Source organism: Schistocerca americana, chromosome 2 (genome assembly GCF_021461395.2).
Source record: "Schistocerca americana isolate TAMUIC-IGC-003095 chromosome 2, iqSchAmer2.1, whole genome shotgun sequence".
Lineage (NCBI taxonomy): Eukaryota > Metazoa > Arthropoda > Insecta > Orthoptera > Acrididae > Schistocerca > Schistocerca americana.
In genome coordinates, this window is record NC_060120.1 from 255,810,118 (window position 1) to 256,095,671 (window position 285,554).

The 285,554-nt window shown below is 39.6% G+C and overlaps 3 protein-coding genes across 3 annotated transcripts; 1 reads left to right on the forward strand and 2 right to left on the reverse strand.

Moving 5' to 3' along the window:
- The first annotated feature begins 29,411 nt into the window (after window positions 1-29,411).
- On the forward strand, window positions 29,412-30,948 carry LOC124593937 (protein ZBED8-like). Its single transcript, XM_047132287.1, has 2 exons — window positions 29,412-30,061; window positions 30,111-30,948. The coding sequence occupies exons 1-2, from the start codon at window positions 29,412-29,414 to the stop codon at window positions 30,946-30,948; spliced, it is 1,488 nt and encodes a 495-aa protein (XP_046988243.1).
- A 59,602-nt stretch (window positions 30,949-90,550) lies between these two features.
- LOC124595174 (recQ-mediated genome instability protein 1-like) lies at window positions 90,551-206,017 on the reverse strand. The gene is made up of 9 exons (XM_047133786.1): window positions 205,791-206,017; window positions 192,454-192,591; window positions 167,611-167,835; window positions 167,392-167,525; window positions 162,244-162,319; window positions 135,749-136,888; window positions 123,023-123,118; window positions 122,690-122,920; window positions 90,551-92,794 (listed from the first exon to the last, which is right to left on the reverse strand). Exons 1-8 carry the CDS (start codon window positions 205,905-205,907, stop codon window positions 122,750-122,752), a joined length of 2,097 nt encoding a protein of 698 aa, XP_046989742.1. The 5' UTR covers window positions 205,908-206,017; the 3' UTR covers window positions 90,551-92,794; window positions 122,690-122,749.
- A 9,641-nt stretch (window positions 206,018-215,658) lies between these two features.
- Window positions 215,659-217,582, reverse strand: LOC124593938 (piggyBac transposable element-derived protein 3-like). The gene is made up of 4 exons (XM_047132288.1): window positions 217,258-217,582; window positions 216,484-217,116; window positions 216,086-216,386; window positions 215,659-216,007 (listed from the first exon to the last, which is right to left on the reverse strand). The coding sequence occupies exons 1-4, from the start codon at window positions 217,580-217,582 to the stop codon at window positions 215,659-215,661; spliced, it is 1,608 nt and encodes a 535-aa protein (XP_046988244.1).
- Window positions 217,583-285,554: the final 67,972 nt, after the last annotated feature.

The window sequence follows — 285,554 nt, forward strand, 5'->3', positions numbered from 1 at the left end:
ATACCTATAGCTACAGTACAATTTTTTGGCCTTAATACAACAAATTTTGAGAAACCAATTTGATCTGAAAAGTTTGTTCATTTCTTTTACATTTCCCAAAATTAATCTGTTTTGAACATACATAGGTTTGCCATCACCATCTTTTCCCATAGAAATATTAAGTTAATTAGGCATTTATCTGCTACAATCATCATTACAATAAAACTCTTTCACTAACAGAACAGTTTTAGCAGACAAGGACAGTCCAGGTATAGGGTCAGAAGTAAAGAGTAGGCCCTTTTCTTCCACTACTTTTTTTTATACCTTGCAGTTGCTTACTCCAAACTCTTACTATATGAGTTGGGTAGGAAAGTCAACACTGAAAATGTTTCACTTTTACTAGTTGTCTTTAAACATGTCAATCATTTCTGCTTGTGTATCATCACAGCCAAATATTACATTTTCACTGGTATCTTCCTGAAAAACGGTTTCACTTAATTTCAATGTCATTTTGTCAGCTTTATCTTTACAATATTTTTTTCAGCTGATACATTTCGTTATTACTGAGGATTTCTGTAATGAAGGCAGAGGCTTTCAACAAATACAAGTCGTCTTCACCATCCACAAATCAGGGCCATGACAAGTGCTTCAACTCAGTTGTACCTTTCCATAAGATTTTTTGCTTTCAATTATCAGTAGTTCAAGTTTTCTTTCATTAGATAATTTCCCTCTACATGAAGTGCAGATTTTCAATCTTTCTTAAATACCCAAGTTCAGATCAATCATCCATAAGTTACATTTCTAAGAAATTTACTCATGCAATGTGAGTTTCTTCTTAAGGGATTACAGCAAAATTTTAACCACTTTTTATCCATAGTTTGATTTCTTAAGAAATCAAAGAAGGAGAAATCAGAATTATCAAAAAGACGAAACTGGTAAGAGATGCAAAAATTTAAAATTCATCAGAATGTACTGAATCTTATTGCATTCTGTGTAAAATGCCACTACTACTATTTTAAAAGGCTGCTGTATGTATGCTTGACTTGTGCATTACATGTCTTGCATTGCTGCAACCTGCTCCCCTTTCTTCCTACAGCGCTTTGTTAAATTTCTTTCAAGAATTGATTTCTTGTGAAGCTCATTATTGTGTCAATAAAATTGAATGGTTTTATTATTATTTATTCATAGTATGGCTGAAATGGCAGATATGATACTGCGTGAAGAGTTCGACAAGCACTGAAAGACCTAAGCCGAAAGAAGGCCCCGGGAGTAGACAACATTCCATTAGAGCTACTGATCGCTTTGGGAGAGCCAGTCCTGACAGAACTCTACCATCTGGTGAGCAAGATGTATGAGACAGGCGAAGTAGCCTCAAACTTCAAGAAGAATACAACAATTCCAATCCCAAAGAAAGCCGGTGTTGATAGATGTGAAAATTACCGAAGTATCGGTTTAATAAGTCATGGCTGGAAAATACTGACATGAATTCTTTACAGACGACTGGAAAAACTGGTAGAAGCCAACCTCGGGGAAGATCAGTTTGGATTCCATAGAAATATTGGAACACGTGAGGCAATACTGACTCTATGACTTATCTTAGAAGATGGATTAATGGAAGGAAAACATACATTTCTAGCATCTGTAGAATTAGAGAAAGCTTTTGACAATGTTGACTGGAATACTCTTTCAAATTCTGAAGGTGTTAGGGGTCAAATACAGGGAGCGAAAGACTATTTACAATTTGTACAGAAACCAGATGGCAGTTATAAGAGTCGAGTGACATGAAAGGGAAGCAGTGGTTGGGAAGGGAGTGAGACACGGTTGTAGCCTCTCCCCGATGTTATTCAATCTGTATATTGAGCATGCAGTGAAGGAAACAAAAGAAAAGTTCGGACTAGGTATTAAAATCCATGGAGAAGAAACGAAAACTTTGAGGTTCGCCGATGACATTGTAATTTTGTCAGAGACAGCAAAGGACTTGGAAGAGCATTTGAATGGAATGGACAGTGTCTTGAAAGGAGGATATAAGATGAACATCAACAAAAGCAAAACGAGGATAATGGAATGTAGTCGAATTAAGTCAGTAGATGCTGAGGGAATTAGGTTAGGAAATGAGACACTTAAAGTAGTAAGGGAGTTCTGCTATTTGGGGAGCAAAATAACTGATGATGGTCGAAGTAGAGAGGATATAAAATGTAGACTGGCAATAGCAAGGAAAGCGTTTCTGAAGAAGAGAAATTTGTTAACATCGAGAATAGATTTAAATGTCAGGAAGTCGTTTCTGAAAGTATTTGTGTGGAGTGTAGCCACGAATGGAAGTGAAACATGGACGATAAATAGTTCAGTCAAGAAGAGAATAGAAGCTTTCGAAATGTGGTGCTACAGAAGAATGCTGAATATTAGATGGGAGATATTGAATAGAATTGGGGGAAGAGAAATTTGTTGCACAATTTGTCTAGCAGAAGGGATCAGTTGGTAGGATATGTTCTGAGGCATCAAGGGATTACCAATTTAGTATTGGAGGGCAGCACGGAGGGTAAAAATCATAGGGGAGACAAAGAGATGAATACACTAAGCAGATTCGGAAGGATGTAGGTTGCAGTAGGTACTGGGAGATGCAGCTTGTACAGGATAGAGTAGCATGGAGAGCTGCATCAAACTAGAGATGAGTAGTTCGCGAACGAATGGGTTCAGGGGAATGGTTCACCAAGATGAACGAAAGGACTGAGGAACGAATTCCAAGGAACTGTGTTTCATAGTTCACTTCGGTCGCGGAGGCCTACTTATAGTTCCTGGGGACGACGAACGATCGGTTCATAGTTCACTTCGGTCGCGACGGTCACTTCGGCAGTTCTCGTTCCAGCGTCAGGCCCAGCGCACACTGCACGCAGCCGAGGCAGAGCCAGCCTCTTTTGTAGAGCATGCTTTCCAATTGGGCACCGCATACTGCACGCAGCCGTGGTGCAGTGGAGGATTATCTGGGTCAGCCCTCTGTCCCAGCCGCACAGTTTTGCTCTGCCTGCAGCCTGAGGGGCCCGTTATCTCAGATCCCACCTCTGTCAACAGTTCGCACCAGCACAAAGGTATGTTTGTCAGTTGCACCGCGCTGCGCTCGGCCAGTAGTGACTTTCCAGCAGCAGTGTGTGCGTCTGCGACAGTACCTCACTTTCGTTCGTGTACAAAGTCCTTTTAGTTATGGAACACCTCATTCAGTTAGTTCAGGACAACCCAGTGCTGTACAACACCAGTCATCCAGACTACATGTGGAATAAATTGAAGGACGAAATATGGAAGAAGGTCGCGGAGGAATTACATTACAGCAATTGTAAGTATTAGTTATTAATTGATTTGTTTATTTTATACACATTTTCACAATATACATGTAATATTAATGACATAAGTTTTTCTCTTTAGTACTGGCCTCTTTTTATAGCTGCATACTGCCGTTGAACAGAACCTTCTGGTGAATTAAAACACTCATTAAATTTTTCTCTCGTAAGAAAAGCTTCATTCATGTTTCTGCTAGAGATGGGGGATCCGCTCCTGAACTGATTCATAGAGTTGAATCTTTCAAAGGAGTGAACAACAATCAGTGACTCAGAAAAAAAGAACGGTAGCTCCAAATGTTTCCCACAGCAGAGAGAGAGAGAGAGAGAGAGAGAGAGAGAGTCGGAGCAGATCAGTGGGGCCTCTGCTGGTCAGAGCACACTGCACACCACACAACACAGCCAGCGCTGGCCTCTGCCCTGCTTCTGCCTTGGCTGCCTGCATTGTGCAGTGCCCCATTGGATTTTGTGTTACACATATGCCGTGCCGTCTCTGTGCTTCCTCTGCAGCGTGTAGTGTCCGGCGCACCTTTAACCCTAGGACTCACTGTGGGGTCATAGGTGACCCCAATCATCTTTACTAATGATAAAATATTTCTATTTCTTGTAAAAATCCAGAATTTTATGACTTTTACCACACAGTATTGTAGTTCTCTCACAAAAATTTTTAGAGTGCTTGACGCAACATTTAAATCAATAATTAACAAAAACTACTGTTGGGGTCAATTATGACCCCAGATAGATTATATGTAACATTCACAGAATGTATAGATTATCAACTATCAATCTCTTTCTTAGGTATTTTCAGTTGGTAACACTGAATTCAGGTATTATTCAGGTGTTACTCAGAACTAACCTCAAACTGGAAGTTCGTTTGTACGTTTGTTGTTGCTGTGTAATTTCAGCATGGATGGAATACGTTTTGCTCCTGGCTATAGTGTAGAACAAGCTATGGAAGACTTATTTCGTAGCAGTAGTGATTCAGAAGGTAGTGACGCCGAAGATGATGGAACAGAGACCAAAGTGATGAAATTTGTTTACATGAATTAGAAGAAAATGATATTCTTGCTGAAAATGATGACAGTGGACAAGATGCAAGTGCAGTACTGGTAAGCAGGAGTCGGGATATTGCATGGAGTACAAAAGAACCATCAATTCGTAGATTTCTAATCCGCAACATACAACGATTTTCAGCAGGTATTCCTAGTACAGTTAGTGTTAGCTCAGCTGTTGACTGTTTCAGACAGTTTACTACTAATGAATTGCTGGATATAATAGTTCAGTTCACAAATCAACGAGGAAATGAATTGAAAGTGTCTGGAAAATTAGTTGACTGGCGTGATACAGACAGATGCGAGCTTCTTTCGTTTTTAGGCCTGCTGATTCTGTACGGCGTACAGAAGAGCTGGGGGAAACCTATTGACGAATTTTGGGACTATGAATATGGCACTCCTCTATTCCGTGCTACTATGTCGAGGAGGCGATATCAGGACATTCTGCGTTCACTTTGTTTTGACGACCGCATCACAAGACTTGAAAGGAAAGAGAGGACTGGAAATAAGGCTGAAGCTGTACAGGAAATATTTGATTTGTTTGATGTGCAATGTCAAACATCATTTATACCTTCCAGCAACATTACTGTTGATGAACATCTTTGCATATACAGAGGTCGGTGCAGTTTCAAGGTCTACATTCCTTCAAAGCCAGGAAAGTATGGGATCAAGATATGGTGCACAGTAGACTGTGAACATGGTTATCTGACAAATCTTCAAATGTACACTGGAAGGAGTGGTGATGTGAGAGAAGTGAATCAAGGCAAGGTCTTAGATTTAGTGCGTCATCTGGCTGGCAGTGGTAGGAATATTACCACTGACAATTTTTTCACGAGCTATGACCTTGGCCAAGAATTGTTGAAAATGAAGTTGACGCTTGTAGGTACTCTACGTTCTACAAGAAAAGAAGTCCCAAAAGAGTTTTTGCCTTCGAAAACTAGGGAAGAATGCACTACCAGATTTGCATACAGTGGTAAAACCCTATTAGTTTCGTATGTTCCAAAAAGAAATAAGGCTGTGCTACTCCTGTCAACACAACATCAATCAATTGAAGTGCCCAAAGAAAACAACTTGAAATGAAAACCAGAAGTAGTGTTGTATTACAACTCAACAAAATCAGGTGTTGATACGCTAGATCAACTGAGCTCTTACTATTCTGTGAAAAAGGATACAAAACGGTGGCCATTAGCAGTATTTTATGATCTTGTCGATCTAGCTGCACTCAATGCCTACGGACTCTTCTGTGTTGCTGTTCAAAAAACAGAGAGACGTCTTTTTCTAATGAAGTTGGCCAAAGAAATGGCAAAGCCGCAAGTGGAACGTCGTTTGAGTTTACCGCAAGCAAGGAACAAGGATATTATTAGCAGTATCAATCGGTGTGGATTTGATGATCTGTTAGACAATGGACATCTAGACGTAATACCCAACAATCAGAAGAGAAAGCGAGACAGATGCTCCATTTGCCCCCAATCAAAGGACACAAAATACAGTTCAACATGCAAAAAGTGTAACAAATTTGTTTGCAAGGAACATTCTGAAATAGTTACTACTTGCAAAATATGTGCAGATGACTATGGTACGGATTCCGGTTAGAATTATGTTTCCTGTTGAGTTGTTCATCACATTTCTGTAAATTTGAAGCCATTGTGAACCATTTATGAGTGAAACAAATTATGACTTAGAGTAATATTGTAACTTCTGATATGTAATTACTCTGCCATATGTAATTTAACTATACTATGTACATACCTGTTAAAAAAGCTGTGAAATGTGTCTAAATAATAAATAAAATGTAAACAAACAGTATTAAACGACAGTACGTTGTTCTCTGAATGATTAGTACACACAGTCAATTATATATTGATTGGGGTCATGTATGACCCCAGATGGATTACTAGGGAAATTTTAGCAGAGTGAGTCCTAGGGTTAACTTAGCATCGCACAGCGTCGGCGATCGTTTCACTCGCACGTCCTGCCCTCTGGGCAGTTGATGCGAGCAACAGGACAGAGAGCCTCCTAGCGGAGAACATAAGAATTACTCGCAACAACCTGCTCGCAAGAGAACGGACGACTTGTCTCGGAGCGGGTGACTGGTGGCCGTTCGCTGCTCCCCCCACCCTCAGCACTCGCCCTCTCAACGCTCACCCCACCGTTCTCGACTCTAGCCAGAGTGTTGAGCAAAGCAACTCAGGTGTCACTCTGGTCTCTGCGGTCTTAGCTCACGCAGTAGTACAGCTCGCGGCTCGACCTGCTTGACTCAGCGCCTCTGCATCGGAGTTCGTCTCTACTGGATATTGTTCTTCGTAGTAATACCGGTATGTATATTACATAATTATGTTATGTATACATCATTTGTTTTTATTTTATTTTTATCTGTTTAAACTGGTCAGATTAGGTTCATGACGACTCCTCTTACTATAGGATTTTTATTATAGGCACTCGAATTTACGCTTTAACTACGAGCGAACCGATAAACGTGTCGCAAAATGTGATACACCAATATTTTCCTTGTTTTATTCTGCGTAAGGCTATATGCAGCACTTTGATCTTAGAGTCAGATTTATATATTTTTTCTTATTGTAGTACGGATTTTGCGATTTTAGGCGTCTTCGGAAGGAAACGTTAACTTTAAAAATATATGGCTTGCGATGTATTTGTACGAGGTTAATGAAATTTTAATACATTATAGCCAAATATATTGTTAATGTAAATCCCAAGTTACAACATTTTCCGATCACCCAAATAAAGTTCTTATTATTTTCGTAAACTAACTTTTTCTTATCACAGGATAAATATATAACAGAAATCGTGGGTTCGTTCTGAAGGTCTCTTTCGTGGTTGTAAGAAGCTGTAACCATTGCGACCATACAGAGTGATATTTGATAGTGGTTGTGTGCGTGTTTGGCCGTGCAGTTGGCAGTGTCCAGCGGAGCGCAGCGTTGTCACGTACCGTTTCCTACCCCCGCCGGCTGTGAAAAACAGCCACAGACAAAGCAAGCTCACAGGCGTTAATTCCTTCCGTGCTGCCACTGTTACGCCTGAACGCGGCAACGTAGCAACTGATTTCCCTACCGCACGCACTATTAAACTCACGGTCAAACACGCTCACAATCGTTATTCAATATCACTCTGTATAAAATCCGTATCCCACTGTATGGTCACAGTGGTTGCAGCTTCTTACAACCATGAAAGAGACCTTCAAAACATACCCACGCTTGCAGTTATATATTTATCCTGCGATGAGAAAAATTTAGTTTACGAAAATCAAGAACTTTTTCTGGGTGATCGGAAAATGTTGAAACTTGAGATTTCCATTAACAATATATTTGGCTACAACACATTAAAATGTCATTAACCTGGAACAAATACATCGCAAACTGTATATTTTTAAAGTGACCGTTTCCATCGGAAGACGCCTAAAATCGCAAAATCCGTATTACAATATGAAAAAAGTATATAAATTTGACTTTAAGACCAAATTGCTGCATATAGCCTTACGCAGTATAAAACAAGGAAAATATTGGTGTACACATTTTGCAATACATTTATTGTTAGTAATTAAAGTGTAAACTCAAGTGTCCATAATAAAAAATCGCATAGTAGCTTGGCCAGGTCAGGGAACTATAAAACTTAGTACATCACAGCTACTTAACAAATATATTATAACATATGTCTTCTTTATGCATGTACTAGGCATTATTATCTTATGCCACTTATAGTAGAAAGGATCATACTCTAATGGAAACGAGTATTTCTGCTGCGTTGTCCAGGCAAGAGCCTTTAGGTCTAAGGAAGTAACGAGCAGTAGTTATAGCGTAGTATTGTGTCAATGATAAACTTGATCATTTGGACTGTGATGCCATCCTGTACAAATGATGGATTTATCGACAATGTTTCCAGCTTAAGAAAGAATTTTTCACAACTAACGTTATTTACCTCTGTGAAATATTCGTTTAGGACAGTGGGATCAGCTGCAGCTTTTACTTTGCCTTCACTTAGTCAACGGTTGTCTTGTAGATTCATGTATCAGCTTGCCTGGGTTGTCTTTTCTCTCAGATTGATTGACTCTTCCCTTTTTGCTTGTAATCTATTTGTAGGTTCGATTTGTAGCGTGAGATTCATCTGCTGTTATAATTCATCGGTTAGCCCAGGCATAGGTTTCCCCTTAAGGTCTCCATCTCCAGTGGGCCATATATATCTTGTAGTCGAGTTACTTTCTTAGTAAATCCAAGTTTGTATTTTATGTCCGGTAACAGAATGGAAGTAGTCTCCTAAACTCTCTCTTGTGACCCTGCAGCAAGACCAGATACAATGATGCACTTAAAGTCTCTGCAGTGAATTGCGGTTTCTTCCTTGGATATTTTAGCGAGTAGGGCCGACATCTCCAAAATTGTCATGAGCAGAATTCCAAATTTTAATGTTTGAGAGGTATAAATTACGCTGTTTGGAGATTTCGTTTCAAATATATGTATGAAACTGTAACTGTTTGCTGCATTATGGATAGGTCCAAGTGGAAGTAGGCAAGTAGCGTCATATTTGAAGATAGAGCTTATGCTTGAATTTCACAGTGGAGATACTGAAAAATTATGTTAGTGTTACCAGCATTAATTGTGTGCTCTGACGCCAATTCTAATCTTGAAAGGACAGTTTCGAAACACTCTGCATTCATAGGTTTGTAGAGGATACAGTTTGAGGGGCCCAACCATGATCCCTGTGAAAATTTGGCCTTACGCAATGTAGTCATGTTTCCTGCTAAATGAAAAAAAGTCCCGTATCATCTCCGTTACGTAACCAAGGTCGTTCGCTCCCTATGTAAGCGCACGCCAGCGGAATCATTCCGCTGAGCTCTATCTGCAAGAACATTGAAGCACTATGCCTCGACGACGTGTGTATCGTCAACGCCGCCACCGCATGCCTGTCTACAAACACATAATCAGCCTCGAAAATAAACTTGGCACAAATGGAACCGCACAAAGTGTTATATTGAATGGACCCATATTTTTCCGAATGACTGCATTCACACTAGCGCTGTCGAGAGCACCTTCACCGATAGCTCTACTTTCCCTTTAACTACACAGCTTTAATGAATACCACTGCAGTCCTTCTCTACGTCAACCAACAACAATGCAGTTTTCCATTTCTCTCGCAGGCGGCCGCTGCTTGTGCCGAAATACTGGCACCGGAAACGTTAGATGTCGCCCACCAGAGGGGTATGCCTTTTACCTATAATAATCTACGAAGTGCCCTGCGTAGGCGGAGATAGTCCGTGGTGACAGCCCTCAACCCTTCACATTAACGTGCAGTTGGGAATTTACACTGTTCATCTTGGGCAGGTTTGCATAAAGGGCCCTAATGTTTTCAGTATCAGTAATATGACGCAGAGGGCACTTTCCCAACTGTAAAATCTGCCATGGCATACGTAAGAAAGGCCTTTCTGAAAGATGTGGAAAAATAGATGGTAATTTTTTATAATGGCGCCAACTAAATCCAAATCAGATTTGGTTTAATATTACTGTAAGGTTAAGTCGCACCTAATACATTGTTAGATTCCTGTTTTCAGCTCTATTTTGTACTGGTTTTAGATACAGGTTCATCCATTTTGAATCCATATTTACCTTGTTCAAGTGTATATTTCAGGTATTTTTGTGAATATTTTAACTATAAATGCGTACATTTAACTTGTGATCTAGCTGGGGCAAAAGCACCGTCGTGTTGACATAAAAAAAGATTTATTGAGATTTTAATGAAATCTACTCCATGTTGTATTCTTACAACTGGGTCTTCACACTTTACACTCCATACAAAGAAATCATTGAATTAAAATGTGTTTTTTTACCAATTCCTAAGCCCATGCAAAGTCGCAGGTATGCCACTACTTAATATACTGTTGGCCTGTCTGTAAATAGATTCAATAAACCTCATGCCTTCGTTTTGATCAAAACAGTATAATCACTAAAGTCATAGAAAGTGTAGTCGAAATTACATTATACAAAAAAATAGGGGTGGGCCCAAAATCGCAGAGAGCCCTGAAATTCCTTAAAACTTCCCAGCTGCACCATAATTTTCGTTTACAAATATTAATGCATGAGCATTTGTTGTCATTTTACGTTTTTACTATTTAAGAGGCCTATCTGAAGAGTAAATACTTTAATTTCCAGTGTACTTTTCAGTACTGGAGGACAGTATGTCAGCTACATCGCCTTCGCCTAGAAGAATTTGGAGCGACATATGGTACCATTTTACCAAAATGGGAAAAAAGGAAAATGCCATTACTGCCAGCAGATAATTTCCATTTCCTCTGGCTCCAATTCAAACCTGAAGAGACATCTAAAATCGAAGCATCCAACAATACCTGCGGGACGCTGTGGGTCAAGAAGCCGATCAAGATCGCCATCAATGGATGCAGAAATTCAAGAAATCATTTCTTCCGAATCTACTTCCACCTCAAATGAAGGTATTCTCCCAGAAAGCCAAACTGAGTCTCAAGCTGTATCCAGCCCATCACTGTCATCTGGTTCTGGACCAAGTCCTGATTTATCTTCTTTTGTGACCCCTCAACTCCAACTGTTTATCATTTGCAACAACCCATAAGTAGATTTGTTAATATTATGAAGCCAATCACATTAAACAAAAGTATGGCATTAGATACGCAACTTTTGAAAATGATTTGCAAAGAGTACCATCCTTTCCCTATAGTTGAAGACGCAGAGTTTAATAAAATTATATCTATGCTTTGCCCAAATTATAATTTACCGAATCGAAAAACATTATCAAACTTTTTAATGCCCAGATTGTATCATGAGTTATTTGAAAAAATTAAAAATGATTTGGCCGCTGCAAAGGCAGTTTGCCTTACAACTGACGGATGGACAAGTATAAATAACATAAGTTTCTATGCAGTCATGGCACATTTCATAGATGTGAAGAGTCAGCTGAAGTCATACCTTCTACAGTGCTCACAGTTCGAAGAAAGACACACCACAGAAAATATTTCGAATTGGGTAAAGGCTTTTATTGCAAAACATAATATCAATTTTAAAGTCACTGCAATGATCACAGACAAAGCATCAAACATGAAAGCAGTTGTTGTGCTTCTGAAACTTCCGCATATCCCATGTTTTGCACATACATTAAATCTCATTGTGCAACACGCGATACACGAGTCAATTCAGAAAATTGTTGATGAGGTGAAAAAGACAGTAATGTACTTCAAGAAGAGTTCTTTTGCATGAAACAAATTTGCTGAAACGCAAAAAAATTTGAAAAAAGATAAATTGAAACTGAAAAAAGACGTGCCAACGAGATGGAATTCTACTTACGACATGTTAGAAAGATTTCTATTGAATAAAGATCCCATCATTTCTTGCCTAGCTATTTTGGGTGGAAAGTAGATTACTTTAAACTTGAAAGACACTGACTGGGATATAATTCGACAATGTATAAGCATTTTGAAAGTTTTTGATGAGGTAACCAAAGAGATGTCCTCAGAGAAAACAGTCTCCCTGTCAAAAATGAAGATCTTGCCAAGATTAATGGCACGGCAACTACAGTCTTTTAAAGACAAAAATGAAAAATATCCTGAAGAAACACATGCATTAATAAATAATTTGCTGAAAGGCTTGTCAGAGCGATTTGGGGTCATCTCCAGCAACGAAGTGGTTGCACAAGCAACTTTATTGGACCCCCGGTTCAAAGAAAAAGGATTTGCTGAGTCGACATTCCATGACTGCTACACGAGTGTCATAACAAAAATGAAATCACTGCTAGCTCAACAAGAAGAAACACATCAACGATCTGAACCAGTTACCACCGTAACAGGCGAGAGCTCTTCGGTTTGGGAGGACTTCGATGAAACAATAAATCAGCTCCAAGGAAGTCATGACCCGGGATGTGCACCAATTGTCGAACTAGACAAATATTTGTCTGAGGCATATTTGTGCAGAAACAGCGATCCATTAAACTGGTGGGGCACTAGAAGGTTGCTGTACCCAACACTGTATTAACTAGTCCTGCAAATGTTATGCATCCCGGCTACATCAGTTCCCTGTGAGCGTATCTTCTCAAAAGCAGGACAAATATGCAACGACAGAAGGAAAAGACTCACTTTGAGTAAAATTGAACAAATTTTATTTATAAACCAGAACATTGATTAGTTTTTCCTATAACATATACTCATTGTGTGTGCCGACAGTGCATACTAAAATATATTACTGTTTCTGTATGTTACTTTTTATGCAATTAAAGTTTGTTTACATAATATGAATCAGTATTACTTTCAAAATTTCCCTACCTGATAAAAATACTCACAATTTTATTGTAATATTTTTATTTTTTCTACCAGATGAAATGTATAACTTTTCTATCTCAAAGTGACTCAGGATGTAATATAAACCTATCAGTGATTTTTCCTTCATTGTGGACTTTAGTCATACTGTACTTTATGAATGAAAATGCAACCATTTGATTAAGTTTCATTATTACTTCATTTCACACTATTACTATTTAGATGTGGAGGTTTGTTTTGCGGGGCACTCAAAAGTGTCGCTATCAGCATGCTATTTTAGCTTTGTACCCATTATTACATGCAAAGGTGAAATATTTATTACATATCTGACATGTCTGAATGATTGTTGTCACAATATTACAATCATTCAGACATGTCAGATATTTTATGACTATTTCATCTTTGACCATGACAGTGGCTCCAAAGCCAAAACCACGATAGTGCAAAATAAATCAATAATCAAAAACTTTGTCATATTGTGGAAATTTCAATAAACAATACAACATTCTTACTCATTATCTGTGTTACTTCAAAACAGGATCAAATAAGATCAAAATACAGGTATAGTATTGGAATAAACCAAGTTTAAAGGGCTATGTGCCTTCCATTTATTTTCTATTGTGAATGAGTGGTGAGTCATGAAAAAGAGCTAGTTCATTTCAGGGAGTGAACAGTTCTCATCCGATCTCTGAAGAGAACAGTTATGCCCATCTCTAGTTTCTGCGCCTACTTGGAGCAGGCGACAGAAGCTGGTTGGTACTCAGTGGTCCCATGTCGTCGTCCTCGGCGAGATCATCTGACGTAATGTTATTAGTCCTCAAATAATTATGAAGTACACATGTAGCTGTCACAATTCTATCTACAATCTCTAGTTTACACTCACAAGGCCGTTTAAGCACAAGAAATCGGGAACTCAAGATACCAAATGCACACTCTACAGTTTGACGAGCACGAGCCGGTCTGTAATTATAAACTTTATTTTTGTCATTACCAGTAACTCTGCACGTAGGGTACGGTCACATTAAGTTTTTTAATAATGGAAATGCCTCATCATCTACGAAAACGTAAGGGGCTCTATTTTGTTGTCCATAAAGCGATTTATCTCCTGGGATATTTAAAGTTCCGTCAGTCCATTTTCTTCCTAATATTGATTTAGAAACAATATTTCATCACTAAATCTGCCCATTGAACCGACGTCTATAGAGGTAAATCTATAATGAGCATCGACGGTAGCCAATAATACTACAGAACAATGCTGTTTATAACTAAAAATGGGGATCCAGATAATTGAGGTTTTCGCAAAGTGATATGTTTCCCATCAACAGCTCCAAGACAATTGTAAAACTGCCATTTCCTCTCAACGTCAGAAGCAATATTTTCTCACATAACTGTTGTTGGCTGAGGTAGATAAATGGGTTGTAGATGCTTCCATATCACTCCACACACATCATGAACTATTTTCGACACTGTCCTTTGACCCATGTGGTAGCATAGAGTGATTGTTTTAAATATGTCCCCCATCGTTAAATACCTACAATGAAAAGGTCAACAATCCGCTTATATCGCATAAGCAGAGTGGACAGAAAGTTACTAAGTGTTTTGACATTTACGGTACGTGTACACGAAATCACAGATTATTTCTGACACTGCTAGGGGAATGGGGCAAAACATTTCTTATGTCACTTTGTAACACCAGAGCTCTTAAGCTGTACGGGTTTATTTTGCTTTTGTTTCATTTAATGTTCCATCATTGAGCTTATGTTAATGTGTTTGACTTAATAGACAACACAAAATTGTATACTCTCTTCTTTGTTAAAACTTTGATGTCGTGGTTTGTTTCAATGCAAAGTATTGTATCTTTCATTTAAACTCTTTGTCCCATTTGGAGGGAACAAAACTTACTGTATATAATCGTAATTTTGTGTGAATAATTTTTTTGTAGAGATGTCAATATGTGTAAATGTTTTGTTTTATTTAATGCATTTGGTTGCTGTTAAGTAAACTGCTGATCCTCACTTAGGATTCTTAGTTAATTTGTATGTAAAAGGTGTAGTAGTCCACCTCGGGAACGGAACTGTGTAGCGCGCGCAAATTGTGGTTGGCCTATGTAGAGAAGGTGGAACTGATAGTCAGTCGGGGACGAGCTACGAGTCGGGGACGAGCTACGAGTCAGGGACGAGCCATCAAACTGTGCACTGCCATGTAAAAAAATGTATATTGTGCTGGTTCCGAGAGAGGTTTTTTCTGCTACTTTATAATGCCTCGGATGGATGGATAAATAGCTGGAACTATTCTGGGATTTGTATCTGTCGTCGCCACCAAGAACTGACAGAGTCCAGCAATTCTACCTGCAATTCCACCTACCAACATGCAGTTGCTACCACGTTGCGTAATCACTGTACCGTAATACTATAATGATGTACAGTGAAGGATCAGCTTAATGGATGTGCTAATGTGCTCAAATATAAGGTAATTTATATCTGAATTTATGTACCTACCTTGATTTTTCTCCTAATCATAACACCTCTCAGGTTCCTCTCCGTTTGAACTAAAGTGATTACCGAGTGTCCTTACTGAAAGTACATTAAAACCCAGTTTTCTAATCAATGCCTATTGAACATAGTAAAGAGAAAGTTAAAGTTAATGTGGCAAGAGAGTGAGTTAATGATGCTTGCTGAAAATAATTTTCCTAGTAAAACTGCTATTAATGTGTTGTTGCCTACTTCAAAATTAAAAGTTCTTTAGATTGAGACTTATAAAGTTTTGCTTAGTAAATGATCACATTGCTGTCTGTAGTAAATTCTAAAAGGTGAGTTAGCTTCTTGCAATTTTGCCAACATTGTGTTTCATTGTAGTAAAAGTGGAAAACTGCAGTTGTGAAACTTTATATACTCATGTTCGTTAAGTGTATGTCTCTCTTGTGTATGGGAAGTGCATATTAATAATATAACAGGATCCACAGTTTGTCTATTGTATTAATGCTGGGTAACAAGTAATGGGAAGACCACTGATTATAAAAAAACCATAATTTCTTTATTCAAATGATAATGAGAAGCAACCTGTGAGTGGATTCTAATTAACTTTCATTTTAAATAGTAAAGTATTTAACTGAGAGAGACTTCACATATGTACAATTTATGATCCTGCAGTGAATGTTAATAGTAATGACATAAATACCATTCAGTTTGAACAAGGCCTGAAAGTAATAGTGTGTTTTGGTATCTGTTATAATTCTGCAAATAGTTTGTGCTGCTCCAGTTGTTAGCTTCAATCTTAACGTAAACATATGTATATGTCAGAGTTTATTGCACTCGCGTGTGGCCAAGTATAGGTTGTGTTTATCCATTAGAGTTACTAATAACTATTTTCTTGAACGAGAATGTTAATCATTCTCTTGCCTAGTTAGGCTGGCGACCGTTTTCTTTATCAGTTGAACAGTACAGATAGGCAAAATTTTGTTCGTACTGTTCAAATATTTACGTAATTCTGACTTTCATTTTCGATAAGCCAAGTCGAGAGCAGTTCAGGCAGCACACCAACAGACGGCATTACGCGCGAGTTAAACTACGTACGTTATAACGCAAACGTCAATAAACAGATCGAAGCTACGTATGTCGCGCGTACTAAACAAGACAATATGGGTGATGTTGCCGAAGACAGTGGCTATGTCAATGAATCGCGGGATATGTTTGAATCACCAAAAACTGAAAGTGAAGTAGGACTCGAACACAAAAATGTAGCAGAACCTAAAAGTGAAAAGAATCCAGATATGATTGAATTGTTAAAAATGTTGTCTGCACAAATTGCAGCACAGTGACAATATTAATGCACAAATCGTAGTACTGGGGCAACAAAATGCAGCACAAAGTAAACAAATCGAAATGCAGGGTACCAGACTTAGCAAACAAATTGAAGAAGTCAACTCAAGGGTAGGTACAGTGAGTAATGAAATCAAAAGTATTAAAAGCGAAATTACTGTCATTAATGGCAATATTGCCAACATACGAGGAAATATTGATGACATTAATGAAAGATTTGACATTGAAATAATTAAAATTCAAGATCAAATGGAACCTCTAGTCAGTACCAAAGTGGACGAAAAGGTATTCGGTATTAAATCCGAAATACAAACAAAGTGTAACGCGGAATTTGCACAGATTAAACAATCTGTAACAGAAAAAAGTAGGGAACTAACCAAACAGATTGTTGATTGCGAAAAGAAGTGTGACCATAACACTTCACAAATCCAAGGCAAAATGTATGACTTGGAAAGAAAAATACAAACAGGACCTGCACAATTTACAGAAAGGATCCCTTTCAGTAAAATATTAGAGGACGAGGAAAAATTCGACCCTGCAAAGAGGCATAACGGATGGCACCCCCTAGACTTTGTAAGGAATTGCGAAAGAAATTTTCCTGAATATTTGTCTGACCAGGAAAAAATTAATGTTGTGATCAGTGCATTAACAGGAGAAGCAAAAAGATGGGGGTTGAATCTAGATACAAACCATATCTCTTTTGAAAGCTTTAAACAAAAATTTATTGACGAATACTGGTCAGAACAAAAACAAGACCAGTTGTGGAGTGAATTTCTAATGTCCAGGTTGTATGACATCAGAGGCAGGCAAACCATGAAAGAGTTTTGCGAATCATGGTACAGAAAGCTGATACATCTGAAGGCTAGGAGAACTGAAGCCGAGATTGTTTGGGTTCTTTCGCAGAAACTGCCTGAGGATTCTAAACGATATGTTGGGAGTACACACAGAAGTTTTTCTGCGTTTCTGGAAAGGGTAGAGGATGAAGATCACTGGCGAAGGAACCGCGAAACTCGTCCCCATAACAACAACAATTATTCGCGAGAAAGCAATGACCAAAACGAACGACCTGAAAACGATAGGTTTCCTGTAAACACGATTCAAAGAGGTCACGCGAGAGGTAGAGGAAATTATACGACGCGCGGTAGAGGATACATGGCGCGGAATTTCCAAACTGGAGACGAAATGGAAATCTGAAAACCGCGTGTGTTACGTGCCGGATTCACGCGGAGACCGGTTTTGGGCCCAAAGAAAAGGTGTCAAATCATAAATTCAAGAAGGAAAGATGTAAAATACGGGGCAGGGAGGTTAAGGACGCGCCTATGGAAGACGGGCGCGGAGTGATACATAGTGGCGTTCCCAGTGCGAAGTCACGTGACCGTTCGTGCTCGAGCCAGCGCTTGCTGGAACACCGTACATTGCACTTGCCAGCGCACACAAATGGCAGACGTCAGAACAAGATGGCTGCCCTATGCCGTAGAGAGAAACAGAAGAGGCGGGATCGGACACTTCCGTTGGCCGGTTTCAGTAATAGATGAATGTAAAAATGAAAATAAAGTTAGTATGTCATATGATAAAGTTAACTCAATATCGGAATCGTGCAAAAAGGCAGCATTAAAGAATGAAAGTGAGCCAGAAAAGGCGAGTGAAAAGGGGAATATTTGTACTGTCAATGATGTGTATGAGGTAAAAGACGTAGATGTGGGGGAGGTTATGATGAATAAAGAGGAAAGGAAGGTAGAATATGCCACGTAAAAGACGTGTGCACAATTAATAATAGGTGAAAATGATGTAGATGAGGACGTTAGTAAACATGACATTATAAGCAGTGCAGGTGAAGTTATTGTTGATGGAAAGGTGTTTAATGATTTTAATGCAGAAGGACCTAGTAGGAATTTCGCACGATTGCCTGAAACTGATAGTAAGGAAGAAAATGAAATGAAGGTTATCGAAATATATGACGATTATAATAAGTATGAAGTTAAGGCTGAAATCGTTCAAAATGATACAGCTGAAGTGCCCGAGTGTCCAAACGATATGTATTGTGTAGAAAATGAGTCGAAAAACGAACTGGCTGAAACATCTAGTGATAATCTGCCTCACTGTTTAAAAGTTGCCTTCCTGCTCGAATCTGATAACGAAATAGAACCTAGTGATAGCTCAGACGAAGGAGAGACGTCAGATACAGATGAGTTTTCGGAGGTAGACAAACATACTTATACCTTTACTGAAAGAGGTTGCGAAAAAGTTAATGGCACCTTTTCGAAACAAAATCCGGAATGCGTAACCGAAACAAAACCGAAAGAGCCGCCAGATGACACTATATTGGGGCAAGCTTTGCTTAATGTAATGAAAGAAATAGATTTACAGAAACCTAAAGAACGTCCAGATATAAAAATAGTAGAACGTGAACTGTTGAAGATCTGTAAAGATGTAGAGGTCAACAAACCCAAAAAACCACCTGATATACAACAGAAATCTGTAGGTAATATTTCCTGGAAAGACATTATGGCTGAGCAGGATCTGTTATGGGAAGAACAGGAGAAAAAGGAGCATAGAATTATTAAACAAACTGTAATACCTGTAAATGTTTATAACACTGAGCTGCAAGTACTTTTAGACACAGGATCCCAAATCAGTGCCATATCAGAATCTTTCTTTTGATCATATCTCATGTAAACCAGGGTTAGTAATAATGTCTGTGAGTGGAGTGAAAATTATAGGAGCTACTGGTAGGACCAGCAAGCCCATTCAAAAACAAGTATTGATGGACTTTGAAATAGGAAGCCAAAAATTTGAACATGATTTTTAGTGGTCCCTGAACTAAGTGCTGAAATGATTCTAGGTATTGATTGGCTAGACAAGGAAAAAGTAATTTTAGATTGTGGTAGTGGAACTGTTAAGATTAATAGGGAAACCAAAACAATAGAAATTAAATTTGAAGGTGACAACCAGGTCCAAGCTGTGAATGTAGAACCCATTTTGTTAAAAATAGAATCTGAAAATGATGGTTTATCCCAACTATATGAAATATATCATGTGAGAGGTTTATTGCAGAATGATCAAAAAACTGACAGTTTTAGGGAAATTGTTGATGTTATCCAAGAAATATCATGTGAACAGAAAGATGATTTATTTAATATCTTGAATAATAATAAGAAAGTGTTCTCTGATAAACCAGGTGTCGTAAATAACTTTGAATACCGTATGGATATCCTGGAACATGAACCATTCTTTGTCAGACTATATCCAATACCTATAGCTACGAAAGAAGCAGTACAAGCTGAAATTGATAAAATGTTGGGATGGGGGGGGGTAATAGAAAGAAGCAATAGTGAATACAATAGTCCACTTATTATAGTCAATAAAAAGGATGGAGGTGTAAGAGTAGTCATTGATGCACGGACATTGAATAAAATTGTCAGCAGAGAAGTAGACAGGCCTGAAAATTTAGATGATTTATTACAAAACTTCCATAATGTAAAGTATCTAACTAGTTTAGACCTCACTGCTGGATATTGGCAAATCCCATTACACAAAGATTCTAGGAAATATACAGCTTTTTTGTTTGCAGGAAAGTGTTACCAATACAAAGTTGTACCATTTGGTTTAAATACCTCTGTTTCTGTTTTCATTAGGGCTTTGGATTCTGTGTTAGAAAAAGAACTTTGTGCCAGATTGACTGTATATGTGGATGACCTATTGATTGCTACTGATAATTGGGAAGAACATTGTGACCTGTTAAACAAAACCCTTATTGCTCTTCAAGCAGGGGGCATGACTTTAAAGTTAAAAAAGTGTGAATTTGTCAGACAAGAAATTAAATTTTTAGGACACATAATAACCACATCTGGGATTGGCAAAGACCCAAAAAAGCTTAATGCTATTGAAAAGTGCCCTCCTCCAAAGAACAGGAAACAGTTGAAAGCGTTTTTAGGTCTTTGTGGGTATTACCACAAATTTGCAAAGGGGCAAGCTTTCAACAGCCCACATTTGAATAGCTTGTTGAAGAAAAATAGTGTATATGTTTGGACATTTGAATGTCAGAAAGATTTTGAAAATTTAAAAACTGAATTAGTAAGGGAAAACATTTTACATCATCCACTTTCAAGTGAGCCATTCCACATGATTACAGATAGTAGTGCTTATGGTATTGGTGTTGAAATATTTCAGGAAAACACAGAATCTGGGGAAACAGCACATAAGACCATTGCTTTTGCTAGTAGAACTTTAACTAAATATGAGAAAAACTATACTATTTCAGAGAAAGAGGCCTTAGCAATCATTTGGGGATTAAAGAAATTTAGGAATCATTTATGGGGACATAAAACTATAATTCATACAGACCACAAGGCATTAACCTTTTTGAAAAACTGTTGACTGTTTACCGGCAGGTTGAGTCGATGGGCCCTGTACTTACAACAGTTTGATTATGAGATATTATACATTAAAGGTAGTGACAATTATGTAGCTGATGCTTTATCACGGTTGCCTGAGGGTATGAACAACTTACCAAGGGAATGTAATGAAGATGGCAAATTTCATATAAGATATATTAAGGAGGTTCCAGGTAGGAAAAGAATTGAGCAAATTTGTAAAAGTATGAGGTTCCACCAGAATGAGGATGAAATTTGGTTGGAAGTCAGTGAAAGTTAATTTTAGTAACCCTAATTTCCCACAAATCAGTAGATTTTACAAGATATTTAATGGAGTTTTGTACAGGAGAAAGAATACCAGCACTGAAGAATGGAAGGTGTGTTGGCCTAGGCAATTTGAGACTGAAGTGGTTGATTATTTTCATCTTGCCTTAGGGCATTGTGGTCCTAAGAAGTGTATTGAAAAGTTAACTGATGTGGTTGCGATTAATGTAGGTGCTATTAAGAAAATTACTGAGAGAATAAGATCTTGTGATGTATGTCAGAGGGCAAAAGTAACAAATAGAGTAAATCAAGGCTTCATGCAGAATACAGTACTGTACCAGAGGACACATTAGAATTACTGTCAGTGGATTTGTATGGTCCTTTACCTAAAGCCTCAGGTAATTGGTCTTACATTGTTGTAGTGTTGGAAGTGTTCTCTAAATTTATAAAATTATATCCAATCAGGAAAGCTACTGCTAAAACAGTCTCTAGCAAGATGACTGAGTATTTTTACACCATCGGTAAACCTAAGGCAGTTTTGTCTGACAATGGACCACAGTTTATCTCAAAAATCTGGAAGGAAGGCATGAAGCAACATGATGTTCAAGTCAAATGTATTTCAGCTTACCACTGGCTAGTAACCCTGTCGAAAGATATATGCATGAATTAGGAAGGTTAGGCAGAACCTACTGTCACCATAACCATAAGGCTTGGGGCAGATTTGTAAGTGACTTTGAAAAGACCATGAACACCTTATACCATGAAACCACCGGTTTTACCCCTGAAGAAATTCTGTTGGACCATAAAAGTAAAAGTATTATTTAAGAGATCTTGTAATTCCCACCTATTGTAGGAATTAACCTGCATGAGAAAAAAGAATTCGTTAAGAAAGGAATGAAAGAGAAAGCGGCTGCTAGATCCAAAAGGCATGATAATAACCTCAAAACAACAAAATTTAAGCTTGGAGATTATGTCTTAGTGAAGACCCATGAAAAATCTAGTGAAATTAATAATGAAATTTCTAAATTCAAATACATTTACAATGGGGCTTTTGAAGTGCAAGGAACTCCACACGCAAATGCTTATTTTCTTGTGTACCCTAAGTCAATGAAGCCTTGAGGGGTTAGAAATATAGTTGACCTGAAGTTGTATGTCCACAGAAACCAATGCTGAATAAAATGTGGTACCCTCAGGGGACATGCACTCTTTGCATTGTCAGGTGCCTGACGAGCACCAGGGACCCGAGTCGTTGCCAGCACTACTTCCGTTTCTTTTCATGTTGGCAACCTTCCCCTTCTTCATTCGGAACTTTCACTATCTTCTTTCTTTCTTCCCTTTTTATATTGAATCATGTATTATAGGATGTAAATTTTGCTTTAAAATAACTTTCAATTAGTGTGAATTCCAAGCTTGAAGCAATTTGTTAGGATTGTGGCGCAAACTCCAGAACTAAGTTATTTATTTGATTTTTTTTAGTGAATTTGAATGATGATAAAAATATTAATAATGCTAAATTTTCCTTTATAATATGACTAAAGGTGAATGTTTCTGTAAATAGAAATGAATGATTACATTGGGTACACTAGAAAATGACCAAGAATAATGAAAGTGTAGTGAGTATTGTAAAGGAAAAATGTATTGGAAAAGTAATTGGAAAGAGAAATATGGTTGAGAAAAGGTAAGGATGCTGAAAACAAGGTAAATGAATACTGTAATATGACTGAATGTAAATATTTTTAAAAATAAAAGGGGCAAATATGGTGTTGAAAAACTGTATGTGTGTTTAAAACTGAGGAGAGAAACCTGATTAATATGTGTAAACTAGATGTGAGATATATGTGTCTAGTGCCACAAAGAGTAGACAGAAATTACTTACAGTAGGATTTAAAATTATTGTTCTGATCTTGATATATTTGATAACCTAAATGGGTAGTTAAACTTGATATTGACTATAAAAGAAATATTGATGAGTAAGAATGTGGGGAAAAAAACCACAAATCTGGGATTCTCAAGTAACTCCTGAACATTGTCATTATACCAAAAATGTCATTTAAATTTTACTTGATTAATGTATATGTTACCTGATGATGTCATTTGAAAAGAAATGGTTTTGTTGCCAGTGTCTAATTACTGTTTTGAAGTTACAGGTTTCATGTTTTATACCATTAATGCAATTTGTACCAAAAGTGTGACATAAAGATGAAAAAACCTGGAGATGATGACAATAAACTGCTCAAAAAATATGTTGTTGGGCAGCAAAACGAGACAAAAGAATAAAAATGCTGTGGTCCTGAGGTTGGGAGCTACCAAATATGCTATGTGAGCAGTAGCCAAAGGACTTGCCATTGTGGGGCAAGGAGCTGATAAGTGGTCATGAACTGCCAAACCTAGAGGATGGGGCAGCGTGTCAATTTAAAAATGTGTTTTCTTTAGGGTTTTTAATCTAAATTGTGCTTTTGTGCCTAAATGTTTATAGATAAAGAATTCCAAACCAATAATGGGCAGAATGTGTAACATGGACTGCTAGTGCTGAGGCAAGCAGTGAAGTAAGTTAGGTTTTTGATCAGTGTGTTATGAACTGATTATTCTTAATGGAATCAGTGAAAAGTTATTATAAAATACATATGGATTCTTATTCAAATGAATGTAGATGTTTTTGATACTAGGTTTTTTGGAATAACTTAAAGTTTTTGACTGCCTTGTTTTAAAACACAGCAGTGATGATTAAAGATAGGGTCTGAATAGATTAATGTGTTTATGTGCAACAAACATTTTGGACTGCTATTAATGAAGAGCAGCTTCAAAGTTAATTGTTTTGAGAAAACCTTGAAAAGCTACATTGGTATTTAAAGAATCTGTTGGAAAAGGTTCTCATAGCTGTTTGTGTAAATATTTCTGCACATGTGGATGCAAACTGAAATTTTCAACATTCCATTAATTGCTGAACCCTGTAAGATGTACTGTGATCATGAGTATACTTGTGTGTCTCTGAAAGTTACATTCTTTAAAAAACATTGAAACGCAAATTTCTGTTTTGTTCAGTTAGAATGTTCTGTGCTATTGTATATGTATATAAATTTTTTTTTGTTTGAAGGCCATACCTATTCTACTAATATGTAGATTAGTTTGTGTACTGTTTGTTATTTGAAGTGTTTGTGTATGAAATGAACATGCTTAAAGATAACTTGTGTAATGATGCAAAATTGGTTTCCTTCAACCATTGTGAAAATGAAAATTACTGTAAATGGCTTATTTTGAAAATGTTTTGGGAGACATGTATGAAATTCCTTAGTGTATATACTGTATGTATGTATGTGTTATGTGTATTTTTTTTGGTCCCAACTTAAGTTGGATGGAATATTTTTTTTTTTTTTTTTTTAATTTTAGCAAACACCACTTAGGAGTTATGGATGTTTCCTTGAAGTATCCCTGACGGGAAACTTCAACAAAACATGGGGCATGTGTAACACCATAGCTCTTAAGCTGTACGGATTTATTTTGCTTTTGTTTCATTTAATGTTCCATCATTGAGCTTCTGTAAATGTGTTTGACTTAATAGACAATGCAAAATTGTATACTCTTTTCTTTGTTAAAACTTTGATGTCGTGGTTTGTTTCAATGCAAAGTAGTGTATCTTTCATTTAAACTCTTTGTACCATTTGGAGGGAACAAAACTTACTGTGTATTGTTTTATTTAATGCATTTGGTTGCTGTTATGTAAACTGCTGATCCTCACTTAGGATTCTTAGTTAATTTGTATGTAAAAGGCGTAGTGGTTCCCCTCGGGAACGGAACTGTGTAGCGCGCGCAAATTGTGGTTGGCCTATGTAGAGAAGGTGGAACTGATAGTCAGTCGGGGACGAGCTACGAGTCGGGGACGAGCTACGAGTCAGGGACGAGCCATCAAACTGTGCACTGCCATGTAAAAAAATGTATATTGTGCTGGTTCTGAGAGAGGTTTTTTCTGCTACTTTATAATGCCTCGGATGGATGGATAAATAGCTGGAACTATTCTGGGATTTGTATCTGTCGTCGCCACCAAGAACTGACAGAGTCCAGCAATTCTACCTGCAATTCCACCTACCAACATGCAGTTGCTACCACGTTGCGTAATCACTGTACCGTAATACTATAATGATGTACAGTGAAGGATCAGCTTAATGGATGTGCTAATGTGCTCAAATATAAGGTAATTTATATCTGAATTTATGTACCTACCTTGATTTTTCTCCTAATCATAACACCTCTCAGGTTCCTCTCCGTTTGAACTAAAGTGATTACCGAGTGTCCTTACTGAAAGTACATTAAAACCCAGTTTTCTAATTAATGCCTATTGAACATAGTAAAGAGAAAGTTAAAGTTAATGTGGCAAGAGAGTGAGTTAATGATGCTTGCTGAAAATAATTTTCCTAGTAAAACTGCTATTAATGTGTTGTTGCCTACTTCAAAATTAAAAGTTCTTTAGATTGAGACTTATAAAGTTTTGCTTAGTAAATGATCACATTGCTGTCTGTAGTAAATTCTAAAAGGTGAGTTAGCTTCTTGCAATTTTGCCAACATTGTGTTTCATTGTAGTAAAAGTGGAAAACTGCAGTTGTGAAACTTTATATACTCATGTTCGTTAAGTGTATGTCTCTCTTGTGTATGGGAAGTGCATATTAATAATATAACAGGATCCACAGTTTGTCTATTGTATTAATGCTGGGTAACAAGTAATGGGAAGACCACTGATTATAAAAAAACCATAATTTCTTTATTCAAATGATAATGAGAAGCAACCTGTGAGTGGATTCCAATTAACTTTCATTGTAAATAGTAAAGTATTTAACTGAGAGAGACTTCACATATGTACAATTTATGATCCTGCAGTGAATGTTAATAGTAATGATATAAATACCATTCAGTTTGAACAAGGCCTGAAAGTAATAGTGTGTTTTGGTATCTGTTATAGTTCTGCAAATAGTTTGTGCTGCTCCAGTTGTTAGCTTCAATCTTAACGTAAACATATGTATATGTCAGAGTTTATTGCACTCGCGTGTGGCCAAGTATAGGTTGTGTTTATCCATTAGAGTTACTAATAACTATTTTCTTGAACGAGAATGTTAATCATTCTCTTGCCTAGTTAGGCTGGCGACCGTTTTCTTTATCAGTTGAACAGTACAGATAGGCAAAATTTTGTTCGTACTGTTCAAATATTTACGTAATTCTGACTTTCATTTTCGATAAGCGATTCCCGTTAGGTACAGCACGGTCAACCTAGCAAAATTCCTCTCAGAGGGTAACACTGCTCTGTTGCTTTATACCATAATTGTTTTTACTAGATAATTATATTTCACGACCTGCCTCCTACTTTAAGGTTATGGTATAACAGTAGCAGACAGGAGTGTTATACGTGGCTTTTCTGTGACAGGACTAATTGTTCTGTTGGGACATCGTATGTACTAAATCAAACTTTGTATTTGATCGAACAAGCTACGTAAATGCTGCTGTAGTGTTATAACTTTGCACGGAAATATATGAAAAACTAAATTCAGGAATTCCTTGTTGCAGGGGAAACAGCGAAAGAAAATTGGAGAAAACTTAGGGATTGTCATGGAGATGTCCTCCGTAGACAGAAAAAAAGAGTGGGCAAGCAGCAACCTCAATCCGCCCATGGCTGTACCAAAATCAGATGGAATTTTTAGTTCCATATATGGCTAACAGAGGTACAGAAACAAATATGATGGAAGAGGAAAATGCTACAACGAGCGTTGCAAATGAAGGTGGAGGAGATGACATAACAGACACAGAGAAGAACGAAACACAAGACGACTTGGGGACGCCGTTGTCAAAGAAGAAGAAAGCAAATGTCAGTAAAATCATTCTTGAAAGTATTAACTGCTACGAAGAGAGCGCTAAGAAAAGAGACATTTTACGCGAAAGATCAGTTCATAAAGAAAATAACGCCTTACACCAATTTTTCATGTCTAAATACGTATCGACAAAAGAGATGCCAAAGGCCTACCAAGTGTTGGTAAAGAAAGAAGTGATTCAGATAGTATCTGAAATGGAGGAAATTTTAACTAAAACCGTGGCTCAACATCATTCATCAATATCATCATGCAGCACAGAAAATAGTTCGTCTACCACGTCAATATCTGACTCTCCTGGTACGGAGTTTGAACCTTCAGCATCACATTCAGTATAAAGTGTTATGTTCATTATTCTAACAAATTTTCAGATAGAAATTGTTTCTCTGAACTTTAATGAATAGAGAAAAAATACTTTATTTTAATTGCATACTTTAAACATACAGCTAATTTTTCTTCTGTAGATATGGGCTTCCGCATGTGACTTGGTTTTCCTCTTGTCTTGCTCTATCAATGTCTGAACCTCTTCAAACTGCCGTCTGTTCAGTCGGAAGCTTTTCCTGAATACATGATCAGGAACTTTCGTAGACAACACGTATTCGCCATGTGTTCTTCGCTTTTGCATGTATTTGATGGACTCGCGGCGGACATTGCTGGGCGTTCTGTGTTTCGCGAGCACTGGGCCACCACTGAGCTCTGCCGTGCCTCTGCTGCGTGCAGTGCGCTCTGACCGGCAGAACCCCTGCTGCTCTGCTACGCCTCTGCTGCGTGCAGTGTGCGGCGGGCCTCAGCTCGTGCTCGTCTCAGTCTCGCTCGGTCTCTGTCTTCCTCGGCCGCATTCGTCGATCATTTCATGAACACCTGTCGCAGTTCCACTACCGACTGCGCCTAGTTAGTTCAGTGTCCAGCTGTTCGTTTCGTTCACTGCGCTAGTCCATTTTACATTTGTTTCAAACTGTTCTTGCACTTGGTTCTGGCTATTCAGCGTCCACGACCGATAATTAAAAAGTATTTCATAGCTGCGTAAATTACATAAAAATTACGTTCTATGTAACAGGTACGTCTTTTCAGGCAACAAAAGGACATATAAGACCACTTCATTATATCGATTAACAGCGGAAGACATACTTATAACAAGGCAAGTTTTTGTTATTCATATATTTTTTTGTTTCATCGACTTGATTTAGCAACTAAATTTCAATAATTCGCTTAATTTGTAGTGTAAGAAAATTAATATAAAACGTTTTCGTGTATCTTTCATATACAAAACATTACATTTAGGAAGGCTCTAATTATTTTTAAATTTCGTTGTTTCCAATTTGCATTACCTGCTAGTTTGGATAACGCATGTTAAGTTGAAACTTTAAAGTTTTAAACCATACCTGTAGTTTTTATGTACCTCTAACTAAACGTCCTTTACAGCTATTTAAAGTCTGTTGAAAATAGAAAAAATCAGCCAGCACACAGGGAGTGGCATGCAGTTAAGGACTTAGCATGGTGTTAGTGAGGCTTTTTTTTTTTTTTTTCTCGAACGGTCAGTACTACAGCTCTTTCATTCGGATTACTTATCTGACAAAAGTTATTTTTCTTCTGCCTTTTTGAAATAGGGCATAATTTCGTTTGAAATTTGTGTACGTTCTTTGCTGCGACAATGGTTTCTTTTGGTACGAGTACAGAGAGAACTGCTTGGCACTGTGCACAGATTCCAGCGATGTGTGAGGTGTATCCATGACCTTACTTAATTACTCTGAAATTTGACAACCAATTCATTGGTGTTATCTCAAAACTTACAACGTTCGTTTATAAGTAACGAAAGATAGGGGCACGAAAACGATTTTCGCATAAAACCCCAGGCTGCACTGCTCAGAACTGCACCGCAGAACACGTAGCAAATTCTTAGGGTGCCTGTGGGCTGTTTCCGCCCTAATCCGGAAAAGGCCGTTTCTCCCAGCAAGAGCCCTGCTGGGCCACCAGGTCGCAGGCAGAAAGTGCACTGACTACCTGAGCTGCGGCTGGGCTTCCCCGTTCTTCGCCCCACTCCTCACAGGCAGTCATCTGAGGTGCCGACGGATGACAGTAGCTTTCCTTTATTTCAGTTGGTTGCTTGCGGTTGTTGACACATCTGATGTATTGGATTTTGCTGAAATCGCGTTGAATCTTTCACAGTTGTGCCTCAGTAAAATCAGTGTTAGTGCAAAATTATACTGTTAACGTCTTGTTTTCTTTTTACCTCACCATGGGTTTCGTGAAATAACGTAAATATAATGATGATTATATCAAATATGGTTTTGCTTCTATACAAAAAAAATTGCGTACACCAGCCGCAATGTGTTATTTTCTATGAGGTATTGAGCAATGATTCCATGAAACCTTCTCGTCTTGAACGCCATTTGTGGGCAAAGCATGGTGCATTGAAAGAGAAGCCGAAGGAATTTTTTTGCTGCAAAATGTGATAATTTGAAACGGATGAAGTTGGACACTGCTGGATCCTTCGCTCAGACATCAGAAGAGGTACTGGAAGCCACGTATGAGTTATCGCTACTTATTTCAAGGACCAAGAAAAGTCATATTATCGCAGAGACACTAGTCAAACCCTGTTTGTCGAAAGCTGCTGATATTGTTCTTGGGTCAGAAAGTAAACAAAAACTTTCACAAATACCGCTTTCTGACAATACTATGAAACTTCGGATTGATGATATGGCCGAAGACATACAAAATCAATTAGTTACGGCCGTCAAACAATGGCAGTTTTTCGCAATACAGTTAGACGGGAGTACCGACGTTGCGAATTGTTGCCAACTGCTAGCTTTCGTTCGCTATATAGAAAATGAAGCAATTAAAGAAGAGTTGCTGTTTTCTACAGAGTTAAAGACAACTTCAAAAGCAATTCATATAATGGCAGCCGTCTCTGAATTCTTTTGTAAAAATGTGTTATCATGGCAGAAACTGATAGGCGTATGCACAAACGGCGCCCCAACAATGCTTGGATGTCGCTCAGGATTCGTGCAGATGGTCAGAGAAAAAAAACCTAGTGTTACTGCTATCCACTGTGTAATACACTGTCAAGCATTGTCAACTAAGACACTTCCAAAGGAACTCAATGATGTCTTGAAATTGTGCATCAAAATCGTGAATCATATTAAAAAAGAGTGCGTTAAATTCCAGGTTATTTACGGCTCTTTGTGAAGACTTGGGAGCAGAGTATAAAACACTTTTATTTCATACAGAAGTACGCTGTCTCTCAAAAGGGAATATGCTAGGAAGATTATTTGAACTTCGAGACGAAGTGATGCTGTTTTTGGAAAATAACAAACAAACTAAAAAGTATGTGGAATTTAGAAAACCCGTTGTTCATGCTGCATTGGCTTATCTGTCAGATATTTTCGAATCTTTAAACACACTGAATTTGCAACTATGGAAACGTAAAATTTTAGCCTGTAATTATTCCTGCTTTCCCAGATTGTTTGGAATCCTGGAAGAAGCCCGATTTCACAACGATTTTAAGGATACTGATACTAAGAGTAAAATATCGAACCATTTGCAGCACCTCATTGATGAATTCGAACGATACTTCCCTAACAGTTGTGATGATGAAATTTATTATTGGTTAGCGACGGATCCATTTCACGTTGACGTGGAAGTGTTTCCAGACAGACTACAAGAGAAAGTCTTAGAAATAAAAAGTGATTCTGCAGCGAAGTACGACTTTGAGAAGATGGATAAGCCTTTATTTTGGGTGAAATATTTCACGGTGTATCCCAACACAGCAGAACTGTATTTACCATTTTCAAGCACTTATTTGTGTGAAAGAGCATTTTCAGCGGTAGTGGTGATAAAAAATAAGCTTAGAAGCAAACTCAGCATTGCCAATGATTTACGTTGCGCAGTTTCTGCTATTCAGCCAAGAATTCAAAATCTTGTAAAAAAGTATGCAAGCTCATCCTTCACATTGATTTATTTGTTTGTTCCTTGCCATATGTGTGTGGAAATAATATTTTTATAATAAATACGTCACATTATAAGAGACCTTGTTATTTTTATCCTAACTATCCTTATATGTAGGTAATACCGTAAAATTATAAAAAAACTATTTCAAAGAAAAAATATAAAATAAACATAGTGAATCTGATTTAAATATAAATACTGCGTGTGATCGTTATGGATTCTGATGTTACGTGTGTTATGTTATTTCAACTAATAATAGTATTTCTTCTGGATGAAGACACAGCGAAAGTTTATCCTAGATATGGCAAGCGAAGAGCAGTCCTAAAATCGTATACTGGTGAAGAATTGTGTGCAGCAAGGGAATGTAATCAAGGTAAGGAAGTTGTTTTATTCATATTTTTTAAAGTTCTGTGTGTAGTCTGCAAAATTATTTCGTAAAACTTATTTTTTATTTTTTGTCTGGTTCTGAGAACTGGGCGTTTGTCGCCGTTCGGTAACTGTCGTCGTTCACATAAATGCCAATCTATGCGCAATGACAATGGGGAGCGCTATAGGCGTACAAATCAGTGATGTTCGTTAACACCGTGACTGAGTGACTATTTCTCATAATGAGTGAAAGTAATAAGCTACACTCAACTTAAAATAATGGCCCGCATCCACTAATCTGCAAAGGTCGCAAATATTTTTCCTTTTTACCAAGGACTTTCTTTACTTTAGGAGTGGCTTATAATCACTAGACTAGACTGATGACGCAATAACTGCGACTCGATACATTAACAGCTCACCATGTTACATGACGTCACCATCACAAATTTTTCAATAGTTTGTTGATAATTAATAAAAATCTAAAAGTGGGGAAAGATTATGTTCAAATGCCAGTTGTTGGGGTAAAGATAAAAGGTGCTACTGGGAAGAGCAGTAAATTGGTAAAAAGCCAGGCTTCAGTGACATTTTTAATTGAAAGCAAGTTGTTCACACAGGGATATTTTATAATTCAAGAATTTAATGAGGATTTTCTTTTGGGTATGAATTGGATAGTAAAAGTAAATACAGCATTTGATTGGGGTGGAAGAAAACTTTTGATAGAAACCAGTGCAAGGGAATACATTCAGACAAAATTTGTGAAGACACTTGGGGATCAGAGTAATGGAAATTTTGACAGTATCAATTTACTAAAAGAAAATAGATTGGAGAACATTGAAATTCATAGATTTTATACTGATGAAGTTGAATTTGGGAATTTAGTAAATTTGAAAATTTCAGAAACACAAAATTTACCTGGGGAGCAAAAACAAGAGTTAGAAAATCTGCTGTGGGAATACAGTGATGTTTTCAGTGACATACCAGGTAAGGTAAAGGGTTATCAGCGTGGGCTTCAGGTAAAACCTCATGAACCATTTTTCATCAAACCATACAGTATTGCAATATCAAAAGACCTGCTGTTGAGAAAGAGCTGAAAAAGATGGAAGGATGTAATATAATAGAAAGGAGTATCAGTGCATATAATAATCCTTTAGCAGTTGTTTAGAAAAATGATGGCGGAGTAAGATTGGTTTGGGACTACAGACACTTAAAATTTTGTTCAGACAGACAGGCCATCCCGAAAATATTGATGAGTTACTCTAAAAATTTAGATATAAAATATATGTCAAGTCTGGATCTAACGTCGGGTTTTCATCAGGTAACACTTTCGGTTAATTCTAGAAAGTATACCGCTTTCTTTCTACAATGGTAAGAGTTACCAATATTGTGTTGTGCCATTTGGGTTAAATTCTTCTCTTTCCGTATTTATAAGAGCTTTGGATCACGTACTGGGGCAAGAACTTCCATCCAATGTGATAATTTATGTAGATGACATTTTGGTTACAGGGCAAAATTGGGAGGGGCATTTTTCGATTTTGAAGTCAGTTTGTGAAAAACTTAGGAAAGGTGGGATGACATTGAAATTAGAGAAATGTAAATTTGCAGTTTCTGAATTAAAATTTTTGGGACACGTTGTCACAGAGAAGGAAATTTTGGCAGATCCAGAAAAAATTAAAGCAATTTCAGAAGTCCCTATTCCTAAGACTAAAAAACAACTAAAGTCGTTCTTTGGATTATGCGGCTATTACCGAAAACATATCAGTGATCAGAGTCTGAATGCACCATGTTTAAGTCAGTTACTCAAGAAAAACACTGTTTGGGTTTGGGATAAAAATTGTCAGGAAGAGTTTGATAAAATTAAGCAAGAGTTGAGGAAGCAACACTTATTACACAGACCTGATTTTAATTTACCATTTCGTTTGAACACTGATAGCAGTAATTATGGGCTTGGAGCACAGTTATTTCAAGAAAGAGTAGAGAATGGAGTTAAGATACATTGTACCATAGCATTTGCAAGCAGAATGTTGCACAAGCATGAGAAAAATTATACAGTCACAGAGAAGGAAGTTTTGGCAATTCATTTGGCTTTTACAAATTTAGAATTTACGTTATTGGACATAAAACCATAGTATTTTTGGATCACAAAGCTTTGAGTTACTTACAGGAGTGCGAATTATACCACAGTAGATGGCGTGCAAGATGGCGCCTACTGAAAAGTGCAGTGACACAACGCTCGTAAATAGGCAAAAGTTAAATGGTGCACCGTGTAAAAAGTGTTAGAAACGGGTTGTTAAAGGAATTCTGTGTGTGAAGTGCAACTTTTGGCAGCATGAAAGGTGTGCAAAAATGTGCATGAAATTTATTAGCGACGATATTCGCTGGTCATGCCTAGACTGTTTGCATGACGAAAAACACGAAACTAGCTTCCACAGTTAGCTCACAGGAAGAAATTATTAAAGTGATGCGTAGCGACATTGACACATTAAAAGCAGAATTATCAGTGCAGAAGCAAGAAAATGGTGATCTGAAGGGCGGGAAAAAATGTTTGTGCAAAACAGTTGAGGCGATAGACGAAAATATCAAAAACAAGCGGAATGATACATCTGTTCGCTTAAACGACGATTCTGCTGCACCTACGGAAGAAACCCACGCGAAAGTATCAAAAACCGAAAACAAATATAAGTGGACAAGTGTAACATACAATAAAATGAATTCGAAGCGCCTGAGTAACGTAAAACAAAACGAAACTAATGACTTCCTTGTTATTGGCGATTCTCTGCTCAAAAATGTGGTAGTGCCAAAATGCAAAGTAGACGTTCGCCCAGGAATCAAGACTCACCTGTTGAACAAACACTTCAGCTACATACATAGGTCGCAGAATTGTCAGCAGAGGCTTCTCGGAAGAATTTTAAAGGAGTCTTCATTCACGTAGGTACAAATTCTCGTAGAAGCAACACTGAAGAGGAAATTGTAAGTGAAACAGCCAGTAATCTCTACAAAACATCTAGAATTGTAGTGAGTGGTATTGTACACAGACCATCCGTCAGTGATCAATACATAGACTTCTTAAACAATAAATGTTTGGGTAAAGCCGGTCTTCATTTAAATAGGCTAGGATCCAGAATTCTCAGCAAAATGTTCGCTGATACATGAAAAATTCTGAATAATAAGGGAAACTTGTAAGTAATGATGGGGATGGGAAACAGTGTTTGCTAACAAAAATGGCGAGACCAAAACAGTACCCAAGAAAGATTAGGCCTATGACTGAACCCATAAATAAAAAAGTGTGTCCATGTATAATGCACTTGAATATATACGGTCTCAGTGCCGACTTTTCAAACAAAAATCATAAACCTGACGACTTACAAATTATTCTTTCAGAATTTAAAAATATTAAAGTTATCTGTCTCAATGAACATTGGCTTACATGTGGTAATATTAAAATTCTTAATAAAATCGAAAATTTCGAATTAGCTAACAGTTTTTGTAGACGAGAGAAATCACGCAGAGGTTCTAGAATACTTACTCATTCTGAGATGAAATATGAAATAAGGAACGACAAGTACACATATTGAGTTCCTATCAAACACACTAAGCAGCTTTGCATTTGCAATGCAAATACTAGCAAACTCTACTGACACGAGTACACGAAAAATAGCATATCATAGTTATTTTGAATCTGTCATTAGGTATGGTATCATTTTGTGGGGAAATTCAAGTACTGTATCTCGAATACTGAAACTGCAAAAGAAAATTATAAAATACATGTGTAGTGCAAAACAAACAGAATCTTGTCGCCCATTATTTCGGAACCTGCAAATCCTAACAGTTCCCTCCAATACATTTATGAAATTATAATCTTTGTACACAGCAGACAAAAATTATTCGAGGAAAATCACTTTAACCACACATACAACACAAGAAATAAAAATAATTTTATGTTACCCACACACCATGTGAAATTATATGCACGAACTCCACAGTATATGGGGATGACAATATATAACAAGCTAATGGGCAAAAATATATTTAATATGAAGCCAGAGAGTGTAAAAATAAGGCTACAGCAGATTCTGTGGGAGAAATGCTACTATTCAGTAGAAGAATTCATAGAGGATGACATGATAATTTGAGCAAGGGGTTAGTCTTTAATTGTATGTGTAACACAATTGTATTATTATTATGATACCATTTGTTAAAATCTGTTGTTGTAATTAATTGTTAGTGTTTTATCGTATGTGTATTTTTATATTGTATTATTGTTATGGCACCATTTGTTAAAATCAGGTGTTGTATGTATATGGTAAAACTTACCAAAACTTTGACGTGTCTCCTGTACCTGAATCATATTATTTAGATTATGTACGTTATGAGACTAATAAACCACAATTCACATTGAAATCAAGCACATTAAAGGTTCTGAGAATGTAGTAGCTGATTCACTTTCAAGGTTACCAACTGGGGGAGAAAAGGAGATTTTTGAACAACAGGAGGAAAAGCAGTTTAAAATTAGATACATGAGAGGGGTGGGAAATGAGAAAACAATTAGAGCTATGTGTAACAAAATTAGGGAAAATTAAAATTTAGATCAAAGTTGGAAATTAATCAAAGAATGATTAAGCAAGAAGGGGTATGAGAAACTTGATAAATTTTACAAATTACATAAGGGGATTTTATTTCGGGGAACAGATGTAGATTCTGATAATTGGAAACTGTGTTGGCAAGAGGCAGATGCTAAAAAGCTGATCATTCACATACATGAAAGTTTTGGTCATTGTGGGATATAGAAGTGCATTCAAAAGATACAAGAAAACGTTTATTTTTACAATATTGGAAAGAAGGTAAGAAAAGAATTGGCAACCTGAAACAAATGTCAGAGAGTTAAAGTGAGCAATCAAAGACGTGGTGGAGAGATGCAAAACATTATTCCGGAAAAACCTTTAGATCTTATCGCTGTGGACTTATGTGGAATGTTACCAAAGTGTAAAGGAGTTCACCGTTACATATTTGTTATGGAAGATGTATTTTCAAAATTAATTAAACTATATCCAGCGAAAACACCTACTACTAGCTATGAAATTATAATAAAAATTGAAAGAGATTATTTCGTCGCGATGGCGACGTTGACGATACACATGTCGACGAGGCATAGTGCTTCAATGCTGTTGCAGATATTGCTCACAGCGGAATGACTCCGCTGGTCTGCGTTGGCCGCTTTTATACTGAGCGCATCACCCTGATTATGTAAAAGCGCTGATAACGGACTTAGCCGCTGCGAGGGCCAGCGTGTGAGCGTTAAGGCCGGTTCCCACTAGAGCGCGGCGTGCGGCAACGGCAGCGGCAAGCATTTTCCGCGTTGACGCGGCGGCTCGCGGAATTGGCGTTCCCATCTGGAAGCGGCAGACGTTAGCGGTAGCCAATGACGGACAGCCACTGAGGTACGGGGCAGGACCCACTGAAACGCGCGGTGCGTTTGATTAACTATATCTTACACCTACATGAAGGAAAGACGAAGTTGGGTGAAGAGATACCAATTTTTCATTTTCTGTACAATGTGCTCTTTCACATACTTCATTATTCATGTTTTCTCATTTCACCATAAACAGATTTCATGACTACCGTTCACGATTGTTCACTATCTCCTAACACAGTGAAACAATGTACAACAAGAGAGATTATGCAGATAGTTAAGCGAGACAAAATTTTAAATGTGGTACGGTAGCAGGTACACGAAAACAGTAAGAACACAAAGGCTAGGTGGAGGGGATGAAAGTGGAAGCCACCTGATTGAATTTCCCACAGAGCATAATGCAATCATCGCCAGCACCTTGCTTAAGAATCACGAAAGAATAATATATATTTGGAACAGTTTTCGAAACCAGATTTTAAATTGTAAGGCATTTCCTGGTGCAGACGCAAACCTGACTGAAGACTGTCAATAGCAAGAAAAGCGTTCTGAAAAAGAAAATTTGTTCACACCGAATATAAATGCTAATGGTTGGATACTATTTTACAAAGGTATTTGTGTGGAGTGCAGCCTTGTATGTAAGTGAAACGTGGACGGTGAACACTTCTGTCAAGAAGACAATGGACGCTTTCAAAATGTGGTGATTCATAAGAATGCTGAACATTAGATACGAGGATCGTGTGACTAAAGAAGAGGTACGGAATTAAATAGAGGAGGAAGAGGAAATTACGGTACAACTTTGACGACAATAGGGGTTAGTTGACAGGGCGTATTGTGGGGCGTCAAAGAGTGAGGACAAAGGGGTTGGGTGATAGTATTCTGATAATAATCATCTGTTGAAATACTATTCTACTATTTTACCTATTAATGTAAGCAGTGAATTTACTCTTCCATGCACTCCTTAAAACATTTAAACCAAAACTGAAATCAGCTGAACACCAAATCTTTCAACCACTGTCTGACAACTACTGGATTCACTTTCAACTTTCTATAACTATCACTGGCTAGCCACACATACAGATATAAGGAGAACAAAAAAAAAAAAAAACATTAGTTTTCTGCATATAATTCTGCAGGTTGGCAACATGTACATAAACAAACCAGACAGGAAGGGACATGAGGTGAACACACTGTAGTTACGACTTTAAATCAGAGTTTTCGGTAAAACGTCTACTGCTAGTGACAGAAGAAAAAAGAGCGAACATGAAAATGTGCTTATGTTCCATAATCTAAGTTTTAGTTCAACCTCCAGCATGTGACCAGGTGAGGGGAAACGTATATGTCCGCCAAAAACTCAATTCACTGTAAGTAATCAGTCATTCACGTAAAAAAAGATGTGAACTGTTTTATAATCTCCAAGTATCACAGATCAAAACAAAACTGAGTCATTCTAGATTCCACCGAAGATGCCTTAAAGTAAAAGGCGAAACGCGTCTTGAATCAGTAAAGTACACTGGATAAAGAAAAAAGAAAGGAAATAATCAAGAGCTCTACATATTTAGTAAATTACATCTTATGACATACCAGCAAATTAGTTTCGGTTTAACTTCTCATTCGACATGCTATTAATGCCATTTAAAAAAATTCATCTATCCCTTCTGAAAAACTGTAGTTACTTTCATATCTTGGTAGATAAACAGATTTAGGATATTTATCATGCGACGAAATACATGACTTTTCACAAGTTATAGTTTGCAAAAAAAAAAAAAAAGAAAAAAAATTCGATTTCTTGAACCGTTTACGAAATTTGCGGTTGATACAACCACATGGTTTACGACGAGCAGGACGAAGTACCGGTCGCGTCGCCGAGCAACCCGTGCGCGGTCACGGCATAACCCGTCCGCCGACATATCAGTCAATATCTCGAGAACGGTGATAGCTATCGATCTGCTCTCAGCTTTAAAAACAATTTCGATATGTTGACTAAATTTCATACGCAATAATGTATTACCTAAAATGAACTGTACGCAAAGTCCACGCAATGCGTTTTTACCTCTGCACACTCATTAAAATTTCGTGTAAAGGTTTACGTAAATGCGATACAGCAAGTAACCACGACGAATAACGAAAAGAAATTCGGTCCTTTATCGAGAGAAGATATCAGGCTGTAACATGCCCAAGAATCAAATTTTTCTACCGAATAGTTTCCTTGGAATCGGATGATAAGTATTTCATAGCTGCCGCCGCGTCCGCGCCAGCGGTTCGGCGAAAGTTCGTGTGGCCCGGGAGTCCGTACCTGACGTCACGCTCAGCGCGTTCTGTGATTGGCGGCGCGCACCTGGAGCGCGGCACGCGGCAGCGGAAGCGGTTCGACATGGTCAAACCGCGACGCAGAGCCCGCCGCGCCTTGCCGCTGACGCCATTTCCATGGCAACCACGCCGCTGACGCGCCGTTTTGACGCGCGGCAGCCCTAGTGGGAACCGGCCTTTAAGGCCGGTTCCCACTAGAGCGCGGCAGCGCGGCGTGCGGCAACGGCAGCGGCAAGCGTTTTCCGCGTTGACGCGGCGGCTCGCGGAATTGGCGTTCCCATCTGGAAGCGGCAGACGTTAGCGGTAGCCAATGACGGACAGCCACTGAGGTACGGGGTGGGACCCACCGAAACGCGCGGTGCGTTTGATTAACTATATCTTACACCTACATGAAGGAAAGACGAAGTTGGGTGAAGACATACCAATTTTTCATTTTCTGTACAATGTACTCTTTCACATATTTCATTATTCATGTTTTCTCATTTCACCATGAACAGATTTCATGACTACCGTTCACGATTGTTCACTATCTCCTAACACATTGAAACAATGTACGACAAAAGAAATTATTCAGATAGTTAAGCGAGACAAAAATTTAAAATGTGATACAGTAGCAGGTACACGAAACAGTAAGAACACAAAGGCTAGGGGGAAGGGATGAAAGTGGAAGCCACCTGATAGAATTTCCCACAGAGCATAATGTAATCATCGCCAGCACCTTGCTTAAGAATCACGAAAGAATAATATATATTTCGAACAGTTTTCGAAACCAGATTTTAAATTGTAAGGCATTTCCTGATGCAGACGCAAACCTGACTGAAGACTGTCAATAGCAAGAAAAGCGTTCTGAAAAAGAAAATTTGTTCATGCCGAAAATAAATTCTAATGGTTGGATACTATTTTACAAAGGTATTTGTGTGGAGTGCAGCCTTGTACGTAAGTGAAACGTGGATGATGAACAGTTCTGTCAAAAAGACAATAGACGCTTTCAAAACGTGGTGATTCATAAGAATGCTGAACATTAGATACGAGGATCGTGTGACTAAAGAAGAGGTACGGAATTAAATAGAGGAGGAAGAGGAAATTATGGCACAACTTTGACAACAATAGGGGTTAGTTGACAGGACGTATTATGGGGCGTCAAAGAGTGAGGACAAAGGGGTTGGTTGATACTATTCTGATAATAATCATCTGTTGAAATACTATTCTACTATTTTATCTGTTAATGTAAGCAGTGAATTTACTCTTCCATGCACTCCTCCACAAAACATTTAAACCAAAACTGAAATCAGCTGAACACCAAATCTTTCAACCACTGTCTGACAACTACTGGATTCACTTTCAACTTTCTATAACTATCACCGGCTAGCCACACACACATACAGATATAAGGAGAACGAAAATAAACAAACATTAGTTTTCAGCATATAATTCTGCAGTTTGGCAACATGTACATAAACAAACCAGACAGGAAGGGACATGAGGTGAACACACTGTAGTTACGACGTCAAATCAGAGTTTTCAGTAAAACGTCTACTGCTAGTGACAGAAGAAAAAAGAGCGAACATGAAAATGTGCTTATGTTCCATAATCTAAGTTTTAGTTCAACCTCCAGCATGTGACCAGGTGGGGGCAAACGTATATGTCCGCCAAAAATTCGATTCACTGAAAGTAATCAGTCATTCACGTAAAAAAAGATGTGAACTGTTTTATAATCTCCAAGTATCACATATCAAAACAAAACTGAATCATTCTAGATTCCACCGAAGATGCCTTAAAGTAAAAGGCGAAACGCGTCTTGAATCAGTAAAGTACACTGGATAAAGAAAAAAGAAAGGAAATAATCAATAGCTCTACATATTTAGTAAATTACATCTTATGACATACTAGCAAATTAGTTTCGGTTTAACTTCTCATTCGACATGCTATTAATGCCGTTTAAAAAAATTCATCTATCCCTTCTGAAAAACTATAGTTACTTTCATATCTTGGTAGATAAACAGATTTAGGATATTTATCATGCGACGAATTACATGACTTTTCACAAGTTATCGTTTGCAAAAAAAAAAAAAAAAAAAAAAAAAAAAAAAAAAAAAAAAAAAAAAAAAAAAAAAATCGATTTCTTGAACCGTTTACGAAATTTGCGGTTGATACAACCACATGGTTTACGACGAGCAGGACGAAGTACCGGTCGCGTCGCCGAGCAACCCGCGCGCGGTCACGGCATAGCCCGTCCGCCGACATATCAGACAATATCTCGAGAACGGTGATAGCTATCGATCTGCTCTCAGCTTTAAAAACAATTTCGATATGTTGACTAAATTTCATACGCAATAATGTATTACCTAAAATGAACTGTACGCAAAGTCCACGCAATGCGTTTTTACCTCTGCACACTCATTAAAATTTCGTGTAAAGGTTTACGTAAATGCGATACAGCAAGTAACCACGACGAATAACAAAAAGAAATTCGGTCCTTTATCGAGAGAAGATATCAGGCTGTAACATGCCCAAGAATCAAATTTTTCTACCGAATAGTTTCCTTGGAATCGGATGATAAGTATTTCATAGCTGCCGCCGCGTCCGCGCCAGCGGTTCGGCGAAAGTTCGTGTGGCCCAGGAGTCCGTACCTGACGTCACGCTCAGCGCGTTCTGTGATTGGCGGCGCGCACCTGGAGCGCGGCACGCGGCAGCGGAAGCGGTTCGACATGGTCAAACCGCGACGCAGAGCCCGCCGCGCCTTGCCGCTGACGCCATTTCCATGGCAACCACGCCGCTGACGCGCCGTTTTGACGCGCGGCAGCCCTAGTGGGAACCGGCCTTTATCCCGTACGCGCGCTCTAGTCGTACCAGCAGTACGCGTACCCGCTGGAGAGACGGCCCATGCGGGTTGCATCATGCAGCCTCGCAGGCGCTCAGCGGACAACGCGGCACTATGTTTTAGATTATTTTCAAATTGTTGCATCCTTGAGCCCCCGTTCACCAGATGTACGTCTCGAGATTGGCGGCTGATGCTACAGATCAGACTTTATTAATAATTGTAGTACAGGGTTACATCACCAGTTACAGTAACATTCTCAGCAAGTACACCAAGTCCTTTCATCCATACATGCCATTTTTTCATCATTACAGGGAGTACTGGAAGTGGATGGTTTACTCTCGCTGTCGTCCGATGTGAGAATGCCTCTCTACCTGGATTGGAATCATTCGCCGACCGAGATGTCATCGCGTACAAGACCTGGCATTGTGGAAGAGATGCTAAGACCCTGGTTATGTATATAGTAATATGCTTTTTACATTGCATACCCGCTCCTGTCGTAAAGTTAGTAATGAAAAAATACATGTATGGATGAAAGGACTTGGTGTACTTGCTGAGAATGTTACTGAAACTCAGTATAAAAGCATTTGTCATGTTAAATAATTTCTTTACTTGAATTTTTCGTGTATGAGATTGATGGGGAAGGATCACTGCAACAACAGCCAGTAACAAGTTCACAGATTCAAAGGGTCTAAATTTGGAAGAGGTTATCGGACTTCATCATTTACGTACTAATTTTGTAATACAGATCCATTAATGACTGTGGTCGGGATTTTGTTGTATATGGTCATAACAACAAAAGCCCTGGGGAGCAGTTGTAATGGATCTGGGAGATGTATTATTTTCTACCGGATTTGTCGATACCAAATCTAATGAGGGAGGTTGTAAATGTTTTCTTATATTTTTGTCAGAATATTTCTTGTGAATTGTAATTTGCCTTATTTTATGCTAATTTGCTTAAATGTTCGAGAGTGACAGCATATTGATTAATATTAGTAGATGTGACGAAGAATATCAAAGAGACTGGTTACAAGTGGAAGCTTGTGTGTTGTGTGAAAGTTCTTTGACGCTGGAATCTTCTTTGACCGCAGTCAGTCGGCAGTGAACTCTCGGTGTGTGACGGTGGAACAATGTTCAGGTCCCCGTTATAATAATTTGCAAGTGACTAGCAAAAATGAGTTATTCTAATACTTTTTTATATAAACATCAAGAAGGAAGCACATTCCGAGAAATGGTATTTGAAGCACCAAAAATGAGGCAAACGCATTGAACCAGGACATTTCCGCAGCTGACGAAACAGCATTATGGAATCATACTTTCACTAGATGACTGAAGCCAACACAAAAAAGTCAAATATCATCTTATAAACATTTCACGGAAAAGTGAGTACTGTCATGAAATATGCTAAATTCAAGTACATAAAAATAGTGAGCATATTTCAGATGGAGCACTTCCTTTCACGTCGATCACCTGCTACCCTACCTAAAACCTCTTTCCTCATTACCTCAGCCAGCTTCGTCCTAACCCACAACTTCTTCACTTTTGAAGGCCAGACATACCAACAATTAAAGGGAACAGCCATGGGTACCAGGATGGCCCCCTCGAACGCCAACCCATTTATGGGTCACTTAGAGGAAGCCTTCTTGGTTACCCAAGCCTGCCAACCCAAAGTTTAGTACAGATTTATTGATGACATCTTCATGATCTGGACTCACAGTAAACAAGAACTCCAGAATTTCCTCTCCAACCTCAACTCCTTTGGTTCCATCAGATTCACCTGGTCCTACTCCAAATCCCATGCCCCTTTCCTCGACGTTGACCTCCATCTGTCCAATGGCCAGCTTCACACATCCGTCCACATCAAACCCACTAACAAGCAACAGTACCTCCATTATGACAGCTGCCACCCAATTCATATCAAATGGTCCCTTTCCTACAGCTTAGGCCTTCATGGCAAACGAATCCACTCCAGTCCTGAATCCCTGAACCATTACACCAATAACCTGAAAACAGTTTTCGCATCCCACAACTACCCTCCCAACCTGGTACAGAAGCAAATAGCTAGAGCCACTTCCTCATCCCCTCAAACCCAGAACCTCTCACAGAAGAGCCCCACAAGTGCCCCACTTGTGACAAGATACTTTCCGGGACTGGATGAGACTCTGAATGTGGCTCTCCAGCAGGGATACGACTTCCCCAAATCCTGCCCTGAAATGAGATCCATCCTTCATGAAATCCTCTCCACTCCACCAAGAGTGTCTTTCCGCCATCCACCTAACCTTCGTAACCTCTTCGTTCATCCCCACGAAATCCTCAAATCACCTTCCTTACCCTCTGGTTCCTACCCTTGTAACTGCTCCCGGTGTAAAACCTGTCCCATGCCTACGAAGGTGTACACGATCAAAGGCAGAGCCACGTGTGAATGCACCCACGTGATTTACCAACTGACATGCCTACACTGTGAAGCCTTCTATGTGGGAATGACCAGCAACAAACGCTCCATTCGCATGAACGGACACAGACAGACAGTGTTTGTGGGTAATGAGGATCACCCTGTGGCTGAACATGCCTTGGTGCACGGGCAGCACATCTTGACACAGTGTTACACCATCCGGGTTATCTGGATACTTCCGACTGACACCAACCTATCAGAACTCTGGAGATGGGAACTTGCCCTTCAATATATTCTCTCTTCCCGTTACCCACCATGCCTCAATCTCCGCTAATTTCAAGTTGCCGCCCCTCATACCCCACCTGTCATTCAACAAAATCTTTGCCTCTGTACTTCCACCTCGACTGACATCTCTGCCCCACTTCTTTGCATTTACATATGTCTACCTGTGTCTGTATGTGTGTGTGTGTGTGTGTGTGTGTGTGTGTGCGCGCGCGCGCGTGCGAGTGTATACCTGTCCTTTTTCCCCCCAAAGGTAAGTCTTTCCACTTCTGGGATTGGGGTGACTCCTTACCCTCTCCCTTAAAACCCATATCCTTTCGTCCATGGGTTGCGAAAGCTTGAATATTTCGTGTGTGTGTGTGTGTGTGTGTGTGTTTTATTTTACACACATGATTCGAAAAAGCACCATTGATATCGCATTAACAAGTGAAGAAATAAACAGAAGTATTCAACCAATACGGCATGACTCCATCACTCCTACATGAAAGTACATTCCAAAAATAAATAACGTCACCTCCCCACCAGTAAGAAAGATACACAAAAAAAGATAAAGAAAAAATAACAAAACAACAAGAACAGATAACGCAAATAGAAACTTTAATAGATGAAGGAGACCTTGAAAAAGCAACAGACAAAATAGAAGTCCTCTTAAAAAATTCATTGATATTTAAGAATGCTCCACAGATTAAGAATCCAGCACGCAGACGCAGTGGAAACATGCAAACTATACACAGAAGAGAGGACAATCTGCAAAAAACTAATAGAAGAAAAAAGAATACATAGAAAGCGTGGCAAAGAGAGAAGCGGATGAAGCAGTGAAAGACCCATACATAGCAGTAAGGCCAAGAAGACAGACTCATACACCAAATATATATATGAAGGAATGGGAAGACCACTTCAGTGGGATGCTGAACAAACGAGGAATCCGAACACCCCCAAAGAAAGAGAAACAACATCAAACAAAGGAAAAAGACAATGTATGGGAACCTCTAAATGAAGAAGATGTAAAAGAAGTAACAAAAACACTGAACAAGAAAGCAGCAGGACCCGATAATATATATATAATGAACATAAACAAGATGCGAAAGAGGCTCTCCCAACACATATGGATCAAACTATTCAACAAATGCCTGGAACCTAGAAGGATTCTGACCCAATGGAGACACTCGATAATAAAAGTTCTCTACAAAAATAGAGGATACCCAACAGACACAAACAAGTACGGAGGCATAGCCCTAGAAAATACTCAGCTCAAGATGTTCTCAAAGATAATGACACAAAAAATCAAAGCCTCCCAGAACCACAAATGAGATTCAGATCTGGAAGATCAACACTTACAGCAGTCAGTCTTCTTATAAACACCATAAACGAAGCACTACAAAAGAAAAAAAAAGTTCTACACAGTGTTCATAGACTTTAACAAAGCCTTTGACTTACTGGAAAGAGATCTCATAGTCCGAAAAGTGGAAAATACAATGGGAGAAGATTGCGTATGGGCAAGAATAATCAAGTTAGTCCTCGAATACAACTTAATCACAGTATCAGACGACCTCTCTTTGTCGAACCTCATTTTGCAATAGAATGGAGTCTTACAGGGTGACCCAATAAGCCCCCTGCTGTACATTCTTGCCAATGAAGAGGTACTGCGAATTGGAGAAAATGAAGATGATGTTTATGTATATGCATACACTGATGACATAGTCGTAGGATCAACAGATATGCAGAAGATTCAGAAAATCACTGAGAAAATAGATAAATGGTGCAGTGAACACAAACTACACATAAATATAACAAAGACCGAAATGGTGATTTTCAGAAAAGGAGGCAAAACACCCAAGAATGAGGAAATCAACATCAGAGGATAAAAAATAAATCTCTCAACAGACTTTAAATACCTAGGGGTGACATTGCAACCAACAGCCAAATGCTTCACAAAACATACAGTGAAGCACAAAAGTATTCCACCACCCTCATTGTTCGTGAATTGTGAAGTTCTCTTCAAACATTTGAGGCCGACGAGAAGCAACTGCCGGTAGTGTGAATATTGCCTGACAATGTACCACAAACACAATGTATATGTGCGTTATAAGACACCACAACATGCAGTCACTTTATTAATAGGGCACATGTATAGGCGGCGGTGGTGCTAGCTGTAGACCGAGTAGGCTTGTTCTGTGCTGTGTTTCCGTGTTGTTAACAAGCATGGTGCACAGTGCGATGGGGCGGCAAGGAAACAATACCATAAACTGAGGTTACTTGATCCCTGGGGTGTAACTTGGACCCAAAACAAAAAAATGTTTTAAATCAGTCCTGGGTGTGCTGTAATGCACGTACACAGCTGATTGCCCATTTCGTCGACATGTAGCAGCACTAGCTAGCGCCCAGTGCCCTCTGCATCGCCTCCGCTTTTCGCGCCTTCTCACAGCTAACGTTACATTGTTGTGTAGTGAAACCAAGGATTGTCGCTGCTGGAAAACTTCCACTTTCACCGCGCTTTCCACTGGAGTTGCTTGCAAGGTAAAGTAAAATTGACTTTTATACACATTCCTTAACAAAATAACTATTGTTCTAATTGTGCAGATAAAGATATATTTGTGGAACAGTGTGCTTATAACCCAATAATGAGGTTACTTGGACCCCAGCCTAGCAGTGGGTTCAAGTAGCCGCAAGCATTATATTTAATTTACACACTTCTAAATTTCACTGCAAAATAATGTATATATCATTAAGTTTTGTCAATTTATTTGATTAAATCATTTGTACACTGTTGATGTTTGTTGATTTGCAGATCTGGAGACAAAAAAAGGCTCGAAATTACAAAAGATCCCCTGGGAGCAGAACGTATGCGGATTTCACAACAGAAAAATTGCGGGAATGTTTAAATGCTATAAGGTCTGGGGAAATGACTCAACGAGTGGCTTCAGCACACTTCAAAATAAGTAGGTCTACGATAAAAAGGAGACTGAAGAATGACCGTATGAATAAACCAGGACATCCGACCATTTTTAATTATGAAGAAGAGGCTTTCGCAAGCCACGTGGATAAAATTTGTGATTTCGGATTTCCCGTGGAATAATGGACCTACGTTTAATTGTCAAGTCGTACCTCGCAATGCATGGAAGAACAGTACAATGTTTCCAAAACAACCTCCCTGGCACTGAGTACGTAAAATTATTTTTGAAGAGGTTTCCCCAGTTATCTGTCAGACTTGCAAACAACGTAAAAAGAGCTCGTGCTGCCATCGATGAATCAATAATTGCCGAGTATTTTGAAAACCTGAGTGCTTTGACTAAAGACGTTCCACCAGATAACATTTACAATTACGATGAAACCAGCATGTCTGATGATCATGGTAGGAAGAAGATAATATGTCGCCGAGGTAGCAAATATCCAGAGAGGATAATAAACTCCACAAAATCTAACATGACTGTCATGTTTTGTGGCAATGCTGCAGGATCCTCTCTCCCTCCATACGTAATATATAAAGCAGAACACCATTGGAGAACATGGACAGAAAATGAACAAGTGGGTGCTAGGTACAACCAAAGTAAGCATGGTTGGATTGACCATGCAATATTTGAAGATTGGTTTATCGTCCACCTCCTGCCTGTGCTGAAGAAACAAGAAGGCACTAAGACTGTAATTTGAGATAATTTGTCATCTCATATCAGCTTAAATGTTGTTAAGCTGTGTGAAGAGCACAATATAAAATTTGTGTGCCTGCCACCGAACTCCTCACATATGACACAGCCCCTCGATGTAGCCTTCTTTAAGCATTTAAAAGCTAAACGGAGAGAGATTTTAACCAAATGGAAACATACTGAAGCTGGAAAGAAATCAGCATCTTTGCCAAAAGATCAATTCCCCATGTTACTAAAAACTGTATTAAACGAGATGGAGCCTAAGTTGCCAAGCAATTTGAAAGCAGGTTTTAAGAAAACTGGCATTGTCCCCACAAATAAGGATGAGCTTTTATCTCATTTTCCGAAACAAGATAGATCGGTAAACTTAGACCTAGTTGGAGACGCGTTCTTAGCTCACCTTCAAGAAAAGAGATGTGAGTTTGTAAAGCCACAGGCTAGGAAAAGAAAAATCCAAGTTTCACCAGGGAAAAGCATTTGTGTCTCTGATATTCAGCCTGAAGAAGCAGAAACTTTATCTTCTAAAAGGCGAAGAGAAAATGAACATACAATAAAAACAGCTGCAGAGAAAAAAGTGTCTTCGAAGGAAAAATGAAACTCCACGAAAAAATCATGTGATGAGTCAACATCTGAGGATGAGGAAGCTTATAGTCTCAGGGACTCCGGACAAAACGACTTACTTTCTTCTGAAGATGAAATTTGTATGCCACACCTTCGCAGTAATCTTCCAGAGAACGAAAATAAAGAAGACGAAGAAATTCTAAAAGGTTCCTTACAAGAGCAGGATTTTGTTCTTGTGGCTTGGAATAATGTTTTAATTCCAAGTCAAGTAATGACCGCCTGCAACAACGGTGCCATTGTTGACTGCATGGCACCGACAAGGAAAGCCTGGGCATGGCCTTCAGAAAAGGACATTTTATTCTACAAGTGGTGTGACATTAAAAGAAAAATTAACCTACTCACTTTCATTAGAAGGGGCTTGTTTTCATTGACCATAAACTAACTTTATTGTGCACCATAATTTATTATTATGAATATTTACAACAGTGTAAACCAGTGAATACAGTTTATTATGTATTTTTTGGATATTTTGCAATTAAATGTCAAATTAAATGAACATTCTTCACACCAAAATATCTGCAAATGTCTTTATTTCCAGAGCCCCGGTCCTACTTGGACCGGATGCACCTTTAAACTGCTTTTTACAAAGAAAATAATGCATGGGTTCATGTTAGCCAAACCCTGGAGTTACTTGGACCCAAATTTCAATCATTTTTTATTCACATGCAAAAAACAAAATTTGGCCAGAAACAGATGTAAACTGCTAGAAAAATATCACAAAATGGATTTAGACTATCATGTGGTACTAAATATACAAAAATTTTCACTTCTTGGGTCCTAGTAACCTCAGTTTACGGTACGTCATTTGAAAAGAGACAGCTTGTTATTTTCCATCACGCTAAAGGACATTCCGAAAGACAGATTGCCGCATTGTTACAAATGAGCGAAAGTACTGTAGGTGACATTTCTGACGAAAGGGGTATAATGATCGAGTACGCAGGAAGACGCCTATGATAAATGACAGGAATAGAAAGAAACGACTGGACTTCATGAAGCAGCACGTAAATAAAAGTGTCAGTTGGTGGAACGAATTGATTTTTGTCGATGAATGTCAAGTGAAGATGTTCTCATCAAACAGAAGACCTATGACTTGGAGAAAACCACGTGAAGAATTTACATCGAAGCAGCTGCAACCCACAGTTAAAAACAGTGGTGAAGGTGTCATGATTTGGGGTTCCATGTCATCCTCTGCGGTAGGAGAATTAGCATTCATTGAAGGTACAATGGACAAGCACAAGTATCTGAACATCCTAAAAGAGAACTTACCGCCAAGTGCTACAAGTTTCGGGCTTTTGAGGACGTTCAAACTGTATCAAGACAATGATCTGAAGCATAAAAGCAGATATTGTGAGACTATGGACGCTGTATAATTGCCCTAAGGTTTTGGATACCCCTCCTCAGAGTCCAGACTTGAACTCAATAGAAAATCTGTGGAGTGAATTACAGCGAAAAGTACGTTAAACGCCAGTGACATCAAGACAAGCTTTAGAAGAATGAATACTGGAAGAATGGCGACAAATAAGTCCTGATTATATGCGAAAGCTCGTTCACAACCTGCCTAAACGCTTGGAACAAGTGATTAAGCAAAAAGAACTGCATACGAGGTATTAAAAAGTACAAGGTTGTGATTGTTATACTCGCCGCCCGAAAATTTTTGTGGCTGTGATAGTGAGCATGTTTCTTTATGTATTATTGTTCATGTTGTTTGAGTTAAGTTTGCAAATATGAAAATGCTTTCTGTTATTTATTACATAGTCCTATACCATTTTGTGCTGCGACTATTCCTGTAAAATGTGATGCCTGTATATAATGAAGCAAAAATAAAACATAACACTGGTGGCCGAATACTTTTGTGAGTCACTGAACAACAGAACGTGAAGCCTAAGCAATAATAGCAATGCAGAAGCTCAAAAACATCTGCCTACTCAGTCTAAAAACGTCAATGAAATTATTCAACGCAATAATTTTGCCAATCCTGGCCTACGGGATGGAGGTTATATAGGACCACCCGACAAAAAAATCTAGAACACTAGAAAAGGTAAAATCGACTTATCTAAAAAGAGCACTAGGTCTCTCAAAGACAATAAGATCTAGACTAGTGTACATGCTAGCGAGAGAGACATTCCTAATTGAAGATATCAAACTTCGATTTATGAAGCCACTCACCAAGGCTTCCAGAAATGAACTGAAGATCATGGAGGATAAATGAGAAAAAGTATGGCCGGAGTTCTATGGCAATGAAGCAACGACGAACCGCTCATGAACAGCACCAAACGTCGAACTGCGACATGTCGTAACTAGATTATCTATTCACGGCTTTCATCATCTAATTTGCAAAAACGAAAATTATCACGACCCAATCACATGTCTGTGGGAACTGTGTAACGAAGCCTGTGGACGATATGACATAGAACTGTGCAGTAGAAGAGTGAAATCTATAAATGAATATGCAAAAATGTTAACGTAAAATGTTAAGCAAAGTAGCTGTATGTGGCTATTTATCTGCAATTTTATTAAATGAAAATAAACCAAAGCACGTGTGCATCATCCTCAAAAACAAAAGAAATCAAGAATCCTGCAGATTATGGCAGCGATTATGATGAATATATACATTAAATTCATCGAAAAGTGCAGTGGGCAGTGACCATTAAGCCACAATTTTTGTGTTAAATTATAGTTATGTTGTAAATTATTCAAGTTACGTTCTTCTGTATCCCCACAATAGGTGAGTTGTATTAGGTTTCTGCCCACGGTAGCAGTTTCTAAATGGCCGCTTTCTCGGACACACAATAATTAATAACGTTGTTAAAACTACAGAAAAAGTTTTAGCTTGCCTACATTAAAACTTTGCCTTCTAGAATTTTTAGAACGGAACTGACAGCAGAACAGACAAGTTGTGTCCACACTACTCATGCTCGCCAGACTCGTGCTCGTTATACTCGTCTGTCAGGAGACTTGTCTGACTTGCGCTCGTGCTGCTTCTATCTTCGTCCACAATACTCCAGTTGCTTGCCAGGCTTTGGCTGGTCAGGATTAGCACCGTTCTCGCAGTCCTGGCCAGTGCCAGTTTCATAATTTAAAAAATGGACGAAATGGTTGTATTAAGTGCCAGCTTCCTTGTGATGTGCCTTTTTTCTGAAGATGCTACAAAGACCCAAGAAAACGCAGGTGGTGGATGATGAATGCTGGTTGGCTGCCAAGATCGAATTTCAGACAGTGGTGTTTCTCGAAACACATCTTTTTTTAAGAATATGAGTAATTATATCATCGTTTTTCTGGACGATCGTACCCTCCCAGGTACACAGAAAGAAGTACCCTACGTTATTGTCGCAGACGACGCGTTTGCCCTGAACAGTCATATCATGAGGCCATACATTGGGCAACAACCTCAGAGGGCAATGAAAAGAATTTTTAACTACAGACTTTCAAGAGCATGGTGGATTGTGGAAAATGCGTTCGGAATACTTTCTTCCGTATTCCAGATACTAAGAAAGCCTGTATTACTACAGCCTGAGAAAGTCCATTTGTTATTATGGAGGAGGAAATCAGTGTTTAACGTCCCGTCGACAACGAGGTCATTAGAGACGGAGCGCAAGCTCGGGTGAGGGAAGGATGGGGAAGGAAATCGGCCGTGCCCTTTCAAAGGAACCATCCCGGCATTTGCCTGAAGCGATTTAGGGAAATCACGGAAAACCTAAATCAGGATGGCCGGAGACGGGATTGAACCGTCGTCCTCCCGAATGCGAGTCCAGTGTGCTAACCACTGCGCCACCTCGCTCGGTTTTGTTATTATGACTTGTATATACCTTGTAATGTAACGGACTACTGAAACTACCGATACCACCGGCTGGCGAGGTGTGCGGTGCCGTCAATCAACTTGAAGGAGCAAGTGAACTTTAACTACGTGGACATAAACGGAAATATTATTATTTTGTTACAAAACGGTTAATATTAGTACAATCATGAGGTAGATTGCCACAGAACTATATTATAAACACTTTTCATTTTTCATACTATGTTTTTCACATATGTATACATGCGATGTGTAAAATATCGATATACAACCAGGGTTGGCAGTACTGCACAGTTTGTAAGCTCGGTGAACAGGAGTCGGTTGTTGGCGGATGTAGAGACAATGGGCAGTTGGTGTTGAGACGGCTTGTTATACGCTTGCTTTGAGAAGGTCGAGGATAGAGGGAATGCAATGATGTATTGGAAAAGCTGTTACATTGAAAATTATTGAATATTGTCACGATCAGAATTTATAAAATAAAAGTTGGAAGTTTAAAAATGTGTCAGTTCTTATGCAGCAGAATACACACCCTGGACCTTAAATTGATTTAAGAAACAGCGGATGGTGAGATTCATCACTGCACCATGAGCGTGCAACAACGACCAATAAAGGTAAGAAAGTTATATTACTCTAAATTCAAATCGTGATGATATCTTTCTTTCTCCATGTCTTCAACCCTGTATGTACTCTGTTGTTAGAGTGAACAGCGAGACGGGGACTTGTGGTCGACTAGGCACACCAGGAAGACCACACAGGTTTAAAATGATAATTTGTAGCTTAATATACTACTACTGATAATAATTAATATTTGTCGCCCGGAGAAAGAGGCGCATTACAACCTCCATAATTTCTTGCGAAAAAATTCTGCTTCCAGACAAATTTATACCCCTGTAGGAGCAGTGGATCATGAGGAGAACGGGCGTTTAAAGCCAGGAACTTGGAGAAGTGAGATCACTCCTGCTGCAACGTTTACACGATCAGCGATCATTCCACGACATTCAACGCAGACTGCCCAAGACATTGGAGATGAATTCGCTGCTTATTTCGTTTCCGAAGAGGGAAGATTGCCATGGCAAGATGATTACCAATAACATATTAAAGAATTTTTTTCTGCTACATAGAGGAAAGTGCCCGAAAGCGGACCCCTCTCCTAAAGTGGACCTCCTAGTCTCCTGGCTCAGCTGTCTCCTGAACTTTACCGGCACCAAGTGTAAACACTAGCTTATGCTTCTACCTGCCTGTAGTGGAGCGCACCAGTCGCCCATTTCATTCATTCTTCGTCTGCTTGCCATAACGTTTTCTGACAGTAGTTGAAGTTTTCGCATTGTGCTACATTTTTCATTATTTCTCCAAGATATAGGAAGGTAAGCGTTTCGACCTGTATTTATTCTTAAATGGTAAGGTTCAAGGTCTTTGTTTATCACTAAACCGGTTCATTTAGATGTTTGCTTAAAAATGAACGCCGTTAACAAAATGTAGGCTATAGTTGCCAAAACTGGATCCCACTTGGTTGCCTAAACTGGACCCCTTATACTTTCATGTTTGAAGTCTACCTGTATTTGTGCACACCCTTATTCTCTTGGAATTGTGTTTCAGATTCCAAGAGGATAATATGGATGGTTGACCAAAGAAAGTGGAGTCCCTCTAAAATGACTAAAGCTATTGACGCAGTTCGGAAAAGGAAGATGGGTTGGAAGAAGGCCAGTAAAGTGTTTAATGGTCCGAAAACAACACTCATCAGGTCCAACATAAAGCACGACACACCTGAGGAAGCGGCAAACGCCACAAAAGGTAGACCTACAGTTTTGGGTAAAAAACTTGAGGATAAACTTGTTCACTATTGTCTTGCTACGCAAGCATCTTTCTTTGGGCTTACTTGTAACGATTTACGAAGAATGGCCGTGCAATTGGCAGAGCGAAATAACATTGAACATCCTTTCAAAGATGAAATTGCTGGGAAAAAGTGGGTTAAGCTATTTCTTAAGTGCCACAAAGATAAACTGTCAGAGAGGAAGCCTACTGGAACAACCTATGCTAGGACTTGTGGATCTAGCAAGGAAAACACAGAGAAATTCCAAAACCTTATGGAAAATCTTTATGACAGATTTAAATTCACTCCTGACAGAATTTACAACGCTGATGAGTGCGGCATTACTGTGGTACAGTCAAAAGTAGCAAAAGTAATTGGCCTTAAAGGTAAAAAGCAGAGAGCCTCCTTAACATCTGGGGAACATGGAGCTCTTATAACAATCGTTGCTTCCATGAGTGCTAATAGAACATTCGTGCCTCCTTTAGTGATTTTTCCGAGGAAAATATGAGTGAATAGTCGAAAGAAGGTGTTCCAGCAGGAACAATCTTTGCAGCACACCCTTCAGGTTGGATTCAAATCAACTTTCTCTCAGTAGTTTCGACACTTTATTGAATTCGCAAACCTACAAAGGAAAAACCTGTGAGGTTGCTCTTGGATGGCCATTTTAGCCACATGCAGAATATTGATGTATCACATCACTTGGCAAAATCAAAGCATGTCACCAATGTCTCATTGCCACCTCAATGCTCACACACACTGCAACCTTTGGACAAAACTTTCATGGGTTGTCTCAAAGTTTACTACAGCGAGGAAATTAGGCAGTGGTTAAGGCACAATGAATGTGCTGTCAGTGCTTATGATGTAATGGAAATCTTTGGGAAAGCCTATATTAGATGCCAAACAGACCAAATAGCAATTAATGGATTTAAAGCAACAGGAATATACCCGTTGAACAAAAACCTGTTCTCAGATGCTGAATACATTGAAGAAGACAATAAAAAATAAGAATCATCTTTCTATGAAGCTGCGTCAAGCAAACAATTAGCAGGAAATCAGAGTTTTCAAAGGACAGAGAAGAATGTGATGACATAAATCAACCATCTACTTCAAAAAGTTCGGGTGTTCCTCTATAATCAGTTACACTTAAAGATCCTCAGGGCACCACATCTTTTGAGACAAGTCCATTCGACATCACTCCCATTCCAAAAATTAAAAAGAACACCTCAAATAGGGGACGAAAGTCCTGCAGTTCTACAGTCATCACATCCACACTTATAAAGCACAGTTGATGGAAAGCTCAAATATCTAAAGAGGCCAAGGAAGCTGAACAGCAAGCATGGAGTCATGCTCAAGGACTGAAAAGCAAATCCAGTTGGGGACGTGGTTCAGCAGGAGAGCCCTCGAGTAAAGGGAAGAAACTCGTGAAGAAACGTTTAAACTTCGAGAAAAATGACAATGATTCTAGCACTGAAGATGAAAACAGCGTGTCCCTTGGAACATCTGAATCAGAGTTTCTCCCAGGAGTTACCCCACAAAATTATGATGATACATGGTGTATGTTCTGTGACAGGAAATTTTCTTAAGACTCTAAAGGGGAACTTTGGATTATGTGCGTTATGTGCTCGTGTTGGGCCCATGTAGATTGTTCTGGGGCTGAAAAGGATGTGTACATTTGCGACTTTTGTTGCTGAACTATCTCATCTTGTCATCTACATTTTATGGTTTAACTGTTGAATATATTTTATAATTTTTAAAATTAAATCCTGAAATTGTTATGTAAAGCTTATACTTTGAATCTAGTTTATATTCTTATTGATATAATGCGCCTTTCTACAGGGTCTATACGCGGACAAGGAAAAAAAAATTCCCGGCTTTTTCCCGGTTAAAAATACACTTTCTCCCGGGTGAAAACACATTTTTTCCGTGTTAAGCGACAGTATATTTTCCCTGCAAAACTTATCAATCCTTTGAATGGTTATGGGTTTATACACAGGCGTTGAATTTCCCGGCACTTTAGAAAACGAAACTCAGGGAAAAAGACACATGTACGCTGCGTATTTTCTGATACATTAAACATGTGTTCGAGGAAATGTAAAGCATGTTGTTTAGTCTTGTGGAAATTAAAATGTCCTGTGGTGCCTCTCCCACTCCTATTCAGCCACTTTGACATCCATTCGGCGGGAGGGGAGTGGACCATCGCTATTGATACTGGACGGTATTATTTGTAACCGGGAGAACAAGAACTCTTCTGAAAATTTGCACTCTTTATTGCCTATTAGCTAATAACCTGCTTCTTTGTGTGACATAAAATTAAATATACGAAACATAAAACCAGTAAAGACAAAGAGACAAGCAAGACAGTACACATTTCTTCAATCCTTAAGTCCTACCATTTTTTTTCCCCCTCTCTCTCTAACCTAGCTACAGCTTTACATGGTGTGCTTCCCTTTCTCAGAAACAGAAAGAATCTATTACCCCATCAAAGTTCGTCAAACGTTTTGCTACAAGAAAAAACGAAATGCCATTGTCTAATACTGAAAAAACTGTTAACACAAATAGTACCCTAAGACTGGTGTGGTTTCTCGATTTGATTATGTGAATTTTGTCACTGCCTGCTAGATAAAAAGAAAGAGGCCTGTTTAATATTGCAGGAATTGTAAAACACATTTATTTATTAATTTTATTTATGTATTCGTGTTCCGTAGATACGGTATACAAAAGAATTGCATGCACACCAAATAAACGAGACTGTTTTGGCAAAAATGATCATTTTTATAATGTGACAGAATATAATTCATGAAGTACCAATATCAAATCCATATTAGGCCTACTACAGGCAAACAGCTTGTTCGGAAATAGTTTAACATTTCATTCGTACACTCCAGCTTCTCAAGCATGAGATCGAAAAGTAGTAGTTCGAAATCTTTATACAGTAAAACCCCGTTAGCGCAAACTCGCATAAGACAAACTTGTGGTTAACACGAAAAAATATTGGTCCCGTGAGGAATACATTAGTTCTTCTGGTATGTTTTATCGGTTAACCCTTAACTACTATAGACCGTCTTTCAGACTGTTACTAATTTTTGTGTCTAGATATTTCTCACACTCCTGAAAAGCCAAATGGACTCTTCTGTGTACCTTCCTATTGGCTGTCAAGCTACACATGCCAGCATTGTTGCTGCTATTAGTTTCGTAATTAGAAGCCTTCAGAGGTCTCACAGACGTACCATAGTGTTTGCGTGCCGCGTTTTTGTTGCATGCAACTGTTTCTCCATGGCGGGGAAAGCTGGGCCTTCTATGCAACGTGTGTTATGCGAGGCAGGTGTGGATGTTCAAGATCTCCCCGTTGAATCTTCGGATGAAGACTTTGATGACAGCGATAATGACCCTGATTTTGAGATATTTAGTGATCACGACACTAATTCAGAGCAGGAAACTGAAAATGATGAAGATGTGACAGCTGATGACGATGGAGCTTACTTCTTCGGTAAGAATAGATGTTTTCGATGGAGAAAAAAAAATCAGGCACCAGCTAACGTTAGAACAAGGCAACACAACATCGTCTTGCAGCTTCCTGGACTGCGACAGATGGCGAAAGTCTTGGAGAAAACCCTGCTGTTTTGGAGGTATGGAAACTGCTCTTTACACCAGACATTCTACATGAAATCATTCGATGGACAAATCTGAAAATATCTAAGCTTAGAGCACAATATGCCAACAATCACTTATCCTATCTACAAGATGTTGATGTCATTGAACTGAAGGCTCTGATTGGACTATTAGTGTATTCAGCCATTTTCAAGTCAGGGAATGAGTCTGTTTACAGCTTGTTTGCAACTGATGGAACACGCAGAGATGTTTTCACATGCACTGTTAGTGAAAAAAGATTTCTGTTTTTATTGTCTGCATTGCAATTTCACAATCCAGATCATCGGGTGGAAAGAAAAAAAATAGACAAATCAGCAGCAATTTCACAAATCTTTTTGCGTTTCATCGAAAACAGTCAACTTTGCCACTCTGTAGGTGCAACAGTCTGTGTCGACGAAATTCTTGTTCTTTTTCATGGAAGGTGTGGGTTTATAATGTACATGTCAAACAAACCGGCAAAGTATGGCCTGAAAGTTCAGTGTTTGACTGACACTCGTACAAATTACTTGTACAATGCATATATTTATTTTGAAAAAGGCAGTGATGGTCACACCCTTCCCAGCCATGAGAAAGGTCACAGTGTTTCCGCACAGGCTGTACGATTGGTGAAACCCATTGAAAACACAAGGAGAAGTGTTACAGGTGACAACTGGTACTCACCAGTAGAACTAGTCAATGAACTTTCAAAGAAAGGTCTCTGAAAAAGAACAAAAGGGAGATCCCACAGAACTTCTTACCTAATCAGAAACGTGGTGTGAAGACATCTGTTTACGGTTTTACAGAAGACATGACTCTGGGTTCCTTCGTGCCCAAGAAGTCCAAAGCTGCACCATTCAGTAAACAATGATCCTGAATCAGGAAAACCTGAAATCATCCTGTTTTATAACACAACAAAAGGCGGTGTGGACTGTCTCGGCCAAAGGTGTGCAGCTTATTCGTCAAGTCACCGGACAAGAAGATGGCCTTTGGCCATTTTCTTCACTTTAGTAGATGTTGCTTGCGGTGTAAATTATTATGTGGTACATCAAGCTTATCCAAAGGCCGAGGTTATGTCGAGATTCAGCTTCATGAAGACTCTAGCAAAAGACCTTGTTGAACCTCGAAGAAAGTGTAGAATTTCTATTGGAAGCTTGCCACAAGAGCTGAGTGACACCATCAGAAGAATACTTCACTTACAAGATGAGCCTCAGACACCGAAAGAAGAAATCGAAAAACGTGTGCCTTTTGCCCTCCTCGTCTGAAGAGGAAAACAAGATATCCATATCAACAGTGTGGTACTCCGATTTGTTTGTAGTGTTCCAGGAAGGTCTGCGTGAAGTGTTTGCAGGTGGAAATTGACTAAAGTACGATTCAGTGGCAAATGAGAACATGTATTTAGTTTTTACTAATAACTTTAGAAGTAAAATTTGGCAAAGTTTCTCCATTCATAGACTTATGGACTGAAATATTCGCTCTACATTGCAAAGACGAGTTGTAAACTGAAAGTTGATTTCGGACACAATTTATTGTAAGTCAACTTGGATTTTTCCACCTAGTTATATAATCCCTCTGATGAAAATCTGTGTGTGAGTAGAGAGCTAACTATTTGCTGTTATTTTCATAATATCATAAAATAAAAATATACTGCAAATTTCACTTTGTTTTGTCAAAATGTTTAAAATAATGCATTGTTTTTTAAAAAAAATCCAATTTCTACAAAGACCACCTATAAGAAGTGTAATGAGTGACAGGAAGTCAAGAAACTATATACAGGGTGATTCAAAAAGAATACCACAACTTTAGGAATTTAAAACTCTGCAACAACAAAAGGCAGAGCTAAGCACTATCTGTCGGCGAATGAAGGGAGCTATAAAGTTTCATTTAGTTGTACATTTGTTCGCTTGAGGCGCTGTTGACTAGGCGTCAGCATCAGTTGATGCTAAGATGGCGACCGCTCAACAGAAAGCTTTTTGTGTTATTGAGTACGGCAGAAGTGAATCGACGACAGTTGTTCAGCGTGCATTTCGAACGAAGTATGGTGTTAAACCTCCTGATAGGTGGTGTATTAAACGTTGGTATAAACAGTTTACAGAGAATGAGTGTTTGTGCAAAGGGAAAAGTTCTGGACGGCCAAGAACGAGTGATGAAAATGTAGCACGCATCCAGCAAGCATTTGTTCGCAGCCCAGGAAAATCGACTCGCAGAGCTAGCAGAGAGCTGCAAATTCCACAATCAACTGTATGGAGAGTCCACATTGGCACTTATCTGTCCGTAACTACCTGAACGTCAACTACCCGAGGCGATGGATCGGCCACCAGACAGCCCGTGACAGAGCACTTCATCACTGGCCTCCAAGAAGCCCTGATCTTACCCCCTGCGATTTTTTCTTATGGGGGTATGTTAAGGATATGGTGTTTCGGCCACCTCTCCCAGCCACCATTGATGATTTGAGACGAGAAATAACAGCAGCTATCCAAACTGTTACGCCTGATATGCTACAGAGAGTGTGGAACGAGTTGGAGTATCGGGTTGATATTGCTCGAGTGTCTGGAGGGGGCCATATTGAACATCTCTGACTTGTTTTGAGTGAAAAAAACCTTTTTAAATACTCTTTGTAATGATGTATAACAGAAGGTTATATTATGTTTCTTTCATTAAATACACATTTTTAAAGTTGTGGTATTCTTTTTGAATCACCCTGTATATTCAACAAAATTCTGGTTTGATATATAAAATATAAAAATGCAGTCTGGAGACCCCTCCTTAGTAATTGTGATCCTGTGAATTACCACAGTAGTTAAGGATTAACACGAATTTCGGTTAAGGCGAATTACGAACTCTGCTTCAGTTCCTAGTGTAATTAAATTTCACTGTAACACAAACTTCTGACCTTAGAGTACTCTAAAGCATAATTTTTTTTTCCTCCCCCGAAATGAATGTAGAAAATGAAGCTACAAAGCTAATTATACTTATTGTTGACTCGTTTTTAATGTATTGTAGGTCAGTAGCCGCAATTATCACCTCAACAATCAGCATATGCTGTACATTGTAAGACATTCAATAATGTGTGCAGCAGCATTTTGGAATGTACTCAGTGCCAGATTTGACAGGTGTTCTGTTAGTCATAGCCATATCGAGTTGGAATACTGAATACAGTTACAACCGGTACCATAGCACGCGAAAATGGCAAAGAGGAAACAGACAGCTCTAAATGTACAGTTAAAGCTTAAGATTCTAGATGAAGTGGACCGTGCTACCAAGAAGACAGCAATTGAAGAGCAGTTTGGCATACCTAAACCTACTTTATCTACGATTATTAAGAATTGAGAAAAAATTATTAATGCTGCGGCATCAGGTTCTGGAAACAATTCTAAACGACTTCGTAGCGCAAAGTGTGAAGACATCAAGACGTTACTGCTAGAATGGTTCAATCATATGCGTGCAACTACCCATACCTTTAACTGGCCCTGTGATTCAGTCAAAAGCAAATGATATTGCTAAAGATATGGGCATCGAAGACTTCCGTTGTTCTGCTGGTTGGTTGTATCAGTTCCAAAAGAGACATTCAATTTCATCTGTACAAATTTGTGGTGAAGCAAATAAAGTTGATGAAGAAAGTGCGAAAAGCTGGTTGCATGAAATCAACCGAGTGAGGGAAAAGTATGTCTCGTGTGATATGTTTAACATGGATGAAACTGAATTTTTCTACAATCTTTTTCCAAATCACACCCTGGGGATAAAAGGTGATAAGTGTCACAGTGGAGCACGAAGCAAGCAACATGTGACTGTTGTACTGTGCTGTAATGCTGACGGCAGTGCGAAGTTTCATCCCTGGGTTATCGGTAAATCCAAGAAACCACTTTGTTTTAAAAACATAAATATGAACACTTTACCTTGCATCTACTCTCATCACAAGAAAGCTTGGATCGATGGCACATCATTTGGAAAGTGGCTTCTTCGTTTCAACAGTCGAATGGTTGCTCAAAATAGACATGTTCTTCTTACATTGCACAGATGTATTGCCCATAACATTCATGATCTGAACCTATTCAACATAAAGGTTCATTTTTTTCCACCCAACGCCACAAGCCGCCTTCAGACTTTGGACAAGGCATAATCTCTCTCATAACGAGAGCTTATCGTAAGCGAGTTGTAAGAGCTGCAACTCGTGCTCCTGAAAACAATAGTGCAACCTCATATTGGAATCTGCTTGACACAATAAAACCCATCGCAGCAGCCTGGAACTCGCCACATCATATAGGGAAGTGCTTTAACAGAGCTTGGAGACATAGCAACACTGAAGATGCCCACGAGTTAGATAATGCCACTTCACCTGATGAATGTATAGTTCTGCAGGAAGTTGTGAACCCTGGGACTAGTTTCGAAGAATTCATTAGTGTAGACGACGATGTTGCCGTATGTGCTTCTGTGGAATCGAATTTGCCAAAAGCTGGGGTGCAAGGAGGGCCATCAGAAGAAAGTGAAGAGGAAGAGAATACAGATACCTTTCCACCTACTCATCAGGAGATGTTTACAGCTTTGGACTGTTTAGAATGGTTCGCTTCAACATCCGACGTCACTGCTGGGTTTACAGACGCTATCATTAAAATTGGTTGTGAAATTACCAAATATCGTTCCCATGAATGTCAGCGAACCATGACCAAATTTTTTCCAAGAAAGTAATGTACATAATTTGTGAGTACTTGGATTTTACAATTGTTTTATAGTGTTATAAAAAAAGCCTACAACAACGTGATTGATAGTGTAGTGTATTACACATTAGTGTTTTTCACTTAACACGAATTTTTTCAACACGAACTCCTGATTTTCTGGTCCCTTCGGATTCGTGTTAACGAAGTTTTACTGTATAAATTTGGAATCGTCACATTCTTCCTTAACTCGTGCGATGTCCCCATTTTTTCTCCTTCCCCGTCTTAACAAACAATCTTGTCATCATTAAGTCTGTAACTATTCCTGCCATGTCAAAACTTATTCTCCGGTTAACTTCACTAATCCTGCCACAATCAACAGTTATCTTGTGCTTATTCTCTGTTTAGGAGTTACTACTTGTTGGTACAATGCGTTTTCTGCACTACTCCCAGAATAGAACTTAGGCGGCTGTTACAGAGGTCCGTACAATTGGCCCTTACTAGTGTAGCGGTCTGGACAAAAATTTTCTATCAAAATTTTATTTTCTTGGGTACACCGAGAAGATAATACTTTATCTTTCTTACATGTTATTCCTGTTAGCCATCTGTTTCCACTCTGGTAGTCTGAATCTAAGGGTTTCACTAGTAATTATAACAATGCTGATCATTCGCAAAACCCAGTCAAGCACCAAAACAAACAGTGAGTTTGGCTTCATTCCACTGAGCTCATATAGCCCCGTCCCCTTTTGTCTGGGGGAAAGTCTTTTATTTGTATATGCAATGAGGATTCCCCTGGCACAGACATGACGTACACTATGCACGCATTCAAAAATCAATTTATGGTTCATTCAGAAATAAATTTAGAATACGTTCAAAAACCAACAGGGATGTGTTTCAAAATCATGTGAATAACTGATAGACCACCGTGCATAGGATATTTGGCACTCTGTACAACATGGTTTTTTTCCTCAAGAATATGAATTTGGCCCCCAGGGCAGATACCCCAGTTTGCCCCCAGTGAATCTGTCAGCTTGTGTGTGCCAGTAAAATTTTTCTGAGTAGCATCTGGCTGCTTGCTGCTACTGCTTATACAGCGAACAGCCACACTTTTCTAGCCTCAACTGCGCATACGCATGAGCCCACTCCCAACAGCTCAAACGAATCGAAACAGCTGTGATGTCATGCTCATAGGAGGCAATTTATTGTTATGAAGCATTGCATAGTCTTCCTAATCCTTTGACACATTTTGCTGTTGGCTGTTATTTAAATGTTATAAGAACTATGTATTTATTTATGAAGTAATGACTATCATTTTTAGAGTGGAACATTTCTTCTTAGACTTATGTTAGAAGTAAAAGTAAGTGTACAAAAGTAGGGTATTTTGTCTCATTTTTTCATGTACTGTGGCGGAGAAGAACCACCTCCAAGGGAACTGATAGCAGTACATTTCCTTACTAACTGCCAATTGGACCTGTTGAAAGTGTGGACAAATAGGTGTGAAAGTGTGAAAAAGCTCATTAAAAGTGTGCAAGTGCTTGTGAAAAATACTAAACATTGAGCAAGTGAAATTTTCTGTCTATTGCAACCCATGAGGATTTATTATTTGAGGCAAGACAGGACTTGAATCAAATGATATGTATCTTTAAATGTAATCTTCACTTACACAAAAAGGACATCACTTACGATGGAGATGCCTAATTTTTTGTTAAAAGTAGATTTTAAACACAATTTCTGGGGTCACTTGTGGTCACTGAATTGCCCAGTTAGCTATTTGCAATATCTACCTGGTCAATACAATGAGGGGGTGATGTGACGAAGCAAGCTGGGATATTTTTACTTCCCCTCTGCCTCCTTAGAATTCATTTTTTTACTTTTAACTAATTACCATTAACATATGTGAATATAATCTGCATTTTCATAAAAGAGAAAGGCTGGCCCTTAGTTTTAAAGAATATAACACCAGATCTAATTTGTTGATGTATAAACTAATATAAATTCTGTACTACGTGTGAACATTTAGAGGAACACCTAATAATATTCTTAACCTTATAAGTGGGCATGACGGATATATCCATCCAAGCTCTGGTAATTCACTGTGGGTTCGACGGATATATCATCCACTGCGTTCTGTGGCTAGTAGCTAGTGGGAATGTAGAGTTATCAGCATGCGGTTGACACTGTGATATTAGTTGAGCTTTGTCCACTAGATGGCAGCTCTTGTCAGGCTACACAGTGTGTTCTAGGCTAGTTATAACATCGTCCACTCGAATGTGCATTGACGGTGGGCTTCCAGTGAAGCAGCTGCAAAAGCACACCTTTTTCGCCTGCGTTTACCGCCATGTTAGTGAGTGATTTTTTGCAATGGCAAAAAGAAGTCATTTATCAGAATCGGAGATTGAGCAGCTGCTTTTAGAAAGTAAAGATAATTTCAGTGACAGTTCTGAAAGTTTTCAAGGTACTGATGTTGAGGCTAGTGAAAGTGACTTCGATTCAGGAACATCTGACAATGAGACACTACTGCAGCAGACGGTTCAAGGGGTTCACCACCCTGCTGGAGCAAATGTAATTTCGATGTATTGCTCACTTGCTAGAACGACAATTTACAGGCGCTGCCTGAGACATAAAATGTCTTCCCCCTAATAAAAGAGAGTTGCAATAGAGTCGCAGGTCAGAGTAGTCTCTGCCGCAGTTGCAGTCCTCTGCCGCAGTTGCAGTCGCTGTCTGTCGCAGGTACATCACAGTTTACAGTTAGTAGTTGTTAAAGTCGCAGTACAGAACAAATTGTAAAATTTTATTATATAGAACTGAATAATAATTGTGATCAGCCGCAGAGCTAAATGATAGCATGGAATGAGATGATGATGAACAAATGAATAATTGTTAATATAATGAAAAATCAACAGTGTAATTAAGCCAACCATCTATTGTAAGGTAAATTTCATTATCTTTATTGGCATGCACATAGTTAAGTCACTTGTCTGAGATGTAAATATGAATTTGTTTCAATCTTTTCTTTTGTGATTCGTCAGCACCAGTTGACCCAGATTTGTAATATATTCAATTTTCCCGTGTAATGGATTGTAGATCTTTATCAACAACGTAAAAAAGTTTCAGAATATAATTGTTTTTACCCGTCAACTATAGAAGTATAATTTCCCCTTAAGTCATTCCCAGCCCCGATTCAGTCATTTATCTAAATTAAAATATTCCACAATTTTTGTCAGATCATAGCCATGTGCTCTTTAGTAATCAGGCGATCAGCCGTGCCGCTGTGTCACTAAGTAAAGTCAGTTTTTCTAGTAATTCAGATCTCAGACAAATGTTATCTAGTATTAGTATATAGGGCAGCATTGCACTAAGCTGTGCCATTTACGAGCAGATAGGCAGACAGCATTATCCGGTGACACTATCACGAGGTAAGAATTTTCCTGTTCATTTCTCATGGACAGATTCAGATTGCTTTCGCAGGGCCACGGCGTAGCGCTGCTTATATCAAAATTGATCAGTTTTTCATGAGTTAAGATTTATCAGTTTGCATATGTCAGAATTTAATTATCCACATTTAATTATTTTTATTTTCTGTTTGGGAAGGTTACACATCATAATTTTTGAGAATTTTCTGAGAAGTAGTCAGCTATGGTATATATCTGCTCTTACTCATCTAGTGTTAAATGCAGTTTGAATTTGGCACAATGCATTTGCTAATTTGTCATATTTTTTCACATATCATCGGCAATTTGTTGTCATTGTACTTGCTCCACTTTGTGTCCGCTTTGTCTTTATTTTATTTTGTGTCCACCTTTGACTTATGAAAATGCCGCAAAAAACTGCAAACAGTATATAGCGAAATGCAATGATTGAAAACACTGATTTGAGTAGTTTAACTGCCAATACTAGAGACATTCCGACTCACAGTTCTAATCCTTCTACCTTAGACAATCAGTGTGTGTCAACCAAAAGTAACAATTCAAATTTAAACGATGAGCAAACAGATTTAGTTATGTCCACAGTAAATGTAACAACAATTGATGACACGGCGCTTTCCACTACAATGAACGCTGCTTAGTTTCACGCATCGAATGTGCAGAATTTACACAGTGAGCAATTAAATGTTACTAGTGAAAACGTGCAATTTACTCAAAATACGACAAGATTTATTTGGTTCCAATGTAGTGACCAACAGTACAAAACCAATCAGCAGACTGTTTCACGAATCAGACAATGACCAAATGTTTACAGAACACGTATAAAATGCAGATACACTATCACACAGCACAATTTTGATGTTAATCAAGTTATGGCAATATTGCTACAACTTAACGAATCAAAAACAACTTAACGAAAATTTCAAACAGATTAACGAAAAACTTGAAACCCCTATTGAACAGCATACTGAACAGATTACAGCCATTTCCGAGCAATGCAATGAAACTAAAAAAACAATTATGTGAGGAAATTAAGGTCTGTGCCAGGAATAGTAGTGAAGAGATCAGATCTGTTGCACAACAGATACGCAACACACACGAAGCTACAACAAAAATACTTAGTGATGAAATCAACGCAGTAGCCAAACAATGTTCAGAAAGCACAACACAAAATTTAAACAACAGAACACCCAAATTGACGAACGTTTTAATTATCACCTACAAAACAGCAAAACACGTTACTGCAAATTCATACAAGAACAGAACAAAATAAAGAAACAACTCATGCAAACAATTACTACAGAGAGACAGGAAGATAAGCATAAGTTGTTCGTGAAAACAAAAATATATGCTGATGCCAACATTGCTACAGTATCGGATGAAATTAACACGGTTAAACATCTACATCTACATCCATACTCCGCAAGCCACCTGACGGTGTGTGGCGGAGGTCCAAGATGTCAGCTGTAGTAGAAGAGGTGCCAATAATGCTAGTAAAGAAAACAGCTAATCAAATAGCAAAACCACTGGCGCACATAGCAAACTTGTCAATGGCTGAGGGCGTGTTACCACAGAAACTGAAAATTTCTAAAGTCGTTCCCCTGTTGAAAAACGGTGATAAGCTTAAAATAGAAAACTACAGACCTGTCTCACTTCTCCCAATTTTCTCTAAGGTTTTAGAGATACTAATGAAATGTAGAGTCACACATTATCTTAATATCCACAATCTGATAAACAGTAATCAGCATGGGTTTCAAGCTGGGAGAAGTACCAAAACAGCTGCACTGGAATACACAAAAGAAATAATAAATAAATTGGAAGAGGGAAAAAGTATAGTGGGGATAAATCTAGATCTGTCAAAATCCTTTGACACTGTTGAGCACAGCAAACTTTTGGAAAAGCTTGAAGAGGACTCGTAAAAAAGTGGATTGAGTCGTATCTGGAAAAGAGGATGCAGGTGGTTGAAATTACAGCACCAAATATTAACTAAAAAATTAAACTAAGATCAGATCCAAGGGAGGTCACAGTAGGAGTACCCCAAGGAAATGTATTAGGCCCCTTGCTGTTCCTGTTAATGATATTCAGGTGTCAGAGAGAAAAGCTAGAATCATATTTGCTGATGATACTAGTTTAAAAGTTGGTGATATGAAGCAGTCATTGCACAGTGCTGTGGACAATGTCCTACAAGATATACAAAAATGGTTTAGTGCAAACAAGCTAACACTGAATGAAAAAAAAAAAACTAATTATGTGCAATATGGAAAAATAAGTGGACATGAAGACCTAAATCCCACCATGGAGGGCAAATAACTTGAAGGAGTACAGTGTGCAAAATTCCTGGGTATGCACATTCTACGAGGGCAGTTCAATAAGTAATGCAACACATTTTTTTTCTCGGCCAATTTTGGTTAAAAAAAACGGAAATTTCTTGTGGAATATTTTCAAACATTCCCGCTTCGTCTCGTATAGTTTCATTGACTTCCGACAGGTGGCAGCGCTGTACGGAGCTGTTAAAATGGCGTCTGTAACGGATGTGCGTTGCAAACAACGGGCAGTGATCGAGTTTCTTTTGGCGGAAAACCAGGGCATCTCAGATACTCATAGGCGCTTGCAGAATGTCTACGGTGATCTGGCAGTGGACAAAAGCACGGTGAGTCGTTGGGCAAAGTGTGTGTCATCATCGCCGCAAGGTCAAGCAAGACTGTCTGATCTCCCGCATGCGGGCTGGCCGTGCACAGCTGTGACTCCTCCAATGGCGGAGCGTGCGAACACACTCGTTCGAGATGATTGACGGATCACCATCAAACAACTCAGTGCTCAACTTGACATCTCTGTTGGTAGTGCTGTCACAATTGTTCACCAGTTGGGATATTCAACCATAAAGGGCAAAGGAGAACCATCTGTGCGGAATTGCTTCCTTGTCATGTGGCTGCGGGTGACAATTTCTTGTCGGATTTCCATATGTTTGGCCCAATGAAGGATGCAATCCATGGGAGGCACTACGCGGATGATGAAGAAGTTATTGATGCAGTACGACATTGGCTCCGACATCGACCAGTGGAATGGTACCGTGCTGGCATACAGGCCCTCATTTCAAGGTGGCGTAAGGCCGTAGCATTGAATGGAGATTACGTTGAAAAATAGTGTTGTGTAGCTAAAAGATTGGGGAATAACCTGGTGTATTTCAATGCTGAATAAAACAACCCCTGTTTCAGAAAAAAAAAGTGTTGCATTACTTATTGAGCTGCCCTCGTACATCTACGTCTACATTTATACTCCGCAAGCCACCCAAAGGTGTGTGGCGGAGGGCACTTTACGTGCCTCTGTCATTACCTCCCTTTCCTGTTCCAATCGCGTATGGTTCGCGGGAAGAACGACTGTCTGAAAGCCTCCGTGCGCGCTCTAATCTCTCTAATTTTACATTCGTGATCTCCTCGGGAGGTATAAGTAGGGGGAAGCAATATATTCGATACCTCATCCAGAAACGCACCCTCTCGAAACCTGGCGAGCAAGCTACACTGCGACGCAGAGCGCCTCTCTTGCAGAGTCTGCCACTTGAGTTCATTAAACATCTCCGTAACGCTATCACGGTTACCAAATAACCCTGTGACGAAACGCGCCGCTCTTCTTTGGATCTTCTCTATCTCCTCCGTCAACCCGATCTGGTACGGATCCCACACTGACGAGCAATACTCAAGTATAGGTCGAACGAGTGTTTTGTAAGCCACTTCCTTTGTTGATGGACTACATTTTCTAAGGACTCTCCCAATGAATCTCAACCTGGTACCCGCCTTACCAACAATTAATTTTATATGATCATTCCACTTCAAATCGTTCCGCACACATACTCCCAGATATTTTACAGAAGTAACTGCTACCAATGTTTGTTCCGCTATCATATAATCATACAATAAAGGATCCTTCTTTCTATGTATTCGCAATACATTACATTTGTCTATGTTAAGGGTCTCATTGATGAGAAGATAAACTGGAAGGACCATGTGGTGAGCTTAGCACTAAAACTAAATTCAGCATGTTTCGTACTTAGAATAATTTCAAGAGTTTGTAGTAATGACTGTACCAGCTTAGTATATTTTGGCTATTTTCAGTCCATTGCATCCTATGGGAAAGTATTCTGGGGAGAAACAAATTGTCGCCTAAATGAGATTTTCAAATTACAAAAATGCGCTTTTCGGATAATGACCCAGAGCCCACCTCAAACACATTGTAGGCCCCTTTTTAAAGCATTGAAAATTTTAACAATTCCATCATTATACATTCTGAAATGTCTGTTGGTGATCAAAAGAAATCAGGACAAAATGAAAACCAATACAGACTACCATAATTACGATACACGGCAATGTAAAGATCTCCACTTACAAGCTGTAAGGACCTGAAGTCAGAAACACGTATGTAATCAAGGCATCAAACTTTTTAATGCACTACCAAAATATATCAAAGAGCTGGAAAATGAGGACAAATTAAAACTGTTATAAAGAACCACGTGCTTGACAAATGTTATTGCAGTGTACGTGAATTTCTATGCTCAACTGTGTTGGAATATAAAGAACCACATGCTTGACAAATGTTATTACAGCATGAGTGAATAGCTCTGCGCAACTGTATAAGAATGTATGATATCATAAATCTGACAAATGAAACCACAACATCAAGGAATAGGTCTGTCAAGTACATAGGAAATTATGTAACAAAAACACTTATTATTTGTATATTGTATTAAACGTAAGATAGATTCATATGAATTCACATAGAAATTTTTTTTGTAAAGATATTATATAGTTGTTGAAATGTATCCTGACAAATCCTATATCACAAATGGGAGATATGATGACCTTGCCGCTGACAAATTCTATATCACAAATGGGAGATATGATGACCTTGCCGATCTGAAAACAAAAACAGACGCTAGTATTCAGACCTTAGAAAACAAATACAAAGAGGAATTTCAGATAGTTACTAGCCGACTTGAACAACTGGAATTAGTAGACAATTCCAATGCCATTAAAGCAAAATTTAAGAAATTAAAAAAAAAAAAACCACACGTAAAATGCAAAAAATGACAATCAGGAAAAAGCACTAACTGAAAAATTGACACTATCGAGAACAATAACGACACTAAATCAGACAATACATCACCAGTTTCCGTCAATCAGACAACCGAATTTCAAAACATGCAGCAAACAATCAGTCAGTTAGATACATCCAACAATAAGTTACATCGCAAAATGTCACATTTATAGCATGAAGTCACAGAAACGAAAAACCTTTCAGCCTCTAACATCTCACAGCATATGCCACATTCTGAACATTTGTCACACTCCCACAGCCAACACAACTTGGGTAGATTACTAAAAGTACATGACTTAGATTCTGAACATACGCAGACAAACACATTCTTGTACAACCCTGATCTAAGCACTTTTATCCGTTAGGAAATTTAAGATATTTAAGAATGACAGAACACAAATTCTCCCCTTGGACTGGATACAATAATTTATTTTTGCGTTTCCACCAACCTGGCCTGTAACGCACAAGATATAATTTATTTGCAGCTTTTTAGAAGGCGAAGCGACACTCCAATGAGACCGATTGTAAGACAATGTTACTCAGTCGAGGAATTTCAAAATGTTTCTCTGTCAGCGTATTGGTTGAAAAAGACACAATGCGGTATCAACGATCAGTTGATCAGCCTACCAAATTTTGAAAACTCAAATTTCCCCACTATCACGCAATTCTTTGAACGTACGGTACAGAAAAACCAATATTTATGCGAACCGTACAGTGAGTCAGCACAAATCCAGCTACGTGTTCCAAAACTACCACGATCGTTAAAGAGTATTGCTCTTAACTGGACAACATAAAGAAAACATTTTGGCATTTAGAGATTTATTACAGCTTTTGGAAGTCCAGCAGTCAGATTATTAATTTTCCACAGCATAACGACGGCCAACAGGTATACGGCAACTACGACCAGCCATGCTATTTTAATAGCAAAGGAGATAGACATTCCCGAAATGACAAGAACTACCGGCATGACTTTAATAACGGACAGAATTTAATTATCAGTGCACATAAAATTATCAACAACCGCAGACATATTTTGGCAACAATCGAGGCTTTTCCCCACAACAGCAACAGAACCAGCCGGTTCGCATACCTAACTGACAATCTAGCATACCTAACCAACAATGTAATTTCCAAGGCCAGCCAAACTTTAATGTTATGCCACCTGCATGTATAGCATCGGCTCCGCCAAGCAGTAATGCTTAGAAACCAATGCGTACAGAAAAACCATTATTTCAACTCTCATCGCAACGTGCTGTATAACAGTAACTATCATGACAAACGCAAATGCAATGAGCACAGTTTTGAGCGCACATTTAATAACAGTAGCTTTTCTCAACAGCAGAATCATCCACAACCACAGATTATCATGAATGAACCAGACAGCAGATATCATCCTCAACCTAGTACGTCAGAACGAAGTAACAGTACAGTACAGATAGCTGAAATGCCACAGCATCCTCCCGCAAATAACAGCATGCCAGAAAGAATTTGACTAGATCCAGCACCAGTTGCATCTTGCAGCAACGTGAGCAACACTTTTGATACAGAAGATCTTGTTTACGAAAATGTCACTACTGTATTTACTCGAATCTAAGCCGCACTTTTTTTCCTGTTTTTGTAATCCAAAAAACCACCTGCGGCTTAGAATCGAGTGCAAAGTAAGCGTAAGTTCTGAAAAATGTTGGTAGGTGCCGCCACAACCAACTTCTGCCGTCGACTATATGTAGCGCTGCACAGGCATGCTTTGCAGGCACAAAGATAAATACTGGCGCCAAAACCTCTGCGTCAGTAAACAAAATTAAAACAAAAAGGTGGAAGACGAGCTTTTTTTTTCTTCACCTCGAGTTTCGACCACTGCATTTCCATACATTATCCAACGAAGTAAATACAAATACCGTATTGTTCATCTTCGAATGTAGCAGCAATTCAATGTACTACGAAAATCCGACTAGCAAGACTGTTAGGGATGTATATCAATATGGCTAACTCGATGTTCTGAATTTTTTCCTGCCTGTGAGAAGAGATGGTTGCTAATACGAACTCTTATGAATTGTGAATCACATGCAGTATTCTCTTCACCATAAGTATAATACGAATATAAACATTTTGCCATGTATTCTTTCGTGTTTGCTGCTATCTCATTTAAATCCTGTCTGCCTAATAAACTACGAAACTAGAGTGAGACAACAGCAAACGCGGAAGAATATACATATCACGTCACGTTTATATTCGTATTATTCTTATGCCTCATAGTGATACAGTCAGAAATGAAGCACGGCAATTGACTAGATTTTTAAATCTAAGATGACTCTAATTTCTGTGCAGAATGTAATGTACTAAAGAGGCATCGGCAAAGATTTTCAAACGGAGAAAAATTTTCGCTAAACTCTCGTTCAGAACATCTTCTAACATACACAATCTATTACTTGGTTCTTGTTGATCATTATCAAAGAAAGCAGCAGTGTAAGTAACAACAAATAGCAGTCTCTTGCAATTGTTTCGCTTATGAGACAATTCCATTCCTTTTTTTTTTTTTTTTTTTTTTAAAAAGCGGCGGTAGCGTGCACAAAAGCAAGCCATGCGGCGAGCGGCGACAGGCCGTAAACACTCATTATCATAATGCGACAAACAGTGCATGACACAGTACAGTAATGCATTTTCAGCACAGAGTGACGTAAACACCTATAACAAAGAGAACGGCACTTATCGGATCAAAGAAAAATAATCAATCCATTTAAACCAGACAAAGCACGTGAAAAAGGAAGGGTACCCGAATAAAGACGAACGGAGCGCTTGACGCATAGCAATGGCTACCTGGTAAAGCTTAACTGCTAAGCTTACGACTCGAACCAAACTACTGTAGCTGTATCGTCATTCATTCCCCCTAAATTGTGTCTCATATTACAATGGACCAACTTTGTTTCGATTTGGAGGTGCGGCCAAAAACTTTTCTCTCTCCTTGAATTTCGAGTCTCAAATTTCAGGTGCGGCTTAGATTAGGGAAATTTTCTTTTTCGAGTCTCATTTTTCAGGTGCGGCTTAGATTCGAGTAAATACGGTACTTTTGACGATATCCGCGATACGCTTTTACATGAAAAACCAGTTATACAAAAAACTATTTCCCACCTTGTTATTGAAGTAAAAATTGGATCATACACATTTTCAGCAGTAATCGATTCTGGATCACCTATTTTGGTAATAAATGAAGAGACTGTCAACAAATGTAACAACGAAAACAATTATACTAAGTTACCAGTAGGCAAAGCTAAAGTAAATGGTGCAGTATCCAGTAACGGAGCAGATGTAAAATTACAGACACACTTATTTTTTATTGCAGGTCATACGTTTCACACAAACTTTTGGATTGTTCCTTTATTGACCACAGGCATTATTTTAGGCACAAATTTTTTGGTACAACACGATGCAATCACTGATTTCAGAAAGTCTTATTTGATGTTAAAGAATGGAAAAGAATAGCTTGCATTGAAATTTCAGCACATATTACCAGCAGAAGAACAGGCAATTAATCGAATAGAAGTAATCTCTACATACCGTAACACAGACTGGCATTCCACCTTTTTCACAGAGACGTTTGTACACAACTACGATAAACCAGATGAATCTGATTACGATGCGATACAAATGATTTCTGAGAAAGTAAAACAGAGCAACGCAAATACAGATGACGAACATAGTCAACTGTGTAATATTCTTTTACAGCAAGCCCCAGTCTTCAACAACATCCCTGGTACTATGTCCGGTTTTATGGACGAATTTCAAGTTAAACAGCACAACACATTTAAAGCCAAACATTATCCTGTTCCTTATATCCATAGAGAACAAGTCAAGAAACAACTACAAGCTATGCTAGACCAAGGCATTATTGAACCGGCAGTTAATCTGTATATAAACTATCTTCACATTGTCAAGAAGAAAAATGGCTCACTTCGCCTTGTACTGGATTCTCATCACGTTAATGATACTATCATTACTGAAACCGATCGCCCACAGACACTAGAAGAACTTTTTCAGAAATTTCATGGTATTTCTATCTATTCAACCTTAGGCTTAAAATCCGGGTTTTGGCAGATTCAACTCCATCCAAACTGCAGAAAGTACACAGCTTTTCTCTGTTTTGGTGATTTTTATCAATTTTGCAAATTACCGTTTAGTTTAACAATTTCTTCAGCAGCATTTATTCATTGTATGAACACAATACTTCTGAAAGAACTTAAAGACAGAGATACAACGTATGTAAACGACATCCTTATAGCAGAAGCTAACTGGTCTCAACATAATTTCATTCTTGAACAACTGTTACAAACTTTCTGTGCACAAGGACTCACAGTTAACCTTAGCAAATCGCACTTTGGCAAAACCTCTAAAATTTCGTGGACACGTAATCTCAGCAGAGGCATTGCAACTGACCCTGAAAAACTTCAAGCTTTATGTGACATTACTGTTCCAACGACTAAGAGGCAACTCCATAGTTTTCTAGGATTAATTAATTTTTTTTCATAAATTTATTCATTACTCTGCTTTGGTCACCCCTAGATTATGCCAGTTGACAGGCAAAAACACTATTTGGACCTGGGATAATCAAGCACAATTTGAATTTATTAATCTGAAACATGCCTTGTTGAACGCACCACTTTTATCACACCCAGATCCCACCAAAAATTTTTCCATTGCTACAGACAGTTCTAACACCACTCTAGGCGTACACATCTTTCAGGAAATTGAAGAAGATGGTACTACAGTAACCAAAAACATCGCATTTCCAAGTCACATTTTATCACCTGCTGAATGGAATTATTCAGTTACAGAGCTTGAAACATTATGTGTTGTATGGGCATTTACCAGATTTAGGTGTTTTCTTTATGGAAGACATACTATCGTTTACACAGACCCTAGAGCTATACAGTTTTTACTTTCTGCCAAATTCACACATGACAGATTAAGTAGATGGAAACTTTATTTACAGGAATTTGATTTTACAATTGTTCACATTTCCAGTGTGAAAATATTGTAGCAGACACACTATCCTGTTCTCTCAGCCAACAATCAGCAAAATGCCACAGCCAACTTCTGCCAAACAAATTTCAGCCTCATGTATATTCAACAAGTTGCATTTGAAAATTTCATTTCGTCCTCATTACGAGACATTGCAAAGACAATGTATGGAAAGAAATTAAATACTATTGGCAAGACAGGAATAACGTTACCAATAGAAACAATTATACTGTACGCAACAACATTCTGTTTCGCCGTTCTCGCCCTGACAGCAACAATTGGTTACTCTGCATTCCTGAAGAGCTTGTTAACAAATTAATCTGGCATACTCATTTAAGCTACGCCCATTATGGAGCCAGAAAATGTTTTCTCATCCTAAGACAGAATTGTTATTTTGCCAACATGGAAAAACGTATTCGACGAGTTTTAGCGACACATAAAATCTGCCAGAAAGCTAAACCATCCACTACTTCACATATTCTACCATTATATCCTATTGTTCCCATTAAATTAAGGCATATGGCCACTGTAGACATCTTTGGAACGGTTCCTAGATCTAATAGAGGTTTTTGTTACATCTTTGCTGCTGTTGAACTCTCTTAGAAATTTGTTACCTTTACTCCGCTACGCAAAGCTACTGCTAAATCTGTTTCAAATGCATTCGTATAACATTTTCTACCTCTTGTAAGTCATGTACTGAAAGTAATTTCCGACAATGGACCACAATTTCAATCTGCAACATGGATATGTATGTTACAAGCTAGAAACATATATCCGATTTATATATCCAAATATCATGCTTCCTCCAATCCTTCTGAATGTTGGATGAAGGAAATTGGTAAATTATGTAGAGTATACTGCCATGAGAAACATATTGATTGGGACAAACACATTTTTTCATTCCAAGACGTAATTAATTCTATACCAAATGAATCCACTATGTCATCTCCTACTGTTATTTTGAAGAACGTTGAACCACCCAAATTAATGAACTGGTGTCTTTTCCTACATCACGTCGACTATGTCACGATGAAATAATCAACATTGCCCTCAACAATTTCAATCGTACTGCACAGCGCCGCAAAAGACAGCAAAAACAGGTTTGTAAACTCTTGTGAATTTCGCATAGGACAGAAGATATTGGTAAGCACACATTATTTATCCAACAGAGGAAAGAGCAGATGCAGTAAATTTGAACTTCTATATGCTGGTCCGTATAGAATCCACAGCATTCTCACCCCAATGTAGTACATAGCAAAACTTTACGTGGTACCACATTTCAAACACCAAACCCTTTATAGGATGATCTTGTTTTATGATTTATCACACTGTAATGCCATTTCCAGTTACATTTACATTTATGTCGCCACATACTGATTATGATTGTATTTTCCTAGGCAATTGCCCAACAAGATGAGCTTAGTAGGTCACTTTTCTTGTCGTAATGCCTGAGACAAAAAATATCTTTGCCCTTGTTAAAAGAGCTGCAATAGAGTCGCAGGTCAGAGTAGTCTCTGCCGCAGTTGCAGTCGCTTGCTGCTACAGTGTAGTTGTAGTCTGTTGCTGGTATAGCACAGATTACAGGTAGTAGTTGTTAAAGTCACAGTACAGAACAAATTGTAAAATTTTATTATATGGAACTGAATAATAATTGTGATCAGCCGCAGATCTAAATGACACCATGGAATGAGATGTTGATGAACAAATGAATAATTGTTATATAATGAAAAATCAACAGTGTAATTAAGTCAACCATCTATTGTAAGGTAAATTTTATTATCTTTATTGGCATGCACATAGTTAAGTCACTTGTGTGAGATGTTAATATGAATTTGTTTCAATCTTTTCTTTTGCGATTCGTCAGCACCAGTTGACCCAGATTTGTAATATATTCAATTTTCCCGTGTAATGGATTGTAGATCTTTATCAACAACATAAAAAATTTTCATAATATAATTGTTTTTACCAGACAACTACAGAAGTATAATTTTCCCTTAAGTCATTCCCAGCCCCGATCCAGTCATTTATCTAAATTAAAATATTCCACAATTTTTGTCAGATCATAGTCATGTGCTCTTTAGTAATCAGGCGGTCAGCCGTGCAGCTGGGTCACTAAGTAAAGTCAGTTTTTCTAGTAATTCAGAACTCAGACAAATGTTATCCAGTATTAGTGTATAGGCAAGCATTGCAATAAGCTGTGCCATTTACGAGCAGATATACAGACAGCATTATCCGGTGACAGCATCACGAGGTAAGAATTTTTCAGTTTATTTCTCACAGACAGATTCAGATTGATTTCACAGGGCCATGGTGTAGTGCTGCTTACATCAAAATTTATCAGTTTTTCATGAGTTAAGATTCATCAGTTTTCATACGTTAGAATTTAACTATCCAAATTTAATTATTTTTATTTACTGTTCGGGAAGGTTACACATCATTATTTTATATTTTTTTATTTATACAAGAAAGTTACAATGTTACCAAGTGCATTTGCGCATGCTAGTTCAGTTCGTAATCAATATTTGTTCAGTGGTAGTAGTGGTACAGTTGTGTCTCTAAAACAATATGATGTGGTTAGTTGTTTAATGTGTTTTGTGGGTGATGCTTTGCACACAACAATAGCTGAACAGAAGAACTTTTATGCAGAACAGTTCCTAGCTTCTCATCCCGATTCAGCAGCACGCTCCAGGGTTCGCAGTTGGCAGGATACTACATTTGACGAGGTAAAAACACTTACTGGAATGCTTATACTTCAAAGAATTCTTCACAGACCAGACAACAAGATGTACTTTTCAAAGCAAGAATAAGTTGACACACCTTTCTTCAGGAAACTGATGAGTGAAAAGCGGTTTCATCTTTTATTGAAATTACTCTAATTTGCTGACAACACCTCGTATAACCCACTAGGCACTAACAACAGTAAACTATTCAAAATTTGCCCCATTATGGAGCACCTGTGGCGTAAATTCATGTCAGTATATGTGCCAGAAAGGAACATCACCGTTGACAAATCACTGTTGCTCTAGAGTCAATATATTCCATCAAAGTGTAGCAGATTTGGCATTGAATTGTATGAACTCTGTGAAAGCAGCTCTGGATATGTATGGGACTTTATTGTTTACACCAGAAAGGACACTAATTACGGTAGCCACTATCCAGACAAAAAAAACAACCTTCTGAATTGTTTTGGAGCTTGCACATGACCAACTTGGAAAAGGCCACTGCATTTATCTTGACAACTGGTACACGAATCAAGATTTGGTGGACAAACTAACCAGCAATAACACTGATGTCGGCACAATACGGCAAGACAGGAAACAGTTCCCTGACTTCGTAAAAAAGGAAAAACTAAAGAAAGGGGAGTAAATAACACGGTACAGGGGCACACAGATGGTAATGAAATAAAAGGACAAAAGAGACATTGTTATGGTCAGCACCTTTCATGACGATACATTTTCAAACATAAACTCGAAGAAGGGAATCATTCAAAAGCCACATGTTGTCATTGACTACAGCAAGAATATGAGGGGCACAGATAGGTGTGATTTTCAGTTACAAAGCTACCAGATGCCAGGAGCAGGGTGAAAAAATATTATCAGAAGCTTTTCCGCCACTTGTTGGACAATGCATGCTTCAATGCATCGTTCTGTACAAGAAGTACAGTGACGAACAAAGTAGAATGAGCTTCATGATTAGTCTTGGTGAACAGTTGACCATACCTTCACCACAATAAGGGACATCAGTAGAACACCCACCTTGAACACCGAAAGCAACGTACCTTACAGCCAGGCATTTTCCAGACCTTCTGCTGCTCACAATGAAGAAAAGACCAACAAGGAGGTGTGTGATGTGCAAAGGCCTTCCCAACGAGATTTCGTACTAGAATGCAAAGTTTGCTTGCGTGCAGCACCTTGTTTCAAAATGTTTCAAACTGAAAACGACTTCTAATATCATGAAAATACAGTTTTGTTAACTTCTGCAATATATTTTACTCATTTCCACTCAACATTAATTTAAATTCAACAACGAAAACATGAAGGAAAACATTTAAGCTTGAGAACAGTATGCAGCATGTTACCCACTGCGGAAGAGGCACACGTGCGTGAACTACCCACTTAACGGGTTAAAGTATCTATATGGCTCTATTCAAAAATATGTTAGCAAATCCAGCCCTTAATTAATTCCAAAGTAATTAACAGTTTTGTCAAAAGTATTGTTTGCATAACCATATATGTTAATTTCATGATTTAAACAAATAATTTGGCCTAATTCTTGTAATACAAGAAACTGTTAAAAAGACGGAATTTTTCAATGTATTCAGTTACTTTAATGAGTTAAGTTTTAATTGTAATTTCTATAAATTAAACATCAAACACTGTGAAGTTTCAGTACCTATTATTGTGAGGATATATAAGGGCCCGATTTTTGGTCCCGCGACAGTCAGTCCACGGCCGAGTTTCAGATGAGAAACCTGTGTTGGTTAGAACAACAATAATGCATCAACTTAACTGCGGAGTAAGTGTTACACAATGACGTCGTGTGTAAAAACAATGACAGTGTCTGCTCTGTATGTACCTTTCTATTGTTCAAGAACTGGGAGCTTTGTGGTTAGGCTTTTACTGCTCGTAGATATTCAACAGTAAATTATTGTAGCAGTATGTGGATGTTTGCCTGAAACCTATTAATGAGGCTTATTGAAAGTTAAACAATAGCGCACTGGCCATATAATAACTGACTATTATTGAGGGGTCGTGAACAGTGAAATTAAAGTACTGTGAAACGCAACTGTGCAACTGTCAGCTACATTATTTACAGTAGTCAGTGTCAGAATTACAAACCCCCTTTTTCAACCTGTGTAGCAACGCAGTATGACGACACCAAGGACAATCAACAAAGAAATAAAGATGACGAAACCGTCACAATTGTTAAGATAAAATTTGTAAAGAAATTACTTGATGGTGAGGCACTTTCGTGGGCCAAGCAGAATTGTTCTGCAGAAATGTCTTTCGAAGATTTTGAAAAATGTTTTGTAACTAAATTTTGGTCTGAAACTGAGCAAGCACGAATTAAAAGTGAATTCTTGAATGGTCCTAGTTATAAAGAATCTGATGGGACAATGAAAGCTTATTGTGAGAAACTGTTACAGAAATTAATGCATCTAGATAGACCATTTGATGAGCTCATTCAAGTCAATGCATTAAAATGGAGGCTTCCAAAAGAGTACAGGGGAGTCTAGTCCATGGACCAGATGAGTCCATAGAACAATTCCTTAAATATGTAGACAAACTTGACAGAGCCTTTGAACAGAATAACAGATTTACTGTTAATCCCAATGACTTTGGAGGTTTGTAACAGAGAGGGTGGGGACTGAACTGGGGAATAATAATAATAATAATAATAATAATAATAACCCCGTGGAGGCCCAGGAAAAGAATAGGCCTGTGGTATGTTCTGCCAGTCGTAAAAGGCGACAAAAAGAACAAACCACTAATAGGGCTAACCCCCGTTTTAGTGTGATTAGTTGGTTCAGGACAGAACTAGTGAACCCTCGGACAAGCGCTGTCATGGTTGGGGACGACGCTTGAACCCTATGCTTGTCCACAATGGTAACGACACTGCTAGCCACATGGAAAATGATTTAAATCCAAATAGAGGCGTTTTGCAGGATATGCTTCCTGCAACCACTCTAGAAGGAAAACAAAGACAGAGGATGAGATGGTCAGATGAAGTTAACCGACACCTCATGTTCTGTTATTACCAAGCAACAAACTTAGGAACCAACACAAATGGATACAGATCACATGTATACACAACATTTATTAACAGATACCCAGAATTAAAATTTTTAACAGAACAACAATTAGCTGATCAGATCTGTGTAATAATCAAAAATAACAGGATACCCCAGTCAGAATTAGAAAACTTCAAGCAACAAGTACAACAAATACTGGAACAAAATAATGTGCAATCCGAAGAAGAAGAAAATACAGTAATGGACTCAAACATCCCAGAGCAAACAAACAAAGAAAAACACGCATCAATTAAACAATCAGAGGAAAACGAAATCTTAAGACAGCCATCAGAACAAGCACAAATAGAACACGAAGTGACACACATGTTGCATATAGAAGAAAAATTTCTGCTGACTTATATAGAACACTAAGACACAAATACAGACATTAGACCATTCTTGCATAGACCACCAAAACACCCACAAGTCGAAACAACACAACTATCAACACAATCATACACAACAAAATAAATGAACTTTAAATGCGAACATTTTAGGTTGGGCTTTACCGTGACTGTTACTGACATTAAATGAAACAATAAGTTCACTGTTACCAGTCACCATTTTATTTATTTCCACGACGCGTTTCGAAGGTTTAAACCTCCATCATCGGGTGGATTTACATTAGTAAGTATTACATTTGTGTGTGTGTTGTATTACGATTTTTGGAGGAACTTTCCGGATTGCTAGCAGAAATATTTATAAGTAACCTAGAAGACAAAATCCTGAATTCCAATCACCACTAAAGATGACATCAGTGAGTTGAATCAGTTTTTCAACAACTCCCATGAAAACATAAAATTCACAGTTGAACACCAAAAAGACGACAGTATAAATTTCCTAGACCTTACCATTAGAATAAAGAACAACAGACATCAATTTGAAATTTATCGGAAGCCTACCACAACACATACCACAATCCACAACTCCTCTTGCCACCCCGCAGCACACAAAATGACAGCATTCCGGTACATGATTAATAGAGCTATCCAACTACCACTCTCAGAAGATAAATGTGATAAAGAAATTGAAATAATAAAACAAACAGCTACTGAAAATGGTTATAGCAGCTCCATAGTAGACACCCTAAAACACTCAATAATGGCAAAGGAATCACAACACAATAAACATAAAGAAAATAACATCTTCCATACAATCCCCTTTCTGGGTAACATTTCATACCAGATTGCCAATGTCTTCAAACGGAAAGGCATAAGCATATCCTTTACAACGGACAACAAGATTGGACAGAAGTTACCCCACAACATCGGCACACGAAACCCACTTCATCACACAGGTGTGTACAAAATTGAATGTTTGGACTGTGACTGCTTCTACATAGGCCAGACAGGCAGATCATTTGAGATTAGGTTCAAGGAACACATGGCAGCACTAAAAAACAAAAAATATCACACATCAGCAATAGCTACACACTTGCATGAAACAAAACACCATGTTAACAACACAAGTATTAGCATCCTACACATCCAACCAAAAGGCAGAAAACTAGACATCCTTGAAACACTCCAAATATACAAACATCAAATGAAACAACCAGAATCTATCTTAAATGACAAAAATGACAATATTTACAATAGTATCATCTCCGCTTTCAGCAACTGCCTACACTCATAAAATGCACACACACACACACACACACACACACACACACTTACACACACACACACACCTAATATTCACCATAAATATTGACAGCTGCCAAGAGTACAAGAGATTGGCCTCATTCACAGATAATTCATCACACCAACAGCTTGTAACCCTTGTCAGCTTAAAACTGTATGTACATCAACTACTGGCACAAATGTATATCTATCTGCATATTTCATAGCATTAACCAATGTATTACTCCAACCTTTAGGCAGCTACTATATGCAACATGCAATCTTAAGACTCCTTGCCATGTAAATGTTTCCTCTCAATAATCACTCTTTCCTCTCCCCCCACCCCCCTCTCCCTCCCCCCCTCCCTCCCTCCCCCTTTCACTCACACACACACACTTTTTCTCTCTCTCTACCTCTCCTTCTGCCTCCAGCCCCTCACTTCACATCTGTTTATTAACCCCAATCAAAGAATGTAATGTATGTATGATTTTACTGTTGAAGCCAATATGATCATTGTAATTATAGTCTGTAACATTTCACCTAATTGTTATAAATAAGTATGAAGTTTAAGCCATTTTAACATTTCACCCGATTGTATAAACGAGTACGAATGTTTGCTGTTCTAACTTGTCAGAATTGGATTTATATACCACCTGAAGTACACACACATATATTTGACACGTCAAAACAAACACCGCCAAATGCTTAAAGCAATTATTCTGTAATAATATTGTTATGATGTATATTCTTTGCACTTTGCGATTATGTCTTCACTTCTGTTATACGAACTTTGCACCCAGCTGATTCCAGACGCCATATTTGTTTACAAATGTGGCAGTATACATGTGATGTGTTACGACAGCAAAAGGAACCTGTAATCACTGAAGGTACTGTAGTTTACTTATTTAATGTTTACCATTAGATATCAGTTTAATCTTTCGTCAAAAGTTATCCTAAACCACATTCTGAAAGAGTGTCTCGTTTCTCCACTAGGCAGTGCCACAAGTTCCTCCAAAAATCGTAACACAACACACACACAAATGTAATACTTACTAATGTAAATCCACCCGATGATGGAGGTTTAAACCTTTGAAACGTGTCGTGGAAATAAATAAAACGGTGACTGGTAACAGTGAACTTATTGTTTCATTTAATTAAAAATAAATGAAAATAAAACTATGGAAGAGTTACAACTACTGGTTTATATAGGAGCACTCGCTACACTAAGTATACACACTAGGCAGAGATCAGAACCAACCAACACACAGAAGAAACCCACAAAACCAGCATGGCAACACAGGCTACAGATCAGAGTAGAAAAACTGAGAAAAGGCATCAGACAGTTAACACAATTTATAAGAAATGAAATATCAGACAAAAAACGAAAAAGGTTAGGTAAAATCTCACAACAAGAAGCGATAGAGCAATTAGATGACAAGAAGCAGAAATTATAAGCATTGGCCAAACGACTTAGAAGATACAAAAAAAGTTAAAATACAAGGAAACAAAACCAAACATTCAACACAAACCAAAGGAAATTTTATCAGACAATAGATAACACACACATTAAAATAGACAATCCACCAAACATAATAGACATGGAACACTTCTGGAGCAACATATGGTCAAACCCGGTACAACATAACAGACATGCACGGTGGATACAAGCAGAAACAGACACATACAAGATGATACCACAAATGCCTGAAGTGAAAATTTTGCAACATGAAGTCACCCGAGAAATTAATTCTACTCACAATTCTGGCTAAAGAAGTTCACCTCAACACATCCACATCTAACAAAATTATTTAACAGTTACACTGCAGACCCATACACATTCCTTGATACACTTAAACAAGGAATAACTTATCTGAAACCAAAAGATCAAGCAGACACAGCAAACCCAGAAAAATATCATCACATAACATGCCTACCAACAATATATAAAATATTAACTTCAGTCATTACACAGAAATTAATGACACATACAACACAGAACAAAATTATAAATGAAGAACAAAAAGGCTGCTGCAAAGGAGCACGAGGATGTAAAGAGCAACTGATAATAGATGCACAAGTGACTTATCAAGCTAAAACTAAACAAAGGTTGCTACACTACGCATATATTGATTACCAAAAAGCTTTTGATAGTGTACCTCACTCGTGGTTACTACAAATATTGGAAATATACAAAGTAGATCCTAAATTGATACAGTTCCTAAACATAGTAATGAAAAATTGGAAAACCACACTTAATGTCCAAACAAATTCGAATAATATCACATCACAGCCAATACAGATTAAGCGTGGAATATACCAAGGAGACTCATTAAGACCTTTCCGGTTCTGCCTTGCTCTGAACCCACTATCCAACATGCTAAATAATACAAATTATGGCTATAATATTACTGGAACATACCAACACAAAATCACACATTCGCTATACATGGATGATCTAAAACTACCGGCAGCAACAAATCAACAACTCAACCAATTACTAAAGATAACAGAAGCACTCAGCAATGATATAAATATGGCTTTTGGAACAGACAAATGTAAGAAAAATAGCATAGTCAAGGGAAAACACACTAAACAAGAAGATAACATATTGGATAACCTCAGCGACTGCGTAGAAGCGATGGAAAAAACAGATGCCTATAAATATCTGGGATACAGACAAAAAATAGGAATAGATAATACAAATATTAAAGAAGAACTAAAAGGAAAATATAGACAAAGACTAACAAAAATACTGAAAACAGAATTGACAGCAAGAAACAAGACAAAAGCTATAAATACTTATGCTATACCAATATTGACCTACTCATTTGGAGTAGTGAAATGGAGTAACACAGACCACGATCACAATGCCACAAATATAGAATACATTACATACATTCAGCAACAGATAGATTCACATTAAGCAAAAAGGAAGGAGGAAGGGGATTTATCGGCATAAAAAGCCTACATTATGGACAGGTAGACAATTTAAGAAAATTCTTTATAGAACGAGCAGAAACTAGCAAAATACACAAAGCAATCACCATATAAATACATTGGCTACACCATTGCAATTTCATAACCACTTCTACAACCCTTTAGATCACATAACATCAACAGATCATCTAACACAGTCACACATCGATCAAGACGCATCCAACGCACAGCTAAGAAAAGGCAATATATACAGTGAGACGGAAGGATTCATGATTACAATACAGGATTAAACAACACTATCTTTTTGTATGGGGGAAGATGTTACCAATATTGTGTAGTACCATTTGGGCTTAACGTTTCGGTAGCAGAATTCATTAGAGCTTTTGACTTTGTTTTGGGAAAAGATCTTTTGTCAAAATTAACTGTTTATGTAGATGACATTTTGATTACTGGGGAAACTTGGGAGGAACATATTAATACTTTGAGGGAGGTTTGCAATAGATCAAGGACGGGAGGAATGTCACTTGTCACTTAAACTATCTAAATGTAAGTTTGCTGTGAAAAAATTGAAGTTTCTGGACCCCAGCATTTCTGAGGAGGGTATTTTGACAGATTCTGAAAAATGCGAGGCAAATGCAAAATTCCCAATTCCTAAAACCAAGAAACAATTGAAGTCATTTTTTGGGTTGTGCAGTTACTACCGAAAATTCATTAGTACCCAAGCTGAAGTCTCGACAGATTGCTGAAGAAAAATGCAATGTAGGTTTGGGATCAGGAATGTGAAGCTGCCTTTGAAGAAATAGAAACACAATTATGTAACAGTCATATTTTGTACCGTCCCGATTTGAGTTTACCATTTTGCATTATGACAGATAGTAGTTATTATGGTCTAGGGGTTCACCTTTTCCAAGTAGTAGATGGAAATGGGGAAAATAGAATGCAGGTCTATCGCTTCTGCTAGTCGAACTTTGAAAGAACATGAGAAACAATACACTGTTACAGAGAAGGAACTTTTGGCCAGTTACTGGGCGTTTTCTAAATTCAGAAATTATTTATTGGGACATCAGGTAGGTTACAACATGGAAGGATCACCAGGTGGGGGCACTCTTGATACAGCAATTTAATTGCTCAATAAAACGTCTTACAGGGTCCAATAATGTAGTTGCTGATGCTTTGTCTAGGCTACCTGTGGAGGTGACTTTGAAGATAACAGTGGGGAATGTGAAAAGGAATTCAAATTATGTATTTAAGAGGACAAGAGGTCAAAGACATTTGTAATGACATCCGCCGGAATCAGAACCACGACGAGAACTGTAAACTGATCAAAAGTTACCTAGGAAAAAAGGGACATGAGAAAGTGGGAGATTATTACAAAATTTAAAAGGGGATTCTATTCAAGAGAAACAGCATAGATAGTGATGTATGGAAATTATGTTGGCCTGATCATTACATTGATATACTCATAAAATACATTCATGAAGGTTTTGATCATCGTGGAATTCAGAAGTGTATCCAGAAAATCCACAAGAGAATGTATGTTTTAACAATATAGCCAGGAGAGTTAAAAAAATTTTGAGCGCTTGTGACAGGTGCCAAAGAGTAAAAGTATCTATCCTAACTTGTAGAGGATTGATGCAGAACATCTTGTCAAAAGAACAACACGAGTTAGTCGCTGTGGACTTATGTGGAGCATTACCCAAGACCAAAGGAGGCTATTGCTACATCTTTGTTATGGTTGAAGTTTTTTCGAAACTCATTAAGTTATACCCCCTTCACAAAGCAAACGTAAGAGCATTATTTCAAGAATCAGGAAATTATTATGGCAGGGCAGGAAAACCTCAGAAAAATTTATCAGATAATGGGACTCAATTTACTTCTGGACCATGGAAAGCCTTTACTGAAGATGAAAGGATAAACCACATTCTTATTTCATCCTATCATCTGCCGGGAAACCCTTCAGAGAGGTACATGAGAGAAATTGGGTGTTTCTTTAGAACATACTGTAATACTAATCATGTTAGTTGGATTGACTATGTTGAGAAATTCGACGATGTTATGAACAGCCTGCAGCATTGCCCAACAGGTTTCTTGCCTTATGAAATACAGTATATTAGCAAACCAACACATCCAATTAGTGATTTCATTGATTTCCCAGTCTGCAAACCATGAAGTACTCAAGAGAGAGAGGAAATTGTAAGAAAAAGCATGAAATCTCATGGTGACACAAGGAAATGTAGACATTACAAAAGATTGAACCCTACACAATTTAAAATTGATGACTCAGTCCTTGTTAAAACACAAGAGAAAACTACGGCCATCAGTGGTGAATTAAAAAAGTTTTTTGACATGTACATTGGACCTTTCAGAATTCAGCACAACCCACATCAGAATGCTTACCGTCTAGTCTATCCAAGTTCTGGCAGACTGTTTGGCCTATGAAATGTGACCGAACTGAAATTGTATAAAAATGTACAAAAATATTTTATACTAATGTTTATACAAATTTTAAATGCTTTCATGATGTATTTTTGCCAGGATATATTTATACTATGTTATGTTGTACATATTTGTTCCTCAGGGGAAGCATACATTCTTTGTATATTAAGTGTTTGGCGAACACTAGGTCCCCTAGCTGTGCAGTTGCAGTGGTTAATTTTTGTATTCTGGCATTGCATCATATACTTATTCTGTAACGCTGTATAATCAATTGTCTCCAACTGTCACTTTATCCTCTCTTAGCTTCGAGAATTTTTTTTAAATTAATCATACTTTATAACAATTTTTTTAGAATAATTAGAACCTTGTGCAATTACATGTAAAAATTTCTGTGGGCCCGTTTTGTCCTCGACAACCTGCCCACAAAAGTACTGAGCCCTCCTTCACTCCATTCCTAACTGGACTTGACCACTGTATTACTGTGCACTCATAGCGGACTGTGCTATTGCAGCCTATGGTAGCCAACAGTGTACAAGAAAGCCATGCCAAGTATCAGATAGGGACTGAAAATTAGTGTGTGCCACTAAGGTGTACCAATCTTCAAGAAAGAAGACACCAATCCTCAAGAAAAGAAGACACTGAAGATATTGTGTGGGTTTGTAAAGTAGGAGCATGATTCCTTCCGTGTTTCACACGGAAGTGATGACGGGAAAGGGGGGAGGGAGGGGGAGGGGGGGAGTTTGTGTAACAGGCTATATTGGGTCATGTGGAGTACCCAATACAGCAGGTTCTGTAGTATGTGATACATGCTAAAACAGATGGGGGTAGTGTGTAAGGACACTTAGTGAATAAGGTCACTCAGTGCAATAGTGTGAAATACTTATGCTGGAAATGTTAAACTGTGTCACAGACCAATTAATGTATGTTCTTAATCAGTTAAACTAATGTAGAGTCATTATCACTCTGATATGTATTTCGGGATGTTTCCAACAGAAAGAACAAGTTCTGGGATCAGTGTTAATTGTGTATAAATGTTAGTAACCTTTTTCATTCAGTTTCATAATTATAATTCAATTAGTAAAATCCATTGTTTACCATAATGCAAATTAACTGTGTAAACCATTAATTTTGGAAAAGTTTCATTTATGTGTCTTTGCAAATCAGAACAACATATTCTTACGGAAAACACCAACTAAAAATCTGTAATTGAACTTGTAATTAATGTTTCTAGATCATTCTATTGAGAAATTCAGTGCAATGTCCACATATTACAAAAACTAGAGAATATTCGTTTAAACAGGAGACATAAACTAATCCAGAAAGATAATTTATATCTTAAATAATGTTAGAAGAGTGATTCATTAATTTTTTGTAACACGATTTAAAGATTTTGTGACATACATAATTATTCCGCATTTTAGCCTTCAAATGTTGTAAAAAGTCATTTTGAACATTTGAATTGTAATTTTGATGTTGTAGAAATATTACCAGCTCAAAATTGTTTCATAAAATCGCAAAATTATTTAAATTATGTAAAGACATTCGAGAAACGTTTTGAATTTCAAAATTGCACTTGTAAAAGATTGTTAATTTCGGAAATATGCATTATCATTGTACTCATTTTAATTTCCAGTAAAACTCTGTAATGCCAGATTTTGCTGGATTAACTTATTGCAACTATAACATCAAACATGAAATAACATAATAATGTCAAAGAACGTAATTGTTAAAAGATGTATAAATAAACTTTGTCCAAAGCCTTGGAGGGAGTGCAGTTGGAGTACTATCTGGTGTATTCTGGTTCCTGGGAAGTCGTGACAGTCAGCTGTTGTATATATGTGTGTAATAAAGAGGTGTTGTCAATAGATTAATTGCTGTACATGTGGTAGTGACCGAAGACTTTCTGCAGCAAAGTTATCACCTCCAAAAATGTAAAACATGGTACGATCAGCTGTACTATGTTCAACCTGAATTGATGGGATTGCTACGTTAGATTTGATGAATGGAGCTGGTGTGAGAAGTTACTTTAGATTTGATGTTGGAGCTGGGCTTCTGGACCTGGTTACATTTTAAATGGTTTGATGAACTGAGATAGTTACATTTTAACAGGCACTTCACTGCACAAGCATAAACAGAAAATTGTTACATTACGATTTGTGTGTAATGTTAAATGTATTTGGACTGCCATTTGCTGCCTCATGAGGTAGTCATCTCTTGAAACAAGTTGCAATACTAAAATAACTGTGACTGGTAGCATTTGCTGAAAAACAGACATACCTGAGATACAGCCAATATGGCTTCAAACTGCTTACAATTCTTATGCACATAGGACAATAGAATGTAAATTCTACTGCCGATTGCAACTATATGGATAGTATATACAACTACATTATATCAGAACCCTAAAATGCAACTGATGTAACACACAGTAATATACTATACTATGCAACTCCAAGAGCTAGATCTGTGTGACAAATACTTCAAAGATAAACATCAACTATACAAACTGGCCATATTTTAATGTCAGCCAGTGATATAGGTCTAATTACTGACACCTCAGTTCGTGTGGCACACAATATAAAGAGAATGGAAGTATGACAAAATAACTGAAATTATTAGTTTGCTTGGGAATCTTGCACCCGAAGAGCACTGAACAAACACAGTGGAGAATTTTTTTCGTAAGTAGTGATAACAAGAAAATATTCTAGAAAGATACGGAGACTGCAGTTCTTAACAAATGACAGGTAGCTAAAGTATTACCAACATGCAACATTGAGAAATTTTGTGTAATGAGATTATATTCACTTCGATATAAAGTTATCAACATTTACCATAAAGAGGACCATATCAGTGAGCTAAAAATTTCAATTAATTTCATCCACTGTGTATTTATACTGTCTGTATCAACATGTGTTTCAGACTTTTGATGGTGACTGGTTACTCATGAAACTAGCCATGGCTTTTAAATAAAAAGATAAAAAAGAATAACAGTATGTTAACATACGTTTTTGTGCGCAGGTGTAATACCCGAATATGAGCACTCCATGCTTGAAACATACACAGAATAAACTAATATTATTTATAATGTAAATGCTTCACAGCAAGCAAGTAATATTTATTACGTAATGGTCCCGGTGACCGGAGTATACTATACTCAATGTTCACTGAGGAATACTCTGCTAAAGATTGACATCTGCACAGCTGGGGAAGCATTCTGAACATCAAAATTTCCGAATTAACAGGTTCTTCACAAAGCAAAATATGAAATGAAGTTTCCAAAATCTAGATCTTCAATACATTTTCAAATTTGTGTTTTTGTCAGCATTTTCCCATTTGCTTTTGTTACAGAAGTTGATATATATACATGCTCTTCTTCTGTCCCACATATAGGTAATCATCATTTCATTACATATGATCATATGGCACCATAAACACTATAAATGTTGACAGTAATTAACTGTTACTTTGAGGAGTTTCAATTTAAAATTGTGGCTGTTGGTATGATGATTCGTGATGCACTACACCACTTCTAGCACCTCTCAGGCCATGAGTCGTGCTCTTGATGCAGCCTATTCTTTCACTACACTCAAGAGTCAGTTCCAACTAACTCATTCCACACTTTTCTAACATAAAATCTATTTATGTCAAAAAAAACTCTTGAAAGTTAATACTCTTAATTATGTAGAATGCATATGACAGCTGAAAAATCCACAAATTCAGATGTAGCGTAACTACTTCCATCTCCAACATATGCTTGAATGGATTTATTCACTTACGTACTCTTGTTTAAAACTGAACCTCTTTGTGATTTCTGCTGCCCCCTCTTCTTTTTGGCGACACTACAGAACTTGTTTCACTGCTTTCTTCGAGAAGACGTATCTGGAACAGATATAACATAATTAGTCAACTTCCAGACTCTGGACAACATGTAAAAAATGAATACAAGCAATCAATCAACTTAGTAATGGGAACAACCAAATGAATACAATCAATTCAGTCGGTTTTAGTTTTGAGTATTGCTTGTATTATTATTTATTATTTCTTTTGAGTGAAACCAGTATATGGTAGCAACCAAATGAAACCATTCCACTGTTTTGGCATTGTTAAGTTGTTATTGCCTGTCATCACTGTTATTGTCAGTCTGATATTTGTTTTTGATTTAAATTTAGTGCCAAAAAGTTGCTTTCCGTCAAGTTTTTCATCCATGTTTATGAATTGGTATTTGACAGTGAACTTACATCTGGATCAAAATGCCAAAACATTTAATAGTGTAGGAATGGGAGAAATCATATGACTGGCTAAAAAGTTATCCTCAAGATAAATTCAATGCAATATATAGTACAGTATATTCCGAAACTCTATTAATTAGGAGCAATTCAAAGAAAATTAATGACTGCTGAGATATAATTCTCATGAAAAAAATGCTTCTGACAACTGACAGTATACGCTTAAAAAGTGAGTTATTTAATCACTATGAGGGTTTAAAACAAAATTATCTCATATGCTTCCTGTTCATGTCACTGCAGCATTTACTGAAAGACGATTACCAGTAAAGAGTGCAAACCATTGCAAAGAGACGCACAGAGCTTCAATAAATTCAAATAAAAAAGTAATCGTTCATTTACTTAAACATAAATGTATAATGTAGTACCAGCTAATGACTCTTTAAAATTAATCAAAAATCCATACGTAACACTAGAAGTGCATAAATTTGTATTTAAGTAAATAAATACGTAAGTTTTGAAAATATTTTATTTTTGGAAATATATTTTTTTATTCATCTCTCCCTGAAATAAGATACACTGTTTGCCTTTAAAAATTTAGCAACTGGTTCATCTATAACCAAAGTGTCTGAAAAAGTACACAAACCCAAAGGCAAAAGGGCTCTCTCCATGGTGATGGGAGTTTGCGTTTGGGTGTCTGTGTAGTTGCATGTGTGTGAAAGTATGTACTTTAGAGCATGAGCTCGGCAGACTGTGTGAATAACACTCTTCTGTTACACATTTCTATGTTCCACGTATCAGTCCGCTTTAGGTGAGCAGCTGCCTTTCTGTTTTTTGATGTACTCTCCACCCAGAATTTCAGATATTTACCATGAAATGTATAATTGCATACTGTCACCATGCTTTTCACTCAGACAATATCCTTGGGTGGGGAATGGTGCACCGGTACAAATGTATGACAACATTATAAATGCAAAAGCATTTACCTCCCATACATTTATGAAGGACCTGTAGTTAAGTAGAGATCAACATTGTAAAAGAGGCGAGGAGCAGTCTTTAAAGGCAGTGCTTTGTACAGGCATTCATGTTCATGCATGAGAATAAATAAATAAATAAATGAAAATAAAAAAATGAAAATTACACCAGCAAAAATAGTGTGTGCGCAAACTGTAGTGATGAAATCGCAAAGTTAAATGATCATATAAGTAGCCTTTGACTAACCATTAAGGTCGTATTGAGCCAAAAAAGGTGTATTTGAAAAGCGAACCATCATCATCATGAAAATCACACACACTGCCACACGATCGCCAAACTCTTCCAAATATGAATACTAAAAACACTAATGTCTGAAATTTATGAACCATTATCACCACAAAAATTGTGTACATTTCAGGGTGACTTCCAAATAAGTAGATTGCAATCACAAAAGATGGTTATAAACTTGAAAGTTCAAAGTGTGATGGCAGCAAACTTATAAACAATGCACTGGCAGAACAAATGAAGCAACAGTAGGAGATACTGACAACATAATCAAGAATAAGAATCCATCATGTAAAAGGTACAGTGTTCTTTTCTTAACAGACAGCCAAGGCACAAACTGAGCAGCTAATTTACAAGATTATAACAAAGACTTCCAAGCAATGGGAACAGTAAAGCTGGCTGCAACTACATAAAATGTTATCAATCTCGACCTGCAGGAAGAAATGTAAGATGAAAGTGAGTATGTCGTTTGCATAGCTGGTGCCAACCAGTGTTGCCAACAGTATATAACTTTTTCCAAGCAGATTGAGAGTAAAAAAGACTAAAAAATGCCTTAAAAGAACTAGATTCTAGATTTTTATTCAGAAGCATAGAAATGACAACGAAACGCCATTCACTCAAGATATAGACTGCATAAATAACATATTTTTTACTGAACTTACCTAAAACTGAATAAGAATGTCGTCTTTATCATTATTGTCATCATCCTCATGGAAAAGAGAAGCTGCAGTAGAAGTTGATGGTCTCGATTTATATGCTTCAGTTGTCCCAATTGTTCTGAGAACTGACACAGGAAACACGTACTTATGGCAGCACCGATTCTTTCTGCGAAGACCCGCACGAATCCCTAACATGGCATTTACTGTATCTGTACGCATTTGATTCCTTATCTTCGTTTTGATGAGATTCAACTGGCTGAATATTCTTTCTATCTCGCCGTTTGACCAAGGAAGCACAAGCCTAGATAATGCAAATTCTGCAAGTACTTTAAAAGGATTTTAACTGCTGGTGTCATGGTAACTGAAAACCTCACACCAGAAATCGATAGAATTGTTAATGTTATCCCATTGGACGACGGTCATTGTTTTCCACTGTAATTCAGTTATTGTAATTGTATCATTATCCAAGTGAGAGCTTTCTAACAGGGGTATTATGTGTTCTTTTACCACTACAAGCGACTTTGAAACTGCAAGAAGAGAGAATTTCCTCAATATTTCAATATTATCAGGCAATCTTTGCTGTAATTGTTTGACAAGTGAAGAAGCAAATTTTACAAATCTTTCTCTAACATGCTTTTCTTCACCTTCGGTTATTTTGTTTCTAATTTCTTAATTTTTTTTTCAAACAAGTATCCAAGATACGGCTTTGGATCTAGGTGATTTTCGAAATCATTGTCAAGATATTTTCTCTTAACTGGATAGACGGGAATGACAACTTGTTTAAGAAGAGAGTGAATAAGAATTACCAGGTCATCTAATAACTTGCATGGGTCCACACCATTTGACTCCGATTCCTTACTGACTCTCTGAAGACTTGAAAGGATATGTTTCAAAAATAGCAAATATACTAAATTAAGTTTGTGTCTGAACATCGAATAGAGCAGTCCAACTGTGTAGCATTTTTCACTTTGCCTAACAATTTCAAAATGAATTTTTAACTCAAGCCATTGATCAGTTATTCTACATACTGCAGGCTAAATAGATAACCATCTTGTGTCACACGCATGGGAGATCTTCAGTGGCTCCTCCCCATCATTTAGGACTGAGAAAATCTGGCAGTAAAAGAGCTGTTGTGAAGAAGATCGAGAAAACCAGTTACAAGTTTCCCTAATCAAAATGTCCAAATTTCTTAGAAGACATTCTGCAGTTGCTGCAAAGGTTGTCAACTGAATGGAATAACAGACACACCTTATAAGTACCAAAAGCGGAATCTCCCTTTTAAGTATTTCATACACGCCATTATTAATGCAAACCATCACACTAGCATTATCTGTTCTTATTCCCTGCAATTTCTTTAAGTCTAAATTAACTTCTTTCAACACCTCTTTAATAGCTGATACAATAGATTCAGCGTTGCGTTTTTCAAGTTCGACTAGTGTAATAAATGTCGAAACAATCTTGTGGGATGTTTTACTATGATAAATTATAGCAATTAATAGAAGTTTAGTGACACTAATACCAGTTGTTTCATCAATTAAAATACTGTACATAACATCATCAACATCACTCCTAGGATTGTTCGCAAAATAGGGCACAAGAACATTCTTGATAATACCACTACACTTTGTACAATGTAACTTAACCTGGCTTGCAATAAGATTGTCTTTGAACCTGTTTTACACATTTCTTCCAAGTGATCATACGACATTATTAGCACAATGTGCGGACACAAAGAGGGCGAGTGACCCTTCAGCTTCCTAACGTCCTACGGAATCCTGAACTGGTTTAAAATTAACATTTTCCTGTCTTTGGGAGGAAAAGGAAGATACAGCAGATTTATGTTTTTTGTTTCTGCTTGATTTTCCAATCCACTAACCGAGCTCTTACGGTACAGTGACACACTTTACAGAATGCCTTTGTGTCATCTCCTACAGCTTGTGATAACCATTGGACAAATTTTGGATTTTTTAACCATTCTTCCCTAAACTTTTGGGTGTATTGAGGTTTAACTTTACCCATATTAACAGAACTATAATCAGTCACTATGACGAGAAGAACAAGCACTAAGCACAGCCGCTTCTGACATGAATTCGACAATAACTGAATAATAACAAGCAGTTTGCAGTTCGTTCAGCTGCTCGGTCCTCGGCAATGGGAGTATATAATAGAAATATTATACCGTATCATGCATTATTGAAATTAGTTAAATTACAATTTCAATTTTTCATACATTTAAACTAATTTTACAAAATAAAGTACAAGAGTTCCTTACTTAAGTACTTCTTGAGCTCGTTATTTACAGTAGCAATACCAGTACCAGTAGTACCAGTAGCAATTAAGCTTAGATTCATTCGAAGAGCTGCCAGGAAGCTACTTAAAGAAACAGCAAACGGGCGCTACTGCACATGCACATCAACGCTGATGTCAAGAGCCCATGCTTGGTGTCTGGGCTCTTCAAACGCATTTTACTGATCGACTGTCACCGAGCGGCAAACAGCTGGACTTTTACAGGTGATTTTATAAGAATAAATAAACATAAAACATAAGAACACATAAAGTGCTTACCTTACAATTATCGAAGCTCCACAAACAGTGAACTAATGCGATCAGCTATTGAAAGACAATTTAAAAAATGTGGCCACGTACCCTCACTACAAGCCACTTAACTATGCGCATGCACGAAACTGGCAGCTTGACAGTGCCAGAAAATTTTCCTCAGGTAGCATCTGGCTACTTGATGCTACTAGTCGCTCCTCAAACAGCTGGTGCCCCACTTCAAGTAGCCAGATTCGGGACCAGACATGATTCGAATGCGACTTCCGCTCTGCACATGTGCAGTAGCCAGAAAGTAGCCTTTCAAACAAACGTTTTTTGTTTCTTAACAGAGTTGTTTTCCAACTAGATATGGTGTTTTTGAAAGGCCATCTGGTTGGAAAATTTAGGATTCAGTTGCTAGTGGGAAATTTAGTCTTTTTAAAATATTATCTGGTTGAATTCTAGTCTTTTTATTATTATAATCTTCGAAAAGTTTATTTTTTTCATTCTAGCCTCTTAGCAGAGGGCTTGTAGAAATCCTTGGGCAACAGAAGAGATATTGAAATTAATTGATGAAAGGAGAAGATATGAAACAGGCAAAACGGAGCACAAACATCTCAAAAATGGGATCGAGAGAAAAGTGCAAAGTGGCTAAGCAGGGAAGGCTAGAGGACAAATGTAGGGGTGTACAAGGATATTTCACTAGGGTTAAGATAGATACTGCCTACAGGAAAATTAAAGAGACCTATGGAGAGAAGAGAACCACCTGTATGGATATCAAGAGTTCAGATGGAAAACTAGTTCTAAGCAAAGATGGGAAAGCAGAACGGTGGAAGGAGTATACAGAGGGTTTATACAAGGGCGATGTACTTGAGGGCAGTGTGATGGCAACGGAAGAGGATGTAGATGAAGGTGAAATGGGAGATAAGATACTGCATGAAGAATTTGACAGAGCGCTGAAACACCTAAGTAGAAAGAAGGCCCCGAGAGTAGACAACATTCAGTTAGTGCTACTGACAGCAAGATCAATTCGGATTCCGTGGATATGTTGGAACTTGTGAGGCAATACTGACCCTACGACTTGTTGTTGTTGTTGTTGTGGTCTTCAGTCCTGAGACTGGTTTGATGCAGCTCTCCATGCTACTCTATCCTGTGCAAGCTTTTTCATCTCCCAGTACCTACTGCAACCTACATCCTTCTGAATCTGCTTAGTGTATTCATCTCTTGGCCTCCCTCTACGATTTTTACCCTCCACGCTGCCCTCCAATACTAAATTGGTGATCCCTTGATGCCTCAAAACATGTCCTACCAACCGATCCCTTCTTCTGGTCAAGTTGTGCCACAAACTTCTCTTCTCCCCAATCCTATTCAATACTTCCTCATTAGTTATGTGATCTACCCATCTAATCTTCAGCATTCTTCTGTAGCACCACATTTCGAAAGCTTCTATTCTCTTCTTGTCCAAACTATTTATCGTCCATGTTTCACTTCCATACATGGCTACACTCCATACGAATACTTTCAGAAATGACTTCCTGACACTTAAATCAATACTGGATGTTAACAAATTTCTCTTCTTCAGAAACGCTTTCCTTGCCATTGCCAGCCTACATTTTATACCCTACGACTTATCTTAGAAAATAGATTAAGGAAACGTAAACCTACGTTTCTAGCATTTGTAGACTTAGAAAAGGCTTTTGACAACGTTGACTGAAATACTCTCTTTCAAATTCTGAATGATTCAGGGGTTCAACATAGGGAGCGAAAGGCTATTTACAATTGGTACAGACCAGATGGCAGTTATAAGAGTCAAGGGGCATGAAAGGGAAGCAGTGGTTGGGAAGGGATTGAGACATGGTTGTAACCTATCCCAAATGTTATTCAATCTGTATAATAAGCAAGCAGTAAAGGAAACAAAAGAAAAATTTGAAGTAGGAATTAAAATCCATGGAGAAGAAATAAAAACTTTGAGGTTTGCCGATGACACTGTAATTCTGCCAGAAACAGCAAAGGATCTGGAAGAGCAGTTGAACAGAATGGACAGTGTCTTGAAAGGAGGATATAAGATAACTTCAACAGAAGCAAAATGAGGATATTGGAATGTAGTCGAATTACGTCGGGTGATGCTGAGGGAATTAGATTAGGAAATGAGACACTTAAAGTAGTAAAGGAGTTTTGCTATTTGGGGAGCAAAATAACTGATGATGGTCGAAGCAGAGAGGATATAAAATGTAGACTGGCAATGACAAGGAAAGCATTTCTGAAGAAGAGAAATTTGTTAACATCAAGTGTTGATTTAAGAGTCAGGAAGTCTTTTCTGAAAGTATTTCTACGGAGTGTGGAAGTGAAACATGGACGATAAATAGTTTAGACAAGAAGAGAATAGAACCTTTCGAAATGTGGTGCTACAGAAGAATGCTGAAGATTACATGGGTAGAATCACATACCTAATGAGGAGGCACTGAATAGAATTGGGGAGCATAGAAATTTGTGACACAACTTGACTAGAAGAAGGGATTGGTAAATAGGACATGATCTGAGGCATAAAGGGATCACCAGTGTAGTATTGGAGGAGAGTGTGGAGGGTAAAAATCTTAGAGGAAGACCAAGAGATGAATGCACTAAACAGATTCAGAAGGATGTAGGTTGCAGAAGGTACTTGGAGATGAAAAAGCTTGCACTGGATAGAGTAGCATGGAGAGCTGCATCAAACCAGTCTCTGGACTTAAGATGATGACGACGACAACAACAACAACAACAACAACAGATTTTATAGTATAAACAGTTGCAAGAAAGTAATTTCTTCTATAGCCTGTAGAGCATACTGAAATGAACTAGAATGAACAAAATAAACTTTTCGAAGAATAGAACATTAAAAGGACCAGAATTCAACCATATAATATTTTAAAAAGACTAAATTTCCCACTAACAACCAGAGCTTAAATTATCCAATCAGATGGCATTTCAAAAAAAACTAGATTTAGTTGGAAAACAACTAAATTGGCAACATTGATGCCAGCAATATCACAAAAAACAAGGCGTAAAGTTGCTTAGAAAGCCTGAAAATGTTCAGTATTTAACAAATAAAGCAGAGCATGAGGGTGTATACCTAAATGAAACTAAACCACATTTCTTCATAGTAAATGAACCGAACTGCAAGGAAGAGGAAGCACATGGGTGCAGACTAAACAATTACAAACTCATAAACTTGTTCTGTAGAAATACACAAAGGTGATGGGGTAGGAATTTACAGCAGAAATGATGCAGCATGTGAAAAAGTCAAATGGATAGGTGATCTGAGTACTGAAATGGTACTTGAGGTTGCAACGATATATTTCAAACTAGGAAATGAATAGGTTACTTGGGAGGTGCGTCGAAAATTTTTTAACTGTCTGGAGGACTTGGAGAAGAATAAAAAATTTGCTTTTTGTTGGGGACACCAACATAGGCTCATTAAATAAGAGCCTTAATTCTTTGCTTTATGTCGACTTACTAAAGTGTTATATCTATAACAAATTCACTCAGAACCTACAAGAATTACTACAGACACACATATATGCATTGACAACATTCTCACAAACATAACAAAGGAGATTGCAAACACAACCAAGTTAGAAAACCACATATCCAACCAAAGAGCCCTTTCTATGGAAATCGATACTCCTTATAGCATGAGGAGAGCCCTGGCAGTTGAAGTGACCTCGGCGTGTGTGCTTTGCGCATCCCTGATGGCCAATCAAATCATGATACTTTGTTTACATTACCGTGGCAACATCTCAGTTCTGACATAGTGAGGCAACTCTTGCTTTCAGACAACAGTGCAGCATGCTGTGTTCAGGTTTGAGTGTGTACATGTGCATTTCATTAATTCTGTGAGTCTCTTGCTCTTTGTGGAAAATGACTTCTTGTAGTGCAGAGAAGAGGAATTTTGGGAAAGGAGTTACGCTAAAATCTAAAGCATACGAATTTATTTACAGATTGTGTTTACTTTGAAATAGACAAAGACAATGCTGGGCCTTCGACACCAACGAGTGATGTGACTGACAGGGCGGCAGAGGTATTGAACATCTCTACTGTGGCAGTGACAAGAGTCACAAATGATAAAGAGGATGCCAATTCAGTTGGGAGCCCAGTTAGTGTAAAGTCTGGAAAAGCAGCCTGGAAAGTCAAGGAAGAGAGTGTGTGTCATGTGACTAAAATACCAACTCAATAAAAAAGCTATCGTGCACTATAGCAGAAAGGAGTACCCCACATTGAAAGAGTTGATGGGACACAGTGGTTTGTTCACAGGCAGAACGACAAATATTTCCACTGTTACAAAAAAAAGGGGGGGGGGGGGGCTTCCAATGGAAAAACTTCTCAGGAAGAAAGGTACTAATGGAACACACAGACATTGTGGCATGGAGGTGTCAATTCCTGCACGAGTTGCTAGCAGTGAAACCAGAGAACGTCATATGGATTGGCGAAACATGGGTCAATGTGCGTCTTCCACGATCCATAATGTGGACAGATGACACATGCCGACAAACTATGGGTGTGGCAACTGGTAAATGAGGGTGACTAATTATTGTTCATCCTCGCTCTATGAACTGTTTGGTGCCTTGTGCTATGATGATATTTCAGTCAAAAAAGCTGTTGATTACCACAAGGAAATGAATGCAGATACATTTAAAGACTGGTTCATTACTCTTTTGTTGCTAAATGTCAGTTCTGGTAGTGTTTTGTAATGGAAAATGCATTTCACCGTTCTGTACAATCAAATAAGGCACCAACAGCTGCTGCAAGGAGAGACGAAATAGTCAACTGGTTGAAAGATAATAAAATAGGCTCTGAACAGACTATGTGAAAATGGAACTTCTGGAATTAGTGAAACGATACAACCAACAGAGACACAGTAAGTAACTGATATGTTAGCAGAGAACCACGGCCACAATGTTATGCATCCTCCACTGTGCCACTACCATTACATTGCCATCAAACTTGTCTTAGCTCAAAGAAAAGCAGATGTTGCCAAGCGAAATAAAACCTTTACATTGTGAGACACAGAGAAGCTGGCACACGAATAACAGCAGAAAACTGGAAAACCATCATGAACCACATGGGGAAAGAGTTTACAAGGTCAAAATAAAAGAAGGCATACAAGAAGACTCCATACATATTTCATATTCTTTATCAGACGATGAGGACAGTAGCAGCAAATGTATCAAAGTCTGTGTGGGGTCATGACAAGAAATAATTAATCAGATGATGATGAGCTTGGGGTTTCCATTCTTCCACATGAAAAATAAAGATAACTTCTTCATTCGATATTTAGCATGTAATACTTGTGCAGTTTTCTGTAATTTGTTAATGTCACAACTCTATTCATGTAGGTTTGTGTAAGGAGGCAAACTCAGCTATCACATGAGAAAAAACACTTATTTAAGGAACACATCAATCAGTAGAACACTGCCAACAAAAATGCTGCAATGAAACATGCGGCACTGTATGACTCTGTAGCTCTGGCTGCCCCAGGGCCGAAGGGTAACTCTGTTACCCAGCTCATCAGCCCACCAGTCTCTGATGACCCATTGCACTTCTTTTTTATTTATTTTATTTACACATCAAGTTCCATAGGACCAAATAGAGGTACAAATCTCCAAGGTCATGGAATGTGTCAGTACATGAAATTACAACATAAAAGTTATAACAGATAAAAACAAAAGGTTTATGAACCTAAAAAAGTCAATCCATAAGTTTAAGTAAATGCAATCAACAATACACGAAGAATCAGCTTAATTTTTCAAGGAACTCCTCAACAGAATAGAAGGAGTGACCTATGAGGAAACACTTGAGTTTCAATTTGAAAGTGCATGGAATTCTTCTAAGATTTTTGAATTCGGTGGTAGCTTATTGAAAATGAGTGCAGCAATAAACTGCACACCTTTCTGCACAAGAGTTAAGGAAGTCCGATCCAAAAGCAGGTTTGGTTTCTGCCGAGTATTAACCGAGTGAAAGCTGGTTATCCTTGGGAATAAGCTAATATTGTTAACAAGAAATGACAGTAAGGAATATATAATTAAGACGTCAATGTCAAAATACCCAGACTCGTGAACAGGGGTCGACAAGAGGTTCATGAACTTAACACCTCTTATTGCCCGAATCGCCCGTTTCTGAGCCAAATATATCCTTTTAGAATGGGAAGAGTTACCCCAGAATATAATACCATATGACATAAGCCAATGAAAATAAGCAAAGTAGAGCAATTTTCATGTTGAATGAACACTCACTTCAGGTACCGTTCGGATAGTAAGAATTGCAGCATGAAGTCTTTGAACAAGATCCTGAATGTGGGCATTCCACAACAGTTTACTATCTATCTGAACACCTAGAAATTTGAACTGTTCAGTTTCAGTAATCATATGCCCATTCTGTGAAATTAAAATGTCAGGTTTTGTTGAATTGTGTGTCATAAACTGTAGAAACTGAGTCTTACTGTGATTTGGTGTTAGTTTATTTTCTACAATCCATTAAGACATGTCATGAACTGCATTATCTGAAGCCAAGCCAATGTTGCACACAACATCCTTTACTACCAAGCTAGTGCCATTAGCAAACAGAAATATAGAGTTACTCGTAATAAGAGAGGACATATCATTTATATAAATAAGGAACACGAGTGGCCCCAACACTGATCCCTGAGGCACTCCCCCCCCCACACACACACACACACACACACACACACACACACACACACACACACTTGACCGTACCCCACTCAGATCCCACATCATAACCATTCTCAACATCGTGAATAATGACCTCTTGCTGCCTGTTGCTAAAGCAAGGGGTGAACCAATTGTGAGCTAATCCCTGTATTCCGTAATGCTCCAGCTTTTGGAGCAATATTTTGTGATCAACACAATCAGACGCCTTAGTTAAATCAAAAAATATGCGTATTGTTTGAAACCCATCCAGTACAAATGGTTCAAATGGCTCTGAGCACTATGGGACTCAACTTCTAAGGTCATCAGTTCCCTACAACTTAGAACTACTTAAACCTAACTAACCTAAGGACATCACACACATCCATGCCCGAGGCAGGATTCGAACCTGTGACCGTAGCGGTCGTGCGGTTCCAGACTGTAGCGCCTAGAACTGCTCGACCACCCTGGGCGGCCCCATCCAGTACCTCACAGAGAGAAGAGAACATAGCATTTTCAGTTGTTAAACGACTTCTAAAGCCGAACTGTACATTTGATAGCAAATTGTGTTATATAAAATGATCAATTATCCTTACATACACAGCCTTTTCAGTAACTTTAGCAAACACTGATGGCATAAAAATAGGTCTAAAATTATCTACCTTATCCCTTTCTCCCTTTTTACAAAGCGGATTTACTACTGAGTACTTTAATCGTTCAGGAAACTGACCATTCATAAAGGAAGAATTACAAATATGGCTAAGTACAGGGCTAAAATGTGCAGCACAGTACTTTAATAATCTGCTAGGCACTCCATCATAATCATGAGAGTCCTCAGTCTTCAGTGATTTGATTATTGACTCAATCCCCCCCTTGTCTGTATCACAGACGAGTATTTCAGACATCAATCTCGGCAAGGTATTTGACAAGAAAGTTATATGATTCCTTGTAGAAACCAAATTTTTATTTAATTCACCAGCAATGCTCAGAAAATGATTGTCAAATACTGAACATAGGCTACATCTAATTTATCAGTAACAGAAATATTTTTACTACGAACTGACTTTATATCGCCAACCTTGTGCTGCTGACCAGACACCTCCTTCACAACTGATCATATGGTTTTAATTTTATCCTGTGAATTAGCTATTCTATTTGTATATCACATACTCTTTGCCTTCCTAATACCATTTTTAAGCACCTTACAGTAGTGTTTGTAATGGGCTACTGTAGCTTGATTGTGACTACTTCTAACATTTTGATATAATTCCCGCTGTGTTCTACATGGTACTCCTATCCCACTAGTCAGCCACCCGGGCTGCCTACTACTGCTAGTACCCCGTTTAGAACGCTCTAATGTAAAGCAACTCTCAAAGAGCATGAGAAATGTGTTAAGGAGAGCATTATATTTATCACCTATGTTATAAGCACTATAAACATCCTGCCACTCTTCTTCCTTGATGAGGTTTAAAAAACTCTCTATTGCTGTTGGATTAACTTTCCTACATAGTTTGTAATTATATGTGACATTTGTTTGACCACAAAAGCCTTTTAGTGTTAAAATTTGTGCATCATGGTCTGAAAGGCCATTCACACTTTTACTAACAGAATGCCCATCTAGTAATGAAGAATGAATAAAAATAATGTCTATGGCTGTGCTACTGTTCCCCTGCAGCCTAGTTGGAAAAAAACACACTCTGCATCAGATCATATGAATTCAGGAGATCTACCAATATCCTTTTTCTTGCACCATCACATAAAAAATTCATACTGAAGTCACTACATATAACTAATTTCTAGTACTTCCTACAAAGTGAATAAAGAACCCTCTCTAGTTTGAGCAGAAATGCTCTTGGGACCTATAAACAACAGCAATTAGAAGTTTAGTTTCACTAAATTCAACTGCCCCTGCACAACATTCATCAAATATCTGTTCAGTGCAGTGCCGTGATACATCTATGGACTCAGATGGAATACTGTTTTTTACGTACATGGCCACTACCCCACCCCGCAAGTAAGACCTTCAAAAACAGCCAGCTAATCTGTATCCTGGTAAAGGAAGCCTCTGAATTGTCAAATTATTTAAGTGGTGCTGAAACATACCACTAATTTCAGAGAGAACACCTTTAAGCAGTTCACTAACTTTATCTCTAATAACTCTTATATTTTGATGAAATATGCTAATTCCTTCTTGACTTGGAAACATGATATCCTCTGAAGGTGAGCCCTTAGCTAGAGGGACATCACTTAAGCAGGTATACCTACAAGCTGACTTCAATCTAAAAAAGGTGCAGCTCTAATACCAACTACTACATGAATTTTTCCATGGGTGATACCACCACAACCCACTACACTCGTCACCTACAAGTGTTGCCAGCCTCCCCTTCTCATACCTATTGAGATGCAGGCCATGCCTAGTGAAAACCGATCTACTGATAGACCCAAATGGCACCACTGAAATGTGACCCATACCGTCTGCCATCAGCGCCCTCCCCAGCCGCATGTTGACGCACCTAACAGCTGCATTAAGATGAGGCTGATCATGACACTGAAACAGTTGCACGAAATGCACATTAGTGCCACCAGTTTGAGTAGTTATCTTTACCAGGTCACCACCTACATCATATTCCCCATCCCTATCAAGACTGTTCCCAGCTCCACCCACTATCACTATCTGATTCTCCTCCGTAAAATTCCTACATAACTCCCCTATGCTGTCAGTCACCTGAGCCAACCCTGCACTAGGCTTCACAATGGTGGTGACCTGGTACTCACTCCCAACACTTCCTGCAACTGCTGGTCCACATCTCTACCATATGAACTACCTAGCAGCAGAACCTTCTTCTTTCTGTTCGACTTTGTAACTGACCTAGGCCTCCTATCTGCTGAGGACTGCTGCATGTTCCCTACATCTACAGCTACAACGGGCTCCTCTCCACTCAACTCTGACAGTTGGTCAAATCTATTGCATATACGCAAAGTATAACTGTCTGAATACCTCCTCCTCCTAGTTGCCTTCTTGCCAACTGCCAGTTCCCATTCCCCACCTCCATTCACCCTCCTCAACCTATCGAGCTCCTTTGCGTGTTGTAACTGCACCTGAAGGGCACAGATCTTATGCTCCTACTTCTCTATCAACTTATTTCTACTACAGATTCTGCATTCCAAGGAGAGGATCTCACTAGAATGCCCACTGGCTTCCCCACTGTATTCCCCCAATGAAAATACGTTGAACAAATCCCACACCATAACCTACAACTCACAAACCTATGACAGAGCCCACACTTCTCACTCATGGTAAAATTTTACAGTTACTGAAAAAAAAACTATACATCAACATTACCTAAGTTCAGTTACACCAATAGAACTACTTATAGAACTGACAATAGCGATCTCAAAATTCTCTGTCCACTAAGAAAGCAACTACTTGTATTAATACTACTACACCACAGCTAACACCAATACCAACAAAACTTCACAAAATGATTAGCTAAAACCAAAAATTCAAGTGGCAACTGTAACACTCAACAAAGTTAAAACACTGAATGAAAATTTTACTGAAATATTTCACTAGAAGTGTCAGCTGAAAACAAAGGCATGAAGTTTACTAAATGAGTTCAACGCACAGTAAACTAAGCAAGCGAACGTTTCCACAAGTTTATTACATCATTATTTCGCCACAAACATCATGAAACACCGGTGAAAATGATTAAATTTAATAACCGTATAACAGTGCACAAATAACTTTGTCAGTACTTAGCTTTATAACCACTACAGCTGCAACTGCACACCTCAGTAGTGTGTTTACACTACTGAGGCGCGAGGCTTGGACGAATGACGTAAGCACACTTACAAATAACAGACCACTCAAGTCAGTAACACAGGAAGAAAGACTGAGATTAATGAATGTTGAATACTGGCAACTGCACTCCCAACTGTCAGAGCTCCTCTCTCATCATACGGAGTATACACATAACTAAAAATGACCTGTTTATATACCGTACTCTAAGGACTACAAGACTCACTTTTTTCTTCGAAAAATTGCCTCCAAAATTCAGGTGTGTCTTATACCTGAACTTAATATAAAAATGTCCAGTATTTGATTTAAAATTCACACTAGTTTTAAAAAGGGCCATATATTTGTTGCCATCGGAAAAATATCTCCATCCGGCAAAACTAGGTTCAATAAGCAGCAGCAGTGCACTGATGTGACGAACATGAGATGCCGGGATTCACAAGCTTTCTAACACTGTCTTCCTCCTGTCGCACCATCATAAAGCCAGAACACTGTCTAGCCTATGATGCATCATTGCAGTCTATGGTGCCAGTGCACTTGAATTAAAAGTGATTTGTGTTATTGGTAACTGTAACATATTTTTGTTAGCAGCTAGTTTTGTAATGGAAAAAAATTAAAGGTATTCATATGATGCAGGCTGTAAATTGAAAATAACAGCATATGCAGAAGAAAATGAAACAGAGCAGCTGAGCGGCATTCCAGCCCCCCACCAACATAAAAAACATTCACAACTGGCAGGCTAGTAAAGAAGAACTGAAAAAAAAATGGGGAAGACTAAATGTGCAAATAGAGTACTGAATGCAAAACTAGAAGATAATGTATTGAAATGGACTGAACGACACCATCAAAATGACACTGGAATTAATACAAAAATTATTCAAAGCTAGAACTACAGTGGAACTTAACAGACTTTAAGGGTGGAGTTGGTTGGTGCTATAGGTTTATGAAGCATCATGGACTCAGCATGCGAACCACAACCAAAGTATATCAGAAAATGTGACAAGAGTGTGAGGAGAAAATATTATCTTTCCACTGCTTTATTACTCAACATCGAAAGAAAATCAGTGTGTAGTTAAACCAAATGATGAATATGGACGAAACTCCTCTGACATTTGACGTGCCAAGTAACGGGACTGTTGCCATGAAAGATGCTAAAACTGTACGTAACTATAAAAACAAGTGAACACGAAAAAATGCACTACAGTGTTGTCCTTTCATTTGTGCTGATGATACTAAACTTAACCCAACAAACATATTTAAGCACAAAACAACACCAAAACCTTCTGAAATACTTCCAGGTGTTGTTCATGTACATGACTAGAGTTGGATGGACAAGGCTGGCACAGGATTATGGATTAACAGAGTGTCAGAGAGAAGGGAAGGTGTTTTATTGAAGAAGAGTTCTCTTCTTGTGCTGGTCAGTTTAGTAGTCATTAGAAAAATTCTGTGAAAGAGAAATTGAGACAGGGGAATACAGAGCTTACTATTAGTCCGAGAGAACTTACTTTACAATTGCAACCTTTTGATGTCTCGATAGATAAACCATTTAAATTGTATATTAATGAGGAATGGAACAAATGGATGATGGATGAAACACAACTTGAATTCACACAGAAGGGAGCTATAAAATGACCTACAATCAAACTAGTGTGTGTGTGTGTGTGTGTGTGTGTGTGTGTGTGTGTGGATAAAACAGGGTGCTTTAAAATGTCCTACAATCAAACAAGTGAGTCGGTGGATAGATTAGAGATTAGATTAGATTCAGTTTTGTTACATAGACCCAAAAAATGAGATGACTCTCGTGGGTGTGGAACTAAAAACATAAAACATTTGAATATAAAATTTACTCCCCTGGTCATTTGTCAGGAGATTGTCAAAATAAGTGAATACATCACAATAAACTGGAACTGCCAATATTTACAGAATTAATCGCTGTCAGAATAAAACATTGTTAGACACTTTTAATAGCTTTATCAGGTACACAATACCTAATCTTAACTGTTGTGACCAAGTTCTGTCAAAACTGAAATTTAACAGACATTTTTACTTAAGCTGGTCTTACAGTCCCTGTTAAGAAATTCATCTATAGAGTAGAAGGAGTTGCCTACCAAAAAGTCTGTCAAACTCTGTTTAAACCATGCTTTATCTGAAACCAAGTTTTTAATGGTTGCTGGCAATTTATTGAAAATGTGTGTTCCTGAATATTGGACCCTTTTTTGGACCAAGGTAAGTGATTTTAGGTCTTTATGTAGATTGTTCTTATTCCTAGTACTGATACTATGTATTGGGTTATTGGTTGGAAATAGAGACAGATTACTTGCAACAAACTTCATTAAGGAATAAACAAATTGACAAGCAGTGGTTAGAATACAAAGTTCCTTGAACAGATTTCTACAGGATGTTCTTGACTTTACACCATAAATGATTCTTTTTATACGCTTTTGCACACTAAAAACCTTTGCTTGGTTTGATGAGTTACCCCAGAATACAATCTCATATGACTATAGAATGAAAGTAAAAGAAGTATGCAAGTTTTATATATATATATTAAAAACAATGATGATGTGACTTACCAAATGAAAGTGCTGGCAGGTCGACAGACACACAAACAAACACAAACATACACACAAAATTCAAGCTTTCGCAACAAACTGTTGCCTCATAAGGAAAGAGGGAAGGAGAGGGAAAGACGAAAGGATGTGAGTTTTAAGGGAGAGGGTAAGGAGTCATTCCAATCCCGGGAGCGGAAAGACTTCCCACACCCTTTCGTCTTTCCCTATCCTTCCCTCTTTCCTTATGAGGCAACAGTTTGTTGCAAAAGCTTGAATTTTGTGTGTATGTTTGTGTTTGTTTGTGTGTCTGTCGACCTGCCAGCACTTTCATTTGGTAAGTCACATCATCTTTGTTTTTAGATATATTTTTCCTCAGCTCTACAATAACTTTATTATTTGAGATATTTTCATTTTTTAGGCATTCACAAATGTTCGATATGTGCCCCTTTAGTGATTCGGCAGACATCAAGCCGATAATCAAGTTCCTCCCACACTCGGCGCAGCATGTCCCCATCAATGAGTTCGAAAGCATCATTGATGCGAGCTCGCAGTTCTGGCACGTTTCTTGGTAGAGGAGGTTTAAACACTGAATCTTTCACATAACCCCACAGAAAGAAATCGCATGGGGTTAAGCCGGGAGAGCGTGGAGGCCATGACATGAATTGCTGATCATGATCTCCACCACGACCGATTCATCGGTTTTCCAATCTCCTGTTTAAGAAATGCCGAACATCATGATGGAAGTGCGATGGAGCACCATCCTGTTGAAAGATGAAGTCGGCGCTGTCGGTCTCCAGTTGTGGCATGAGCCAATTTTCCAGCATGTCCAGATACACGTGTCCTGTAACTCTCTCTCTCTCTCTCTCTCTCTCTCTCTCTCTCTCTCTCTCTCTCTCTCTCTTTTTTTTTTTCCCCCGCAGAAGAAAAAGGTGCCGTAAACTTTAAACCGTGAGAATGCACAAAACACGTTAACTTTTGGTGAATTGCGAATTTGCTGCACGAATGCGTGAGGATTCTTTACTGCCCAGATTCGCATATTGTGTCCGTTCACTTCACCATTAAGAAAAAATGTTGCTTCATCACTGAAAACAAGTTTAGCACTGAACGCATCCTCTTCCATGAGCTGTTGCAACCGCGCCGAAAATTCAAAGCATTTGACTTTGTCATTGGGTGTCAGGGCTTGTAGCAATTGTAAACTGTAAGGCTTCTGCTTTAGCTTTTTCCGTAAGATTTTCCAAACTGTCGGCTGTGGTACGTTTAGCTCCCTGCTTGCTTTATTCGTCAACTTCCGCGGGCTACGCGTGAAACTTGCCCGCACGCGTTCAACCGTTTCTTCGCTCACTGCAGGCCGACCCGTTGATTTCCCCTTACAGAGGCATCCAGAAGCTTTAAACTGCGCATACCATCGCCGAATGGAGTTAGCAGTTGGTGGATCTTTGTTGAACTTCGTCCTGAAGTGTCATTGCACTGTTATGACTGACTGATGTGAGTGCATTTCAAGCACGACATACGCTTTCTCGGCTCCTGTCACCATTTTGTCTCACTGCGCTCTCGAGCACTCTGGCGGCAGAAACCTGAAGTGCAGCTTCAGCCGAACAAAACTTTATGAGTTTTTCTACATATCTGTAGTGTGTCGTGACCATATGTCAATGAATGGAGCTACAGTGAATTTATGAAATCGCTTCAATCATTTGTAATAGCCCTGTATAATCGAGGGAAACATTCCACGTGGGAAAAATATATCTAAAAACAAAGATGATGAGACTTACCAAACAAAAGTGCTGGCAGGTCGATAGACACACGAACAAACACAAACATACACACAAAATTCTAGCTTTCGCAACCAACGGTTGCTTCGTCAGGAAAGAGGGAAGGAGAGGGAAAGACGAAAGGATGTGGGTTTTAAGGGAGAGGGTAAGGAGTCATTCCAATCCTGGGAGCGGAAAGACTTACCTTAGGGGGAAAAAAGGACGGGTATACACTCGCACACACACACACACACACACACACACACACACACACACACACACATATATATCCATCTGCACATACACAGACACAAGCAGACATTTGTAAAGGCCTTTATAAGGTGAATATGAATTGGGGCTAAGAAATGAAAGAGGAACCCGCCTGAAAGAATTTTGCACGGAGCACAACTTAATCATAGCTAACACTTGGTTCAAGAATCATGAAAGAAGGTTGTATACATGGAAGAAGCCTGGAGATACTGACAGGTTTCAGATAGATTACATAATGGTAAGACAGAGATTTAGGAACCAGGTTTTAAATTGTAAGACATTTCCAGGGGCAGATGTGGACTCTGATCACAATCTATTGGTTAAGAACTGAGGATTACAACTGAAGAAACTGCAAAAAGGTGGGAATTTAAGGAGATGGGACCTGGATAAACTGAAAGTTTTGTTACGTCACAACAGATTGGCGACGAGACAACGGAAAGGGTCTTGTTCTTTCTAATTGCTTACATTTACTTGTGTCATGGCTTCGCCAGATGTACTGTCCGAATTTTATCGCTTGCAGAATCAGCAGACGCAGGCGTTATTGGATGCCCTTGGACAGCTCGTCCAGGGTCAACGTGCCATTCAAACCGATGCGGCAGCCGCCGCTTCATCGCTACCGCAGCCACAAATCGCAGTTGCACCGCCTTTTAGGCACTACGACCCGGCCCGTGAGACTTGGACGGAATGGTCCCGCCAGTTCGCCTTTCATCTAGCCGCCTACAGAATTCAAGGTAATGAGCGGCAGCCGTTTTTGCTTTCTTGTGTCGGTGTGTCCACCTACCGTGTGATAGTGAAATTGTTTCCCCGACGCGACGTAGCAACTCTGTCCTACGAAGAAATTTTGTCTGCTTTAGATGCCTATTTCAAAGAAACAGTTAATGTAGTTGCAAAACGGTATACTTTTTTTCGTACAAAACGTACGGCCGGTCAAACTAATAGGGAGTGGGTAGCAACATTGCAAGGACTTACTAGGGACTGTGCCTTTGACTGTGACTGTGGCCTTTCTTATTCAGATACAATGGTGCGTGATGCAATTGCACAGAACGTTTCTGATGTTCGTATACGGGAGCAAATTTTGAAACTAGTAAATACCTCCCTTCAACAAGTGATAGACATATTGGATAGACAAGACACACTTGACTGTGCTCAGGAATCTTTTGAAACTTCGCCAGCTGTGTGTAACATTAACCGGCCCGCCGGGCGCGCTCGCGCTACGCGGCCCGGTCAACTGCCCTCGCGCACACAAACGCGGCTGCCGCCGCGCTCTAAGCCAGGTGTGCCGCGCCAGCACACAAATGCAGTGAAATCATGCCCGCGGTGTGCTACTAGACATTCGCGTGAACATTGCCCCTCACGCCAAGCTATTTGCTTTTTCTGCAATAGGAAAGGACATGTTCAAAGTGTTTGCCAGAAAAAGCTCAGATCAGACAATCACAATCATTCCAGGCCCTTTGCTTCGCGCCGGAATCGAACCAAGGACACTCAGGCTCGTGGACCTTCGCCCATGGACATTCATGTCGTTACTTCCACCCCGTCCAGTGCTACTTTCTCTAACAGTGACTGTGTTCGTCCCACGAAAACTGTGCGTCGACGTCGCCGGAAATCACGTCAATTAGCAAGTGCTTCTGTACCAGTGTCTGTTCAAATTGCACGAGACAGTCGCTCTTGTCGTCAGCAGGACAATAAACTTTTTGCAGATTTGGACTTTAATGGCAAGGTCATACCATTCCAGCTCGATACCGGAGCTGCAGTTTCATTGCTCCATCACGACACGTACAAACAACTGGACGCACCTCCGTTGCGTGCCGCAAATGTTAAGTTACATAGTTATTCAGGACAGAATATACCTGTGTTAGGACAGTGCAGCCTTCTTGCCACATACAAGGGACAAACAAAACTTGTGTCGTTTTACGTTCTTCGTTCTTCTACTGCAGTGAACTTGTTTGGCTTAGATTTATTTCAATTGTTTAACATGTCTATTGTAAATCAGGTCCTATCAGTGAATCAGACTGTGCCTTCAGACAGTGTTTCTAGATTATGTGACGAATTTGCAGACATTTTTGCACCGGGCTTAGGTTGCGCTAAAAACTATGAAGCACATTTGGAACTGAAAGTAAACGCGCAACCGAAATTTTTCAGAGCGCGCAATGTTCCTCACGCATTGCGTGATGAGATCACAAGAACATTACACGATTTAGCATCACAAGGTGTGAGTGAATGTGCGCAATGCCTTTTCCATTTCAGCTCCGCTTCATCGCTTACGCCGTAAGGGTGTTCCGTTCGTCTGGACGACAGAATGCGAACGCGCCTTTCGCCTGTTGAAATCGGCGTTGCTTTCTAATACTTGCCTCACGCCTTTCGATCCCCGGAAACCCCTTTTGTTGATGGTAAATGCGTCGGATTTCGGGATCGGTGCTGTGCTTGCGCACAAAGTTGGCTCGCATGATCGCCCTATTGCCTTTGCGTCCAAATTGCTCTCGTCTGCGCAACGAAATTATTCCCAGATAGAGAAAGAAGCTTTGGCTCTTGTGTTTGGTGTTACTAAGTTCCATGATTTCTTGTATGGTCGTCACTTTACCATCATCACAGACCACAAACCTTTGACATCGCTTTTTCATCCGATCAAGCCTGTACCTCCGTGTACAGCGCAGAAATTCATTCGCTGGTCTATTTTCCTCTCGCAGTACCGCTACGATATCTTGTATCGGTCCACTGCTAAGCACGGAAACGCCAATCCGTTGTCCCGTTTGCCTGTTGCTGAGGACAAAGCATTCGATTCTTCCGAACTTGTTTGCATGTTCATTGATTCGGAAACCGATGAAGTGGTCGAATCGTTTCAGATTGATTTTCGTCGTGTAGCTACAGCCACAGCTGCTGACCCTGTCCTTGCTACCGTTTTGCGTTTTGTTGCTACGCAATGGCCTTTGTCAAAGTCTCGGATCGAGGATCCGTCGGTTCGCAGAATTTTTGCTCACAAGGAGAGACTTTTTGTTCGACGTGGTGTTTTGTTGTTGCGTTCTGATAATGATCAGTCCCGAGTCGTGGTCCCACGTTCATTACAGTCCTCTGTCTTACGGCTTCTTCACCAAGGACATTGGGGTATAGTGCGAACGAAACAACTTGCGCGTCAGCACTGTACTTGGTTCGGAATCGATGCTGCGATTACGAATATGTGCTCTTCTTGCATGGCATGTGCCGAACAACAATCCGCACCGCCGCGGAAAGTCTTTGCATGGCCAAAAGCCACTTCCCCTTGGCAACGCTGGCACATAGATTTTGCTGGTCCATTCTGGAATGCTCGATGGTTGGTTCTGGTCGATGCCTTCAGTAATTTTCCTTTTGTTGTCCGGATGTCTTCTACGACGACCTCCGCCACCATCCAAGCGTTGTCTGCTATCTTTTGCATTGAAGGTCTTCCGCAGACTATTGTTTCCGACAATGGCCCACAATTCATGTCCGCAGAATTTCAGTCATTCTGCCAGGCCAATGGTATTCAACATCTGACATCCGCGCCGTTTTCGCCTCAGTCAAACGGTGCCGCTGAACGATTGGTCCGGACTTTCAAGTCACAGATGTTGAAGTTGAAAGAGTCGCATTCTCGGGAGGACGCGTTGTTGCTCTTTTTGTCATCGTATCGCTCTCAGCCCCGAGATGGTCGCTCGCCGGCTGAGTTGCTCCACGGTCGTTCTCATCGAACCTTGATGTCATTGCTGCAACCGCCGCATCAGGTTCCCGTGCAGCGGCAGACTTCTGCTTTTGCTCCTGGCGACGTTGTATTCTATCGCAACTATTTAGGTTCACGGTGTTGTCTCGCAGGGCGCATTCTTCGCTGCCTCGGCCGCGCGATGTATTTGGTTTTGGGGGTCTCTGGCGAGGTGCGTCGGCATCTCAATCAGCTGCGCCTCTGTCGTCGCACGGGTTCTGCCGCTCCCCGTCTGCTTTCAGCGACGGTGCCGTCCGGTCAGCGCCCTGGGGACCCATCTACTGGCTCGCCTCATCCCCAGGTGTTACTGACGATGCCTTCCATTTTGCCCCATGGCGACGCGCCGCCGCAGCAGCCGCCGCCGCCACCGCCTGCTATCCCGCCGGCGCCGCCCGCATTCGAGGCTTCGCTGCAGCCACCAAGCGCCTCCCTGGGTCACGCGCCGCCGCTCGCTTCCCGTGACCCGCCGTCCTCCGCCATGGAACGCTTGCCCGCTCCGGACCACATGACGTCATCGCGCGTTGGATACCCCGACGCAATGGAGGTCGACACTTCAGCCCCTCCTGTTTCTTTACGGGCGCATACACCGCATGTTGACGTGCACCCTGGACTAGGTTTTCAGGCGTTTCCTAGCTCCCCTCGGACCGAATGGCCGGGTGCGGGTGGCACAGCCTCGCCGGTTGTTAGGCTCCCCACCTCATCGCATACGTCAACATGGGGTCCTTCCCACGGCGGGCGGAAGCCTTATCACACGACCGTTCGCCGATTTGCGGGGGAGGAATGTGGTGTCACCGCCAGACACCACACTTGCTAGGTGGTAGCTTAAATCGGCCGCGGTCCATTTAGTACATGTCGGCACCGCATGTTGACGTGCACCCTGGACTAGGTTTTCAGGCGTTTCCTAGCTCCCCTCGGACCGAATGGCCGGGTGCGGGTGGCACAGCCTCGCCGGTTGTTAGGCTCCCCACCTCATCGCATACGTCAACATGGGGTCCTTCCCACGGCGGGCGGAAGCCTTATCACACGACCGTTCGCCGATTTGCAGGGGAGGAATGTGGTGTCACCGCCAGACACCACACTTGCTAGGTGGTAGCTTAAATCGGCCGCGGTCCATTTAGTACATGTCGGACCCGCGTGTCGCCACTGTGTGATCGCAGACCTAGCGCCACCACAAGGCAGGTCTCGATATACGATAGAGCACTCGCCCCAGTTGTACGGACGACATTGCTAGCGACAATACGGACGAAGCCTTCCTCTCATTTGCCGAGAGACAGTTAGAATAGCCTTCTGCTAAGTCCATGGCTACGACCTAGCAAGGCGCCAATTGTAACAGTGCATGTATCTTACGAGTCTCATTTGTATAGTCCAGAGAGATGTATCACAAGGAGTAAATAAAGTTAAGTATATTCCAAAGCTACGTATTTTCTTGATAGCAGTCATAACATATCTTGTTCCAGACTTGACGCCAGTCGGCGTGTGTGTACGCGTGCCTTTCTTTCGGCTACTTCAGTGTGGCGTAACAGTCTTGTTACGTCACAACACCTCCCACACGTGAGAGTATTACAATCCTAATTGTAAACTGTCGAAGCACTTGCAACAAAGTGCTAGAGTTTGAAGTGCTCATGAGAAACAATGAAGCTCACATAATACTAGGTACAGAAAGCTGGTTGAAACCTGAAATTGATAGCAGTGAGATTTTTGTGCAAAATTTAAGTGTGTATCGAAAGGATAGGCAAATAGGAATTGGAGGTGGTGTATTTGTTGCAATGTACAAGAAACTCAAATCCACCAAGATAGGAATTGAAGCTGCATGTGAGATTTTTTTTGGGATAACTCATTATCTGGGGTGGGCATTAAATAAAAGCAAAATGAGGATAATGGAATGTACTCAAATTGAAACAGGTGAAGCTGATGGAATTAGATTAGGAAATAAGACACAGCTGAGTTCTGTTATTTAGGCAGCAAAATAGCTGATGATGGTCAAAGTGGAGAGGATATAAAATGTAGACTGGCGATGGCAAGGAAAGTGTTTCTGCAGAAGAGAAATTTGCTCACATCGAGTATAGATTTAAGAGCCAGGATGTCCTTTCCATGTATGGAAATGAAATATGGACAATAGATAGTTTGGGCTAGAAGAGAATAGAAGCTTTTGAAATGTGCTTGAACAGTAGAATACACAAGATTAGATGGGTAGATCACATAACTAATGAGGAGGTACTGAATAGAACCGGGGTAATAATAATGAGCGTATGGCATTGGCGGCCGGGAGACCCCTTGCGGGGCGGTTCGCCCGCGCTGCTCCACAAGTTCTTTAACGCCACTACGGCGATTTGCGAGTGAATGAGGATGAAATGATGATGAAAGACACACAACACCCAGTCATCTCGAGGCAGAGAAAATCCCTGACCCCGCTGGGAATCGAACCCGGGACCCCGTGCGCGAGAAGCGAGCACGCTACTGCAAGACCATGAGCCGCAGACAGATCTGGGGTGAAGAGGAATTTGTGGTACAACTTGACAAGAAAAGGGAGCAGTTGGTAGGACACATTCTGAGGCATCAAGAGATCGTCAATTTAGTACTGTTGGAGGGAAGTGTGGAGGGTAAAAAACACAGTGTGAGACCAAGAGATGAATACACTAAGCAGGTTCAGAAGGATGCATGTTGCAGTAGTTACTTGGAGTGAAGAGGCTTGCACAGGATAGAGAAGCATGGAGAGCTGCATCATACCAGACTTTGGACTGAAGACACCACCATGACCATCACCACCCACCACCACCACCAACAACAAGTGTAGAACATAGTGTAGGGCTATAGGTAGAGAGATGCTGAATGAAACACATTTGGCTGTAAAGAGATCAATGTTTGATGTCTTCAATGACTACCATATCAAAATATTGTCAAATATTTTGGTCGTACGTAAAGGCTGTTAATGGCACCAAAGTTTCTGTCCAGTCCCTTGCGAATGAGACAGTAACTGAAGCTGAGGGTAGCAAAGTAAATTCTGAAATGATTAACTCCATTATCAAATGTTCCTTTACAAAGGAAAACCCAGGAGAGTTGCCCCAATTTAATCCTTGTACCAGTGCAAAGATGAATGAAAAATCCTCGTACCAGTGCAAAGATGAATGAAATACATATTAATGTCACTGATGTTGAGAAAAAGCTGAAATCATTACAACAGAACACAGCTCCAGGCCCCAATGGAATCCCTGTCAGATTCTATACTGAATTTGTGGCTCAGTTAGCTCCTCTTTTTACTATAATCTATTGTAGATCCCTCGGGAAAAAAAGCCATCAGTTTTTGGAAAAAGGTTCAATTCACAGTCATCTATAAGAAGGGTAGTAAAGGTGATCCACAAAACTACCATCCAATATCCTTGATATAAATTTGTTGTTGAATTTTAGAACATATTCTGAGCCCTAACATAATGAGGTATCTTGAACAGAATGACCTCCTCAGTGCCAACCAGCATGGTTTTTGAAAATGTCGATCATGTGAAACCCAACTCGCTCTTATCTCACACGACATACCGAAAGCTTTGAATCAAGACAACCAGGTACAAGCAGCTTATCCTGATTTCTGAAAAGCATTTGACTCAGTACTGCACCTCCTACGCTTATTGTCAAAAGTACAATTGTATTAGTTATCAACTGAAATTTGTGACTTGCTTGATAATCTTTTGGTAGGGAGGAGAGTCATCGTCAGACGTAAAGTAACTTCGGGTACATCCCACGGATGTGTGTTGGGACCTTTGCTGTCCATGTTGTATATTAATGACCTTGCAGACAACATTAGTGGTAAAATCAGCCTTTTTGCAGATGATGCAGTTATCTATAATGGAGTACTATCTGAAAGAAGCTGCATAAATATTCTGTGAGCTCTTGATATGATTTCAACATGGTGCACAGACTGGCAACTTGCTCTGAATGTCCAGAATTGTAAAATTGTGCACTTCACAAAACGGAAAAACGTAATACCCTACAACTATAATATCAGTCACTGTTTGAATCAGCCAACTCATGCAAATATGTGGGTGTAACACTTTGTAGCGATATAAAATGGAGTGATCACATAGGTTCAGTCATGGGTAAAGCAGATGGCAGACTTCAGTTTATTGATAGAATACAGGGAAAGTGCGATCAGTCTACAAAACAGATTTCTTACAAATCACTTGTGGGACCCATCCTAGAATAGTGCTCAAGTGTGTGGAATCCCACCAGATATGATTAATGGGGGATATTTAACGCATATAGAGAAGGGCAGCACGAATAGTCACAGGTTTGTTTAATCCATGGGAAAGTGTCACAGAGACACGAGAGTGTCACAGAGATAATGAAGCAACTGGAATCGCTGACCCTTAAGACAGACATAAACCATCCCAAGAAAGTCTATTAACAAAGTTTCAAGAACAGGCTTTAAATGATTACTCTAGGATATACTACAACCTCCTATGTATCGTTCACAGAGGGATCATGAGGAGAAGATTAGAATAATTATAGCATGCACAGAGGCATTCAATCATTCTTCCTATGCTCCATATGTGAATGGAACAGGAAGAAACCCTAATACTGGTACAATGGGATGTACCCTCTGTCATGCACTGATGGTGATTTGCAGAGTACAGATATAGATGTAAATAATGTGAATCACACAATTCTATTGCATAAAAGAGAAGAATACTGGATTAGAAGAGTAGCCTTACAACTGCCTACCCCCTTTTTGAATACAGGGAACAGTGTGTCAAGCTAACTTATAAAAGGAATGAACTGTTTGTGACACTTATGTCAACCTACAGGATACTTCGATGTGGTGTGTCCCATGGAAGTGCATTAGGGCCTTTTCTGTTCCTGTTTAAGTTAAACGATTTAAATAAATGCCAAAATTGCTATGCTGATGACACATCTTTTGCCAGCTGGTGCTATGATACGCAAAATGCTGCCAACAGTAGTGAAATCATTACAATTTTCTGCCAGCCTACCCTTCGGCAAAAAAGCTACTTTTGAATAAAGAGAAGAAAGTGAGAGTGCAATTCATGCTTAGCTATAATCAGAAAATAAATGGTGCACAATTTCCACCTCCAGTGTGATTTAGCTACACAAATAGACACAAATTTTGGGCACTATTGTTGATGAACACCAGTGATGAAAAGAGCACATAGATCACATCTGCAAGAAAATCAGCACACATCCATATCTACTGAAACGGTCTTGGTCTTCCTGGGCTATGATAGCTTAAAGCAAATACATTTAGGATTCATACATCCTTGTCTTCAATATGGTGTTGAGGTATGGGGTGGGACACCAACAGTCTATACAGACGAGATTTTTAGGGGGAGGGGAAGGGGGAGAGCTTACAATATGAACAATTTTTTACAACAGATTACAGATTTCCATCTGAACTAAGACCACTAATTTAAACACCTTAAAGAATAATCTGAAGTATTTATTAACAGAGAAAAGCTGTTATTCCATAGAAAAGTTTTCAAGTTGTAATGTCTCTCTGGAAAACAGTGTTATGCATTTATATTTCAAGTTGTTGGTTGGTTGATTCGGGGGGAGGGAACCAAACAGAGAGGTCATCAGTCCCATCCGATTAGCGAAAGATGGGGAAGGAAATTGGCCGTGCCCTTTCAAAGGAACCATCCCAGCATTTGCCTGAAGCAATTTAAGGATGTCATGGAAAACCTAAATCAGGATGGCAGGATGTGTGTTTGAACAATTGTCCTCCCAGATGCAAGTCCAGTGTGCTAAACACTGTGCCACATTGCTCGGTTTTCAAGTTGTAATGTCTCTTTCTAAAATAGTATTTATAGCCACAAGTTTACTTCTGTAACAAAAAACTGGTAATTCCTAATCTTCACTAATAGTGAACTAAGGCTTTGTACGCATGAATTAAATCTACGACAGTGTCCCAATATTGATTGTTATAAGGACAGCAAATAAATAATATTTAATACAGGTACGGCACAGACACTGAACTTTTAGCTCTACTGTTTATGTTTCTGAAATGAATAAGCTCTACTGCAGAACTGAATCATTGCCCCTATTTCCTTTTATATGAAGCATCTTTTCACATCACATCATTTCTTTCATTGCAGCTGTCATAATATACTGAGCTGTACAGTGAGGAACACAGCGGATGATGATGAGCCTTGGTGAAGATATTCCCCGACTCTACCGACTTCATGGCAGGACAGAGGAGGGGACAGTGGAAACAGATAAGTCTATATTGCCCTATGGCTTCAGTCAAATGAGTTATCATCTTTGGTGGACTAAATGAGATTAATGTGGAAAAGGAAATAGGAGGAAAAGTAATTTTAATAATGTATATCCACATTCACATACCTTCCAAGACACACAGGCATAAAAATGCCCAGAGGATAAACATCTATGCTGTCAGCATCATCAACTGTGTTTTAGAGACTGCGCAATACGCACTCTTGCTTTCAGTGCTTTGAGATGCTCTTCTTTCAAATCTGTTACCATTGTTACACATGGTAAATCACTTTCCGGGTCAAATGAAAGAGTAAAAAGTGCATTTAATTCAATCAACTGCTGCTGTGCTTTCTGGAGAGCCTGTAAACAATGTAACACAAATTATCAGTGTATAAGCTTTATCTTGGCTTGGTATTACATTAGGTTCATTTCTAATTTCATTTACTGAAAGTACTACTGTACCTTGTTCAATCTCTCTTTAATAAGAGGATTTTTGTCTACATCCTTCTTCATTGCTTTAACTTCATTAAGACTGTATCCAATAAAATTATCCAGCACCTGAAAAAAAAAATTTTTTTTAATGGTAGAAGCTTCTAAGCAGATCACAAGAGCTTAATGTCATTTGCCATCCTAATGAAAGTATTCTTAAATGCAAAGGGAAAACAATTAGGTGCTGTGATGTATTTTATTTTATTTTATTGATGCCAAGAAGTTACTCAAATTACTGGTTCATATGGCGCATCTGTTTAAGATTATTTTACCAGTAAGGAAAAACACACGATAACATTGGGAGAAAGGGTTGACAAGTACTTAGAACAACTTTTTCTTTTCTCCCCATTATTAAACATTATCCACAAATGGAAAGACGTAATGCACAACCACCATGAAAGCTGACCAAAGGCATGCAAGGAATGTATCTTCACTACAATCTACACAAACTGCCCAATGTACTTGCCATCCCCATGTGCAAGTTTGCACATCAGTTTATGCTCTGTGTATTGTTCTGGAAAGGAGACACACGAATAAACAAATGAACATGATACATGACATGAGGAAAAACACTTGAGGCCGCAGTCTCTCTCAGCAAATTTCCCTAATTACATCTGGTTGTCAGGCAAGTGACAGCATCATCCTGAAGCAATGTTATGACACGTTTTCTACTCACCCTCTATAAGCGAAACTGACATGAAGGAAAATCGACTATATAATGTTCAAGGAACATTTTTAACACTCAGCTGAAAAACTATAAGATTTCATTAAGGTACTGTAGCACCTAAAAATCAAGAGAGATACAAGTCCTTGCTATAAAAAGTAATGGTGACATTTTATTTCAAATTTTCATATGTAACATATTATGATTTTGCTATTCTCTTTGGAAAACTAAGGAAGTTTCCTTTTAGGCACAATAAACTCATGGGTGACAATTTCTGCAGTGAAAAGTTTGATAATATTTCTTCATTATCTAGTAAACCAACTTTTGATAGAAATGTGATATGTAACATTTAATAATGTACGTGAAACAGGAAATATTCTGAAACCGTAAAAATTAGGATGTTTTGTGAATAACTGCCAAAACATTTCACTTCAATTGTGGTCTTCCATGTACTGGAGTGTGTCAAAAGACATCAGAGAAAGAACAATACAACAGAATATTCTATAAACCACACATTGACTCCAGAACACTTACAAAAGGAATATTTATTTAGGTAGCTAGACGTAAGGAACTTTACTCTTTCTGCACAGTTATGAATGTAGTTTTTTTAGTTATTTCCACGAGAGTTATGGCAACAAATCGAATTTTTACAATGAAACACTTTTTTCTATCATGTAGCCAATGTATTTACCCAACTCCACAAAAATTAATTTAAATCAATGCAAGATACTATAAGAAACCTACAGAAATTAAACTGGGCAAATTTGTGAGCAATTCCTGAAGGCTATAGTGTGTTAACCATATTTCAGGAAATCTGTTTTCAATTATTGCACAACACCGCAGCCAGAATGCGCTGGGTGACCTCATGTTGCATCCACATATGACCTCTAATGTCTATACTGAAACTTTCAAGAACAGCACCGAAACTGTCAACGACAAAACACATAATAAATCTCCCTGCAAAGTAGTGCCAACTGACGATTTCAGCATCAAGGATTCCACATCATCACGGACCACGTCCTTTCAATGTGATGTACCCACCAAGGATTTTTCTGTGGCCAACTAAAGCTTATTGTGACAGTTCACAAAATAGTAATTTGTGAACGTGGATATCATTTCCAAGGAACTCTGTGTCAGGGTCAGGTGATACGTGTAAAACTTATGACTGCATACTATTCATCACGTGGATATAAGAGTGCCACAAGTGCCTACAGCAACTACTCGTAAGCTGACATGCGAAGCACGGTGTACCACAGCTAAAACACACACTATCAAATCGTCACTTCTTGCTGGTATTCATCTACTGCTACCACTGTTTCTCAAACGACTTGTCATTCAGCACAAAAAAACGTATGGGTAGATGGAGCTCTTCGGCCAGGGTATCTCACGTCATAAGCTATGGCTGATTTACTGGTATCATGCTGGCATTTGCATAGCCTCAGCAACATGTCAATGCTCTTGATGGATGTGCACGCCATATTTATTCCACATTGTTCATTCGGATGTGCCTTGTGTACAGCAGTGGTAAGGATGACTTCATAGAGTACGGCAATGAAGCCCGTCGCTGACAAGGGGTAGCCTCAGACACACCAACTGATTTGGCTCATATTTGGCAAATCACTTGTGTAAAACATAAAATGAAAGTGCCTAAAGATATTTTGATTCAACAACCTCCATTTTTGAGAAAACTACCCTTAAAATCCATGACACTCAATTGACTCAGAATTGATGAGATCAATAAATAACAGAAAAATTAGCAGTTTTCATCAACATATATGGGGGCTCACAAATGCGTACGTTCCTATAAATCGAGGGATAAAATCTTTCTTGGCTGCTGTTTATGTACTCATAAGGTCTGCGCTGTTAAACAAAAGTACCGCTAGTGTTAGGACCAAGACATGTGGCTCTGAAGCAGACATCCTGTTGGTATTGTACATACAACAACACATTTGTTGATGGTGCAACACTGTATCACAGCATATAGAAAATTGTTGCCTAAAGTTTCCGTTGCTTACAAGAAACTAATGATCAAATTGGTCCCAGGGGGACAGAAGAGGTCAGTTGTTTTACTGACTCATTAAAGAATTTTTACTTCAGTTGCTACAAATTCGGGAAACAGAAGAATTCAGTTTGCAGAAGCTTTCTTGTGAACATTTTGTCTGATACTGGATTTCTGGAGAGGACAAAATCAATACCATCATACATGACAGCATGTTTATAAATGACAATGATCACCTCACACACACGGTATATGTAATACTGTCAATCTGTCATTTTTAGTTTGATTACCTAGTTCAAAACTTTATTTTGAAGGTTCAAAATTACAGTTGGCTTCTGGAAACCCAGAGAGAACTGCACAACTGAGAGGATGCAATAACAATTCATAGCATAATTCACCATTAACTTTCACCACTGATTTTTCGTACAATGTTATCCTATGCATGATATACATCAAAATTAATTCAAAGAGGATGACAAAAGAAAATAATAATAATAAATTAAATTAAACATAAACCAAGTTTCCAAGTTTGTTTTCCTCTCAATCTTCGGAAGGAATGATGTGGCTGTGTGAATGCCTTGAATATCTCTATGACAAGTACCATCCATCTAGTTCTACAAAGCATTAAATTTTTATTTATTTACTAAACCAAGTTGTTTGAGAAATTTATTTGCCTACTTTGTTGTTATTTCCTATTGCTTTACTTATCTTATTAACCCTCCTATGCCTACCAATTACAGGACTATAAATACAAAAACAAATAATAGGAGTAATGCAGGATTTGGTTTAATAATGAATAAGAAAATAGGAATGTGGGTAAGCTACTACAAACATAATAGTGAACACACTATCGTAGTCAAGACAGACATGAAGCCAACACCAACCACAGTAGCACAAGTTCATATGCCACTTGTTCCGGAGATGACTAAGAAATTGAAAGAAGAAATGATGAGATAAAAGAAATTATTCAGATAGTTGATTGAGAGGAAAATACAATGTGATTGGGCACTGGAATTCAGTAGTGAGTATGGGCTGAGGGTAAGGAATGATAAGAGGAACCTGCCTGGCAGAATCTTGCACAGACCATAACTTAATAGTTGCTAACACTTGGTTTAAGAATCATGAAAGAAGGCTGTGTGCATGGAAGAGACCTGGAGACACTGGAAGATTTCACACTGATTATATTATGGTAGAGGACAAACGGGTAGCTTTGAGACATGAAACAGTGAAGGCAGCAGAGCATCAAATAGGAAAAAAGACAAGGCCTAGTAGAAATCCTTGGATAACACAAGAGATACTGAATTTAATTGAAGAAAGGAGAAAACACAAAAATGAAGCAGGTGAAAGGGATACAAACTTCTGAAAAAAAGGGGGAGGGGGGGGGGGGGGGGAGACTGATAGGATGTGCAAAATGGCTAAGCAGGAATGACATGGCTAGAGGACAAATGTAACAATAAAGAACATACATAACTAGGAGCAAGTTAGAGACAGCCTACAGGAAAATTAAAGCAACACTAGGAGAAATAAGTAGCAACTGTATGGACATCAAGAACTCATTTGGAAAACCAGAACTAACCAAGGAAGGGAAAGATGAAATGTGGAAGGAGTATATAGAGGGGCTACACAAGGCAAACAAACTTTAAGGCAAAATTATAGATTGGGAAGAATGTGTAAATGAAGAGGAGATAGGAGATATAATACGGCGAGAAGAATTTGGTCTAAGTTGAAATAAGATCTCTGGAGGAGATGACTTTCTCTCAGAACTAGTGATATTCTTGGGACAGCAAGCCATAACAAAACTACTCCATCTGGTGTTCAAGATGTATGAGGTGAGCGAAATACTCTCAGGCTTGAAGATGATGTGATAAATCCAATTTCAAAGAAAGAAGGTGATGACTGGTGGGAATATTACCAAAGTCATGGTTGCTAAATACTAGCACAATCATTTGCAAACGAATGGAAAAACTGGTTCAAGCCGGCCTATGGGAGGAAGAGTTTGAAATCAGCAGAAATCTAAAAACACACGAGACAATACTGACCCTACACCTTATATTAGAAGACAGGCTCAGGAAAGGCAAACCTATATTTATAGCTTTTAAAGATGTGGAGAAAGCTTTTGACAATGTTGTCTGGAACACACTCTTTGAAATCTGAAAGTTGTAAGCGTAATATACAGGGAGCAAGAGATTACTTACAACTTGAACACAAACCAGACAGCAGTAATAAGTGTCAAGGGGGAAGCAATAGATGAGAAGGGACTGAGACAGGATTGTAGCCTATCTCTGATATTATTCAGTCTATACACTGAGCAAGCACTAAAGGAAACTGAAGAAAAATTTGGAGCAGGAATTAAAGTTCAGGGAGAACAAATAACACTTCTAAGGTTTGCCGACAACAATGCAATTCTGTTAGGAATAGGAAAGGACATGGAAGAAGAGCTGAACAGAATGGTCAGTGTCTTGAAAGGAGGATATACAATGAACATTAACAAAAGCAAAATAAGGGTAATGGAATGTAGCCAGAAATCAGGTGATGCTGAAGAAATCAGATTAGGAACCAACACACTAACAGTAGATGAGTTTTGATATTTGTGCAGCAAGATAACTGATGATGGCGGAAGTAGACAGGATATAAAATGTAGACTGCCAATGGCAAGAAAAGCTTTTCTGAAGAATAGAAATTTGTTAACGTCGAATATAGATTTGTGTGTTAGGAAGTCTTTTCTGGAAGTATTTGCATGTAGCGTGTGGTATTGGCCGCCACCCGATCGGTCAAAACTTTCAAATATTGCACCACCAGTTATGCCACCGCTTTTCCTACAGCCGCCATCACAGCACGAGTGCTGCCAATGTAGAAAGCATCCCATCTCTGGAGTTCGAACATTCATGCACTGGCCCATTTTGTGTATTTGCCACTTGAATGATGTTTACAGACTTTCGTAGTGGCAAAGGCCCGAGATCTTTAGAATAGATGTTTTACTGAAGAGTGACAGATTTCGAAATATTTTGTGTCTATATATATTTCTACATTCAAATTTACTGTTAAAAACTTCAGTAACAAAGTTATGTATTATTTTTAATATTTGGTATTAATTGTAGAATGAATTAATATCTGAATTCTACGTTCCTGAGCGTCACCTGTTCCTCGCTCCTGTATTGACTAAAGAACTACACAGTTTGCAAAGGAAGCCATAATTAACAGAGTGTAGCCATTTATGGTAGTGAAACAAAATGTACGATTAACAGTTTGCAAAAGTTGAGAATAGAAGCTTTTGAAATCTGGTGCTACAGAAGAATGCTGAAAATTGGGTGAGTAGATCACCTAACTAATGAGAAGTTACTGAATAGAAAAGGGGGGGAAGAGAAATATGTGCCACAGCCCAACTAGAAGAGATCGGTTGATAGAACCCATACTGAGACACCAAGGGAGCCAGGTGAAATGAAGAGGCTCGCACAGGATAGAGTAGCATGGAGAGCTACATTGAACAAGTCTTCGAACTGAAGACCACAGCACTAGTGGCAAAAGGCTGTAATGGTGAATATTTATCAATTCCAAGAAGCCTCTCCCCTTTGGTCAATGGGGTGTTCACTTTCGCTTGGGACTGTCTGGTGGCCAGGTAAGCCAGTGTCTCTGGGATACCCGATGATGTCAATACCCTCCATCCTCAAGTCACTATCCTCCATGACTTTCTGAGCTGCTGCCAGAAGAGAAACTTCTTAGCTTCCACTGTGGTCCTATTGCTGTGCTAAGGATTCAGCATTTCCACACATGTACCTCAATGAAATACTTCACTGAAACTGAATGGATTTTGGAATGGAACCTGCATGCACAACGTGTAAAAGAAATAATTCTCAACTTTCATGCAACAGATCATCTGAATTAAGCTAAGAGTGCACATTTGTACTAGAAGGGCATGTTCAGCCTGAGAGACAAAATAGATCCTCACAAATGTCACAAATTCACAGCTAAAAGCTACTTCATTATTCATTATCATGAAAAATTCTGATAGGGCATCTGATCAGATATGATCACAGAACAGGTCCTAATGATGGCTGAGAGGGATTACCAAGACAGGGGGATCGTTAACCAATGACATCATCAATGAGGAGGATGAAGCTGATGCTCATCTTTACTTGCCATACAAACCAGAGAGATCAACGTGTGTGTGTGTGTTTTACACTCAGAGTAATTTTCATTTTTAAAATATGCATTTAGCTGGCAAGAAATTACACTGTAGGGGGCCGGAGCATGCGTTGTTGATGATGTTAGACTTTAACAATTAGAAGAAAATACTATTACACTATGCAAAAGTTGCACAACTAAAATTGTAATGCAAACCTCTCTTTTTGCAGTTGTTTTGAAAAGCTGAGAATTTTGTCAGATGCTGTAAAAGTATGTTTGACCAGGGAAAATTGTAGAAAATTTTTTGCTTTACAGGAAATGTCTGGACACTTTATGCATACGACACGAAGAAAAAAAGAGAGAGAGAGAGAGAGAGAGAAATGGAAAAATTGCAAAAAGTTGACGAGTTTTTGGCTCCCTCATCTCAGCATAGGATTCCTGAAGTCATCAACTTGGTATTCTACTCTAAAGACCACAGTCCACCTACATACAACATACTAAATTTCATAATATTCGGACCTTTCGTAAGGTCCAATGTACCTGCTGATAGGACTAGCTGTTGACCTGTTCATTGTTATGTGGTAGGCACCATTTACCAGACTCTTGCTTTTAAGGTCAGACGAATTCTTGCAAGCAGGCATTCATGGAGGTCCACGTAGAACATCACTGTTGCTGTGTGACCAGGGGGAGGGAAGGAGAAAGGGGGGGGGGGGGGTTCACAGTGAGTAATTCCTCGATTATCGGAAAATTCCATGAGTTTGGTCTTCCTCTTTGATTTCAATGCGTCCACTTGTCAGGCAGGCCTCTTTACGTAACTGCCATCCCACCTCTTGACGCTTCATCAATTGCACGCATTCAGAAAAACTCATTACTTTTTTTCAAAGTCCGCATCTATATTCCATATAAGCTGCTTAAACAAAGTTCTGGGATAAATGTATGCACAGCTTTCTCTGTACAGGTATCAACAAGTGTGGGGGAAAAATTTCGCGCACGCACCTTCCACAAGCCTAAAGTGTAATGTGCGATGTGTGATACTGTGAATGATGTCTACAGCAATACAGAGTTCACTGCAAATGTTTTGATGCTAGTTTGTTGTTTAGTGTGAAGCAGCTCCTGTACACCACCCACATTTCTAATACTTTGGCTGGCTTCTGGTCTACCGGCACAACAATTGCCTTGTGCGGAGTCACAAGCATTCTTAAAATATGGGACACCTACAACACTTTGACTCAGTCAATCATCATTTTATGCGCATGCTTTAAAATTTCTAAAAAATATTAGATTTTGGCATGTTGCCCCATTCTGAAAACAATGAAAACTAATAAACACGAATCATCACATTTCTAGTACACTCTCAGTTGACGGTTGCCATCAGGGAGGGGGGGAAGTACAAGAAACTTCAGTATAGATAATTCCATATTTGTTCAAGAAGTAACAGCTCCACTTGGTTCTAGCTCAAAAATTGAGTCCCAGAACTTATTCAACTGACTATATAACCATCCAGATTTGGATTTTCCATTACTCCCTGACATTGCTTGGATATGCTTTCTTTGAAAGGGATATGGCTGACTTCCTTCTTCATCCTTGCCCAATCAGAGCTTCTGCTGTCTCTAATGATGAGGCAATGTGATGCCACTTGAGAATGTTTATGGAGAGGTCAGAGATAAGAATGTGGCATTTAATCCAATTTACATAGCTGTCAGTTTGAGAAATTTTAATTACACTATTAAATGGAAACTTAATGAGTGTTGTTCTTCCAGCAAACAATTTACAAATCAAATAGGAAATGATAATGGTAGTCGAAACGCATTCTGATACACACTATGCTGTGGCTTCCAGGGTATAGATGTAAACTCAATTTGTACAACAAAACGATATTTTTGAATGAAAGCCAATTTCACATACCATATGCCTCATGTATATCGAAAAGAGAGAAAATCTGCAACTGCAATGATATCATCTTCATTATCATTATTATTATTATTTTATTATTAGTATTAGTATGGCAGTCACAAGAGCTATTCATAAATTAACTTCTGACTGGGTATTGAAACACACACAAACTTTTTAATATGCAATACTCACTTACATATTTGAACTACTTCCCGACACAGTCATCACCCAAATTTAAAAATGTCCATGACACCAGCTTTTTTATCCCATCAAAGACTTGTGCTGCCTGGTGCTTCAGCTACTTATCAACAGCATCCTTGAGCTCTGTTTAGACAACAGATTTCAAGAGATTAACATGTGAGAATACAGTGACGTCAGTTTTATTGTGAGACACTTATGAAATCCTGAAGGTGAAACTGAAACAAAAAACATCGAATGATTACTGAAGGAATCATTCTCCCACACGGCAGTGTGCGATCCTATATTATGAATTCAATGAAGGAATAGCTTTTTTGCTGGGAGATTTTTCAACTTCTTCCCTATAACCTGGATTTGGCACCAAGCAGCTTTCATCTCTTCCATGACATGAAGGTTTGGAAGGCTATTTAGCATAAACCCATCCCCATACACACAACAATCGACCACGAAGCTTGTGGCATCAACTCCTGCTTGCACGAAATGAATGACGGAATGTACCTAGCAGCTGGCAGGAGATGCTAGAACACCATGCATTTCAGTCATTTGCTGCTTACACACCGACGAATGCAACAGGGAGCTGACTGTCACAACTTGAGCTTCACATTCCTTTTTCAACTACGTAAGTGCCATGAAGCTATAAGCATTTCTTTGTTTTTATTAGGCAGCCTGAGGTTGATTTATGAATAGCACTCATATTAAATTAACATAACTTTTTTATCTTATGCACTACTATGTACAGGGTGATCAAAAAGTCAGTATAAATTTGAAAACTGAATAGAATAAATCACGGAATAATGTAGATAGAGAGTTAAAAATTGACACACATGCTTGGAATGACATGGGGTTTTATTAGAACCAACAAAATACAAAAGTTCAAAAAATGTCCGACAGATGTCGCTTCATCTGATCAGAATAGCAATAATTAGTTTAACAAAGTCAGACAAAGCAAAGATGATGTTCTTTACAGGAAATGCTCAATATGTCCACCATCATTCCTCAACAATAGCTGTAGTTGAGGAATAATGTTGTGAACAGCACTGTAAAGCATGTCCGGAATTATGGTGAGGCATTGGTGTCGGATGTTGTCTTTCAGTATCCCTAGAGATGTCAGTCAATCATGATACACTTGCGACTTCACGTAACCCCAAAGCCAATAATCGCACGGACCGAGGTCTGGGGACCTGGGAGGCCAAGCATGATGAAAGTGGTGGCTGAGCACACGATCATCACCAAACGACGCGCGCAAGAGATCTTTCACGTGTTTAGCAATATGGGGTGGAGCACCATCCTGCATAAACATTGTACGTTCCAGCAGGTGTTTATCAGCAAGGCTGGGGATGATACGATTCTGTAACATATCGGCATACCTCTCACCCATCACAGTAGCAGTTACAAAACCAGAATCACGCATTTCCTCGACGAAAAAAGGCCCGATAACGGTTGATGTGGAAAATCCAACCCATACCGTGACTTTCTCATCGTGCAATGGAGTTTCCACGACAGTTCTAGGTTTTTCGGTAGGCCAAATTCTGCAGTTGTGGGCATTGACAGACCCTCAGAGCGTGAAATGAGCTTCGTCGGTCCACAACACATTACTCAACCAATCATCATCTTCCGCCATCTTTTGAAACGCCCACACCGCAAATGCCCTCCGCGTCACTAAATCGCCAGGTAACAGTTCTTGATGCTGATAGATTTTGTATGGATAGCATTGGAGGGTACGCCTCAGTGCCAACCAAACAGTAGTGTATGGAATGCCGGTGCAATGTGCGACTGCATGAGCGCTGACTTCCCCGTGCATAGATGAACCTGCTACAGTCTCCATTTCTTCCTGAACTGTCTCAGCAGAATTACGCCTTGTGTTCGGTCGGCCACTACGGGGTCTATCGTCTGAACAACCCGTGGCTTCGAACTTCGAAATCATTCTCACCACAGCTGCATTTGTCAACGGACCTTTACCCATTCGAATCCCCTTCCTATGGCGATTGGATTGTAACACTGAACTAGCACATTCCCCATTCTGATAATACAGCTTCACTACAAATGCCTTTTCAGGTAACATCAACATGCTGAGACTGCTGGCGCATCTGATTCTCTCTCTCATTACAGCTCCCTTTATACACTATTGTCATGCACAGTCACTGATGCAGGTTCAGCCAGAGTCACACAGGACTGAAAAATGGGTGCTTCTCCACGACAATGTCCCTCCACACTGCGCGATCCGTGTGCACCAATTCCTGGCACAGAAGATGATAACTGTTCTTGAACACCATCTGTCGGACATTTTGTGAACTTTGGTTTTTTCTGGTTCTAATAAAACCCCATGTCATTCCAAGCATATGTGTCAATTTTTACCTCTCTATCTACATTATTCCGTGGTTTATTAAGTTTTCAAATTTATACTGATTTTTTGATCACCCGGAATGTGGTGTGTCTAAAAAGTTCAGTGAATGGTGTCATATATGAACAGCAACTTGACGCCCGTGTGCGTGCATGCTAATAGGTCCTCAGAGACTTGAGGAAAATCGATATACAGCATGCACTGCATGTGACTGGTTGCATGAACAAACTGCAGCCAGTTACGTAGTTAGTGTGAGAGGAACTGTCACAGTGCAATGAAGCAACATGTAAACATCTTGTTCTGCTACAAATTGGGGAAGACAGCAATGGTGACATATGGAATGTTGGTGCAGGTGTACTGCAGGGAAACCGTGAGCAGAAAATGTGTTTATGAATGGTTTAAATGCTTCCGTGAAGGGAAGGAAACAACTCAGGACGAGCCACGTTCAGGTCGGCTATCGACAAGCAGAACCTCAGAAAAGATCGAGAAAGTGCAACAAATGCTGACACAAGATCGGCGACAGACTCTCAGATTGACTGTGGAGGAATTGGGCATTAGCAAGGACACGGTGCACACCATCATCTGCGATGATTTGGGTAAGCAGAAGATCTGCTCCCGATTTGTACTGCACAAGCTCTCAGATGAGCAGAAAGCAAAACAGATGGAAACTGCTGGTGATTTCATTTCCATGTGTGACCAGGATCCATTGTTTCTGAATACCATGAGAGCTGGGGCTACCAGTTAGATCCGGCACCAAAACAGCAATCGATGTCATGGTGTTCGCCGTCTTCCCTCCAGGGGTGGGGGTAATTGAAAAAAAAGGCTGCAAAAATTCAAGGTGAAGACACTGTTGATCGCCTTCTTCAACAACAATGACATCATCCACAAGGAATTTGTTTCTGTAGGTCAAACCATTAACACTACATTTTACCAGTCCATATTGAACCGATTGCTACAGCCTATCCAGCAGGTTCAGCCAGAGTCACACAGGGCTGGAAAATGGGTGCTGCTCCATGACAATGTCCCTGCACACTGCACGATCCGTATGCACCAATTCCTGGCGCAGAAGATGTTAACTGTTCTTGAACACCCTCCATGCTCCCCTGATCTGGCTCCTGCAAACTTTTTCCTGTTTCCCCACTTGAAGGCGGCCACAAAAGGTGAACATGTGTAGACGTGAATGCCATCAAAGACTGTGTGACAGCCGTTCTGCGATCGATTCCACAGGAGGCCTTTGCCGACAGTTTCCAGAAGCTGTACCAACATTGTCGAAAATGTGTTGTAGCGGTTGGCGACTACTTTGAAGGGCAATAAAGAACATTTGTTTGTATCTTTTGTGTTGTTTGTTGACTGACAGCATTCAACTAACTTTTTAGACACACCACATATATTTTCTCAAGAGAAAATAGGGCATCTTCGACAACAAACTGCTTACATTTCTAGAAACCTAAGTTCCTACTTATTAAATAAAATTTAACTCACATCAGAGGAAAACTGAACATCCAATGTTGCTGATCCATCACACAGCTTTGCCGTTAGGTACCAACCATCAAATTTTGTCTTGAGAAAGGATGTCAAAGACAAAACAAACCCCTTCACAGTGTATATAGCAGGTGTAGTTAGTTTTGCATCTTTTATTTGTTGTATATAAACAAATGGTTTGCTATCAATCACCAGACACTCTTCCTCAATATTGCTAACAGCAGATGTGGATGTATGGCTGTGATCTGGAAATGTAGGTTCACTGAACAGGTCATCAACAAAATCAGAAATGTTTCCTAAATGTACAGGATCCTGCAGCAGTGGAGTCTGAGCTGTTCTAGGCACTTCCTTACTATGTTTCTCAACAGCATAATGAAAATCCACTTTGGATGATTCAGAATGTTGTCTATTTGTTGAAGAAGAATCTCTATTAAAAAAGGAACTGATTTTTGCTTGATTAGCACTTTTCAAGTTCACTGGCTTTGCCTTTGCAGGCGGCTTCTGACTCCTGCCACCAATTTCCTTTTGCAGTTTAGAGGAAAGAGGCAATGTTCGTGGTGTAATACCACTCAGACCAGGCTGCATGAAGAAACTGTCATCAACATTTGAATCATCTAAAAGAGATATAACCTCAGGTTCCCTGCTGGGCCCTGCACCCCCACCCACATTTGTGGTAGTCTTTACATCTTCTACAATTTCTATACTTTTGTTTAGCTCTGGAGTTGGTTCAAGGTCAGCATCTGAGACATTAAGGAAAATGTCATCATCTTCAAGAAGCTCTGTTTCTAGTGCTATGCTATTATTGCCTTGATTACTTCTCTTTGAGGTACTGTTTTGATTGTATGAAACAGTAGGCTTACTAGCTACAGCAAACAATGGCTGCTGTTCTATTGTTTCTATATCATCATCATCCATGTCCATCATCTCCATTTCTCTCTGGTAAGCTTCTTCAAATGCATCAACTTCCTGTTCTACCCTGTCATTTACATTTCTAGCATTTTGTGAATGTTGTTCCACCTTCTGCTGTTGCTCTTCCAGTTGCTTCAACTGAGCATCCACTTCCTGGGCAAATATATCATCGTCATCATCTTCAACAAGGAATGCAGCCTCATTTCTTTGCCTAATGTTTGCTGGTTGATCCTGAAAGAAGATATCAATTTATAATCACCAATAAATTCAGACAAAAAAATTCACTACTTAAAAAGTAGCAGTATTTCAGTCCCAAAAAAGCGTTAAATAATTAATTATAGGGAGTAATTCATTTTACCGATGATAATCAGGAGGTTAATTAGGAAATACACCAAGGATTCTGGGTCACAGGTGACACACTAGAGCAAGACATGAGGGAATCAACTATAACATGCTAACAAAAGAAAAAATTAACCACCAGAGAACTTAGAAGTGACAGAGGACAGCTGACAAGTAAGAAGTAGGCTAAGGACAGACTGGAAATACAAAATAGAGGAGACAAAAATTTAACCAATAGAAAAAGAGGAAATGAGTAGTACATAGTACAGAGAAGCACAAAAGATGTTAGGACTTGTGAAGTGTACGAGATTGATGAGGAGAAGAAGAAGAAGAAATAGCAAATAAAATGGAAAACTCTGACTGTTACAACCAGGAAGCAAATGGCAAAAGGTTATGCAAAAGTGAAAAACAGCAGTCAACAAAAGCCGTGATCACTGTGAGGTGAGACCAGGTGAGTGGCAGCTAATAGCACATTCCCAATCGTGCAATTATGAGGTTTTGAGGATTTTTTTAAATTTTGTGGGCTTTATACATCCAATTTTCAAAACTTTTGGCTTATTGGTACACGACATGTTCCTGACATATGTCTGCAGTTTGTGTGTGTGTGTGTGTGTGTGTGTGTGTGTGTGTGTGTGTGTGTGTGTGTGTGTTGGGGATTATGGGCGCTCAACGTCGAGGTCATCAGCGCCCTGACACACATTAAAAGGAACGAATGTGGACAGACCTAATAAAACTGAAGCATACACGCAAAGAAAGCAGGAAAAGAAGGAAAATGCTACACAAGAAAGTAAAACGTAAGGAATGTGAAAACGTAGCAGCAAGAATGCCACAGGAAATTGTCATTGGCTGGCCACTTACATAAAATATGGGCAAGCTTGTCACACAGTGAGCAAATTAAGACCCTCTCCCTAAAATCTTTGGAAAAACATTTGACATGGCACAGAACTTTAAAATTTCAACCACATTCGTCCGAGTGTTTCCTAAAAGAGATGGCAGATCCGCTGGCAAGGCAGCTGCGGCCCACTGGTCAGAAAATAAAACACAATCCAATAAAACGTGATGCACAGTGACCTGGATGCCACAAACACCACACAATGGAGGGTCCTCTCGCCGGAGCAGGAAGCCATGCGTCTTAGGACTGTGGCCTATCCGAAGCCTAGTGAGGAGAGCCTCATCTCGTCCATGGGGCTGGAAGGAAGTACACCACACACGTGTTGTGGGCTTGACTAAACGGAGCTTATTGTCAGTCATTTCTAGCCAATCATCCTCCCACCGATGCATGACTCTTGAGCTCAACAGCGACGTGAGTGCATGCAGAGGGATAGCACACTGAAATACTTGCGGATCGAGACACGCCTCCTTGGCTGCGAGATCTGTCCCTTCGTTCCCAGCAATGCTGACGTGCCCCGGAACCCAGCAGAAAGCCACCACCTTCCCCAGTCGCTGTAGCTGGAGGAGGGCATCCTGGATGGTCTGGACTATTTTATCTGCTGGATACAAATGTTGCAATGAGTGAAGGGCACTTAATGAATCGGGACAAGAAATTTAGGACAGGAAGAATGTCTCATCTGCTACAGTGCCCGCAAGATCGCGGACAATTCTGCATCAAAGACAGTAAAAGTCTGAGGCAGTCGAACCTTGAGGACACGATCCAGAAAAACAACAGAGCAACCAATGGAATCCCCTTGTTTCGACCCATCCGTAAAAACAGCTACATAGTCGTGGTGCTCAGATAAAATGGAAGAAAATGCTGCATTAAAAACAGTGGCAGGAGTGCAATCTCTCTTGTACTGCACCAAATCTAAAATCACTATGGGCTTCTCCAGTAACCAGGGTGGCAGGCTGTTAAAATCCAGGATTTGGGGTTGTACAGACTCCACACCGAGGGACTCTAGCACACGTTGTACGCTGATCCCAAACGGCAACTTAGCCCGGGGACGATGGGAAAAAAGGCGGTCCAGAGGTGGATGAGCAACAATATGGTGAGCAGGCGAGGTTGGAGCTGCAAGAAACTTACAAGCCTGGCGCACCAGCAGGAGCTGCCGCTGGATGGTAAGTGGCGGTTCCCCAGCCTCAGCACAGAGGCTGGGTATGAGGCTGGTCCGATAAGCACCCGTGGCCAGTCGAATCCCTGCATGGTGGACGGCGTCAAGGATCCACAAATGAGACTGCCTCGCTGACCCATACACTGTGCACCCATAGTCCAGCCGCGAACGCACAAAAGCCCGATAAAACTTAAGGAGATGCGCCCTGTCCACTCCCCAAGACCTGTGGCTGAGGCACTTGGCTATTTTGAACACTTAGTTTACTGCTGACAGTTGGAAATGTCATGCGTTTTCTAGTGCTCGGAACTTTTACTTTTGAAAAAGATGGGTCCAGGAATCAGAATTAAATTTTGTTTGAGAAATGGAATACACTGCAGCAATGCGTTCAAAATGTTGACTGTCACTTTTGGTGAATCTACTACGAGTAAGACAAGAGTTTACATGTGGTATAAACGGCTCAAACACGTCGGAGAAGACGTTGAAGACAACGACTGCCCTGGACATCACAGCACATCAATTACTGATAGCAATGGTTCTGGAAAATCACCATCAGAGAGGTTGCTGATGATGTCGGCATATTCATTGGCTCATCTTAAGCTGCCCCCCCCCCCCTTTTTTTTTTTTTTTTTTTTTTTTTTTTTTTTTTTTTTTTTTGTATGAAATGTGTAGCAGCAAAGTTTGTTCCAAAACTGCTGAATTTCAACCAAAAACGACGTCGCATGGACATTACTCTGGGATTGCTGAAAGAAGTCGACAACAATTCAGAACTTCTAAACAATGTTATACCAGATGACAAAATATGGGTATATGGGTATGAAACCGAACCTAAGGCCCAGTCGTCCCAATGGAAACTGTCTGAAAAGCCAAGACCAATAAAAATTCGACAAGTTTGATTACGTGTGAAGGTTCTTCAGTTTCTTTGTTTTCAATTGGATAATGCATCATGAATTCCTGCCTTATGGTTGTCTGTTCAATAAGGAATACTACATGGAAGTTATGCACCATTTGTAAGAAGCAATCTGAAGAAAATTACCAGAACTGTGAAAAAACCACTTGTGGAAATTGTGTCATGATGATGCTCCCTCTCATACTTCTCAATGCTTGTTTGTCAAAACAAAACCATTATGTTGCCTCAGCTGTGATATTCGCTGGATGTGACCCCATGCAACTTCCTTCTATTAGCGAGGCTGAAGAGAACAATGAAGAGATGTTGTTTTGGCACCATTGACAGGAGCACCATAATGACAAGTGAGTTCTAAAAGTGCTTCCAAGTTCGGAAAGCATTATATCTGGAAAGGAACCCCTTGAGTGCGAGATCCCAAAAGGCAAATGACGTTTATGGCAATTGACACCCCACATATTGTCTACCATGCAACCACAAAATTGGCTGCTAATGAAAACAGGGGGGCAGGACTGGAGGTATCCAATGGTGAGCATAGTGTGAGGCTATAGAGTATAGTTGAACTGTTTAGTCAACGAGTAACTCACGACAGTGCTACAATGCTAGTGGTGTTGACAAACAGCAGAGCAATGGCAACGAAAGCAAAGCAAACGTCGCATTATATCTGCAACAGCAGTTGCCAAAGTTGACATTTCGTCAGAAAGGAACCCACGGCATTTTACAGAATGAGATGAAATATTAGCATTTCTGCAAGATGAGTTGGTGGGATGTGTGGTGTGTCGAGCCATGTAGTTCATCATCCTTGTCGAGCAGGGAGCCACTAATCCCACCTCTTGTGAAACATAGTAAAGGTCAATCTTTTTCCAAGGATCGAGTACTAAACATAATTATAAACATGGAAGATCATCCACAGCATAGTTAAAAAGCAATTATGAACAGATTTCGAGTAAGTCTGCAACAATATGACCCTGTGGTGCATAAGAAAAACTACAAATATTCAAGGGAGGACATGGTGCACTTGCTACAAAAACTGGTGTTTGCATGAAACTTCCTGGCAGATTAAAACTGTGTGCCCGACCGAGACTCGAACTCGGGACCTTTGCCTTTCGTGGGCAAGTGCTCTACCAACTGAGCTACCGAAGCACGACTCACGCCCGGTACTCACAGCTTTACTTCTGCCAGTACCTCGTCTCCTACCTTCCAAACTTTACAGAAGCTCTCCTGCGAAACTTGCAGAAGTAGCACTCCTGAAAGAAAGGATATTGCGGAGACATGGCTTAGCCACAGCCTTGGGGATGTTTCCAGAATGAGATTTTCACTCTGCAGTGGAGTGTGCGCTGATATGAAACTTCCTGGCAGATTAAAACTGTGTGCCCGACCGAGACTCGAACTCGGGACCTTTGCCTTTCGCGGCCAAGTGCTCTACCAACTGAGCTACCGAAGCACGACTCACGCCCGGTACTCACAGCTTTACTTCTGCCAGTACCTCGTCTCCTACCTTCCAAACTTTACAGAAGCTCTCCTGCGAATCTTGCAGAACTAGCACTCCTGAAAGAAAGGATATTGCGGAGACATGGCTTAGCCACAGCCTTGGGGATGTTTCCAGAATGAGATTTTCACTCTGCAGCGGAGTGTGCGCTGATATGAAACTTCCTGGCAGATTAAAACTGTGTGCCCGACCGAGGCTCGAACTCGGGACCTTTGCCTTTCGCGTTTCATATCAGCGCACACTCCGCTGCAGAGTGAAAATCTCATTCTGGAAACATCCCCAAGGCTGTGGCTAAGCCATGTCTCCGCAATATCCTTTCTTTCAGGAGTGCTACTTCTGCAAGGTTCGCAGGAGAGCTTCTGTAAAGTTTGGAAGGTAGGAGACGAGGTACTGGCAGAAGTAAAGCTGTGAGTACCGGGCGTGAGTCGTGCTTCGGTAGCTCAGTTGGTAGAGCACTTGCCCGCGAAAGGCAAAGGTCCCTAGTTCGAGTCTCGGTCGGGCACACAGTTTTAATCTGCCAGGAAGTTTCATATCAGCGCACACTCCGCTGCAGAGTGAAAATCTCATTCTGGTGTTTGCATGTTTTAAAGATGCTTGATACAATTTACAGAATGTCATGATACTGACCACATTATGCACATAAAACAGTGCACAACATACATTGCAGTGATTTCAAGGAGAGCAGTGGGTGATTGCATGACTTCAAACAGTGCTACTGAAGTGAGAGATTTAAGATAATGAAATCTCAATCAGTGTCAACTTGACGATCCACAGCAAAATGTATTTGTGGATATCCCATTTTTCAGTAAGGAATTTGTTTCCAACTGCAAACAACAGGGATTTGAAGAGGAATTACCTATGAAAGAAACACTGCAACTCAAGAGATACCAAGAGAGTTGTATCAAGAGCAACTAAAATCAAAGCCTTAACACATTTGTATACAATTATGCGGCTATTAACTGGATAGTAAATTGACTGGAAAATTATTTATTGTGCTGCGAGAAGGTGGAGGTGGAGTTGCTATACCCCCCACCCTATTCTTTCTCACGTATGTGATCTTGCAAGGGCAATAGGGAATATTTACATCACAGCAAGCAAGAGTGGGAAAATGGGCACAAGAGAACTATAACTATGGTATGAACATTGCCTTTGGCCAATAGCTGGTAACAATAACTTGCTTTTGCTTGATTCCTGATCAGTGTATAAAAATCATACTCTTTTGGAGCAAACTATCCCACCTGAAAAGTGGGTGATACCTCCTGGAACCACTGGACAAATTCAGCCTCTGGATGCTTGTTTTTTCTGTGCCTACAAAACATTTATCACACTATCTGCAGCTATGCCTTAAAGGACAGCCAGTTTCACGATAAGCTCTAAGACAAGAGTGTTTCACATTAGGTTGCATGCCATCACATTCCATCAGTTCTCATCACCTCGTTACAGCAATATGATTCTATATGGATTCTTTAAGAGTGGATACCTAGCTGAACGTCTTGCACAGCTTGTAACTCGCAAGGAGTTCGCCTTTGATCTTAATGGTATGAACCTTTGTGATCACTGTGGCACACCATTCTTCATTCAGTGTTCATGGTGCAAATTAATGGTTTGTTTTGAACATTTCTTGAATGTTGATGATGTCCATTATGTGTAATATGTACATCCCATAGAAGGTTCTCTGTACCTCCCGAACACTCATTTCCTGTTGCCCTCCTGATACACAATGTGAGTCATTACCAGCTAATATTTTTTGTGTCATACTTGTTAACACAACACTTTCAAACTAAAGACTTAACCTGCAACCTCGCACTCAAGGGGTACTTTGTGAGGGGGATTACTTTGAAGGGGAGAAAGTTGATTTTGATTAATAAATAAAATTTTTTTTAAAGAAAAACAAAAATTCCCATTACTTTTTGATCACACCTCATACGCTACAATGAGCTTCGATGGGAAGTTGATGTTTTGCTCTGGACTGGGACTCAAATTCAGATCACTTCCCTTGCCAGCTAATGATGTGCATACATTCATCACACATTAACTTAGAGAAGCTCAAAAAGCACGACGGGCAAAGAGAGAAGTTTAAACTCTCTGAGTCAGCCTGTGAGGTACGCTCAGATAGCTCACTTGTCCTGCTTCAAATCCTGGCACAACATAACATCTGAACTTGTCACAAATATTTTAAATACAGTTTGTACACATATTGTGAAGCAGATATCTCGATCACTGCTATTATGTTGCATGGCCTAATTCGTAACAGCGTGTTGTGTGTTACCAGTAGAGAACAATGCATATAACCATCGCAATGCAATAACTCACTTTCTCGTCACCTAGAAGAGTACATACAGTTGAAGGGAAGAACATAAGTTCCAAATTGTATTCTGTCACGTTATGGCACTACATGTACCTTCAGATACTACAGGGTGTTCAGAAATTCTTGTTACAAACTTCTAGAACTTGTAGCGAGTACAATGTCTGAAAACATACTGTTACTGTGCTACAACCATTTTAACACATGTTTGCTAGGCAGGTATGCAACAGGGTAGTCATGTTGGGGGTGGGGGGTTACGTCAGATCGGCTGATGTTATTTGATGTATATCCTACCCCTCTGACCTGGTCGCATTCACTTGTCTGTGAGTGTTAGAGCAATATGGTTGAGTTCACATTCACAGAATACACCGACATGATCCTTCTGAATTGTGAAGCTCACGGTAAAGAAAGAGCTACTCATCACCTTTATCGAAATCATTCTCCACAACATCTGACTCCATCACATACTCTTTTCACCACAATTACACAACAGCTTCGAGAAAGGATACATTCACTGTTGGCAGGTGTGATTGTGGTGTTCCAAGGAGACGCTGCACACCTGTATTGAAAGAGGTCACATTGCATCACGCTGAAGAGAACATTTCAACGAGTACACGAGCAATTTCTTTGGCAGCTAATGAATGGAACCGTAAAAACAAGTGATGTATTGGGTCACACCTAATCAGTTACTTGTAAAAGTGGTCGCGTTACAAACATGTTGTCAAACGCTTGTAGCACGTAAATGGTACATTTTTGGACACAGGTTCCAATTGTAAATGTTACCTACTTACTCCCCTCTAGAAGTCCTAGAAGTTTGCAACGGGAATTCCCAAACACCCTGTATAAAGGTTTTTGAATAGTAGCAGCTTCGGACAAAGAGTCAAAGAAAACCATCATAATGACCAGGGGAGCGGTGTATTGACCACACGCCCTCCTATCCACATCCTCAGCTGAGGATGGTCTTGATGGGTCACTTGTGGCCTGAGGACGGAGCGCTGTATAAAGGTTTGAAATTGATGTGTTTCGTCATCCTGGAGCTTTGGGTGGCATTTTGAAATCAAGAGAATACTGCCTGTCAAGCACATACGCCAGAAGGTGTGTCTGCCTATTTCTGGTTGCTGTCTGCCCCCTGCTGATAAGACCTGAAAGAATGGTCTAAGCGGAAAAGAGCATGTGGAGGGTGCTTTGGGCATAGTGCTGTTCTATGCTAACCATTAGGAACAATACAAATTATGTGATTTTTTAAGTTGGATGTATTGCATAGATTCACAAGAGCCACATTCATGCATTTACTTTGGCACAGTTAAAGAGAGTTACATTTTACAAATAATGAGTATGATTGCTCTTGGAACATAATGGTAAAGAGAAATGCTGAAGATTAAATGGGTAGGCAAATAACTAATGAGGAGATACTGAATCGAATTTAGGAGAAAAGAAATTTACTGTACTACATGACGAAAGAAGAGACCGGTGATAGGATACATCCAGAGGCGCCAAGGAATTGTCACTCTGGGAATGGAGGGAGGTGTGAGGTGGTAAAAATTGTAGAAAGAGACCAACGGATGAATACAATAAGATGGTTCAAATGGATGTAGGTTATGCAGACATGAAAACACTTGCACAGTACTGATGAGCATGGAGAGTTGTATCACATCAGTCTTTAAACTGAAGATCACAGCAGATGAAACAGTAACAGCAACAAATGTTACGCAATTCTCAGCAGCAATCAAATTTTATGCCATCTGAGGAATCTATCAGTTTTTGAAAACATAACACAATTTGATAAATAAGGAGTCTACTCACCAAGTGCCAGCAGGAGAAAACACATATACACTGAAAAGCCAAAGAAACTACTACACCTGCCTAATATTGTGTAGGGCCCCAGTGAGCATGCAGAAGTGCTGGAACAGGACACAGTGTGGTCATGACTAATGTCTGAAGTAGAGCTGGAGTCCTGCAGGGCTGTCCATAAATACGTAAGAGTATGAGGGGGTGGAGATCTCTTCCGAACAGCATGTTGCAAAGCATCCCAGATATGCTCAATAATGTTCGAGTTTGGTGGGAAGCGGAATTGTTTAAACTCAGGACAGCATTCCTGGATCCACTCTGTAGAAATTCTGGCTGCGTGGCATATCACATTGTCCTAGATGAGTTGCCCATGTCCGTCAGAATGCACACTGGACATGAATGGATGCAGGTAATCAGACAGGATGCTTACGTACGTGTCACCTCTCAGAGTCGTATCTAGATGTATCAGAGGTGCCATATATCACTCCAACTGCACAAGCATCACACCATTACAGAGCATTCACCAGCATGAGCAGTCCCCTGCTGACATGCAGGGTCCATGGATGTATGAGGTTGTCTCCATACCCGTACACGTCCATCTGCTCAATACAATTTGAAATGAGACTCGTTCGATCAGGTAACATGTTTCCAGTCATTAACTGTCCAATATCAGTGTTGACGGACCAGGCGAGGCATAAAGCTTTGTGTAGTGCAGTCATCAAGGATACATCAGTGAGCCTTTGGCTTCAAAAGCCCATGTTGATGATGTTTCATTGAATAGTTTGCACGCTGACACTTGTTGATGGCCCAGCACTGAAATCTGCAGCAATTTGCGGAAGGGTTGCACTTCTGACACATTGAACGATTCTCTTCCGTTGTCGTTGGTCCCATTCTTACAAGATCTTTTTCCAGCTGCAGCAATGTTAGAGATTTGATGTTTTACCGGAATCTTGATATTCACGGTACACTCGTGAAATGATCGTACGGGAAAATCCCCCCTTCATCGCTACCTTGGAGATGCTGGGTCCCATTGCTTGTGCACCAACTATAACACCACATTCAAAAACTCAAATTTTGATAACCTGGCATTGCAGCAGCAGTAACTGATCTAACAACTGCGCCAGACACTTGTTGTCTTATATCGCCGTTACTGACTGCAGTGCAGTATTCTGCCTGTTTAAATATTACTGTACTTGAATAATCATGTCTATACCAGTTTATTTGGCTCTTCGGTGTAAAAGTTAGGGAAATAAACAAGTTTTTGAAGCCAGTGGTTTCTCCTCCTGGCAGGAGGTTGATGTGAAAGGCAGAGGGATGAAGGAAAAGAACTGGAGAGGTTTAGAAAATGGGGAGATTATGGAAAAGTCACCCAGAACCTCAGGTTAGGGTAGACGTACTGCACGAGATGAGAAGGAAAGTCTGACTGCTGGTAAATGCATAGGGGAAGATTTGAAAATGTGAGTCAAAGATAGGAAATAAGCAAAATAGGAATTATAGGAAAATCATCATCCAAGAATTAATATGAGCAGAAAGCTTAGTGCATTAAACGCAGTAGACAGGTCAGAAAATAAAAGATATAGAAAACTGAAAGGGGCTGAAGAAAAGGAATAGTTACTGAAAAGAAAACAGACAAACAAACTGATGTAAATTAGGGTCATGTGGATAGCAAGAACCACACACATGTTGTAACGCCAGTTCCCACCTGTGGAATTCTGAGAAATTGGTGTCAGGAAGGAGGATGCTGATGGCACATGTGGTGCAACGGACATCGAGGTTGCAACTGTCATGCTTTGCAACAGCGTATTGTGCGTTGCCTTCTATGTTTGTATGACTACCAGCAACTTATCAATTAGGATGAATGGGCATAGACAGAGAATGTATACAGGCAACACACAATATCCTGTTGCAGAACATGCTCTACAACATGATGGTCATGACATTGGTATCTGTTTCACCATACATGCCATTTGGATTCCTTTTTTCCACTCCCTTTTAGCTTTTTATACCTTTTATTTTCTGGACTGCCTATCTCCTACCAGTCTACCACATAATATAATGCACTTAGCTTTCCAATCTTATTAACTCTTGCATGATGTGTTTTCAATAACCTCTGTCTTGCTTATTACCCTATCTTATTTCAGCTCTTAGGTTTTCAAACCTTGCCCAGTGCAGTCATCAACATTCAAACTTTCCTTCTCATCTCATGTGATAAACCCTCCCTGATCCAGGTTTCTGGGCAACTTTTCAGTAATGTTGACCATTTACTAAACCTTGCCAGTCCTTTTCCTTTATCCCTCCCCCTTTCACTTCAATCCGTCTGCCGGAAGGAGGAGCCACTAGCTCTGAAAAACTTGCAGATTTTCATAACTTGTTTATGTGTTTTCCCTGCTGCTGCTTCATGAGTACATTTTTTTTATATATCAAATTATATATGATATATCCAATATTATATATGAGGAATTAAGGAACATCTGTAATAATCAATGATTGAAAAGAAAGCAAACTGTTCAACATGTCTACATAAACTAATAACTTAATAGTCCTCATGTTGGCATAGTGATGAATGGTAGTTGTGTATCAGCTACTACATAATTTTGGTCATCTTTATGAACTGCACTTCTTTATCTTACTTATGTGTTAGATCCAAGATTCAGATGGTGAAGATTACTGAACAAGAAGAAAGTGCAGAAAACTGGTTCGTAGAGATGCATCCAGAGTGGATTGAAAGTCTTATGTCTCGTAGGCTTGCTGATTTTGATTATTTTTATGGCACTATGTTTTCTGATGCAGTTGTAATATAGATCCACCCAAACAAATTGTAGGAAGATAATGGAGCTGAACACACACACACACAAAAGGAAACTTACCAATAGGGTTTAATAATTCTGTGAAAAGCCTCAGTTCATGCCCTGCCAGCATTGCATCCATTTAGAAAATCTTTTCCATTTATGGGCTTGTTTGGTCAAAATTAAGAAGTAATTTTGAACAGAAGAGAGCTGAGAAAATTAGTAAAGATCTATAAATTTCTGCATGCTTCCAAAAAGGACTAAATTGTATTTTAGTCACTGTGATTCTAGACCATGTTTACGTTTTTTCTGGAAGCGTAAATGTTATTTAACTGTGTTTCTTACACTGCAAGAAAAGTTAAAACACAATATTAATAAAACAAATTCCTGTTACAGTAAACAAGATGGCTCTTTTTAAATTGTGGAAGGCTATTTATGGAGCATTTTGTATTAACTAAATTTTCATTTTCATAATGAAGTATCGTTTTATTGACAGCTTCTTAATTTTTTTTTAAAAAAAAGGAAGAAGCTGTTTTTTTTTTTTTTTTGGGGGGGGGGGGGGGGGGGGGGGGAAGATGAGATTGATTTACATTACAACATCCCTGCTTCTACGTAAGCTCATAGTCGGAGGGAAGGGGCGGCATGTATCCCCCCTCTCCTGCCTGCTCCCCTAAAGCTCTCAAGGAAAGGAGAAAAAAAAAAAATGGTGCAGTCAAGTGTTTTTCTTTCAAAAATGATTTAAAAGTTAGTATTGTGTAGAGTTTTAATACGGTCAGAACTGGAACTTTTGTATAGCTTCTTTCAAGTTGCCAACAATCAGTAACACTCTGACACTGATTACTGACAATGGTGTGTGTGTGTGTGTGTGTATATGAAAGAATCATCATTGGACAGTCAGAAGGAACTGTGGACAAACATAGACAAAATATCCACTTGGTGCAATGAATGTCAATGCTATTTACCTATGGGTAAATGCGAGACAATGTCAACAACAAAGAGAACCGTATGGCACCTTATCATAAGATTAGTGATGAATGTCTTGAGCATGTCACATTGTTTGATGATTTATGAGCAGTGCTAAGGAAAAATTCAAAATGCGCGCAAAAAGCTAAAAATCAGTATCAGAGAATGCAAATGGATAACTCAGTTTTGTTGCAAGGTTCTGGGGACACACACCACAGCCATAGATGAAATCACATACGAGATGTTGGGTTGGGTTGTTGCGGAGGAGGAGACCAGACTGCAAGGTCATCGGTCTCATCGGATTAGGGAAGGATGGGGAAGGAAGTCAGCCGTGCCCTTTCAAAGGAACCATCCCAGCATTTGCCTGGAGCGATTTAGGGAAATCACGGAAAACCTAAATGAGGATTGCCGGACGCGGGATTGAACCGTCGTCCTCCCAAATGCGAGTCCAGTGTGCTAAACACTGCGCCGTCTCGCTTGGCACAAGATGTTACCGAGATAAATTCTAGAATATCATTCCAGTCTTTTAGAGTCCTTATCAAGGAGGCGCAACAAGAGACATTGAATGAATACAGACCTGCTTTGTTACCCCCCCCCCCCCCCCCCCACAATGAACCATGGAACTTGCCATTGGTGAGGAGGTTTGCGTGCCTCAGCGATACAGACAGCCGTATCGTAGGTGCAACCACAACGGAGGGGTATCAGTTGAGAGGCCAGACAAATGTATGGTTCCTGAAGAGGGGCAGCAGCCTTTTCAGTAGTTGCAGGGGCAACAGTCTGGATGATTGACTGATCTGGCCTTGTAAAACTAACTGAAACTGCCTTGCTGTGCTGGCAATGCAAAGAGCTGAAAGCAAGAGGAAACTACAGCTGTAATTTTTCCCGAGGGCATGCAGCTTTACTGTATGATTAAATGATGATGGTCTCCCCTTGGGTAAAATATTCCGGAGGTAAAATAGTCCCCCATTCGGATCTCCGGGCGGGGACTACTCAAGAGGCAGTTGTTATCAGGAGAAAGAAAACTGGCATTCTACGGATCGGAGCGTGGAATGTCAGATCCCTTAATCAGGCAGGTAGGTTAGAAAATTTAAAAAGGGAAATGGATAGATTAAAGTTAGATATAGTGGGAATTAGTGAAGTTCGGCGGCAGGAGGAACAAGACTTTTGGTCAGGTGAATACAGGGTTATAAATACAAAATCAAATAGAGGTAATGCAGGAGTAGGTTTAATAATTAATAAAAAAAAATAGGAGTGCGGGTAAGCTACTACAAACGGCATAGTGAACGCATTATTGTGACCAAGATAGACACGAAGCCCACGCCTACTACAGTAGTACAAGTTTATATGCCAACTAGCTCTGCAGATGATGAAGAAATTGATGAAATGAATGATGAGATAAAAGAAATTAATCAGGTAGTGAAGGGAGACAAAAATTTAATAGTCATGGGTAACTGGAATTCGACAGTAGGAAAAGGAAGAGAAGGAAACGTAGTAGGTGAATATCGATTGGGGCTAAGAAATGCAAGAGGAAGCCGCCTGGTAGAATTTTGCACAGAGCATAACTTGGTTCAAGACTCACAAAAGAAGGTTGTATAAATGGAAGAGGCCTGGAGATACTGGAAGGTTTCAGACAGATTATATAATGGTAAGACAGAGATTTAGGAGCCATGTTTTAAATTGTAAGACATTTCCAGGGGCAGATGTGGACTCTGACTACAATCTATTGGTTATGAACTGTAGATTAAAACTGAAGAAACTGCAAAAAGGTGGGAATTTAAGGAGATGGGACCTAGATAAACTGACTAAACCAGAGGTTGTACAGAGTTTCAGGGAGAGCATCAGGGAACAATTAACAGGAACAGGGGGAAAAAATAAGGTAAAAGAAGAATGGGTAGCTTTGAGGGATGAAATAGTGAAGGCAGCAGAGGATCAAGTAGGTAAAAAGACAAGGGCTATTAGAAATCCTTAGGTAACAGAAGCTATATTGAATTTAATTGATGAAAGGAGAAAATATAAGAAAGCAGTAAATGAAGCGTGCAAAAAGGAATACAAACGGCCCAAAAATGAGATCGACAGGGAGTGCAAAATGGCTAAGCATGGATGGCTAGAGGACAAATGTAAGGGCGTAGAGGCATATTTCACTAGGGGTAAGATAGATACTGCCTACAGGGAAATTAAAGAGGCCTTTGGAGAAAAGAGAACCACTTGTATGAATATCAAAAGCTCAGATGGAAACCCAGTTCTAAGCGAAGAAGGAAAAGCAGAAAGGTAGGAGTAGTATATAAAGGGTCTATACAAGGGTGATGTATTTGAGGACAATATTACGGAAATGGATGAGGAAGTAAATGTAGATGAAATGGGAGACATGACACTGTGTGAAGAGTTTGACAGAGTGCTGAAAGGCGTAAGTCAAAACAAAGCCCCAGAAGAAGAAGAAGAAGAAGAAGACATTCCGTCAGACGTACTGATAGCCTTGGGAGAGCCAGCCATGACAAAACTCTACCATCTGGTGAGTAAGATGTATGAGACAGGCGAAATACCTTCAGACTTCAAGAAGAATATAATAATTCCAATCCCAAAGAAAGCAGGTGTTGTCAGATGCGAAAATTACCCAACTATCAGTTTAATAAGTCGCAGCTGCAAAATACTAATGCCAAATCTTTACAGATGAATGGAAGAACTGGTAGGAGCCGACCTCAGGGAAGATTAGTTTGGATTGCATAGAAATGTTGGAACACGTGAAGCAATACTGACCCTACAACTTATCTCAGAAGATAGATTAAGGAAAGGTAAACCTATGTTTCTAGCATTTGTAGACTTAGCGAAAGCTTTTGACAATGTTGACTAGAATACTCTCTTTGAAATTCTGTAGGTGGCAGGGGTAAAATACAGGGAGTGATAGGCTATTTACAATTTGTACAGATACCAGATGGCAGTTATAAGAGTCGAGGGGCATGAAAGGGAAGCAGTGGTTGGGAAGGGACTGAGACAGGGTTGTAGCCTATCCCCGATGTTATTTGATCTGTATATTGAGCAAGCAGTGAAGGAAACAAAAGAAAAATTTGGAGTAGGAATTAAAATCCATGGAGAAGAAATAAAAACTTTGAGGTTTGTCGATGGCATTGTAATTCTGCCAGAGACAGCAAAGGATCTGGAAGAGCAGTTGAACGGAATGGACAGTGTCTTGAAAGTAGGATATAAGAGTAACATCAACAGAAGCAAAATGAGGATATTGGAATGTAGTCGAATTTAATCAGGCAATGCTGTGGGAATTAGATTAGGAAGTGAGACACTTAAAGTAGTAAAGGTGTTTTGCTATTTGGGGAGCAAAATAACTGATGATGGTCGAAGTAGAGAGGATATGAAATGTAGACTGGCAATGGCAAGGAAAGTATTTCTCAAGAAGAGAAATTTGTTAACATTGAGTACGCATTTAAGTGTCAGGAAGTAGTTTCTGAAAGTATCTGTATGGAGTGTAGCCATGTATGGAAGTGATACATTGACAATAAATAGCATGGACAAGAAGAGAATAGAAGCTTTTGAAATGTGGTGCTACAGAAGAATACTGAAGATAGATAGGTAGTCCAAATAACTAATGCGTAGGTATTGAACAGAATTGAGGAGGAGAGAAATTTGTGGCACAACTTGACTAGAAGAAGGGATCGGTTGGTAGGACATGTTCTGAGGAATCAAGGGATCACCAATTTAGTATCGGAGGGCAATGTGGAGGGTAAAAATTGTAGAGGGAGACCAAGAGATGAATACACTAGACAGATTCAGAAGGATGTAGGTTGCAGTAGGTACTGGGAGATGAAGAAGCTTGCACAGGATAGGGTAGCACGGAGAGCTGCATCAAACCAGTCTCTGTACTGAAGACCACAACAACAACAATGTATTCTGACCAAACAGAATTATAAACTATTTTAAGACATACAGTATACACCAAAAATTGTTAACATTATATCTAATCAATCCTTTTTCCATTTACTGATTTCTACATTTGATAATACAAGAAGAAATAACATAAACAAAAAGAAATGGTTTACAATAATTTATATTGTCAGTTCCTTTTTCTGCTTACTATCTAAGACGTCTGTGGTATTGCTATTTTTAATAATAATAATAATCACTATATCATGAACATCATTTGCAAATCTCCTGCCATTTCTTCATTCCTGGTACTCCTCCCAAAATATATCAAAATTTCTGAGCTTTCCATAGCTCTGGATAACCAACAAATTTTGAATCCTTTCATAATAACGTTCTTGTGATTCTGCTCCAAACAATAATGATTCACTGGCCCAATATGGATACAGTGGAACTTCAATTTTACATTTTTCGCGATTCTACACAATAAATTATTAACCCTCGTGAAAAACCCATACAATCAATGCTAAAAATTCCTTCATTTTACATTTCTTCCTAGTAAGGTTTACCTCAATTTTAAGTTCTTACTTGATGCCTCACTTTCCCGTTTTCTTCATATTGACATTTGATGTTACTGAACAAGTTATCAGTGGCACAGAGGGTAGATGGATCACACCACAGGGGGTGGCAGAGTTGAGCAAATATTTTAGGCCACTGCAGGGAGGGGAGATGTGAGAAAGGAAATGCTGATGTACTCCATGATCGGTGTTGCCAAACAACTTACAACATTTAGCTTCGCTGCACAATTATGATATGACTACTGCTAGGTTGCAGCGGTAATGGAAAAACAAAACGGACGTTGTAAAGTGGCAATGCATTCTGAAGGGGCCCACCTACTACCTTTTCTTGTGCCACTTATAACTCAGTCTCATCTTTTTGCACATATCCAATGTACTTTATTGAGCAACAATATCAATCATCAAACTTCTAAATTCAAACACTGAGTTTCAAAGAATATGCTCCGTCACAATCGAGGAAACGTCACCTATTTCCAACTAGCGAACGCTTATTGGCTGGCAACTTGTTAAGTCAACCAATAGCCAGCACAGCCATCACACCACAATAACACACGTAAAATGAGCTCGCCTACTAGATATGTGGAGAGAGGGAGTGACCCTTGAGCGACAGGAGTGCTGGTAGGGGTGAAATCACTTTTTAAAATGCTGAAAATACACTTTTCATGCAGATCATGTGCTATGACAGAGATTTCACCCAGAAATAGAAGCGATAGCACATTTTAAGGACTTTCAAGTTAAAATCTGACATGATACAGTTGCAACTACAACATACGCTACTCATATACATACTTTACACCCTACATTGTAGATCATAAAGATTAGCAGTAGTGATAGAGGGTATGAAGTGAAACTGTAGCACCTGAGCTTTCTTTCAAATTTACATTTTACACAGCGTACACTAATTCACTGAGCCGACTTCTAATAAGCCTGCAACATCAGTTGGGGAAGTAAACTCAGGTTTTAATGTCTCTGTTTCTTTCATCTAGCTTAAAATAACACTTTAATGGTGGTGAGCATATGAAGTGTGGCTCATAAGAATAGTGTTAAACAGCAGCAGCAATGGTGACAAAGTATGTCATTAAGTAGATGTCTGCATTTATGCTTATGGTTTAACCACTTAGCTGCTGTAATGTTTTTGGCTTAATTCAACATGTTCATCAATTTTTCCTTTTTTCTGGGTGAGCACAAAGGATATTTTCTCAAAAACATGTGATTTCGATGAATAATTTGTGGCTGTGACATGCCACAAAACAGCTCGATTACCTTGTACTCTGATACCAATTTCAATTTTTGATGAGTTTTTACTTGCTGCTACACATCTGATTAAACTCATTACCACAAATTATTGTATAAAAATTGTATTGTACATTTAATTTCCTTTACTTAGTCAGATTATATATGAAGTAGTAGAGAGGATTGAGATTTTCAATCATATATGCCAATTACATGTAGTTTTGCTCATATTTTCGGGGGTTTTAAACATTTGCCTTGGTTCTGCATTTTCCTCAATTTTGCTTTTTTTTTAAAGTCTGGACCACACAAAAACATAAAATAAAGGTTTCACTGTACTGGCGGTTTCTTTAAACTCCCTCCTGGAGCGATAGTATGGTCTGATTGAAAAATCCACTCGCTGTGAAGTTGTCGCAGGAGATTCTCCAAAGGTCTATTCATAACAACAGGCACTTCTTGAAGTTTTAAGGTCATGCTGCCAGCAATTATTACCATGCCTGTGTCATTATTTGCTATTAGACACTCAACATTCGGGGTAACGGCCCCCCTGCTGCAAGACCCCAGCACACGCATTTTCCTTCAGTAAAGGAAAGAGTCTGGTATTCTAATAAAAATAAGCCTCAACCAATCTAACATCAGATCACTTTGTCACAACCCCTTCCTCGACTTCTAAAGAAACATCCTGCAAGCAGTTTTTTTTTGCTATCATTTTACTGTAAAGAATGACACATGGGAGAAGCTTTCTTGGATCTGCTAGCACACCCAGCATTACTGTTATTCTGGGCTTTTGATTGCGGCAACTCCTTCACATCGACAGTAGAATCTGAAATAGTGGAGTCCGATTGGCGTTGTCCATTTGGGCCAGCAAACAGTCGTGCCGATTCATCAGATAGATAATAGGGTGGTAGTAGTCTTTTGTCAAATGTCATGTGAAGTCGCTGAGCTACATTCTCCTGCATCGTTATGTAAGCCTCACTCTCTTCATTATACTCACGCATCAGCCACTGCTTGATTTAACTTCTGCAACATATACAGTTGCCCCCCCCCCCCCCCCCCCCATGAACCATGGATCTTGCCGTTGGTGGGGAGGCTTGCATGCCTCAACGATACAGATAGCCGTACCATAGGTGCAACCACAAAGGAAGGGTATCTGTTGAGAGGCCAGACAAACGTGTGGTTCCTGAAGAGGGGCAGCAGCATTTTCAATAGTTGCAGGAGCAACAGTCTGGATGATTGACTGATCTGGCCTTGTAACACTAACCAAAACGGCCTTGCTGTGCTGATACTGCGAACGGCTGAAAGCAAGGGGAAACTACAGGCGTAATTTTTCCCGAGGGCATGCAGCTTTACTGTATGATTAAATGATGATGGTCTCCTCTTGGGTAAAATATTCCGGAGGTAAAATAGTCCCCCATTCGGATTTCCGGGCGGGGACTACTCAAGAGGCTGTTGTTATCAGGAGAAAGAAAACTGGCATTCTACGGATCGGAGCGTGGAATGTCAGATCCCTTAATCGGGCAGGTAGGTTAGAAAATTTAAAAATGGAAATGGATAGGTTAAAGTTAGATATAGTGGGAATTAGTGAAGTTCGGTGGCAGGAGGAACAAGACTTTTGGTCAGGTGAATACAGGGATATAAATACAAAATCAAATAGAGGTAATGCAGGAGTAGGTTTAATAATGAATAAAAAAAAAATAGGAGTGTGGGTAAGCTACTACAAACGGCATAGTGAACGCATTATTGTGACCAAGATAGACACGAAGCCCACGCCTACAACAGTAGTACAAGTTTATATGCCAACTAGCTCTGCAGATGATGAAGAAATTGATGAAATGTATGATGAGATAAAAGAAATTAATCAGGTAGTGAAGGGAGACAAAAATTTAATAGTCATGGGTGACTGGAATTCGACAGTAGGAAAAGGAAGAGAAGGAAATGTAGTAGGTGAATATCAATTGGGGCTAAGAAATGTAAGAGGAAGCCGCCTGGTAGAATTTTGCACAGAGCATAACTTAATCATAGCTAACACTTGGTTCAAGAATCATGAAAGAAGGTTGTATACATGTAAGAACCCTGGAGATACAAGAAGGTTTCAGATAGATTATATAATGGTAAGACAGAGATTTAGGAACCAGGTTTTAAATTGTAAGGCATTTCCAGGGGCAGATGTGGACTCTGACCAAAATCTATTGGTTATGAACTGTAGATTAAAACTGAAGAAATCTGCAAAAAGATGGGAATTTAAGGAGATGGGACCTGGATAAACTGAAGGAACCATAGGTTGTACAGAGTTTCAGGGAGAGCATAAGTGAACAATTGACAGGAATGGGGGAAAGGAATACAGTAGGGGAATGGGTAGCTTTGAGGAATGAAATAGTGAAGGCAGCAGAGGATCAAGTAGGTAAAAAGACAAGAGCTAGTAGAAATCCTTGGGTAACAGAAGAGATGCTGAATTTAATTGATGAAAGGGGAAAATACAAAAATGCAGTAAGTGAAGCATGCAAAAAAGGAATACAAACGTCTCAAACACAGACCGACAGGAAGTGCAAAATGGTTAAGCAGGGATGGCTAGAGGACAAACGTAGGGAGGGGTAATATAGATAATGCCTACAGGAAAATTAAAGAGACCTTTGGAGAAAAGAGAACCACTTGTATGAATATCAAGAGCTCAGATGGAAAACCGGTTCTAAGCAAAGAAGGGAAAGCAGAAAAGTGGAAGAAGTATACAGGGTGTTACAAAAAGGTACGGCCAAACTTTCAGGAAACATTCCTCACACACTAATAAAGAAAAGATGTTATGTGGACATGTGTCCGGAAACACTTAATTTCCATGTTAGAGCACATTTTAGTTTCATCAGTATGTACTGTACTTCCTCGATTCACCGCCAGTTGGCCCAATTGAAGGAAGGTAAAGTTGACTTCGGTGCTTGTGTTGACATGCGACTCATTGCTCTACAGTACTAGCATCAAGCACATCAGTACGTAGCATCAACAGGTTAGTGTTCAGCACAAACGTGGTTTTGCAGTCCGTGCAATGTTTACAAATGCAGAGTTGGCAAATGCCCATTTGATGTATGGATTAGCACGGCACAATAGCTGTGGCACAGTACGTTTGTATCGAGACAGATTTCCAGAACGAAGGTGTCCCGACAGGAAGACGTTCGAAGCAATTGATCGGTGGCTTAGGGAACGCGGAACATTCCAGCCTATGACTCGTAACTGGGGAATACCTAGAACGACGAGGACACCTGCAATGGACGAGGCAATCCTTCGTGCAGTTGATGATAACCCTAATGTCAGTGTCAGAGAAGTTGGTGCTGTACAAGGTAACGTTGACCACGTCACTGTATGGAGAGTGCTACGGGAGAACCAGTTGTTTCCGTACCATGTACAGCATGTGCAGGCACTATCAGCAGCTGATTGGCCTCCACAGGTACACTTCTGCAAATAGTTCATCCAACAATGTGTCAATCCTCATTTCAGTGCAAATGTTCTCTTTACGGATGAGGCTTCATTCCAACGTCATCAAATTGTAAATTTTCACAATCAACATGTGGGGGCTGACGAGAATCCGCACGCAATTGTGCAATCACGCCATCAACACAGATTTTCTGTGAACGTTTGGGCAGGCATTGTTGGTGATGTCTTGATTGGGCCCCATGTTCTTCCACCTACGCTCAATGGAGCACATTATCATGATTTCATATGGGATACTCTACCTGTGCTGCTAGAACATGTGCCTTTACAAGTACAACACAACATGTGGTTCATGCACGATGGAGTTCCTGCACATTTCAGTTGAAGTGTTCGTACGCTTCTCAACGACAGATTCGGTTACCGATGGATTGGTAGAGGCGGACCAATTCCATGGCCTCCATGCTCTGCTGGCCTCAACCCTCTTGACTTTCATTTATGGGGGCATTTGAAAGCTCTTGTCTACGCAACCCCGGTACCAAATGTAGAGACTCTTCGTGCTCATATTGTGGACGGCTGTGATACAATGCGCCATTCTCCAGTGCTGCATCAGCGCATCGGGGATTCCATGCGACGGAGGGTGGATGCATGTATCCTCGCTAACGGAGGACATTTTGAACATTTCCTGTAACAAAGTGTTTGAAGTCACGCTGGTACGTTCTGTTGCTGTGTGTTTCCATTCCATGATTAATGTGAATTGAAGAGAAGTAATAAAATGAGCTCTAACATGGAAAGTAAGCGTTTCTGGACACATGTCCACATAACATATTTTCTTACTTTGTGTGTGAGGAATGTTTCCTGAAAGTTTGGCCGTACCTTTTTGTAACACCCTGTATAGAGGGTCTATACAGGGGCGATGTTCTTGAGGACATTATTATGCAAATTTGCAAGTAGAAACTGTCGCTACCTATATGTATCTGCAGTATCATTTTCCAACCATTTTCATTGCAGCCAATTAAAGAAAAGGAAAAGAAAATCTAGTTCGAAACAGACAAGATACTCATGGATACAAAAGTTGAATATTCACTGGATTTTGTAAAATGAGAGTCCTTAGTTTGGCAAAAGTGATCACATAGTACTAGGGAATGACACTTTACAAATATTAAACAGGGAAATTGGACAAGATCCTGTATTTAAGAAGATGTAACACGGCTCAACGAAAGAGAACTTGCAATATTTAAACCATTTTAAGAATCTTGGCAAAATGCAGTAAAAGACTGTAAAAACTTGAGAAAAATCTATTACCTTAATCCATACTTCCTGAAATTTAGTGTTAAAATACAAATAAATGTTTTTCCTTTATCGCAATTTAATTACAATATTTTATGTGCCTTTTTACACACAAAAATACTGACAAGCCCGGAATTGAATATCAGATTTACCGGATAATGAGTACAAACAGTGGCCTTTTTTCAGCGCATAGCTAAATATATGAAACACACATTGAACGCATTATCATAGCCAAGATAAGACACGAACACCACACCCACCACAGTAGAACAGGTTTATATGCAACTAGCTCTGCACATGAGGAAGAGATTCAAGAAAATGTGATGAGATAAAAGAAATTATTCAGTTAGTTAAGGGAGATGAAAATTTAATTGTGATGGGGGATAGGAATTCAACAGGAGGAAAAGGAAGAGAAGGAAAAATACTTGGTGAATGAGGAATGGGGAAAGGAATAAAATAGAAAGCACCCTGGTAGAATTTTGTACAGAGGATATTTCATCTGCACTATATTTAAAATTAGGACTATCATTGACAAATACTTAAACTAACTAAAACTAAGACCAACAGACACACACACACACACACACACACACACACACACACACACACACCGCCATGCTCGAGGGAGGACTCGATCTTCCGGTGGAACGGGCCGCGCAATCTGTGACATGGCGTCCCTAGACTGCGTGGCCGCTCCGCACGGCTGAACCCAATTTCTGTTCTTGTGCCTGTATGTACAATAACATCCAAAATATCCCATTCTGACAGTCACACAGTACAAATATCTTTATTCTGAACCTACTTCGTTTGGTTGGAATAAACTGCTAATAGTCCTTTTAACAGCAAGAGACTTGCATCTATATAAAGTTTGCGATGTGGAGGAAATGAATTACGAAATGTCTTACGAATTTTGTCAATGATCGTCCTAATTTTAAATAGACTGTCACCTCTAGAACTCGCAGAGTTACCACTGAAGTGTAGCATTCTCAGAAGCAGACAAAAACAATCTCGGGACGTAACTTAGTTGAAAACTAGCGTGCTCAAAAGTGTATCTCTGGACCAATAATCACAAAATTTTAACTTCTTACCTTACACCATTAGATAGCAATAGCAACAAAACAATACATTTCCTCAAATAGAGTGTCTTTCCACTTTGACAGTCGAGAATTCACAGATTCTGTAGTATTTTCTCTGGTGTAAATGAAAAAACAATTTATTTTGTCTGCAATAAGTTGCAACAGTTCTTCAGACATAAATATCACAAAAAATGAAAGAATGCTTGGGTCAGTATCTAGTTGATATTTGTGTCCTGAACTCGAGTAATCAAAGTAACGGTTTAACAACTGGAAATCGATTTCTTTCCAGTCAAACATGTCACTTAGGCACGCTCTTTTCTGAACCATTTCACTGCCACTCTATAATTCCTTGTATTAAGAGGAAGTGCTGACTGTAACTCTTCCTCTCCCCTCTGATGCCAAGGGATGAGGACTACAGTTTCGAGATTCTGTTGAAGACTAATCATTACTAGCAACATCAGATAATTCACACTCACTGTTGCTCCTAGTGAGCATATCCAGGATCTCTTTACCTGTACAATACGGCGATGTGACATTTCTCCCGTAGAAAACAAGAAAACACGGGAAGCAAATTCGAATTCTGAAAAGAGGGGACACAGCAAACAAACACATACACACTGTCAAACTATACAGTCAGACCACTGAACAGCTACTGGAAGAGCAGGGTGGAATGACAGCTCTGTCTGTCATGCTCAAGTAGCTGTGACTCAGTGCACCTAAACTCGTCCCTATAGGTGGAAAGGCCAGTGTCACACTAAGCGTCAACACATCCTTAGCACTGCAGGGAAAGCCGGGGGCCGAGATTAAACAAGTCGAGCGCGCCAGGGGAACGGCGAGGCATGACGAGTTAACACGTCCCTAGCAGTCAAAGGGTTATTACATTCACCTCTAAATGATATTGTACTTTTCACAGTACAACTGTTTTACAGTTCACAACAAATGTTCGAGTATCCCCTCATCAACTTTAATGCATACTCTTGGGAGAACATGTTGTGTTGCTTGGCTGAGTGCCTCTGCACATTCCTTAATAAGGGCGGCATCGTCTATGATGTGACCAAGCGTCTCATCTCACGAATTCACATTTTGTTCGTATTCCTCTCTGATTTCATCCAACCCCACAAACAAAAACCTAATGCCATAAGGTCTTGAAATCTTTGTGGCAAATTAATTGTAATTGTACTGCCATAAACAAACCAGCAATAAGGTAATGTGCATTCTTGTCATATCTCTGACCTCGATCACTCCACCTGGGACACATTGTATTGCGTGCAATAAAAATTTCTATGATCCCACTGCATACCTTAAACGTAAAGTCGAAATGGCAGTGATTGTGGTATTTTCTCCGTTTTAAAGATGGAATAAAACAATACACTGCAAGTATCATCATTACCTGGGCTGTGTTTCAGAACAACTCGATTAGGAAATGAAACTAAATGATTAACAGTAAAATCCATAAATTTATGCCAAACAATATGACATGAAAATAAATATAATAAACATGAAAGTAAAACTTACATTTGTTGTTCGAATGCTGTTCTGAGCTGGAGTATCAGTCTGGCAATTGTAAGGATCTGGATTTTCTTCAAGGTTCCTGAAAAAGATTTATAACAATTGGCACATAGACTGATTCTTATACAATGTCAGAAAATCTCAAACTTAAATTGAAAAACACAAAATTATGACTGTGCTTCAAGCTGCCAATTATGTTGCTAATTGGTTTCTGATTTACAAGGCCACCTGGAAAGAACAGATTTACGTCATCAAAGATGGTAGTATAGATAGATTTTTAAAACAGATACAGTACAACAGAAATATTTGTCCGGTTTCCAAACACAGAACATCACAATAGCAACAAATACCCCACTAAAGCACCAGATCAAATACAGAGGATGGGCACATGCGATAAACAGCTACACTGCAAGTTAAAATTTGTTCTGAAATTAAATTAAAAATTAGAAAACACAGCTGAATATCTAGTACTTGATTATTTCTAAGATTCTGCTGTCAGGGGGAGGAGGGGCAAAAGTGGAGAGGGGGAGGGCAACAGGGAAGAGTGTGGTGGGAGGGAGGGAGGGAGGGGGAGGGGGAGGGGGGAGGGGGAGGGGGGGAGAGAGAGAGAGAGAGAGAGAGAGAGAGAGAGAGAGAGAGAGAATAAGTAAGGAAAATGATCCAGAAATAATAATTCATAAATGATCAAGATCAATTTTTTCATCACAGCTAGTAATGGTATGATTGTAATTGATGGGTGAGAAATGAGATTTAATATTAAAAGAAATCACAGTGTCCATGAAACCAACAGCTAAACAAACGCTTTCAGTAGAGTTGTGGGAGGGTGGGAGTGCCAAACTGTGGACTGTTCCTCGTTTCCAGCATATGGAACAGTGTCTCAAATACTGGAGTGGCCCAAAGACTTTTTAAGTACGAGAAGCCAATAAGCTGGCTTGAACAGTCAAGTGTTTATCAGAGACAAAGGAATCATCAGGAGTGACCCAAGGAAGTAAGATAGGACCACTTTCTATCTCTACATAAATAAATGATCTAACAGGTAGGATGAGCAGCTATGTGCAACTGCTGGTGATGCAATAGTGTGCGGGAAAGTGTCATTTTTGAGTGACTGTAGGAGGACACAGGATGAGTTCGGCAGAATTTCTATTTGGTGTGATGAATGGCAGTTTGTTCTAAATAAAGGTTGAGTACAGTATAACCTTAGTGGAGACAGTCAAGGCCAGGGTGACAATGGGTGACAGTATTTAAGTAACTCTTCAGGCTTTCCCGGCGATCTAATGACATCTTGGGTTGTCGGGTGTACGACGCTGATATCCGGCAGAACACCCGACAACCCAAGATGTCAGTATTTAAGTAAATGGGAGCCATTTTTCTCTCTGTCGAGAAAGTGGTAATACACCTGTTGTGGCTCAAAATTTGGTTAATGGGAAAATAAACATTTTTTAAAAACATAATAATGCAACTGGATGTAGTGTCCACACAAATCATCGACTATTTAAATGGTCTTCCCACAAATCACAAATTAGACTTTCAGAAACCTATTATTTTCCTCCATATCAATCTTGCATACTGACTGCAACGGTAACAGAGATATTTGGATCTATATGGAGGCTTACCTAGAAGCATTATTCCCGAACATGATTCATTAATGCAACAAGACAGTGTCTTGACGAGTACAAATGTAGACCAATGAGGACAATGTTGCTTTTCAGGTTTTGAACTAAATATTTGTCACACATTTAATAAGATTAACCATTTATTAATACTGACAAACAATGGTGTCCATGTGAAATATGGAAAAGCGAAATTCCACTTTCACTGCTTGTTCCCGTTGCACATTCCATCTCTCATCAACAATACATGTTGCTGAACACTTTACCACTTATTCTACAGCCCCCACTACCTCTCTACATTTCTTTCACAACAGTGATTAAAAGCAGCAATTAGCATATTTCTTTTAACAATAATATTTACTGCTGTCAAATTCTCACTTAAAATCTTTATTGGCTAAAATGGTTTTGATTGATAAGTCATTTTTAATAGCCTATGGATAACTCTCTTGCCTGAAGACTGGATTAAAATTTGCAGGGAGTCCCCATGTGCGTGGGGCTTCTAGACACGACTTCCTGCAAATTTTGATGCCTTCTTAATCCAAGAGCTACCCATCAGCTATTCAAAATGAATCATAAATCGAAACTGGTTTAGCCAATTCCAATTTTTCTTCATGTATACCGAGATCTTCGAAAATTTAGATCGATGTTAAACTAATATAAGAGCTCACACCTGGCCTTTTATTTATGTTTTACTTATGTGATAAAATATGCTGCTCTCTCTCTCTCTCTCTCTCTCTCTCTCTCTCTCTCTCTCTCTCTTTCTCTCTCTCGTGTGCGCCCACACAAATACAAACACAAGCGCGCATACGTACACCCAAAACAAGAGGTGCGAGGAATGGAAAAACAAGAAGTTTCATTTAAACAATTTGTACCATAAAATGGGGTGAAAACTGAAAAACTTTAAAACAATAGAAACTACACAGCATCATAATAAAATTTGGAAACCAGTGCGTCCATCGGCAGTATTGCCCTTGAGGAACATATTGATGATCACTTTGTGTTTCAATAGTGGCTACCCTGGCTTCTAGAGCACTGTAAATATGTGGGCAGGGATTCCCATGTTCCGAAAACTTGGTATACAGTGGTGTGTGGTCCGGAGTTGTGTATCATCAAAATCAGTGCTTCTACCAAGAAATGTGTTCCTAATTCAGGTCCTCCTTAGTTTTTGGTGAGTATTAAATATATTTCTTGATTTCATTTTATTTTGCTCGAACGAACACACTTTTTTTTAAAAAATGGGGTGAATAGGATCAGTATAAAATAACACTATTATCGGGCTTACATTTGGTTATGGGATATTACCTGCCTGTGTTTTGAATGTTTCGTTCTATTTAATTTCCAGGCTGATTAAAATGCCCAGAAATTACAGTCCTGATCCTCGTGAGAAATCCTACACAAAGAGAAGCAAGGATGAATTAGCCCAAGCCATTGCTGCTGTTAAATGAGGGAGCAGCATTAGGCAAGCTGCCAGAAATTTCAGCATTCCATACACAGTTCTCCACCGACATTTGAGGAATAAGAATGTGCACCCCCAAGGGGGACAAACTGCACTCTTCGCAGATGAAGAGGCGTTGATTGCAGACAGGCTCGCTATTTGTGCCGAGTGGGGCTATCCCTTTGGCGTGTTGAGTCTGTGATTGTTTGTCAATGGATTCTTGGACCGGAGAGGTAAAGTTGTAAGAAAATTCAAAAATAATTTTCCTGGTCACAAATTCACTGTTAGCGCTTTGAAGAAACAAAAAGAAAAATTAAGTCTAAGACTGCACCAGAACATAAAAAGAGCATGTGCTTCTGTGTCGAGAGCTGTCCTGCGGGAATATTTTGATCATTTAAAGAAGGAAATTAAAGATGTTTCCCCAAGTAATATTGTGAATTTCGATGAAACGAACTTAGCAGATGATATGGGACATGCGAAAGTGATTACGAAAAGAGGATTAAAATATCCTGAGAGAGTCATGAATACCTCCAAAGCACCAACGTCAATTATGTTTGCTGCTGGAACAAATGAAAAACTGCTGCCTTTGTATGTTGTTTATCACTCAAAGCACTTGTATGCTTCATGGATGGATGGTGCTCCCGAAGACACCAGATTTAATAGAAGTGAAAGTGGGTGGTTTGAGGTTCAGTGTTTTGATGACTGATTACCACAATCGTTTTGCCTTATTATAGGAAGTTAGAAGGCCCACAAATTTTAATCGGTGACAACCTTTCCACTTATCTTTCAGTAGCTTCAGTCAAGGCTTGTGAAGAGAATGGTGTAAGAATTATTTTTCTTCCTAAAAACTCTACGCATCTCACTCAGCCTCTTGACGTGGCATTTTTCATACACTGAAGACCAGCTGCGAAGCATTCTCCAAAAATGGAAGTCGGGTTCTGGTCATAAGGAGACCACCATTCCAAAGGATATGTTCCCCCGATTACTACACCAGCTAGTAAGGGCTCTGGAAGTAAATGCCAAAAGAAACATCCAGGCTGGTTTCGAGAAATGTGGGATTCTGCCATTCAATCCCGAGAGAGTAATTAGCAGAGTTCCTGGTGTTGAAGATGATGGTGAAGGACCCGCAAATCCCCAGGATGTTGATGGAGCCCTCATAGAACTGCTCCAAGAATTTCGAGGGAGCGATAAAAGGCCTGTGAGACAACGGAAAACCAGGGTTCCAGTGCAGGCTGGGGAAAGTGTGTCTGTACATGATTTCCCTGATGATGAAAAGAGTACCGCCTCAGACAAAAGTGATGATGTTTCTGGAGATAATGGCTCACCAACTCTCTCCACCAATGAATGTGAGAACCTAGGCGAGGGCACAAGCACAATCAGTGGATATGAAGTCTTTTCACCTTATGAACTTCAGCCTGGTGACTTTGTCATTGTTAGATTTGACAAAAAAAAAGGGACACAGGAGGTTCATAGGCACAATTATCACTGTAACTGAGTCAGCAATGGCTGTTAAGTGCCTTTGAAAAAGGGTTGGGAAAAAGAACACTGTCTTTGTTTTCTCAGACGTGGACAATATATGTGAGGTGAACCCAATACAAGTAGAGAGAAAGATAAAAGTCACTAACATTCAAAGGGGTCAAACCACCTATTTTGTGGATCCCATGTTTTTAGAATAAAGTGTAGTGTTATTTTAAGTTTTCTGCGTAAAATGTATTTCTTTTTTTCAATAAAATAATTATATTCGTATGTATACGTCTTTTTTCTATTTCACAATCATCTTTTACTTTTTTAAAAAATAAGTCAGTGATCCTAACCACAAAACAAGTGTCTTAATGGAATAATTTGGGAAAATACTATGACTGATCCTATTCACCCCAACCTTCATCAAAGCATTTAAAAAATTATTAAAATTCATCATAAACAATAAAGAAAAAGCCATATATTGGATTCAAAACTACAGATGAAGACACACAAAATGGCTTTTGTTTCATTGCTTTACATCAATTGGTTGAGGAGATTCACATCTTTGAACATGAAAAGTGATCCTATTCACCCCGTTTTATGATATTTATATTAATTTAACAATTAAAAAAATTGTAAATTTCTTACAGTGCCCTTGCCAAAATATTCTCTAGTGCATTCGGTACAAGCAGTGAATCAACTTCTCCACCAATTAGCTGCAAATTGCGTTCTTCCAACATGATAATTCCTCTGCGACAATCCACTGGTCCAATAATGAGTATCTGTGGAATAAAAATTGATTTACCAAACTTTTTGCCAATTACAATTGGTTTCTTACTATGGCATTACAACTACTGTAGCACAAACCTTGAATCCTGGAACAATCTGTTGGTCAAGGGCTCTTACAGGCTTGTATTCAATAGCTTTTATTTCTTGCACTCCATCACAAAGCATCAACTGCAGCACCCTCTTTGCAGATGGTTCCCATGACTCCTTTTGCTTTTCAGTCGCTTTAACATTTTCAAGTGGCACATTTCGAATTGCCTGGAGCTGTGAGTAAAATGATTTTGCAATGTCGCACATTGATTCAACCTGAAACAAGTAATTTTATCTCCTTACTTGCAAAGATTATCTGAAACACTATTTATGAATCACAGCTGCAGAACTGGGCAATAACTAACAACAACTAAAATTAGAAGGGACAGGAAGGCCGGTCAATACTACCTTCATAAGATGAAACTTCCAGAATTCCCAACAGAAATACATAACTACGAAAGAAAGTATAAAATAATAGTCCAACTTTTTCAAACTTGATGATCCTTCATCGGTGATGGAAAAGGAGGGTGTGGGGGGGGGGGGGGGTCACTCAGACCCTAGACTGAAATGAAACTCATTTCTGTGAGGACTAGAGGGGCAAAGATAAAGGAAAAGGTGTCAAGAGACAACAGAAGGAGAAAAGCAGTACATTACTAATAACTGTCAGCTTCAGTTATCCAGAATTATACATCAGAAAAAGCGAGAAGTAAATACTGATTGAAGAGGAAAATAGAAAATGGAAACTGGAAAGAATAATTCAGTAAAGAAACAGAAAGGGAGTAAGAAGAGAAAAGTGAGATAAGAGGATGTTGTAAGTGACAGGGGCAAACAGAAGTGGATGGGGAAGAAAAATGAGTAAATAACAAAACAAGAAATGGTTCTAGGAAAATGATATAAGAAGAGGATTGGAAGGGGGAGAATTATGCTAATGGGAGATGTGTCCATGTTGGTGACAAGATGAGGAAGATATGTTGGGAGAGGTAGTTCCCATCTCTGGAGTTTGAGATGAACTCATGATGAGTGGCAGAATCTAAATGGCCGCTCAGCAACAAGTATCAGATGTTGTGAAGGCAGACAGTTCTGTAAATTTCCATGATGAATTTTCACTCTGCAGTGAAATGTGCCCTGATATGAAACTTCCTGGCAGATTAAAACAGTGACTGGATCGAGATTCAAACTTGGGACTTGCCTTTCGCAGACAACTGCTACCATCTCTGACCTCAAACTCTAACTGCCACTTTTCACTTCATCTTTGCCTATTTTCTTCCTCACAAAGGGTGAGTTCATCTTAACCTAGAATCTGACTAACTGCTCAGACTGCACTTTCCAAACATTCCAAAATTAGGAATATTATTTCCTTTATTTTATCTTGTAATTTCAGTGTTTTGGTTGGGAGTACTAGGAATTGTGGATCCTGAAGATACATACTGACAGGTTTTACTGTCTATTTCAATTTCAACAACGTTATTAATTTAAATGGCTGCGGTATACTAATAATATAACTATCACCATTACCAACACAATCACCACCAAAGCTGGTAGGTGATACTGGCAACTCCTGCCCTTTCACTACACATAACCAATCTCCATAGATGGGCAAAGTAGCTACAAATCAGTACACACACATATATAAGGCTGAAAACGTGCTAAGCTTTCAGATTATGTCATTCAGAGCTAACTATATTCTATGTTATGGTGGAGCGAGACACACCAATAAGAGAGATAAATGAACCAATAAGAGAGATAAATGAACTTTATTTAAACTGAATACAACAAACCAGTCATTCGGACTTGAGTACACACTATTTGGTTCCAATCCACCAATAGTAAATGATGCTGCACTAGGACACTTCTTACAATGATGACATCAGTGCAGCTGTATCACTGGAGAGTGTTAGGGCTCAGGGACGGTCCAAAAGTTAGGTCCAACTGAGGTAGGCTCACAGCTGGTTGGAGATAGATGTGGCTGGTGTGGAGATACAGCAATGCTGAAAACAATGGCTGCCTGAGAAACATGGGTGCCTATATGCCGGCGATGGAGTGCAGATGTGGCCGAGAGGAAGGGGCTGTCACCATCAGAGACATAGGTATGGTTGTCTGGAGGCAGGAGGCCACCGGGAGACTGATGGTGACAAGACCAGGTGAGACTCAGGGGTCTGCATTGAAACATAAAGTGAAGAGCCTCAGCATATGCTTGAGGAAAAGAACAGAGAAAGGGAGTGACGGCTTGATCACGGGTGATACAGCAGCAGGAGATAGTGCAGTAACAGAAGAAGGGAACTTACGCAAGAAAGGAGGAGGTAACATTGATGTCGAAAGGGCCGGCAACAGGGAGTATGGCAGCGGTGGAGGCCAGACATTTGTTGGAACGCAGTGGTGATGTTGGGAGGCAGCAGAGGACAAAGCGCACCAGAGGCATTGAGGGCAGTAGAGGAGAAGTCAGCTCCTGAAGCACTTGACCCACCATCACGGCAGTGACAGAGGCGGCTGTGAAGGAACTGGCAATGGGTTGATGGGATGTCACTGGATGCTGACAGGCTCATCCAGAAGAAGATGGGCTGTTTAGATGTCCGTTGGAAAGTGATGGGCTTGGCCACAGTAATACTGGAGCATTCGGACATTCGCTGGGAAGTGATGGGCTCAAACAGGTGACTGTCAGCCAGGAAGTGACAGGATTGGCAGAGAGTGACAACAAAGGCACTGTTCACAGTAAAGAGTGTCATGTAAGTTAGCTTCTGTAGAAGTTCATTGTTCCAATGCATTTGCTGCAGCAGCAGCAGCAATTGTGCCAATACAGCTGAGGGCTATAAGCCATTCTGAATGAGACTCATGTGTGGCAAGAGAGGGGAGAAAAGAAAAGGCAATCATCCAACATACGCACAGACAAGCGCAACTGCACTGGCAGAGCAGACAAAAGTGACTATCACTAACTGAAGGGATGAAATCCACTACTCACTGCCAAGTTTTGTGCATGGCTGACGAGGAGAGTGCACAAGACATCCGAATGGATAACTCGACACACACACACACACACACACACACACACACACACACACACACACGGATAATGCAGCCTCATCGTCAAATTTTTTATCATGGCCTAGGAAGCCACACAAAATATTCTGCTCAAGGTAGCAAGACATAAATGAACTACATTTACACTCAGACTGAATACATCAAAACAATCATTCAGATTTGAACAAATTCTACTTAGTTTCAATCCCCTCAACTCACTAGGAGATTCCTCATGAGGGTGGTGTCAGTGCAGCCACATTGGTGGAGAGCGGTAGCACTCGAGGACAGTGCAGGAGAGTGGTCCCAGCAAGGCAGAAGCTTGTAGGCAGTCAGATGCAGATGTTGCTGCTGCTGAGAGATGGTTCCCTCCTACGGATTGATGACACAACCAGCAGAGAAAGCAGTGATGGTGAGTTGCACACAAATGGGCCAAGGGTGCGGCCAATGTCAGGCTCAGCACGGCGAACTCAAACGAAAGTGAAGGCATCGACGGCTGGTATGGAGAACTCGAACGAGGCGCAGAGGAAAGACTCGAGCTGTGGCTAAGCGGAGATGTTGGAGGTCGGTGTGGATAATTCGGACTGGACACAGAGTAATTCCAAGCAAACAGCAGTAGCGGGCAAAGGGAGCTCCAACAGGAGGACTGCCAACTGCAGATGGTGCTATGGCCCATAGTGACTCCTGATGTTGAAATTGGCTCTGTTTGGGCAGGCAGTATCCTTTACAGCTGCCTGGCAGAAGAATACTTCTGTGAAGTCAGTGGAAGAATAATCTGCACCCACGATGGTAGTGTGCTAATTGTAGCGCCTCTAGTAACGGCGGCATGCAGTACTCATCTGTATTGCACACTGGTGGATCCCAGGGGGATACTACACTACAAAGGGGGACTAAACAAAAACAAAGACAGACAGACACACACACACACACACACACACACACACACACACACACCTGGCTGCTCAAGCAGCATGCTGTAGTGCCAGTACAGTGTAGTAGCCATGCAGATACGTGTGTGGTTTATCTGCCTACAAATCACTCAAAAATAATATTCTATTTATTTTATTTTTGCTCATGAACTGTTATTTCAAATGGATTGGCAATAGCAAAATGTATAGCTTGTTAGAAGTACAAGCACAGTTATTCTGGTCATTGACTGCTTAATATGAACTAACTTCAGTGTGTTAGCTATTTTTTCCTCTATCTCTAACAGTGTTCTTCCAAACATGTCACTTAATTTTCTGCCTGATATTTTCTTCACTGCATCAAAAAGTGGAATACGCCTGTCAGTATAGACTAACAATTTTGCATCCACACTTCAACAGCTGACCTGCTACCCATGGGAAAATAAGCTCTTGCTCTTGCCACATGTACTTGCCAAAGGTACTAACCAATCTAAATAATAACTCCTAATAGCTGTAATTATTATGCAAATGAAGTAAATACTGCTATACCAATACAAATACCTGCTCTTATAATCTAAGACCCTGTACATGTATATTTAATACTATTTGTTCTCTGAAGCATTTATGCAGGGGCGCACTATATTCAATTCATAATTACAGTACAGCACACCATAATATGAGCACTAATTCGTCTGGCACCACTCCTCCACAGACTTGTGTATCATACACTACTACTCCACCCCTAACCTCCCTCTTTCTCTCCTACCCACTAACCAACCTTCCCAGCAACCCCCTGCTTCATTTTTCACTCTACCCAATAGAATCTGTCAGCCCAGAAAGCAGCAGAGCCTATACAACATAGATTGTCGAGACAATGTAACTATACAACTATATGTATTTTTATTCTAGAGTTAGTTCTGAAGTAGAACATTGTCCGAAAGCTTAGCAATATATTCAGTTTTGTTTGTTTACCTGCTCAATGCCTTAAATATATCCCAGTTGATACCTTTATTCATCTCATTATTCCACAAGAACTTTCCATTGCCATATTTGAAGAAGTTGTTAATCAATATCCAAAAAGAATAGCTCCCTTGTCCTCTCTACTTCTTTCTCCTTCACAGAAAATGTTAGGCATTTCTTACCTCATCTTCAGTATTAGTAGTTCCCACAACCTTTTCTTAAAATCAGAGGAAAGCTTCCTACATGTAATGGTATATATCACTGGTTCAGCTTTTATATAAGACTTTACGTGCTGTTCCTGATGAACAACATGAACACAAACAGTGTCATGCGAAACCACAACTCAGCAGTGGCAGCAGAAACACACTTGAAGGAGAACACGCTACTTTGAACTAGATTGTGCAAGTGTGGTTTCTTATGTTAGAACCAATACTTATGCCTACCACAGTAAAGAAATCTAAAGGGAGGCTTAAGGTTTATTTACAAAAATGAATTGTAACACAAGGTACTGGTTCAATGTGACTTAGGGGAATCATGTGGACACAGAATGTACCTGAGAAACACTATTACTGAGCCCCATTAGGATGAACATTTAGGCTCAAGAGACAATGCTGCAAAAACAAACTAAGTGGATACTAGTTCCTGTGGATTTACTATCAGGATTCAAGGCAATGAGAGAAACATAGAACACTTTCAACAGGTTATGCAGAGAAGTTACTCAAATACCTAAAATGTGTTTTAGTGGTCAAACTATTGCTTGCGAACATGAAGACAGACAGAACACTTGTCTGTCTAATCACAATACACACTGTAGCTAGCAATGCAAAATTTCACAGCAGTATGACAAAATAATGGATGTATTTTATCTTTTTCATTGTGCCTGTCTGCAACTCAACACTTCCTCTATTAGTGAGTAGAAGTCTATCCTTTCCATACTGTAGTTACGAGGGTGGTTTGAAAAGTTCTTGGAATCACCACGAGAGGTCAGTGCTAGCGCAACGAGTTGTTCATGTGATATTCGTTAGACTGTTGCCGGTAAACACGTGCCATGTTAGTGCTCTTGGAAGAGAGCTGCGGCGGTGGCATGGCTCTGTCGTTGCTCCCATGTAGTGATTTGCGAAGATGGAAAAAATTGAGATTCGAGCAGTGATTAAGTACTTCCTAAAGGAAGGTATGAACACAAATGAGATTCATGCCGATTTCCAGAATACAATTGGGGGACTCTGCTCCTTCATATTCAACTGTTGCCAAGTGGACAAATGAATTTAAATTTGGTCAGGAGAGCTTAGATGATGATCCGCACAGAGGTCGGCCACAATGCGTCACTACTCCAGAAATCATTGCAAAAGTGCACAAAATGGTCACGGAGGATCACCGATTGAAAGTGCATGGAATTGCTCATGCTTGCCAGATGTTACATGAAAGGGTATATCACATTTTAACTGAAGAATTTGAAATGAAAAAATTATCTGCCAGATGGGTGCCATGACTCTTGACACTGGATCAATGTGTGTCCGCACACATGCCATCACCATGGCAACATTACACAAACTAAGGTATGAATAGTTGCCACACTTGCCTTATTCACCTGATATGGCTCCATCAGACTTCCATCTCTCCTCAAAATGGAAAATTTTTCTTGGTGGACGAAGATTCACTTCAACCGAAGAATTGATAGCCAGAGTTTAGAACTATTTTGCAGGCCTGGAAGAAACTCGTTTTCAAGATGGGATCAGGGCACTGGAACATCGATGGACCAAGTGCATTAATCTACAAGGAGACTACATTGAAAACTAAAAAAAAGTTTCAGTGATGTAAGTACTTTTTTCTACTCCGTTCCGAGAACTTTTCAAACCACCCTCATATTCCATCTTGGACTTTCTGTTTTTAGTGTCTGCCACATTATTTTCCTAGCCCTCATCAAATCTTCAATTCTGTTCCTTACAATCTGTCTTCTTTCTTGCTAAGGTCCTACGTTTGTGTGATGTTCACCACATCCCACACAAAAACCAACGGAAAAGTTCTTATTTCTTTCTGTTAGTCTCATATTCTTCTGAGCTCTGTACACTACTCCCATGATTATCCACATGATTGTTATTAAGGATGAGTTTGCTTCAAGCAGATGTTAGAGAAACTGCCTGTACATACCATTGTACATGGTATTGAAGCAGGCACTGTTCCATGTATTTTTGCGTGTAGATCCATCCTCCCTATATGGTGTCTGTGGCCATACTGCACTTATATTCAATGTTTTCTGAACACATTAAAATCCTCATATCTCAAAGTCTCTTGGGCAGTAGAGCAGTACCTCTCACATCTTTTTCAAGCCTGCAGTACCTTGGATACATGAGCAACACACTAACATACTGAGTGTTGACCAGTGGGAGAATGGCACAGAATGTTGGTCTTGCATCTCTGTAGATGAAAGGGATAGGAATTGGCCTATAAAATTTTAACTTATAATTTTGAGCAGAATAGCTCTGAGCTGCCACAAGCTCAGCACTTGTGCCATCCCAACACCTCTGCAATTATTACCTGGGCACTGGGAAAATAATCAGCATTTTGAGACATTTCGATGATGACTGGTGGGCCATATACGTGACCCAACTGCAACAAGACCTGCCTCGTCTTGTACAAAAGCTGGCCATCCAGCCAGGCTGGGCACGTTGATACAGGCACGCTTTGAATTGGCACCTGCCACTTGTTGGATTCTGCCATGAGGCCGCTAAAGTTCTTCATGGTGGGTGTTGCTGCCACGTTGGGTGAGGGTCAAAGTGCTGCTCTCCTACTCATCGAGATGCCGGATGCCTGCTTGTGTCCGACACTCGCTTCAGCTGGGCAGAACAGAACTGTCCTGATAGCAGCATAATAAAAATATAAAGTCACAGCACTGCCAACTTATGCTGACCACACAAGGCCTCAGCACTACTGGGACAGTAGCTACCGCCATCCTTACGGCACCAATTCTCACTACCATGGGCCACAAGGTCGACACATGACTGCACCTGTGGAACTGGAGTAATAAAGAGTTTACATGTGTCCATTCAGTTTGCTGCACTGCTATGTTTTGGTGACAGCAGTAGGATTGTTAAAGTTTGAAGACCATCAGCAATGCAAGTAAGTAGCAGCATGTGTGTAAAAACTCTCAAGGGGTTTTGTTTACATCTGTCCTGCATTCTTGTCTGTCTCCTCTTTCCCTTCTGTGTAGAATACGTCAGGAATTAAAGCTACTGTACGTTGGAAAGGTATAGGCAAGTGTAAGTAGGTCATGTAAATGGTGGACATGTAGGCACAATTTAATGCTGCATGTAAGTTATAAGTTTAGGATCTCTCCAAGGTTCTACACTAGAGGTTTGACATCCACAGAGTACCTGAACTTTATGCAGAGCTCTCTTCCTCTTTCACAGTTTGTCAGTGGGGTCGCAGAACTCATGGAGCACAATACACTGGACAGTTCCCTCAGTGTGAGCAGTAAAGTTTAGGGATTAAGTGATAGTTCTCCAGTTCTTATGGGCATTATAACATGACTGTAGTGATTCTACCACAACTTACTTATTTTTATGACTGGTTTACGTTAAGCCCTTCTTCTGAACATCTGTGTGTGTATATGTTACGGGTATGGTGGAATGCATTTAGGAATGCTGAGATTCAAATTACATATGATGTTGCATCTATGGAAGAGATTCACATAGGAGTATAAAGGAGACATTTTGCTGTAGTTGGAAGTAAAAGATTAAGAAGTAGGCTACACAAACTTCTACGTGAGAAGTCCAATTATGAGGAATGTGTAATGTTGTGATGTGTATAGTGGAAATTTGACACGATTAATTTAGTCTGATAGGGAAGCACTGATGTTCCATATCGCAACATATTGATTATTCTGCGAAGTGTCATACCTAGGTTAGGGTATGTGATATGTTTTTAAGGTTAAGTACGAAGTCAAGGAAGAAAGCATGTGAGGAAGAGCGGGTACATGGATTCTTAATGCAACAGAATGCCTCCTGGATCCCCATACACAACACTGCTGCCACATGAACACATGACTGTCGTGGACTGTTACATGTTTCATGGATTAGCTTTGCCTAGAAGCTCAGTGTAGGACACCACACAAATGTTTGCAGGAGGCAGTGTTTGGCCCATGAAAAGTGAACTGTAGCATGACTGTTGTGGGCAACAGCAACAAGTGGAGTCAGGGGTAGGACACATGTCAGATAGACTAGGATCCACGTCACAGAATTTATGCATACTTCACATAATCGGCCACTGACTACAACTATACCAAATGGGATAGTGAAGACAATGTAAGTATCAAGAGGGGACCAAAGTGTACAGATATATTGTAGCTAACTTAGGACTTATATGCTGGACAAGTGTTCTGTAAAATATGAACTGTGGGACCAATTCCTTGTTGTGTTGCAGCCAGACTCTAAAGTGCTCATGCATTCGATGGACTGAATTACTCCACGAGCCACAAACCCAGGCCCAATGCCAAAATCTGAACATTTGCCACCCCACAAGCTCCGCACTTACGCCATGCTAGTAGATCCACAACTACAACCCGGATGCTGGGGCAATCACCAGCATTTCATTACACTTCACTGATGCTTAGCAGGCCACGTAAATGATTTCAACCACAACAAGAACTGACTTTTAATAAAAAGGCTGGCCATCCTGACAGGCAGGACATGTCAAAACAGCTGGGACTCAAATCAGTGTCAGCTGTGCGTTAAGATTCCACCATGAGGCCACTAACGTCCCTCTGCCATCTCCTGCTGGGTCCCAGCCACAGCCTGTGGGGTCTGTCAGCCGCCATCTAAGAGACCCTGATCCTGGGTCCGAGCCACAGCCATCGCCGCTCCACACTGGTCCATTCTGACCGCAGTTATCGAGCCACAGCCATCGCCGCTCGACACTGGTCCATTCTGACCGCTGTTATAAGAGCAGAAGCATGCCTCCTGATGCTGCATGGGGCTGAATGATGGACAACTAGCAAGGCTGTCGAGGTGCTACATTTATGAAAGTGCGGACACCACAAGTGCAGCCATCCCGGCCCGGGTCGCCCACTTCCACTGCTGCCTGCCTCCTGTGGATGTTGTATCAATGCCTCTCCAGCCTATAAGTCAATAAACTGTTTGTCACCACTGGTTGCCTACATATTCTGTAGCAAACCACCACCTCCACCAGGGAACCCCTCACCCACGTCCAGCAGCCCACTGCAGATTGCAGACTCTTTTTTCCCCCCCTGGCAGTTCAAGTCCATTTCACCACCTCTCAGTACTCTCTAAATGTAAAAAAAGAAGTTGCACTCTGGTTCAAAACATACACTAAACTGTAGATTCTCGGCAAGTAGTTAGTTAACTGGTTAAGTATTTGTCACGAGATATTTCCTCCGATAAGAGAAAGTGCATCACAACTAATATGCAGGGTGGCGCACAAAATGTGTTACCATTTTGTTTTTGAATATAAACTTTATTGTCAATACATTCTGAAAGGAACATATACTACAATGAAGAGCCGTCCATGGAGCTTTGTCCTAAGTCAGCACATGCTCAATATGTCCACCATTTCGTTTCCTAATTTCCTTCAAACGAACACTGAAGTTAGTGATTACCCTATGGCACATGTCTTCCGTAATTTCACTGCAAGCTTGAAGAATAAGTCTTCTGAGCTCCATTAAATCACGTGGACGTTTCGGGAAAATTTTTTCCTTTAGGAACCCCCAAAGAAAAAAGTGACATGGATTGAGGCCTGGACTATTGGGGGGCCAATTTTGTCCATCATTGAAGCGACCTGTAAACCTGAGTGAAGTGATCCGCATGCTGAAATGCTCGTGTAAAAACTCCAACACAGTGTCTGCAGTATGTAGCCTTGCTCCATCTTGCATGAACCACTGCGTGTTGAAGGGCGAGGCAGTAGCAAGAAGCTGTGGAATGAAGCTATTGCGAAGCATGCTCAAATAACGCTCGCTGTTCACAGTTTCTTCAAAGAAAAAGGGTCCAATAAGTCCGTGACTGGAAATTGCTGCCCACGCTGTAATCCTTAGGAGCATAATGTTATCGTTCTGAAGCACTTGTGGGTTTTCAGTGGCCCAAAAGCGTACAGTTTGTTTGTTAACCACACCATCTAAATGAAAATGCGCCTCGTCTGAAAACCAAACATTGTTGAGAGTTTCTTCCCTATCCTCCGCCCACTGAGCAAACAGTAGTCTCTCCTGCTTGTGTTCTTCAGTGAGCTTCTGTGCACAGGTCATCTTGTATGGGTACATATGGAGGTCACTTTTAAGAATGCGTTGAACAGTGCGTCTGGATATTTCCAGTTGCACTGCTGCCTTTCTACACAATTTCCCGGGACTTCTCTGTACATCAACTCGTACCGCTTCGCTTCCAATACTGTTCCTTTCAGTACAAATTTATCGTACAACCTGTGGATGGTCTTCTTGCAAGGGACCCATCATGTGTTAGACTGTTTTCAAAAACACCTCTGAATTACAACAAGGCTTTTCGTTTCATGAAAAAGTGACACAATTGCCGATCATTGCTGTGTCGTCAGTCTTCCATTGTCAGCCATTGCTGCTTACTAATCCCCTAGCGGCAGTATCGTGAATTACATGTCATTTCTTAACACATTTGTTTTTCCAAGCTCTGCTGGTACTGCTGTAGAGATCCCAGTGGGATATCTAATGTGCGTTATAAATTGTGAAAGAAACAATTGGTAACACATTTCGTGCGCCACCCTGTAATTGTAAGGTTGATGACAGCTGTTTTAATCTAATTTTAATAATTAACAGAAGCAGTAAAAGACAGAGACTATAAATAAGAAATTGGTTTCACTAATTGCACAAACAAAACATTATATGAAAATTATATCTTCACCTTTTCCCAATGCACACTTAGTTTTTCAGGGTTGCAAAGTTTATAGATTTCGCACCCTCTTTACTATCTACAAAATAAAATCTGAACCACAAAAACTCCTCTGTCAACTATTTCCAGTGCCTTAAAATTTGTGGCCAATTATCTTGCATCACCTCATTAATTTGCTTCATACTGTAGAATCAAGATGTAAGGGCGTCATTATTGATATCTTTACCAACAATCTACGTAGCAGCAAAAGGTGGTAGGTTAGCCTTACCTTTCATATTTTCAGATGTTGTGTGTCTTTTCTGCCAGAATGGGGTAGTGTCATGTCACGCCAAAAATGCTTGTTGTAGTCAGCGTGTAAAGTTAGTACAAGTTTTGAATAGGTTGAGTTAACTGTTTAAAGAGTCATAGGAAATGGGCAAATTATGTGAAAGTGGGAAGTATTTAGCAGTTTTGGCGAAGAGTACATTTAGTTGATACCAGAGTGAATACACGGACAAGGAAAAAAATTCCCAGACTTCCCGGTTAAAAAAATATTTTCTCCCGGGTGAAAATACACTCTTTCTGTGTTAAGCAATAGTATACTTTTCCTCGGAACTGTAATGATTATGGTTTTATACACCAGCGTAGAATTTCTCGGCACTTTAGAAAACGAAACTCAGGGAAAAAAACACGTTTTTGAAAGATCTCCAACATGCACACTGCATATTTTCGTATTACGAAAGTATAAATTCGAATTCCACCAAACACCGCATGTTTCTTTCTGAAGCATTGAAATTGAGATTGCGATGCACTTTTGTAAGCAAGTCATAGTTCATGACACGTGATGTAGTCAGCCAATAGCAACAGCACTGTTAAATAGCGCGAACACATAAATAGCAAAAGTTAATGTTCTAAATTAATATACATAGTGTTGATACAAAAAAAAGAAAAGAAAAGAAAGGTTTCACATATAATACTGATCTCTTGAGATTAATAAGCTACAAGAGAAGCCAAGTTTTCACATGTAATATTGGTCTTTTTTTGCGCGTGTTACACTGTAAGATACGTCACACAAATGTGCCAGTAAAATTTAAAATAATGACATAAATGTCTGGTCTTCTGGGCTCGAAATTCTTCAAAGTGGGTGGTCCCCAAAGTGTTAAGTTTTAAATGAGAGCCAAACCCTCTGTGATTTAAGAAATTCATTGCACATTCTCTCACGTAACATAATTCATCTTGCATAAAAGGAAATTTACTTTGGAAGTGATACTTTTCAAATCACCATTCGCAATATTTCCCCAAGACCTGTTAGAAATAGGTTCGTTTCAGCAGTTGCCAGAGAGCACCTGATAACAGGCATCACCTCACTTGCGCAAGCTACGATGACGCAGGAAGCCCGTATATTCGTACGGGTAAAACATTAAAAGATCTTACATTATGTCATAAAAGAAACAAGACATCAGAGAATACCGCAAGAGCATCAGAATTTTGGGAACCATACTAAAATGCATATTTCTGCTTAAAGTGCACATTCGTATGTCCAGAACTGGATGTAAATTTTCTTGGAGTATGAGTACTGTATTATCTCCTGTTTGGTTCTTTATTATGGCATAATACCATACATGCTAGAAGATGAAAACATGCTCTTCAAATGCAGTGAACAGTTGAAACTAGCCAACAGTGTGGAATTAAACACTGTGTTTTAAATAAATTGACTGCCTCAGAGGAAAAATTAATGAAAGTCACATTTCTAGTGAACCGACAAAAATAACTTTGTTTTGCGTGGCGATTAATGCTTTACTATCAGAAAGGTGGAAATAAAATAAAATCTGAAATCAATAACATATTTTAGCCTTCCATAATTATGTGAATGTATTTTAATTCACTTGATAGCTCCTGGCCACAGAAATCTGTTTCATTTTCATTTGACCTGAGAGCAATAAACGAAGAGGAAACAGCAAATCCACTAAACGCAAACACGGGTCACTTGGAGGCTACCCACCTCCCCACTACCCACTACGACTCAGACTGCTCTGTGCATCAGCCTCCATCTACGATATTTCCAAACCAGGGACAATACTAGATAGTGCCGCCCCCCCCCCCCCCCCCTCCCTCCAGTGTTTGAGTTAGGACGTCAAAAATTTAAAAAATTGACTGTTCAAAAAATGTTCATTTTGTAGTGCACATCTTTCTGAAGAGTCTGATACATTAAACATATGTGTTCAAGGAAATGTAAGCCATGTTGTTTGGTCTTCAGTGTGCCAAAGTGTAGTGCCACCCCTCTTCACACAGCTTACTCCTAACGCATGTCACTATATTTCACTCTGTGGAATTCAAAAGTGTCATATTTTGTAATGGGTGCCATCAAACTATATGCAGGACAGTGGAAATTAAAATGTCCTGTGGTGCCTCTCCTGCTCCCAGTCGGCCAGTTTGACATCCTGCCCCTCTTTTTTTAAGAAAAAGAGAGAGAGAGAGAGAGAGAGAGAGAGAGAGAGAGAGAGAGAGAGAGAGAGATTAAATAAATAAATAAAAATAAATAAATAAAACACTCGTAATTAATACTAGATAGGATTATTTGTAACCGAGAGAGCAAGAACTCTTCAGAAAATTTGCACTCTTTATTGCCTATTAGCTAAGAACTTGCAGTTTTGTCCAACATAAAATTAAAGCAAGACAGTACACATTTCTTCAATCCTTAAGTCCTACCATTTTTTTTCTCTCTAATCTTGCTACAGCTTTACATAGTGTGCTTTCCTCTCTGGGAAAGAATCTATTACCTCATCAAAGTTCTTCAAAAGTTTTGCTACATGGAAATCAAAATGTTGTCAAATACTGAAAAAGCTGTTAATACAAATAGAACCCAAGACTGGGGTGGTTTCTCAATCTGATTACATGTATTTTGTCACTGTCTGCTAGATAAAGCGAAATAGGCCTGTCTAATATTCCAGCAATTGTAACACACACCAAATTAACGAGACTGTTTTGGCACACAAGGTCATTTTTATAACACAACAGAATATAATTCACAAAGTACCAATGTCAAATGCCTATTAGGCCTACAATAAACAAAAAGTTTTATTTTAGGAAATAGTTTCACATTTCATTCATACACTCCAGCTTCTGAAGCATGAAATCGAAAAGCAGTAGTACGAATTTTTTATATAAATTTCAAATCGTCATATTCTTCCATAATTTGTGTGATGTCCTCATTTCTCCTCCTTCCTTGTTCTAACAAACAATCTTGTCATCACTAATTCTGTAACTATTCCTGCTAGTGTCAAAACTTATTCTCCGGTTAACTTCAGTAACCCTGCCACAATCACCGGTTTAGTTATCCCACGTTTATTCTCTGGTTAGGCGTGTTCATACAACACGTTTTCTGCACTGCTCCCAGAATAGAACTTTAGGGGCTGCTAGCTAGGGACTGTACAACTGGCACTTACTAGTGTAGTGGTCTGTCCAAAAATTCTCTGTCACAATTTCATTTTCTTGGATACAACGAGAAGATAATACGTAATCTTTTTTACTTGTTATTCCTGGTAGTCGTTTATTTCCACTCTTGTAGTCTGAAGCTATGAATTTCGCTATTAATTATAAGAATGACAATCATTTGCAAACCCAGTCAACTACATAAACAGCGATTGGCATTCACCCGTTCAGCTTAATTCCCTTCAGCTGGTATAGCTCCGCCCCCTTTTGTCTGCAGGAAAGTCTATTTCTAGATGCAACGGGGTTCTCCTGGCACAGACATCATCACGTACACCATGCACGCATCCAAAAATCAACTTTTGATTCATTCAGAAATCAGCTTAGAATTTGTTCAAAAACCAACAGGGATGCATTTCAAAATTATATGAACCAACATACACTGAATGCTAGGCACTTTGTGAAACCATGTATTTTTCCTCAAGAATATGAATTTGGTGTGTCCGCCTCCCCCCCCCCCCCCCATTGACGCTTGGGCCATATACCCCATTCTGCCCCCCCCCCCTCCCCCCGTGCATGTATGAATCTGGCAGCTTGCTGCCACTGCTTATACAGTTAACTGCCACACCAGAAAAATTTGACTGGTGCGCGCTAGCTGCCAGATTCCATGGGGACAAACTGGGGTATCTGCCCTGGGCAGCAAGAATTCATATTCTTGAGGAATAAGCACCTAGTATCCAGCGTGTGTTGGTCTATCGATTATTCATATGATTTTGAATTGCATCCTTGTTGGTTTTTGAACATTTGGGAACATATTCTAAGTTGATTTCTGAATGATTCATACGTTGGTTTTTGAATGCATGCATAGTGTACAAGCCGCGCGGTCTAAGGAGCCTTGTCACAGTCCCTGCGGCTCTCCCGTTGGAGGTTCAAGTCCTCCCATGGGCATGGGTGTGTGTGTTGTCCTTAGTGTAAGATGGTTTAAGTAAGATTAAGTAGTGTGTAGGCTTAGGGACCAATGACATCAAAAGTTTGGTCCCATAAGACCTTATCACAAATTTCCAAAATTTCCATAGTGTACGTCATGTCTCTGCCAGTGGAACCCCATCGCATCTAGAAATAAACTTTCCTGCTGACAGAAGTGGACGGGGCTATACGAGCTGAGCGGAATAAAGCTGAACGGGTTAATGTCAGTCGCTGTTTGTTTATGTGATTGACTGGGTTTGTGATTAATCAGCATTGTTATAATTACTAGCGAAATCCATAGATTCAGACTACCAGAGTGGAAATAAACTACTAACAGGAATAACAGGTAAGAAAGATGACGTATTATCTTCTTGGTGTATCCAAGAAAATGAAGTTTTGATAGAAAATTTTTGGCCGGACTGCTACACTATTAATGGCCAGTTGTACAGACCCCAGTCGCAGATGCTTAAGTTCTATTCTGGGAGTAGCGTGGAAAACATGTTGTACAAACACATAATAATGCCTAACTGGAGAATAAACACGGGATAACTAAGCAGTTGATTGTGGCAGGGTTAGTGAAATTAACCGGAGAATAAGTTTTGACACTGGCAGGAATAGTTCAGAATTAGTTACGACAATATTTTTTATTAGAACGAGGAAGGAGTAGATACGGGGACATCACACCAGCCATGGAGGAATATTACGATTCAAAATGTATATAAAACTTTCGTACTACTACTTTTCGATCTCACGCTTGATAAGCTGGAGAGTATCAATGAAGTGTTAACTATTTACAAACATAAAGTTTTTTGCTTGTAGTAGGACTAATAGGCATTTGATATTGGTGTTTCGTGAATTATATTCTGTCGTGTTAAAAAAAAAGTGATTGTGCTAAACTGTCTGTTTATTTGGTGTGTGTTGCAATTGCTGCAATATTCAACAGGCCTATTTCATTTTATCTAGCAGACAGTGACAAAATACACGTAATCAGATCGAGCTGCAATATTCGACAGGCCTATTTCATTTTATCTAGCAGACAGTGACAAAATACACGTAATCAGATCGAGAAACCACACCAGTCTTGGGTACTGTTTGTATTAACAGCTTTTTCAGTATTAGACAAAGACATTTTGTTTTTTCATGTAGCAAAACGTTTGATGAAGTTTGATGAGGTAATAGATCCTTTCGCAGAAAGAAAAGGATACCATGTAAAGCTATAGCAAGGTTAGAGAGAGAAAAATGCTAGGACTTAAGGATTGAAGAAAAGTGTACTGTCTTGCTTGTCACTTGGCTTTATTGGTTTCATGTATCCTATATTTAATTTTATGTTACACAAAAAAAAAGCAAGTTAGTACCTAATAGGCAATAAAGAGTACATATTTTCTGAAGAGTTCTTGTTCCCAGGCTTACAAATAATCCCATCCAATATTAATTGTGAGGTATGATGGCATCCATTTACAAAATATTACACGTTGGAATTCCACAGAGCGAAATACAATGATGTGTGATAGAAGAATGCTGTGTGGAGAGGCGTGGCACTGCACTTTGGTGCACTTAAGACCAAATAACATGTCTTACATTTCCTCGAACACGTTTTATATATCAGAGTCTTCAGAAAGATGTGCACTACAAAATGAACATATTTTTGAAAAGTCAATTTTTTTTTTAATCCCAATTTTCGACGTTCTACCTCAAATGGTGGATGGAGGAAGGGGGAACCACTATCTAGTATTGCTGCAATTTGGAAATATTGTTGATCCGGTGCTGATGCACAGAGAAGTGTGAGTTGTAGTGGGGAGGTGGATAGTCTCTACGTGCCCCATGTTAAGTTTAGTTATTTTGCTGTTTCCTCTTCGTTTATTGCTCTCACGTCAAATGAATACAAAATGTATCTCTGTGGCTGGGAGCTATCAAGTGAATTAAAATACATTCACATAATTACTGAAGGCTAAAATATGTTATAGTTTCAGATTTTATTTCCACCTTTCTGACAGTCATGCATTAATCGCCTTGCAGAACAGTGAAGTTATTCTTGTCGGTTTGCTAAAGAAATTTGGCTTTTATTAATCTTTTCCACTGAGGCAATCAATTTATTGGAAATGAAGTGTTTAATTCCACACTATTGGCTAGTTTCAACTGTTTGCTGCATTTCAAAAGTGTATCTTTTCATCTTCTAGCACGTATGGCATTATGCCATAATAAAGAACCGAACATGAGATAATGCAGTACTGGTTCTCCAAGAAAATTCACATCTGAATCTGGAGATACGAATGTGCACTGTAAGCCGAATTATGCATTTTAGTATGGTTCACGAAATTCCGTTGTCTTGTTTCTTTTATGACATAATGTAAGATCTTTTAATGTTTTACACGTACGAGCATACAGGCTTCCTGCGTCGTCATTGCTGCGCAAGCGCAGTGACGCCTGTTATCTGGCGCTCTCTGGCAACTGCTGAAGTGAACCTATTTCTAACAGGTCTTGGGAAAATATTGCGAATGGTTGTTTGGAAAGCGTTACTGTCAAAGTAAATTTCCTTTTATACAAGCTGAACTGTGTGCGAGAATGTACAATGAATTTCTTAAATCACGGAGTGTTTGCCTCTCATTTAAAAATCAACTCTTTGAGGACGACCATTTAGAAAAATTTCGAGCCCAGAAGATCAGACATTTATGTCGTTATTAAAAATTATACTGTCACATTTGTGTGATGTACTTTAAAGTGTAACACACCCAAAAAAGATCAGTATTATAATATGTAAAAGCTTAGCTTCTCTTGCAGTGTATTAATCTTCGAGACCAATGTTATATGTGAAAGCTTTGCTTTTCTTGTAGCAACACTATGTATATTAATTTAAACCATGAACTTTTCCAATCCGTGTATACACTGTACTTAACAGTGGTATTGCTATTGGTTGACTACATCACGTGTCCTATGCTCTGAATATCTGCTGTCATCGGCTGGCGAGATCATGTGACATGATCTATGACTGGCTTACAAAAATTCATCGCAATCTTGATTTCAATGCTTCGGAAAGTAACATGCAGTGTTTGGTCAAATTCAAATTTATACTTTTGTAATACGAAAATATGCAATGTACATGATGTTGCACATTAAAGATCTTTGCAAAACATGCTCTTTTTTTTTTTTTTTTTTTTTTTTTTTTTTTTTTTTTTTTTACTAAGTTTGGTTTTCTAAAGGGCTGGGAAATATTGATAAGTTTTACTGTTCCGAGGAAAAGTATACTGTCACTTAACATGGAAAAAGTGTATTTTCACTCGTGAGAAAATGTATTTTTAATCAGGAAATCCGGGACTTTTTTTTTCTTGTCCGCATATACACCCTGAAAGCTGGTTCTTGAATCTTTGGTAATAAGACTTCCTCGTGACAGTTTACATCTTAGTATCCCTGAGTATCTCTGTGACACTCTCCCAGGGATGAAACAAACCTGTGAACATCTGTGCTGCCCTTCTCTGTATATGTTCAGTATCCCCCTCTAGTCCTGTGTTGTACAGGTCCCACACACTTGAGCAATATTTTATGATGGGTCACAGGAGTTATTTGTAAGCAATCTCCTTTGTAAACTGATTGCACGTCTCTAATGCCACTCAATTTACATACAAAAATATATCATTGTACACCGCATAGTTCAAGAGATACGACGTCAAATACTAAGATGCGTGAAAAACTGCAGCATCATGCATGTCATTTTAACTTCTTATTTCCTTACTGCTAACTCTATTCACAAGACATTTCACAGACAGTAGGCACATGTACCACTGGATGTACCTGCAAAATTGTGTCATTGTACAGCACACAGTTCATAAACATTGAATTGCGTGAAAATGAAACTGCTGGTCAAAATTCACTAGACATACAGGTGATATATGTGTACAAATACTTTTGAAATCTGTTAAATTTGTGTGAAATATGTTTGACATGTGCATATTCGGGCAAAGTCATGGGTAAAAAGCTCATCCTAAACCCCTACAATGATTTCAGTCAAATTTGGTTCACATATTAGCTACAATCTGGAAAGCAATAATGTGGGGATAAGAACCACCAGCCTTCTATTTGGGTGAGTGTGATAATGTAGAGAGAGAAGGGAGGACAAGCAAATGGGAGACAGTGATGGGGAAGAAGGAGATAGGCACTGATACAAGATAGGAAGATACGTCAGGGGGAAATGGACACAGTGAGAAGAGAGAAGAGGAGGAACAGATTGGGGAGGAGGAAATGGACAGAGAAAGGGATGAGGAGGAGGTGGACACAGAAAGGAAAAAGTGAGATGTACAGAGAGAGGGAGAGGAGGAGATGGACAGAGAGTGGGGGATGGAGAAGGTGGGCGGAGAGGAGGGTGGGGGGGGGGGGGGAGATGGACTAATAGAAGATTGGCCAATGCCAGGTATATGTATATGGATGATGGGATTGCCAACTTTTGTATTTTACAGGTGTGTAACAAAAAAATGTCATCTCTTCCTCTTCCAGTAAGAGCACAATAACCACGATGGCACTTCCAGACATCTCACTTTGTGTAGTCCTTAAAGGCGACTACGTTGCTTGTTTGTCACTGTGTTCTGCAACACACCGACTACAGGCGACAGTATTGCCGTCTGCGCCTGTGGCTGATATCTGCTGCCATGTTCGGAATCTCACCGTAACACAAAATATCACACTTCATGGAGGGAAGGTGCCAACAAACATGAAGAATAGCAAAAAATCTTGACAATTAGGTGTATGAATATGCCACTCGGGGCTTCCCAGTGAATGATGCCATACAACTTTACTTCACTATGTTAGTCCTAGTAGTTCATCCGTTGTCCAGTTTTTGTATTCGTTATTAGGCTTACGTGTGCAGTACCCGTATTTGTTGTTATGCACTCATCTGACCAGAAGTTATGTTCTAATTGCCACCACACTTCAATAATTTTCTCTCTACCTAACTTCCTTCTGTTCATTTCTCTTTTTGAAATCTCTAACCTCTCTGCTACATTATGGGATCAAACATTCCACATGATTACTTATGGAATGCAAGACCTGTTTAAATTTAAAATTGAGAAATGTACTCCACTGTGTGGCAGCAATAGTGTGGTAAGCTGCAAGTCAAATCACCATTTCACTTGCTTATACAAATAACCACCACTAGAGTACCCTTGTCGGTATTTCGCTTCACATTGAGGCCTCTGTTTACACAGATTATTAGCAATTGATTGCTTTATGTTTTTCAATTTTAAGAAACACACCATATGGAATCGACCTGATGCAAGACCTGTTTTTTCTGATGGCAACATTCTGTTGAATAGTCGGCTAATGTTTGGTGATCGGACCTTCAGTGGAAATGATTTACAGTGGACTGTGTGTACATTGAAATTAAAGTGTGCATAATTGTTCGTGACCTGCCAGTAAGTAACTACACACAAAATTATTAACATTTGAGGATAAGGATCTTCTGCAATAAAAGACAATGTCATTTATTCAGTTTATTGATCCTTAATCCAAAAAGAGTGCACCTAACAATGCCCTTCTCATTGACACTGGTGTGTTTCACGAATCCAAGTCCATTTATTCCAGATAAGTCACAGTGTACATCTACGTCTACATCTACATGAATATTCTGCAAATCACACTTAAGAGGGTGAATGGAACAGGAAGAAACCCTAATAACTTGTACAATGGGACATACCCTCTGCCATGCAATTAAAATACAGATGTAGATGTAAATAGCAGCAGACATGGATACTGTGTGCAAAAAGTGTTGCAAAATAGAGTTAGTAGCAACAAAGTAATGAATTTAAATGTCTTGAAGGATGTGGTAGGTCTTCATGCATTTCAGTGTTTATAAGGTCATATCCCCTGAACTAAGTGTCGTATGATGATGTAATTTTTCTGGTACATTCAGTGGTATATATGAATACAGTCAGCAGAATGTATCATGAATACAAGTAGTAGTAAAGAAGTAATAAATTAAAAATGCCATACATCATGTGGCAGTCTAACAGCATGAACAGCAAAAATTGTAAAGAAAAAGTTTCATAAAGGTTCGAAATTAAGTGTAAAGTTTGTTGCAAGTGTCTACGTGCTCTCACTCTCAAATACTGACAGTGATTCTTTGCAGACTGTAAATGAAATGTGTACCATGTTTGGATGAAATCAGTCCAGGAGGAGATGATGAACACGAACACGAACACGAACACGAACACACACACACACACACACACACACACACACACACACACACACACACAGCCCTCCTATTAAATACAGTGTCAATTAGAACCAAACTTGGTACAAATCTCACTCAAGCTGTTAGCACATGGACCGTGCTTTTGAATGTCATCATTGAACGTGCCAAGTTCATCGTGCTGCTGAACACTCAAAAGCAGTGCGAATTGTGCATATGGTTTGTGTGCCTCAACATGGTATACGCAATCGCAAAGCTCTTCATCGGCTGTACCTAGCCCATAAATCACACCGTTTACGAAATGTGTGTATGTAAAATTTCTACGTTAGCGCTACTAAAATGCACATTTTCTCCCTTGTACATGCAGCACTTATGCTGTTCTGTCTGCAGTGTACTTAAATAAAAACTTCAATATCCATGTACATGCTGTAAGGCAAAAAAGTAAGTACCATGTCCAGTCAATAAGGAAACTGGCATATAAAAGTTTCATAACAAATAGAGCAATACAATTACTTGACCACTGTTGCTGTTCTGTAACACAATCTTTACAACATGTGAATTACAAAACTTAAAAGTAGTATGGGCAAAATATCTTACTGCAAGTTGTCCTGTAGATTAAGCCTTGGAAGGAATGTACCCATATTTACATAACATCAAATATTACTTATATAAACGAATAAGAAAGCACTGGTCAATGCTCAAACGCATGTTCAGAATATCTGACACGCCACACTTTTGGAAAGACTCCTCAATGTGCTACTCCATGCTAAGCTCAATGCTCAATGTTTGGATGCACGGTCCATGTGCTAATCGCTTGACTGCCTCAAAAGAAATTCTCTGGTGGTGAAAACCATCAGCTTATCATCGATGTGGGGGTGGGAATGAAAAAGAAGTGTAACCCATGATGAGCAAATATCCAGTACTTTATTCATCCAGTATATGAAACTGAGAGCAATTAGTCACTTTCAACAGACTTTACAAGTAATTTCAAACCTGTAAAAATTCTTTTGCTCACTGACACCACCCACAAAATGATGAAAGGAAAGAAGTTTATTACTTACTACATTTTCACTGTTCAGGCATGACAATTGCCGCATCGGGAATGACTTTTTAATTTACTACTCCTTTATGACTAACTCTGTTGCTAATATATTTCACAGACAGTATCCAATATGTCGCTGAATAAACCTGAAAAATTGTACAACACATAGTTCAGAAGATAAAATCTCATGAACATTGAGCTGCACAAAAAGGAAACTTCATGGCAAAATCCACTAGAGATAAAGGTGAAATGTGTGTAAATAATGTTATTAAACATGTGTGAAATACAGTCACTTTTGTGTACACGGGCGAAGTTGTGGATAAAAATCTTTGTATATCATAAATCACCATCTTACATACCAAGGATTGTGAAACATGTACTGAATATTTTAAGAATAAGACTGTAAACTTCACTGATGCCACCTCCTTCTGAATGAGATTTCAGATGTACTGAACAATAATTTTGGCATAAATGGAATAAACTTACTGTGTTGGTGGTACAATGGAAAACATGTTAGCATAAGAGCATCAGACACATGTGGATTGCTGTTTTTTAATTACAAAGATTTGTTTTCGGTTGTTCTGTTGGCTATGTGGACGCAAATTGTGAATTCATTAGGACTGATGTCGGCACTTCAGGAAAAGAATATGACACTGGGACATTATGATATTATGAAAAGGGTGGATTGCTACTCATCACATAAAGGAGATGCTGAGTTGCAGACAGGCACTACAAAAAGACTGCTACACATTTAAGCTTTTGGCCTAAAGCCCTTCTTCTCAAATAGAAAACCCACACACATTCACACAAGTACAACTCACACACACATGATCACTATCTCTGACCACCATCCCATGTTTTCACATATTTTTTCTTAAACATATATTTAAAAAAATACAGTTCAGAATTCTGGGATATGGGATCAAAACTGAGAAAAGTGATGTATGGATCAGATTCTACAACATTTCTACACTGCAACAGCAAGCCATCACATTCATCTGGACAAAAATAGTTGCTGTCCACCAAGTTGCTTAAGATCATCTTAATTTTCCTGACACAGGACTCTTTCTTTGACACAATATTTCTTGGGTCCAGGCAAGAAACAAGTCTAACTAGAGGATAGATCAGAGTGTAGTTTTGTAAAAAAACAAAATGTTTATGATGAACAGCTCAGATAACAAGAGAGACGACAATTACGAGCTTTTGGAAAGTGGTGCTACAGAAGAACACTTTTTAATATCCACTGGGAAGGTTGGATAACTGATGAAGATGTACTGAAAGGAAATTGGGAGAAAAGAAATTTATGGCACAACTTGACTAAAAAAGGGGATCAGACAGTAGGACACATCCGGAATCATCAGTTCCGTGATGGAGGGAAATGTGAAGGAGGTAGAAATTGTAGAGAGGCACTAAGTCTGGGGTACTGTAGGCATGTTCAAATGGATGCAGGTTTCAGGAAATGTGCAGGGATGAAGTGATTTGTGCACGATACTCTGTTCTGGAGAAGTGCATAAAATCAGTCTAAACAGTGAAAGAAGCAGCAGCAACAACGTATGTCATTACCTGAAGACTGTACTTGCCAGTGAGCACAGTTTTCTTCTGCAGAGCCAGGTTTGGGGGAAGACAGCCTGGGCTTATTTCCCTCAGGTCTGCCAACTCCCACTGCTGTGTCACAAACTCCTGCATTTCAGAGTAATTGTACTGCAACAAAAATCTGCAGTAAGGACAAATTCCAGGTAAGTACAACACAAGTACAATTATCTACTAACAAACAAGCAACATATGCCAGTTTTTTCCTTTTTTTTTTACTAAAAATTGTAAGCCATTTCCACTTGTGAAATGTTAAGAGGAATCCCAATAACAAAATGCATATCAAAATTTAAAAGTTACTGAAGCATTTTCAACTTCATTTTATTCCCATTACTCATTTACACAGATCAAATAGAATGCAATCCTTGAGATGTGGAAGGAAGTCAAAGCCATACATTTCATTTATGTGCAATCTAATGCAATGACCTAACATTATGAAAGAGTGTTGTATCATGGCAATAATTCTCATTTTAATTTAAAGTTTTAATGAAGATACTCTTCAATAGAGCAGAAGCAGGTGCAAAAAAAAAGTTATATGACTCCACTATACAACCTTCATGAAATTTAATATGGCCCATCAGTCTGCTGAATACATGTGTGTCCATGCACAGCACAACCAGGCATTATTCTCATTATAAATGATGTTGTAGATGACTGATGACTTTGGGCTTGTGGTAATTGTTTCTGACCTCTGTCAAGCACAGCTAGGACACAACACATCATAACAATATAACAATTATAGTAGGCAGGGTTTGTCCCCGCCTGTCCCCCTGCCCTCCTCCCACTCACATCTCACACAGCAACCTGTAAGCTAGGTTGCAATCATATGCTTCTGCTCCCAGTAGTTCCTGCAAAGTGCAAGGCTATATTGCACGTATCGTATGTGACTCCTTTCTGTACTAATGTTTACTTGTTGCAGTCTCTACAGAGGTTTTTTTCACGTCCTAGCATTAGATGTCATGCTATTCACTATTCTTTATGAAAAGATAAATGTTGGTAACAACAAATAATTACACATCAGGGTAGTTTCATCTCAAATCATACAGGTCAAGAGCGAATGTGTCACATCACTATTTCAAAGTTTGCTGAAAAAAATATATGTTGAAGTTCCACATGATATCTCTCCAAAACCACAATATTTTGATTTTCCGATGATTTGCTACAATGCTACAGACCTCTCTAAATGAGAGCATTAGTGAAAATGTCGTAATGAATGGAAAAATTGTAATAAAGAAACCAAAAGTGATAAGAGGTATGAATTTATTTTCAATAAATACTTTGTTCCCAATACCATGAGACATGATTAATACACACACAAACTTCTGAGCCTTTTTTTCATGTTTTAAAAATAAACTAGGAAAATTTGTAACTTTTTTGAATTTGTAAATTATGTTTTGAAACTATGAATAGTTACAGAATGTTAACTGTCTTGAGAAATGATAAAGTGTAAGGACTGCTGTTAGCCATGATATTAACACATGAAATTCTTAAACTGTGAAAATATTTTTATATAAAGATGAAAGAATCTGAAATTTTTTGGTTATTTAGAAATAATTTTCACCAAACCCCCATCCTAAATGTTCTAAAAATTTCATGGTACATTAGTTGATCACTATACTTAGGAAATGTACAATCACAGTGGGCAGTACTTGTCTGTGCAAAATGTGACAAATTTTTTTGGTACTACTCTCAAGATCAAAAATTATAAATTCAGGCTCTCCTATTTCATTAGGAGATATGCTTCTCTTATTGACCATGTCATATATCTTGTTACCTTTTTAACTTTTTCATCATTTTTGCTAACAGAGATAACATCAGCCTGGTTAGGATTTGCCTGATGCAATCTTTGTAATCAATTAGGTAATATTCCAGAGCAACAGTAAGTGTATCATTTTGCATTGGATGCCCACATTAAGAATCTGGGTGTGCCCTATCTTCCTCATTCTTTATTTTATGAGCTTTTGAAATCAAATAATGTGAGGAAGTGAGTATGTATTTCTGTGTCTGCTGCTTAGAGCAGCTACCTGGTAACAGTGTCAATAACTGTACTTTCTCAGTATAGGTGCCTGCTGAGATAGCAGTATTTAGATTTTGAAACCACACATCACATTTCGTGTGCAGGTTCTGCACCAAGTGCACCTACATTATACACTTCACAAACTTGTTTCAAATTCTTCCACTTTTCATCTTACATACTGTTTCCTCATTGTGCTTCTTACTTTTCCTGGACATTTAAGAGGGGATACAGCAGGAGCTGCATTCAACGCATCAGCAACTTCGCACCCAGGAATACGAACATCTACACTATTTTCTTCAGTTTCACATTTGAGTGATTGTGATTGTTGAGGTAGGATGTCACTAAATTTCTTCTTGTAGTGAATCTAGCAATTCCTGCACAATGGATGTGATGCTAATGCCGTTACTTGAGGACCACGATATTTCTGCAACACCTCTGACAGATTTCCAACAACTGTGAAGTGTTTTCCACTTTCCTTAAACACCACCTTCTTGTGTCGTTTTTCATGGTCTACACATCTCACTCTTTCATTACTGTATTTCCTCACTGACATTGTATTCAACAAAAAGTTCAAACCAAACACAAAACTCAAAGCAGAATGGTTTATGTGCAAGTTCTCACTCATTTGTTATACACAGAAGAGCACCGGAAACAGTGTTGCCAACATGCATATTTTACACTAGAAATTCAGTGATGCAAAATATGCAGACTGTTGAAAATTTTTTTTAACACTTTACACAAGAAAACACTGCCTACTGTGTTTGCACAGACTAGTAACATATTAACCACACAATATTTGATGTAATTCTCAAAAGTTTTTGGATGGGGGCTTTTGAGTAAATATTTCATAAAAACTTGTAAAATGCAATTTTTTATATTTTTAATAAATATTTACATAATAGAGATACCTGGAGCAGAGAAGATACTGTTTATAATTACATCACTAGTATATGACAATATGACAGAAAAGATTGCCTTCTGTAAGCTTCCTAATTAAAAAAAAACGCATGGATATTTAAACAAACCAGTTTGTTATGCTTGCTTTGTAAACAAGAGTAAATGGACAACTGAATGGGCCCTTGTCATGACAATAGCTTTTTATACAAAATTGTAACTAGTGATGAGTCTCGAGTTGTGTGAAACTGCACTATCAAAAATCTAGGGTCAACATGTGCTGATAGTGTTTTCCTTCAGCTGTGTTGTCATAATTTTTTCTGTAATGGGCAAAGGAACACCATGGCATATATTACTGAAGAAATATTTGCATGAACCATTCACTATTTAGGTTATTAAATTTTGTTCATTATCCTTTACTGGTTTTAAGTGTTTTCATACCCCTCTGCTGAAGATGCAAATTCAGTTTTGATACATACAAGAAATGAGATATAAAAGACAAGAACGACAAAAGTATTGAGAGCAAGCAGGAGGAGTTCTATTTTTGTTTTATGTAGTAAAACACCAATTGTACCTTATAAAGAGGGGAGTAACATGCCACAAAATGATAAAGATGACAAATCTAATAGGATAAATAGTGACTGACTGCTGCAAATACTTCCATAGTAGCAGTGTAATTCCAAATGTATTTATAACCCTAAGTAGAAAAGTAAATTAGAATTTCCATCAAAAAGGGTTAAAACATTTGTTAGTTTGATGTTGATATTTTCCCACCACAGCACAATATTTTGGTATATGCAGGAGCAATGAATCATCAATCTTTTGTTTAATACCAAGTCTCACAGCTGCACCATCCATCTTATTCACCATATTTGTCAGCTTCGGCTATTTCCTCCTGCTAAAACTTACCATGCTACTGAAGTGTTCGAGATTAGATCTGCAGGCTAATGTACTGCGTCAAATTGTTCCTATTTTGAGTAGGCCTGTAACCAGTCAAAATCTTTACGTCTAAAGTATCTATCAGACGTGCTTGATATTTATATCTTCAAAAGCACCAGCTGCTGCTATAGTCTTCTAAGTGTGTTTATGAAGTTACATACTCCACAGGTTTTCCTGCTTTGTTGTTATCCCAGCTGTGCGGGTATCAATGGGCTACAATATGGATACAGGGTGTACATAAAGTCCGTGAACACTTTCAATTATTTATTGCACAAGAACTAAACATTGTACAGATGTCATACATATTGCATTTTGAAGAGAAACTCTGAAAGTTTTTTTTATTATTTTTTTTTTATTGCGTCAATACGGTAATTGAATTCTTGCCACACTCGTCACAGCATGGCATCGTCAACTGTGGCACTCGCTTCCTGTATTCTCTCCCTGAACTCCGCTACATCACGTGGTACAGGCAGTACATACACCAGGTCTTTAATGCGTTCCACAGAAAGAAGTCACACGGAGTGAGATCTGGTGATTGGGGAGGCCACTTCATGAAACAGCTTGTCGTCATCACTGAGCTTCTCCACTAGCTCCAATTTGAATGGTTTCACAGACAGCTTCTGTCGCAGGACTTTCCACACTGCCACTGGAGCCATTTCGAGATCATGGGATGCACAGTGCACCGATTTCTTTGGACTCCTCATGAATGTCTCTCGTACATGTTCCACATTCACTTCACTCACACTGAGATATCCACTTCTCTTTGCCGGGTACAAGCAACCCGTAATAACGAATTTGTTGTGACAGTGGTAAATGGCCTTCCTTGTTGGTGGCTTCTTACCATACTTGGTTCTAAACATCCGTTGAACAGCTGTAGCATACTTTTTGTCGAACTCCAACAAACAGGAAGCTCGCTCCACACCTGAACTCACCATGTTCACGACTAGTGCTAATTATCAGCAAATTACCAAACTACGCTGTGGTGGTATACATGAAAGGGGGGGGGGGGGGGGGGGGCGTAATTCAGGGTTTCTCTTCAAAATGACATGTATATGATATCTGTACGATGTTTGGTTCTTGTGCAATAAATAACTGAAAGTGTTCCCAGACTTTATGTAAACCCTGTATTATCAATTAGATGGCCACAAAGCATAAAACATAAACTATGTAACGTCTTAAAAACCCTCAAAAGGCAAAGGTATCAGCTAGTACCGCACTCTCCCCTTTTGTTGGTATACGTATCCGGCACCTTTACAGATATCTTGAGGGAACAATAATTATTTTATTTATCTGAGTACAGTATACGAGATGCGACAATGAAGTAATGAGACTGATTTTCTTTGCAAGATGTGGCAATCCTGCAGGCTAGCATAGGCACAATATCTTTGACCTTGGTCTATAAGCTGCTTCTAGTCCAAGTTGCACACCGATGCAACTGCTCAGTCGTGGGTTGTGCTGTAATAAGTTAACACATGTTTGTACCTCTCGTCACGGAAATGGAACTGCATAATACTGCGCAACCTCACAGACAGATGTCAACTTGGCCAGGATGTGTGAACTCGTACGATCTGATCAAAGATTATCCATGAAAATGATTGCAGAAGAATTGAATATCAACCAAGAAACGGTTTGTCTAACAATAACTGAAGATCTTGGTATGAGAAAGATTGTCCCCAAAATCTCATAGCACAACAGTGAGAAACACTGAAAAATGTGGCAGCCGATCTGTTAGAGCAAATGGAAATCAATCCAGAATTGTTGAGTCATGTTATCACTAGAGATGAAAGTTGGTTTTTTCAGCACGATCCAGAGACAAAACGCCAAAGTTCGCAGTGGTGCTCGAAGGGATCACCCAGACCAAAAAAAGCTCACATGACAAAGTCAAAAGTGAAATGCATGCTTGTGTGCTTCTTTGATTACAAGGGAATTGATCATAAAGAGTGGGTGCCTCCTGGAAGAACAGTTAACCAATATTACTACAAAGAAATTTCAGAAAGAAAACGTAAAAGAGTTCTTTGTGTCCATGCCAACATTGGTGATAATTGGATTCTGCATCACGATAATGCGCCATCCTATAATACTGCTCTGTCAGTACAGCTATTTTTACCCTCAAAACAAATTTCAGCACTACCACAGCCACCTTATTCACCAGATATCGCTCCATGCAACATTTTTCTATTACCAAGAGTCAAAACTGTGGTCAAGGGACACCATTTTCAAACAACACAAGATGTCCAAAAAGCTGTGACGAGGGTCTTGGAGGATATTACAGAAGATGAGTTCCAGAAATGTTACTATCAATGGCAGAAGCGTTGGAAAAAGTGTGTGCAGTCAGAAGGGAACTACTTTGAAGGAGACAACACTAAACTTGACTAGAACTGTAAGCAATTTTTTTTTTTCACATCAGTCTCATTACTTTATTGTCACACCTCATATGCCATAAAACAGACTGAAAGATAATACAGCTATGCTTTTATTAGAAAACTGTTTCATCACCTGTTAAAAGAATTCTGTATTAGCAGTGATTATATTGGGATAACATGTAAGACAGATTAAAATAGGCAAACCTTGATCTGGTTCAAAATATTCATTACTCACATATTTCTTTTGTGAAAACCAAGAATATTAATTACTCACATATTTATTTGGTGAAAACCAAGAAACTATTGACTGGAAAAAGTATGCAGCTAAACAGTTGTTTTAAGTGTCTTACAAATTAAATTTCTTGGTGAATAGTACTGAGTTTCTCGGGCCGAAAATTTTTGACCCTTTAAGAGCTTCATTCCAGACAGAGATCGCCAACTTAACTCTCCCAATTCAACAGGTGGTGTCTGATGCATAGAGCCTCCCTAACATTGTAACAGAACACAACAGAATCTTTATTCTCGCATGACATGTCATACACAATCTGAGCTCAAACATAATGTGGTATCTGGAACAGAATGACCCCCTCCAAGCCAAACATCAATCATGTGAAACGAACTTACACTTTTTTCACATGACATACTGAAAGCCATGGATCGAGGCAGTCAGGTAAATGCAGTATTTGTCTCAGTACCAAGCCTGCGCTCATTATCAAAAGTATGATCATATGGGGTACTGAGCGATATTTGTGACTGGACTGAGGAGTTTTTGGTAGGGAGGACACGGCAAGTTATCTTGGATGGAGACTTAGTGACAGGTGTAGACAAAACTTTGGGTGTACAACAGGGAAGTATGTTGGGTCCCATGTTGTTCACACAGTACTGGGTGGTTATAACTGAACTGACAGTGTTGAGAGTGCTGCAGTACAGGCCATATACAGTGCAGGGGGCTCAAACATCATAGGTATGCGCATGATGTGGTTCGCTCAGAGAGTATTCTGAAAAAAATAATAGTTACACTTTCTGCAGCAGGTGAAAATATGAGGGTTGCCCAAAAAGTAATGCACCACATTTTTTGTTCTTACACAATTCTTTACTGAACATAATCAGAATTACACAAACAAAAGAATGGTGTTTTAACTACACACCCTATTTTTCTACGTAATCTCCATCCCGTTCTATAGCTTTCCCCCAGCGCGAAACAAGGGTGTGTATCCCCTGTCGGTACTAATCCTTGTCCTGGTGGGGGAGCCAGAGATTCACTGTGTGAATCACCTCCTCATTGTCCTCAAAATGTCTTCCACGAATAGCATCCTTTAATGGCCCAAACAAGTGGAAATCCAAGGGGGTTAGGTCAGGGCTGCCAGGTGGGACAGCCATGGACGATCTCCCCGACTGCTGCAAATCGTGGAGCTCCGCCAAACTGCCTTCTGATGCCCTCAGCCTCCATGCCCAGCAACTAACTGTACATCTGTTGACAGCAGATGCTCCATAGACTTTGCACAAGCGTTTGTCAATATTCCCCACAGTTTCTTTCTCTGCAATGAGAAATTAAATGATGGCACATTGCTTGTAATAAACATCACCCACAGACGCCATTTTGAAACTGTCCTGGAACCACGCTATTTGTCGAAAGTGACGGAAACTTGGTGGACACACTCAGGACAGTTCAAATAACATATATGTAATGTTTCACATTTGTAGCATTGTTTTCAGATGAGGAAAAAATTGTGGTGCATTACTTTCTGGGCAACCCTCGTACAATGCTGTCAGCAGTCACAATGTGAAATGTTTCCTGTTCTGACATCAGTATGCTGCTTCTGGCTTGGTGAAGCATGTTGATTTCTTTTGTGAAGTGACTGCTGGTGTAAAGAGTTAAGAAGGTTGACATTTTCCATACAAGAGGCAATAGTTATTGAGAAGAAAGATTGTGCACTGCTGGTAAAGTTGTGTTATTAGAAAGACAGCAATAGCAGTGTTGCCTTGTGGAAATATTGTCGAAGAGACCCCATGTAAATAAATGAGCTACAGAATATGATAAAGAAATTTTTTAGACTGGTGTCCCTTCAAGCTGAGTGCAGCAAATGAAGCTCCAAGATCACCTACAATGCCATGACTCTGCCCTTCGTTTATTAGCATCCGTGGAAACAGATGACATGTGGTCAAGGAATATTTTTTGGATGGGCGAGGCAAATGTTACTCTGTACAGTGCCACCAATGCATAGAACTGTTGCATATGGAGTTCTACTGCACCACATTTTGTGCAGGAATATCCACTGCACTCAGCTTATGGGACAGTGTGGTGTACTTTCACAAGCTTCTTCACTCTCAGTCTACTTTTTTTCGAGTAGATGACAGCTCGTGGGCCTCTTAGGTTAGCAGTGACATCATCAGCACATTACAAGGGCCCTCTTGTGCAGCATGTGATTCTAGCCTTGGAAGAACACAACTGTGCCCACACCACTACTTTCATGCAAGATGGGGTGACACGTCGCTTGCCAGGTAAAAGATTTGGGTCAAGAAACCTTTGGTAATGACTGCATCATCTCTAGGCAATTTCCAGATGAGTGGCCTTCTGGATCCAGGGGACTTCTGGTTGTGGGAAGATCTGAAAGATCTTGTCTATCAGGGATGTAACTGGACTATTCCTGAACTGAAGGATAGCATAAGATGACATATCTCTCTGATTACAACAGATACGCTATGCGCAACTGTCGACTATGTCATGTTATGGATGCAGCATGTTGCTGAGTTGGGCGACCATATTGAACACATGCATTATCTTGTGACCTTACCTTCATAAATGTGCCAGAGCCACCATTATCATGCGTTTAATTGTTCCTCTCCTTTCCCTGCACCTGCACCACATTCCGACCGCTTACAGCATCATGGTGGCAGAAAGCGGAACTACTATTTTTTAAGCATACTCCATGAGAGCACCAATTACTGAACATACCTATGATGTTTCACCATCCTGTGATGTATACAGCCCACACTGCAGCACTCGGTACATTAATGATCTTGACGACAATATTATTAGTAACCTCAAGACCTTACAAAGATGATGCAGTTATTTACAATCAAGTACAGTCTGAAAGAAACTGCACAAATATTTAGTCTGATCTTGATTATAATTCAAAGTGGTGCACAGATTGGCAACTTGCTATGCCTACTTGTATTTCCTCCCAACTAGGACAGGCTCGCTCTCTGTTGTCTATTTTTGAAAGAGGATAAGAACCATCTTAAAGATTTTCCATGAAAATCATAAGCAGCCATTTTGTGAAGCTATAGCTTATGTCTACCGTATAAAATGTTTCAGTGAGGGGACAAAAGATATTGGATATGCACAGCTTGTTATCGAGGCATTCGCTTATTTTAGTAATTAGTTTGTTAATAGCATACGTAACAAACCCAAAGCCTATTTTGCCTCAGATCTGCTACATACTCCCACTATTTGCTCAGAAATGGTCCCTAAAGCATGTTAAAATAGCCTATAATTTGTGTGTGAAAAACAGGGCCAGTCTCCATTCCAGAATGGTACAATCTTCTAAAACAGATACAGCAGGTGGGTATACCGTTGATTTACTTATGTTGTAGAGAAATCATGCCTAGCTTCATTTTTTATAACAAAGTATTGAATATGTAGAAATAATCAGTTTATTGTCAGCTGAGTTCAAAATATCAATCCCATAGTGATTTTTCACCCACAGTATGGTATATTCTGGAAACTATATTTTAAAACAATGTCTCATTTATTACCAATTACCACTCAGAAGCTTGTGAAGTTAACTACCCTGGCATTCTTCAAACAGTCACACTCTTAGCTTTTTTATAGCTCACATACTAATAATAATGATGCATTGTGTTGCTCCCCACAAGAGCACTGACTGTGACAAATGCACAGTTTAAATATTCTACAACTACTACTGCACATAAAAATGTGATAAAAATGAATTGATGGGTACTCAACAGTGCATTTCCAATCAGGTTCTACAGCTACATTGTTATTAGCAAAGCCAAGAAACTTTACAACGAGCAGTTAATTGCGAACTCCAGGAAGAAATCTAAAGCCATGTGGAAAGTTATCAGTGATAATAAAGTTGGGATGAAAAACCAGAGTCACTCAATAACACATGAAGAATGAGGGAAGTGTCATGTCTGACCTTAAAGAAATACATTAATTATTCAATAACTACTTCACAAACATTGACAACAAACTTTCTTCTCAAACTGATGCTCCAGTGACCCTACCAAAACACTGTTTCTTGATCAATTCACACTGGGTGAAATCTGCAGTATTATAAAACCGAAACCAAACTCACTCTCACATGGTTTTGAAGGCATATCTGATTATCTTCTGAATCCAATCTGCCATAATGTGTCTCCTCCCTTGTCAGATATGATAAACCAAGCCTTGCTGCTGGGCCAGTTGCCTAAAATCTTTCAGACACCAGAAGTGGTTCCTTTCTTTAGAAGAGAAGATGAAAGGAGTATTGTTAAGAAGCCATGATCAGCTTGGCTTTTGAAATGGGAGGCCAATAAATGGGGTCCTATAGTCGTTTCTAAATTAAGTTCATAGGGGCTCAATGACAGAAAGCATACAACAGAAGTATTCCTTGATCTCACTTGTCATCAAGAATTTGTCCATTTATGGGTAAATGTTACAATATGGAGTTAGGGGAAAATGCAATAACTGGATTAGCTCAAATCTCTCAGAGTACAAAAAGTTGTAATCAACTCAATAACTGATGCATGCATACAGTCAAGGGAGCAAGTTGAAGGACAAGGCATTCCTTACTGCTTCACATTTGATCCATTTCTGTTTATTATTTCTACCAGTGAGCCAACACAAAGTATTCAAAAAGATCTGCCAGTAATGTATGCTGATGACACCAATATACTTAGGCCTATTTGATCCACTGTAACCAAGCTGATAAATAACTTAAACACAAACAAAATTACTACTGTTGTAAGGACAAAACTGTGTGTACATTTCATTTCATTTCATTCTATTATCTTCCTGTATATCATTTACATGATGTAGGAATTGTCACAACAAAGTTATCATACTAGTACAAGTACTACAGACATAATAATGGAATATCACTTTCAAAGCATTTTTTAAAAAGGTAATTTTTAAGCTCAGTCTTAAATTTTACTTCACCTATTATTGCCTTCTTGTACACTGGCAGAGCATTGTAGAGTTTTATTCCAAAATAACTTACATGCTTTTGGGTTTGTGTTGTCCTTACCCTTTCTACATACAAATTCTTACACGTTCTAGTATTATAATTATGGCAGTCCTCATTTGTACGTAGATTTTTCATATAATACACTAGTCTAGTACAGTCTGTGCTGCATACTCTAGATAATATCCCCAATGCAAAACATGGCGAATTGAGCCTGTGGGATAAGTACTTGAGATGGTCTTTCCAGCTTAAGTTTTGATCAATGTGCATGCCCAAAAACTTTGTGGATTGTACACTCTCTATCTTCTTATCCATTAGTTTTAACTGGAGGTCCATATCTTGAGTTGCTTTGCCATACTGTATATACATAAAATTTGTTTTACTTAGATTAAGTGTTAACTCATTAGCATTAAACCAATGTTGAATATATTTCAGGACTATTGCATATAGTTTCACCAAGGATAGATGATGTCAGATCTCAGCCAAGAGGTGACCACTACATTCCTCGGAGTGTGGACAGATGACACACTGCAGTGGGTCAAACACAAAAAACAAATAAAAATATAAAAACTGAAAACAGACTATGCAGTAATCCAGAGTAATATTCTGTGTTACTGAAACACTAAAACTGTATACTTTGCACATGTACACTCAATACTCCATATTGCATTCAACTCTGACACAGAATGTGTGCAGGAGAGAATAATTAAGATAAGGAGACAGGCGCCTCTCTTTACCACCACTAAAACATCTATTTCTGGAGCTCAATATCCTGCATGTGCCTAGTATTTCTATTCACTGTGTTTTACTCAAGTGTATCTGCATATTTTTCAGAAAATAAAGACATCCACTATCAGACACATTATTCCAATTGTGTATCAGTAATTGCTCAACAGCTGTGTGAAGGACACAGCAGTGTGAGGCACAGGAGTTGTTCTATACAACAAACTTCCTGAAAGCTTAAAGTCAAACAGAGAAAGATTCAGAGCAAATGTGAAAATGTTACTGCAGAAGAATGTCTTCTATACATTAGAAGAATTTATGAAAGCCCATCTAAAACAAAATTAAATATTTTCTAATGTAAAATAAATTTATAGATGATTAGTTTATTCTACTGGTGTTGCTGTTATGAGATGTAAATTACGAAGTTAACAGTTTTCTTAAATACCTTTAGATTTTAGCCAATTTATTTCATTCTACATATGTAACCTCTTTTTCCCCCTCCTATTGTGAGTTTATTAAAGTGAAATTGTAACAACACACAACAGAATTTCTGTGATCATTAAAATCAAATCCAGTCAAAACTTCACAAATTTCTTTCAGTCTCGCATATAAACATCACTTCCCTCTAAGAAATTTTAATTTGGTTGGATCACAATGTCGTACTGGACGTCACCACCACAACCCCCCCCCCCCCCCCCCCCCCGCCCCATAGTTGTGGCAGTAGGCTGATATGTAGCACGGTTTTGGGTTGGCGAAGCCAACAGATGTGAAAGCAGATAATCTGGTTGTGGGAACAAACAGACCGGTAGCGAAGCGTGATGTTTTCGCCCGTGCCATATTGAAAACTGACAAATAAGTCACTAAATATAACGGCTTTCAATAACAATGATTCGTTATCTTACACATGTAGAGTTGAAATCCTAAGAAACGAGATATACAACTAAGCGAAGGTTAGTAATAGGATTCTTACGGAAGCGTTTAAGAGCCAACACAAATCTACAATTAGCATATGGCGCTGTTAAGTGATATTTGCAAAACAACATGCGGTTACATGACCTCCTAATAGAAAACCGGGTTTCAAGCCTAATTTTATTACAAAAATTAGATTTTTACCGCCTCACTAATACAGTCTCAGTTCCAACAGTACAAAATTTGTGTCTATTGTAATTCGGTATTATTATTTACCCTTTCTCCTTCATGCTGCTCTCTGAAGTAGCTAACGCATCCTTCTATCCATTCTCTTGAAGCATGAAAATGCCTCGCTGACAAGTACGAACGAATCTTTTCGAGTTCATTATCCATCGAAGTGAAAACACTGGCACTATTTTACAAGTGTTGCTATGTATACAAAACAAGTAGTGACTTATTTCAACAACAATACAATCTGCTGACTGATTCTGTTTACCGCCAAGTCAGAGACATTAACCAGGCGAAACAGGATGATGTAGAAGGAATTTCTATGGGACGAGCTTTCATAAGCCGGGTTCACACATGCAACTAAAGTGATATCACAGCTATGGCACAATGTAGTTGTACCGTGAGCTACCGTTCACACAGTATGCAACCAAGAATTACTTATGACCTGAAGAACTTTACCCAGTCATCATCCGACACTGGTGCGTAGCCTCGCAACCGCAGAGTTAACTACAAATGTCGTCATGTACCAGCAAACTTTACATTTAATACCGTTTGATGGCAGCGGCTGGACAATTTATTTTCATTTCGGTATTTGCTACTATCCAGGAAACTTGTGACATGAGTGCTTTTGGCTCTAAGTTTACTATGAAATCCTAAATGCTTAACAATATCATCTAACAAAACTGAAGCGGGAACGTGTGGTTATGAAATACCAGGCGCACAGTGCAATAAATAAAATCACAACACTCTCTGGTAAGAAATGTGTTACCGTTTGTCAGCTGGAGCGACACTAAGAGTGCTCGAAGCGGTGAGAACGCAGATTGTCACATTCGTAGTAAGCATCATGTTTGTTTTTAATTATTTTCTACTTAATTAACGAAATAGTTGTTATGTTTTTGCGTTCCATGCGTTAGTAAGTTCCCAAGAGTCATGAATTATCGTAAAATACATATAAAACAGACTATAATGCTTCAGTGACATAAGCTACAACTCATTCATGAAGAAATACTTCCGAATAAGTCTGTATTTGAAGCTTATTCTGCTAAAAGCAAGAGAATATAACAACATCTCATGCATGAGAAGCATATATTTCTTTTGTTGTCTGTTATTGTTATCATACGTACTTCCACTGACAAAAATTTTTTATCTAATCATTTACCCATTCTTACATTTCAGTCTATTTTCTAACACATGAATCCTTTTGTAAGATGTAATTACATTTACTTCAAAAGCGGAATTGTTGAGCATGCATGCCGTTTATGACTCAGGTTCAGCAATAATTGTGGACTTTGTTTCTTCTGTGTTGGAAACAGTATTATCGCTTTTTACCATCTATCATCACGTCTGTGTGGTTTTTGCTTAAAATATAGGTGTAGTGGGTTATTTGGTAGTTATGTCATGTAGGTATTGCATTCTATATACAGGGTTAGCATGAATAAAACCGACAAACTGGAAATGGAGGAAAAATGTCCTATGAACATGTGTCCAGAAACCGACAGTGTGCGTGCAACGACAACAAATCATCCTGTAACACAGTACAGACCTGTATCACGTCCACGTCACAACAGATGTTCAAGTAGTCTCCATGGGATGCAGTGTCATGCAGGATACACATAATCGTATGGCTTATAGCATGTTGATAGGCCACTTGCCGGGAGTTGGTACTAGGTTTCGCCTCAGCATCCTGCAGAACCTGGTCTTCCAAATCTGGTGTATGCACAGTGCACCGCCTCCATGCACGTCCTTCTGTCTAAAAGGACCCACGATCACACAAATGCCCAAAAGGGGCTTGAAATATTGTGTGATGTTATTGGTGTCTGAGAGGGCACTTGTTTTTGGTGTAGATGTGCTGCCTCTCTACTCTTTCAATCTTCTTGGCTATACAAAAAAACCATCTCGGCTCTTTCCTGACATGAATACCAGACCATTCTGCTTCTTACAGCACACTGCATCAATCATAAAGCCTGCAACACACAATGAACACGCGGTACATGGTCAGAGGAACAGTCATTCGTCAGCTCCGTCCACCGCGCCAACGATGTGTTTCTGGACACATCTCTATACTACCTTTTCTCCACTATTTGCAATCAGAAATACGTCCCTGTAGTTTGACGATTTTATCAATGTTCACCCTGTAGGTTTCCATCATTCCACATTCACCGATTTGGCTGAAAATGTAATTAACGAAACTCCACTTCGTTCTTAAATTGACGACGTCTTTCTGCAAAAGGTCGGGACTTCTGGTGCTAAGCAGTAATTTTTTGTTGTTATAGGAAAACGACATTACTCAGTAACTATCTCTATGTTACAAGAGAATCGTAAATAAAGTGTCACATAACGTACCGTTTCGTACCTCCCATATTTCCTTAAGAAACCAAAGAATGACAAATGTGGTGTCATATTTTAGTTATTTCCGATTTTTATTGCACTTCATACACTACCTATTGTAAATACCATGTACAAATCAATGTGAACATTAGTTTTCGCACTCATCTGATATCGTATTCAGAAGTGTCGCTTCCTGGCCACTTAAGGCGCTGTTATCGCTGTGGGTAACAAAAACGAGACGGAGCGTCGCGACTGTTATGTTAGACGGTGCCAGAAGTCAACCAAATTGTGTGTAAGTTTAATAGATACATAATGAACATATCATCGAAGTTTGCTAATGTGAAGATAATTGATTCAGATCTATTCTTGCAATGACGGTACTATGCTAATCGTGGGCTACAGATGGATAAAATAGGCAAGTTCAGACTATGCAAAAACATTGCAACAATGTTAGCAAGCACATGGAAACAAGTCGAGGTAATAAAAACACTTACAACTAGTTCTGGCTGAAAGTCTCCCTTTGTGCTGCAGAAGCCACTCCAGATCAAACTATCAAGGACACAAATATGAATGCAAGGGATGCATCATACAGAGTTCTTCAAAAGCTGTGATCAACAGTGATATTATTGCATAACAAACACCGACTGCATAAACCTCAGTGCTACATGACGCTTCATCCAAAGAAACTCAAGAGCGTGAATGTAATTCTGCTGATTCATGCACAAATGAAAAAACTGCACCATGAGTATCAAAAAGAGTAAGATGAGTTCCAAAGAGAAGCAGTTATTTTTTATGGTTGTCACCTAGGCCACTTAGGCCATTGTACAAAAAAGTCAGCTTGAAGTGAAACAGTGTAATATGGTGCATGTGTAGAAAAGGACCGACGTCAAGACAGTGAAGATAGCATGTAGAATCTTACTATTTTTCACAAAATATAAGAGGTCACAAAAATATATTACACATTTTTCTGTAAGTCTATGTCATATGAATCTTGCAAATCATACACATTCTTTGTGTCTTACTGAGTGACATAAAACAGTTGGTTCTGAGGGGCTGCAGTTTGATGGGTATGATTAAACTACTCACAGTTGCAGACCAAGCACAGGGAAAGGTGGTGCTGTCATTTATATAGATAACACAGTTATTTATAAAGCACTAGATTTAAAAATGTTGTACTGATCAACACTTTGATGTCTGTGGTATTGAAATTACTGCAAAGGACATATTGGTTACAGTGCTTACAATTTACAGAGCTCTGGCTGGGAAGTTATGTATCTTTATTAATATATTAGAATAGTTTGGCTAAACTTTTTTCCAAAACCATAAAAGTAATAGTTGCAGGGTTAAATGGTAAGACTTGTAATACTGACCTTGAACATTTAATGAATTGTTACTACTTGGCTGCTATGGTAAACTTCCCCGTGAGAGTTACAGGAAATGGCAAAAGTCTTATGGACAATATTTTTATTGACAAGATTAGAATAAACAGTGCAAGGACAAGTAATGTAATGAATGGTATTTCTGATTATGATGACCAACTGCTTAAGTCCTTTAGCTGTATAAACACTGTAACTCTTTCAGCCTTTAATTACCCCTTGTTGCACATTGACTGGGGTTCAGTGTACACGATAACTAATGTAAATGACAAATTTAATATTTTCTTAAATGAATTCACCTCTGTATTTGAACTCACTTTTCCAGAAAGAGTTGTGAGAATGAACATTAGGGTTTCTTCCAGGAAACTGTGGATTACTGAAGGAATTGAAATTTCTTGCAGGACTAAGAGAGAATTATGTACCTCTTCAAGAGCATCAAACAACCTCCTTGAAAGGTCCAATTATAAATTTTACTGTTAAGTTTTAAAAAGAGTAATAAATAAATTAAAAGTTTACATATTAAATCTGAAATTGATAACTCTAGGAAGAAAGTAAAATCAGTTTGGAATATAATAGAGAGAGTGTGGCAAGAACAATAAGAATGAAAATGCAATAGAGATAAGATATAATGGCAAGGTGATACATAATCCTGCAACAATTTCTAATAAATTTAACGATCACTTCTTAACTGCAGCAGAACATGTGGGCTGTAAGGGCTCATTAAATATGGCTGTTAATTTATTACAACGAGTTGACCACAGCTTATTTGACCCATTCACTATTAGTGAAGATAAAACTATAGTCAACGCCTTAAAAATTAAAAATATGACAACATTTCAACCAAAATTTAAAGAACTGTAATGTTTATATACACACATCAAAAAAAGTTTTGCATCACCTTGGTTCCAAGATTTCCAGAACCTGTACAGAAAACTGGAATAGAGATCAACATAAGCATCATTTCCGCCCTTTCCATTACTCATGAAAACAACATATTGCATATTGTACCAAAATACAGCGAGACCTTCAGAGGTGGTGGTCCCAACTGCTGTACATACTGCTACCTGTAATACCCAGTAGCATGTCCTCTTGCATTGATTCATGCCTATATTCATTATGGCATACTATCTAAAGTTCATCAAGGCACTGTTGGTCCAGGTTGTCCCACTCCTCACCGGCGATTCGGCGTATATCCCGCAGAGTGGTTGGTGGGTCACATCGTCCATATACAGCCCTTTTCAATCTGTCCCAGTCATTTTAGATAGGGTTCATGTCTGGAGAACACGCTGGCCACTCTAGTCGATCGATGTCGTTATCCTGAAGGAAGCCATTCACAAGATGTGCACGATGGGAGCGCGAATTGTTGTCCATGAAGACGAATGTTTCGCCAATGTACAGCCGATATGGTTGCACTATCAGTCGGAGCGTGGCATTCATGTATCGTATAGCCATTACAACACCTTCCATGATCACCAGTGGCACACATCGGCCCCACGTATTGCCACCCCAAAACAGCAGGGAACCTCTACCTTGCTGCACTCGCTGGATAGTGTGTCTAAGGCATTCAGCCTGACCGGGTTGCCTCCAAACATGTCTCCGACGATTGTCTGGTTGAAGGTATATGCAACACTCATCGGTGAAGAGAATGTGATGCCAATCCTGAGCGGTCCATTCGGCATGTTGTTGCGCCCATCTGTACCGCTCTGCATGGTGACGTGGTTGCGAAGATGGACCGCGCCACAGCGTTGGGAGTGAAGCTGTGCATCATGCATCCTATTGCGCACAGCTTCAGTCTAACACGACATCCTGTAGCTGCACGAAAAGCAATATGGTGGCGTTGCTGACACGGTTCCTCCGAGCCATAGTCCGTAGGTAGTGGTCGTCCACTGTAGTAGTAGCCCTTGGGGTCCCTAGTGAAGCATGTCATCGACAGTTCCTGTCTCTCTGCATCTTCTCCATGACTTTGGTTCACTCTGAAACGCCTGGACACTTCCCTTGTGAGAGCCCTTCCTGGCACAGAGTAACAATGTGGACGCGGCCTAATCGTGGTATTGACCATCTAGGCATGGTTGAACCACAGACGACGCGAACTGTGTACCTCCTTCCGGGTGGAATGACTGGAACTTATCAGCTTTCAGACCCTCTACATCTAATAGGCACTGGTCATGCATGGTTGTGTACATCTTTAGGTGTGTTTAGTGACATCTCTGAACAGTCAAAGGGACTGTGTCTGTGATGCAATATCCACAATCAACCTCTATCTTCAGGAGTTCCCACAACAATGCAAAACATTTTTTGATTTGTGTATGTCAAGTCCTGTGTCACATTTTCAACGAACCTTTGCAGCAAGGTGTTGTCTGAGAGTGACCGAAGTTTTCTTTAGTGAAACAAATTTTTAAGAAGGGTGACAAAACTAAAGTATCCAACTGCTGTCCAATTTCTCTGCCAAGCTGCTTTTCGAAAATATTAGGGAAACTGATGTATAAAAGAAATGTAGACCACCTCAACATTCACAACATCCTAAACGGAAACCAATTTAGTTTTAAAAAAAGAAAGAAAAATAACAGATCGACATGGCAGGCCATTTTCTATTTAACAAAGGAAATTCTTCTATCAATAAATAACAAAATCTCACGTACTGGAATTTTCTGTGACTTGTCAAAGGTCTTTGACTGTGTAGACCTCAACATACTCTTAGGGAAAGCTGATTTTTATGTTTTGAATGGTAGCAGTGGGAGGTGGATTGAATTGTATCTACACAATAGAAAGCAGAAGGTGACACTTGATGGTACTAACGGCTGTCCTGTCTCATCTGAATGGGACACATTAAAATGTGGAGTGCCACAAGGCTCCATTTTGTGACCTTTACTGTTTCTACTTCGTGCAAACACTGAGAACAAATTTATTCTTTTCACTGATGACACTTCTATTCTGCTTGAAAGCCAAACAACCAGTGAACTAGAAAACAGATGTAAAGCTGTACATGTAGGCAACTTTTACTGATTTAAGTCGAACCTATTAACTCTAAACATAGAAAAAACCCAATACATGCAATTTAATGCATCTTGATAAGAAAACGAAGTAGTCCACTTTAACTGTGACAACCAAAATATATTATTTTGTGAATCTGCGATGACCACGAGAATTCTATTTGATGGCAAGTTAATTGATCCAGGCATATTCTATATCTTCAAAAAACAGTCAGTGCAATGGTATAATTTTTTGGGTAATCAGCCTGCAACCAAAAAAAAATCTTTATTGCCAAAAAGAGAGCAGTTAGAATCGTTCATCCAAGATTTTTTGCAGTAACCCATTCCATAAGCTCCAAATATTAATGACCACTTCTCAATACTTATTTTCTCTTATACTTTTTGTCTGTAATAACCATTCCCTCTTTACATCTAATGCATACCATGAGCACAATATAAGGACTCAAAATGATTTACATAGGGATCTGAAACATCTAAGCCTTGCACAGAAAGGTGTTCACCATTCTGCAGGCAAAAGTTTTCAATTCTCTTCCATCGAATATTAAAATCCACAATAATGACTCATCTTCATGTAAATCTAAATGAAGAAAATATCCTATGGATAAGACATTTTACTCTCTTGGTGGGTATATGAAGAATAACCAGCGATTGTTTTTGTAAGCTAATATTGTCATTTGTATTTATATTTTGAGACTTTCAATTTCTAATGTGCTAGCCATTATTTGTCTTCGTGATGTGTGATGGTCAATGTATAAATATACTTTTCCTTTTGTATCTTAATATATTCTCAGTGCTGTACATTATTTTATTGTGCAGTGTTTATTGTATCTATATAATAATGTAAACCTGACTCATTCCACATCCTTATGATTCATCACAATATGGATCTATGGAATTCGAAGTAAATAAATAAATATCGCCGTTTAAATGTAAGTTGTGCTTTGAGCCGACTTTGCTGTCGCAACCACACACTGTATTCAGGATATAGGCCATGGTGACAGCGTGGTAACGGTAATTCATAAATACAGTTACCGAAAATATATTTATTCTGCCAAATAAGTAAATGAAGAAGTGACTAAAATCAAGTCAGATCGCAGTGTTCATTAACGACCCATCGCGATAATTGTCTTTGCATAACAGTTCCACTCGAACACCGATCCCGGAGGGTGTAAACGCCTCGCTGACGAGCGCGTCGTCCGAGCGCGTGAGCGTGGGAGAACAGTGGACCTGTGTCCGGAACGAAACGAACCTTTTCTCGCAATCGCGGGGCGCTGTGTATTTCGCGCATGAGACGAAGCGAAGGCGGAAACGAATGGAGAGCGCCAAACAAACTTCCATATGCATCTGTGGGAAACTCGTGTTAAGCTCGACCCACGTGTCCGCAGACTGAAATTATAGACTCACGAAATACGCGTCTGTACCGTATGGCGGCTCAGTTCGCAATGCCGTTGCTTTTTTTGTTGATCCGCACCTGTGCACGACACACCTTGCCAGAATTTTATCTATCGACAGGTATGTACGCCAACGGATATCTGACGCAGCTAACTTGTTCCGTTCGTGAGCGGCTCTGGTATATTCACGCATTTTTGCGGCATGGCTGCCACAAAATGTATTTGCCACTAAAGTCGTAAACAATTATTTTTGTAGCTACACAAACCAATTTCATTTGATTTCTTTTGGTCATTTTGATTCCTTACATCCTTAAATAGCTTGTTGAGTATAGAAGAAGCCAAATTTGAGGAAGTAGAACACACACACACACACACACACACACACACACACACACACACACACAGAGAGAGAGAGAGAGAGAGAGAGCGAGAGAGAGAGAGAGAGAGAGCAAGACAAAATTCAGTTTACAAATAACAAAAAAAACTTAATTTGAATTTGGCCATAATTACTTACTCAACTTACAACGCTGTTTTTTTATGATTTAAAAATTATTTTACTGTGTAAAAACACTGTTCCATCAGAAATGATGTAAGGTTGTATTTAAACGTATTTGTATGTCACTGCACTTTTAATCATTAGGTAGGTTGTTGAATAATTTAACTGATATGCATGCAATACTTTCCTGATAAAATACTGTTCTACCCTGAGGCATGTGGATATTACTGATGTTTCTTGTGTTGTGGCAATGCATAAACTTATTTTGTTGTAAATTTCCAGTACTGTTTCAAAGATATCATTTGCAAGCAAGGGCTTGGCAGGCTCATTATTTACAGCTGTATGAAATCTACTGTACATGTTTCCAGTTTCCTTACATTGCAGGTAGCTCTGAATACTCTTCTGCATCCTTAAGTTTTGTATATCGATGGCAGTTTCCCCAGAATATTAGCCCTTATCAGAATAATGAATGAAAATATTCATAATATGCAAGATTTTGAAAGTTTTTTCTGAGTTCTTTCACATGACAATTCGAATTTAAATTATCACTTAGCCACATCCCTAGAGCTTCAGTTTCAGTAACTGATTTCAGTAATGTGTTGTCAAGATATGGTATTGTTTCAAATTCTTGCACAAGTGGAGAAGAGGGGAAATTCAAAAAGACAGTTTTTTCTGGAGGTGTTGTTATCTTAGTTTTTAAAAATAGCTAGTAACTAGGGACATTGAAGTATCGATTGCTACTTCCATAGAGATTTTGTCAGCAGCTGTTATTAAAATGCAGGTGTCATCATAAAGTAAGAGTTATTTCTTCACCTTAATAAAGTCATTTAAATCATCCATGTAAAGGAGGAATAATAGAGGTCCTAGGACAGAGTCTTATAGCACTACATAATTAATTAGTGATTTAGTAGATAGATGTGTTGTTGTTGTAATGGTATTTTCTTAGATATCATCATGCCTTAACCCTTTGTTTCCTGACATAGGAAAAAATTTACTTTTTAACATTTTCTTTGCAGAATTTATGCTATTGTGGCCTCAAATGATGGTAGGACTTTTTGTAAAATTTTATTTTATTTTTTACAACTTTTTTCACTCCTGGTACTCAGAAGTACCATCAGACTCCATGGACAGAATCACAACATGCACAGAAAAATGCTCCAATTTTTATAACTTGTACTTCATTCTACATAAATATTAAATATTTTTACATTAGAAAATTAATTAACAAAAATATGATATTTCTGAATTTTTTTTTAATTTCGCGTAAATTTACCTTCTAGAGCAACTTCGCAATACATAGTAACTTAGCTATACATTTTTGACAGTATATACATATCACATATTTAGTGATATCTCATGAAATTGTAGAAAACAGTTATTTTTCTCATTGCAGCACAAATACACTTTACATGTACTGCATTGTGAATGTGGTCTCGACTGAATTTTATTTTTTGCACACATTTTGCATCGTCCTCTTTTACAACTGAACACTACAAAATGGTTTCCTTGGTTGCCAAGACGTACATCCTTAGGAACAGGAAAGTTATCTTTCCTTCTCTTTGGGGGAGTTATTTCATCTTTACCAGAGTTTATCTTTTTGAGATTTGCCACTTGCTGTTCATTCATTAGCCCTAGTGCCACAGCACGCCTGAATTCCAGCAGTGGCAGTGCCCCACGTAGATCACTGAAAATGACGTAAGCATTGACAAAAGCAATTTATATTGCTCCCCAGAAGAGACGGCGCCACTATTTCTTTGATTGCCTGTCAAGACCGTAAGTTGAACGTAATCTGTCTGCATGATCCACACCACCCACGTTTTTATTGTAATCACATACAATAACTGGACATGGTATAGTCATACCAGTTCCATCTTTCTGTTTTCTTGACACTACGCTCTGTTCAGTGTCATGGACGTTTGATGCAAAATATACTACTTTATTGTCCCTCCACTGAAATACTGATGGGTCTACAGATGACACTCTGTGATCTGATTCCCCACGCTTTAGACATTTTTCTCTAGGTAAATTCGCTGACAAACCTTTCCAAACCTTTCCTGTTTGTTCTAATTGTTCCACAGAAAAATGTATTTAGGGATTTTAATTTCTCCAAAAGTGGAATAGAAGTAAAAAAAATGTCAAAGTACAATTTTCGTTACTGACTCCAATACGGTTTAGACAATTTCAGTACTACTCTCTCTTCTAAACTGTACCCTTCAAAGTCCTTCTCCAGTGTCTCATTTCTACCTTGATACACTTCAAAATTGAGTGTGTATCCTTTTTTATCACAAATTGCCAATAGTTTATAGCCTCTTTTGATTGGTTTTAATGGATTATATTGCTTTATGCTACTTCTTTCCTTGAAGACAATCATTGAGTCATCAATACTGAGTTCTCTAGTGCCCCTGTATATGGACATAAATTGCTTATTCAAAGCAGTAAGAAGCGGGCGTATTTCATACAATTTATCAGTGTTTCTTTCTGGAATTTTTGTGTTATCATTAAGATATAAATTACTCAAAATAAAATCAAACCTGTCCCTACTCATACATCGCCTTACAATAGAAATAACATGGTCATCACATGCAGACCAGTAGTGTTTCCATGACGACAGCTTGTGGTAACCGATAAATAAATTAATTACCAAAAAAACAAACAGCTCATGATTTAAAATTTTTCCCTTCTGTGTTGCGTAAAGATTGGTCTGGAAAATCATGTCTTCTACAATTGGCTTCAAAATGAAAATAAAAACATCAGTAGCTGTGTGGCAATCCTGTAATAATTCATCCATAGGCCCTGCAAAACGAATACATGAATGGAAATAGTACTGCGGTTGTCACAGATGGAACAGGGTTCTAGAGTAATTCGTGAAATGAAAAAGAAGAAATTGACTAATGCTGAAAAATAATTTATGATGATCTAAGTGTAAGAAGATACCTTCACTATATCTGTATTCATAGTTCCTTGTTTCAATGTGTTTGTCTCTCCACATTTTGTTTGTCCGATATTCACATTGAGGTGAAGGTGTAAACGGCAAAGAACTCTCTGAGGCATCATTATCCGAACAAGTGGAGTTTGTTTCACGATCTGCCTCTTGCCAATTGCACGAAAAAGCTTTGTCAAAATTATTAACATTTTCGTCATCATCCTCGATGTCAGTATCCTCTGGAATATCAGAGGGAATGCCCTCATACAAAATTGCATCAATCTGTGCATCACTCAAAGGTCGCAAGTAGCCACCAGTTTTACGATTTTCGTCCATCTGTGTGGGAAAAAGTGGACAGAACAACTAGTGAGTGGTAACGCATTGTTGCTACAATATAGTGTTCGCACAACCTGACGATACTAATAAGTCCGCTTTTTATTTTCCTCTTTATCTCATTCACTTGTAACGTAATGCTTCAAACTATTATAAAAAAAAACAAAGAAGATAAGTACTCCCAATGGAAAACTCAACGGACGTTTCAATAAATTACGCACAAATTCAGGCAACACCATGGAAACAAGCACATACAATCTTCTGTTTTCACAGCTGCGCTCGAAAAACAATGTCAAGCTCTGACCGCCAGAGAGGTCTATGATTTGCACAATAAAATCTATGAAACAGTAGAGTAGAGTTACTGTTATGTACCGACAGGCTCTCAGATCATGAAACTGTACCATGAGAAAATAATGAGAGTCGAAACTTACTGGTAGCTTTAAGTACCGTCAGGCAACAAAGTGTTTAAATCACTGTTTGCTCTCTCTTCTAGGTAAGATCTTATCCACTAATTTGGTATCTTTCTGACAACTTTTTGAGCTAATTTGTGAATAACAAGTTCATGGTCAATCCTGTCAAATGCTTTTGAGAGATCTAGGAAAACACCAGTATCATGTTCTCTGTCATCCAGTGCGTTAAGAAGGGCATCTAAATACTCATACATAGCTATTAAAGTAGACTTGGATTTGCTGAATCTGTGCTGATTTGGTGAGAGTAATGAGTTCTTCCTAATACAGCCTCGAAGGCTATTGTGGAAAAATTTTCCAAATATTATGGAGCAAACAATGAGATGGAAAACTAGACGATAATTATTTACATTACAAATGGCCCAGTTTTTGAATAGAGGAGTTACTTTAGCTGTTTTTGAGTATTGGGAAGCGTTCCATTTGAAAAGGATATGTTTATCACATACATTAGTGGTTTTATTACATAATCAAATAATCAGAATACTGAATGGCAGAAGTAAAGCTGTGAGGACGAGGCGTGAGTCGTGCTTGGCTAGCTCAGTTGGTAGAGCACTTGCCCACGAAAGGCAAAGGTCCCGAGTTCGAGTCTCAGTCCGGCACACAGTTTTAATCTGCCAGGAAGTTTCAATCAGAATACTTGTTAAATACATAATCTGGTACACCATCCAGCCCACATGAATATCTGTTTTTGAGCGGTCTTATTTTTCGCATCATCTATGTCTCTGTGACTGCTTGGAGGAATATAAAGTCAAGACTCGCATTTAAATAATTTGACAGGCTCATATATCTGTCTTCATAATGATTTTAGATTAACTGGTTTGCTATATAAGTAAAATACACATTAAACTTACCAACTACCTCTTTTTGATCTGAGGATCTGATATTTTCATACTCATTTATTACCCACAATATATAAGACCAATGCAATCTGACTGTTACACAGTGACAACATGACTTATAATAATTAACACAGAAGAATGACATGAATTGCAAGAAATCCTAACAATAATAAAAAAATCAAAAAGATAAGAAATTAAAGAAATATGAAATTACCTCCAACTCTGTTAATTGCCTAAAATCATTTCAATCACAAATCCCGGTCGTGGAAACCCCCATTTTTTATTTTATAATTCACTGACCTCAGAGAAAATCTTCATAACATGAACTACAGCAAGCAGCAACTACAGCCAGATAAATAAAAATATTCTAACTACTATAGACTCTAACAACTAGGAGGCATATGGTAGGCAAAAGAAAGATTTTGTTGATGAGCAAACAATGTATTTAGAAAATTTTACCTTATTCATGTGACATACACTCCAAAAATTATATAGTTGTCAATAATTCCAATGTCCAAACATTACCAATCAAACATATGTCATCTTACATTTCCTTGTGTCTCATGTTGCAATGCATGTCTTACCAACACAGAGTCTCCACTAAGAAAAAACATGTCCATACAATTCTCTATCCACTTGCTAACAGGTAGTCTGTCCAACCAAAGAATCTCTTGCTGCTGTCAGCGATATTAACACAGTCTATAGCGCTGACAACACACAAAAAGGCTACTTACATATCCTCCCTGCTCCCTTAAAAAAATTACAAAATGTTTTGGGCAGTGGCCAAGATTAAGTTATTAAAAAATTTTATATTAACAATATCAAATAGAGCAGATGCACACAAAAGTTCTGTTGGTCAATAGAATAGAGAAAAAATTTTCCTCACAGTCCCTAGGGACAGTCCTAATAACTCATCAGAAGAGAAGTCTACACCAGTTTTACGCACAAAGGCTGAGGAGTATATGAAAATGCACAAGTAAGTAGTGGACAACCATCCAGTCTGAAGAAGTGGTGTTGTCCTCCTCATGGAAACGCAGTGCTGACTCTTGACATGGAGCTTTCAGTTGGTATCATGAGACTGATAATGGGCCACAACAGAACAGACCTACAGCAGTATCAGCCGAATTCTTGAAGAATATTGGTAGAATTGGTGGGTCACCACAGAGCAGAGCACTACAGATTTAGTAGAGATTATGGTAGTAATGGGCCACCAAAGGTGCAGACCCACTGTAGCCCTTGTAGAGATGGCCAGCAGCCATCTGTTGCCATAGTGCATGTGCACACTCACAATTGAAGAGTCTTGAGGATAATATAGCAAGTCCATGAACCACCATTGTGTAGTCAGTATTGATGCATATTACAAGTCCCTGAGCCACCACTTGTGCACTCACTAATATTCTTTTTTTTGCAATGTCATTACAATCAACAATGCTATTTAACCAGTTTCTTGCTGAATTATCAACACGTGAGCAAGCACTAACGTCGTCATATAATCTCTGGGTTTTGATACATATAGTATGACTAACAGACAAATGTGTACAGTAAAAGGAATCCCTGCTATTTACTTAAGTTGAAGAACTAGGTGTCTATACACTTACAATTTTATAGCATAAGAATACAATTACAAATATAAAGAATACATCACCAAAGTAAAGATCATGATAATGCAAATAACATTTGTAGTAACACAGGCTTCATAATAAGAATGGAGGTAAGCATATATATTGAGTATTACTCCCCCCCATGAACCATGAACCTTGCTGTTGGTGGGGAGGCTTGCGTGCCACAGCGATACAGATAGCCACACCATAGGTGTAAGCACAACAGAGGGGTATCTATTGAGAGGTCTGACAAACATGTGGTTTCTGAAGAGGGGCAGCTGCCATTTCAGTAGTTGCAGGGGCAACAGTCTGGATGATTAACTGACCTGGCCTTGTGACATTAACCAAAATGGCCTTGCTGTGCTGGTACTGCAAACGGATAAAAGCAAGGGGAAGCTACAGCTGTAATTTTTCCTGAGGGCATGCAGCTTTACTGTATGATTAAATGATGATGGTGTCCTTTTGGGTAAAATATTCCAGACGTAAAATAGTCTCCCATTTGGATCTCTGGCTGGGGACTACACAGGAGGATGTCATTATCAGGAGAAACAAAACTGGCGTTCTCTGGATCGGAGTGTGGAATCTCAGATCCCTTAATCGAGCAGGTAGGTCAGAAATTTTAAAAGGAAAATGGATTGGTTAAACTTAGGTATAGTGGGAATAGTGAAGATCAGTGACAGGAGGAACAAGACTTCTGGTCAGGTGAATATAGTGTTATAAATATAAAATCAAACAAGGGTAATGCAGGAGTAAGCTTAATAACGAATAAAAAATAGGAGAACACGTTAGCTACTACAAACGGCATAGTGAACACATTATTGTAGCCACGATAGACATGGAGCCCACGCCTATCACAGTAGCACAAGTTTATATGTCAACTAGCTCTGCAGATGACGAAGAGATTGAAGTAATGTATGATGAGATAAAAGAAATTATTCAGATGGTGAAGGTAGACAAAAATTTAATAGTCATGGGGAGCTGGAATTCGATAGTTGGAAAAGGAAGAGAAGGAAATGTAGTAAAAAAATGGAAATGATCATATGGCATTGTCGGCCGGAAGGCCCCAGGTGAGGAAGTTCGGCCGCAGTATTGCAAGTCCTTTTAAGTTGATGCCACTGTGGCAGGTTTCATGTCCATTATGATGAAAATGATGAAGGACACACAACATCCAGTCCCCTGCTGGGAATCAAACCCAGGCCCCTTGCATACTTGGCAGAAAAGCTACCGCTACGCTACGGAGGTGGACGGAAATGTAGTAGGTGAATACGCAATGGCGATATGGAATGAAAGAGGAAGATGTCTGGTATAATTTTGCACAGAGCAAAACTTAATCATAGCTAACACTTGGCTTAAGAATCACGAAAGAAGGTTGTATATGTGGAAGAGATCTGGAGTCACTGGAAGGTTTCAGATAGATTATATAATGGTAAGATGCAGATTTAGGAACCAGGTTTTAAACTGTAAGTCATATCCAGGGGCAGATGTGGACTCCGACTACAATCTATTGGTTATGAACTGTAGATTAAAACTGAAGAAACTGTGAAAAGGTGGGAATTTATGGAGATGGGACCTGGATAAACTGAAGGAACCAGAGGCTGTAGAGAGTTTCAGAGAGACCATTAGTGAGCGATTGAAAAGCATGGGGGAAAGAAATACAGTAGAAGCAGAATGGGTAGCTTTGGGAGATGAATTAGTGAAGGCAGCAGGGTATCAAGTAGGTAAAAAGACAACGGCAAGTAGAAATCCTTGAGTAACAGATGAGATATTGAATTTAATTGATGAAAGGAGAAAATATAAAAATACAGTAAATGAAGTAGACAAAAAGGAATACAAACGTCTCAGAAATGAGACTGACAGGAAGTGCAAAATGGCTAAGCAGAGATGGGTAGGATATAGAGGTGTATATCACTATGGGTAGGATAGACACTGCATACAGGAAAATGAAAGAGACCTTTGGAGAAAAGAGAACCACTTGTATGAATATCAAGAGCTCAGATGGAAAACCAGTTCTAAGCGAAGAAGGGAAATCAGAATAGTGGAAGGAGTACATAGAGGGTCTATACAAGGTCGATGTATTTGAGGGCAATATTATGGAAATGGCAGAGGATGTAGATGAAGATGAAATGGGGGATATGAAACTGTGTGAAGAATTTGACAGCGCACTGAAAGACCTAAGTCGAATCAAGGCCCCGGCAGTAGACAACATTCCATTAGAACTACTGATAACCTTGGGAGAGCCAGTCTTGACAAAACTCTACCATCTGGTGAGCAAGACGTATGAGACAGGCGAAATACCGTCAGACTTCAAGAAGAATATAATAATTACGATCCCAAAGAAAGCAGATGACGAGAGATGTGAAAATTACCGAACAATCATTTTAATAAGCCACGGATGCAAAATACTAACGCGTATTCTCTACAGACGAATGGAAAAACTGGTAGAAGCTGACCTCGGGGAAGATCAGTTTGGATTCTGTAGAAATATTGGAACACCTGAAGCAAGTTCTGGTGTTACGTTAAATCAGTAAGTGGCTCGAAACAGCATATCCAGACACTCCGGGGTGATGATGGCATTGAAACAGAGGATGACACGCGTAAAGCTGAAATACTAAACACCTTTTTCCAAAGCTGTTTGACAGAGGAAGACCGCACTGCAGTTCCTTCTCTAAATCCTCGCACAAACGAAAAAATGGCTGACATCGAAATAAGTGTCCAAGGAATAGAAAAGCAACTGGAATCGCTCAACAGAGGAAAGTCCACTGGACCTGACGGGATACCAATTCGATTCTACACAGAGTACGAGAAAGAACTTGCCCCCCTTCTAACAGCCGTGTACCGCAAGTCTCTAGAGGAACGGAAGGTTCCAAATGATTGGAAAAGAGCACAGGTAGTCCCAGTCTTCAAGAAGGGTCGTCGAGCAGATGTGCAAAACTATAGACCTATATCTCTGACGTCGATCTGTTGTAGAATTTTAGAACATGTTTTTTGCTCGAGTATCATGTCGGTTTTGGAAACCCAGAATCTACTATGTAGGAATCAACATGGATTCCGGAAACAGCGATCGTGTGAGACCCAACTCGCTTTATTTGTTCATGAGACCCAGAAAATATTAGATACAGGCTCCCAGGTAGATGCTATTTTTCTTGACTTCCAGAAGGCGTTCGATACAGTTCCGCACTGTCGCCTGATAAATAAAGTAAGAGCATACGGAATATCAGACCAGCTGTGTGGCTGGATTGAAGAGTTTTTAGCAAACAGAACACAGCATGTTGTTCTCAATGGAGAGACGTCTACAGACGTTAAAGTAACCTCTGGCGTGCCACAGGGGAGTGTTATGGGACCATTGCTTTTCACAATATATATAAATGACCTAGTAGATAGTGTCGGAAGTCCCATGCGGCTTTTCGCGGATCATGCTGTAGTATACAGAGAAGTTGCAGCATTAGAAAATTGTAGCGAAATGCAGGAAGATCTGCAGCGGATAGGCACTTGGTGCAGGGAGTGGCAACTGACCCTTAACATAGACAAATGTAATGTATTGCGAATACATAGAAAGAAGGATCCTTTTTTGTATGATTATATGATAGCGGAACAAACACTGGTAGCAGTTACTTCTGTAAAATATCTGGGAGTATGCGTGCGGAACGATTTGAAGTGGAATGATCATATAAAATTAATTGTTGGTAAGGCGGGTACCGGGTTGAGATTCATTGGGAGAGTCCTTAGAAAATGCAGTCCATCAACAAAGGAGGTGGCTTACAAAACACTCGTTCGACCTATACTTGAGTATTGGTCATCAGTGTGGGATCCGTACCAGATCGGTTTGACGGAGGAGATAGAGAAGATCCAAAGAATTGCGGCGCGTTTCGTCACAGGGTTATTTGGTAACCGTGATAGCGTTACGGAGATGTTTAACAAACTCAAGTGGCAGACTCTGCAAGACAGGCGCTCTGCATTGCGGTGTAGCTTGCTCGCCAGGTTTCGAGAGGGTGCGTTTCTGGATGAGGTATCGAATATATTGCTTCCCCCTACTTATAACTCCGGAGGAGATCACGAATGTAAAATTAGAGAGATTAGAGCGCGCACGGAGGTTTTCAGACAGTCGTTCTTCCCGCGAACCATACGCGACTGGAACAGGAAAGGGAGGTAATGACAGTGGCACGTAAAGTGCCCTCCGCCACACACAGTTGGATGGCTTGCGGAGTATAAATGTAGATGTAGATGTAGATGAATACTGACCCTACGACTTGTCTTAGAAGCTAGATTAAGGAAAGGCAAACCTACGTTTCTAGCACTTGTAGACTTAGAGAAAGCTTTTGACAATGTTGACTAGAATACTCTCTTTCAAATTCTGAAGGTGGCAGGGGTAAAATACAGGGAGCGAAAGGCTATTTGCAAATTGTACAGAAACCAGATGGCAGTTATAAGAGTGCAGGGGCATGTAAGGGAAGCAGCGGTTGGGAAGGGAGAGAGACAAGGTTGTAGCCTATCCCCGATGTTATTCAATCTGTATATTGAGCAAACCATAAAGGAAACAGAGGAAAAATTCGGAGTTGGAATTAAAATCCATGGAGAAGAAATAAAAACCTTGAGGTTTGTCGATGGCATTGTAATTCTGTCAGAGACAGCAAAGGACCTGGAAGAGCAGCTGAACGGAATGGATAGTGTCTTGAAAGGAGGATATAGGAAAAACATCAACAAAAGCAAAACAAGGATAATGGAGTATGGTCGAATTAAATCAGGTGATGCTGAGGGAATTAGGTTAGGAAATGAGACACTTAAAGTAGAAGATGAGTTTTGCTACTTGAGGAACAAAATAACTGATGATGGTCGAAGTAGACAGGATTAGGAAATGAGACACTTAAAGTAGAAGATGAGTTTTGCTACTTGAGGAACAAAATAACTGATGATGGTCGAAGTAGACAGGATATAAAGTGTAGACTGACATTGGCAAGGAAAGCATTTCTGAAGAAGGGAGGGGGAGTCACCAGTTTAGTATTGGACGGCGGTGTAGAGGGTAAAAATCGTAGAGGGAGACAAAGAGACGAATGCACTAAGCAGATTCAGAAGAATGTAGATTGCAGCAGTTTCTTGGAGAGGAAGAGGCTTGCACATTGTAGAGTAGTATGGAGAGCTGCATGAAACCAGTCTGTGGACTGAAGGTAACAACAGCAACAATAACAACATCATGAGTATTACTGGAATTATGACATAAGTAAATAAATGAAAAATAAGAATATCAGTAGAAACATTAACTTCGCACATGAACACTAAAAGAAAACATAACATAATAAATAATGTCAGAACATCTTCCTAAAGTAAAGGACATTCAACACAAACAGAGATTAGGTTTGAGGACAACAGTATTCCTCATCATAGTGAATGAGCTTAGTATTAGAAGGGAAAAGAATTCTACCAAGTTTACCTTATCAGGTAAACACAAAGAGATAGGAAGTACACAAAGACCCAAGGCTACACATAATCATATCAGAACAACAGAAAGGAAAGGACAGGTCCTGTTTTCAAGTGTAAATCTGTCAAAGTGTATGTATCACATCTGATACTGCAGTATTTGTGTGTGCATTTTATGCCTAATATATTTCATGTTCATACCTCTTTTACTTCCAACCAAAACTATTTGATTTCCAACCAAAACTTCATTTAATTCTCGCAGACCTTTCTTACTTCAACATTTGTTTCCACAAAAATCCTACCTAAGCTTGCTATCTGTATTTATACTTTCGATCAGTGCTTAGACTTCCATATTTTTCTTAGCCCATCATTCGTTTCCAAGAAGATCCTACCTAAACGTGTTGTCACTATACCCAACTTATATCTATTCATTTTCTCTTTAAATAAAATGTTCCTCATTATACAATACTCTTTGGCCAGACCTTTTCCTTATAGCTTCTCAATGCATATCTTCCCAACTTATCACAACTCGTTTTCTTATGTAGCATACCCCCTGTTGAGCTAACTTAAATCTACTGAGGTCAGATACATAAACCAGAGAACGAGGTAATGCAGCAGCACAAAAGAAATTAACACAAACAACAATGAAAAAATGCAAAGTGGCAAAGCAAACAGGAGCGCATCTAAATTAGCAAAGCAAATGCAACATTACAACTACTATAAGGCAATATGCAGCAAACAAGAAAAATAAATCAGTGGTAAAACTGGATTAGCACAGTAATACAGCGTAATATTCACTATGACACAAATAGCAGTAGCAAATTGCAATAACTTATACCTAAACATCACAAAGCACAAGCAGAAAACATATTACAGTAAAGACATCAATGCAGATAAGGGAAATATATGTGTAAGCTTACAACATCACTTGTGAATCTGTGATCACAAAACTACACAAAGTGCTAGCACAAGGAACAAGATCTATGCTATCTCTCATGTGAAATGCAATGATTCTACGCCACATTTCAACATTTAAGTGGTGCACCACAACAACTTATTCTACCAAAAAAATTACGAAGTTCTTGAAAAGAAAATTATGTGTGCAGTTACTGTTACTAGTCCCTTCTCATTTTTATTGTTCTTTCCTTTTCAAGTCTCTTTTTTTTAGAATGTGGATCATAAAATTATTATTTAATAGATTTGTTGACAGAAAGTGTTCACATTAGCGTATGTATTGAATTTTATTTTATAAAACCAATGCTGCCAGAAACCAGATATCAATTAAAATAAGCAAACATGTATAAAGCAAAACATAAGAACATCGTTCAATAGCCATGTTGCATTTCATAAGTCAGTGGAAATTCTCTCAACTCTCGTAGAGAGACACTTGTCATAATCAGGTGTGTAAACATAAGAATATTTCTCATCAGTTCATAAGCATTTCAGTAAGTAGCACGAAGCTCAAACTCGAAAGTGTAATCATATGTTTACAAGTATTAGTGTATCCCATGTTTGTGGTGTGTTTTGCAACGAATAGCAATAGCAATGTCAATGACATCTCTTTTCTACAGCTATGCAAGCGCTTGCAGGAGTGCGGCGGACTTCAAAGCGGCTTAAGCAGCACCAGTAAAGTTGAAAGGCAACACAACAATGGGTATATTTCAAGGAGACTTACGTGCAGCCCAGCACAGCAGAGCATTACGTCAAGGTCACATACACTCTTTTACCAAAATATTTACGACAACAGTTTCAGCTGCAATGACAGTTTCATACAAATAAAAAGAATTCAAAGGTTGAAAAACGACAGAAGAAGTGAATAGAAATGAAATATCATCAATAATATCCATCGGCATTCTGGTACTCACATTCACATATATACTCATTTTTCATATTGATCATAACCTTATCTCGACATCATAATATACGTCGTTGTCGTAATAAGACCATCATAACACATCAATCAAATCCCAAAATCGTCGTAGCTTCCCTCAATAATCTCAAAACTTCTTAAAAAAAATGCTCTCTGCTCGTTTCAATAGTGTCATCTACCTCAAACGTGCTTCAAAAGTCATGATCACATACAATATACAAAGCTCTCCCAGTATCACAATGGTACCAAAAATATATGTGAACAGTTCACAAAATGCAGACAAAGTACAATTTCATAAATGCGAAGTAATCCAACTGTGTAATTACCTAGACATGTGTCAGAGACATAGTAAAAATGTTCATTTCTCTCTGTTACATGTCTAGATTGCTGTGTAATTCTGTGTTAGAGAAATATGGTACCGATGTATAAAACTGTATGAGCAAATACCATGTTAGCTAGGGCTCCTTGCACTTGCCACATTGTGAGGGGTCCGAGCAGATGTAATTCCGATGTATTGCTCATGCGCTGCCTGCGATATGCAAGGTATAAGAGAATCTCTGACCAGAGAGCAGTGTTGACTGCAGTAGGAATTGTGTAGCTGTAGCAGTAAGTTGTTGCTAGTCTGGAGTCTGCTCTGGTCTGGTCTGGTGTATTGTGTTGGCTGGCCCGGTCGCAGTGCAGCGATGTCGGAGCCTGAGTATTATTGTATAAGGTAAAAAGCAGCCTCCCGCATATGTACACTCCTGGAAATTGAAATAAGAACACCGTGAATTCATTGTCCCAGGAAGGGGAAACTTTATTGACACATTCCTGGGGTCAGATACATCACATGATCACACTGACAGAACCACAGGCACATAGACACAGGCAACAGAGCATGCACAATGTCGGCACTAGTACAGTGTATATCCACCTTTCGCAGCAATGCAGGCTGCTATTCTCCCATGGAGACGATCGTAGAGATGCTGGATGTAGCCCTGTGGAACGGCTTGCCATGCCATTTCCACCTGGCGCCTCAGTTGGACCAGCGTTCGTGCTGGACGTGCAGACCGCGTGAGACGACGCTTCATCCAGTCCCAAACATGCTCAATGGGGGACGGATCCGGAGATCTTGCTGGCCAGGGTAGTAGACTTACACCTTCTAGAGCACGTTGGGTGGCACGGGATACATGCGGACGTGCATTGTCCTGTTGGAACAGCAAGTTCCCTCGCCGGTCTAGGAATGGTAGAACGATGGGTTCGATGACCGTTTGGATGTACCGTGCACTATTCAGTGTCCCCTCGACGATCACCAGTGGTGTACGGCCAGTGTAGGAGATCGCTCCCCACACCATGATACGGGGTGTTGGCCCTGTGTGCCTCGGTCGTATGCAGTCCTGATTGTGGCGCTCACCTGCATGGCGCCAAACACGCATACGACCATCATTGGCACCAAGGCAGAAGCGACTCTCATCGCTGAAGACGACACGTCTCCATTCGTCCCTCCATTCACGCCTGTCGCGACACCACTGGAGGCGGGGTGCACGATGTTGGGGCGTGAGCGGAAGACGGCCTAACGGTGTGCGGGACCGTAGCCCAGCTTCATGGAGACGGTTGCGAATGGTCCTCGCCGATACCCCAGGAGCAACAGTGTCCCTAATTTGCTGGGAAGTGGCGGTGCGGTCCCCTGCGGCACTGCGTAGGATCCTACGGTCTTGGCGTGCATCCGTGCGTCGCTGCGGTCCGGTCCCTGGTCGACGGGCACGCGCACCTTCCGCCGACCACTGGCGACAACATCGATGTACTGTGGAGACCTCACGCCCCACGTGTTGAGCAATTCGGCGGTACGTCCACCCGGCCTCCCGCATGCCCACTATACGCCCTCGTTCAAAGTCCGTCAACTGCACATACGGTTCACGTCCACGCTGTCGCGGCATGCTACCAGTGTTAAAGACTGCGATGGAGCTCCGTATGCCACGGCAAACTGGCTGAAACTGACGGCGGCGGTGCACAAATGCTGCGCAGCTAGCGCCATTCGACGGCCAACATCGCGGTTCCTGGTGTGTCCGCTGTGCCGTGCGTGCGATCATTGCTTGTACAGCCCTCTCGCAGTGTCTGAAACAAGTATGGTGTGTCTGACACACCGGTGTCAATGTGTTCTTTTTTCCATTTCCAGGAGTGTAGTAATGTTATCTCAAGTCACATGTAAATGTTTTAAAAATGTCCTAATAATAATCCTTTTCATACAAAGTAATTTTTTAACAACCATTCATTTCAATTTAAAGAATTTACTAGTTTTCCCATCCATGATCATCCCGATTGTTGCAAAACAAAAAAAATCAGTTGCTTCCTTTCATAAATGACAGATCTATCGCCCAGCATTGCACAGGGCTGTGCCAGAAAAATTTATTGTAAGAGCAGATATATATGTGTTATCCGGTGACTTCATTGAGGTAAGAATTTTCCTTTTTTCATTCAGAATGATCTTTCAGGGCCATGACGCAGCACTGCTGACGTCCAAAATTTACCAGGTTAAATTCATAGTCAATTATTGAAAAGTCATAAGTGAGCGACAATTTAATTGAGAGGCTCATTACATTGTAGTATTACTAGGTTACTGAATTTATTTTTTTGTTGGGACGTTACACTGAATGTGAACGACATAATTATTATTTTACTGTTGAGAGGTTTAGGAATTTTTCTGTTTGGAGGTTACATTCAATGAGAAAAAATTTTGTGGGGAGGTTACACTTAAATTATTTTGTGGGGAGGTTACACTTGGCGGCAACCGGCCAGGATCGTATTTTCTTTGTGAATTTCTGAGAAGTAGTCATATATCTGCTCTTATTTACCTAAATGTTGTTTGCATCTGGCGCAACGCATTTACTAATTTGTCACTCTTTCTTTCACAAATCATCGGCAATTTATTGCTCTTTGTTGTAATTGTGTTTGTTCCTTTTTGCTTCGTCTTTGTTTCATTTTGTGCTTAATTTTGATTAGTGAAAATGCTGCGAAAAACTGTTAACAGTACATCGCGATGTGCAATGAGTGAAATAGCCGACTCGAGTAATTTGACCGATAACTCTTGCGACACTCAGTGTAATAATGATAATCCCCTAATTACAGATAATCAGTGTGTGTCGATCACTAGTAATGATTTTATTCCAGATGATGAGCAAACAAATTCATTTATGTCCACACTTAATTTAACGGCATATGATGACGCGGCACGTTCCGTTACAATGAACGCTGCCCAGTTTGACATGCCTGATTTGCAAAATTTACGTAGCAAACGGATAATTGTTTCTAACGAAGGTGAACAATATACACAAAATATCTCAGATTTATTTGATTCCGGTGTAGTGACCAATAGTGCACATCCGATTAGCAAACATTTTCGAGAATCAGAGGATGACCTAATGGTTACACAAAACGTGACAAATGCACATACACCATCACACAGCACAGAGAATGCAGCAGCTACTTTTGGCATGGATCAAGTTATGGCAGTATTGCTACAACTTAATGAAAATCTCAAACAGTCTAAGAAAGAACAAGACGACAATTTCAAACGACTTAATGAATCGAAGAAACAACTTAATGAAAAACAAGACAACCTTAACGAAAATTTCAAACAACTTAATGAACAGAACAAACAACTTGGTGAACAGATTACAGCCGTTGCCGCGCAATGTAATGATACTAAAGAACAATTACGTGAGGAAATTAAGGCTTGTGCTAGGAACAGTAGTGAAGAAATTAGATCTGTGGCACAAGAATTAAGTAATACACATGCAGCCACAACTAAATTACTTAGAGATGAAATTAGTGCAGTCGCAGTCGGTTTCTACAAAACCAAGACCTATAATAGTGAAATTTATGTCGTATAGGAAAAGATCTGAAATCTTCAGAGCAAAGAAGAATCTCGCGAAGTCGGGTCTGATAATACGCGAGGATCTGACCTCTGAAAGACTAAAAGTTTTGAAGAGCGCGATTTCGAAATTTGGGCTACAGAACGTATGGACAAATGACGGCAGGATAATGGTTAAGACCGAAAACGGAAAGAAAACAATTTGCAGTGTTAATGAACTCGAAAGCCTGTGCTTTAGAAGCTAAATCATGTCTAATTCTTGCTGCCACTAACCTGTATTTTTATATTGTTTACACTGTCAACTATATCTTAACTAATGTATTATCAAATTGTTCGTTTCTCTACATAACTATTTTTTTAATCTCTAATTATTTTTTCTCGTGTAATTTTTGTTATTATTTGTGTTATCAACTTTTCATTTCTCCACATAATTTTTTTCATCTTTAATTGTTTTTCTCATGTAATTTTGTTAATTATTGCATAAGGTAGTCTCATTTCCATGCTTAATTAGCAACCCACCATCATACTTTAGTTGTAATCCTCATAAGTGAAATTAATATCACACTCTGTCGTAACGTGCAGATTACTCCCGTTGTGTTTAGCGAAATTACTTCCCCTGCCAGCCCACGGCTACTTCCAGAACCGTTGCAGACCTCACTGACCTTGGCCGCAGATCCCGTTGCCTCCCCGGGGACCTACCCCCTCCCCCTCTCGGCCGCTTTCTCTGCACAGAACTGGGAGGACACTCCCTCACCCCCCTCCTTCACACGCCTTCCGCATTGCTCATGCCAGACCCTCTTGTCACCGACAACCACGACCCGCAAACATCGGTCGGCAGCCTCCTCGGGCAATCAACACTTGAACGCACCAAGCAGCATATTGCACATGCAAATGTCCAGTCTCTGCCAGCTAACTTCGACGAGTTCAAATATATATTTCAAACTGCTGATATAAACGTAATTGCCGGCCACGGTGGTCTCGCGGTTCTAGGCGCGCAATCCGGAACCGCGCGACTGCTACGGTCGCAGGTTCGAATCCTGCCTCGGGCATGGATGTGTGCGATGTCCTTAGGTTAGTTAGGTTTAAGTAGTTCTAGGTTCTAGGGGGCTGATGACCACAGCTGTTAAGTCCCATAGTACTCAGAGCCATTTGAACCATAAACGTAATACTTTTGTCAGAGACTTGGCTCAAACCAAGTATTCCTACAACTTCCGTAAACCTAGATGGCTATATCTTTCTCAGGCACGACAGATGCAACAGGCGAGGGGGCAGAGTAGCGGCGTACACACGCTCTGATTTGTCATCTACAGTACTACACACATCCGACAACAATGTAGATAAACAAGTGGAATATATGTTCATAGAGATCAAATCACTTAACAGAAAGTGCTTAATATGTGTCCTTTACAAACCTCCTAAAGTAGGTGGGTTCGCGTGCTTCGAAAATGCCCTCTCTAGTCTCGAATCGTCATATGAACATGTAATTATAGCTGGTGACACTAACATTAATTTTCTGTGCAATAGTCTTTCCACTGGGAAATTTAAGAGGATGCTTTCTTCCTCAAATATGACGCTACTTCAGCTGGCACCTACTCATCACACGACTACCAGTCACACTTTCATAGATATATTCGTAACGAAATCTCCGAACAGAATAATCCGCACCTCTCAAATATCTGCGCCTGGCATGTCTGCCCATGACATCATTTCCATGACGTATTCACTAGAATGTCCTAGAAAGAAACAAAAACTGTCTGCATACCGAGACCTCAAACGCATAAATTTGCCTGAACTCGAAGCTGAGGCACAAGAAATAGTTTGGGGGATGACATCTACTCCCCTCATGGACATAAACGACAAACTCCAGGGTTTCACTAACAAAATTACTCAACTATATGACAAATATGCTCCAATAAAGACCAGAAAAGTAAAAAGGCAACCTGCACCTTGGCTGACTGATGAACTAAAACAGCTCATGAATCTCAGAGATGCTGCACATCGAGCATACAAGATACACCCTACACCTGAAAATCATGCTGTATACAAGCAGAAACGAAACAAAGTCAGTCAAGCGGTGAGAAACGCTAAGCTCAGACATGCCCGTACATTAGCTGACAATAGATGTAGACCAGCTATCCTGTGGAAAAATCTCCGTAGTCCCGGTTTAGGCAAAATAAAAGTTGCAGAAAATCACTTGGTCCCAGCTGAAGAATTAAACCGATTCTTCACATTACCTACAACCAAAATTGAACCGCAAAAAAAAAAAAAAAAAAAAAAAAAAAAACAGAGAATCATTGATTACTTCATGGGGATGAACGACTGTAGCAAAGAAAAATTCTATCTACAGCACGTCACTTGCAGTACTGTCAAGAAAGCCATAATGCGGATTAGATCAGCATCTACTGGACATGATGGTATCACTATCCAGTCGGTAAAACTTATTATTGACCAACTACTGCCCTCTATAACACACATTTTCAACGATTCATTAATCACAAGTGTTTTCCCTGAGGCCTGAAAACTGGGACAAATTAAGCCACTGCCTAAAAAGGACATCGCCACAGCACCCTCTGACTACCGCCCCATCTGCCTTCTTCCTGCACTATCAAAGGCCTTAGAATATATAGTTCATGACCAGCTCACCAACTACCTAACTACTAACAACCTACTAGACGAATACCAATCAGGTTTCCATAACACATCGAAGCAAAGCACAACATCCGCTCTGATAAAGGTGACAGATGACCTGAAACTTGCCATGGACAGACAAGAGGTGACTATCATTTGCTTCTTAGATTTCAGCAAAGCATTTGATACTGTCGACTTCGACATCTTACTGGCCAAACTTAACGGTCTAAATTTCTCACCAAGTGCAGTGCAATGGTTTCGCTCATACATGACGTCTCGTCAGCAACGCGTCCTGTCTGGGAATATAAAATCACAATGGCGGCAGGTAGTGTCAGGCGTTCCCCAAGGCTCAGTATTAGGTCCTATACTCTTCTCTCTGTATGTTAATGATGTGTCATCGGTTCTGACCTATTGCAAATACCATATGTATGCTGATGACCTTCAGTTGTATCTAAGTGCGAAACCAAGCAATCTCAAGAAAGCTACTGAAAATTTCAATACTGACCTCGATGCACTGTCAAAATGGGCACAGGACATAGGCCTAAAACTAAATCCATCTAAAACCCAAGCGGTACTTGTTGGTCACTCTAAGCTCATTAGCCCAAAACATCGGGAATCCGTACCACCTCTTATCCTAAATGGAACAAATATTAACTTCTCTCCCTCAGCAAAGTGTTTGGGAGTAATAATAGATGAAAATCTAAATTGGACAGAGCACGTAACTGCAGTGTGCAAAAAAGCATCAGCATCCCTTCATGTCCTACAAAAATATAAAAAACTCTTCCCTTTCGATCTGAAAAAGAAATTAGTACAAACGCTTATACTCCCAATCATTGACTACAGCGATATTATCCTACAAGGTCTCACTCAGGAAAATTCCCGACGTCTAGAACTGGTCATGAATGCCTGCGTCCGATATATCTGTGACGTTCGACTTTTTGATCACATTTCACCAGCATAAGCAAAATTGTCCTGGCTGCGTGCAGACAAACGCAGAGATTTCCGTACACTCTGTCTTATCTACTGCCTTATAAATGTACACTGTCCCTCGTATCTCTCCTCGTCCCTAATGCTCATGTCGGAACAACACGACAGAAACACACGTTCCCATTATAATAAAATCCTGTCCTTTCCACTGCATCGCTCAGTCACCTTCTCCAAGTCCTTTACAGTAGTGGGAACCCGACTCTGGAATAACGTCCCTCGTTATGTTAGAGAACTTAAAAACATGTCCGGCTTCAAAAAACAGTTAATGACGTATCTACTTAAGCAACAGTAATGCCTTCCTCTGTACATGAATGGACTTCACCTCATTACTTCCCTCTTTCCCCCTCCTTAAATCTCCCTTCCCCAAAACTCGCTATACTAGTAAACATCTACTTTACACACCAAGATATTATGTATATCTGCACAAACCTTCATTACTATTGCCAATCCTTCTCATGTTTGTCATTATTATTTGATTTTTTTACTGTTATTATTATTGCTTTTATCATAATCTGTATGTATAGCACCTGTTGTAAAAATACTGCCAGCATTTACTTTATTAGGTCTTAGTCATGTTTATCATTATTATTTGATTTTTTTACTGTTATTATTATTGCTTTTATCATAATCTGTATGTATAGCATCTGTTGTAAAAATACTTAAGCATTTACTCTATTAGTTCTTAGTCACTACTCTTTTTTCATATTGTCACTAGAGTAAGCTAATTTTCTCATTTAAACTATGGTCATGATGTAACTCTGATGTGTGAAATGCAGTATGTGTGGAACACTGGTCCGATGTAAGAGAGGGCCTGATGGCCCTAATCTGATCAGGTTAAATAAATAAATAAACAATGCTCTGAAAACGCAACACAGTTACGCGACGAGTTTAAATTAATGTCAGCAGAACTATCACGCACACTGGATGCAAAAGTAGACGCGAAATTTGACCAACAGAACGGCCAAATTGACGAACGTTTTAATCACCACCTACAAAACAGTGAAACACGTTACAGTAAATTTATACAGGAACAGAATAAAGTAAAGCAACAAGTCATGGAAACAATTACTGCACAAAGACAGGAAGATAAGCGTAAATTGTTTACGAAAGCAAAAACATACGTAGACGACAATATTGCTACAGTATCAGACGAAATCAAACAGCTGAACACCGAATTGCGTGATGAAATTTTCGATCTTAAAACAAAAACAGACACACACACATTAGACTTTCAGACAATGACCAGCAGACTTGAAAAGTTGGAATTAATACAGGATCCCGATGCCATCAAAGCAGACGTTAAGAAATTGAACAAAACCACACGTAAAATACAAAAACAAATTAATGCTTGTGATACTAAAAACGATGATCAGGTAAAAGCACTGACTGAAAAATATGATGAATTTGCCAGTCGTATTGACGTTATCGAAAATAACAATGAAACCAAATCAGACGATACGTCACCAGTTTCGCTTAACCAGACACCCGAATTCCAAAATTTACAGCAGACGATCAGTGAGATAGGTTCGTCCAATAATAACACTACGTCGAAAATTGTCAACTTTACAGCAAGAAGTGACAGAGATGAATAATGTTTCAGCCTCTAACACGGCACAGCATACGCCACATTCCGAACATATCTCACACTCACACAGCTAGTATAATTTAGGTAATTTACAGAGAGTACGTGACTTAGATTCCGAACAGTCACAGACAAACAGATTAGTATACAATCCTGAACCTGTTCAGACATTCCGAGACGATAATTTTGATTACAAGCACTTTCTATCCGTTAGGAAATTTAAAGTGTTTAAAAATGACAGAACACAGATTCACCCCTTGGATTGGATACAACAATTTAGCTTTGCTTTTCCACCAACTTGCCCCGTAACACACAAACTTGAATTTTTTTGCAGTTTTTTGGAAGGTGAACCGGCAACTCGTATGAGACCGATCGCGAGACAATGCTACTCCGTAGAAGAATTTCAGAATGCTTTTCTGTCAGCGTATTGGTCGAAGACGACACAGCGCGGAATCAAGGATCAATTAATTAGTTTACCGAACTATGAGAACTCAAATTTTTCCACTGTCACGCAATTTTTTGAACACATGGTCCAACAAAACCAATACTCAATTGAATCAGCACTTATCCAATTATGTATATCTAAATTACCACGATCATTAAGAGTATCACTTTTAACAGGTCAGCAGAAAGAAAATATTTCGGCATTCAGAGATCTGTTACAGCTTTTGGAAGTTCAGCAATCAGACTATTCTTTCGTAAACAAAAATTTTTCACATCATAACCAAGGCCAACAAGCATACAGTAATTACGATCAGCCACGCTTTTTCAATAGCAAGGGTGATCGACGCTCCAGGAATGACAACCACCAGAACTTCAATAACAGACAAAATTTTAATTATCAGTATCGTCAAAATTATCAGCAACAGGAACCACATTTTGGTAACAATAGAGGTTTTTCCCAACAACTGCAACAAAACCAGCCGGTTAGCATACCTAACCAACAATGTAATACGCAAGGTCAACCAAGCTTTAATGTTTCGCCGCCTACACGTATAGCGTCGGCTCCGCCAAATAGTAACGCACAGCAACAAGGAAATAACTACGTACAGAAAACACATTTCAACTCGTATCGCAACGCGCAGTATAGAAATGACTATCATGACAGACGTAAAAGTAATGAGCACAATTTTCAGCGTACGTTTAATAACAGTCGGTCTTACCAGCAGCAAAATCATCCGCAACAACACATTATCATGAATGAACCAGACAGTAGATGTCATCCCGAACGTAGTACGTCAGGACGAAATGACAGAACAGTACAAATAGTCGAAATGCCACAGCATCCTCCCGCGAATAACAGCACGTCAGAAAGAATTTGACTAGATACAGTACAGGTTGCATCTTCCAGCAACGCAAGCAATACTTTTGACACACAGAATCTTGTTCACGAAAATGTTATTACTTTTGACGACATCCGAGACACTCCTTTGCATGAAAAACCAGTTATTCAAAAAACCATTTCACACCCTGTCATTGAAGTAAAGATTGGATCATCCAAATTTTCAGCAGTAATCGATTCTGGATCGCCTATGTCAGTCGTAAATGAAGAAACTTTCAACGAATGTAACAAAGAGAATACCTATTCTACGTTACCATTAGGCAAAACTAAAGTAAAAGGCGCAGTATCTGGTAAAGAAGTAGATGTAAAGTTACAGACACACTTATCATTTTGTATTGCAGGTCATACGTTTCACTCAAATTTTTGGATTGTTCCCTTATTGACAACAGACGTTATTTTAGGTACGAATTTTCTGGTACAACACGACGCAATTATTGACTTTCAAAATTCCTATTTAATGTTAAAGGATGAAAACGTACAACTGGCATTAGAATTTCTGCACTCTTTATCTGCAGAAGAACAAACAATTAATCGGACAGAGGTCATTTCTACATCGCGTAACATAGACAGTCATTCGACATTGTTCACCGATACGTACGTACACAATTATAATACACCAGACGAAGCTGACTATGACGTTTGCAGATGATTTCTGATAGAGTTAAACAGAGCAGTGCAAATACAGACGACGAACGTACTCAACTTCGCAATATTCTTTTACAGCAAGCTCCAGTTTTTGACAACGTCCCTGGTACTATGTCCGGTTTTATGTATGAATTTCAAGTTAAACAGCACGACACATTAAAAGCCAAACATTATCCTATTCCATTCATTCACAGAGATCAAGTTAAGAAAGAATTGCAAGCTATGCTTGACCAAGGAATTATTGAACCGGCAGTTAGTCCGTACATAAACCCGCTCCATATTGTTAAGAAAAAGGATGGTTCACTTCGCCTCGTACTTGATTCGCGCCACATCAATGACATTATTATTAATGAAACAGATCGCCCACAAACACTAGAAGAACTTCTACAGAAATTTCATGGTACTGCCATTTATTCCACGTTAGATTTGAAATCTGGATTTTGGCAAATTCAGCTCCATCCGAACTGCAGAAAGTACACAGCTTTTCTCTGTTTTTGTGACTGTTATCAATTTTGCAAATTACCGTTCGGTTTAACTATTTCTTCAGTAGCATTTATTCGCGGTTTGAATACTATACTTCCGACAGAACTTAAAGACAGAATCACAACGTATGTAGACGACATTCTTATTGCAGAAGCTAACTGGTCTGAACACAATCTGATTCTTGAACAACTGTTACAAACTTTTCGTGCACAAGGACTCACAGTTAATCTTAGCAAATCGCACTTTGGCAAAACTTCTATAAAATTTCTTGGACATGTAATTTCAGGAGAAGGTATTGCGCCTGACCCGGAAAAACTTCAAGCTTTACGTGACATTACTGTTCCTACAACGAAAAAACAACTACGCAGGTTTTTGGGTTTAATTAACTTTTTTCGTAAATTTATTCATTACTCTACTTTAGACACCCCTAGATTATGTCAATTGACAGGTAAAAACACTATTTGGTCATGGGATAGCTAAGTGCAGTCTGAATTTGTCAATCTGAAACAAGCTTTGTTGAATGCACCACTTTTATCACATCCAGATCTTACTAGAAACTTTTCCATTGCCACCGACAGTTTTAACACCGCTTTAGGCGTACACATTCTTCAGGAAATGTTACAGAACTTGAAACATTATGTGTTGTATGGGCATTTACGAGATTTCGGCATTTTCTTTATGGAAGACATACTACCGTTTACACAGATCATAGAGCTATCCAGTTTTTACTTTCCGCAAAATTTACACACGACAGATTAAGCAGATGGAAACTTTATTTACAGGAATTCAATTTTACAATTGTTCACATTCCCGGTACACAAAATATTGTAGCAGACGCACTATCCCGTTCTCTCAGCAACAATCAGCAAGACATCGCAACCAACTTCTGCCAAGCAAATTCTAGCGTCATGTATATTCAACAAGTTGCATTCGAAAATTTTATTTCGGCATCATTACGAGACATAGCACAAGAGCAGAGTAAAGACAACGTATGGGAAGAAATTAAACACCTTTGACAAGATAGGAATAATGTTACCATCAGAAACCAATACACTGTACGCAATAACATTCTGTTTCGCCGCTCTCACTCTGACAGCAACAACTGGTTACTATGCATTCCTGACGAGCTTGTTAACAAATTAATTTGGTATACTCATTTAAGTTACGCACATTACGGAGCCAGAAAATGTTTTCTTATGCTGAGACAGAACTGTTATTTTGCCAACATGGAGAAACGTATACGACGAGTTTTGGCGTCATGTAAAATCTGCCAGAAAGCTAAGTCAGACACGACTTCACATATTCCTCCGTTACATCCCATTGTACCCGTTAAATTGAGACACATGGCCGTTGTAGACATTTTTGGTTCGATTCCCAGATCTAATAGAGGTTTTTGTTACATTTTTGTCGCTGTTGAACTCACTTCGAAATTTGTTACCTTCACTCCGTTATGCAAAGCTACTGCTAAATCTGTTTCGAAAGCATTTGTAAAACATTTTCAATTTCATGTAGGGCATGTATTGAAAGTAATTTCCGACAATGGACCACAGTTTCGATCTGCTATATGGACACGTATGTTACGAGCTAGAAACATTTCTCCGATTTATATATCCAAGTATCACGCTTCTTCGAACCCTTGTGAACGACTAATGAAAGGAATTGGTAAACTATGTAGAATATACTGCCATAAAAAACATATTGATCGGGATACACACATACTGTCATTCCAGGATGTAATTAACTCGATACCAAATGAATCTACTCTGCTATCTCCGACTGTTATATTGAAAAATGTTGAACCACCTAACAAAATTAAAGAATTAGTATCCTTTCCTACATCTCGTCGACTACGCCACCATGAAATAATTGACATTGCGCTCAACAACATCAAACGTGCCGCAGGGCGCCGGAGAAGACAGCAAAAACAGGTTTGTACACGCCGTGACTTTCACATTGGACAGAAGATATTAGTACGTACACACTATTTATCCAACAGAGGAAAGAGTAGATGCAGTAAATTTGAGCTTCTATACGCAGGTCCATATCGAATTCGCAGCATTCCTCACCCCAATGTAGTACACGTCGAAACTCTGAGAACCAGAAAAAGCAAGGGCAATCGCCATGTCTCCAATATTAAACTCTATTGAATGAACATACTTTATGATTTATCACACTGTAATGCCATTTCCTGATTTTTATATGACCACTTATGCAATTATATTTATATGAACACTTACTGATGATTATCATATTTTTTCTTGGCAAGTGCCCGGCAAGGTAAGGTTAGCAGATCGCTTTTCTTGTGGTTATATATCAGACCGTGCACATTTTTCATTTTTGGTGTATGTATGATTGTTTTCCTGTTTTGTTTGTATGCACTACGAAATCTTTAAGATATAACAAACACTAGTTGACATTGACATTTTGCCTTATGATATCTTAACATCTTGACTATTCTACATTTTTTGCTACTACATTATGATACTGTGTGTACATTTTTTGCACTTGAAAACTCTCTATGTTTTTGACATAATAAGTTTTCTGTCATGCTATGCTGTATGCTTAATTATATCACTAGAAACAAGTTTTTATTTAATGGGTATATGATTTAAATGCAAGATATTAATCCTTATTCATCATTTTCAGAAAGCAATAACGTGTAAAAGAAATAACTTAAACAAACCACAGTGGATTACTATGAAATGGGAATTTCACCTTCGGAATGAACGAAAGAAAATGCAATACCTCGTCATGAAGAGTAAATGGATCAGAATTAACAAGCATTAACAAGAATACACTATACACATCGTATGATAGCAGTTTTAACTAAATATTTTTCTTTCAGAATACGAGGCGATTGATGCAGGCTGTCAGACAGAACTACACGTCTTAGTTTTAGTGATGAAATATGCTAGAAATAAGAAACTTTATACTATGAATAGTTGTATGAAGTAAATGGTAATATGAATAATGAATAATGAAGTGTCTTTTTTGCAGACGATAATGAATGATGATGAATAGTTATATGAAGAATATGCTAATATGAATAATGAGGTTTTTCTTTGCAGGTGATGATAGGAATGAAGTTATGGTAATATGAATAATGAAGTTTTTCTTTGCAGATGAGGATAATGATGAAGTTTATATATTTACTGTTAGTTAAGAGATGCTATGTAGTTATTTAAGTATTTGTTGCAGTTCCTTTTGACAGTATGTCTTATGTCGCATGGTATAATGACTGAATGTTTTGGAATGGACAGCTAGAGTACATACATATTGAGTACACGTTTCATTACCTGTTAATTCCGAGTTCACTTCTTTTCAGCATAATATGCGTTTCTTCTTTCAGCTCAATAATCCATTTTGTATGTTTTCCAGGAGATGCTATTCATGAAATTAATGTGCTATAAGCAGTTAGTCATTAAACCTGTTCTAGTACTTGCATTTTTTTACCCATTTGTATGTGTCATTCATGAATGTGATCACATATACTCTACTTGTTCATAGCCTTGCTACAGCTGACTCATGACGAATGACGTTATTAATCGTTATTTCCAGCAATAAGTAAAAAGCAAATATTTTCATGCCCCAGCAATTAATTATCGATCCCAACGCAATGCATTGCTAGTACAAAAAAATGTATTACCAGTCCCAAATAATACCACTAGTTTAAGACGTATTTCTATTTCTAAATATAATGCAAATTTCTCAGATGTATTGAATCCATTATATCTATGTATTACTGGACCACAGACCTTGAGTAATAGTTACAGTGTGTTACATTTTACATATGTCCTATGCCACTTGAATGATGAGTTCTGAGTAATACTGAATGATGTTTTCTAACCACAGACCTTGAGTAATAGTTATAGTGTGTTACATTTTAAATATGTCCTATGTCACTTGAATGACAAGTTCTGAGTAATACTGAATGATGTTTTGTAATAATGCATAAATGCTATGCCAATAATTTCTGTAAATAATATTTTTGTTATACTCTATAAATGCTATGCCAATAATTAACTCTCATTTTGAATGATGACTTCTGAATAATACTGAATAATGTTTTATAAAACTATATGAATACTTTGTAACTGGCCAATGAATGGCACTGTTTCTTATATTTTAAATTTGTCTTATGTCACTTACATGATATTATGTATGAATACCAGTAGCTTGATGCTACACTGATTAACTCTTATTTTGAATGGTGACTTCTGAACAATGCATAAAAATGTTTGTAACTGGCCAATGAGTGCCAATGATTACTATAACTAGATGAATTATGTAAATGCTATGCCATTAATTAACTCTTGCTTTGAATGATCACTTCTGAACAATGCATAAAAATGATTTGTAACTGGCCGATGAGTGCCAATATTTTCTGTAATCAGATGACTTATGAATAATGTTCTGTAATACTCCATACATAGTACAGAAATGTTTAGTAACTAGGCAATGAGTGCCAACAATTACTCAAATCGGTTGATAGACTAGTGTAATTCTCAATGATGACTAGCATAAGACTTAATGTCCTTCACTTTCTGACCTAATTACCAGAAATATCCGTTTGTCCTGTCCATCCTCATGATCATGGAGCACTATATTTGGATTTTGCACTAATTCTACGTTGGTGAAAGAGTATGCATTCTGCAAGAGTGTGGTGTTGACACATCATGCTGTCCACCACCTTGAACGATGGAGATGTTATTATGGTCCCACTGTTTGGTGTACCTAATGTACTACCAAAATGATAACATTGAATATTAATACAACATTTCAGTGTCTTGGCTACACTGACTAATACTTCAGGGAAGAGACCTTCAGATTGTCTCACTTGGTGTTGTGCTTCTGTAGAAAGATATGGACTTTCAGTGCAGCTACGTGCAACCTACTGTGCTACATCCATGATGCAGTGTTCCCTTTCCTTTCCTAGTTCTTGTAAAATGGTAAAAAATATATACAGTGCGTGTGCACTTTATGTCATTTGTTAATCTGTTCTGTACTCATTGCGTATCCTAGTTCTTATAAAATATATACAGTGTGTGTGCACTTTATGTCATTTGTTAATATGTTTTGTACTCATTGCTTATACATTTTGTCATTGCTTGATATGTTCTGTACTCAGTGCATGTGCACTCTATTTCATTTCATGTTCTGCACTTATATATATGTATATACTCTGTGTCTGTAAACTTAGTTAATTAAGTAGATTATAGAAAAATTTGTTGCTCATGTCAAGTCCAATTGACTCACCATCGCTGCCAAATATTTGCCCCCGCAGTGGAGGGTCATGTAAGAGGTCCAAGCAGATGTAATTCCGATGTTTTGCTCATGCGCTGCCTGCGATATGCAAGGTATAAGAGAATCTCTGACCAGAGAGCAGTGTTGACTGCAGTAGGAACTGTGTAGCTGTAGCAGTAAGTTGTTGCTAGTCTGGAGTCTGCTCTGGTCTGGTCTTGTGTATCGTTTTGGCTGGCTGGGTCGCGGTGCAGTGATGTCGGAGCCTGAGTATTATTGTTTAAGGTAAAAAGCAGCCTACCGCATATGTAGTAATGTTATCTCAAGTCACATGTAAATGTTTTAAAAATGTCCTAATAATAATCCTTTTCATACAAAGTAATTTTTTAGCAACCATTCATTTCAATTTAAAGAATTTACTAATTTCTCCCATCCATGATCATCCCGATTGTTGCAAAAGAAAAAAATCAGTTGCTTCCTTTCATAAATGACAGATCTATCGCCCAGCATTGCACAGGGCTGTGCCAGAAAAATTTATTGTAAGAGCAGATATATATGCGTTATCCAGCGACTTCATTGAAGTAAGAATTTTCCTTTTTTCATTCAGAATGATCTTTCAGGGCCATGACGCAACACTGCTGACTTCCAAAATTTACCAGGTTAAATTCATAGTCAATTATTGAAAAGTCATAAGCGAGTGACAATTTAATTGAGAGGCTAGTTACATTGTATTATTACCAGGTTACTGATTTTATTTTTTTGTTGGGACGTTACACTGAATGTGAACGACATAATTATAATTTTACTGTTGAGAGGTTTAGGAATTTTTCTGTTTGGAGGTTACATTAAATGAGAAAAAATTTTGTGAGGAGGTTACACTTAAATTATTTTGTGGGGAGGTTACAACATGCATGGTACACAAGGCAAGCGTACCCTCATGAGGTATTATACCTTGAGATTACAGATTAAAACTGCAGAATGAAATGTATAACCGAAAACCTTCTCTATATCATTAAAATTCAAAAATATTTCTAATAATGTTTCAGTTACAAAAGGTAATCATTTCAATGCGTGTCATGTAGCGCTAAATTACTGTACTTCTTGCTGTAAGAAAATTCCTGTCACTGCTTAACGATAAAAATGTACCAAGTGTCGTAGTTATCGTCGTTCATAAACAAAGTTCTCCAAAAATCAATGTATTTACCTTGTCATATACAAAAGTAATGTGCTATGCGTATAAATGTCGTAGTTATTACGTTCATTGCCGTGACCTTAAGTCATAAGACGACGTGGTCGCAGCACTCAGAATTCACTTACATATTTTTTCAGTTTATGCGTCGTTATTTCCGACACTTTCGTTATTATATAACACGAAATACACTCTGTTCCACTGAAGACAAAAATCTTTTGCATTTCAGACACTTTTCTCAGGAATTATTTACTATATTAACGACCTACTAAACTCGCAACTTACACTCGGCGCCATCTTTTTTCGAAGTCTGTAGGTCAGTTAAGATTTGACAGTTTGTTTATACACTTCAACAAATTTACATACTTTGACACGTATAATCAACAGACAACAAATAAGTATGCCCAACATAAAATTAACACAAAATCGTCTCCCATCCAAAGCAAGTTCACATTACACTGCTTTACATAAAAATGTACATAATTTTTGGGCTACACTTACAGTAGATCTATACCAAAAATTGCGTGTTTGATGCACAAATGCAAATAATTTCGTACGATAAAATAATTTGTTGAAAGATTTTTACACTGCCATATAATACCATGGAATAATTTGCAGGTCACTAAAGCCTGTCTAGGCATGAAGTGCCATTTATGCAAAGACAGCGTGTCAGTTTTATTGGTGAAAAAAGAAAGACTAAAAACAAAGCTTGATGGCCTCAGAACGCTTGCAATGACCCTAGAATTTTTGCAATGTGTTCTCTGCGTCAGTTAAAACTTCATTTACTACCCAGACCACATATTACGAGCATAAGTACGGTACATTTGAACCTTCGGATCTTGGTAATGGATTATGATATCGAAAAAAGTTTCAAGGTTGCTAGAGAACATCAGTTTAAGAAAATATAGTATATAGTTCATCTATCTGATATGAATAGAAATTATGGAAGTGTCGATCCGCACAATTAGTATTTTTGGTACCCAAAACTCATGGCTTTTCGGGTATACCTTAATAACGGACAAGTATTTTCGAAAACGAGAGAATGGCGTTTCTCAAGAAGTGCCTGAAGAGTGTACAGTTAAAATTTGAGCCATTTTCTACGGTTAGTTATTTAGATAACGGCGTCCAACTGTGCAAAACCGATGAACAGCGCGGTTTTTTTTTTTTTGGCAGAGATTCGGTAAGTTTGAATCTCTGGGTCCCGGTAATGGATAACAATATCGAAAAAAAATTTCGACATTCTCTGAGAACATTATGTTAAGCACATTGGGCAAAAATTTCGACGATTTGCCATGAATAGAAATTACAAAAGTGGCAATCCCCACAACTGGTACTATTCGTACCCAAAAATCATGGATTTTTGTTTTTTTTCAGAAATCTTTCATGAACCAATGGTGCTATTATAAGCCGACTATCGAGCGCGTCGTTTTGGAATATATTGATAATAATAATATGTAGCTCATACCATATAGCACGTTGTAGAATGTGCTAAATGTGTGCTTCAATCGACACTCATGTGACACGCGTATTGGGTGTCACATAGCTGAGCGGACGTCCCTGAGACACTGGTAATCTTTGATTTACATGCAGTAATTTTATTCAGTTTTTATTTTCACGCACTTTTTTTACTGTGTGGACTAGAAGTGTTTAACAAGTCTTTAAGTTTTTGCGTGAATTTTAGTACTTAGCTGAATGTGTGAGCCGACTTTGTAGTGTAGTATAAACTAGTGGCAGCACAGCAGCAGAATGATATTATACAGGGAGTATCAAAAAGCATCATTCGATTTAAAAAAATCATAACCATTATGTTACTTGAGATATGTGTGTGAACAACGTACTGTTGGAAGGAGCAAACTCTCGAGTTTTACATGGTTCCCGCTAGGTAGCAGCCGTAGCAGCAGTTTGCGCCCGCTTCAGTTCTAGTAAAAATGGTGTCGTGACAGCAGAAAGAGTTTTGTGTTCTACGTTTTGCGCAGTGCAGGTCAGTAGCACCTATTCAGCGTGACTTTCGTACTAGGTATGGTGTGGATCATCCTACAGCACAGAGCGTTAGACGATGGCATGAACAATTCCGAGAAACAGGTTGTTTGTGTAAAAACAAATTGTCGGGACTTCCCCGAGTGTCTGACACAGAAGTCGAACGCATCCGCCGTAGTTTCACAAGTAGTCTGCAGAAATCTGTTCGCCGTGCAGCTCGACAGCTCAGCATGTCCCCGATGTCCATCTGGCGCGTGTTGCGTCGACGTTAACACATGAAATCATACAAAATTCAACAACTGCAAGCTCTTCGTGAAGGTGACAAACAACAATGTGTGGAGTTCTATAACTTCGTTCTTGGCAAATGGAGGATGACAGTTTTCTTCCACTCTTAGTATTTAGTGACACGGCATTTAAATGGAAAGAAAGGTGAACCATCATAATGTGAGAATGTGGGGTACGGAACAACCACATAAAGTTATACAACATGAGATGGTTTCTCGAAAATTTAGTGTGTTTTGTGCAGTTTCACTTGGAAAGGTGTATGGTCCATCTTTCTTTGCCAAGAACAGGAAGCACATATCTCGATATGCTTGAGAACTTTCTTTTCCCACAGTTAGAGACAGGTTCGAAAGACTTCAGTTGCCAACAGGGTGGGGCAACGCCATAATACCATCTGGAAGTGTAGGAACTTTTTAATCTAAGGATTACCGAACGGTGGATGACTCGCACTGGACCAAATGATGCAGCCTTACGTTACTGGCTGCAAGGCCACCAGACCTGACTGTATGGGATTATTTCTTGTGGGGGTTTACAAAAGACTGTGTTTATGTGACTCTGTTACAGGGGATAGTATGTCATGCGCAATTTCTTTAACAGTGGACAACTCCTTCCTCATATCATTAATTTGTGCAGCAACATTGTTACGCATCTTAGGGGTGGGGGGGGGGGGGCTTTTGTAGTTTTAATTCGACATAACTCACATTTAATCAGTTACCTTGAAGCATCTTGTTCCATTGACACTCCAGCACCAAACTGTTGTATAACAACATTTAACTCAGAGTCCAGCTTTTCATTAATATGCGCGTTTTTCTCAGATATCCGTCTCGTAATTGCATGAGAAAAATTCCAGTTTCATGCATCAAGCTTTTCTTTCAATTGCCGGCCGTTGTGACCGAGCGGTTCTACGGGCTTCAGTCCGAAACTGCAGTGCTGCTACGGTCGCAGGTTCGAATCCTGCCTCGGGCATGGATGTGTGTGATGTCCTTAGGTTAGTTAGGGTTAAGTAGTTCTAAGTCTAGGGGACTGATGGCTTCAGATGTTAAGTCCCATAGTGCTCAGAGCCATTTGAACCATTTTTGTCTTTCAATTTTACCTCTCGTTCAGCAGCTAAGCTGTTTACTCTCTCAGTTAACTGTTGAACAGTTTCTTTTAGGTTGGATTGTTTTGACTGTATTGAACCCAAATCATCTGATAATTTTTTTATATCAGCAGCAATATCCTGGTAAGCACTTTTTAGTTTGGAGATTTCTTATCTTAAGGCATCCTGATGGACCGAAAGGCGTCTTGCTTTAACGTAAGGAATCGAAATTTATATTCATCATTGCTTCTAATTATCTACACAGTTCCACGAACAGGTTTAGAGTGTGGCTATAATCCGTTCATCACAAGAATAAAACTGATGTAAACATCGCACTGTGTGTTCTTCCGCGTTTGCTGGAATCTAATTGGATTTCTATTTCACATGGGACTGCAGTCAAGCTCTCTCGAGTACTGTCAAGTTCGATACTAGGGGTACGTTTTGTGCTGTGCGTTCCGCGCACATCGACTTATCGATAATACGGGAGAACAGCTTTACCTGCGCATTTAACTTGGACAGCACTGGCCGGTCAGCTGGTACAGCTAGCATGTAGGACGCGACCAGCTGCAGTTCACACTTAAAAAGAGACGAGCGGAGGAGCAATACAGCTTCGAATGTCATTTAATTTTTAAGCAGAATGAAATAATACACTGCAAATCTGCCACAGTACGCTCCTTAGACGAGTAGACGAAAATCACAACACGTTATTGATTTTAGCTAACGTGCTATTGTAATTAAACACAAGAACGATGAATATTCCTGACTTAACCACAGGGTAATTTTTCTGCATAAAGTAACGTAAGAGAGTACTGAAGGATCTCACCGTATAGCTAAATATTAAAAATGTAAATGTCGTGTGACTAGGGCCTCCCGTCGGGTAGACCGTTCGCTGGGTGGAAGTCTGTCAATTTGACGCCACTTCGGCTACTTGCGCCTCGATTGGGATGAAATGATGATGACTAGGACAACACAACACCCAGTCCTTAAGCGGAGAAAAATCTCCGACTCAGCCGGGAATCGAACGCGGGCGCTTAGGATTGACATTCAGTCGCGCTGACCACTTTTTCCCCCAGTTTATTGGTCATAACATTCTACAGTAGTACATAATTTTCAATTGACATTTAAAAGTAATAAAACAAACTAAAATTAATTACGCAGCTACCGGGGACGGACACCTAGATGTTGAAGCGATTGGTGTTACTTACAGTCAGCCGTCTGATAATCTCTTAGCTCCTTCCTTATCCGAATCCGAGGAACACATTTCGGTTCTGGAGGTGTGACCTGCTACGTTGATAACGAACCTATCAACAACAGAATCCACGAAGCTAGCCAGGCACCGCATTTTCTCGTCTTCTTTTATGACGAGCCGTTTTGTATCCCACCAGCGGTCGGAAGTGACGTGTGAAAAAGCTGTGTGCGTTAGTTCCAGTACGTCTGGCAGCGTAACAGTCTAGTTACTTCTCGGGCCAAATCCCACAGCTTGGCTCCATATCAGTTCTGTTGGGTTCCTATTGTAATGGTACAATATCAAATGTAAAAATGCAGCATTTGTATGATGTGCTCGGTGCTGTGAAAATTATTGTCTTTCATGTTTCTACGATGCTCATCTACCTCTGTGGTATAAAACGATGGATATAGTCCAAATAATGAGGATTTGGTTTTTCATTTTTGCCTTAAAAATTAAATTGTTATGTTTTCTTAATTTAAACAATTTTTATGAACAGTCTTCCATAAAACATTGATAATTAAGAATTTGTATTTGAAATGGATGCAGGAATTTCGAGTTCAATATGTAACACGAAACAAGAAGACGTTCATTATTCATAAAATTGATGAGTTTTATAATTACAAGAGATAGGTATTTCAAATTTAACGAAAAAGAAGTAATGCTGCGGAGTCCTGAACCAACGCACGAATAACCGCATTAAGTTTACATTTCATTACGCTGCCGACTGCGCTATACGTTTCTTGTAAGTTACTTTATCAACTGCAGTATATACATCGCTGGGAAAACGTCACAGGCGATTATCTCCGTAAATTTGTGAAAAACATTAAGAACAGACTATTTCTCGGGACTTTTTAACCGTGTTCCACGCGCATGTTTTACCACAGAACAGAAAGCAGCCTCAGCCATTTTAGTACCGCACATTAACAGCGCGACAATCAGAGCACAACGCTGCAGAGGCTGTGACTGTACACGATTTTTGAAATAAAAGCTACATAGTTAAAGCGTGAGTAAGAAAAACGCTCATGGCTTTTAATACATTTGAATATCTTAAAGTTTCATATAACGTAACTTAGTAATAAGATATCTAATACATACACTACTGGCCGTTAAAATTGCTACACCACAAAGATGACGTGCTACAGACGCGAAATTTAACCGACAGAAAGAAGATGTTGTGATATGCAAATGATTAGCTTTTCAGAGCATTCACACAAGGTTGGCGCCGGTGGCGACACCTACAACGTGCTGACATGAGGAAAGTTTCCAACCGATTTCTCATACACAAACAGCAGTTGACCGGCGTTGCCTGGTGAAACGTTGTTGTGATGCCTCGCGTAAGGAGGAGAAATGCCATACCATCACGTTTCTGACTTTGATAAAGGTCGGATTGTAGCCTATCACGATTGGTATTTATCTTATCGCGACATTGCTGTTAGCGTTGGCCGAGATCCAATGACAGCTAGCAGAATATGGAATCGGTGGGTTCAGGACGGTAATATGGGACGCCTTGCTGGAGCCCAACGGCCTCCTATCACTAGCAATCGAGATGACAGGCATCTTATCTGCATGGCTGTAACGGATCGTGCAGCCACGTCTCGATCGCTGAGTCAACAAATGGGGTCGTTTGCAAGACAACAGCCATCTGCACGAACAGTTCGACGACGTTTGCAGCAGCATAGACTATCGGCTCGGAGAGCATGGCTGTGGTTACCCTTGACACTGCATCACAGACAGGAGCGCCTGCAATGGTGTACTCAACGACGAACCTGGGTGCAAGAACGGCAAACCTTTTTTTCACATGAATCCAGATTCTGTTTACAGCATCATGATGGTCGCATCCGTGTTTGGCGTCATCGCGGTGAACGCACATTGGAAGCGTGTATTCGTCATCCCCATACTGGCGTATCACCTGGCGTGATGGTATGGGGTGCCATTGGTTACACGTCTCGGTCACCTCTTGTTCGCATTGACGGCACTTTCAACAGTAGACGTTACATTTCAGATGTGTTACGACCCGTGGCTCTACCCTTCATTGGATCCCTGCGAAACCCTACATTTCAGCAGGATAATGCACGACCGCATGTTGCAAGTCCTCTACGGGCGTTTCTGGGTACAGAAAATGTTCGACTGCTGCCCTGGCCATCACATTCTCCAGATCTCTCGCCAATTGAAAACGTCTGGTCAATGGTGGCCGAGCAACTGGCTCGTCACAATACGCCAGTGATGAACTGTGGTGTCATGTTGAAGCTGCATGGGCAGCTGTACATGACTCAATGACCAGGCGTATCAAGGCCATTATTATTATTGTTCTGGGTACTGATTTCTCAGGATCAATGCACCCAAACTGCATGAAAATGTAATCACATGACAGTTCTAGTATAATATATTTGTCCAATGAATACCCATTTATCATCTATATTTCTTCTTGGTGTAGCAATTTTAATGCCCAGTAGTGTAAGTAGGACCTACTTCCAAGTGCGTAACAACACCAGTGTGTGTGTGCTATGGCTTCTGACCAATCATCGCGTTAGTGTTTGTTTACATCAGGTTTATTCTTATGATGAACGGATTATAGTTTGTGGAATGAACTCCTCACACTCAGCTTCTGATTCTGCTTCGCCAGTTGAAGGTTCTGCATTATCAGTTGACAGATCAGCAAGTTCATTACCATTGTCATGAGATTTGTTATCACTATCTTCTGTAGATTCAATATTTATACCTATTTTTAACGCACTACAGATGGCTGATATTGTTTTAATGAATTTTGTATGTCCGTTTTTACAGCAAACCAAGACTGAAAGCATGAATTTTCAACAAGAGATTACCAATCTGAGAAAACAAGATAGTAGCGCTATTCCATATTGCTCACATCATGTGCAAAGTCAGCCATCTTTTTTATGTTAATTTCATGAATTTTATAATTAATTGACAGTTAATGGGCCATGAAGTATCTACCTAATTGACATAATTTTATAACAAATGCTGAGAGGGATGGACAATGATATCCTTATACTATGTGCAATGGTGTATTTTAGATCATTCTCAAAATATTGGTATCATAATATTTTATTTGGACTGTTTTATGAATTTTTTATTTTTAACTTTCCTTTTATATATATTGATTATTTATTTTCTTTCTTGACTTTAAGTTTTCTAGTTGGCACATATATGAAACATGAAAAAGAATAAAAGTTATAGTTGCATGATGACAAAATTTGTATGAACAGGAAACTCAACAAAATTACATTTAGGTCTTGATCAGTGATTGACACTTGAAGTGGTTCCTTTCGTATAAACTGATCAATTTTCCAATTTGTAAGATATCATAAAGCCTCAAGCAGAGAGATTCAATCCAAAGGTGATAAAAAAGAGGAGTGTGCTATTGTCATTTGTAATTAAAATTATTGTGAATACTGATTATTTTTACCTCAGGTTAAATCATATTCATTAACTTTAATAGACCGAATGAAAATTAGCTTCAGGTCAAATGGTCAGTATTGGTTAATGGAATACTTGGCGGCAGGTGACTGTGTAAGTAGTTAATGTTCGTATGAAAAAATTATTCTGTAAAAGTTAATCGGACTTTGATTGAAGACACAGTCTTGATTTTATTACAATAAAATAACTAAGGATAGAGCGCTTAAGACACTTGATCAATGCATCACCAAACAAGTTGCTTCCAGTTTAATATAAAGGCCAGAAATTGATTGCCATATGTAATTAAAGCAGAAAACTGAGTGGTTTGTTGTGTTACAGAATAATATCGGTTTAAAATGCAACATTCCAATTATTATTGGCAAAAATGTAGATCTAGTACAACTTACATCCGTATTGTGTCGATACCAGTAGAAGAGCAAAAAGACAATCTAGTGGCGTATATTTTTCAGACGGAACCATTATCAGAGAACAAAGATTGATATAACATCAGTGTGTTAAGGAAAACTTTGGCTTTTACATAGGTACAACGAAAAGAAACAGTTTTTTACTGTTTATTCAATAGTATTGATGTAAACTTGCAGACCATGAGGAGTCTGGGATAGCAATCAAATATGTTGTATTGTGAGAATGTGACGTAAGATTCACTACACCGACATTTAAAACTTTAAATAAATAAACGATTCACGAGTTTGTTAACTGACATTGTGGTCAAGGGAGAATGAATGCTTCGGTGTAGGTAAATGCTGAACTGTGTAGAACAATTACCTTCAGACAGCAATACTGATGTAGAGGCAGTGAAGTCCTCTCTCTCTCTCTCTCTCTCTCTCTCTCTCTCTCTCCATGCATAATGAACAATTGATTGGTTCATCCAGAAGAAAAGTTATAGTTGGGACTGTTAAATAAACTTTAACATTGGCAACTCTACCAAACCCACGCGATTTTAGATCTTATGATGTTATGTTTTGTTGAGTGCATACCTGTCTCTGTTTGCGTAATCATTTATATATTTTTCCTCAGGAAGTAATTAGCATATTTATATATTTCTTAGACTTTTATACGATTGTGTCACGTGCCCCTAGCATACCTTCCTGAGAGGCGGTTCTACAATCGGCACCTCTGACCATACTGAGTGTTTGATTGCTAAATACGAGTACATGGGTTGCATCCTTGCCTGGGGCGAAATCTGCTCCACTGACGAGCCACCTCTCGTCTGCATAGCTGCTGATCACATTTGATAAGCAACATGCATATCAGTGCGATGTGCAAACGCATTGTAACAGACGATATTACTCATTTTTCACAAGGGAACTGATGTTTAAGGAACTCTAAGAACTGTGGATTGTTTTAAAAACTGGTAACTTCCATGTAATGTAATTTTTATGTCAGCAAAATCAGTTGCAACTGAAATGAACATTGTAAATAATAGAAAAGTTGAACGATCAGTAAATGTTTTTCGACGTAGAAGGCTCCGTCCCAACTGACTATCAAAAAATTATAAAAGACCCTCAATTCTGTGACAGATTCTGCTTAGGACTTACTTCAGCTGTAGACTTTACTGAGCCGACCAGTTGAAATATATTGTAAAAAGTATTTCAGAGCAAAAATTTAATTTATCATTGTGAATGTAGCTATGCAGAATGCGTGTAACTACCCAGTAAAAAAAAAAGAAAAAGAGATACTGTGATATTAACTGCAGTTTACAGTTCCTCATCACGGAATTATTCAAGAACGGAAAACGACTGTAATCTAAAACTGTGATTAACTTAAAATGTGGGGTACAGGAGTTCGTAATCTTATCTAGGGTGGTCGAATTTCAGAGTTAACGTTCATATTATTTTATTTGGTAGTTCAGAGAACCTACTGTCAATTTTAAAGATTCAGATTATTTAGTTAACAGCGCAACAAATAGGAAGCTTACCCAATGCCAACAGCCACCACATAAGTTGGGTGTTATTGTCATATTGAATATTAGCACTCGGAACTAAAGCACAATTACTGCTACTCTCTTAGTAGTCATATATTTGTAATTGTGCCTGGCAAGCGCTTTTATACATTTGTGGGAACTAAATGCAAAGTAACGGCACTGAGAAGTGATCTCTCTTTAGAGAGGACACTCTCAGACACTGCTGCGTGGGAGACATTAGGGTCTATGCCTTCTTGGAATAAAGTGCTATTATTCCGCTACACCGTTGCGTGTCTCTATTGTATTGTCCCCTATACTGTACGGGACTACACCGCAATGATCGACCATGAGTGCAACACTACATCGTACAGTGCTCCACAGTCAAACTTCCCACCAAAGCTTCCAGATTTTCGCTTAGATCAGACCATAGTGTGGTTCACGACAGTGGAAAGCATCCTTGTCGCCTATAATACAGCCAAATTCGTAACGCTCGTAACAAACCGGGGGGAACATGCTGATGTGATTAGCGACATTATTTGGCACCACCTACAGAAAATACATATTCATCAACAGATCAAAGCTACTATAATATAGGAGAACAATTACAACATGTAATACACTCTGAAACGTCAAAGAAACGGGTATAGGCATACGTATTCAAATAACAGAGATGTGTAAACAGCAGAATACGGCGCTGCGGTCGACAGCGCCTATACAGAGTGTAAATTTTAAATTGACAAACCAGAATAACTCGAAAAATAAGCTTCACACGAAAAAATGTGTAGAATCCAAAGTTGATTATTTTAGAGGGGGACATCTGCTGGTGCTAAAATTAGCCCGACACCCCCACCCTCCTGGGGGTGGGGCGGGAGGCCACTTAGAATTTCTAATGGGAACTCCCATTTTTTATTGCAGAATCAGATTCTACATAAAAAACTACTTACATTTTATCTTAAATATTTGTTTTGATTCTTGGTATTTGGCGCTGTAATGCAAGAAAAACCATGTTCTCATTTTTGCTTGGAAAATGGTTACGGATAAATAAAAAATACTTATTTACTTTGTAAGTTTCGATTCGCTAAAACTAAAACTCTCCCTCCTTCCCCGATAGGGTGGGGTTTGAGAGAGAGGAATTAGAGTTTTACAAATGTTGACCCAAATGTTATTTTTTCAACAGATTCGGATAAGTTTTATTTGCTTTGTGGTCATGAGGCCACACAACTTTTAATTATCAAACAAATCATCTGACTAACTAACTAACTAACCAAACATCCTACTTACTACCGAGTGAACTCATTAACTAAAAAACTAACTGATTCACGAACCTAATTATTTATTAAATTCGGAGTAATCACTCTTGTTTGTCGAGAAGTCTCACAACTGGGGTGCTTGCTTAATCTGAGTCTTTTAGTTTCGGGTGAAAAAAGGTAGAAAACGGTATTCATAAATTTATTGACTTATGTCACACTGTTCACACTTTTATTTTATTTCGGAATATCGCGGCTGTTACGTCGTTTACATTTTTAGAATTATGTACGATAATCGATATCCCACTCAGCCCTGATCGATAATCGATGCTCTTATCCGGCCCTTGCTGATGAGCGGCGTAATGTTTCGGAGTGCCGCCGATAGGTAGCGCAGGGACGAGAAATTCGCCCTTTGTCGTTATAAGACTGGGATTCAGAAATTAAGAGTATTAATGCAATAAACGCACTGTATCTTTTACCAGTCTGAGCATTCAGACAGCAGTACATCGTTTATGACGATTGTCTCTTGGGCGACTTATGTTTGATTGCATTTGTCTGACGGCGTTCGCGGCTTTTGCTCGCTACCAGTCGCGTTTGACGCGGAGTTAGTATTGCTAGTAGGAATTACGCCGAGCGGGCCGCTTCTCGCACAGAGAAATTCTAACCCTGCCTTTCTCGACGCCCCTTATCTTTCCTCTCTTGAGATTAATAGGTGGCATATGTCATTATGAATTATTAGTTTTGGGTGAAAAAAAGGTAGAATCGATATTCATAGATTTATTGACCTAAGCCACATTGTTCACACCTTTATTTTATTTCGGAATATTGCGGCTGTTACGTCGTTTCGTTTTTAGAATGCCTTCGTTGGATAAGCACCTGCCAGCAGCAAGTCGTATATTCTTAGTTCACTTATTTGTTACATCGTTTAATTCTTAATTTGTTTGCGTATTGTTGGGTACTTGCATTGTTTAATTCATAAATTTCGGGCGTATTATAGTGTTTGAGAGTTGTAACAGCACGCTTTAGTACCTGAATAGTGTAAATTCTCGTAGTCGTCTGTTTCTGTTTTGGACGGCTAGTGTCGGTTGGTCACAGCCAGTGTGCTCCCTGCCGCCGTTGGACAAGCAGCTGCCAGCAGCAAGTCGTATACGCTTAGCTCACTTATTTGTTACATAGTTCAATTATAAATTTCTTTGTGTGTTTTTGGGTACTTGCATTGTTTAATTAATAAATTTCGGGCTTATTATTGTATTTGAGAGTTGTAGCATCGCGTTTTGGTACCTGAATAGTGTAAAATCGCGTAGTGTCCTTCTGCCACCGAGCAGTGTGTCAGCAGTGCGCAGGTAGCAGCATTACTGCATTTACTAGGCAATCTTGTATTTTAATAACCGTTTAATATTGTGTCGAATTGTTTGTACTCTCTGTAGATTAGTTCAGACGTTCTTTGCACAACATTATTTAGCACAGATAGGGACTGCGACTGCTGTGTTCGGATGCGGGCTGAGTTGGCATCCCTACGCTCCCAGCTTTAGGCAGTGTGGGCTTCGGTCACACAGCTTGAGGCTGTTGACAATGGGCATCACTGTGGGGGTCCGAATGGGGTTTTGTTGGGGCCGGCCAGCTCGTCCCACGCATCCCCTGATCAGACTATGGCTGTGGCTGCCCGGGATACTGCCCACATTGAGGCTGACCCCTCACCCGTGGTAGAGTGGGAGGTCGACTTGAGGTGTGGCAGGGGGCGAAAGACATTCCAGAGGGCTGAATGGAAGGCCTCTCCAGTTTGTCTGACGAACCGGTTTCAGGCTCTGTCTCCGGCTGATACTGATCTTCGGCTGGACATGGCTGCTTGTCCTGTTCCAGAGGTTACCCCTCAGTCTGCAGGATCTGGGCAGTCGCAGAGGGTGGGCTTACTGGTAGTTGGGAGCTCCAATGTCAGGCGCGTAATGGGGCCACTTAAGGATATGGCAGCAAGAGAGGAGAAGAAAACCATTGTGCACTCCGTGTGCATACCGGGGGGAGTCATTCCAGATGTGAAAAGAGTTCTTCCAGATGCCATGAAGGGTACAGGGTGCACCCATCTGCAGGTGATCGCTCATGACGGCACCAATGATGTGTGTCGTTATGGATCGGAGGAAATCCTCTCTGGCTTCCGGCGGATATCTGATTTGGTGAAGACTGCCAGTCTCGCTAGCAGGATTAAAGCAGAGCTCACCATCTGCAGCATCCTCGACAGGACTGACTGCAGACCTTTGGTACAGAGCCGAGTGGAGGGTCTGAATCAGAGGCTGAGACGCTTCTGCGACCATGTGGGATGCAGATTCCTCGACTTGCGCCATAGGGTGGTGGGGTTTCGGGTTCCGCTGGATAGGTCAGGAGTCCACTACACACAGCAGGCGGCTACATGGGTAGCGGGGGTTGTGTGGCGTCGACTGAGCGGTTTTTTAGTTTAGATGGCCTCGGGCAAGTACAGAAAGGGCAACAGTCTCAAAGGGTGCGGGACAAAGTCAGGACATGCGGGGACCACGCAGCAATCGGTATTGTAATTGTGAACTGTCGAAGCTGCGTTGGTAAAGAACCGGAACTTCAAGCGCTGATAGAAAGCAGCGAAGCTGAAATCGTTATAGGTACGGAAAGCTGGCTGAAACCAGAGATAAATTCTGCCGAAATTTTTACAAAGGCACAGACGGTGTTTAGAAAGGATAGATTGCATGCAACCAGTGGTGGCGTGTTTGTCGCTGTTAGTAGTAGTTTGCCCTGTAGTGAAGTAGAAGTGGATAGTTCCTGTGAATTATTATGGGTGGAGGTTACACTCAACGACCGAGCTAGGTTAATAATTGGCTCCTTTCACCGACCTTCCGACTCAGCAGCATTAGTGGCAGAACAACTGAGAGAAAATCTGGAATACATTTCACATAAATTTCCTCAGCATGTTATAGTCTTAGGTGGAGATTTCAATTTACCAGATATAGACTAGGACACTCAGATGTTTAGGATGGGTGGTAGGGACAGAGCATCGAGTGACATTATACTGAGTGCACTATCCGAAAATTACCTCGAGCAATTAAACAGTGGAGATAACATCTTGGACCTACTGATAACACAGAGACCCGAACTTTTCGACTCTGTAAGCGCAGAGCAGGGAATCAGTGATCATAAGGCCGTTGCAGCATCCCTGAATATGGAAGTAAATAGGAATATAAAAAAGGGAGGAAGGTTTATCTGTTTAGCAAGAGTAATAGGAGGCAGATTTCAGACTACCTAACAGATCAAAACGAAAATTTCTGTTCCGACACTGACAATGTTGAGTGTTTATGGAAAAAGTTCAAGGCAATCGTAAAATGCGTTTTAGACAGGTATGTGCCGAGTAAAACTGTGAGGGACGGGAAAAACCCACCGTGGTTCAACAACAAAGTTAGGAAACTACTGCGAAATCAAAGAGAGCCTCACTGCAAGTTTAAACGCAGCCAAAACCTCTCAGACAAACAAAAGCTAAACGATGTCAAAGTTAGCGCAAGGAGGGCCATGCGTGAAGCGTTCAGTGAATTCGAAAGTAAAATTCTATGTACCGACTTGACAGAAAATCCTAGGAAGTTCTGGTCTTACGTTAAAACAGTAAGTGGTTCGAAACAGCATATCCAGACACTCTGGGATGATGATGGCATTGAAACAGAGGATGACACACGAAAAGCTGAAATACTAAACACCTTTTTCCAAAGCTGTTTCACAGAGGAAGACCGCACTGCAGTTCCTTCTCTAAATCCTCGCACAAACGAAAAAATGGCCGACATCGAAATAAGTGTCCAAGGCATAGAGAAGCAACTGAAATCACTCAACAGAGGAAAGTCCACTGGACCTGACGGGATACCAATTCGATTCTACACAGAGTACGAGAAAGAACTTGCCCCCCTTCTAACAGTCGTGTACCGCAAGTCTTCAAGAAGGGTCGTCGAGCAGATGCGCAAAACTATAGACCTATATCTCTGACATCGATCTGTTGTAGAATTTAAGAACATGTTTTTTGCTCGTGTATCATGTCATTTTTGGAAACCCAGAATCTACTATGTAGGAATCAACATGGATTCCGGAAACAACGATCGTGTTAGCCCCAACTTGCTTTATTTGTCCATGGGACCCAGAAAATATTAGATACAGGCTCCCAGGTAGAAGCCATTTTCCTTGACTTCCGGAAGGCGTTCGATATCGTTCCACACTGTCGCCTGATAAACAAAGTAAGAGCCTACGGAATATCAGACCAGCTGTGTGGCTGGATTGAAGAGTTTTTAGCAAACAGAACACAGCATGTTGTTCTCAATGAAGAGACGTCTACAGACGTTAAAGTAACCTCTTGCGTGCCACAGGGGAGTGTTATGGGACCATTGGTTTTGACAATATATATAAATGACCTAGTAGACAGTGTCGGAAGTTCCATGCGGCTTTTCGCGGATGATGCTGTAGTATACAGAGAAGTTGCAGCATTAGAAAATTGCAGCGAAATGCAGGAAGATCTGCAGCGGATAGGCACTTGGTGCAGGAAGTGGCAACTGACCCTTAACATAGACAAATGTAATGTATTGCGAATACATAGAAAGAAGGATCCTTTATTGTATGATTATATGATAGTGGAAGAAACACTGGTAGCAGTTACTTCTGTAAAATATCTGGAAGTATGCGTGCGGAACGATTTGAAGTGGAATGATCATATAAAATTAATTGTTGGTAAGGCGGGTACCAGGTTGAGATTCATTGGGAGAGTCCTTAGAAAATGTAGTCCATCAACAAAGGAGGTGGCTTACAAAACACTCGTTCGACCTATACTTGAGTATTGGTCATCAGTGTGGGATCCGTACCAGGTCGGGTTGACGGAAGAGATAGAGAAGATCCAAAGAAGAGCGGCGCGTTTCGTCACAGGGTTATTTGGTAAGCATGATAGCGTTACGGAGATGTTTAGCAAACTCAAGTGGCAGACTCTGCAAGAGAGGCGCTCTGCATCGCGGTGTAGCTTGCTGTCCAGGTTTCGAAACGGTGCGTTTCTGGATGAGGTATCGAATATATTGCTTCCCCCTACTTATACCTCCCGAGGAGATCACGAATGTAAAATTAGAGAGATTCGAGCGCGCACGGAGGCTTTCCGGCAGTCGTTCTTCCCGCGAACCATACGCGACTGGAACCGGAAAGGGAGGTAATGACAGTGGCACGTAAAGTGCCCTCCGGCACACACCGTTGGGTGGCTTGCGGAGTATAAATGTAGATGTAGATGTAGATCTTCCTGTGGAAGAAAAACTTGAGATGGGGTATATTTATGGAGAAAGTGGGAGAAAATTTGACGATGCAGTCGCGCTCTGTGTGCAGCGTTTTCCTGCCCAAGTACGATCACGGTCCTCTGTTGTTCGAGTTATTAAACAATTTACTGCAGAAGGCAATGTGAATCAGAAAAAAAGAACCCGTGCAGCTACTGTTCGTGGAGAAAACAATCAAGTGGTAGTCTTAGCTGCTGTGGCTCATAATCCACATGCGAGCACAAGAGAATTATCGAGGCAATCAGGAATTTCACGCATGAGTGTTTGGAAAATCCTGAAGCTCCACAAATTTCATCTATACCATGTATCCATGCATCAGAAACTACATCGTAATGACTTCCAAAACAGTCTAACGTTTTGTCACTGGGCAGCTCAGCGGATGCAGACATAGCAAAACTTTTTTGTCAGAGTACTTTTCTCCGATGAGGCAACATTCACAAACCATGGCGACGTTAATCGCCATAACATGCATTACTGGAGTTAACAAAACCCATACTGGATTCGAGAAGTCATCCACCAGAGACCTCGGTCAGTTAATGTTTGGTGTGGTATAATTGGCGATAAAGTGATCGGTCCATATTTTATCGACGTTAATTTGAATGGCAACAAATATCGGAACCTACTTGAAAATGAACTGCCAGGTCTACTTGAGCATCGAACTTCGACAAAACATGACGTTTCAACATGATGGTTGTCCAGTGCATTATTCATTAGTAGCGCGCGATGTACTAGATGGACTTTACCATGGTCGCTGGATCGGCAGGGCAGATTCTGTGAATTGGCCACTCAGATCGCCTGACCTTACCTCGCCAGATTTTTTTCTTATGGGGTTATCTGAAAGATATCATTTATCAGGAAACGCCTACCACTCGCGAAAACATGAAGCAAACAATAAAAGAAGCTTGCGCTGCAATTACACCAGACATGTTATCAAGATGTGTGCAGGGATTTACAGCACGAGTCAATAAATGCATCGAAGTTGGAGGTCATCACTTTGAACATTTGATTTCATACAACGGTGAGGTGCAAGGGATTTACGGACAACAAGCAGGCAAAGTGAGAGGCGAGGGGACTCACTGGAAACAAGCACCCCGAAATTCATTTACTTGCAAGCACTTGCAAATAATCAACAATAAAACCAAACCCAATCGTTCCTTTTCATGACCATCAAATCTTAAACGGAAATACGTTCATCTTTAGTTAGCGAGTGGGTTAGTCTTTTCCTCAGTTAGTCTTTTACTTTGTTTACTCTGTGAGTTAATGAGTTCACTCGTTAGTAAGTAGAATGTTTGGCTAGTTAGCTAGTCAGATGATTTGTTTGATAATTAAAAGTTGTGTGGCCTCATGACCACAAAACAAACAAAACTTATTCGAAACTGCGGGAAAAAATAATATTACGGTCAACATTTGTAAAACCCTAATTCCCCTCTCTCTCTAACCCCGCCCTATGGGGAGGGAGGGAGAGTTTTAGTTTTAGCGAATCAAAATTTACGAAGTAAATAAGTATTTTTTTATTTATCTGTAACCATTTTCCACGCAAAAATGAGAACATGGATTTTCTTGAATTACACCGCCAACTACCAAGAATCAAAACAAATGTTTAAGACAAAATGTACGTAGTTTTTTTATGTAAAATCTGATTCTGCAATAAGAAATGGGAGGTCCCATTTGAAATTTAAAGTTGCCTCCCGCCCCACCCTCCAGGTGCTGGGCTGGCAGGCTAATTTTAGCACCAGCAGATGTCCCACTCGAAAATAATCAACTTTTGATCCTACACATTTTTTTCGTGTGAAGCTTATTTTTCGAGTTATTCTGGTTTGACAACTTAAAATTAACACCCTGTAAAAGACAACAAGTGTTTGACGCAGTTATTACATCGGTTACTGCAGCTACAAAGGCAAGTTTTCAACATTTAAGTGAGTTTGAACGTGGTGTTGTAGTCGGCGCAAGAGCCATGGGACACATCATATCCGAGGGAGCATGGAGTGGGGTTTTTCCCGTACGACCATTTCACGAGTGTACCGTGAATATCAGGAATCCGGTAAAATGTCAAATCTCCGACATCGTTGCGGCCGGAAAAAGATCCTGCAAGAACAGGACCAATGTCGATTGAAGACAATCGTTCAACGTGACAGAAGTGCAATCCTTCCGCAAATTGCTGCAGATTTCAGTGCTGGGCCGTCAACAAGTGTCAGCGTTCGAACCATTCAACGAAAAGTCATCGCCTTGGCCCGTCAACGCCCACACTGGATTGTTGATGTCTGGAAACATGTTGCCTGGTCGGACGAGTCTCGTTTCAAATTGTATCGAGCGGATGGACATGTGCTGGTATGGAGACAACCACATGAATCCATGGACCCTGCACGTCAGCAGGGGACTGTACGAGCTCGTGGAGGCTCTGTAATGGTGTGGGGCGTATGCAGTTGGAGCGATATGGGACCCCTGACACGTCTAGCTTCTTCTCTGAGAGTTGATACGTACATAAGCAACCTGTCTGATCATCTGCAACCATTCACGTCCATTGTACGTTCCGACGGACTTGGACAATTCCAACAGGACAATGCGACACTCTACACGTCTAGAATTGCTGCGGAGTGTTTCCAGGAACACTCTTCTGAGTTTAAACTCTCTCCAGATATAAACATTATTGAGCATATCTGGGATGCTTTGCAGCATTCTTAGGGATTTATGGGCAGCCCTGCAGGATTTGTGGTGTCAGTTTCCTTAAGCGCTACTTCAGATATTAGTCGAGTGTATGCCACGTCGTGTTGCAGCAATTTGCGTGCTTGAGGGGCCCTACACGATATTAGGCTGGTGTACCAGCTTCTTTGCCTCTTCAGTGTACAATGAACATTTGATGAACAAGATACCGTATCAACTATGGCACCAATTAGGAACTTCAATCAACCTGAAATTAATCCGTGACCATACATTATGGACATTGTGAGTAGCCGAACTCCAACCTCAAGGTCAAGTTGCCATGAACACGAACGAGTGTGAGTCATCTGATGATAAATTGGCGGACAGAATTTTCACTGTGGTGCAACACAAACAGTGCATTAACTTAATTGATAAAAATGCCACTGCACGCAGCCAGCAGCACCAGCCTCCCCGTCACAGCTTCCTGCACCCACTGAATCGATGCGACTGTGTCTGACAGCTGCCTACCCCGCCGACACAGGCTCCTCCTGGAACAATGACCTCTATTCAGCAGGGAAAACACAAGAAACAATTGGGAACCGTGGCCCACCGGATACTAGCGAGCCTCTGTTGCGCTTGCGCCTTAAACGGCTCGTTGTCATACCCAACAATACAATGCTAAGATACACGATTTGGACAACCGTAAATAAACGCTAAGGTGTATGAGTGTGGTTTCATAATAGGCGAGTGCTCATTGGCCAGTTGAACTGTGTTGTCTGACGGTAAGTACGCCAGCGTTTATCACCACTTGTACCTGAGCTTCAAGAAAAGTGCGGACGTGCACACCAATGAGCCCTGCATCTCTGCAAGTAGGTTAAGTCTGGGACTGGAGAATGTGGTTGGCCAACACGTACTGTGAGCTCAAACTAGGCATTATTATTTTTTCTAAATATTTGAAGCCAGCTGTAGTAATTAAATACACACTAAAAAAAAAGAAAAGAAAAGAAATCGACGCACCACGAAGGAATTATCTAAATCGGTAGACGTGACCTACATAATAAAAGGGAGGGATTAAAATTTCAGAAAAAATGGACGTATTTTCAAGAGAAAGACCTTTACAAATTGGGCAAGTCAGTAACGCGTTGGTACACATCTGACACTTACGCAAGCAGTTGTTGGGCTTGGCATTGACTGACGGCGCTGTTGGATGTCCTCCTGACGTTTATGGTGCCTAATTCTGTCCGACTGGTTCGTTGGATCGTCAAAATGACGAGTTTGCTGGAAGGCCCTGCCCGTAATGCTCCATACGTTCTCAACTGGAGAGACACCCGGCAAACTTACTGTCCAAGGTAAGGCTTGTCAAGCACAAAGACAAGCAGTAGAACCTCTCGCCGTGTGAGGCACGGCATTATCTTGTTAAAATGTAAGGCCAGGATGGCTTGCAATGAGGGGAAACAAAACGGGACATAGAATGCCGTCGACGTACCGCTGTGCTGTAAAAGTACCATTGATGACAACCAAACGGGTCCTGCGATGAGATCAAATGACAAAAAATGGTTCAAATGGCTCTGAGCGCTATGGGACTTAACATCTGAGGTTATCAGTCCCCTAGAACTTAGAACTACTTAAACCTAACTAACCTAAGGACATCACACACATCCATGCCCGAGGCAGGATTCGAACCTGCGACAGTAGCAGCCACATGGTACCAGGCTGAAGCGCCTAGAACCGCTCGGCCACACCGATCGGCGATAAAATGGCATTCCAGACCATCACTCGTGGTAGTGGGGCCGTATGGAGGGTGACAGATTGGTATCCCGTCGCTATCCAGGGCGTGTCTCGACACATCTTCGCTTTACATTTGGCCTTGTAATGAAGAAGAATTGTCTATGAAGAAATATTGTCTATAGTGATGAGTGATTGGTCCCGCTTTCGTTTCACAGCAGGAACCCTTTGGTTGTCATCCGCGGCACCCCTACAGCATGGCGGTATGTCGACGATGTTCTACGCCTCGTTATGTTCCCCTTCTTTGCAAGCCACTTGGGCTTACATTTCGCAGGATAATACACGCCCGCACACGGCGAGTGTTTCTACTGCTTGCCTTTGTGCTTGCCAAACCCTACCTTTGGCAGCAAGTTCACCAGATCTCTCCTCAATTGAGAAAGTTTGGAGCATTGTGAGCAGGGGCCTCAACCATCTCAGGATTCTGACGATATAGCGCGGCAATTTGACAGAATTTCGCACGAATATCCCTGAGGCGGATATCCAAGCCCCATTAGGGCCAGAGGTGGACTAATGCGTTATTGACTTGCTCAATTTGTGAGCCTGTTTCTCTTGAATAAATCATCCAGTTTTCTTTGAAATTGTAATCATTTGTTTGTCTGTTCATGTACATCATTAATACCGACGGACAACTCCTACGTGATACGTCGTTTTTTGTGTTACATGTGTTTTTTTTTCTTAATTTGTGGCGTTGTCCGTAGGCGTATTACAGAGTCAATAGTCTACAGTGTCCACATATGCTTGTTTACTAATAAAAACGCCTTTGTTATAATTTAGCGTCTCAGGCATGATGATTGTGTTTCATATTATTTATATAGTGTAGCGGAACGGTAATCTACCGGGTGATCAAAAAGTCAGTATAAATTTGAAAACTTAATAACCCACGGAATAATGTAGATAGAGAGGTAAAAATTGACACACATGCATGGAATGACATGGGGTTTTATTAGAACAACAACAACAAAAAAACCATATTGCTAGACGCGTGAAAGATCTCTTGCGCGCGTCGTTTGGTGATGATCGTGTGCTCAGCCGTCACTTTCGTCATGCTTGGCCTCCCAAGTCCCCAGACCTCAGTCCGTGCGATTATTGGCTTTGGGGTTACCTGAAGTCGCAAGTGTATCGTGATCGACCGACATCTATAGGGATGCTGAAAGACAACATCCGACGCCAATGCCTCACCATAACTCCGGACATGCTTTACAGTGCTGTTCACAACGTTATTCCTCGACTACAGCTATTGTTGAGGAATGATGGTGGACATACTGAGCATTTCCTGTAAAGAACATCATCTTTGTTTTGTCTTACTTTGTTATGCTAATTATTGCAATTCTGATCAGATGAAGCGCCATATATCGGACATTTTTTGAACATTAGTATTTTTTTGGTTCTAATAAAACCCCATGTCTTTCCAAGCATGTGTGTCAATTTCTGCCTCTCTATCTACATTATTCCGTGATTTTTTCAGTTTTCAAATTTATAATGACTTTTTGATCACCCGGTATATCACTGCTTGTTTGCGTAGGCTATTGCACAATTTTTGTTAGTGTTTGTCTGTGTTGTTCGTTGTAATTCCAATACTAAGAAGGTCGCTCAGACGTTATTCTAAGTAACCATGCTTCGTAAGAATCCAAACGTTTGATAGTTGGCACCCATCTGTCCTTTCAGGCAGGTACCGTTGTACTTTCTTCGATTGCATACACAGAGCGGGTTTCTTCGACTCACTTCGTAACCAACACTTCAAATTTGTTCATTAAATAACTTTCAATACTTAATTTCATTACTTGTATGTTTCATTTATTGCTCAGTGATGCAATGGTGATTTTGTGCCCAGTATTAACTGCAAACATTGATATCTTTGGAGGTTTACGCTGAGAGGTTTCAAAGAAGTCACACTTCTAGTAGTACGGGTCAGTGGGAGTATAATGGGTCTTTGTTTTTAATACATACTGTTCTGATGTGTTCGGCGGCCTAGACAAGAAGGGCTTGGTGCTGAATGTGGCGCGTAGCTGAGTTATTGGTGGTATGATTTCGTGTAATTAGGTTGCGCATAGGCAAAGCAAATGTGCAGTAGTGTTCGGTTAATCATTCACGACTTAATTTCATTACGTTGTTAAATCTTCATTACTTCACATTGCGAACTTGGTTTGGCTAGTGCGAGTGGACCTGAATTCCGTATGTCGTTACCGACGGCTTCTTCTATATGAGAGTAGTAGCTTCAAGACTTGGTACAGAATCTGTTCGTAGTCAATGAATCCGAAAAGGGTAATTTCGAAGAACGATTGCCTGTCGAAGTTGGAGGACTCCGGACGGCACATATCGAACATGCGATAGTAAATCGATTATGGAAGTCTCGTGGCACGCGTTATGATAAATTATATGTGATCGCCATTATTATCAGTTTTGTGTTGTTTCTTCAGTTGGTGTACATTACATTCCCGCCATAATTGTTTGTGATTCCATTGTGAAATCGACATGGTTTCTCTTGATAGACGGTGTAATGTGTGCTGCTTCTCAAGTTTCTTTCTTTTGCCGATTGCCTCACATGGAAAACTCTAATTCCATGCATTTACAGCATAGACAAATGTTTGCGTTTTACCGGAAATATGGACTTCTGCCGGACGAAGAAAGGAGGGACTGTGTTGACTGTGGTGCTGCGAAGTCTGTGAAACCCCGTAAGAGGAGTGTGGACACTGAGATTCCGTTGCAATTTCATTGCGTAAGTCGTCTCCTTTGAATTTACAAGTGCCTCTCTAACGCACTTCTTTGGTCGTTGCTGTAGCGACAACTTGAAACCTACTCGTAACGTGTTCCACGAGACTTCCATAATCGATTTACTATCGCACGTTCGATATGTATCGTTTGGAGCCCTCCAACTTCGACAGGCAATCATTCTTGCAAATCACCCCAAAAAGTTGTATACTCAGTTAAGTCACTCTTCCCTTCAGTTTAGCTCCCTAAATGGTTCGTGATTCATTTGGAATTTCTGTTAACGCAGTGGCAACGTATTTGCGCTTCAGCTGCCACATGTTGCATGTACACAGATAGGACATGTATTATGATGTTGATTTAGTTTTCTAAAGTCGATTATATGAACTGGTATGTAAACATTGTCTCTTATTTCAGTTTTCTTCATCACTTATTTAAATGCTTTGGCGCGACTTTCTTTCCTCAGCCAATATACGATTATGTGTTACATAATACAACCTTTGTCCCCAGTATTGTCAGATAGCTCACATGAATGCTGATATATATCCTTAGAGTTGTCTGGCGCATTAGCTATTTCAGTTTTTGCAATGTGTACCTGTAGTCAGACGCAGTAAATACCACTCAATGCATCTTCCATGCGACGCATCTTGCTTCACGATGGCGGCGTATATACAAACTGTGGTAAATTGCTCCAGAAATTTTGAGTTATTATCATCAGTAAAGTGTTGTTCATGTGATATTATAGTGGAAAAAGGTATTATAGTATGCTTACTAACGCATAAATGGTACCACTCAAGTCGTTTTGTGAAATTAAACTCTGATAAAATCTCGTGCGATTGTGGTCAACTGTGTAACGGTCTCCAAGTAGCAACGGAAATGCAGTGCCGGAATTGAACTAAATGTGTTACATGAGCTTTATTGTGATATAAATGCAGCTAGAAAATACGTAGAATTTCTGGAAAATCTAAAGCAAGTATTGAGGAGTCCTCTCGAAAACAAAAACTGTGAATCAGAAAGTGCTTACAGCAGACCTAGGTCTAAAAAATTACAGAACAATTTCGCCATTCTAGACGGTGTAAAAGCAAACAAGGAAGAACTTTAATGATACTGATTGCCATCTAACAAACGCTGCTGATATACGAAAATATAGAAACAGCATTGCCCCAAAAGGCAGTAATGGCAGAAATACATATCTTAGGAAATCCAAGTTAGTTGTTCACTCAGAGAGTCATGGTCACGATCTCACAAAAATCTTGCAAAACGAACACAATCTTAGAGCTACCAGCTATGTAAAACCTGGAGCCCCTATGAACAAAGTTATAAGGAGCATACAGTGTGATAACACTACAGAAGAAAATCGGGTTTTAGTTATAATTGGTGGTGGAAACGATGTTTATTACAATGAAATAAAAAATGACGTCTGTGACCTCCGGAAAACCGCAGATACAGTGAAAAATGAAAGTGTAATAGTGACTGGAATACCACACAGATACGACCTAACAGAAACGTCATGTGTCAACCAGGAAATTATTAAGGCCAACAGGCAATTTCGCAAAATATGCAAAACATACACAAACTTCCAAGATGTGAAATTCTTGGAAAGGAAACACTTCACCAGGCATGGTATGCATTTAAATACTCATGGGAAAAAAGTTCATAGGTTCTAGAATAAATGAGATGGCTGAGATGATGTACACAAAAAACATCATCATGCCTATTATTGTATCAACTCAAAACGGAGAAGCCATCTCATCACAGATAATACCAGCAACAAAAAAAGCAGCAGAACAAACACAACCAATAGCAGTTACACAAAATGCAGCAGTACAAACAATAATCGGAACAGAAATGCCAAAAAAAGCATCACCATCAACAGCAGCATCACAGACAGCAGTAACAGCAGAAATCCCAGCAGGAGCAGCAGCAGATATGGAAACAACCATCCATGGGGCAGCAAGTAGACGGAAAAGGACACCTCCATCCCATCTGAAGGCTTTTTTAATTGCAGATATGACGAAAAAGAAACCTCCAACACAGTAACTTTAAATGTCTAACAGTACTCCACCAGAATATTCAGTCTGTAAAAAACAAAGTGCAGCATCTGGAAGTCGAGTTACAAATCTTAGACAGCACTGTGATCTGTATTACAGAGCACTGGTGTGAAGAAAGTGAAATCTTGTTTATTAATTAACCCTCATATGTCCAAGCATGTTCTTATTGCAGAAACACAATGAAAGGTGGAGGATCATGTATTTATGTTAAGAACGGCATTTAATTTAAAGTCAGAAATGATATTATCATGTTAAGTGTAGACAAAAACCTTGAAGTGTCAGCAATAGCGATAGTTGCTATAAATATGCCCAAGCAACTAGCTATATTATGTGTAAATCGTTCTCCCAGTGGTAATTTAGAGATATTCTTTTCAAAACTTATACAAAGCCTAGAACTAGCGTTGACTCTGAAACATAATTTCCTTTTGTGTGGGGACTTTAACATAAATACAACTAAAACAGCTGACACCAGTAACACATTTATGAATATCCTACATACACTCCTGGAAATGGAAAAAAGAACACATTGACACCGGTGTGTCAGACCCACCATACTTGCTCCGGACACTGCGAGAGGGCTGTACAAGCAATGATCACACGCACGGCACAGCGGACACACCAGGAACCGCAGTGTTGGCCGTCGAATGGCGCTAGCTGCGCAGCATTTGTGCACCGCCGCCGTCAGTGTCAGCCAGTTTGCCGTGGCATACGGAGCTCCATCGCAGTCTTTAACACTGGTAGCACGCCGCGACAGCGTGGACGTGAACCGTATGTGCAGTTGATGGACTTTGAGCGAGGGCGTATAGTGGGCATGCGGGAGGCCGGGTGGACGTACCGCCGAATTGCTCAACACGTGGGGCGTGAGGTCTCCACAGTACATCGATGTTGTCGCCAGTGGTCGGCGGAAGGTGCACGTGCCCGTCGACCTGGGACCGGACCGCAGCGACGCACGGATGCACGCCAAGACCGTAGGATCCTACGCAGTGCCGTAGGGGACCGCACCGCCACTTCCCAGCAAATTAGGGACACTGTTGCTCCTGGGGTATCGGCGAGGACCATTCGCAACCGTCTCCATGAAGCTGGGCTACGGTCCCGCACACCGTTAGGCCGTCTTCCGCTCACGCCCCAACATCGTGAAGCCCGCCTCCAGTGGTGTCGCGACAGGCGTGAATGGAGGGACGAATGGAGACGTGTCGTCTTCAGCGATGAGAGTCGCTTCTGCCTTGGTGCCAATGATGGTCATATGCGTGTTTGGCGCCTTGTAGGTGAGCGCCACAATCAGGACTGCATACGACCGAGGCACACAGGGCCAACACCCGGCATCATGGTGTGGGGAGCGATCTCCTACACTGGCCGTACACCACTGGTGATCGTCGAGGGGACACTGAATAGTGCACGGTACATCCAAACCGTCATCGAACCCATCGTTCTACCATTCCTAGACCGGCAAGGGAACTTGCTGTTCCAACAGGACAATGCACGTCCGCATGTATCCCGTGCCACCCAACGTGCTCTAGAAGGTGTAAGTCAAATACCCTGGCCAGCAAGATCTCCGGATCTGTCCCCCATTGAGCATGTTTGGGACTGGATGAAGCGTCGTCTCACGCGGTCTGCACGTCCAGCACGAACGCTGCTCCAACTGAGGCGCCAGGTGGAAATGGCATGGCAAGCCGTTCCACAGGACTACATCCAGCATCTCTACGATCGTCTCCATGGGAGAATAGCAGCCTGCATTGCTGCGAAAGGTGGATATACACTGTACTAGTGCCGACATTGTGCATGCTCTGTTGCCTGTGTCTATGTGCCTGTGGTTCTGTCAGTGTGATCATGTGATGTATCTGACCCCAGGAATGTGTCAATAAAGTTTCCCCTTCCTGGGACAATGAATTCACGGTGTTCTTATTTCAATTTCCAGGAGTGTAGTTTTGGTCTATCATCACTAGTCAACTGTGCAAAAAGAATAACCACACATTTATCATCTACCATTGACCATGTAGCTACAGATGTAGGTGGAGAAAACTGTGATGTACCTGTCAAAAATCTGGGACTGTCTGACCATCTGTGTCAGATTATAAAAGTAAAAGCTTGTGTAAAAAAAGAATCAAAACTTCATGTATATAAAAGAGTCTACTCTTCATCAGTTTGCAAGAGTTTTCCTTAAAGTTAGCACATGAAAGTTGGGAAGGAGTATACATAGAAACTAAAGTGAATAGCAAGTTCTCCGTTTTTATGTCTGAGTTTAAATTCAAATTTGAAGAAACATTCCCCCAAGCATTAATTCCCATTGGAACACCTACCAACAATAAATGGATTACTAAAGAAATTAGAAAAAGTGCTCAGACTTGTAAATACCTAAACTCCATTAAAAAGGACAATAGTGATCCAGTTTTTTTGCACTACTACAAAAACTACAAAAGGATCTGTAGCAAGGTACTCAACACTGCAAAAAAATCAGCCAACAAGAGGTTTATAAATCTAGCCAATAATAAAAGTAAAGCTACATGGGCTGTAGTGAAACAAGAAACAGGAACTGTGAAGCAGAGAGGTACAAACATGCGAATCAGGAACAAGGCAAACTTAGAAAGTAACCCAAAAGAATTTGCAAATTATGTGAATACCTACTTTAGCAGCATTGCAACGAACTCACAGAAAATTTTTCCAAAAGGTGCTAATCAACCAATACAGAAGCATATGGCAAACTCAATGGTATTGCTTCCAACTACTGAGGAGGAAGTATGCAATGTTGTAAGGCAATCAAAGAACAAAAACTCGGCAGGTTTAGATGAAATCCCAATGTGTGTGCTGAAAAAATGCATAAACGGTATCAAAGCTCCACCAACAGAAATCATAAATGAATCCTTCAAAACTGGTAGCTTCCCCGACTATCTGAAGCATGCCAAAATTTTACCAGTTCACAAGAAAGGTGACGCAGAAAACGTTGAGAACTACAGACCAATAGCCCTATTGTCATGTTTTTCAAAAGTGATAGAAACAATAATGAAAAACAGGCTTTTGAGCTATCTAAGTAAATTCAGCCTCCTTTGGAATGACCAGCATGGTTTCAGGCCTGGTAGAGGTACAGAATCCGCAATAGCACAGTTTACAACAACAGTTTTAGAAGCACTAAATGAGAACAGCTATGTAACTGGCCTTTTCCTAGGCCTGTCTAAGGCATTTGATACAGTTGACCACCAGAAGCTGTCCCATAAATTCGAAGCGTTAGGAGTAACGGGAGTGGTTCTCAAATGGTTTCGTTCATATCTAGGAAACAGAGTACAGTCTGTAGAGATCACACATGTCTCCAGTGGATCAAAGAACATTGAGAAAAATATATCTGATTAACAATATATCAATATTGGGGTCCCTCAAGGAAGTGTACTAGGCCCTGTATTATTTTTGGTGTGTATAAATGATTTCCCACAACATATCAGCCATGGAGCTAAGATATTGTTTGTGGATGACAGCAACATAGTGATCACCAGTAAGACACCAGCACAAATGTTGGAAAATTCTACTGAAGTGCTGAGGGATGTTCACAAATGGTCTCAGGAAAACAAAGTAACTCTCAACATAAAGAAAACAAATACCATATGCTTTAGAATGAACAGAAAACAGAGTCCCTTAAATTTAAAACTAGATAACATCTCAATAGATGATGTACCTACAACAAAATTCTTAGGATTGCATATTGACACCAAATGAAGTGGAATGAACATGCTATGAAACTCTCGAAAAAGATATCCACAACATGTTATGCACTTAGAGTCCTTGTATCCACATGCAATAGTGAATGTTTGAGAACTGTATACTTTAGTTATGTTCATTCAGTAATCAGTTATGGTATTATTTTCTGGGGAAACAGTGCTCAGAATTTACAAACAGTATTTAAAATGCAAAAGAGAGCAGTAAGAACTATAACAAATAGCAGTAAGCGGGCCCACTGCAGAGAACTTTTCAAAATGTTAGAAATTCTATCTGTTCCTTGTGAATTTATATTCCAAACCAAGTTGTACATCAAGAAAAATATAGAAAATTATAGCACAAATAGGAGTTTTCATAACTATAATACAAGAACAAGTTACTGTCTTCACCTAGACAGGAAGAATAAACTTAAGACTCAAAATAACTTCTTGTATGAAGGTGTAAAACTGTATAATAAACTGCCACAGAAAATAAAAGAAGCAGATAACTTGTACCGTTTTAGGAGAAATCTTAAATTGTTTTTGCAGGACTACTGCTTTCACAGTATAAGTGAATTCCTTAGTACAAAATGATTGTAAATGGCTTTTGTTTCACAATATTTTGATAAGGAGCAAAAAGATTGTAAATAACTTGTATGTCACCATGTTTAACTACATGTAACAAAAAACTGTGTAAATATATGAATGTACACAACTGACAACATCCATGCATTTTAAAATGGCCACGGATGGCTAAATAAATAAATAAATAAACTCCCAGTGCTGCTGGAAAGCGTCGGTTTGTTTCATGTTTCAAACAAAATTATTTTTAAAGTAGAATTTAACGTGCCCTTCTAGCTCATCCAAATTATTCAAGTACGATATTCGTTTTATCGATATGTATCAACAGGATCAGTAACAACATTCGAAGAATAAGCAGTGCTCCAACAACGAGCAATGGGCACGTAAAATTCCTCTTGAAAAATAAGATTGTTTGTAATGAGATACAAACCTCTAAAAAACCTCCTCTGCTCAACAAGTACTCACTGTTCTTATGGTATTCTTTCTAGGGCCCATGTTTACTACACTGATTAGCTTCGAATGATCGTAGCTGCCTCATCCCTGAATACTGACTGATACCATATATGTCGCCCACTGCATGTCTTTTTACATCAGACGCTGGTGTAACTTGTAGAGGCGCTGCACTTGGTTCCGCGAAAGTGTATACATGTTTACTGCATCTTAACTGACTATAATAATTACAGACTGAGCCGGCCGGAATTGCCGGGCGGTTCTAGGCCCTACAGTCCGGAACCGCGCGACCGCTACGACCGCAGGTTTGAATCCTGCCTCGGGCATGGATGTGTGTGATGTCCTTAGGTTAGTTAGGTTTAAGTAGTTCTAAGTTCTAGGGGACTGATGACCTCAGAAGTTAAGTCCCATAGTGCTCAGAGCCATTTGAACCAATTACAGACTGATGATCACATTCCTATCGCACAGCAGCAGGCTGTAAGCCAAATACATTTATTGTTGTTGAGATATTAGAAATGATTTTGTGTATTCAGTGAAATTCATTTCCTCGTTGCTATGCCTGCTGTTACATGTTGCACTATGAAAGTGAGTGTGAACTGTGTAACTTTACTTTGTCGTGTTGTAGTCGGGCTTCATTTCTAAATTAATTGCAGAGGACAAAACGTTTTATATGAGAAGGCCTAGTTTTCTGAATCGTTGCATGTCAAGATTTGCTTATTTACTCGACAAGGCGAACTAATTTCGTAGGTGGCAGCACCGTCGTCTTTGTCAGAGAAGCAGGGGGGGGGGGGGGGGGGGGAGGTGGCAGCACCGTACACTCCGGCAGACTTGCTAGTGGAGCGTAGTCACATGCTACATGACTGTACGTGTCACTGACAGAGGTGTGTATTAGTAACAACAACAGAGACAGAGCGTACAGTATATCTTACTTTTGTTGCTACTCGCAGTATCTGCAAAACTACGTTTACTGCTAATGTCGCTGTTGACTGGTCGTCTACTGTTTCAGTCGTGGATGATAACGCCCATTCTTCGTTCGAATCTAGACCGGCTGGTTTTATTATACTTTGTTTCCTCGTGCGTCAAAATATCTCTCCTGCAATAGTCATAACCCACATTTCTGACGTAATACACAACTTAAAACGATTCTAATGTCAAAAAGCTAATATCACAGCATAGTCTGTAAAATGACCATGTGCTCTAGTGATTAGCGTTTCTTATGCTAAATGCACCGGTCCTGGATCGATTGCTGGTGATCACCTCAAATACACTCCTGGAAATTGAAATAAGAACACCGTGAATTCATTGTCCCAGGAGGGGGAAACTTTATTGACACATTCCTGGGGTCAGATACATCAATACATCACATGATCACACTGACAGAACCACAGGAACATAGACACAGGCAACAGAGCATGCACAATGTCGGCACTAGTACAGTGTATATCCACCTTTCGCAGCAATGCAGGCTGCTATTCTCCCATGGAGACGATCGTAGAGATGCTGGATGTAGTCCTGTGGAACGGCTTGCCATGCCATTTCCACCTGGCGCCTCAGTTGGAGCAGCGTTCGTGCTGGACGTGCAGACCGCGTGAGACGACGCTTCATCCAGTCCCAAACATATTCAATGGGGGACAGATCCGGAGATCTTGCTGGCCAGGGTAGTTGACTTACACCTTCTAGAGCACGTTGGGTGGCACGGGATACATGCGGACGTGCATTGTCCTGTTGGAACAGCAAGTTCCCTTGCCGGTCTAGGAATGGTAGAACGATGGGTTCGATGACGGTTTGGATGTACCGTGCACTATTCAGTGTCCCCTCGACGATCACCAGTGGTGTACGGCCAGTGTAGGAGATCGCTCCCCACACCATGATGCCGGGTGTTGGCCCTGTGTGCCTCGGTCGTATGCAGTCCTGATTGTGGCGCTCACCTGCACGGCGCCAAACACGCATACGACCATCATTGGCACCAAGGCAGTAGCGACTCTCATCGCTGAAGACGACACGTCTCCATTCGTCCCTCCATTCACGCCTGTCGCGACACCACTGGAGGCGGGCTGCACGATGTTGGGGCGTGAGCGGAAGACGGCCTAACGGTGTGCGGGACCGTAGCCCAGCTTCATGGAGACGGTTGCGAATGGTCCTCGCCGATACCCCAGGAGCAACAGTGTTCCTAATTTGCTGGGAAGTGGCGGTGCGGTCCCCTACGGCACTGTGTAGGATCCTACGGTCTTGGCGTGCATCCGTGCGTCGCTGCGGTCCAGTCCCAGGTCGACGGGCACGTGCACCTTCCGCCGACCACTGGCGACAACATCGATGTACTGTGGAGACCTCACGCCCCACGTGTTGAGCAATTCGGCGGTACGTCCACCCGGCCTCCCGCATGCCCACTATACGCCCTCGCTCAAAGTCCGTCAACTGCACATACGGTTCACGTCCACGCTGTCGCGGCATGCTACCAGTGTTAAAGACTGCGATGGAGCTCCGTATGCCACGGCAAACTGGCTGACACTGGCGGCAGCGGTGCACAAATGCTGCGCAGCTAGCGCCATTCGACGGCCAACACCGCGGTTCCTGGTGTGTCCGCTGTGCCGTGCGTGTGATCATTGCTTGTACAGCCCTCTCGCAGTGTCCGGAGCAAGTATGGTGGGTCTGACACACCGGTGCCAATGTGTTCTTTTTTCCATTTCCAGGAGTGTATTTCTCTAGTGCAAAGGTCAGGATGGGGATGTACTGAGACCAGTGACGCCACCTGAAAAACTGCTTGAATATAAATGTAGCGAAATTGACGCGTACATCGCCGGAGTTCAAATGTTCTAAAGTGTGTGAATTGCTCAGGGGCCAAGCTGCTGAGTTCATCGTTCCCTAGACTTACACACTACTTAAACTAGCTTAAACTAACTTACTCTAAGAACAACACACACGCCCATGTCCGAGGAAGGACTCGAACCTCACCGGAGTAATGTTCCGTCGAAATGTGACACAGGACGTATATTTATCAGGAGCAAAAGCATCAGCTGTTATTTTTTCGGGTTATAGTGCGAGATGCTTAAAGTATTAAGACTACATTCTTCTAAGACTCCACACCAGTTATAGGATTTAACTGTAGGTGGTATGGCGGCAGTAGGAAGAGAATAATTTTCTTGCAAAATTTTGTTGCTGGACTATAGAGGAGGAGGTTCGTACTCTTTAACGTTCGCAATACCAACATATTTTCAGTGACCTGCGTTACTAAGGTGTGTGTGTGTGTGTGTGTGTGTGTGTGTGTGTGTGTGTGTGTGTGTGTGTGTGTATGGGGCGGGGGGGTTACTTTAAGTCCACCTTAAAAAATTAAAAAATAACAAAAATTTTTAATTGTTGTTGGATTATATTAGCAATGTACTTTTTAAAGAGATACTGAAATGTAAGTAGGACCCAGAACATGAAAATATGTTGTAGCGCACCCTTAGAAATACCAATGTGATTTCGGTAGCACGTACTACCAGGTGGGTGGGGGGAGTTGCTTCTCACCACAATGTAAAATTTTTAAAAACTATAAATTTCGTTAATTATTGTGCCTTTTACTCACAACATACTTCTCAAACAGATACTGATGTGTAGGTGAGGTCCTGGACCTGAAAATAGTGAATATGACATTCATTGCGAAAAGTCACGTCTACTGCTGAGACTGACGTTTACGGGTTAAGTTTAACTGCAGCTTTAAAACATCTGTCATCTCTGGTAGAAGACTTGATTAAAAACAATCAAAAGGTGGAGATAAAGCCCCCCCTCCCAGCTCCGCCCCACCCCTTGGTATCGCGAGGGGTAATGCCGGTAGTGAGACTTTCCTTGTTTATGTACTTTAAATTTTTTAAATTAATTTCTAAATGATATCCCGAACATTTCCTGTTTAGTCATAGGGTATAAGTGACCTTGACAACAATGAAACATCACTTGGCGCTGTTGATTTGATATTACTTTTGGCACTCTGCAACATTTAGTCACAATCTAGTGTGTGTGGATCCAAGGTGAGGCTAACTCAACCAGTTTTTCAGTTTTTCTCAGTTTCTTTGCTAACCCAGAAGTCCAGTTTAGTATGACATAAGTTACGAAGTTGTTGCAAATATAGCCTTAAGGTTATTGCAAATTTTGGTGATAAAAATATCAGTAAATTTGCCTACTGTGCCTATTTTCATTCACTGCTTTTATATGGCATCATATTTTGGGGTAATTCATCCCTAAGAGAAAAAGTATTCATTGCACAAAAGCGTGCAATCAGAATAATAATCTGAACGTGACTGCATCGAGCCGTGTGACTGAGTTCCGACTGGTTAAAGGTGGTTTCGGTATTTGTTTGGTTTCGCGTATAACAGGTTTCTTCCTTTTTTACAAGTAACTTCGTGAAAAAAATGTCATATCTAGGGTAGCCATATTTCAACATGAAAAAACCTGGAGGTATTACAAACAATCGTTCTGTGAACCACAACGGGTTACTTTTCTACAAAAGTACTTTTCTCGCTTCCTCGAACATTCTTAAGTAACTCTCTTTTGGAACTGAAGTTATCATAGTATTGAGAATAATAGCTATAACCGATGCTCAACAAATTTTTTACTCATAGTGCACAAAGTCTGTTTCTTTCATCAATCCAATGTATATGTAATAAGGAAAATATACTTTCCACACCTGTACTGCGAGCAGGGATTGCAAAACAGTATTGCACAATTTTCATTAGTTCTGAATATTTATCTCCAGAACGATTCTCCGTAAAACCACACCGTGTATCAGATACAGTTTTTTCTAAAAATGTTGGTCTGATTTCCTATTTGAGCTGTTCGTTTGGAAACATTTTTAAACGACTTGCTTCATCAGTCTTTAGGCGTATTCGAAACTTTCCCCACAATGACAACACCTAATATCGATGACGATGCCACGATCACTGCCGACTCGATGCGCGGTACGCTGGGCTAGAGGGGAGGAGCTGAAGATCAAGTCGCCTTGCCACGACAGCCGACGATCGCCTGCAGTATTGCCAACTTTTATCACGTCCAGTCCATGCCCAGTTTATATTTCAGTGCGCCAGAGGACACTGGACAACAACTTGATACTGAAGTCCAAAAACGGTATTTTTTTCTGTTTTATAAATTTGCAATCGGGGGTTGAAATAAAGCGCTAAACACCGGGTGATTTGGTTACCCTAAGCATAACAATTTACCAAAGCAGCGTTACTAAAATGTCTGTTTTCAAATTAAACTTTTTTACTAGCGTGTAATGTTTATTCATATATGTTCCATTGCCTTTTTTGATGTAATGGGTTATTATAGAAAAAGGGGAGGATATCTATGCCAGTTTAACAACATCGCTGGCAGTTAGAAACTTGTAACAACGCATGACGTAAGAATCGGTACAACATTGTTCGAATTATAGTGTACCTGTTGCCGTGTGGCGTGGCGCATGAGACAGCACACGTCAGCGTGCAGTGTGAAAGACTTAACCCCCACGTGGTCTATATGGTAGTTTCTCGCCATCGTCCCCTGACATCGGTTGTATTGCAGAATGCCATCGTCCCCACTTCGGAAGTATTTTACGAAATGTCGTAGCAATGAAGTACAATATTACATTTTCTTGAAACGATTAAAAACAGGAGAAGGGACGAGAAACTTGCGACGTCGTATGAGGAGAAAACATCCACTACGTCACTCGGAAGAGAGGGTAAATTTGATTGTAAACCTAGAATTTTATGAATATGCTATGAACTTGCGATAATAACTGATAATTAAATTTTTGGTTGCCACAGGATGAAAAATTAATGCCATTCAACGTGATGTTGCAGGTAAGTCATAAACTCGTGGCCTTTCGCTCTCGCCGTAGCCCTGTGCATCTCCTTCATCTCCGCCATCTTTACTGGAGACACTGGGATCCTTATGTTTCCATAACATGAGGTTCAACAGCCGTAAATTATTTTATAGAGAGCATTTTAAGCATCAGCTGTTTTTGTCCCATTACTCATCTGTGGTTCATGGTGTGGGTTCCTGTAGTCATGTCCTAGTTCATGAACCACGGGCAACGTATGAGTGGCCAAGTAAGTGGTCCCGACAGTCGGGATACCAGTTACTTTGGAATAAGGCTGGGCGTCTCGGACATATTCTGAGTCGTGGTCACCGTTGTGCTCATACGGCAAAGACTACCAAATCCACCGGTTAGTCCCTCAGCCGTTAGGGGTAAAACCCAATGGGACTCGGGGCAAGTAAGGTTAGCAACCTGCTTCCCTGGTACTTTAAATATGATGCTGGCAACAATCAGAGCAAAATGCCTCGGACCTTTGGAGGTGACGGAGTCCCACCTCTAACTGACAAACCAGGGACTCCTAAGATACGACTTGGCAAACAAATGGTAATGAGATGGGGAGCTATTAATATCAATGGGGGCTACTCTGGGAAGAAGGTAGAGCTGGCAGAGGCTGCAAGTAAGATGGGGCTGGACGTTTTAGCTGTTAGTGACATTCGGGTAAGGGGTGAGAAAGAAGAGGAAGTGGGAGAATACAAGGTCTACCTGTCAGGAGTCAAAGCAGGAATAGCACAATGGGGTGTAGGGCTTTACATCAGGAAAGAAATGGGACCCAGCGTAGTTGCAATAAGGTATGTAAACGAACGACTGATGTGGATAGATTTGACAGTGTCTAGCAAGAAAATTAGGATTGTGTCAGTATATTCGCATTGTGAAGGGACAGATCAATATAAGATGGATAGCTTTTATGAGGCACTCAGTGATGTAGTTGTTAGAGTAAAGGACAAGGACAGTGTTCTGCTCATGGGTGATTTTAACGCCAGGATTGGAAATCGAACAGAAGGGTATGAAAAGGTTATGGGTAAATTTGGAGAGGATATGGAGGCCAACAGGAACGGGAAACAACTCTTGGATTTCTGTGCCAGTATGGGCTTAGTAATCACAAACTCCTTTTTTAAACATAAGAACATTCACCGGTATACTTGGGAAGGCAGGGGAACCAGATCTGTCATTGACTATATAATAACAGATCAGGAATTCAGGAAGGCTGTGAGGGACACACGTGTATTCAGGGGATTCTTTGATGACACTGATCATTATTTAATCTGCAGTGAAATTGGGATTGTGAGGCCGAAAGTGCAGGAGGTCAGGTCCATATGTAGGACGATAAGAGTGGAGAAACTTCAGGATAAGGAAATCAGGCACAAGTACATAACAGCGATCTCAGAAAGGTACCAGTTAGTTGAATGTAGTCAATTACAGTCATTGGAAAAGGAATGGACAAGGTACAGGGACACAGTACTAGAAGCGGCTAAAGAGTGTCTTGGAACAGTAGTGTGTAAAAGTAGGATGAAGCAAACAGCTTGGTGGAATGATACAGTCAAGGCAGCCTGTAAAAGGAAATAGAAGGCGTATCAAAAATGGCTACATACTAGAACTCAGGTAGACAGAGAAAGTTATGTTGAAGAAAGAAACAAAGCCAGACAGATAATTGCAGCATCCAAGAAGAAATCGTGGGAAGACTTTGGAAACAGGTTGGAGACTATTGGTCAAGCTGCTGGAAAACCATTCTGGAGTGTAATTAACAGTCTTCGAAAGGGAGGTAAGAAGGAAATGACAAGTATTTTGGACAGGTCAGGAAAACTGCTGGTGAATCCTGTGGATGCCTTGGACAGATGGAGGGAATATTTTGAAGAGTTGCTCAATGTAGGTGAAAATGCGATCAGTAATGTTTCAGATTTCGAGGTAGAATGGGATAGGAATGATGATGGAAATAGGATCACATTTGAGGAAGTGGAAAAAATGGTCAATAGATTGCAGTGCAATAAAGCGGCTGGGGTGGAGGAAATTAAGTCGGAACTCATCAAATACAGTGGAATGTCAGGTCTTAAATGGCTACACAGGATAATTGAAATGGCCTGGGAGTCGGGACAGGTTCCATCAGACTGGACAAAAGCAGTAATCACACCAATCTTTAAACATGGTAACAGAAAAGATTGTAACAACTACAGCGTTGTGGGTAAAATCTTCTCAGGTATTGTTGAAAGGAAAGTGCGAGTATTAGTTGAGGACCAATTGGATGAAAATCAGTGTGGGTTTAGGCCTCTTAGAGGTTGTCAGGACCAGATTTTTAGCTTACGGCAAATAATGGAGAAGTGTTATGAGTGGAACAGGGAATTGTATCTATGGTTTATAGATCTAGAAAAGGCATATGTCCTGGTTCCTAGGAGGAAGTTATTGTCTGTTCTACAAGATTATGGAATAGGAGGCAAATTTTTGCAATCAATTAAAGGTCTTTACATGGATAGTCAGGCAGCAGTTAGAGTTGACGGTAAATTGAGTTCATGGTTCAGAGTAGTTTCAGGGGTAAGACAAGGCTGCAACCTGTCTCCACTGTTGTTCATATTATTTATGGATCATATGTTGAAAACAATAGACTGGCTGGGTGAGATTAAGATATGTGAACACAAAATAAGCAGTCTTGCATATGCGGATGACTTAGTTGTGATGGCAGATTCGATTGAAAGTTTGCAAAGTAATATTTCAGAGCTAGATCAGAAATGTAAGGACTATGGTATAAAGATTAGCATCTCCAAAACGAAAGTAATGTCAGTGGGAAAGAAATATAAACGGATTGAGTGCCAAATAGGAGGAACAAAGTTAGAACAAGTGGACGGTTTCAAGTACTTAGGATGCATATTCTCACAGGATGGCAACATAGTGAAAGAACTGGAAGCGAGGTGTAGCAAAGCTAATGCAGTGAGCGCTCAGCTACGATCTACTCTCTTCTGCAAGAAGGAAGTCAGTACCAAGACTAAGTTATCTGTGCACCGTTCAATCTTTCGACCAACTTTGTTGTACGGGAGCGAAAGCTGGGTGGATTCAGGTTACCTTATCAACAAGGTTGAGGTTACGGATATGAAAGTAGCTAGGATGATTGCAGGTACTAGTAGATGGGAACAATGGCAGGAGGGTGTCCACAGTGAGGAAATCAAAGAAAAACTGGGAATGAACTCTATAGATGTAGCAGTCAGGGCGAACAGGCTTAGATGGTGGGGTCATGTTACACGCATGGGAGAAGCAAGGTTACCCAAGAGACTCATGGATTCAGCAGTAGAGGGTAGGAGGAGTCGGGGCAGACCGAGGAGAAGGTACCTGGATTCGGTTAAGAATGATTTTGAAGTATTCGGTTTAACATCAGAAGAGGCACCAATGTTAGCACTGAATAGGGGATCATGGAGGAACTGTATAAGGGGGGCTATGCTCCAGACTGAACGCTGAAAGGCATAATCAGTCTTAAATGATGATGATGATGAATGATGATGATGACTCATCTGTCGGTTTGGGTTATTAACCATCATCAGGGAAGTAGGGTACAGCAGCTTCAAGCATCCCATATTCCTCTCAAGCTGAACAATATCGAAATTACCCATTGAAATTGTGCAAACAATTTGTCTCCCCCCCCCCCCCCCCCCCTGAACCACGGACCTTGCCGTTGGTGGTGAGGCTTGCGT

Coding starts and splice junctions, on each gene's coding strand:
- LOC124593937 (XM_047132287.1), top strand. CDS start 29,412: ATGAAGTTGGACACTGCTGGATCCTTCGCTCAGACATCAGAAGAGGTA. Junction 30,062..30,110: donor CTCAATGATGTCTTGAAATT/GTGCATCAAAAT, acceptor GTTAAATTCCAG/GTTATTTACGGCTCTTTGTG.
- LOC124593938 (XM_047132288.1), bottom strand. CDS start 217,582: ATGGACGAAAATCGTAAAACTGGTGGCTACTTGCGACCTTTGAGTGAT. Junction 216,387..216,483: donor ATTGTCTAAACCGTATTGGA/GTCAGTAACGAA, acceptor TGGAACAATTAG/AACAAACAGGAAAGGTTTGG. Junction 216,008..216,085: donor TCAACTTACGGTCTTGACAG/GCAATCAAAGAA, acceptor CGTCATTTTCAG/TGATCTACGTGGGGCACTGC.
- LOC124595174 (XM_047133786.1), bottom strand. CDS start 205,907: ATGGATAATGAACTCGAAAAGATTCGTTCGTACTTGTCAGCGAGGCAT. Junction 192,592..205,790: donor AGCAGCATGAAGGAGAAAGG/GTAAATAATAAT, acceptor TTTTTGTTGCAG/TACAATTACTCTGAAATGCA. Junction 122,921..123,022: donor TTAAAGAGAGATTGAACAAG/GTACAGTAGTAC, acceptor CATTGTTTACAG/GCTCTCCAGAAAGCACAGCA.